At 46.7% G+C, this 277,330-nt stretch overlaps 64 protein-coding genes across 64 annotated transcripts; 32 read left to right on the plus strand and 32 right to left on the minus strand.

Annotated features, from left to right (window-relative positions):
* Nucleotides 1-9,157: 9,157 nt before the first annotated feature.
* On the minus strand, nt 9,158-11,221 carry LAJ45_01526 (uncharacterized protein; the record flags this gene model as incomplete). Its single annotated transcript, XM_046111119.1, has 6 exons — nt 9,158-9,186; nt 9,252-9,500; nt 9,554-9,792; nt 9,846-10,131; nt 10,199-10,506; nt 10,662-11,221. The coding sequence occupies 6 exons, from the start codon at nt 11,219-11,221 to the stop codon at nt 9,158-9,160; spliced, it is 1,671 nt and encodes a 556-aa protein (XP_045975063.1).
* A 4,524-nt stretch (nt 11,222-15,745) lies between these two features.
* On the minus strand, nt 15,746-17,389 carry LAJ45_01527 (uncharacterized protein; the record flags this gene model as incomplete). Its single annotated transcript, XM_046111120.1, has 1 exon — nt 15,746-17,389. One exon carries the CDS (start codon nt 17,387-17,389, stop codon nt 15,746-15,748), a length of 1,644 nt encoding a protein of 547 aa, XP_045975064.1.
* A 1,682-nt stretch (nt 17,390-19,071) lies between these two features.
* LAJ45_01528 (uncharacterized protein) lies at nt 19,072-21,525 on the minus strand (the record flags this gene model as incomplete). Its single annotated transcript, XM_046111121.1, has 3 exons — nt 19,072-19,631; nt 19,686-20,700; nt 20,761-21,525. 3 exons carry the CDS (start codon nt 21,523-21,525, stop codon nt 19,072-19,074), a joined length of 2,340 nt encoding a protein of 779 aa, XP_045975065.1.
* A 9-nt stretch (nt 21,526-21,534) lies between these two features.
* On the minus strand, nt 21,535-24,968 carry LAJ45_01529 (uncharacterized protein; the record flags this gene model as incomplete). Its single annotated transcript, XM_046111122.1, has 8 exons — nt 21,535-21,550; nt 21,612-21,637; nt 22,264-22,986; nt 23,042-24,002; nt 24,049-24,165; nt 24,218-24,507; nt 24,560-24,783; nt 24,842-24,968. 8 exons carry the CDS (start codon nt 24,966-24,968, stop codon nt 21,535-21,537), a joined length of 2,484 nt encoding a protein of 827 aa, XP_045975066.1.
* Nucleotides 24,969-25,547: 579 nt separating this feature from the next.
* On the plus strand, nt 25,548-26,106 carry LAJ45_01530 (uncharacterized protein; the record flags this gene model as incomplete). The annotated part of the gene is made up of 2 exons (XM_046111123.1): nt 25,548-25,588; nt 25,647-26,106. 2 exons carry the CDS (start codon nt 25,548-25,550, stop codon nt 26,104-26,106), a joined length of 501 nt encoding a protein of 166 aa, XP_045975067.1.
* A 655-nt stretch (nt 26,107-26,761) lies between these two features.
* On the plus strand, nt 26,762-27,180 carry LAJ45_01531 (uncharacterized protein; the record flags this gene model as incomplete). Its single annotated transcript, XM_046111124.1, has 3 exons — nt 26,762-26,764; nt 26,855-26,937; nt 27,048-27,180. The coding sequence occupies 3 exons, from the start codon at nt 26,762-26,764 to the stop codon at nt 27,178-27,180; spliced, it is 219 nt and encodes a 72-aa protein (XP_045975068.1).
* Nucleotides 27,181-27,812: 632 nt separating this feature from the next.
* LAJ45_01532 (uncharacterized protein) lies at nt 27,813-28,543 on the minus strand (the record flags this gene model as incomplete). The annotated part of the gene is made up of 2 exons (XM_046111125.1): nt 27,813-28,205; nt 28,319-28,543. 2 exons carry the CDS (start codon nt 28,541-28,543, stop codon nt 27,813-27,815), a joined length of 618 nt encoding a protein of 205 aa, XP_045975069.1.
* A 311-nt stretch (nt 28,544-28,854) lies between these two features.
* Nucleotides 28,855-31,361, minus strand: LAJ45_01533 (uncharacterized protein; the record flags this gene model as incomplete). Its single annotated transcript, XM_046111126.1, has 7 exons — nt 28,855-29,045; nt 29,093-29,970; nt 30,028-30,093; nt 30,151-30,685; nt 30,761-30,885; nt 30,952-31,122; nt 31,210-31,361. The coding sequence occupies 7 exons, from the start codon at nt 31,359-31,361 to the stop codon at nt 28,855-28,857; spliced, it is 2,118 nt and encodes a 705-aa protein (XP_045975070.1).
* Nucleotides 31,362-33,675: 2,314 nt separating this feature from the next.
* On the plus strand, nt 33,676-38,380 carry LAJ45_01534 (uncharacterized protein; the record flags this gene model as incomplete). The annotated part of the gene is made up of 9 exons (XM_046111127.1): nt 33,676-33,858; nt 33,913-34,104; nt 34,162-34,297; nt 34,381-35,624; nt 35,689-36,015; nt 36,070-36,780; nt 36,834-38,007; nt 38,066-38,268; nt 38,330-38,380. The coding sequence occupies 9 exons, from the start codon at nt 33,676-33,678 to the stop codon at nt 38,378-38,380; spliced, it is 4,221 nt and encodes a 1,406-aa protein (XP_045975071.1).
* A 725-nt stretch (nt 38,381-39,105) lies between these two features.
* On the minus strand, nt 39,106-40,353 carry LAJ45_01535 (uncharacterized protein; the record flags this gene model as incomplete). The annotated part of the gene is made up of 2 exons (XM_046111128.1): nt 39,106-39,165; nt 39,226-40,353. The coding sequence occupies 2 exons, from the start codon at nt 40,351-40,353 to the stop codon at nt 39,106-39,108; spliced, it is 1,188 nt and encodes a 395-aa protein (XP_045975072.1).
* A 756-nt stretch (nt 40,354-41,109) lies between these two features.
* LAJ45_01536 (uncharacterized protein) lies at nt 41,110-44,026 on the minus strand (the record flags this gene model as incomplete). Its single annotated transcript, XM_046111129.1, has 4 exons — nt 41,110-41,442; nt 41,519-43,270; nt 43,325-43,503; nt 43,744-44,026. 4 exons carry the CDS (start codon nt 44,024-44,026, stop codon nt 41,110-41,112), a joined length of 2,547 nt encoding a protein of 848 aa, XP_045975073.1.
* Nucleotides 44,027-44,980: 954 nt separating this feature from the next.
* On the plus strand, nt 44,981-46,056 carry LAJ45_01537 (uncharacterized protein; the record flags this gene model as incomplete). Its single annotated transcript, XM_046111130.1, has 6 exons — nt 44,981-45,005; nt 45,083-45,095; nt 45,156-45,234; nt 45,311-45,654; nt 45,722-45,824; nt 45,883-46,056. The coding sequence occupies 6 exons, from the start codon at nt 44,981-44,983 to the stop codon at nt 46,054-46,056; spliced, it is 738 nt and encodes a 245-aa protein (XP_045975074.1).
* Nucleotides 46,057-46,844: 788 nt separating this feature from the next.
* Nucleotides 46,845-48,461, plus strand: LAJ45_01538 (uncharacterized protein; the record flags this gene model as incomplete). Its single annotated transcript, XM_046111131.1, has 1 exon — nt 46,845-48,461. The coding sequence occupies one exon, from the start codon at nt 46,845-46,847 to the stop codon at nt 48,459-48,461; it is 1,617 nt and encodes a 538-aa protein (XP_045975075.1).
* A 1,249-nt stretch (nt 48,462-49,710) lies between these two features.
* Nucleotides 49,711-52,255, minus strand: LAJ45_01539 (uncharacterized protein; the record flags this gene model as incomplete). Its single annotated transcript, XM_046111132.1, has 8 exons — nt 49,711-49,784; nt 49,845-50,504; nt 50,613-51,008; nt 51,065-51,359; nt 51,434-51,645; nt 51,865-51,976; nt 52,045-52,125; nt 52,175-52,255. The coding sequence occupies 8 exons, from the start codon at nt 52,253-52,255 to the stop codon at nt 49,711-49,713; spliced, it is 1,911 nt and encodes a 636-aa protein (XP_045975076.1).
* Nucleotides 52,256-53,346: 1,091 nt separating this feature from the next.
* On the plus strand, nt 53,347-56,105 carry LAJ45_01540 (uncharacterized protein; the record flags this gene model as incomplete). The annotated part of the gene is made up of 8 exons (XM_046111133.1): nt 53,347-53,505; nt 53,558-54,105; nt 54,157-54,277; nt 54,344-54,707; nt 54,766-54,900; nt 54,965-55,233; nt 55,290-55,552; nt 55,613-56,105. 8 exons carry the CDS (start codon nt 53,347-53,349, stop codon nt 56,103-56,105), a joined length of 2,352 nt encoding a protein of 783 aa, XP_045975077.1.
* Nucleotides 56,106-56,553: 448 nt separating this feature from the next.
* LAJ45_01541 (uncharacterized protein) lies at nt 56,554-60,028 on the plus strand (the record flags this gene model as incomplete). Its single annotated transcript, XM_046111134.1, has 6 exons — nt 56,554-57,555; nt 57,618-57,971; nt 58,025-59,511; nt 59,562-59,618; nt 59,681-59,874; nt 59,931-60,028. The coding sequence occupies 6 exons, from the start codon at nt 56,554-56,556 to the stop codon at nt 60,026-60,028; spliced, it is 3,192 nt and encodes a 1,063-aa protein (XP_045975078.1).
* A 515-nt stretch (nt 60,029-60,543) lies between these two features.
* Nucleotides 60,544-62,679, plus strand: LAJ45_01542 (uncharacterized protein; the record flags this gene model as incomplete). Its single annotated transcript, XM_046111135.1, has 8 exons — nt 60,544-60,801; nt 60,864-60,947; nt 61,022-61,198; nt 61,255-61,384; nt 61,434-61,469; nt 61,534-61,618; nt 61,682-62,524; nt 62,589-62,679. 8 exons carry the CDS (start codon nt 60,544-60,546, stop codon nt 62,677-62,679), a joined length of 1,704 nt encoding a protein of 567 aa, XP_045975079.1.
* Nucleotides 62,680-67,007: 4,328 nt separating this feature from the next.
* Nucleotides 67,008-69,225, plus strand: LAJ45_01543 (uncharacterized protein; the record flags this gene model as incomplete). Its single annotated transcript, XM_046111136.1, has 3 exons — nt 67,008-67,214; nt 67,287-67,517; nt 67,606-69,225. The coding sequence occupies 3 exons, from the start codon at nt 67,008-67,010 to the stop codon at nt 69,223-69,225; spliced, it is 2,058 nt and encodes a 685-aa protein (XP_045975080.1).
* A 1,624-nt stretch (nt 69,226-70,849) lies between these two features.
* LAJ45_01544 (uncharacterized protein) lies at nt 70,850-72,545 on the plus strand (the record flags this gene model as incomplete). Its single annotated transcript, XM_046111137.1, has 2 exons — nt 70,850-71,233; nt 71,370-72,545. 2 exons carry the CDS (start codon nt 70,850-70,852, stop codon nt 72,543-72,545), a joined length of 1,560 nt encoding a protein of 519 aa, XP_045975081.1.
* Nucleotides 72,546-74,095: 1,550 nt separating this feature from the next.
* Nucleotides 74,096-77,415, plus strand: LAJ45_01545 (uncharacterized protein; the record flags this gene model as incomplete). Its single annotated transcript, XM_046111138.1, has 8 exons — nt 74,096-74,514; nt 74,578-74,654; nt 74,732-74,908; nt 74,977-75,001; nt 75,197-75,241; nt 75,737-75,760; nt 75,828-75,837; nt 76,477-77,415. The coding sequence occupies 8 exons, from the start codon at nt 74,096-74,098 to the stop codon at nt 77,413-77,415; spliced, it is 1,716 nt and encodes a 571-aa protein (XP_045975082.1).
* Nucleotides 77,416-78,017: 602 nt separating this feature from the next.
* LAJ45_01546 (uncharacterized protein) lies at nt 78,018-79,593 on the minus strand (the record flags this gene model as incomplete). Its single annotated transcript, XM_046111139.1, has 6 exons — nt 78,018-78,161; nt 78,222-78,559; nt 78,620-78,812; nt 78,881-79,175; nt 79,240-79,273; nt 79,341-79,593. The coding sequence occupies 6 exons, from the start codon at nt 79,591-79,593 to the stop codon at nt 78,018-78,020; spliced, it is 1,257 nt and encodes a 418-aa protein (XP_045975083.1).
* Nucleotides 79,594-81,831: 2,238 nt separating this feature from the next.
* Nucleotides 81,832-83,523, minus strand: LAJ45_01547 (uncharacterized protein; the record flags this gene model as incomplete). The annotated part of the gene is made up of 1 exon (XM_046111140.1): nt 81,832-83,523. The coding sequence occupies one exon, from the start codon at nt 83,521-83,523 to the stop codon at nt 81,832-81,834; it is 1,692 nt and encodes a 563-aa protein (XP_045975084.1).
* A 927-nt stretch (nt 83,524-84,450) lies between these two features.
* On the minus strand, nt 84,451-87,859 carry LAJ45_01548 (uncharacterized protein; the record flags this gene model as incomplete). The annotated part of the gene is made up of 5 exons (XM_046111141.1): nt 84,451-84,638; nt 84,694-85,605; nt 85,670-86,474; nt 86,567-87,683; nt 87,750-87,859. 5 exons carry the CDS (start codon nt 87,857-87,859, stop codon nt 84,451-84,453), a joined length of 3,132 nt encoding a protein of 1,043 aa, XP_045975085.1.
* Nucleotides 87,860-88,071: 212 nt separating this feature from the next.
* On the plus strand, nt 88,072-89,245 carry LAJ45_01549 (uncharacterized protein; the record flags this gene model as incomplete). The annotated part of the gene is made up of 4 exons (XM_046111142.1): nt 88,072-88,133; nt 88,193-88,232; nt 88,284-89,121; nt 89,181-89,245. The coding sequence occupies 4 exons, from the start codon at nt 88,072-88,074 to the stop codon at nt 89,243-89,245; spliced, it is 1,005 nt and encodes a 334-aa protein (XP_045975086.1).
* A 2,798-nt stretch (nt 89,246-92,043) lies between these two features.
* LAJ45_01550 (uncharacterized protein) lies at nt 92,044-93,266 on the plus strand (the record flags this gene model as incomplete). Its single annotated transcript, XM_046111143.1, has 2 exons — nt 92,044-92,458; nt 92,524-93,266. The coding sequence occupies 2 exons, from the start codon at nt 92,044-92,046 to the stop codon at nt 93,264-93,266; spliced, it is 1,158 nt and encodes a 385-aa protein (XP_045975087.1).
* Nucleotides 93,267-93,844: 578 nt separating this feature from the next.
* LAJ45_01551 (uncharacterized protein) lies at nt 93,845-95,099 on the minus strand (the record flags this gene model as incomplete). The annotated part of the gene is made up of 3 exons (XM_046111144.1): nt 93,845-94,333; nt 94,608-94,785; nt 94,855-95,099. The coding sequence occupies 3 exons, from the start codon at nt 95,097-95,099 to the stop codon at nt 93,845-93,847; spliced, it is 912 nt and encodes a 303-aa protein (XP_045975088.1).
* Nucleotides 95,100-97,305: 2,206 nt separating this feature from the next.
* On the minus strand, nt 97,306-98,508 carry LAJ45_01552 (uncharacterized protein; the record flags this gene model as incomplete). The annotated part of the gene is made up of 1 exon (XM_046111145.1): nt 97,306-98,508. The coding sequence occupies one exon, from the start codon at nt 98,506-98,508 to the stop codon at nt 97,306-97,308; it is 1,203 nt and encodes a 400-aa protein (XP_045975089.1).
* A 1,344-nt stretch (nt 98,509-99,852) lies between these two features.
* LAJ45_01553 (uncharacterized protein) lies at nt 99,853-105,575 on the minus strand (the record flags this gene model as incomplete). The annotated part of the gene is made up of 7 exons (XM_046111146.1): nt 99,853-101,124; nt 101,191-101,214; nt 101,277-102,688; nt 102,747-102,994; nt 103,059-105,214; nt 105,291-105,418; nt 105,485-105,575. The coding sequence occupies 7 exons, from the start codon at nt 105,573-105,575 to the stop codon at nt 99,853-99,855; spliced, it is 5,331 nt and encodes a 1,776-aa protein (XP_045975090.1).
* Nucleotides 105,576-106,274: 699 nt separating this feature from the next.
* On the minus strand, nt 106,275-107,238 carry LAJ45_01554 (uncharacterized protein; the record flags this gene model as incomplete). Its single annotated transcript, XM_046111147.1, has 5 exons — nt 106,275-106,298; nt 106,355-106,523; nt 106,597-106,749; nt 106,816-106,925; nt 106,990-107,238. 5 exons carry the CDS (start codon nt 107,236-107,238, stop codon nt 106,275-106,277), a joined length of 705 nt encoding a protein of 234 aa, XP_045975091.1.
* Nucleotides 107,239-107,625: 387 nt separating this feature from the next.
* On the plus strand, nt 107,626-110,179 carry LAJ45_01555 (uncharacterized protein; the record flags this gene model as incomplete). Its single annotated transcript, XM_046111148.1, has 10 exons — nt 107,626-107,633; nt 107,711-107,848; nt 107,907-108,055; nt 108,131-108,502; nt 108,551-108,762; nt 108,818-109,080; nt 109,131-109,429; nt 109,489-109,603; nt 109,681-109,810; nt 110,114-110,179. 10 exons carry the CDS (start codon nt 107,626-107,628, stop codon nt 110,177-110,179), a joined length of 1,752 nt encoding a protein of 583 aa, XP_045975092.1.
* Nucleotides 110,180-112,279: 2,100 nt separating this feature from the next.
* LAJ45_01556 (uncharacterized protein) lies at nt 112,280-114,900 on the plus strand (the record flags this gene model as incomplete). Its single annotated transcript, XM_046111149.1, has 8 exons — nt 112,280-112,333; nt 112,488-112,630; nt 112,769-112,889; nt 112,945-113,202; nt 113,260-113,726; nt 113,783-114,148; nt 114,201-114,654; nt 114,706-114,900. 8 exons carry the CDS (start codon nt 112,280-112,282, stop codon nt 114,898-114,900), a joined length of 2,058 nt encoding a protein of 685 aa, XP_045975093.1.
* A 562-nt stretch (nt 114,901-115,462) lies between these two features.
* Nucleotides 115,463-123,679, plus strand: LAJ45_01557 (uncharacterized protein; the record flags this gene model as incomplete). Its single annotated transcript, XM_046111150.1, has 9 exons — nt 115,463-115,531; nt 115,587-115,618; nt 115,690-116,344; nt 116,404-116,978; nt 117,033-118,110; nt 118,164-123,113; nt 123,163-123,310; nt 123,364-123,503; nt 123,560-123,679. The coding sequence occupies 9 exons, from the start codon at nt 115,463-115,465 to the stop codon at nt 123,677-123,679; spliced, it is 7,767 nt and encodes a 2,588-aa protein (XP_045975094.1).
* A 2,347-nt stretch (nt 123,680-126,026) lies between these two features.
* On the plus strand, nt 126,027-130,206 carry LAJ45_01558 (uncharacterized protein; the record flags this gene model as incomplete). The annotated part of the gene is made up of 18 exons (XM_046111151.1): nt 126,027-126,096; nt 126,151-126,357; nt 126,433-126,606; nt 126,660-126,861; nt 126,921-127,089; nt 127,139-127,241; nt 127,292-127,342; nt 127,397-127,464; nt 127,510-127,953; nt 128,004-128,126; nt 128,177-128,445; nt 128,502-128,812; nt 128,871-129,022; nt 129,078-129,185; nt 129,242-129,325; nt 129,380-129,474; nt 129,525-129,758; nt 129,822-130,206. The coding sequence occupies 18 exons, from the start codon at nt 126,027-126,029 to the stop codon at nt 130,204-130,206; spliced, it is 3,249 nt and encodes a 1,082-aa protein (XP_045975095.1).
* A 1,878-nt stretch (nt 130,207-132,084) lies between these two features.
* On the plus strand, nt 132,085-132,429 carry LAJ45_01559 (uncharacterized protein; the record flags this gene model as incomplete). Its single annotated transcript, XM_046111152.1, has 1 exon — nt 132,085-132,429. The coding sequence occupies one exon, from the start codon at nt 132,085-132,087 to the stop codon at nt 132,427-132,429; it is 345 nt and encodes a 114-aa protein (XP_045975096.1).
* An 881-nt stretch (nt 132,430-133,310) lies between these two features.
* On the plus strand, nt 133,311-134,041 carry LAJ45_01560 (uncharacterized protein; the record flags this gene model as incomplete). The annotated part of the gene is made up of 7 exons (XM_046111153.1): nt 133,311-133,318; nt 133,400-133,414; nt 133,469-133,550; nt 133,718-133,740; nt 133,810-133,814; nt 133,880-133,899; nt 133,970-134,041. 7 exons carry the CDS (start codon nt 133,311-133,313, stop codon nt 134,039-134,041), a joined length of 225 nt encoding a protein of 74 aa, XP_045975097.1.
* On the plus strand, nt 133,370-134,010 carry LAJ45_01561 (uncharacterized protein; the record flags this gene model as incomplete). Its single annotated transcript, XM_046111154.1, has 6 exons — nt 133,370-133,414; nt 133,469-133,550; nt 133,723-133,736; nt 133,810-133,814; nt 133,880-133,899; nt 133,970-134,010. 6 exons carry the CDS (start codon nt 133,370-133,372, stop codon nt 134,008-134,010), a joined length of 207 nt encoding a protein of 68 aa, XP_045975098.1.
* Nucleotides 134,042-135,191: 1,150 nt separating the features above from the next.
* Nucleotides 135,192-137,156, plus strand: LAJ45_01562 (uncharacterized protein; the record flags this gene model as incomplete). Its single annotated transcript, XM_046111155.1, has 4 exons — nt 135,192-135,253; nt 135,321-135,661; nt 135,736-136,142; nt 136,197-137,156. The coding sequence occupies 4 exons, from the start codon at nt 135,192-135,194 to the stop codon at nt 137,154-137,156; spliced, it is 1,770 nt and encodes a 589-aa protein (XP_045975099.1).
* A 1,749-nt stretch (nt 137,157-138,905) lies between these two features.
* LAJ45_01563 (uncharacterized protein) lies at nt 138,906-140,749 on the minus strand (the record flags this gene model as incomplete). The annotated part of the gene is made up of 4 exons (XM_046111156.1): nt 138,906-139,145; nt 139,203-139,725; nt 139,804-140,134; nt 140,194-140,749. 4 exons carry the CDS (start codon nt 140,747-140,749, stop codon nt 138,906-138,908), a joined length of 1,650 nt encoding a protein of 549 aa, XP_045975100.1.
* A 1,514-nt stretch (nt 140,750-142,263) lies between these two features.
* Nucleotides 142,264-144,636, plus strand: LAJ45_01564 (uncharacterized protein; the record flags this gene model as incomplete). Its single annotated transcript, XM_046111157.1, has 3 exons — nt 142,264-142,598; nt 142,665-144,247; nt 144,311-144,636. The coding sequence occupies 3 exons, from the start codon at nt 142,264-142,266 to the stop codon at nt 144,634-144,636; spliced, it is 2,244 nt and encodes a 747-aa protein (XP_045975101.1).
* Nucleotides 144,637-145,096: 460 nt separating this feature from the next.
* Nucleotides 145,097-145,842, minus strand: LAJ45_01565 (uncharacterized protein; the record flags this gene model as incomplete). Its single annotated transcript, XM_046111158.1, has 3 exons — nt 145,097-145,124; nt 145,210-145,490; nt 145,540-145,842. The coding sequence occupies 3 exons, from the start codon at nt 145,840-145,842 to the stop codon at nt 145,097-145,099; spliced, it is 612 nt and encodes a 203-aa protein (XP_045975102.1).
* A 1,402-nt stretch (nt 145,843-147,244) lies between these two features.
* On the plus strand, nt 147,245-148,638 carry LAJ45_01566 (uncharacterized protein; the record flags this gene model as incomplete). Its single annotated transcript, XM_046111159.1, has 6 exons — nt 147,245-147,553; nt 147,605-147,616; nt 147,688-148,226; nt 148,293-148,360; nt 148,426-148,431; nt 148,490-148,638. 6 exons carry the CDS (start codon nt 147,245-147,247, stop codon nt 148,636-148,638), a joined length of 1,083 nt encoding a protein of 360 aa, XP_045975103.1.
* A 1,573-nt stretch (nt 148,639-150,211) lies between these two features.
* On the minus strand, nt 150,212-152,582 carry LAJ45_01567 (uncharacterized protein; the record flags this gene model as incomplete). The annotated part of the gene is made up of 6 exons (XM_046111160.1): nt 150,212-150,402; nt 150,462-150,628; nt 150,687-151,538; nt 151,602-151,950; nt 152,134-152,421; nt 152,525-152,582. The coding sequence occupies 6 exons, from the start codon at nt 152,580-152,582 to the stop codon at nt 150,212-150,214; spliced, it is 1,905 nt and encodes a 634-aa protein (XP_045975104.1).
* A 13,120-nt stretch (nt 152,583-165,702) lies between these two features.
* On the minus strand, nt 165,703-167,739 carry LAJ45_01568 (uncharacterized protein; the record flags this gene model as incomplete). Its single annotated transcript, XM_046111161.1, has 3 exons — nt 165,703-166,730; nt 166,787-167,287; nt 167,352-167,739. 3 exons carry the CDS (start codon nt 167,737-167,739, stop codon nt 165,703-165,705), a joined length of 1,917 nt encoding a protein of 638 aa, XP_045975105.1.
* A 6,500-nt stretch (nt 167,740-174,239) lies between these two features.
* LAJ45_01569 (uncharacterized protein) lies at nt 174,240-176,150 on the minus strand (the record flags this gene model as incomplete). The annotated part of the gene is made up of 10 exons (XM_046111162.1): nt 174,240-174,372; nt 174,439-174,550; nt 174,622-174,760; nt 174,828-175,010; nt 175,074-175,251; nt 175,315-175,436; nt 175,494-175,639; nt 175,689-175,880; nt 175,937-176,005; nt 176,072-176,150. The coding sequence occupies 10 exons, from the start codon at nt 176,148-176,150 to the stop codon at nt 174,240-174,242; spliced, it is 1,353 nt and encodes a 450-aa protein (XP_045975106.1).
* A 5,683-nt stretch (nt 176,151-181,833) lies between these two features.
* Nucleotides 181,834-182,491, plus strand: LAJ45_01570 (uncharacterized protein; the record flags this gene model as incomplete). The annotated part of the gene is made up of 3 exons (XM_046111163.1): nt 181,834-181,971; nt 182,031-182,135; nt 182,204-182,491. The coding sequence occupies 3 exons, from the start codon at nt 181,834-181,836 to the stop codon at nt 182,489-182,491; spliced, it is 531 nt and encodes a 176-aa protein (XP_045975107.1).
* A 1,758-nt stretch (nt 182,492-184,249) lies between these two features.
* On the minus strand, nt 184,250-185,591 carry LAJ45_01571 (uncharacterized protein; the record flags this gene model as incomplete). The annotated part of the gene is made up of 3 exons (XM_046111164.1): nt 184,250-184,398; nt 184,459-184,838; nt 184,897-185,591. The coding sequence occupies 3 exons, from the start codon at nt 185,589-185,591 to the stop codon at nt 184,250-184,252; spliced, it is 1,224 nt and encodes a 407-aa protein (XP_045975108.1).
* Nucleotides 185,592-185,614: 23 nt separating this feature from the next.
* On the minus strand, nt 185,615-186,767 carry LAJ45_01572 (uncharacterized protein; the record flags this gene model as incomplete). Its single annotated transcript, XM_046111165.1, has 2 exons — nt 185,615-186,324; nt 186,578-186,767. The coding sequence occupies 2 exons, from the start codon at nt 186,765-186,767 to the stop codon at nt 185,615-185,617; spliced, it is 900 nt and encodes a 299-aa protein (XP_045975109.1).
* Nucleotides 186,768-192,215: 5,448 nt separating this feature from the next.
* On the minus strand, nt 192,216-195,950 carry LAJ45_01573 (uncharacterized protein; the record flags this gene model as incomplete). Its single annotated transcript, XM_046111166.1, has 9 exons — nt 192,216-192,368; nt 192,435-193,319; nt 193,378-194,080; nt 194,254-194,737; nt 194,810-195,038; nt 195,108-195,219; nt 195,269-195,343; nt 195,578-195,591; nt 195,720-195,950. 9 exons carry the CDS (start codon nt 195,948-195,950, stop codon nt 192,216-192,218), a joined length of 2,886 nt encoding a protein of 961 aa, XP_045975110.1.
* A 6,839-nt stretch (nt 195,951-202,789) lies between these two features.
* On the plus strand, nt 202,790-203,666 carry LAJ45_01574 (uncharacterized protein; the record flags this gene model as incomplete). The annotated part of the gene is made up of 4 exons (XM_046111167.1): nt 202,790-202,945; nt 203,022-203,031; nt 203,476-203,503; nt 203,576-203,666. The coding sequence occupies 4 exons, from the start codon at nt 202,790-202,792 to the stop codon at nt 203,664-203,666; spliced, it is 285 nt and encodes a 94-aa protein (XP_045975111.1).
* A 9,965-nt stretch (nt 203,667-213,631) lies between these two features.
* LAJ45_01575 (uncharacterized protein) lies at nt 213,632-214,617 on the plus strand (the record flags this gene model as incomplete). The annotated part of the gene is made up of 2 exons (XM_046111168.1): nt 213,632-214,090; nt 214,150-214,617. 2 exons carry the CDS (start codon nt 213,632-213,634, stop codon nt 214,615-214,617), a joined length of 927 nt encoding a protein of 308 aa, XP_045975112.1.
* A 2,155-nt stretch (nt 214,618-216,772) lies between these two features.
* LAJ45_01576 (uncharacterized protein) lies at nt 216,773-218,092 on the minus strand (the record flags this gene model as incomplete). The annotated part of the gene is made up of 7 exons (XM_046111169.1): nt 216,773-216,782; nt 216,854-216,884; nt 217,472-217,531; nt 217,666-217,691; nt 217,735-217,796; nt 217,887-217,913; nt 218,084-218,092. 7 exons carry the CDS (start codon nt 218,090-218,092, stop codon nt 216,773-216,775), a joined length of 225 nt encoding a protein of 74 aa, XP_045975113.1.
* Nucleotides 218,093-218,619: 527 nt separating this feature from the next.
* Nucleotides 218,620-220,765, plus strand: LAJ45_01577 (uncharacterized protein; the record flags this gene model as incomplete). Its single annotated transcript, XM_046111170.1, has 7 exons — nt 218,620-218,835; nt 218,915-219,124; nt 219,211-219,283; nt 219,775-219,851; nt 219,944-219,992; nt 220,104-220,223; nt 220,656-220,765. 7 exons carry the CDS (start codon nt 218,620-218,622, stop codon nt 220,763-220,765), a joined length of 855 nt encoding a protein of 284 aa, XP_045975114.1.
* Nucleotides 220,766-222,570: 1,805 nt separating this feature from the next.
* LAJ45_01578 (uncharacterized protein) lies at nt 222,571-228,094 on the plus strand (the record flags this gene model as incomplete). Its single annotated transcript, XM_046111171.1, has 4 exons — nt 222,571-222,853; nt 222,928-223,233; nt 223,292-223,672; nt 223,731-225,028. 4 exons carry the CDS (start codon nt 222,571-222,573, stop codon nt 225,026-225,028), a joined length of 2,268 nt encoding a protein of 755 aa, XP_045975115.1.
* A 1,636-nt stretch (nt 228,095-229,730) lies between these two features.
* On the minus strand, nt 229,731-232,163 carry LAJ45_01579 (uncharacterized protein; the record flags this gene model as incomplete). The annotated part of the gene is made up of 6 exons (XM_046111172.1): nt 229,731-230,291; nt 230,388-231,108; nt 231,188-231,307; nt 231,391-231,549; nt 231,643-232,059; nt 232,138-232,163. The coding sequence occupies 6 exons, from the start codon at nt 232,161-232,163 to the stop codon at nt 229,731-229,733; spliced, it is 2,004 nt and encodes a 667-aa protein (XP_045975116.1).
* A 193-nt stretch (nt 232,164-232,356) lies between these two features.
* Nucleotides 232,357-233,029, minus strand: LAJ45_01580 (uncharacterized protein; the record flags this gene model as incomplete). The annotated part of the gene is made up of 3 exons (XM_046111173.1): nt 232,357-232,506; nt 232,559-232,577; nt 232,626-233,029. 3 exons carry the CDS (start codon nt 233,027-233,029, stop codon nt 232,357-232,359), a joined length of 573 nt encoding a protein of 190 aa, XP_045975117.1.
* A 3,855-nt stretch (nt 233,030-236,884) lies between these two features.
* On the minus strand, nt 236,885-238,001 carry LAJ45_01581 (uncharacterized protein; the record flags this gene model as incomplete). The annotated part of the gene is made up of 2 exons (XM_046111174.1): nt 236,885-237,145; nt 237,210-238,001. 2 exons carry the CDS (start codon nt 237,999-238,001, stop codon nt 236,885-236,887), a joined length of 1,053 nt encoding a protein of 350 aa, XP_045975118.1.
* Nucleotides 238,002-240,934: 2,933 nt separating this feature from the next.
* On the plus strand, nt 240,935-243,921 carry LAJ45_01582 (uncharacterized protein; the record flags this gene model as incomplete). Its single annotated transcript, XM_046111175.1, has 6 exons — nt 240,935-241,065; nt 241,211-241,361; nt 241,417-241,619; nt 241,673-241,876; nt 241,933-243,491; nt 243,551-243,921. The coding sequence occupies 6 exons, from the start codon at nt 240,935-240,937 to the stop codon at nt 243,919-243,921; spliced, it is 2,619 nt and encodes an 872-aa protein (XP_045975119.1).
* A 3,938-nt stretch (nt 243,922-247,859) lies between these two features.
* LAJ45_01583 (uncharacterized protein) lies at nt 247,860-248,411 on the minus strand (the record flags this gene model as incomplete). The annotated part of the gene is made up of 1 exon (XM_046111176.1): nt 247,860-248,411. One exon carries the CDS (start codon nt 248,409-248,411, stop codon nt 247,860-247,862), a length of 552 nt encoding a protein of 183 aa, XP_045975120.1.
* Nucleotides 248,412-249,885: 1,474 nt separating this feature from the next.
* On the minus strand, nt 249,886-252,689 carry LAJ45_01584 (uncharacterized protein; the record flags this gene model as incomplete). Its single annotated transcript, XM_046111177.1, has 5 exons — nt 249,886-251,417; nt 251,480-251,540; nt 251,611-251,816; nt 251,939-252,014; nt 252,252-252,689. 5 exons carry the CDS (start codon nt 252,687-252,689, stop codon nt 249,886-249,888), a joined length of 2,313 nt encoding a protein of 770 aa, XP_045975121.1.
* Nucleotides 252,690-255,670: 2,981 nt separating this feature from the next.
* On the minus strand, nt 255,671-256,400 carry LAJ45_01585 (uncharacterized protein; the record flags this gene model as incomplete). The annotated part of the gene is made up of 4 exons (XM_046111178.1): nt 255,671-255,849; nt 255,902-256,013; nt 256,081-256,253; nt 256,349-256,400. The coding sequence occupies 4 exons, from the start codon at nt 256,398-256,400 to the stop codon at nt 255,671-255,673; spliced, it is 516 nt and encodes a 171-aa protein (XP_045975122.1).
* Nucleotides 256,401-258,130: 1,730 nt separating this feature from the next.
* On the plus strand, nt 258,131-258,640 carry LAJ45_01586 (uncharacterized protein; the record flags this gene model as incomplete). The annotated part of the gene is made up of 3 exons (XM_046111179.1): nt 258,131-258,262; nt 258,363-258,369; nt 258,456-258,640. 3 exons carry the CDS (start codon nt 258,131-258,133, stop codon nt 258,638-258,640), a joined length of 324 nt encoding a protein of 107 aa, XP_045975123.1.
* A 1,510-nt stretch (nt 258,641-260,150) lies between these two features.
* Nucleotides 260,151-262,725, plus strand: LAJ45_01587 (uncharacterized protein; the record flags this gene model as incomplete). Its single annotated transcript, XM_046111180.1, has 2 exons — nt 260,151-260,543; nt 260,617-262,725. 2 exons carry the CDS (start codon nt 260,151-260,153, stop codon nt 262,723-262,725), a joined length of 2,502 nt encoding a protein of 833 aa, XP_045975124.1.
* A 3,623-nt stretch (nt 262,726-266,348) lies between these two features.
* Nucleotides 266,349-271,517, minus strand: LAJ45_01588 (uncharacterized protein; the record flags this gene model as incomplete). The annotated part of the gene is made up of 11 exons (XM_046111181.1): nt 266,349-266,967; nt 267,044-268,166; nt 268,233-269,496; nt 269,576-269,662; nt 269,773-269,784; nt 269,855-269,964; nt 270,278-270,294; nt 271,190-271,210; nt 271,288-271,292; nt 271,442-271,456; nt 271,515-271,517. The coding sequence occupies 11 exons, from the start codon at nt 271,515-271,517 to the stop codon at nt 266,349-266,351; spliced, it is 3,276 nt and encodes a 1,091-aa protein (XP_045975125.1).
* Nucleotides 271,518-271,581: 64 nt separating this feature from the next.
* Nucleotides 271,582-271,923, plus strand: LAJ45_01589 (uncharacterized protein; the record flags this gene model as incomplete). Its single annotated transcript, XM_046111182.1, has 2 exons — nt 271,582-271,764; nt 271,831-271,923. 2 exons carry the CDS (start codon nt 271,582-271,584, stop codon nt 271,921-271,923), a joined length of 276 nt encoding a protein of 91 aa, XP_045975126.1.
* Nucleotides 271,924-277,330: the final 5,407 nt, after the last annotated feature.

The following is a 277,330-nucleotide window of genomic DNA, read 5'->3' on the forward strand; positions in this document are numbered from 1 at the left end:
ACAGCCGCTAGCTTAACAGGATCAAAACCAATTGACCTGGCCTAAAAAACATCTGTGGCTCCGCCGCAAGGTTTCACTCCCCTCTTCAGGGCGGTGATCCAACGCCTTGATAGCACATCAGGTTTGCCATTCCTTTTCCCGGTCTGTAGACAACTTTGAAATTGTAGCCTGCTAGGTCCTCAGACCATCTAGCTTGCCGCCTAGTGAGAACCTTGTAGAGTTGAAGTACTCTAAATTCTTGTGGTCTGTGAAACCGTGATCTCCAGCTCGCAACTCTTGAGCATATGCTCCCATTCCCGGAAAGATGCTACAATAGCTCCCAATTCCTTATCATGAATGTCATAGTTGATCTCAGCCGGGGAGAACTTCTTAGAATAGAAAGCTACCGGGTGTAGTTTCCCATCTTCCCCATACTGAGAGAGCACCGCTCCTTTGGCAAAGTCACTGGCATCAGTTTCGACCACAGTTCTTCTGCTAGGGTCAAAATGGAGAAGGATTGGAGCGCTTGTGAATAGCCTCTTGAGTTCCTCAAATGCTTGTTCACAGGCTGCGGTCCAATACCATTTCTTGTCATTTTGCAAGAGGTCGGTCAATGGTTTGCAAACTTTACTGAAGCCTTCAATAAAGCGGCGATAGAAGTTTGCAAATCCCAGGAAACCTTGCACTCCCTTAATATTTCGGGGTACTGGCCATTCCTGAACCGCCTCTACCTTGTCCTCTGACATAGATACTCCCCTTTCCGAGATGTGGTAGCCAAGATATTCTACTTCTCGGACATGGAAGGATGTCTTGCTGATGGAGGCACACAGTTTTGCTTCTCTGAGCTTCTGTAGAACCTTCTCAACCAGCCTTTCATGCTCTTCCTCAGTCTCTGAGTAGATGAGGATGTCGTCGATATAGACAACCACTCCTTCATCCAGTAGTTCCTTTAGCACATCATTGATCATTGCCTGGAAGGCGGAAGGGGCGTTGCATAGACCGAATGGCATCACATTGTACTGATACAGTCCATGGCGGGTTCTGAAAGCGGTTTTCCACTCATGACCTTCTGCTATCCTGATCAAGTTGAAGCCATTCTTCAGGTCTATCTTTGTGAAGATCTTGGCTTTGAACAACCTATCCCTGAGCTCACTCATGATAGGCAGCGGATACTTGTCCTTGACAGTGACCTTGTTCAACCCTCTGTAATCAACACAAATTCGCCATGTCCCATCCTTCTTAGGTATGAACAATATGGGGGCCGCTGCTGGGCTGCTAGATCTAGAGATCTTTCCTAAAGACAACTCTTTGTCCAGGTACTCTCGGAGGGCTTTCAGCTCTGGAGCGGAACATGGGTATAGTGGGCCAAATGGGGGAGCGGTACCAGGCAAGAGGTTGATCTTCAGATCATTTCGGGAGTGTGGAGGCAGCTCCTGTATCTTCTCTTGACTGAATACGTCGGCCCATTCCCTATAGCGGAGAGGTATCCTTTCAGAGATATCTCCTCCATCCTCATCATGCCATACTGAAGCGGCCAGTTGATACACTACATCTTCTTCTTCCATCAATTGGTATGAAGAGATGAGTTCAAACTTGATCGCTGCTGGGAGACAGTTCTGCTTGCAGTAGTCACTTCGACAGCTTATGGTATTGAGTTCCCAATTGATATCCGGGTTGTGCTTCCTTGCCCATGCAATTGGCAGGTAACCTGATATTCCTTCTTCCAAAGTAGCCACTTCCCATCGGAGTGTCTCCTTATGATCTCCCATGTTCATGTGGACTGGGTGAGTGTAATACTCTCCTCCGCCCATCATGACATCTCCTTGAGCATCATACATTGTCAGAGGTTGATCTCGCCGCACTAAGGGAACTCCATACTTCCTGACAAAACTCTGGTTGAGGATTGCTCCTGTACAACCGGTGTCAAAGAGGAATGTCCCTTGGGCGCCTTCAACTTTATTCTGGACCGTCCATGACAGTTCTGCTTTCAGTATTGGCCTCTTGCCATGTACTGGTAAGGATGGAAGCTTCTGTTCCATTCTTCTTCGCTTCTGTGCGGGTTCTGGGCTTGATTCTCTTTGTCTTTTCTCCATTGCTAATAGCTGCGGGCACTACTAAGATCAAAAGATCTTTTGGTTCTATTCCCAAGCAATAATATAGCAAGTGTATTGTGTGGAAGTCTGGTAGCGGGCTGGAAGTGTCTTGTAGCAAATGTAACTTTGGCAGAGCACTTACAGACCAGCTGTTTCGGGTCATAAACCCATCCTCAGAGTGCTTGGAAACAATCAAATAGGCGAAAAACACAAAAATTTATTCAAGAGAAACAAAGAAATCGAGACCCAAAAGAAAACTAGTAAACATAGACTCTGAACAGACATTTCTACCAGATGATTTCATTGTCCGAGTCTTGCTCAGGCTGAAAGACGAAATCTTCTGTCACCTCTGGGAGTACAACAAGTGGTTCCTCTGCTACAACCGCAGCCACTTTAGCTTTCTTCTGAGGATTGGTCTTGCCATTTCCTCGTTTCCGCTTTTGTACCCTCACTGCTGCCACTCGGACTACAGTAGGTTCCCTGGACCAACAGTCGGTCCATTTGTGTCTGGACTTGCCGCACCATTGCACAAGTCAGTCTATGTACTCTACCAATAGGGAGTACCGGAAGGTCATACCTTCAAGCATACTTCTGCTTTCCTTCTTTCTTCTAGGATATCCCCCGGGATACCCTTCAGCTCCACCGTTTTGTCCTTGGAACTGGTTTCCTTCTGAGGTTTGGAGGAGCTTGCAGCTTCTCTCTTCCTCTTGGGATGCCGTTCCTTCTCAGCAGGGGGATCTCTCTTGGTCCTGGCGGGTGCTTTCTCAGCGGCTACCGTCTGGTACCTTTCATGGGTGTGTCCTAGCTCTCTTAGAGCAGCTATCCGCTCCATCAAGGACTTGGGCTTGGGGGTAAAGAGAGCCCAACTCATGCCTAGGTCCGGAAGGAGGGAACTAAGGATCTTATCATCCACTAACTGACCCTCGTAGCCAGTCTTCCACATCAGCTGAATAATGCTATTCAGGAAGGAGTCTATTCCTCCCTTAGCTGTTTGGGTAAGGGTGTTCCATTGGGCTACCGCATCATCCCTAGAGATGGCTTCACCAAAGGCTGCTCTGAGAGCATCCACAAAGGAATCCCAGCGCTTCCATCTCTCATCCAACACCACAGGCATCCCAGCTACCCGGTTGGCAGAAGCTTGGTCGATAGAGTTGTGGTAAGCTTCATACCACTTGACCGGAGCATCTCCTTCCATCAGGTTGCCAGCATATCGGATCCTGACCTCTTCGGAGGTAAAGGACTGGCCCTCAATGGAGAAGACGTTCTCACATTGCCGGATGAAGGTCTCCACGTTGTCTGCTTTGCCATTGAACTTGGCCGGAGGGGGTGCTTTGGGTTCTCGGGCCCTAGAGGCAGCGGAGGGGTGTGAGGGGGCCGGAGGTCTCATGAACTGTGCCATGGAGGCCAGGAGTTCTTTCTGTTGCCTCTCCAACTTCTTCCTGAGGTACCTTCGCCATCCTCTCCTGTCACCATCCTCAGGCTCCGAGTCTGAACTGTCTGAGTCCCCTCCTGGGTTGGGAGTGCCGCCAACTGGGGGGACAATTCCATCTCCTCCACCATTACCCGCTGGTTCTGGGTTCTGGTTTTCTCCACCAGGGTTTCCTTCTGGCTGGAGGTTCCTCCTAGGTGACTCCGGGGGTGGTGAGCCTCTGTGGGATTCTGGGGATAACCCCTGGCGAACCCAGGCTGGAGGGAGCCCGGAGGGACCACTCCTGACCGGTGTCTGGGAGTAGTAATCGTCGTCTCCTATAGGTTGTCGGGGGGGCCTTGCTAGGCCGCCTGCCAACGGGCTTGATGGGGCTCTCTGAGGAGGTAAAGGTGAGCCTCCAATGGCCGTTGGCATCATCAGGGGAAGTGTCCTCTGCCTGATAGACCTGACTGGAAACGCTGCAAAGGGGTTCACCCTTTGGTGGAAGGTTCTCAGGGCCGCTCTGGATGAGGCCCTGGAGTTTTGCGGAGGTGCGGGATTGGGGACAGGTGCTGGTGTAGGCATCCTGGCGATGGAGAGCCTTCCTTCATTAATGGCTCTCTGGATGTCTTCCAGGAAGTTAGGGGGCATCGCCGGGTTTGTCCATTCAATGTCCTCCATCTCATCCGCTCCTAAGTCATCTCTCTGAGCATAACTCTGGAGTTGTGCCTGGACTGAGGAGACTTGTTCTTGCATATAGCCGAAGGCATTCCGGAGCAGGACTGCCTCAGCTTCTTGTCTTTCTTGCACCAAGGCTAGGGCATTGCCGGCCTTGATGACTTCCTGTTGCAGGCTGTGCTTCAGGTAGCGCTGCAATTCCGCAAAGAAGTTCTGTAGGGTGACTTCGTCGGTATCTTGCCAGGTGGGCTCACATCCGGGGATGTAGGACTGGAGCGCCGTCCTGGGATTGTGGATCAACTGTGTCTGTCCCTCTTGGAATTCTAAAGCTGCCGGTTGCCATTCAATCTGAAGAGGTGCTTGGGGAGCCGGGAGGGCGGACATGTTGTGAGAGGAAAGAATAATCTGAAGGTGATTTGAGCACTAAAGATTATCTGTAACGGGGGCAGCCTATCTATGTATCGCTAGAATCCAATAGAATAGATGCGGCCGTGCAAGATAGAAATCAGGTGCAGATTTATTCAAAGATACTATCGCTAGAACTCAATAATCTTTAAGGGCTCTGCTACCGATAATGGTCTACCACAAGATGAGGATCAGGTCAGTTGGGCGGGAATGATCCTGAGTACTTATACTCCAAAGGATTCTATTCTCTGCTCCTACTTCCTTACTAAGTTCCGGTGCTGCCTCCTAGTGGAAGGAAGCAATACCATCGCTACCCCGCTTCTCTCTAAACGTCAGCGAGTGCTTCCGATTCCGAAGGCAACCACCCTTAGTCAAAGCTTTTGTAACACCTGCAGCCTTTGTTGCCACACAACTAGGGGCCTGCATGAATGAGCTGCCGCTCAGGTGTAAGCTTAATCATTGCTGTAGAGCTTCCGCTTATTGTAGACTTCCCAGGCATAGTCTCTTCCACTGCTGGCGGACTTCCAATGCTCAGAGGATGTGGAGGATCGCTGAGCACTCAGAGCTTCACTCTGGCTAGCCTTCTAATCATTGGCGAGGCACAGACTCGTCAGTCATTGCTCCCATGAGTAGATCCTCTTCCTAGCGCTCAGAATGTAGTTACTCTGACAGTAGGTAGCTAACCACACTGCCGGTACTTGCATGTCACTGTGCAACTGGCTTCTAACAATAACTCTCAGCATGTAACCGGGCCCTGTGTGTACTCATACACCAGACAGTTGAAATGGCTCCGTTACACCTAGAACCCTATAGAGCACCAATAGATCCTGAGAGAAGAGTTCCCCCACCGGAACCTGAGGAGATTGCAGGAGAACAAAACTGGATCGTCCGGGAAGTAGCTGATAGCCGAGTCAATAAGAAGAGGAGAAGGGTGGAATACCTGGTGCTGTGGGAAGGATATGAGAATGAGGACGCTACATGGGAGCCCTGGGAACATCTCAGGAAGAGTGCTGAAGAAGCCCTCCGGGATTTCCATATGAGGTACCCTAAGAAGCCCAGAGATAAGAGGGCTCTAGGCCAGTAGCATTTCCTTTAACATTCTCGTCCCCTTCCACACCAAAGGAGTTTCCTTATCATATAGTATTGCATAGATAAATAGATATAGATTATAGATCTCGGAGACCAAGATCCTGGAAGAGGGGAGTAGTGTAACGGAGCCATTTCAACTGTCTGGTGTATGAGTACACACAGGGCCCGGTTACATGCTGAGGGTTATTGTTAGAAGCCAGTTGCACAGTGACATGCAAGTACCGGCAGTGTGGTTAGCTACCAACTGTCAGAGTAACTACATTCTGAGCGCTAGGAAGAGGATCTACTCATGGGAGCAATGACTGACGAGTCTGTGCCTCGCCAATGATTAGAAGGCTAGCCAGAGTGAAGCTCTGAGTGCTCAGCGATCCTCCACATCCTCTGAGCATTGGAAGTCCGCCAGCAGTGGAAGAGACTATGCCTGGGAAGTCTACAATAAGCGGAAGCTCTACAGCAATGATTAAGCTTACACCTGAGCGGCAGCTCATTCATGCAGGCCCCTAGTTGTGTGGCAACAAAGGCTGCAGGTGTTACAAAGGCTTTGACTAAGGGTGGTTGCCTTCGGAATCGGAAGCACTCGCTGACGCTTAGAGAGAAGCGGGGTAGCGATGGTATTGCTTCCCTTCCACTAGGAGGCAGCACCGGAACTTAGTAAGGAAGTAGGAGCAGAGAATAAAATCCTTTGGAGTATAAGTACTCAGGATCATTCCCGCCCAACTGACCTGATCCTCATCTTCGAGTAGACCATTATCGGTAGCAGAGCCCTTAAAGATTATTGAGTTCTAGCGATAGTATCTTTGAATAAATCTGCACCTGATTTCTATCTTGCACGGCCGCATCTATTCTATTGGATTCTAGCGATACATAGATAGGCTGCCCCCGTTACACCTTTGCCGCATTCGCATTCGGCACTCTCGATCTTTCCTATTCTTTTTAGGTATCTGTTGATGGCTATATGACCTGTCCTGAGCTGGCTGATAATAACTCTGTCCGTCCGGTCCGTATCGTCAAATTTAATGGTGTTTCGCTGCGACGGTTTGAATACCGCTTTCTCCTTGTTCGCGCTCGGCTCCCACTCCACCTCCCATTCTCTTATTGATTCCTCTCGGGACTCTCTTTCTAGGAACGCAAAAGAAACGAACCATTCGTTATCGATTCTCCCTTTATTGATGGCTTCTTTCGCTGCTTTATCTGCTTCCGAGTTTCCTTTTATCCTGCTATGTCCCTTCACCCATTCTAATCTTACTCGGACCTTTTGTGTCTTGCCCGCATCATACCAATAGCATATCTTGTGGGCCATCATTTCTCCGGATGCCTGTTGTCTGCGTTCCCTAGTATGATAATCAATATTATTGCCCACTAGCCTTTTGTTATTCTATAAGATAATAAGATCTGTTGATAAAGCCATGCTATTAACACTAATTTTGGAGCTAGGAGTTTACTGATAGAATATGGCTCGAGACACATTGGGGGCGTAGGTGTGTCAACTTCGGAATTAAAATGGATTTTTCGTATGGGAGACCTTATTGTTTGTAGAGTTGACACACTCGAACCTTAATATGTCCCAAGCCATAAGGATAATACGCGCCGGCCTGACTTGCTTTCTCAATGCCGTCTTGCTTATAGCGCCGAATTAGCAATATCCAAGAGCATTCAAATCAAGGTACACGCTCAAGACATGATTGTTTCAACTTGTGCCGGTTATGGCTATACAAGTTAAGCGTCTATAGGTTTTTTGTATCTGCGGGCTTCTGATATCCCCAAACGTGTAGCGCACCTAGGATATGGTTGTAAGTTTCTGTTCTGTTCATTTATTAATCATGGATTATCACTCGAAGGCGAATATACTCTGAGTCACACAAAATATGAGTCATCATGAAGCTCGAACTCGATGTCTTGAGCCTTAAGCGTCAAGAGAGAAGACCGAAATGGTTTTTATGCCTCATGGCCCTTAAAGTCGTAACTAAATGATGTTAGCGCTCACCGGGAGGATCCTCACATGCACTACGAGTCATCACCAACAGCTCCCAAACCAACAAGTTCAGACCGACTCTAGCTATTCCATAAGTCTGCACCCCCCCCCCCCCCGGATGAAAAGGACAAAGTCTAATCCCCCAGAAGCCCTGGTACGACGGTACGGATACTCTGTCTGTAACATGTACTTCATGCAATTAGTACCCAAAGGCATCTCCGGCTCCGAAGATCCGATAAACCCCCATTCCCCAACTTGGGCTGTACATACTTAATTGTACGGTATTAATGCTTAATTAATCTGCCCACCACTCAATGATTAATATCGAGTAGAGCAGGAAACCCCAGAAGCGACAGAGCCTACCATCGCCTCATGCACTGCATCATGTACAATGCATTACTTCCCCTGAGTCCCCAGCTAGGAAATACAATACCAGTTCAGTCAACAGGCGCCGACTTCTTCACAAGCAACAGCTTACCCACTCCCGGTCCATAGTGGTTAAGCACTTACCCTTACTATTGCCACGTACGACAGGACAGGGCTGTCGGTGCCCGCCAGTCCATTTCAGTTCGGAGAAATATCAGCAAGTTCAACGAGCCGGTAAGTACGGAGCCTCTCGGTGAGACATGTTAAAGTCGCACCGACCGATGGCGGGGTAGGTAGAGCCCAGATCGCCGAGCCCATGAAACGGTGGAACCTATTGGGTTGCAGCCTCGTATTTACTTTTCCGGGATGTTTTTTAGTCTTTGAATGGGCGACACGAAGAAACTTGAGTGAACTACTGCCCAGTAATAAGGCAAATACAGCGGATGAATAGCCATGGATTTACCTGGCCCATGGTCCGGTTATGACTAAAGAGAACACAAACAATCTTGAGTGTCGATAGATCGGGAGACAGGTCTAGAGAACGTCATATTAGTGCTCGCGTGCCTTTTTGTTTGTAAGAGATTGATTGATAAGGATAGAGCTGAGAACCAAGTTTGTCCTGCAGTGAAAATATTTCACCAGTATCAAAGGCGACAGAAAACACCATGCAGCCCATGCCTCGCCAACAAAAGCCAATGAAGCTGTAAACTCATTCTCCTCTAACCATCCCTATCATGCAAGAAAGATCGTACCCATTTGCTAACAGGATTATGTTTACAATTTGTTACCGTGTTGAAGGCCTTTATATTTCTTCTCACTGCTCACACAAACTCAACACTAGTGAAACATGTTTTCCATCCGCCCACACACGTGGTTCCCATTTTCCACCAAGTTGAATCGAACGCCCGAAAATGCATAGAACCATGGTTATGGATTCCGCCCCGAAAATTTATAAGAAAACCAAAGCCCATGTTTGTTGAAACAGTAGGCAGCAAAGAAGTGTCAGATAAATGAGCACTTTGATAGGTTATACACCTAAATAGCCAAAACAAAAATAAAACCCAAACAAATGAAACCACTCCCAACCTTTTCTCCCCAGTCATGTATATACTGGGTTTCTTTCTAATAACCCAAGAAACCCTTGGAAAATGTGAAAATCACAAGCGTCTAATAAAGCACTCTGGTCATTATTTTAGCTGTAGAGGAGGTTAGCTATGCATCCGAAGTAAATCTATTATAGTCCTAGATATAAGGCACTTACAGCTCAAGCTCTCTAAGTTCTCGTATAAGCTCTTGATGTCACCAGCGTTGACGTCACTGATATCAGCCATCAAGTACGCAACATCACCACGACTGTCAGACATCTGTTTATCCACGTTGTGGTCTCCGAGAATCGAATTGACTTGTCGCAAAACACCGGGCCTGTTGCTGTGGATGAAGATAACACGAACATGGTTCTCCTCGGCCAGAGTGAGCCCACGCAAGCTGACTTCAGGCATGTTTACAGCTCCTGAAGATCGTTATTTTAGCAAAGCATATAAAATGAAAGGTAGGACTGCTTACCAATTGTGCTTCCATCGTTGATGTAGCGGACCAATGCCTCACCAACCTCAACACCAATTGCACTCTGGGCCTCCTCGGTTGAACCACCAATGTGGGGAGAAAGAATAAGGTTCTTGAGTGATCTCAAGTCGTCACCCCAAGTGTTAAGGGTTGAGTTAAAGTAGTCTCCGTTTGCTGCTGGCTCTGAAGGGTAGACATCAAGAGCGGCACCAGCGATGTGTCCAGAACGCATAGCCTCACTACGCGAACTCTTAGTAAAAATTATTACCGGATATTCTAGCGAAGGACTTACACCAAAGCGGGAATGTCAACAACACTACCACGGCTGGCATTGATTAGGTAGCTTCCGTTCTTCATGTATGACAGCTGTTCGGCGCCGATCAAGTTCTTGGTTTCCGGGAGCTCCGGGACATGGAGGGTGACAAAATCGGCCTGTTTGAGAAGGTCCTTAAGAGTAGGGACTTGCTTGGCTGATCCGAGGGCCATGAGAGGGACAACATCGTAGTAGATAACCTTCATTCCCATAGCCTCGCTCAGGACTGAGAGCTGAGATCCAATATGGCCGTACCCGATTATACCTTTGTCAAGTCAGTTTCGCGCATATATTGGTATTAACTGTGCAAGGATTGTTAAGGTATAACGTACCGAGAGTTTTTCCACGAATTTCCCAGCACTTGTTGCTGACCTTGTTCCAGGTACCATTGTGCATCTCATTAGAGCGGTCTCCTAGCTGTCTGGCCAAAACAATGATTTCGGCGATGACGAGCTCGGCGACACTTCTAGAGTTACTAAAGGGAGAGTTGAAAACAGTAACTCCATGCTTTGCAGCAAACTCGAGATCGACCTGGTTGGTCCCAATGCAGAAGCATCCAATGACAAGAAGGTTCTTTGCCTCCCGCAAGACCTTCTCCGAGAGCTTGGTTTTTGAGCGAATACCAATTACGTGAACATCACTACGACAGAAAGGTTAGCGACGACAGGGTCTATGTTTTTCCGGTTATCGATAAGGGTTGCGGGGTGACACAAAAAATGACCAGGGTCATGACGGAATCCAAGGACAAAGCAGAAAAAAAATTTATGAGGTGGGGGGGAGAGAACAATGACTAACCGGATCTTCTCAATGAGCTCGTCCTCAGGCAACGAAGCCTTGTGGAACTCGACCTGATAGCCTTGAGACTCAAGAATCTCCCTAGCAGCAACGTTGACGTTCTCGAGGAGGAGGATCTTGATGTCTTGGGTGTTGAAAGGTTTCAATTGCTTTGCTGAGGGACGAGAGGTCATACGGGACATGTAAGATCCAGAGGGAGAGTGGAAAGTTGAATTTGGGGATGCTGAGAGACTCAGAGCGTTGGAAAGGGTGTAGTGTAGGCCATTGACCTCAATTTCACGAGCGTCAGACATGTTTGTGTTTGATTCGTTTCTTTCGGTGCTACTAAAGGAGCGGATAGGTATGTTCTTCTGGTTGATGTGTTGTGGTTGGAGATCGAAGGCTTTTAGTTGACTGTGGTCGTTTTCTTCTGGAGGAGTGGGAGGAAGTTGTCTAATGACTGAAGAGTCATGCTTGGAGCCGTTGCCGCTTGAAAACCCTGTCGCAGGGGGACTACTATACTTTTCTTTTACGTCGACAGAACGAAACCCCTGGAACAATGACCTGATTCTGCCCGACATTGATACTGGTGCTGGCGGTTTGGCTTCTTTTCTGGCTGATTTGTCTTCTTTAATATTCACGGAAGACAGGTATGTACTAATCTTATAGGTATGATATGATATAGAAAGTAGTTGACTCGACAAATTATGAGGACTCGAGAAAGGAATTGGCCTTCTTTATATCTACTTTTGAAAAAACATCTAAGAAAAGGCATCCGGGAACACCTATGTATTAGAATTGAAATATCGGATGGATCAAACTCGCTCGATCCAAAAAGTTAACTTCCAGGCACAGGTGAAATACAGGTGGTGGGTGATGCTGTGGGGCAGGGTCTGTATGTAGGTGCATGCTTCCCCCACGAAAGAAAAAAGCATCTTACGGCTGCGTGCTACCGGATCCCGAAGCGGCCGAGTGGACTTTCCGTCAATGGAGCTCAGTACTTTTCAAACAATCAAGAGCTCTAGATCTTTCAGCATCTGATTACTTAGCATGAAAGTTATGAAAACCAACTAGATTTCTCCATGGCAGCATTCTGAGCGGAGAGCCCTAGTCAAACCCATATTGAAAAATACACGTGTGATTTTATATTGCGATACCTAGTATTCAAACGAAAACATCAGGTACAGAGGAATAAAATCTAGTTGAAGATGAGCGCAAAGTATTGAAGACTTTGGAAAGCTCCTCAGACACGTATTATAGAAATGGGCCCTTGAGGCCATTGTACGATCCATCTATCATTATGTACCTACAACAGCCTGGCACATGGATTCAGGTATTTTGAATTTCCGTGCCTCAAAAAGAGGGGTTTTCGGACGATTTTTTTTTTTTATTTTTTTTAAATCAGTGTTTCATTTATTTCTGGGTACAAGAATATCGCATGGAGCCTAGGCTATGGCGTGAACAACACCCCTCCCCTACCAAACCGCCGAAGTAAACGGGACAAAGGAGAACTATCAGTATACATGAAGCAGACGTTGAGAAGAGACCCTGGCAATCCTCCTACTGGCCAGCAAGCTAAGAAATTCGGACGTCCCCATCTGGGGCGATGTACTTTTGTACCAGCTATGCAAACTATGGCAGGACATAAGAGAGAAGAGAACAAAAGAGAGCAGGGAAGCGGACCCTTTTAGGAGTCGGGGTCGTGACGCTTGTGGCCGGGTTCTTGGGCCTGGTGTGGGCGTGGGTGGCCTAAGCCGAGCTTGATGAGATAGAGGTGAGGTCGGAGTCTGAGGATAAATCATAAGGTGGCGACATGGGCGGGCCCATTTGTGGGGGGTACCCGGTTTTAGTGGCTCTTATGTATGAGGAGAGGGCTGCTAGTGAGGCGGGAGGTGACCAGAGGTCATCTAGAGACTTTGCGAAGGGTATGTGGGTTGCCCTCTGGGGGCTGCGCTCAGGGCAGCGTAGGATGGCATGTTCGAGGTCTTCGTCTTCGAGAAGGCATCTGGGGCATGTTGGGGGGAGGTCCTGGGTCATCCATGTTGGGTGAGCCGCTAGGTAGCTTTTGTGGGCGCGCATTTGGCATATGCGACCTGCGATAAAGCGGTCGAGTTTGAGGTGGGGGTGGGGGCGTATGCTGATTGGGAACTTATAGTAGTCTGGGAGGGGGTTATTCCTCCAGATTTGCAGGGTGTCTCTTTTAATGGAGAGCGCCAGGCCTGGGTGGATGGAGTTGGGATTCTGGGAGAAAGTGGGGGAGTTGGTGAGTAGTGTGTGGCAGAGGTCATCTATGGGGAGGCGGGCTACCCCTCTTCTGGTTGAGTTCCAGTTGACGGGGGGGTTTGGGCGGCCTCTTAGTAGATGTCGGTGGGAGGTCTCCCTGTAGGTGGAGAGAGTATGGAAGGAGTCTGGGGTGCGTGCGGTGACTGGATTGTATGCGGGGGATGCGGCCTGGATTCTGGCGGCATATCTTATGCGTAGGGAGGGGATGTAGAGGGCGAGCGGAGGGAAGGATGTTTCGGCTTGTAGGATGGAGAGGGGGGTTGATCTGAAACAGTTGGTGACCCATCTGAGAACTGAGTGCCAGGTGGTTTCGAGCCTTTTGAGTGCCCGGGCGGTGGGGATGAGTACGGAGGCGCCGTATGTGAGCATGGGGAGAATTGCCATGACTGCAAGGCGTCGGCAGTTAAGGGGAGTGAGGCCTTTGCCAGCTGAGGCAAAGCCTCTTATGATGGCGAAGGAGGCTTGTGCCGAGGCACATCTTTTGGAGAAGTGATTAAATGTGTTGAGGTTGTCGGTAAGTTGTAGGCCCAGCCAGCGGATTTCCCTTTTGGGGTTGAGCGGGGTCCGGTTGAGTGTGATGGGGAGAGAAGAGGGTTCGCTTCTGTCAGCGCTGGTGCGCCAGTGAATGAGGTCTGTTTTGGGGAGGGAGAAGTGGATGTTGCGTGGGGTGCCTGTGTCTGTTGCCCTTAGGAAGGCGTTTTCTAGCAGGTTGATGTTTTGTTGGTAGGATGTGGAGGCGACTGTGAAAGCGAAGTCGTCTACGTATGAGATGGTGATGCCAGGGGTCGGGTCTATATGTAGTGGTGCTACATATATGCAGAATAGTAGCGGTGAGATAGGGGAGCCCTGAGGTACTCCAACGGCTACAAGCAGGGAGGCTCGTGGGCCGCCTGGGAAGAGGAGGGTGCATTTGCGATCCGAGAGGAACGAGAGGACCCATTGGACCATATACGGAGGAGTGTTTTTGCTGCGGAGGGTATCTGCGAGGACGGAGGGGATGACGTGATCGAAACCCCCTTTGACGTCTAAGAAGAGGGACGAGACCTTCAGGCCCCCGCGTTGGAGGAGCCTGACTTCGTGTAGGAGAGTGGTTGCGGCGTCCGCTGTAGACAGTCCTTTGATCGAACCGCATTGGTGGGGGTGTATGAGGCGGGATGAGGAGGCGAAAGCGTGAAGGCGGTATGTCACTATCCGTTCGAGTATTTTCGAGACTGTCTCGAGGAGGACAATGATCCGATAGGCGGCGGGGGAATTGTAGTCTGGCTTGTTGGGCTTGGGGAGGATGACCCCGAGGGCGCTCTTAAGCGCTACCGGGTGATATCCGCTTCTGAGGAGGGGGGTGAGGAGTTGGGGGATGAGGGATGGGTTTCCTTGGTGGATTCTTTTCCAGGCTACGGGGGGGAACGTGTCCGGGCCTGGTGCTGAGTTGTTTGAGGAGGCGGCTAGTGCTTTGGCTACTTCGATGGCTGTCACTTCTGGGGTGTCAGGGAAGAAGCCAGGTTGTGGTGCCGGGTTGGGGTTTGGTTGGGGGGGGAAGAAGTGGGATATGAGGGCTTGGTTGACCTCGGCTGGGGAGGAAGCGTTTGGGAATTTGGGGAGTTTAGTTTCCTTGTTCCGGATCGTGGATTTTCTGAGTGCCCAAACCTGCTGTGAGTCGGCCTGGGCTATGTGGTCGTTCCAGTGCCTCTTCTTGGCTTCTTGGATGGCCGAGAAGTATGCGTTGCGGGCGGCTTTGTATTCGAAGGGGGTGACAGCCCCTTTCTGTATGCTCTGGCGACAGAGTTGAAGATCCGTCGGAGTGTTGAAAGGTGAGGGGACCACCATGCCTTTGACCATGAAGACGGCCTTTTGGTTGGGGTGGCGGCGAGGACTGGTTCGGTGATGGTAGCTAGAGCGCTTCCAAACCAGTGGTCGATGGGGTATGAGATTGGGGGGAGGGAGGTTTTGCGGAGGGTTTCTTGGATTGCAGGCCAGGGGGCCTTTTTCCAGTCGGGGATGAGTGAGGGGGGGGAGGTCATGTTGGGGGAGAGGGTGAATCGTAGTTTGATTGGGGTGTGGTCGGATCCTGCATTGGGGAGCTTGTTGGACCAGGAGTGGAAGAGATTGAGGGCGGGGGGGTTTGCGAAGGCTAAGTCGATAACCCCATGTCTTTGGAGTGGGTTGGGGGAGATTCTGGTAATCCTGCCGGGGATATTGAGCAGGGAGTAGCCATTGGCCGCAGCTGTGGAGAAGTAGGGGGAGGAGAGTGACTCCTCTCTTCTATTTATGGTGCGTTCAGGGTCGGTGCGGATGTTGTGTATATTAAGGTCTCCGCAGATGATGGAGGGGTTTCGGGTATTGCGGAATATCGTCTCTGGGAGGATTGATCTTCTGCTAGGTGAGATGTGTCGGTTATAGGCATTTACTATTTCGAGTTGTGCTGGGAGGGAGGGGGTGTCGGAATTTCTCCAGTAGATGGCTATGCCGAAGACGTCGCCTCTATCGAAGTTGATGGGGAAGTATGAGGTATGTTGGAGGAAGTCAAGGTGTATGTAGAAGGCGACTGACACGGGTTCGTCTTCTGTTGTTGGTGGGAATACGCATTCGTAACCTGGTGCGTTGAGAGGGCGGTTGAGAATGGTGAGGGGTTCTTGTACTGCGACGATTTGGGGGGGCGTTGCTTGGAAAAGGAAGAGAAGAGCGAGAGGAAGACTGCGTTGCTTTTTGCGCAATTTAGTTGGATTATTGTAAAGAGATTGCTGGAAGGATCTCCGCTGGATATGTCTGATCGATGGGTGGATGAGGGGGGGGGGAGGAGGGGAGGGAGGAGGATCGTGCCGGCATTACTGCGTCATGGTTAAGTCCTCTTCCGCAGATCCTTCTTGTTGGGGTGCGGGTACTGATGTGGACTGGGGGGTGGTGGGTTGTGGCAGGGTGACCGGTGGGGGGTTGCCTGTAGTGTTCTGGGGGGCGGGTGTGGCGCCCCGTGGGGCCGGCGCTGTGGCAGCGGGCTGGGTACGGGAGCGCCTTGCAGGGCATTCTCTAAGGGAGGCGATGTGGTTGCCGGCGCAGTTGATGCATTTGGCTTTCCAAGTGGCGCAGCATTCGATGACGGGTTTGAGGTGGCCTTCATTAGGGCAGGCTTGGTTGGGGCAGCGATGGTCTTTGCGGAGGTGGTTGCCTGCGCAGAGCGGGCATGTGGGTGAGGACGATTGACATCCTTCTGTGGCGTGTCCTAGGCGGGCGCACCTGCGGCAGAGGGTATTAGGGGACGCTGGCCAGAGTTTATTACACCGGCGGGAGCGTCCGAATAGGCGAATTTGGTCTCCGATCTTGTCCGTATCCTCGGCAGGGATGGAGACGACAATTGTGGTGGTAGTTTTTCCGATTCTGTTCTCGGGTTTGGTGAGGTATCTGGCTTTGGTGATTGAGGCTCCGGTGGTGAGGGCGATGGCTTCAGCGAGGTGAGGAGTGAAGAGCGTCTCTGGGACGTCGAGGGCGAAGATGGGGACGTTATGGATAGCGTAGTCGACATTAGTCGGTGCGAGCTGGAATTCGTTGAGTGGGTTCTCAGATGCGTTGCAGGCGAGGTTCAGGACTGCGAGGAGGCCGGGGAAGTAGGGGGCGATGTCTTTGGCAGGGGTGGAGGGGGAGGCGGTGCAGGTAACGGTGCCATTGCGGTTGACCTGGACTTGGAGGGCGGTATGAGGGTGGGTGAGGCCTGCATTGGCCAGGACTCTTCCGAGGTCGGATGGGAGTCTTGCCTCAAGTTGTTGGTGGTTCGGGAAGGGGGCGGGGTTAGACCTGGTTGCGAAGAACCGGCGTTGTGCGGTGGGGAGGTTTGTTGCTGTTTGGGGTGTTGTGGGCCTGCGGGGGCCTGCATTCCGGGTGGAGGGGGGGGGGACAGTGGGGCGGGAATTGTCGTGGTGTTGTTTGAGTTTCTCGGCATAGGTGAGGAGGCGTCTATTGCCGTTTTGGTCGATGGTTTCGATGGGGTCGTTTAGGTGGAGCTCTGTTCCTTCGATCGGGGTGGCTTGAGGGGGGGGGATAGGCATGGCGGGGCGGGGGGGTTGGCGGGGTTGGTGAGCGGGTTGCCTTTGGTGGAGGGGGCGGGCCGGAGGGCCTGGGGTTGGGGAGTGGTGGGGAGTGTGGTTGTTGATGCGTGCGTTGAGGAGGGTGACGTCGGCGGTGTGTCTCGCGGCTAGGGTGCGGACTTCCGTAGTGAGTTTCTCGACTTGGGTTGAGAGGCCGAGGAGGAGGCTAACGATGGCCTTGGCCGGGTCCATGGAGGGATCTTGGGCGCTGAAGGTGGAGGTGATGAGCTGCAGGAGGTCGTCCATAGCCGGGGATTTCTCCTCTAGGCCCATTTTGTTGAAGAGTTTGTGCCTGTCCGCTTGGTGGAGCAGGGGGCCGGCAAAGGCTGCTTTTGCCTGAAGGTATTCTGGAGGGGGGTGGCCTGCCAGAAGGGGGGCGGGGTTGGAGCTCATGACTGCAGGGGGTATTTTGGGCTGTGAAGCCTAATGGTTAAAGACTTTTCTGCCTGTGTAACGTGGTTGTAACGTAAAACTTGGAGGAGATTTCAAAAACTCGGTACAATAGCGGGGAGAAAGGTGGGGGTTTTCGGACGATGTGTCTCAATGCTTGAGAGGCGCTAACCCTTACAGAATTGTATCTCTGATCGATTGAGACAAAGTTCGTAGTACACAAACTGGAATATCAATGCATGGAGTCTCTTTTGGCATCTCCAGATGCTGTACCCCAGACCCAAGTTTGAAATTCCACTGGTACCAGTTATATCTGGGCGATTGGGCCATTGAAAGGTTTTGATTTGTCCGTTCAGTTACGATTTGTAAGATCTGGTATGTGGGCGCGTTTTGAACCCTAAGTTTTGGATGCCCATTACTCTGCCATAGTTCGCTGAGGCGAAACTTGGGCTACCAAGATTTGAGCATGTGCACTATGTACCTACATAGAGTACCATGGAGTACTCTACGCATTCTTCACTTTTGCCCAGCTGCGGATGAAAGTGGGCGCGTCCCCAGGCCATCCATGATTTTGAGTTTCTTGGTTTCCTTGCAGCTACTATTCTGCCCAATTAACGGACGAACTGTGTCTTTTAGACTGATTCGGTGTATTGCACCTGTCCATACCCGTTTTATGTATGTAATATATATGAATTTTATTAGTCAACTACTCATTAGATCCGGTTTATTGAGGCTTTTTATCTCAGCTGAGTTGAGACGGGCTAGCAATGTGTTAGAGATGATCTTTTGCAATAAGTGGAGTGCTCAGTGCATGCGAACTTATAAGGATACATGTATGCCGCCTCTCTCGGCGCGCTGCTGGCTGCCGTTACTATGATAGCGCGTATTCGGCGAACGTGGTGGCCGAGAAGATTTGCTGCGGTGAGAATTAATATTGCCCACTACAGTGAGAATTGCCCACTACAGTGACTACACTACGGTCTCTCTAGCTCTACCTGGGAGGTATGTTATTCATCTACCGGATTCTAGGCTCAAGGAATACGTGATCAGATAAGGAAATGGCGACATTAGAGATTAGATCATGTCAAGTAGTAGGGAAACTAACTTGACCTGTGTCAGGGCAGTCAGCATGAAGCAAGCGAGTGAGATGCATGCATTGAACGTAAGCAGTTAGCGCTCTCGCCACTTCATCTACCATGTTTCTGCGCGAAAGGGGTTTTGCCATATAATCGAATTGTCGTAGAGTACTGATGGTATAGCTTACTATTGGGGGTCAAATTAATAAGGTACCGGCCTGTAAAACATAGATATATGTAGGTTACAGAAAGAAAGAAAAAACTGCTCAAGTTACTTATTTCCTGGCACAGCTGACTCATAAAGAATTGCTTGCTGGCTTTAATCTAGAGCCACGAGTGATAGTGTATGACCATTACGCACAAGAGTTTGACCTACATGTATCTACATGTACTCTGTTCAAAAAGTGAAAACAAGAGGACTTCGTCGATCTCATATGACCAAACGAGTGATAATTCATGTATGCTGATGTAAATTCCAGCCCGAAATCGAAACCCAAGAACGAATCGCTTCCCGATCTCAAACCTTAACGGGCATGGCTTTTATAGAATTGCAGGCTTACATACATATTATGTAGTCTACAAATTGAATATTACACCCACCCGAACCAACTAATTCTCGATTGCATCCTTCTCCTCCAGTCGTCTTCTGATATCGGTACTACTCATCTTCACGCCTTCTGCATCAGTGTCAATAACATCTACAGAGAAAACCTCTAGCTCCTTGAATCCAGTCTCACGCCTTTTGGCGTTTACAGCTTCTCCTCCTTGAGAACTCTCAGCAGACACTACAAGTGCAGAGATGTCCTCATTAGTCGTGGTAGGTCCATAAGGATCGTCAATCTCGACTGTCTCTACAACAAGGGCGCCGGCAAATAGTGTAGTGAAAGCGCGAAGCGCATTCTCTGGCTCGGGTGTCATCAAAGAGGTAGTATTGGATTTTATTTCGTCAGGAGAGGCGAAATCGAGGATCCCACGAAGGAACTGGAGTGTCTGGTGGGTTCGGGTAGACCATGGGGTAAGATATTTGCTGTGTTTCTTATTTTTGAGCATATTAGCTCCAGTTATACCGATTATTAGACGCGGCGACGGTGCGTGAGGAGAGAGAATGAAGGCGGTCATTGTCAAGAGGAGCTTATGTCCTGGATGAAGGTGGTCGAATGTTCCGCCAACTGTACTACTGCATTAGTGATTATCACCAAGAAAGCGGACAACTGTGGACAAACCTGCTACAATTGAGTGCTCTTCTCCATCTTCTGGTTCTTTTTCACTTGATTCTTCTTCCTCAGGGTTCTCCGGAATCTCGCCAAGATCACAGCGGAGAACGACGGTATCGGTTCCGACCTGATCACGATAGTACTCCAAAAAGTTATTCGCAATCACTTCACCTTCCCCTTCGCCATCCTCTTCGCCTTCCGTTGGTGGGGGTGATGCGATAACTATATTCTTCCACTCCCTTCCCGAATCTGCAAGTTTGCGTAAACTCACGATTGGGCCATTGAAAATGCCAGTTGGAATCTTCTTCTCATCTTCGAAGCTCAAGCCAGTGTTGCTCAAGAACACGATCCTGACATCAACGAGGTCCTCCCTTCCTTCTTTGATAGCCGCGGAGTATGCTGATGAATATAATCTTGCAAGAAGCCTTTGAGTTTTTGCGAATACTTTCCGTCGAGAAATTGTGGCGGAAGAGGATAGGAAAGGTACATGGATTGCTACATCTAGAATCGAATATACTTCAGAAGGAGTCTGCTGGAAAGCGGCGGCAAGAGAAGGTGCATATAGGCTCTTCAAACAAGCCAATGTGGCGTTTTCCGGGGGGGCAGGTAGGAGCAAGAGTGATTTCTCAACAATCTCCTCTGCATCCTGCTCTTCTTCATCTTTCTCGTCTATATTATTTTCGATTCCTGCCAGTTCGCTTTTCTCATCCTCCAACAAATGGATATCCATTTCTAGCTCAAATTCATCCTCGTCATCTTCCCCGTTTCTGAGCTCTCCTTCTTCATCTTCATCAGATTCAGATTCGTCACTATCTGGATAATCTTCATCACCATCATCTTCCTCGAGTTCCCCGCCTAACTCTTGTCGACGGCCTTGCTCTCCCGTCCCGCGGTCGAACTCGTCGATCTCTTCTTCCTCAAAATCCGCTTCATCATCAGTTGATTTTAAACCTTCTGCCTCTGGTGGAAGAGTTAGGTTATCTTTAGGGATTAAATGGTAACGATCAGAGACCGTCTTAAAAAACTATTTAATCGCCCATACAATTAGAAAGGAAGCACCAACTTTTAGGTAAGTGTAACCCACGAGATATAAACCAAACTCATTCTCCACGTCCCAAAATACACTTCTATGCTGAAACCATGCATGCGCAAATATTCTATAGAGCCTCCTAAAGATGCTGCCCAAATGCTTGATACTTCCTGCACCTAAATTCAACCTGCTAGGGAAATATTTTTGAGTGCATAGCATAGTGGCCGCTTGGTCAAGGGTATGCGTAGAGTAATCAATGGCGCAACATGACTTAGGCGGGTCGTGCACCGCGCACAGGTACTGCCATTCGCTTGCGCGCATCTCTGGGCACGAAGAGGCAGTGCAATTGTCATTTAGTAACGCAACAAGTAAAACATTGAGATCCCTGGTCAATCGGCGCGTAAGCTCATAGCACCACAGCGACTCCTCAGCGCCCTCCGGCGGTGTAGCGAGTGCTTCACATGCCTCGCGTGACAGCGGGATGGTGGTGTCTGAGTCCGGCGGTGATGTGATTGATGACAGAAGCGCGGCAAGATGCTCTTGAAGTTGGAATGGAGAGTCAAGTTCATTGAATGGCACGAGAGGCGGACCAATCGCAATGTTTTTGGACTTGGTGCCGGGGCGAATACGGCGCGGGGCTATCAGCGAGTTTGTAGTCGCGGCTGCGGTACCAGATTTTGAGTTTGTGGTGGAGGTGGCGGGGATTTGAACCTCAGGGAATGGTGGGGGAGACGGTAGACGTGGAGAGGTCGAAGATGGTCGAGATTTCTCTGGGGCAGACGAAGCCATCTTCAGCGATTTCGATGGTCCAAATGACATTCGATGGGATTATAGCGAATGAGTTCTAGAAAGGAATGTGAGGGTTTTGTTTGTAAGAGACGTGCGATAGGACGGAATGAACATACAGAGATGTACGACCTATTGTGTAGTACTATTGGCAGGTTGATAGGATGCGCGTGGGGAAGGGGAGGGGAGAGAATGGGAGGATATGTAGAGCATGTATGTACCTCAGCAAAGCATAAAACTGTAGTCCGAATATCTACCTGCCCCTTAAGCTTATCAGTGCGGAGCGAGAGCCTCAGGGGTCTCGGGGTCTAGCAATTCTGGCTTCTTGACAGGTATGCCCTCGACTCGTAGTATCTCCCGAGGTTTGGTGTTGTTTGGACCAATCGCAATCGTAGATGTGCTACATATAATTGGGCAGCCCTAACCCTAGATAGGAGATGAAATACCTCCTGTACTACCTACCACGGCATGTATCTACAAGTACGTACGGGAAGGGAAGGATAAGATGTAAGTCTTGGGCCCCATACTGTGCCTATATTGCCATTGATCACACCAAATTATGTATTGTTACCATGATATTTGACCAACCCTGTTCTTTTCTACATCATAGAATACACTCTGGAGATCTTCACGAACTTTCGAGAGAGGAAGTGAAATGAGCAAACATGAGTCATCCCATCTTCTAAGACAATATATGAAATATTTTCGTGATCATCAATTGCCACAATGTTACTACCTCTAAGCGGCAGTAGGATTGGGTGTATCCCTAACCTCCACAGTTGTGGACTTTCCTTCCTCCTTTTTCTTTTGCTCATGTTGTTTCGCTGCCTTCTTTCCCTTCTTCTTCTCCTTCTTCGCATCCGCATCAGCTAGCTTCTCCTGCTTACCCCCATATCTAGACTTCCAAGCCTCTTCCTGTTTCTCCTCGATTCTGGAAAACAAGTAGGCTGCTTTTCCTATGACATGACTAGGAAGCAAATCTCTAGCTTCCCATGTATCGGGAATAGCACGGAGTGGAGCATTGAGCTGATCGATGATCGACAAAGTAGTGGCAGGCATATAAGGGTATATAACTGCTGAAAGGAGATAAATCAGGTTTAATCCGAACCCTACAACTGCAGCAGCCTTTTCGGGGAAGTTGGCGAAAAGACTGTTGTCTAGTTTGTTGTCCTGGAGGAAACGATTGCCTTCGCCAGAGATTGCCATAGCCTTTTCAAGCCCAGCTCTCAAATGCACGCCCTCGAGGTCTTCAATATAACCTTTCAGGAGGGCGTTGACAGATTCTTTGTATTGATCGAAGGCTGGGTCATTAATGCCTTTGGTGTAATCGGGAACCACACCAGCATATTTTGCGTTGACAAACTTGATCAAACGATTGACAAAGTTTCCCAGATTAGCAAGCAATTCGGAATTGTTCTTTGTGGCAAAATCCTTCCAGACGAATTGGGTATCACCCGTCTCGGGGCGAGAAGAGAGAAGATAGTAGCGCCAAACCTATAAAGTATTAGCTAGACAATCCATATATACGCAACTCAAGAAATAAGCATACACTTGGTGGCACCCCGGTGTCTTGTGCGTTGTTACCAAACACACCCACACCTCTACTCTTGGAGAATTTTCCACCCTCATACTGGAGGTATTCAGTGGTACTGATATGGTGCAACATGGTCCAATCGCCATTCTTGGTTCCTAGTTGACTCCCGGGGAAAACAACAGTATGGAAAGGAACATTGTCTTTGCCCATAAACTGATATAGCTTCACATTATCCGCATCTTTCCACCATCTCTTCCACTCTTTTGTGTATTCCGCAGTAATTGAGACATATCCGATACATGCGTCAAACCACACGTACATGACTTTGTCCTCAAAGCCTGGCAAAGGCACCGGAGTTCCCCATTTCAGATCGCGGGTAATGCAGCGTTTTGTAAGCCCCTGCTTAAGCCAAGATTCTGTAATAATCCGGCCATTCTTGGACCACTGCCCCTCTTCGGCTGCCTTTTTTGACCATGCCTCAATCTCTGGCTGAAGTTTCTCAAGGTCGATGAAGATATGGGTTGAGTCTCGGGGGATTGGACTGGTACCATCAAGCTTACATCTCGGCTTAATAAGTTCGAAAGGATCCAACAGCTGTCCACATGTATCACACTGGTCTCCTCTAGCGTCCTCATAACCGCACTTAGGGCAAATACCCTCCACGAAACGGTCCGCCAAGAATCCCTGATGCTTTTCACAAAAGAGCTGAGTCATGGATTCCTCAACCAAAAAGCCGCTCTTGTGGAGATCCATAAAGATCTCCTGTGCAATCTCAGTTTGAGAGTTGGTAGTCGTTCGACCAAAGTAGTCAAACCCGATATCAAACCATTTGTAAATATCAGCGTGAAGTGCATTGTATTTGTCACATAACTCCCTGGGAGTGCAGCCCTCCTCGAGAGCCTTGGTTTCGGTCGCAGTTCCATACTCATCTGTTCCGCAAATATAAAGAGTATTATAATTGCGAGCCTTGGCATATCTGCAGCTTGTTAGCTCTGTTCAAAATTATGACGTTTGGTTATTACCTTGAGAAGACATCCGCACTGAGAACACTCCCAATGATGTTTCCAAGATGCGGTACGTTATTGACATATGGCAGCGCTGATGTGATAAGTACGTTCCTCTGGCCAGGTACCGGAAGTCTACTGAAGTATTAGAACCACAAATTGAGTATACCCCCAATGAAAACCTTACATATCTTCGCCTGTATTAGGAACCTTCATTTGCACACCCTCTTTTATCAATTTAATAAATACCCGTTCTGCCTTTTCCTCCATCCCCGGAGCTCCTTTGCTGATGGTCATGGGCTTGTCGGCGGTGTTTGCTGCTGCTAGTTCAATCCCAGCTTTTGCCCATGAGCTTCCAATTACTTTGACAAACCAGGCTGAAAGAACTGAATCCTTAGCTAGAGTTGCCGTTGCCACCAGGTCATAAAGTGTCGAGAAAAGGATGATTTCAGCTGGACTGGGCGCAGCAGTGACGTCCTTTGAACAAAATCAGCTATCAATTTGTGATATGTCCCGAGTTCTCTCTTACCTGGCCAAACTTGGCGCTTGAAATAATGCTCTCCGCTACATCCAAATTCAACTGCTGTCTGGACTCTTCGAATTCAATCAACGCATAGTCCTTTAGCGCTTCTTCGCCAGATTTTGGCCATGGGCTTGATCCAATAGCGCTAAAGTAGCGGACAATAGCATTTACTTCAATCAAGACCTTGTTATCTTTGGGAGATTCGACACTGACACTTGTTTGACCTGCAGCTAGATCCCAAGAAAGATCAGTATTGTTTGTATTGGAATTACATGCGGGATAACAAACCCTTGGAGTATTGAACAGGAACGCCGTAAGCTGCAGCCGCAATACAAACTTTCAAAGCTTGAACGAAGGAAGCGGACCCCCCAGGGGCGGGGACTGGAATGTTGACTTTCAATGTAGGTGTCGCCATTTTGGCGGATAGGTAACTTCTTTTCTAACGCGCTTCACCCCGCATTTGTTAACAAAGTACAAAGTATGATGCAAGAAGCCATGATCCCCAGTCACCACTAGCCGGCAAGTAATACAGTAGGATAATTACGTTTAGAGATAATGGTTTGGTCTATGCTGCGGTATTATTTATCACGAAATATTCCACCAGTACGAACGTTGAGGGTATGCGGAAGGAGAGCCAGTTAAGTGGGGGTGACGGTGAGTCAAGAAGGTGAGGTTTGCGAGATTCTTATCTTATCAGGCGGGGATTCGTGACCTGCGATTGTTTACCAAGGGTTCCCTGCCAAACACAAGCAAACCTTCATCTCTTTATCCATAATATAAATTATTACTTAAGCAGTCAAACCAGCCTTAGAAAAGAAGGTTTTTCTAAAACCTTATCTACAAGAAGTTTTGACTACAAACTCATGGGTGATTTGGTGGCCTGCTTGGGTTCTTGCACATCAGTTGCTACCGCCCTGCAAACCACGTAACGGCTTTGCTACATGTACCACGCCTAAGCAGACACACCAACCCCACGAGTCCCTTACAGAGTAAAATGGCAGACATTTTCGATTCATTACTGAGTTTAGAGGAGGAGTATGCATATCTCTCTGTTTAGACACTTTAAACATCCAGACGACTAAAACTTATATAGCTTCTATCAAGAAGGATATGCTCTTGGGGTGAAGGATGGAGAACAGGCGGGGAGAATTGAGGGCCGTGCCTTTGGGCTGGAGAAGGGCTTTGAAAAATTCCTGGAGCTAGGAAGACTTCAAGGCCGTTGTTCGGTCTGGAAAGCTAGGATACCACCTCAATCTACTGCTCCACCCGCCACTGTGGGTTATGCAGGGAAGCCAAATGATATTCATATAACAAACTCGCGCGTACAAAAGCAAACCGAGTCACTGGCTGTCATTCTGACAAACCCGCCATTCAAGAACGACGAAGAGTCGGTTGAAGAGGTCGACGAGACACTGAAACGAGGCAGGAACAAAGCAAAGGTTCTATCCAACATGCTAGGGGAGAAGGATGAAAGTGGGAGCATGAAGGTTGTCGTGGATGATGAGAGCATTGAAGATGCTGGGAGAGGTGCCCGAGGCGTAGGAAAGATCTAACCACTGTCTGTACCTTAGATCTACGAAGGATATATGAAGTATATATCGATCTTGGGGTCAGGTCAGTGACCTGTCCGATTTAGAGATATTTGGAGCAGGTACAAGCTCTCCTAGAGTAAGGAGTTTCGGTACGACGTGGACAAGCCATTGGTTACAAATTCGAGGTGCATAAGCATAGTCGATTATGATATTCGGATACAGTCGCTCACCTACTGACGGCGGATCCTGTCTGATGGTTCTGTTTGCAGTAATTTGCCCTTGGCGTCTAAAACCTAACTCTTTTATTGGCCTCAAATCCCTGACCGCCATCAGACAGGATCCGCCTTCACCCCGTGAGTGACTGTAGAGTTCTCAAACCTGAAGCTGTAGCCTGTTGCCATCTAACCATTACACAGCAACAAAGCTATTGTATTATTGACAGCAATATCAGATCTACATAATACATAGAGTAGCACGTGAACCCAAATAGAACTCTCTCTCTTCACAGGCCCGGCAGCTCGCTCATCTCCTTACATCCAACCCTCCTGAAGTCCACCATCCATATCGCAGAGTCTTAAGTCTACAAACCATCAAATATATTATTTTGGCTTCGCAGAGATCGATAGTCATCTCACCCGTCGAAAAAATTATTCCTTTTATATTTTTACCATTCAAAATGGTACGTTTTCTTGCGCCCCCGCACATAATTATACAATGAAGCTACGGGCGCGAGCAGTTTAAATAAAGTAATAATACTGAATTTCCACAGCTCGGAAAGTTGGCACACTACGGCTTCGATGCCATTCTCTTCTCTGCATTTCTTGCGGGTGTCAAGCGTTCTACTGGACTTACGTACTACACCCTTCTTTCATCCTTAGAATCAACCCACAAAAATTTATCTGGCCTTATTGCCAAAGTTCCCCATTTGAATGGAAGTGAGCTGAAACTGACCTTAGTCCCAGCCTCCAAACAGAGAAGATAGAATCCAAGGACGTTCGTTCGGCTCTTGAAAAGTACCTTAATATCGGCGAGTGGATGATGGACCAAAGCATCGCTGTTATGGGCAGTAGCTCTTATTTCGAGCGGAAGCGGTAATCGAACATATCACCAAAGGTTTCTCCTGCGTGTTATAATGGGGCCTGCGTTTGGGTAGAAATCAGCTGTGGGGTAAATTCAGGCATCATTCCAAGCGGGGTTGGACCACGAAGCAATGAACGTCTGTATTACTTTTTGAGTTCTTTGGGTGCATGAACGAATGGATGAATGGATGGATGAATGGATGGATGGAATACGATCTTTCCCCTTTTTCTCTATTTCTTATGCCGGGTATTGGTTTAGGAGTTTTATTTTATTTTTTTGGGACCATCATCGATTTTGTATTCTTTATAGGCGCTCTTCCCTATAGCTTCCATGGAAGGTTATAAATACGGATCATTTTCTTTCATCTTCAGCTAGTAGTTCATCTTCGGTGGCAAATTTTTTACGACATTTATCCGGATACGAAACAGAAGTTCAATTCAGAATTCTTATAAAATACAACCAGCCAACGCCCAAAGGAGAGATTTATGTCCAGCACCAAGTAAAATGGGGGTAAAGGAAGTTATAGAAAAATTATTAAGATGCGCAAGTCGATCAGGCAACATCTGTAGAAGAAAAGAAGTCGGGAAGGAAAAGGGAATCCGTTTAACGAATAAAATAAAAAAGAAGCATGGTAGATCGCCAACATTCTACCGATAGAATTCTGGTCTTCTAGTATTGACGCCATATTCGCCGACTGCACTACCAAGGTCTTCCATGGTCAATACAGTTCTACCTGCACTCCCGCCACTACCACCACCACCTCCGAAACCCGGTCTTGCAATGGGTCTGAAGGAGCCACCACCACCTGTACCACCACCCGCGCCTCCAGCACCTCCCCCAGCGCCTACATTCAGGGCGCCGATACCAGGAACACCACTAGCATTTGATGAGTTTTGACGTATGCGTGAGTACTGGTACGCATCAGTGGCGATATCAGCGATAAATTTTTGAGTTGCGAGGGCAAGGAGACGCTTGAGCCGTGGGTCGGCAGTGGAGAGACCAGAAAGCGACAAATAGTAGTCTGTTACCGCGTCTGGGATCTACAAGTATCAAAAAGTGTTAGCTGTCACGTGCAGTAATAAGCCTTTTATATGATCGCAAACTGTCAAGCTTCAAGTAAAAGGCAAAAAGACATCTTAAATAGGGCTCTCACGATTGGCGCATATTCCTCCATCATTCCCAAGAACTCGCGGAGGTTCCTATCTTTTCTTGCTGCAACAGGAGCTGGAGCTGGGATTCTATCACCCGCACCCGCCAGGGGATCTTGCTGCGTCGCGTTTGTCGCGTTTTCCATATCAACGTCTACATCTGGGAGTGTGTTTTCAGGTGTATTTTCGGCTTTGATAGCTGGCTGCGAAGGATCGGATGGGTTTGTCATCGTTACTGATAGAGTTTGGAAAGTGGTTCGGAGAGCGGTTGTCTAAGTTGATGTGATGAATGTTTTAGAACGTATGAGTTAGGGGGCGGATGTTGCCGAAGCAGAGCCGCCAGTCAAAAGCAGACGAGAACCAAAACCAGTCCCCTAACCCTATGAACGAAGAGGATGTATCATGTATTCTCACTCGTTGCTCAAATGCTGATAAGGTCCAATCAGGCATTCTATACGTACATGTACTAGACAAAAGATTCCACCCTTTTGAAGCACCTAATTGAGTTCTCTATTATATACATACAGCGATTAATTCTATTTCACATTTTTCGCTCTGGCAATTTTCTCAGCTGCACTCTACCACTTTCATCTATGAAGTGCTCGTATCCGTTCTTATCAAGAACTTCGCTAGGCACTGTTTGGACAGCATCAAGCTCTTCAACAATCTTCTGGTTCTGGGGATTTCCCTCCAGCATATTTTTAATGCATAATATCGCGTGTTCTCGAATATCTTTGATCATTAGCAAATGCTTCAAAAACGGAGGTTCGATGACTTACAAGGATTATCATCGTCAATCATGCATTGATTCAGAATGGGCTGCAGTCCCTCTTTCTCTCTAACGAGATTCTGCACCGCTTTATTTTTCCATGCAAACCCACTCAAGAGGAGAACCAGGTAGCGTTTTATGTGTGGCCACGTAAAATCTTCTGGCTCAGCCAGCCCTCTCTCGTCATCCCGCCCGTCATCATCTTCATCATCGTCAAGATCTATCGGGAGCCGCTCTTCGTCTTCCTCTCCATCGCCCTCGTTTTCTGGGTGAACATCGAATGGTCTCTCAACCATGTAAGATTTGCTGACTTTAGTGGTGGAATCCTCTACGATTTCTTTTACAGTAGCGGGAATTGGGGAAGCCGTCGGGGGGGGCGCCTTCGAAGCGACCCAGCGTGGAATTGCACTGTCAAGTTCTCCCAGAAATTCCACTAGATCCGCTACCAGTCCCTTGTCACCAGCTAGCAGAACTTTCTTGGCCTCCTCGTCTTCAGAAAATAGGACGAGTAATTCTAGAAATTGATAAACCCCCTCATATATCCTGTCTAAATCCCAAAGGCTGTACTCAAAGCTTTCCTTCTTTTCCTGACCTTTGCGAATGGCTCCTTGTAACTTTATTATCTTGATCGTGGGAGGGAGGACCTGCTTTCGAAAAACTCCAACGAAAAATGCGGGTATAGAGTTCTCAATCGGTGGTGCAACCTCGTGTTGTTCGGTCGACCCACCGACAGCTGAGGGGGCCGAGAGGGGGTGAAAGCTAAATGGATCTAGAGGGGAAGGCTGCGAGTCCGAGCTTGACGTACCCACTATTGGAGCCGAAGGGCGATAGACTGAAACCAAAAGCTTTAGTAATACGGATTGAGCAGGTGTGACTATGTCCTTTTCACTATTAGACATAGATTAGTAACGATGATCTACTCTGAGAATATAGCATTGGACATACTCCCTAAAGCATTCATAAGCGTAAGGTACCAGACCGTTGATCAAAATAGCTTCAATCACCTGAGACCTGTAGGATATTCTGGTTAATATTTGGGGTCTACTTTCGATTTGTGAATTCTCTCACATCATTCTGTAACAAAAGTCATCCTCATCAACTTCCCACGCTCCTAGGAAGATCAAAACCTCTCGTAAGAGGTTCCTCCCGTAACCCTGAGCAAGCATCAACTTGCATCTGACTGCCTGCATTGCCTGATCTGTACCCTCAAACGCAACCACGCCACTTTGCAAAATCATTGGCAAGGGCTCGATCTCATCGGGTTGTAATAATCTCGGTATCTCGGTCATAAAACCAGGCTTATAATACTTTGCATTAAAGCCAGCTGACAAAGAATTGCATTTTGCCACGGTTTCATTATGGCTGCCTCCAGAGTTTCCAGTTGTACTGCCAACTAAACCAACACCCGAACCTGATGAAGGCAGAGGCTTGCTAGAGCCCTTTGCTTTTTTACTCGTTGTACTCTTCGTAGTTGTAGAACTTGCAGTTGGAGTGGCCGAGGATGGGGTGCCAAACATGTGTAACCAAACGTGAAGTTTGCGGGTTTCATTTTGGGTCATGAGGTTGTTGAGGAATTGTAGTGCAGTTATTAGGACCTTCTTATCTAATAGATTGGGTATCGGTGTTAGCATATCTTAAAATATCGTTCGGTGAAACCGGGGCAGTTATCTCCACGTACACCCGGATTTAATCTGCATCTCCTTGTCATGGGCCGGCTTCTCGAGATCAGATGCGATAGGTTTGCCAGCTTTCTCTATGCATATATCCAGCAGCCTTCGAATCTCCGCCTCAAACCCTTCCTCTCTATATTCGTTTTCAGCGTTAACATTACAGTCCACTTTGTCAGTGGTTTGTGAGACGGGGCATTACGCTGAGAGATCTTGAGCCTTTTCCTTGGCAGCCAAAAGGTTTCTACCCAGTATAGCCAAATCCCATACCTTAGGCAGTAGATGATGCTTGTTGGCTATAAGTTGGTCATTTCCAGATTTCAGAGTTTCTGTTAATGCTCGCCATACTCTAGGATTGTATCCCAAAGTCTCTCTGTGAAAGCAATGTGTTAGTGAACTATTTGCGTAGTTTACGTGCCTGGTACAGGCGATTCAAGTTGATTGATATAAAAAAACATACCTGGCCTCCCTACTTCGCTGTGATTTCTTGACTATGTTTTTCAGTTCAGTGTCACCTAATAATTCCTTTTGTGGCAAGATTACGCCAGGGTGAGTGAAGCTGGCTTGGGTTCCGAATAACACCGTCAAGAGGAGTTCTGGTAGCAGAGACATATAGGACGAAGAAGATCTATTTTAAGTGTAGTAGATATGTTGTTATGGTGTTATCGGGCCCTGGGCAGGTGTTTCCTTTTAAATAGTGTATAGGCAGGCAGTTGAGGTGGGGTGGACAGGATTTTGCAATTGTGACTTGAGAAGTGCCATCCCACCAAAAGTGTGACGCAACGGCTGCTGCAGGTCAACGAGGTTCACCCACCAGCACCTCGCTAAACATACTGTTTATGGTTAACCCGATGATCACCACATGCACCATGTAGCCAGAGATCTAATACAACCCCGCGGTTTTGCGCCTCCCTTGTTTTGCGATTTACTAACTACATTTACATTCACATAGCATTTATTCCGTGAATTACTCAAGCACTATCCTAATCGAGACTCCACTGTCCAGTCCCCTTTGAATCTGGTACATAGCTACAGCTGGAGGATGTAGGTAGGGGCCCATTCACTGGCTATCCTACTCGACCACACATACACACATTATTTCTCCCTTACTATCCTCAGCTACTCTGAGTCCCTCGTCGACTCTTTGTTCCTTATAAGTACTGTCAACTCTCTCAAAAACATATTGTCAGGGCTCTGCGAAATTAAAGTAAAGATACGATATTGCATCCTGCCAGTACGATTGGATAACTCAGCAGATCTGACCGACTGCTGCCACTTTCGAGAATACAGGGACTTGAACTACATTTAGTAAAAGATTAAACAAAAGTACGCCAAAGGACCCAGTCGGAATGTCTACACACATATTTTTTTTAGTAATTATGGGGGCTCAGTAATATCTGTTTGATAAGTAGGTCGAGGTCCTAAAGCAAAGATGAATACTGCACATGAACGAAAACACTTACATACTATATGGCAGGATATTACAGGATCTTGAAGTCAGGTAGGTCTTGTTGATCATATCTACAAATGTTACGTATATAAGGGGTTGAGATAAGTAGGGGACAATGCCTCTGCTTTTTTCTACTGCTCGGCATAGCACTGGGTCTAGCGGAAAAAAGAAAACAGCTCTACGAATACATGATATAAACCCCTAGGCCTATTTGAGATGGAGAACGGAGTAAAATTCTCTTTGGAAATAAGGGCTAATCTCCCCATGATGAGGATGGGCTAGAAAGAGGAAAAGGTGGGCGTTGGAGGAAAGAATGAGCTCGCTTTGCTGCTGGCCGAAGAGGGAAGACGAATAAATGATATATGTAGTTATGATGATTACAGAGGGGGAAGTAAGGAGATCAAGGTTAGTTGGGAAATGCGGTGTTAAAGCTGTCCCTTGCAAGTATTTTGAGCTTTTGGCCTATGATACCGTATTTACATGTGCATGTAGAGTCAAATGCGCAGAAACCTTGTTCACTATATGTAGGTACATACATGTAATGAGTACATGTAGATAGGACCATCGTAACGTGGTTCTTGTAATCTTCTCTCTATTTCCTAGCCTTCTCCCATCTACTGTAGATGTACACATGTAGTCTTGTTTCCAAGCAGACAAAAATTCATAGTCTAGGCGTGGAACTAAGATCCACCTATTACATAAAACTCTATGTTTTTAAGATCCCAAGGCATAGCTAAGTACATGTACATATATTATTGAACCGCATAAGGCTCAATCATGCAATCTCACTCGTATGCCAAGCAGCATGTCGTGTTGTTTATGCGTCTAAAGGTATTATATTCGCTTTATGAAACACATTTATAGAAGGGTATAATAGGGAACTCAGATACCGCAAAATCTGAGAATATTCGTTGCAAGACAACAGGGGTATAGGCCAACTAGCAGTCTTTGAACGTCAATATGCAAGTTTTGGTGTAGAGTAGAATATCCCTGCGATTTTGCACTCTAGATACCGCCTTATAAGGTAGACTCTGAAGCCACAAATCGGTTAACTCGTGTATTTAAGCTAAACTCTGTTAGCTCCATGTAAGTCCAGATCGGGGCACTTTGTATTACTGTTAACAGGTTACTTGATAAGGTGTTAAAATAGTATGAGCCATCAGTTCGCGCTAATTTAGTGTTACATAAGTTGTGCCAAGATCGCGTGTGAGATGCGCGACAAGTTACCCTGACGTTTCCATTAAGAAACCATATAAAACCATTTAGCTCTCGGCTTGAATGGTTCTCTGTCTTTCCCCCTTTCTTTCTCTTTTTATTTTCTCAACACCTTGATTTCTTGTGTACCAGCTTCTATACTTAATTTGATTGGCTACACAGCTAAAATTCACAGAATCACGAGAAAATCGGCACCAGCCTCAATTCCTCCCTTTGACAAGAAGTTCAATTTGCGCACTAGTCTAGGCAACAGAAAAAAACATGGCTCTAGGCGATTTCATTGAACGCGAGGCGCAGCTAGATGATGAGGAGGAGGATGAAGAACTAGACGATGATCTCGCTGGCGAGCACAGGAAATCAGGGTTAAATGGGAAGCAGAAGCGACAAGATCCCGAAGACAGCAGTGAAGAAGAGGATGACGATGATGACGAGGAGGCCGCCAAAGTATGTCTGTAACAGTTCAGGTGAAATGCTGGAATTACTGACGTGATTGGGCAGATTGCGCAAGGCTTCATTGTTGACGATGAGGATGAGGATGAAGAAGAGCAAGATGATGGGTCCAAAGTAATGGTCAAAGGGCGGAAGAAGAAAAGGTCGAGGTCCCAACGCGAAGATGATGAGGAAGAGGGTCTGGACGAAGATGATTTCGACCTAATTGGGGAGAACACTGGCTTTGAGGTCCATAGAGCGGTTTGTTCACCACCCTCAGAAAAAATCTAAAGTTTATCTGACCCATCAATTGCCTAGAGCTTGAAACGCCTCAAACGAGGTCCACAAGGCGACGATGGCCGTCGTAGGAAGCAATCACGCGACCTCGATGATATTTTCTCTGATGAGGAAGCCGATGCCCCTGGGGAACCCGATGACGATGACGAAGGCCTCAGTAACATGCGTGCTCACGGAGGCGATCGGGGGATGCTCGTGGACTCGTTGACGTTGACGAATTTGCGGATTTCATCGAGGAAGACTCTGGAGACGAGGGACGTCAAGGAGGAAGTGACGATGATATGCAGATGGCCGGACAAAGAAGTAGGGGTGGGGATCGAGGCAGAGTCAGCTATGCACCCGAGCACCTGAACCTCCGTGAAGGCGCAATATCAGATATGCAGGATATATTCGGACGAGGAGACGAGTACGACTTTGCGCTTATTACTGAGGAGGACCAGGAGGAAGAAGGCGAGGATAAAGTGAAGGATTTGGAGCTGAAGGACGTCTTTGAGCCTAGCGAATTGGCTGAACGTATGCTTACGGATGAAGACAATGAAATACGTTTGAATGATGTACCAGAAAGATACCAGATCGCCCGCAAGCCATACGCCCATCTTCGAATTGGTCGTGATGAAATTGACGAGGAAGGAGATTGGATTTCAAAGTTCTTGATTCCTAAAAAGAGGCTAACATCACATCTTGTGGAGGCGTTGGTGAAGGCTATTAAGAAAATCCTAGAGTTCTTTATTCTTGAAGATATGGAGGTTCCTTTTGTCTTTCAGCATCGGAAAGACTACTTAATCCACGCAGAGAAAGTACCCAAACGCCAGTATAATGATAATGAAGCACAGTATGAGATTGTAGCTGAAAGGCTTATATCTCAGGATGATCTTTGGGAGATCCTTGAGCTCGATCTTAAGTTCCGGGCCTATTTTGACAAACGTCACGCTTTCATGCGCACCTATGACCAGCTTAAGCACCACGCCAACGTCGAAGACAGAGAGGCTGAGGAAGGTATAAGATACGCCGAAACAAGCGATCAACTCCAGGACATGCACGATTATATACATTTTCGCTATCATTCACAGCTCAAAGACATCGCTTTAAACGGTGTAGAAGGTCGTGGAAATCATTTCCGTAGACCCGGAAATGCCAAGACGATGTTTGAACGAATTCGCAATGGTAAGGTCTACGGACTAGTCCGGGCCTTTGGTATATCCGCATCGCAGTTTTCAGTCAATGTGCAATTGGACCAGAAGCGCGAGTTTGCAGAGGATCCATTGGACTATCCGCATACCATGTCAGACGAGTACATCGAAATTCCGGAGTTCGCATCTGGCGAGTCGGCACTACAGGCCGCAAAGTTTATGCTTGCGGAGGAGATGTTCACCAATCCAAGCTTAAGAAAGGCATTGAGGGAGAGGTGGTTCACAAGGAGTTTGATACATGTCAACGTTACAGAAAAGGGTGTAAAGAAGATTGACGAGCAACACCAATACTACGTATGCAATCTCCCTGTGGTTATTATATCGTTACTAGTATGAGCTTGAAACTGATACAGAATAGGAATTCAAATACCTTCGAAATCAGACAATGCAGGCCATCGCGGCGCAGCCAGGAATGTACCTCCGTATGATGAAGGCTGAAAGTGATGGGTTGGTGGAGATAAACATCGAGCTGCAGAATGAGGAGGGTTACACTCGCAGGCTTTACGATTATATCACGTCTGAAAATGTCAGTGATATTGCTGATGCCTGGAACAAAGAGCGCAAAGACGTCGTTGATCTCGCGATGGCAAAGTTCAGAGTCATGTTCCAAAAGAACGTGAAGGATGAATTGAGAACTGCCTGCGAGGACGCTGTGGCATCCGAGTGTCGAAGGAATTATTCAAAGGTAAACTTCTTCCTTTCTTTGCATTTAGAGTCTTTGCTTACCATTTGATATCAGAAACTCGACCAAGCACCCTACAAACCTAAAGCTTTGAAGTTGGGCGAGATCCCGCGAGTTTTCGCCCTTTCAAACGGTCAGGGAGAGCGTGGTAGGGATGCTCTTGTTGGTATATTCAGAGACGAAGACGGCCGAGTTCTCGAAAGCGTTAAATACTCGGACCTTAAAGATGAGAAATCTCGACAAGAGCTAGTCGACGCTCTTCAGCGGAGGAAGCCAGATGTCATTGGTGTAAGCGGCTTCAGCGTTCAAACACATAAGCTCGTCGAGGACCTCCGGCAGCTTGTTGAGCAGAATGACATCGTGGTTACTGGAGAAGAGGACGAAAAAATCCCGATCGAGGTGGTCTACGTCAATGATGAGGTTGCGCGTTTATATCATAATAGCGAGAGGGCTATGGTGGACCATCCCGATCTTCCCCCGCTTGCCCGCTATTGTGTTGCGTTGGCTAGATATGTGCAAAATCCTTTGTTGGAATATGCTGGATTGGGAAAAGATATTGTGTCAATTGTGTTTCACCCTGCCCAGCAGCTTCTACCCGAGGATAAATTGCAGAGATCATTAGACTCTGCCATTGTTGATATGGTGAACCTTGTGGGAGTTGATATTAATGAGGCTGCAAGTAAGCCTTACGTTGCAACATTAGTTCCCTATGTCTGTGGTCTTGGTCCTAGGAAAGCCACCAGTGTCTTGAAGACAATTCAAGCCAATGTAAGCTTCCTTTATGCTAATATCATTGAACTAGCGTTGCTAATTATATTTAGGGAGGGAGAGTTTCAAGCCGTATTGAGCTTTTGGGTGACAACGAGAAAGGGCTGGGCACGGTCGTTGGTCCAAGGGTGTTTGTGAATTGTGCTAGTTTCCTCATAATTCCTCACGATCCCTCAGACCGAAACTCGGATTACCTTGACAACACTAGAGTCCACCCTGAGGATTATGATCTAGGGCGAAAGATGGCCGCAGATGCTCTTGACATTGATGAAGAGGATGTCGCTGCTATGGTAGTTGACGGTGGTCCTGGTGCTGTTATCAACGAACTTATCAACGGCCAGGAAGATAAGGTCAATGAGTTGAGTTTGGAGGACTATGCTGAGGAGCTAGAGCGTAACTTTAACCAGAAAAAGCGTGCCACGCTTGAAACTATCCGTGCCGAACTTCAGCACGCATATGAGGAACTCCGTAATAGGTTTAACAAGCTTAGCACCGAAGAAATCTTTACTATGCTTACAGGTGAAACCCGCGAGACTCTGGATGAAGGGATGGTCGTGCCCGTCAATATTAGGCGTGTCACAGACAGATTTATTGCTGCTCGCCTTGACTGCGGGATTGAGGGGAACGTCTCTATCGATGAAATGCACAATGGGACATCACACTTCACCCCCAGCAGCATGTACTCCATCGGACAAACAGTCCAAGCTAGAATTGAAAACATCAACACAAGGACATTCTACGCCGAGCTTTCACTGCGGGAGGACAAAGTGCGGAACCCAAAACGCAAGAATCCGGACGTGCCGCAAGAGGAATGGGACGACGCCCGAGAGGAACGAGACAAGGCCCGCCTAGCCGTTACCAACCAAGAACAGACTCGCACCGCAAGGGTCATCAAACATCCACTTTTCAAGCCATTCAACAGCAGACAAGCAGAGGAGTTCCTTGCAGGTCAGAGCCGAGGAGACGCTGTCATCCGACCTTCCTCTAACGGCCCTGATCACATTGCTGTTACGTGGAAAGTCAGTGATAACATCTACCAACATATTGATGTACTGGAGCTTGACAAGGAGAATGAGTTCACTGTCGGAAGAACATTGAGGGTCGGCGGAAGGTTCTCGTACAGTGATTTGGACGAGCTGATCGTCAACCACATTAAGGCCATGGCCCGAAAGGTCGACGAGTTGACACACAATAGCAAGTTCCGATCAGGAACCAAGGCTGACTGTGGTATGTTGACGCCCATTCTCCGCTATCTAGTGCTTCCTTGATTCTAACAATCCCGCAGAGAAATGGCTCGAGAAGTACTGTGAAGCCAACCCGAAGCGGTCAACATATGGCTTCTGCTTTGACACAAAGCACCCCGGTTACTTCCTCCTCATGTTCAAGGCCGGCGCTGCATCGCCGGTGGGGAGTTGGCCAGTGAAGATCATCCCGTCCGCTTTCCAGCTGAGAGATACACCGTTCCCGGATATGATGACTTTGTGCAATGTATGTTATTCCTCCTTCCTATCTACCTTTGCTGCTCGTTGCTTACTAACCGTAACCATAGGGTTTCAAAACTATGTTCATGCATTCGCAAAAATCACGTGCGAGGATGTAAAATTATTATAATAATTTGCGGTAGCAGTTCGAGACAATCGCGGTTTAGGGGGGTAGCCAAGAATCTAAAAGCCAAAAAAGATTTATATATCTCTTCCTACCTTTTCTTCTTTTTTTCTTCTTTTTCCTACTTCTCTTTTTTGAATTAGATCTTGATGGCAATGGCAAGCGGGGTGGGTGGGCGGGCGTGATTGTGATTGATCATGATTGATGCAATGTTTTTCTTTCTTTTCTTTTCTTTCTTTCTTCAGTTACAGGGACGACTACGACTAGGCTAGGGTTTATATAAAGAATAATGAACGCACCAAGAGAGGACAAATTGTACGAGTTTGTTGGGCTAGATTCATACCTATTCTACTCCTATATACTCTACCTTCTTTAGTGCATCTTTGACAGGAAACTACATTTATGATTGAGTCACTCATCATGGCCACTCACTCACCCAAAACTCACTCACACAAAACTCACGCAAACTCACTGCACAAAAAGCGGTGTTTCACCAACCGAGTGATATTTTATGAATTTACTACTAACGACCCCCAAGACCCCCCAAGGTACCGGTTCCAACCCACGAAAGGAAAAAAAATAACAATACCCACAGAAGAGGAAAGAAAGAAAAAATGGATAAAAGAACACCAGCCAAGGAAATTAGAAGGTTGTCTACAAAGACCATATGCTAAGACAAAAACACAGGGAGGTTACAGGTCTATTGCGTCCGTCTACCGTCTAGTGGATGTTCTTGATCCTGTTGTGGGTAACGGCGATCTGGTCATCGACGCGGTCGCTCTGTGTAGTGTGTTAGCTATCTATAAGGGAAAAGATTAGGGAGTAAGGAGCTATGTGTACCTTCTTCATGATCTTATCAATCTGCGCATTCTGCCTATCCACCTCCTCGCTCGTGGCCATCGCCAGATTTCTCAATCGCCCCGTAACCGCGCCCAGCGCGTCCAAATTGTTATCAATCTCCCTCTCCTTCTCGTCGTCGCTCTCGTCAGCCTCAAACTGATACTTGCTTCTCTCTGCCAGACTCATCTTCCCCGGCATCCTCCCACCCGCGCCCGCGCCACTACCCCCCAGCGCCTTGCCCACATGGTTCTTACTCTCAAACCCAAACTGCCTCGTCTTATCCCGCTCCTCACGGTCGCTCTGGTGGCGCTCCAGAATGCGGCGCTCCTCCTCCTGCGCGCGCTTCGCCGAGTTAAACGGGTTCGACACATGCACAGCAAACATGCTGCCATTGAGCGTCTTCAGCTCGCGCGCCTTCTGCTCGGCCACGCGGTTGTGCGACGCCGCAATGTCGAGGTTCTTTTCCGTGTTGTGCAGGCGCTCGCCCTGCGCACCGAGACGGCCGAGGGTGGTTCGGCCCGTCTCTTCGGCCTGGGCGGCCACGCGGAGGGCGTTGCGGGTCGAGGCAACAGACTCCTGCTTGGTGAAGCGGATCTGCTGCTTGACGGCGTTGACGTCCTCTTCTTCCTCTTCCTCGGCCGTCAGCTGGCGGCTGGAGTTGTAGCTGTCGCCGCCTGTGGTCTGGCCGTAGGTGCTGCTGCCGTAGCCACCACCGCTGCTAGAGCTGCCGCCGTAGCCACTGCTGCCGTAGGCGCCCTTCTCGTTTGGAGAGGGGCCGTTGGCGGGGGCGGAGCCGTAGGGGGGGGGCTGGTGCTGCTGTTGGCGCTGCTGGGCACCGCCGAAGAGCTGGTCGCGGTTGGAGTCGAAGGTGCTGGTGGAGTCGGAGCGGCCATAGCCCCCGTAGCCTCCTGACTGTTGCTGTTGCTGCTGTGGGGGGGCGCCGTAGCCGCCGTAGCCCCCGGAGGAGGAGGAGGGGGCGGGCGAGGGGGCGCCGTAGGGGTTTTGTTTACCGCTGTTTGTGGAGGGGGCCGTGGAGGGGGCGGGGGAGGTGCCGCGGTTGCCAAAGAGGGCGGCACGGTTGGCGTCGTCGGCGGAGGTGTCTTTGGATTTTTTGGAGAAGAAGCCCATTGTGATTGTGTCTGTGGTGTAGATGTGGGTTTGGGGGGTTCTGGAGATGTAGATGCTGTAGATGTAGATGCTGTAGATGTAGATGCTGTAGATGTAGATGTAAAGTAGATGTAGATGTAGAGGAGAAGAAGAGATGGAGTGAGTGAGTGGGGATGTCTGTAATTAAAGGGAACAGCTGTGATGTTCAGGAGGGGCTGAGACGGGAGCTGAAACGGTTGCTCGCTGCAGAGCTAGGAACACTGCTGTGCGTGGCGTCGCGGCTGAGCTCCCTAGAATAGACGTGGATTAGGTAAGGATCGAGACTTGCCTTGAAGGTGCGCCGTGGGGAGACATGCATGACATGCTTATGTCTAGATACACCGACCTGCACAGTGGGAGAGAGGAGAGAGATAGAGATGAAGCAATAGAAGTAGTAGGAGTACAAGTAATAGGGGTAGAATGGATATTAGTTACTGATATTGTATGTATCTAGTCAAAACTCTAGCAATAACGCTCCCTGCTGCTAATTACCGAAAGAAAAAAAACCCACCATCTCGATCATTGATCCTCGAAACATCATCCCGTGCCAAACAAGAAGAAAAAAAGAAAACACTCGCAATTCATTCATTTATTCGTCCGTTCCATTCCTCATTCCCCCACTCACCTAGTTAAGCCATACTCTTAAAAACAAAAAAGAAAAGAAAAAAAAGGCTAGAAGAAAAAAGCTAAAAAAAAAAGATAGCAATAATATTACACCCTCCCCACTCCCTTCACCCTTCACCCCGCCATAACCAGCCCACTCCCCTCATCCTTCTCATTACTCGCCGTACTCAACCTCGCACACAACCCCAGCAGCACGACCGTCTCCGTGGCCGCATAGTAGTTCAGCGCATCCAGCAGGATCTTCAGATGCCGCGAAAAGTTCTCCTCATACTTGGCCAGGTTGTCGCTGAGCTTGTCGAGGCGCGCGGGGTCCAGCTTGACGTCGTCGAGGCTGCCCCGCCGTGCCGACGGGCCGGCGAGGGATGGGTCGGCGCCGACGAGCGCCTTGGAGAGACTCGAGGTGTAGGAGGCAAACATGGTGCATGTCATCATTAGTTTTGCGTGGATCTGTAACCTTGGTTAGTTTTTTGGAGTGCAGAGAGAGAGAGAGAGCTGTGGGAAACAGAGAAGAGGGGAAACATACCTTCAGCAGCTTCGAATTCGTCAACATGCACTCCTTCAAGCACGTATCCAAAAAATCCACATGATCCTGCATAAGCTCATCCACCGTCCGCACCTCGCCCAACCTCCTCATAAGCCCATTCCAATTCGGCTCCACCACCTCACTCGTACAAAAATACATGAGCTGCTGCACAAACACCAGCATCCTCGCCCTCAGCGTCCACGCCCGCCGCTTCCACATCTCAATCTGCGGAAAGCGCGACCTCTGCTTCCACGTGTACTGCGTAGTATGGTCCTGCCACGCCTGCCCCAACAGCGTCTCGAGGTGGCGCAGGCTCAGCAGATAGCGGAACAGCAGCTGGTAGCGCAGCACCGTCTTGCGCGAGATGACGAGCGATAGCGGGAACGGCACGCTATAGTCGAGCTCGAGCGCGTTGAAGCCAATGATCTGATCGACGGCGGAGGCGGCGGCGGGCGCCTTGTGGCTTTCTTCAAAGGTGGTGACGCCCTCGTCGATGCCGCTCACGGAGACGACGCGCATCAGCCATTTTGTGAGCCCCACTTCGTTCATCTGGACTTTGACGTCCTCTTTGAAGGGGTCTGAGGCGGCGATGGAGCCCGGCTGTCGCAGCGCGAGGTCGAGGAGGGATTGCAGCTTGCCGACATTGACCTTCTTTGCGGGCTTCTGCAGCTCTGTTGCGCCGAGCTCGAGGAAGTACGAGAAGAAGTCCGAACGGTCGAGGAAGAAGTAGTGCTTCAGACTTCTGAGTCTCGCAGGGAGGGCGTGCGTGGTGAGCAGCAGGTTCAGCAGCGACTCATTGGCGTGCGCGTATGCGCTGTTGACGTTGTCGAGGAAGCGGATGTCGTCAAAGCTCTTTGGCACGTCTGCCACCTGCTTGCTGACGTCCACGCCGCCGCACTCGCGCACAACGTTCAGATACTTGCCCGCCAGGAGCACCTTCTCCTTGACGGCCTCCAGCTGCGGCGGCACGTCGCCGTCGCGCACCGTGTACCGCTTCTCCCAGTACTCGTCCGTGTAGTCCTCCTCGAGGCGCTCCCGCCGGATGCTCTTCTGCTCCTTGACCAGGAACTCCGAGTGCGGGTCGCGGATCATGCCGTGGTGCAGCCACTCGTTCAGCATAGCCATGTACGGCCTCGACGCCTCGCGCAGCAGCATGCTGAGGAGGGACCGCGCCGCGGGGTCGCCCGCCATGCTGGCCAGCCGGTGCGTCAGTAGCCCCAAAACCGAGCCGCCCTTACAGATCTTTACGCCGGGGACGCCGCTAGCGCCGACGATGTCACCGCCCTCGCGAAGGCTCTCGAGGATGTTCTCGACGTCGTCGTAGTCGTCGACCGAGTCCATGTCGTCCTCCAGCATTGAGTTGCGCCGCAGCATCTCCCGCGCCAGCGAGTACAGCTGGTACATCATGTGGCAGGTCGGCAGCGTGTGCAGGTGCAGGATATGGAGCGTAAAGCTGGGGCTCGTCTGGAACTGGTGCTCGAGCTGGGCCACGAGGACGAGGTAGTCGCGGAGGAGCTTGCGGATGGCCGCGCAGAGGGCGTGGTTGACGGCGCCGAACTCTTCGCGGCTTTGCACCTCGACGAAGGCCTCGACGGCGCCGTAGTGTGTTGCCATCTTGAGCATTGTTGTGGAGAGGTCGCGGAGCGAGGGGTCGAGGCCGGGGAGGATGCGGAATTGGGGGCCGTCGAGGCGTGCGCTTTCGAGGTGGGGGTTGTAGTCTTCGCGGAAGCGGATGTATTGGCCTTCGTAGCCCTGGGAGGTGGGTTAGTATGTGATGTATTGTAGGGGCGGGGGTGTAAAACGTGCCATGAAGACGAAGAGGAGGTCCTCGAGGATTGAGGCTTCTTGGAGCTCGAGGGTCATTGATTCGAGGGGTGGGGGGCGCTTTGTAGCTGGCATTGAGGAGGCTAGAGGGGGTATTGATATTCGTGAGGCCAGAGGGGCGGTGGTGGGGGGTATCAGGCTTGCTTCGGGGTTCCATGGGACTGAGGTCAAGAAGTTGTTAGCAAACTAGGCCAATGATTAAAGTGTTGGAGGTTCGTCGGAGGTGAGATTGCAGAGGCTCTCATAGGTTTCTTTGAGCAAAGTGTAGACATGTAGCTCCCACAGCAAGTGCCGTGATCCAAAACTGCCCTCAGCCCAAAAAAAAAACCTCAATCACACCCCACCTCCCCTTCCCCCAAGACCTCCACCCCTCCCACAACAATCAAAAGAAGCACTCCTACCATTCGGCGTCCCCCTCCCACTCCCCACACTCCCCGCCGAGATCCCCGTGCTCGTCCTCGACGTATCCCTCCCTGGCGACTTTGCGCGCCGCCCCGTCGTCGTCGTCTCCGTGATATGGATCCTCTCCGTCGTGCGCTTATCCACGCCCCTCGTTGCTGGCCGCCGTGCGGGCGGCGGCGAGTTTGGGTCGCGCCCTCCTCCTGCTACTGCGCGGACGCGGGAGGTGGGGTCGCGGCTGGTGCGGCGGTTGGGGTCGGGCGCGGTGAAGCTGCGGGACGTCATTGTGGTTGTGGTTGTGGGCGGTGGTGTGGAGGGGGTTGGTGGGGGGGATGGGGTGAGTGACGGAGACGCGAATTTAGTGGGTGGGTGGGTGCCCCTGCGTGCCGGTGACAACGATTAGCTGCCCCGCGTGGTGCTAGTGTTTGAGCCTCAGGGACGACAGGGCTGGAGATGAGAGAGAAATGTTTGTGAGTATGGAAACTATTGGTGTTTGAATGGTGAAGCAGGTGAGGAGCTGGAGTGTACGTGCTGTAGGACTTGAGGGTTGTTGGTTTTAAGTGTAGATAAGGAGAATGCCGCTATTTGTTGTCCACTTGTTTGTTCTCAGCCTGTCAGGTTTTTTTTGGTTTGCAGGGCAAATAAAGAATTCGTAAAGATCATGAGTCTGAATATCAAAGCGAGAACCAATTCGAGATCCAATCTGATGGGGTGAAGTTATGCAATGCGGTGTCAATCTCAGTCTCAGGATAAGGAACGATTGTGTACCTACACGTAATCACAGACTGTCACTCGGCAGCTTTACCAGTTTAGTTTGACGCTAAAAACAGTGTGGCCAGAATCCTTAAAACAGGAAGTGATACCTGAGAATGATGAAGAGTTTAACACACTCAATCTCTCATTTACTTGTATTGATTCCCGCTAGGTAATATACAGAGAAGAGTTCTGAACAGGCCCCACAGCAAATGGAGGGGTCAATTCAGATACCTATCTTGATGACTCAGCACAGATAATGTTAATGCCAAGATTTACAACCTGTTGCGGATAATCCTCACCAAATTAGGCAATTCTGCCCCTCCTATTGACTTGTCTGGGCAGCCCGCCTCGTTGATGCCCGCGTCGCCCTTACTCGTGAACCACAAACAGCTCCACCAACAGCTCTTCACCCCCTCCATTTGATATTCTCCCCCCCATCGACGCCCCACCCTATCCATCTCCATCTGCATCAATACTGCCAAAATGTTTATTGCACGGTCAGAATACGGTTTGTTTCACCCACCCCAGTGCTCTGCTTGAATCATGTCCGGCAATGAAACGATGCTAACTAACCATCACTACTAGATCGCGGTATCAAGTTCGTAATCAACCGAGCATATCTCCATCTTACACTGCAATTTAACTAACGGATACACAGCACCTTCTCCCCAGAAGGACGTCTTTTCCAGGTCGAATACTCCCTTGAAGCAATCAAGCTTGGCTCTACCGCTATCGGGGTACATAACCCCCCCCCCCCCCAATCACTACCTGTAACTACACCTATACTAACCACCAGCGCCCCCGGAATCATAGGTAGCCACTGGGTATGGTGTAATAATCGGTGTAGAGAAGCGAGTAACATCGCCGCTGCTCGAGGCCTCGTCCGTCGAGAAGATTGTCGAGATCGACCGACACATCGGCTGCGCCATGTCCGGGCTACAAGCCGACGCCCGATCCATGATCGAGCATGCCCGTGTCGAGTCACAGAACCACTTTTTCCACTACAACGAGCCCCTACGTGTCGAGAGCTGTACGCAGGCCATCTGTGACCTGGCGCTCAGGTTTGGAGAGGGCGCGGACGGCGAGGAGAGTATCATGTCAAGACCCTTCGGTGTTGCGTTGTTGATCGCGGGATACGATGAAGATGGCCCACAGCTGTAAGTTTCGCTTGTTTGGATTTTGTGAGGTTGTGGGGTAGGACTAATGGGGTATGGGGGAGATAAGGTATCACGCCGAGCCGTCAGGTACCTTTTATAGGTATGACGCAAAGGCCATTGGATCGGGTAGCGAGGGTGCCCAAGCTGAGCTTCAGAACGAATACCACAAGGTAATCATTAAACTTTGCCAAGCTTGTCGAAATTGTGTTAGCTGACAAGCGTTTGTAGTCATTGACACTTGAGGAAGCCGAGACAATGGTTCTCAAGACCCTGAAGCAGGTAATGGAGGAGAAGCTCGACTCCAAGAATGTCCAGCTGGCCTCCGTCACCAAGGAGAAGGGTTTCAGAATCTACACGGACGACGAAATGGCCGAGGTTGTGCTGAGATTGGGAAATGCTTAGAGAACGGTGGGGAATATCTGTCTTTCGTGGAGCGGCTCATGTTGCATACAGTAAATACTACTTTCATTGAAACAACAATTGGTAGGTAGCTGGTGATCAGCCGAAGAATAGAAAGAAAGCTGGATGCAAACTCTGTGCATTAGCGTTTTTCACCACCCTCTTTGTTTTGCCTTCCCGGGTCCACTCATCAGATGCGTGAATATGTGTACTAAACGTTGCAATACTCCACTACGTCGTTCCAGAGCTTTCTGACAGCAATGTTGATATCAATCAGTAAACAGCTGATAGTCAGCTGAGGCCATTGGAATCATGGTGGGTGTTTACTTTGTATTATTTTGTTTATCAGCCTGCTGTTGAACACTGTAGTACATGTATCGGAAACCAGGTGGGTGCACCTACATGCCACCATTCCATTACCACCAACTCCACTGGTATTAAGCGTTATAATATCTGTCATTGGCTGTTTGCTATTGATAAACACGTATATAAGTTGCACGTGCTACCCACCGCCCTGGTTAACTGATATTTCCAATATTTGCACATTGGTTTAATGCATCTCATGTTTCATGAGCAATTTGTTTCAACCTCCTTCAGATATATGCCCGCCCATACAATTACTTACTTCAAAATCACACTACCAGAATTCAATTCTTAGCCACATCCCACAACTAATTCCTACTTACACTTCCTCAGCACCCTTTAAGCTTTTTCTTTCAAATTCATACCACCGCCTGTACGACCTCCTCGATCCAAAATCAGAACCTACATAGCTAGTATCTCATGAAACCATGGGCACCATAATCCCCACCAATCTCCCTCCCATGGAGGTCGAATACCCCACAAACGGCCAATGGACCATCTACGGCCGCAACGGGCCCAACATCTACGCCCAGCCCCACTTCATCTCATACCCGCTCTTCGTGACCATCTTCGTCCAAGGCGACATCCTCGTCCACATTGGAATCGACGCCATTCCCAACGGCTTCATCCGCAACTCGCTGCACACAAAATCCAGATACTACCAACGGCTTCTCAAGCTGCTCACCAATATCTCACAGGACAAGGGCTACCCGTTTGAACAGGAATACAAAACCATCCCCTTCAACGACTCCCACATCAGCGTCCGGTGGTCGTGGGAGAAGGGGGCGGGGGGGATTGGTAAGGGCGTTGAGTCGGATATATACTGGGGGTCCAAATTCGAGGACGGCACCCGCTCTGTGATAGTGTTAAGGAACCTGTGGGGGTTTGGCAGGGAGGACTGTAGGAAGGAGCTCGAGACGGGGATTGGCATGCCGGCTGTGATACCGTTGACGAAGCTCCAGCTCAGGGCGTGGCTTCACGATACCGTGGTTCTGGTGTCGATAAGTGGGCGTGACGATAATACGTTGTATGCATTTAAGACGAACCAGTCCCCGCAGGTTTTGTATCAGGAGCTGCATACACTGCTTAGTATGCCGCCGCACCCAAATATCCTTGAGCGCCCCTGTTACCTCATCACTAAGCAGACAGCACACTCAATCCAGCATCCGCTGGATCCGGCGTCATTGTACTGCCTCGAGCCAACAGAGCCTGTAGTTGGCTTTCTAACGCCGTATTACTCAGGGGGCAGCCTGAAGAATTATGTCAATAATTATGAGATCACGCTGAAGCAGAAAGCTAGGTGGGCGCTGCAGCTAACGTCTGCCCTGCTGCATATATATGAGTATAGCGGTGGCAGCGACGGTAAATGTGGCAGATACAGTGCCCTCAAAATGGACAACATTGTTCTGGACGCCGCGGGGAATCTGAGACTGATTGACTTTGAGTCGGCAGGAACATGGGTCCAATACACGCCCATCGAGGTCATGACGGCTGTCCGGGCCAAAGGGCGGATTTCACGCTTCATGAGCGGTTCGAGCGACACTGGGACAACCCCAGGGCTGGGCGAGAAGTGCAAAGTGTGTAGCCCGCACCCGTGCTCTGTCCCCAAAGACATGACAGGGCAAGAGAGGCAAGCCGCTCACGAAAAGGTGCTCGACTACAAGCTCTCGCAGACAAGCATAATCAGCCCGTCAAAACCCAACTCAGGTGCCCAGTACACAGGGCCGCCAGGCCACAAGAAGATCCCGTTCTGGGGCGACGCTTCGGACGCGGAGTGTGGTGCGGCAATGACCTGGATGCTGGGCTGCTGCCTGTGGTGCATCTTTGAGGATGTGCCATGCCTGTCAGGTATGGGGAATTATTGGTTCCCCGTGGGGAATATGTTGTGGAAGAAGGCGAGGCAGAGTGTGCCCGTGGCGGTGCTGAAGATTGTGGGGAAGGCGCTGCAGACAAAGGCGGATAGGCCGACTTTGCGGGAGATATATGAGGTGATGAAGAGTTGGGAGGGCGCGCTGATTTTAAAACAGGTCGAGAATGAGGAGTAAGGAGGGCGAAGGAGGTCTAGTTGACCTGGCCATGGCTTGACATCGGAATCGGATGGTTGACGCAAGAGCTGTCAAGACCAATGATAGACTGATATCACACACTGTTGTTTAATCCATTATACATAGATATCCTAATTATAATAACTTTAATAAATTCTCTGGTTAGTAAGAGAGAATGATGAATTTGAGAATGTTATTATAGTTGCATGGTCAGCTTGATTTGCGGCGGAATCACTGGCCTACCATTGGATAGCTGATGTGCGTTCACGGATTATCACTCGACCTAAATTAAAGAGGGTATCGAAATGGAAATCGAAAGCAACGTAGTATCAACACAGATCGGCTGGGACGCATGTGCTTGTATCCGCTATAGACTACTAATATACAAGATAAGGTTATAAGAAGAAAAATGGAGTTAAAAAAAAAAGGAACCCCCCAAAGGTTTTAACCACAAAGAACAAAAGAGAGGCATCGCGCACTGCTCTTTCCGACCCAGTCACATAGTGTTTCCACTAAGTCTAGGAGGTAGGTGGTTCGAACCAACAACCTCAGCCCCTCTGGGCGATACCATAGTAACTAGGCTACGGCGGTAGATGTTGTGTATTGTCCTGGCACGATTATCGAGGGGTGGTGTGATTTGGGCTTTCATATGTCGCATCCCTTCTGAACTTGGGAGTAGCTCTTTGCCCATCTAACATAGTAGTCATGGTAGAAGAGGATTAACTAATGATAATTCTTCCTGACTATAAGGAGGAAGATTATAGTGTTTAGATTTGCAGAGTGCACCATGGACCACACTGGGACTAACACAAACCACGCTCATCCTTGCAAAGAGTGTGAGATATCTGATTTGAGCGGCCTGAAATACAATGGCGCCTATTCTGGGTTGAACTTCTACTGATATGCGGTATTTGCACATACGACTGTATCTCAGGTCGTTCTGTCATTTATTACCCTGGGAAATCGAGTGATACGCCATGATACCACAAGTAGTACCCCCGAACCTACATGATCTTACGGGAGATCAAATAGTCCGGGCCGGATTTAAAACTCCGGCTTGGTTCACTGAAAAGTCTACATGCTTTAGGGAAAATTGGGGGATTCGTTCAGTTCTAGTATGAATCGATAGATTCTTCCGATTATTGCCCTATAAAAAAACGCTGATGCTTCATAAAGTTCATAAAATGGTGAGACTCAAAAGAAACGCTGCTAAAAACAAAGTAGAAAATGAAACTATGAATTCCCCCAATTATGCGATTGCCGCCCGCATCATCTTATTACCATTAATAATAGCAGTTGTGCCGATGAGGATTTGTCGTCGAGCTATATAAATAGTCAGCATAAATACAAAGTTTGGGTATGTAGCGTAAGTGAGAAACGCACCTTCTTCACGCTTGGCAATAAATCTCAACGCTGCAATCTCCGTAAAAGTGCAGCCTCCAACGAAGAAGACGACGGTAACCTTCTTCTCGGCCTGTCCGTTTAATATATTCCTCGCCCTAACAGCTTTATCTTCTCCTCTCTGAAACTCGTCAAATGTTTTTCCCTTTATGCTCTTGAGAACATCTTCGAACCCTTTCCAACCTGCCGCGCCAGTATTTACACCCGCATTTGCCCCTTTTGCAGTGGCGGTCATGAGCGGCTTTTGGATGATACATTGGATTAATCGGATGCTCAATGGTGCATAACCAGAGTAGACGTATGATATGTCGTCGGGGTTATGCTCGTTCACTTCGTCCACAATCAACTTCAACGTCTTTCGAAGGTTTGTGTAGTTCGTTCTTACAACGCCTGATGCGGCAAGTGTTGTACGAGACTGGAGAAGTTGGAGCTTCTCGAGTGCATCAAGAGTCAATACATGGTTATATCCGTAGGCATGAAGAATCTCTCTTTTGAAATTTTCAAGATCCTTTGGCTTCAGCCCTTGACTAATAAGGGATTCGATACACAGAAGGCGCAAAATGGCTTCTACTGGGGCATTCCGTGAAATTAATTCTTCTATAGCGTCATGTTGACTGGACGGATCGACGCCCGCTGCAAGATCTATAATCAATTAAGGTTAGAGCTTTATTATAAAGCATCTTTAATGTAATCACCCCCAATGTCCTAGAACTGGTTGGATCAGAGACATAAATAATCGAGAGAGCTTACTTTGCTGAACTTCGAGAATCTTATTAAAGATGTCGGAGCGAGTATGTTTCATTATTTCCTCGGCTAGACCCGTATGCAGCCTTAGTGATTGGTGCTCTTGTTGTAGGCCACCAAGTTTGCTCACAAAATCACGAATCTCTGAGACTGTTTTTGCTTGATGACGACCCTCATAGTCGTCGTTGAGCCTTCTAGCTACCTTATTAAGCAAATTCCCCACAATTGCAAAATTAGTGTCCCGTAAATTCTCAAACAGTTTATCCTCCGAGCTTAAAAGAACTGGTCTCTTCTGTTTGGAAGACGATGCAGGAGCTGCAGCAGATGACGATGATGAAGATGTGGCAGCACCTTGCTGCTGCTGCGGAGGGCCTACAAGGGCGGCATCCAACTCTATCTTTGCTGTTTATTCCGTTAATAATTAACCTTGTCTTTCAAGGACGAGGGGGCCAGTTTACAATTGTGGATCCCGATTGTCTCGTCAATTAACCCTTCATAAGTGAGCTGTGTTAATAGCGGGGTCACCATGTCTGATTCCCTGTCCACCACTATCAATTCTCCAAGTATGCTGCTTGGGGTTAGGGCAAAAAGATTGGTATCGGACGCATCCTCTTCGCCTCGCATACGAATTAAGGCATCTGCCAGGCGTTTTGCGCAGTCACCTTTCCCTATTATGCGTGGGAATAGTCCGTACCGACGTTGAATGCCCATCAGTGCACGGGCTGAGTAAAATATAGACGTATAATCCTTGCGCTATAAAATCGTAAGAATAGCTGATAGGGAAAGCATTGCACCACTTGCGATGGCACGGAATTATGAGAACATACAAGGTACAGCTCTTCAAAAGAATCCTCAAGCTCCAATGAAAGGAGATCGGGCTCCAATGCGAGGAAATGAAGAGGGAATTCGCCAAGTGTTACATCGCCTAGCACACCCTCATCCTCAAGAATCTTTTCGCATACAAGTGTCCGTCGGGGAACGAATAGGACATTATACTCGAATTCTTGACCAGGGATTTTGGCATTTTTTTTGACGTGAGCTATGAAGTAGAAATGTCAGCTTATCTAGCCTTCTGCTACTGATGGTAATGAAATTTCCCAACTGCAACATTTTATGCTATTGAGAAAGCTGGAGTTATGTCTATATTGGGCGCAAGACTGACTGTGTGGAGTAGACATAAAGCCCCGCACAGCCTACTTTTGGCCCGTGGAAAAAGTCTATGGGACTCCGTAATGAAATTGGTAAGAAGCCTACACACCTGCTATCGCATATGCATTCTTAACTGTGCACCGTACTAGAAACACTATGTTCTTTTGTGTAGCTTCGATCACGCCGTCATCAATCCAGAATATTTTGTCGACGCCATGTTCCTAAAACGATATTCCATTACTATCATAAATACCTTCTACAGGCTATAAAAAAGATTGATTAAGCGCACTTGAAGGGCCGAAAACTTTAGAAAGAGACCAAGAGGGCCGCTGAGCGACTTGTCGAGAACCAGAACCTTTTTCCCACGCACCTAGGGCGACTGTTAGCGGCGGGAGGCGAGAGACAAGTCATTAACTTACGCCCAAAAGAAGGTCTAAAAGATCCTTCTGAGCTGCAGCTTTGATGTGACTTGTATCGACAGTGCCAGAGGTGGGAACCATTATCGCGAGTAGTCCGTCGTTGTTGACAACGCCGGGGAGGTTGTCCAGGACCAGGACATGTAGGTTACGTGAGAAATATCTTATCTAATCTCAGACACTTACCAATCTAGGATAAGTTCTAGACGCAATCGGTATGGTTAAAGTGGGGGTACGAACAACTTGGCCATCCTGCCTTGGCACCTGCGACCCGGGCCTGGCGCCATAACCAACTCCTCACAAAATCGAAAAGGGCTTCCAGTAAAACGGCACTTTTGGTGGTTCCTGACAATTAAAAACGGTTTTCCATATTCTTGTAAAAAAATAGAGCATTCAGGAATTCTCCATGCCCTCAGTTTAACCATACCCCCAGGATTGCGTCTACATGTAACCTCTCTGAGCTAGAGCAGCCAGTGAGCTGGCCAGGCCCCGAATGTCCTCCTATCATTACATAAGCACTTCTAATTTCTAATATGCTAGAAAGTATCAAGTCAGATCTAGACTCTATAAAGTGCAATCTAAGTCAATGAGGTGCCGAATATGGTGATGTCGGCAGTTCTGTGGGTCATTTCACCTATCACTCCGAAGGATATGCGTTGAATACATGTACTGACATCAATGCCTCGTAGTTCAAGCTCAGCTAGAGTATGCCAATGTACTGTAGAGTACTTTGTTAAACTGTTTACTTACAGTATATATATAGACAGGATAAGAATGGACTTAGTTTACCGGAGCTGCTACATAATAGGTTTGTATCTCAACACTTGTTGTCAGATAACATGGAATTGTAGGTACTTCGCAAACAAAGACTAAGACCCCCGATCGCGAAGTGATACATACGATACCATGTAGGTACTTGTATGCATGTGGTACATACAACACTCAGACCAGCCTCACCTCATTTGCTCATGCCCTGAGATTATCATTGAAGCCTCTTAGATCTTGATAATATTCAATATATATACATGTAGGTACTTAAAGTGTATGCCCTACTCCAAGAATTAGTTACACAGCTGTGAAGCATGATGACTCAAGTATGACTAATAATCTGCTGCATATAAACTTAAGGACACCGACAACAGCTACAACACTTCAAGCCTGCAAACATAGCAAAAATGTCCGGCAATCTCGACGGAACACCAGTGGATTCCCGGGGAAAGGATAGTCCTGTTGAGGACTATCTAAATGATAAATTTCAGACATTGAGCGATTTGGAAAACCTCGACGCCCTGCTCACAATAGTTCAGACACAGCAGTCGCAGCTCCGTGATCAGGTACGCCATCGCGATCAAAGGCCATTACTCGACTAATAAAGAATTTGCACAGCTTCAAGAAGCAGAAACAAGAGCTGACAAAGCCCGGAATGCTGCTAAAGAACATTCACAAAACGTCCTGATACAGGCGCAGCTATTCCGACAAGAGCAGGAAGACATTGACCGCCGTTTAAGAGCCACTACTTCATCAGAAACTGCACAGGATGCCGCACGCGAATTTGAAACTAGCATGGAGAAACTCCGAAGATTAGATGTCGCAAAGGGATATATTGCATTGATCATTGAGGTTAATAAACTATCCGAGGAGGCGCGAAAGCTTATTCAAAAAGACCCTAAATCTGCTCTGGTCCCGTACAATAAGTTGCAGCATTTAGCAAAATCACTAAAGATTCGTCATGAGGCATCAGAGAGCGCCGCAGTTCACTTAGTTGATTTTGTTGAAAAAACCACCAGCACTCTTTGGGATGAGATGAAGGACAAGCTTGCTGGGGAGTTTCAAAACGTACTCGGGAAAATGGGCTGGCCAGCACCGAAAGTAGACCTAAATAAATTCCCGGAGTTTCAAAAGGGCTTTGACAAGCTGTTGGTTTTACAGGAACCGTACGTTACTAACCTGCTCTATAACATCTGCCTAAACTAACCGGTTTACAGTGAGATTAAATCGGGATTGAAAGATAAGCCATTGCTACCTCTTGAAGTTCTGGTGAAACCATTGGAGCTTAGGTTTAGATATCACTTTGAGGGAGACAAACAAACAAACCGTGTGGATAAGGTTAGTTTTATCTCCTTCAGCCAATATCTCTTGGAATTTTAGCAAACATTGAGGATTCATTTATAGCCGGAATGGTTCCTTTCGCAATTGATTACCCTAATTACAACTTATAATCCGTTTCTTTGCTCATCCATACAACCGATTTTGTCGTCTTCTGAAAACCCACACGTTTCCTCTCGCGACGCTGTAAATGAATTCATTACCGCGCTCCTACCAGTACTTCGACGCAAAATTCACAATCTACTTCCTCAAATTCTGGACCAAGCACAGCTCTTGAGTCATTTTATCCATGAAATGATTAAATTCGATGCCGTACTTAGGGACGAATTCTCGTACGTGCCTTATGGAGAAAATGGATGGAAAGGCGTGACACACGAGGTACTGACGGTAGAGAATGGGTTTGCTGGGTGGATAAAAGTGGAGAAAGAGTGTAAGTTCTAATAATGTCCTAGGGATGGATTGGTGTAATGTGCTTACTCAGTGTATAGTTGCTTTATCGAGATATCATAATATCCTCAATGCCGAGGATGCATGGGTTATTGATTACGATAGTGCAGGCCCGAATGACGCAAAACCAACAAAATCCGCACTCCGATTGAAAGATCTTTTAGAGACAATCACAGGTATTTGATTTCATCGATACCTGATCTTATATATATCGCGTATAATCTAATGCATCATACTCAGATCGATACCGCCCTTTGACATCTTTCAGCCAGCGTCTTAGTTTCTTAATGAATATCCAAATATCTATCCTAGACCAATATCTCAACCGTCTCCAGTCAAGTATCGATGCCTTTAGTATACTTTCGTCATCAATCGCAAGGGCTGTTCAAGGAACAAGTAAAGAGGAGGTGCAATCCCTCTCCGGCCTTGGTGGTCTGGAAAGGTTATGCAAAGTTTACGGGAGTGCCACATTCCTTGAGGATTGTACACGAGATTGGGATGAGGACCCTGTATGCTCGAATATCTCTGCATTACCTCATAGAATTAACAGCTAATATTCTTTTAGTTTTTCCTGGAACTCTGGGAGGAGTTGCAGACCCGCGCCCAGAAATCGCAACAAAGCAATTCGAATAAATCTTTGACAGGTACTATGAATGTAGAAGAGGTTGCAAACGTTACTAGTAATGCAGTCGTTTCTGGAGATGACGATGGTGCGTTATTTGATAATATTGCCGAAGCATACAAGAGCCTTAGGACTAGAGCAGAAGAGATGATTGTGGAATTATTGTTGGGAAGTATTAAAGAAGAATTGAAATCTTATTCAAGAATGTTAGTTCACGCTCCCTGTCTCATATTTCTACACGATATTTGCTCATCCTTCTGATATAGAACACTTTGGTCATCTATTGATATGGATCGGGGCGACTCTACAATTTCCCCTGAAATCGTTCCTGCCGTAGCAACACTCAACTCCTTCCTTGACTTCCTTTCAAAAACCGTTGCTGCTGCAGTCTTCAGGAGAGTTTTTCGCAAGCTCGGTGCTGGAATTCAGGACTGGATGTGGGACTATGTTATCACGAGAAATCAATTCTCTTCTGCGGGGGGAAGCCAGTTCTCCAGCGACATTAACGAAATATGGAAAACTTGCTCGAGATATGTAGAGGAGCCGACGGCATCAATGAGGAAGTTGAAAGATTCCTGTGTTTTACTCACACTTTCAACTTCTCCGGCTGAAGGAAGCCTTGGGCTCAAGGAGGTAGCCAGGTCCGTTTTCGAAGGCAATGACAAAGCCAGAGATACCTTAGGGAGGTTAGGGTTGGCGAATCTATCGGCCAATGATGCGAGAACTGTGTTGCAAAGAAGAGTAGAGGCTTTTGCTTAGGATACGGTAATTTCTTGCTGAAATACTTCCATTGGAAAATAAATACCTTAAACTTCTTCAATTGCAGATTTGATATAGCGATTGGCCATCGATAGTGCATGTACCCACCTTTATTTAGCTAAATCGAGTGACAGACTATGAACTTGTTTATTTAGGTTTAGACCAAATCTGAGATCTTTGTTGCCACATGCTCTTACCTTAGGCATATTGGAAGACTTTTAAGTTTGGGCCTCCCGGATAGCTCTAGAAGCGTTTAATCAAGGAGCGGTGTCGTCTTGCGAATTGCAATTGTTCTTCTGTGACCCGACCTTAGCTTTCCTTAGCGTGGCTCTTGGCACCGAACAAGGCAGCTTGTCAAACTATAAAACCAATCCCCCCACCCCCCAAAAAAAAAAAAAAAAGAAACGGCAACTCTCAACCAAAAAGGGCCAAAATAACCACCAAGAACATGTCACACAAAAACTCGGGCTCAATTGAGCCTGATGACGGCGAGGACGATGCTCTAATCAACAAGCTCCTGAATGGAGAAGGCGAGGTCCCAGAAGATTTCAGTTTCGGCGACACTGTCGGCAAGGTGGACGACGCTGTAGACTACGAAGACATATCAGACGATGACCTCCTTCCAGAAGAAGAACCTTCAAACGCATTTAATACTACTTTGGACTCTACCCCGTCAAGTGACAATGATTTGTTCGGCATGGTAGAGGAGGGCTTTGTGGACGAGAAGGATATGGTGGGCGAAGACAAGGAAGGCGTTGAAGATTGTCAAGCGGAGATTGACTTCGACGACCTATTCGGAGATTCAGATCCTGTAGATGAATCAGTACTATCCAATACTGAGACTCTTGACATCAATCCACCCGCGGATGGGCTTCATGATCGCGAAGATTTCATCATGGCAGACGCAGATATGGATGAAGAAATGCTTGGATTTTTTTCTGACGGTAATTCTTCAGGCGAGGGTTCCGAAATGGAAATATCAATCCAGCCCCGTCAAAAGGACCTTGTTAAACAATACTTCCCGGACTTTGAGCCTCATAAAATTCTGTCTTTTAACTCACTATTCAGGCCCAAATATACTACTTTGTCGGTCCCCTCTTTCAATCCGCCAAAGGTATGCGTGCCAACAAAGGTAAATTTAGAGATGGCTCCAGATGGGCAGGCACATTTTATAAAATCGATAGCTCTGGTGGACTCTGGGTTGAGAGGGAGTAAAAGAATTGTCACTATCCATCAAGAACCTGAAGTGGCGGATGTAGAGGGAGAAAACACAGAGGATGGACCGCAGAATCCAGTATTTGATAGGGATCTTATACTTGCCTGCGATGACTGGGAAAGCAAATTGGATACCATGATGACCACGCCCCCGCCGCCTCCAAATTTGAAGAGGCCCAGCAATGATGAAGTGGAAGATAACGAATCCGGAAATTGTGACTCTCATCAGCCTAAGGTTTGTCAATTGGTAAAGCCACTTATAATAAGCTGCCTCAACTAAGATGCCAATTTTTGCAGCGCTTGATGAAAAGTTTAAAAAATAATTTTATCGATAATCTCCCGGACTCATGGCTCGACGAGAAGGCCATTTTTGAGGGGAATCTTACCTCAATTTGTGCCAAAGTTACTCTTGATCTCAATGACCCTCGCCTTTTAATTGATATTCACCAACCTAATGACACTTCTCATGCTCGTCGTATTGGGGGTGAATTTAGGCGTCGTGTCAAAAAAGATTTCACACAAAGATACAACATCAGTAACGACGAAGCCTACGATCTACTGAACAAAATTACCCAGAGACGGGTTCGAAGTACTTTAGGGCAGCTGGAGATTGAACATAGTCTGCCAGCCTTGAAGTTTCAGACCCCATTTGTGAGTTATATCTTCCTATCTCAATTATTTCTACCACTGAACATAAAATTTAGTACAAAGAGAAACTTTCATTAGCGGAGCAAAGGTCATATCATCGTCCTACGTTTGCTTTTGACATCAACCAAGAGTATCGGTTTGAGCGGCTTGAACACCGTAAACGGAAGACTTATCATAGGCTTCCAGCAACGGTTTCCCTCTCAACTGCCAAGGATATTTCTCTTCAAGACGATCTTCCCTTTGTCTTGTTGGAATATTCAGAGGAGCACCCCACTGTTCTATCAAACTTCGGCATGGGTAGTAGGATTATAAATTACTACCGCCGAGTTAGTACTCAAGATGCTGCACGCCCCAAGCGTGACATTGGAGAAACTCAAGTCTTACTTTCTGAAGATAAATCGCCATTTTGGAACTTTGGCACTGTAGATCCAGGGGAGGTGGTTCCTACACTTTATAACGGAATGTTCCGTGCACCTATCTTCCAACAATCCGTGAAACCGACAGATTTTTTGGTTGTCAGAAATACAAGCGAAAACCGAGTCCATCATTTTCTGAGGACTATTCCACGTATTTTTGCTGTTGGCCAGCTCCTACCTGTCACGGAAATCCCAAGCCCTCATTCCAGGAAAGTCACCACAACCATAAAGAATAGGCTTCGGATGATATGCTATCGCATCCTAAAGCACAAGCGCAAAGACTCTAAATATATGGGCCCAAAGGACCTTGCCAAGCATTATCCTGAAGGCAACGAAATGCAGAACCGTCAAAAGTTGAAGGATGTATTGGAACGGATTGGTGGAGGTTTTTGGGCTATGAAGCCTGATGAACACTTTCCAACCGAGGAATCAATTAGGAGCTTGATCAAACCAGAAGATTTATGCTTATTGGAGGCGATGCAAGTTGGGATGAGAAATATAGCAGATACGGGATACTCAAAAATCTTCGACGATGAAGTTGTGGAAGACGGGAGAGCCAAACAACAACTGGAGCCATGGGATCTATCAAAAAACTTTCTCGAAGCGACTCAAGGAAAAGCCATGTTGGAGCTTTACGGGGAAGGTGATCCGACAGGTCGTGGTGAAGCATTTAGTTTTGTTAAGACAAGCATGAAAGGTGGTTTTAAAGCAGTTGGGAAAAGTATCGAGGAGAACATGGACCAGCGTCTTAAAGAGTTGGGAGGTCATAAGTACAATGTGGCCCGCCAGGAGAGAGAGTACGCAGACGCCATACATCGAATTTGGCAAGCCCAAAAGCGTAGTCTCAGCTGCACTGAACCACCAGAATTGGAGAGTGAAGATGCACAAAGAGACGACGAGTATGACATGCCTACGCCTGACGAAGGTAAAATATTTGCAGGAGATGAAACTGCTAGCCAGTTTACTAGAGCCAGCACTATCAACCAGGGCAACAAGATTTTGAGGATTAAGAGAATTGCCATTAACAAAAAGGGTGAAAAGGAAGCTACCGTAGTGACCATCACGGACCCTCAGGTTATCAAACAATACGTTCGAAGACGGAGAGAGCTTGATGCAGAGAAAACGAAGTACGCAGAACCAAAAAATCAAAGATACCAGGCTTACTAACAATATGCAGTATTGCAGAAATCGTCCGCACTGGCATCAAGGAACACGATGAGATCAACAAAAGAAGGTTTGTCCCAAATTTATACATATTCCTTTACTCTAGAACGTACTCACAAACAATCGTTGTAGATTGCGTGAAGAACTAGCTCGCCTCCAGTTAAATAAAGAGCGCCGTGAACTTCGAGAGCGTCAGGCCCTGCGCGGGGGGCGTAGCGCGACTCCTAAATCCCGCCAGGAATCTGGGGATGGAACACCGAAATCAACCTCAGGAAAGGCAACAACCAACAGAAAATGCGCTAATTGCGGGCAAGCAGGGCATATACGTAAAGATTTTTATCCTTAATTCTCAGATGTATTTTTGGCTTACACACTCTTATAGGTACAAATACGAGAGTCTGCCCAAAATTGAACGGGACTTGGGAAAAAATGGGAATGAGTCCAACCCGAGTAAAGCGTCAGCGTTCTGAGTCTGAATGATTACCCATGAGCTAAAAGACTATGGATGTGATGAGTTAAGAGCGGTACAGTTACAGTCTTTAGTTTTCCGTAAAGATGCACTCTACTTGTACGATTGGACATTTTTCTTTTTGTATTTACATACTAGAATTCTCCTAGAGTATATGTACTCGTTATCAATCAATCAACTGGCACAACCAGAGTCACTCAAGAGAATACATGCAGCAACTGCAGTCCTGTGTAACCATACGGTTATCAATCATTTCCAGTGTGCGTCATAGCTGCAAAAACGCGCTAAATTAGCCAAGACATCTTGGCGCGTAGAGCGCGTTTCTCCATCACGTCGCCCCATTCACTCCAGCTGTAGCTTTAAGTGACTTTATTCCCAAGTTTGTTTTAATTAAAAACTTTGAGTTCTCGCCAGATTAACCCACGCCGTTCCTTCACTGCATCAAACCTAGTTTCTATCCCAACTATCAAATAAGGGCATTCGATTTCGAAATACATACTTTTAACCTCCCCGCCACCGACCAACGATGAAGCTAGGCGAACAGCATAAAAATCTCGGTCTTCCCTCTGAAGAGCCCAAAATATCACCATATACAGCTATGGAAATTGCTACGCTTCAGGCGAAGCTTGACCAGCAGCTTGGGCCAGAGTTTGTGTCTTCAAGGCCAGGCCCAGGCGGGAGAAAACTTTATTATCTCCAGGCAGATAAATGTATCAGTCTTGCAAACCAAGTCTTTGGCTTTAACGGATGGTCCTCTTCAGTTAGAAGTGTTGAAGTTGACTTTGTACACCTCCCTATGATATTTCTTACACGATAGGAGAAGATTTGCTAATATCTGTTACATAGCTGGACGAAGGCAAGGACGGGAAATGGAGTGTTGGAGTATCTGTTGTCGTACGGGTGACATTGAAGGATGGGACTTACCATGAGGTACTACTACTATACTACTCGACCAGACAGCGGCTGTAGATAGGTCACGAAGAGATTAAACTAATACTTAATAGGATATTGGATACGGTCAAATGGAAAATGGCAAAAAGGCACAAATATTTGATAAGGCTAAAAAGGAGGGGGCCACAGATGCTCTCAAACGAACACTCCGCAGTTTTGGGAATGTTCTCGGAAACTGCTTGCATGATAAGGATTATCTGGCGAAGGTTAACAGGATGAAAGTACCAGCCGTATGTCGGACTTGTAAACGCTTATCAGTTGTTGAATCTACTAATCCTGGGTTTAGCCACGCTTTGATGAGAGAAAATTACATAGACACAGTGAATTCATGCCTCAGGCCAAAAAAGAATCACTAGTGGATTTAGGAAATTCAAATAACGACCCAATGATCTCACCCCCAAGTGAGGAAAGACAAGGTCCGTAAATTTATTTCCGAAACCTGATATATTAGCTTATTCCATTTAGGATCACCAGAAGCAGAAGCATATGATGAATATGGAGGTTTGCACCCTTATTCGATAATGGAAAGTGATAGTTGGTTATAACAATCATATTTAAATTTTAGGGGATGAATTTGAAGAATTGGGAATATTTGGGAGCGGCGGCGATCTTGACGATTTCATGGCTGATGATGTAGCCTTTGACCCTGAGTTAGTGGTTTCGAATACCGTTTTGGTCTCACTCTATTAATTACGATTTAGTGACGGCGGCAGCATTAAGGATCAAAGCCCCATCAACGCTATAACTGACGGCCAAAAATCTGCCACCAATTATAGAAATACAATCCCACAAACCAATCGCCAAAATATACAAACACCACAACCGCAGCGTGCCCAGCAGGTAAGTAATAGCACTTCGAACCAACCACAACAACCTCAAGCGCTTCGACAACCTCAATTCCAACAACAGCGTCAAATGCATCCCCCAGCTAACCAGCACCAGCCCATGCAGCGGCCTCAATCCAATGCGCCTCAAGTACCTCGCGCGCCCACTCCCCAAAGTGGTCTTAATGTGTCGCCAACACCAGTACGAGCGCAGCCACAATCAAACAACAATTCAAACTTTAAGAATATCCAGCAAGGCATTAACCAGAGAGGCCAACCACCCCAACCACCACAGCAACAGCAGCCACAACAGCATAGTCCACCGGTACCAACTCTCGCAGCTCCTCAGTTAAATGGTGGACCAGAGACCCCAAAGAATCCGTCCCCCCAGAATCAACCGGTTGGATTCTTCAGTGGAAGAGCTGTCATAGACGCTGGTGGAGAAAATAAACTGATTCCCGATCAAGCATTGGCGTTCAACCCCCACCATCAAACATCAATCCCTCGTTCGCTTGGCATTGACCATTCCAAGTCATCGCCTATTGCTAGAAAGGGATTGACGGGGCCACAGGGACCTGCAGGAGGAGCGTATGTTCGTCCGAATTTTGAGAATCCGAGTCTCAATACGAACAGACAGATCGGAATGCCCCCACAAGCTCGAGGGTCAGGGTCTTTTCGGCAGCCAGGCCCCTCAGCAGGAGTAAAAAGGCCCGCAGACGTGACAAATACAGGGTTAGTGACCCAGTATCTCTTGGGAGTTTTATTTGGTTTCTAATATGTGTAGCAACGACCTTAGACCTACACTTGGTGATGCTGCAGGGACAAATGCGAATAAACAAACAACGAACTTTGGAAATGATGTAAAACGACAAGCTAGAATGAGCTGAATAGGACCAGAATAGTAAACTTTCCTTCGAGGATTGCGGTTTTCTAAACTCTTTTAAAACATACATAGGCTGGCCAGATGTACTGTGCAGAGTAACGGGCTTATTAATGAAGTTTTAAGGAGTTTTTGTTTTTGTTCTTGTATCTTTTATAAATGGGAACTGAGGCTACTGTTCCGGTAAATGGGAACCCTCGGAACCAGAAATGCCAGGCCTGTTTAAAAAAGATATGTTTATCGGGATTTTGATGGGGGCCGGGAATGGTCATAAATGAAACGCCTTAGAAGAATTATTGGGTCTTTGTATGCTAGACCTGACTTTCAAGATACTGGATCGCGATGGCTCGTAGCTTTAATTACATCAATATTTCCAACTCAGGAGTGACTAGAAACCTCTTGCTCCAATCACTAAACTATGAGGAAGGTGCGGCTACATCAATATGATCCTTTTGACCGTTCAAGCTCCGATTGGAGAAGCACTAGAGGAGAATGTGTGTGGGTGGAGGGTGTGGAAAGTGAGCGAGGTGCTCTGACGCTAGTGCTCTGACGCTAGTGCTACTACGCACCTCGGATGGCCATAAATAACCCTAACCACCACCGTAACCGAGTGACTGCTTATGATTATAGGTTTTTCCATAGCCCATCTTTCCACACTACATATAGTTATCCCAGATTCATCTATCAAAAAAAATGCTGCCCACTCAAAATTGATGTGATCTTGGCTCATGGACCTCATAGAAAATTGGATCATTTGTTCCTGCTTAGGCCTTAATATTGATATTGATCGGATTATAGCATTACTTATCAAGAACTATAAGATTAGCAAATATCAAAAAGAATGATCACATATTAGCACCTACATTTAACCTCAAACTCCAGTAAAAGTCTCTAAATAAATGTACCTACCGGACCACCACGAGGCCGAACCCAAATTCCTCATTGTTCCGCCAAAACTGCTGTATGCAGCTGTCTCCAGAGACCATCGAATTGCATCTCATAACCCTCAAGGCGGTCCGGCATTTCCTCAATACAGGCCTCCATATCAAGAAGCATGAAACATATACTCTGGTACCTCATAATATCATTGGGCTCAACTACATGTCCGGTCCCCATTAGCGCTTCGAAGCGGATCTTTTGCGCGAGAATACCTGAGTATAGTCCTTGAAGGTGAGTCATGAACTCGTTGCGATCCGGGGTGAAGTCTTCAAGAATGACTGTAGTTGAATGATTATATCATTCAGGGCGGTGTTAGTTAAGGATGACATGCCGGCTTATGGTTATTTGAATTGGGTAGTGTTGGTAAAGTTAAGTTATTGGGAGTGGTTTTGTGAGTTATAGATCGAGAGAAATGCGTCGGAATTTATTGTAATAAAAATTTTCATATTGCTAGATAGACCATTTGATATTTTGAAATGTCTTGGGTTCGTCTCTGTCATAGAAACAATCGAGCCTGTGGTTGGTTCTACCTTAATAGCCTGGAAGACAGACTAGCTTCAAGGTGAACAGTTTCATAAATCAATGGGATTTTGCGTTGCAATTTGTTAGAACAAGATCGAATAGGGCAGAACTTAAAAAGAATCTACTATCTACTATACTATAAAAAAACATAATCTAAGGATCAAATAATAGCGAGGAGCCAATTTCAAGCTGCGATTACGAGGCTAGAAATCTGCTTAATATTACAGCTAACGCATGAGGAGAGAGGGCCCAATAAGCTCTAAAATGGCGATAATTTTATAAAAGTCATGCTGAGGTGTATATTTTTGACGGCGTTCATCTCTGATTTATTATAACTCCCTGGTTTAGACATGAACCCATTACTTATAGATAATCATAGAGATTCAGCCTACTTGGTGTTCCTCCATGGTGAGCGTCTACTCATAGATCATAATCGCCTTTAAAATTTTAGTAGCTCAGGAGTAATACTTAAGGAGAGTGATGGTAAAGTGAGCTAGCTGGCGAAACTTAACCCGGGCCCTGCCATGGAAGGGGAAACACAAATGCACATTTCCCTACGTGTACGTACGTACGCCCGAGAGCCTGCTCATGAAGGGATGTGCGTGGCCGGCTGCAGCTAGGGGCCTGTTGAAAGAATCAATGGAAAGTATACTCTAGTGAACCCTCACAAAGAAAGGCCTGAAGCTACTAGATCAATGATCAAGCGTGCGAGCTTTCAGCACACTCTCTACAAGAAGTGGTAGATACGCGTAGTCAGCGTAATTTCAGTAGGCCTAGTGACAACCTTATTGCTTCATACACCCCCATCCAGAACTTCACTGCCGCTGCTTCATCGATTCTGGTTCGGTACTTCATAGAATCTGACTTAGTACTTTCTAGAGCATGATTTGGTTCTATTATTGCAATAACATAGGCATTCATGGACATTATTATAGAGAAAGGTACATTCGTATCAACGTTTGCTAGCCCATGGGGTATCTGCAGATCGTATATAGCGTCATGAGCCCTAAAGGCTCCCATACAATTAAGTTTCTCCGGCGTTATACCGCAGTCGCAAGGCCGTGCTATTATAATGCATAAGCCTCATGTTAGCCGAAAGTATTACGTGAAGACAAGTCTTTATGCACCCCAGAATCCCAGAGATCCAGGATTTAGTTGGAGTTAAGAATGACGACTTTGACGTCTGAGCCATCGAATGATCTTTGCTGTGCTGTTTCTCGCGATATTTCTTTCCCAACCACCTAGGCCGAGACAGACTTGCGAGTGCTTTTTCATGACGACATGAGGCGGTCTGTGCATCCCGAAGACCCTCCCTCCCCGTGATCGCCCATGCTGCGCTAGATCCGATGATCATCTCAGGATCCTAACCCCCTTAACCCGAACTTGGAGGCCCCTCTTAACCAGCAACTCAGCAAAAAGGGGAAGGAACCTCTAGAGTGACATCTATCGTCCACTCGATAGTAAAACCAGACGCCGGAGTTCCTCCACGCACATATCAGGTTATCCACGGTAGAGTAGAAGGAAGAACCACGGCCTAGCAACTCGGAAAAAATTCGCCTAGGACTGCTTGTTCATGCGCGAAGGCCCGTCGATATTTTGACAACGAAGCAAAGCAAGTCGGAGAATCTCTTCGTTGGTTAGCAGGGGGATGTCATGTACTGTTTCGTACCTTTACAGTCTAGATTTGCCTGGTTCTGCTCCACTTGAGTGCTTGAATCCCTTCCGCCTAACCCAAAGAAAATACACGAGCTGTTATTGATGCCTACTTAGGCACCTTGTCTCGTGATAGCAGTGAAGGCTAGTACCGGAGAGTCAAGGCGCGATTGACGAGCGTGTGGGGTTTCTGCCTCTTCTCGGACACTCGGAGTCGAAGCGATCCAGGGCCGAAGGTCGAAATGCTTTAGAAGCCGTTTTTTTTCTTAGCCCAGGAACAAACAGCTTCCCGCACATTTTTGCTGCTAAGACATGGGAACGGGCTTCAGGCACACTCCGCCTGGGCTTTCTGGCAACCCACACACCTTTATGCGAATTCAGGAACCATTTTGGAATTGACAGGGCTGGCAGTCCTGTTGTCGACACACCTTACCCCTTTTAGATCTCCGTCCACGTTTGTAGAGCCGAAGTTTGTTTGCGGGCCTTGGGGTTGGTGTGGCTGGCAGGAGACAGCCCCCGGTTCACCAGTCAGCTTCAACCTATCACAGTTCACGAATCAAGGAACAGAAACACCCACCCACCTGTACCTGTACCGTGTGCAGTGTGCAGTGTCACACATCCATACGGGGGACGAAAAAAACTGATCTTCTGTTCCGGTGGTATGGTTCTCTTTCAGTGAAATGAAAAGAAGACCCCCCCCTCAGATGCAGGCAGTATCTTGCTCTGATTGCACTGCATGATTTCTGCTCTGCTACACACACCACTCCACTCAAGCATATGTAGTAGATAAACACTACACTCTAAATTCCTTCTTGCATGTGTCTTCAACCTATCAAAGAGATCAACCTTAGGATAGGTGTATCTAAACCTCTTTCGTCAATCTTGAGAGACTTTCGATTGAACGGCTTCTTCCCACCCCCCGTCTCCTGTTTACCTTATCTTCCTCCTTCCCGTCCCCTACATAATCCCTAATGTACTGTTCTTGAAGGCAAAGAAGAAAATCCACCACTTTACATTCTATCTATTCCTTGCCCGGTACAGCGGTTAATCAATCTTCTGTTTCTACATACTACTAGTACTGCACCCGGGACGTCACATTTCCAACTGCTTTAATTGACAAAAGAAAACCGGTCTTTACCATCTAGCCACCCACACACGTACACGTCTCCTGCATCCTTGGAAGAACGCGATCTTCCACTTTGTCTACAGCCTACATTAGAGATGTCATACTCCGACTCTGAAGATGAACCGTCTCTCGAGTCCCTCACCCAGAACCTCGCCCACCAAAAGTACCAGTCCGCCGCCCTAAACGACCCGGAGGCTACAAAGTGCTGTTGCGGCCGTGAGGATTGCTCTTTCACCAGGCGTGCTCAAGCCATGCTTGCCTCGCTGGAGCAAGATGTTCAGACTGCCGCTACATTAGGTCAGGTATGTGTTATTTTAACAGGTAGACCCCCCTTACCTCTTGGGCGCGAACCTAATCGACGGGGTGCGGAATAGGCTCTGTTGCGACGACATGAGAGCTCCATGGCAGAGGCTCAACGGGAGCGCGAAAAGATGAACCAGGAGATACGCAGCATGGAGATAAAGGTCAATGATCTTGAGGACGAGAACGCACGCACTACGGACGAAAACAAGTTTCTGCTCAGCAATTTGGAGGATGTTAACATTAGCATGTGCCTGAGCGAGAGCCGGGTCCAGGAGCTCCAGGAAGAACTCGACGCTATGCATGTGAGTGACTATGTACAAGTACTTTTGCACGTTTTCGTAAATTGTTGAGTATGGGAGGTTGGGTAATCGTTGCTCACATGTTAAACAGGAGGAACTCACACGAATTTCTGCTACGGCTGCGCGAACCGAGGTTTTGGAGGCACAGTTGGCTGTTCTGGAGAGCGAACAGGAGGAACTCAGGAATACAGTCACCACCACGAGAGCCGAGGAACGGGCCGCTGTGGCGCGGTGGAAGAAGGCACAGCGCACATTGGAGGAACTGGAGCAGCAGGTGGAAAGGATAGAGATGGAGAATAGGATGGAGAAGGTTAGGTCCAAGAACCTGCTCGAAAGGTTGGATCAGAAGAGAATCGTGGATCCAAAGACCGGGGTTTCTACATTGACAGCACTCGCGGATCGAACACAACTCAGTCGATTCATGAAGGAGATCCTGGCGGAGAATGGACACCTCCAGGTTGGGATCACGGAGTTGAGGGATATGTTGCTAGCATCACAGGAGGAGGTGAACAGACTAAGGGAACAGCTACAAGAGATAAACATGCACAAGGTAGAGATGGGCCCATCCCCACTGAGCCAGGAGCTAGGGAGAAGCCCTTCCAGCACCATGCAGACGATCGTTCACCACCACCATTACCACCCACCCCCGTCAACTGGAGGCAAGGGCGTCTCCAAACCCACGGTCCGGCGCGCGAAGAAGCGGAGAAGTCATGCCAGCGGGGAGCACTTCCTTCCTCTCGATGTTAACGGAGCCAGCCCACCCTCAACATTTAGCCAAAGAGGATCGAAGAGATGGTCATTGGGGTCGCGGGCTACTACTTCGTCGGTATTAACATCCCCAGCATCGGAATTCCGCGAGTCCTCAATCTTCGACCACAACTTCAACGGTCCTGAGTCGTCGCGTCCTTCAAGCGCAGACTCCAATTACCAAGCAGCTCTTATTCCGGGACACAAGAAGCAAGCCTCGTCGTCGTCCTCGAAATACGCCCGCAGAAGCGACAGTTCATTTGGAATACCGCCGTTTTCAATCCTCCATACTACCGAGGAAGTCCCGTCGGACCATGACTACTCTGCACCTTCATCTCCGATCATCCCCGCGACGAAACTACGACGTGCGGCTTCTCACGAGTCGATGCTATCTATCATGGATCTCAACCTAACCACGACATCATTCGCTGTCTCGCCAGCAATTTCATCAGGAAACTCGGAAACCTCCCAAGGAAAGCGCACCCCTTCGTTCGCGGCATCTGTTACTCCAAACCCGGCGCAAGCGTTTGTCACACGAGGAATGGTGACTCGTACACCCAGTACCGGAAACACTTCCTCGGCATATAGCCGTCTCCTCGGACTACAAGAAGGCACTATCGCTGGATCTAGCGCGCCTATAAATCCAAAAGCTGCTCTTTCGCGAAAGAACTCTGCGAAAACCAGCGTGGGAGCAAGTTGGTTCTGGCGCTGGGGAGGCGGTGGTGGGGCTGCTGTAGCCCCGACCCCAGCAATGGATGCAGCGCAGAAAGATACAGTTACGGCTGCCGCAAATGAGGCTGCGACAACATCTGCTAGCTCCGACTCTGGGCTTACGAGTTCTGGTGGGAGCGTCCGCATTGGTGGCAAGACCGTCGTTAGCAAGCCAAGTGTGTTGACAGGATACGTGGATGAGGATTTGTTGAGAGATAGCCTGGGAGAGGTGCAACAGATGCTCTCGATGTAGCGGACCTATGATGCCGATGGCTCTGATTGGTTCATTTTTGTGTAGCCATGATCTGAGTTTTTTTTGGAATGGGAAGTTACATATAAAGCATACTAACATAATTTGGGGGTTTCTTTTGTTCATTTGGGGGCAGGCGTTTTTTTTCTTTCTCCTTGTTTTTTTTTTTTTTTTTTTTTTGTCCTTTTTTTTTGTTTGCCATCTCGTTTATTTTCTTTTGTTTTGGTTTGGGAACATGGGAGTGGGAGTCTGGAAAGTTGGATTATTTCACCAGTACGTTATTTAAAAACTACTACTGCCATACTATAACTATACTATATACCTTTTTTTTTATCTTTACTTTTACTCGGTCCTACGCGTTCGTCGTTATTTCAATTCCTCCTTTGGCATATCTACACCAAACGTCATCGACTCTGTTTCGTCTCCTTTCGTTTTGTTTTTTTTCTTTCCTTTTTTCCTTTCCGTTTGCTCGCGCGTCGCAATGGTGGTGTGTGTGTGTGAAGTGAAGTGAAGGGGCCGCCCGCCCGGTTTCCAAGTAGAGCAGAGGCTGCATGTATGTATCGTAGAGTGGGTGGTAGGTATGTAGGCAGGCAAGCAGAGGAGTATCTGATCAGATACTCTCCATGATCATGGAAGATGTCATCGAGAGGGGTTCCGCTGTTTCGTGCTTGCGTGCTCGATTTGGTGCGGCGCTAGATCTTGCAAGTTACATGTATTTATTGCTGCAGCCGGGACGGATGCCTACATACACATACACATATACCCCCCCCCCCCCCTTTTTGGGTGCTCTGCTTGATACATGCCTACAATATGCATTACCAGATCGCAATAAATTAATAATTTCAACCACAATTCGCGACCCCGCAAAGTTGCAAACGGCAGAAAAGAGGAAAATGAGGCTTCGGTTAAGCAGAGGCACGATAACGCGTGCGGTAGCCCGATACGGCGCGGGGTGAGGAAGTGAGTGAGTGGTGGAGGGGTAGATGCCAGGCAATGGGGGAGAGAGATGTTTCTCAGATTTGGAGGAGAAACAAACTAGAAGGGCTGCATGTAACGGGGGTGTGGAGAGAGGGAGGGGGGTGGTGTCTGTGCAGAGTAGAGCAGGCTGTAGCCTGTAGCTGTAGCCGTGCTTCGAGTGATATCTCATGGCCCGAAGTTCACCCCGCTGTTCTCACAGCAGCGCCCATCCCTCCCTCCTGCTTAGATCTTCTGCGGGGTTTCTTTCTACAACATACTATTACACGCTCCGCTAGCTAGCTGGGGTGGCAGAGTAGAGTAGCACGGCCAGTTGGCAGTTTACTATTTATTAATTTTATTTTTATCATTGGGGGGGGGGGGGGGTTGCTGTCTGTCTCTCTTCACTCACTCACTCACCCAACTGGCTGCTGGCTGCAGTGATGGCGCGTGGATCGAGTAGCTTGCCGCAAAGCGATCATTGGCTTCCCCCAAAGTTCCCCCAGGCGCCACTCAACTCAACTCACAAGGCCAGAGAAGATCAGCACCGCCACGACAACGAAACGCGACCTTGTAGTCTGCCTGACTGCCGGACTGACGAGCAAGGATATCAATCAACGACGAACGAACCACACGAAACAACCAACCAACCACAAACCACCCCCCTGATCCCATGGACGGCGATGATGAAGACGCCACCAATGTCTCTGACCACCATCAACAAGAAGAACAAGAACAGGAAGTCGTGGACGACGGAGAACAAGAAGTAGAGGAAGAGGAGGAAGAGGAAGAGGAATGCAGTCTCCGACCACCGCCACGCCGCGCCTTCGCCGACGGGAAGGCCGTGCGCCGGCTCTACCGCGAGCTGGGCCGCGGTGACCTTTTCGCCGACCCGACCACCGCGCGCAGCACTAGCAACAGCAATGGCGGCGGCGACCGCAGTGGTGCTGCAGCGCCCGGTAGGAGCGAGCTTGTGTACTGGGCGGGCCCGGGGAAGGCGCTGAAGCTGGTGCGGATTGCGTCGCTGGTAGGACAGAGGAAGCTGCGGAAATATATTGTAAGGGGAACCTATATCTATATCTATATCTATGCCACCAGTAGTACATGTAGTATCTCTAGCGTAGTTACATGTAGCTTGTTATTATGTTATTGGAAATATAGCTCTGATATATTCTTATTTACACCGCCCGTAGATCCTCGGCGAGAAGCCAACCTTCCCGCACCACCTCGTGACCATCCGCCGCACCCCCGAGAGCAGCAACATCCTCACCTCCCGCACCTCCGCCTCCGCCCAAGACGAAGACGAGCCCGAAGACCCCGCCCCGGGCTCACTAACATACTGGGCGCTCGACGCAGCGGCGAGCACCATCACGCCCGCGCACTCCGTCGACTACACCCAGTCCACCGCCGCCCACCTCTCAGACTACTACATCAGCTCCACCTACACAGCATGGGACATTGACCGCGACCTCATTACCCAGCTCCTCGTCTGGGAATACTCCGTCGCCGACCCCTCCTCCCCCGACGACACAACCACCTACCAGAAGCTCGAGTTCCGCTATGGCGCCCAGACATGCTTCATCGATCACCTCTGCGGTCGCAGCAGCAGCAGCCGTGACCCACAAGTCTGCTTCGCGGGGCTCCCTGGCGACCAGCAGGGTGTCGCCGTGCGCGCCCTCTTCCCACAGACCCTCTTCTTCTACGAGCCGTTCGGCGGCACGTCGACGCTGCCCGCCGCGGCCGCGACCCCGTCGTGGAGTACGGCGCCTGAGACGCCGCCGCCGCCGAACAACCCGGCGTACCGGCAGCTGTATCAGCCGCGGGTGACGGTCGTGTCGCTGGCCGACATTGCGGCGCGACACTTGAAGGCGGTGCTGAAGGGGGGGACGCCTGAGTTCTCGCGCTACCACAGTGCGTTTCTGGGGGTGCGGCGGCCGGTGAGGTTTGCGGCGGGAGAGCGACAGAGGATGGGGAGGGTGTGTACGGTTGCGTTTGGTGCGGCGGAGAGGAGGTCGCGCATGTATCATTTGTTTGTGGTGGAGCTGGACCCGGCGGTGAGGGGGCAGAGGGTGAGGGCCGCAAAGGCGCTGGGCGGGGGCGCGGTGTTTGCGTGGGAGGGGATGGGCGCGTGGTCGGATGAGGAGCTGTTTGGGAGGGCGGTGGAGAGGGTGTTGGGGAGGGGTGGGGGCGGCGGGGGGGACCATGTGTGTGGGGGGGAGTGTGAGGAGTGGTGTGGGGGTGCGGTGAGGGTGCTGTCGAGGTTTTGTAGGGGCGGGCCGGTGAGGATGGTGAAGATGGTGGAGACGGGGTGGCCTTGGCTGGCTGGGGAGTCTTTGGGAGACGTTAGGAGAGGCGGGGCTTTTGTATAGTAGTTAGTAAATTAGCATCTATTAATGGGCGTATGGTTTGGAGCACTTGATAAGGTGAGAAGTACGGGCTTTCTTGCTTACCTGACACCACTGTACATTAAATATATCCTCACATTAGTACAATTCAAACAGTGGGTAGACATTGACTTTTGACTTTGTTTTGATCGTTCTTGTGGACCTCTCGCTTGGGGGGGGTAGCCATGGGGCTGGTGATATATTATAAGCTTCCTGTATTTAGTCCTTATAGGTGAAGTAAACTGGTCTACCACATGCATAACGGCCTGGAGAACTACATGTATCTTTAACCAGTCTGAAATGGCTGACCAGTATTTGTATAGCTTTCAGGACCACCGCTCTACCCAGGCATATATATTGCTATAGATAAAAAGATTGTGTATTTATGCAGGGCAGTAGTTTATATTGTTGACGGGGAAGCAGTGTGGTAGATAGAACAGGCCCCACGTCTTCCCCCCACTGAACCTCCCAGACCACCGAGTGACAAACCATGATGAGATAATCATCAGATATCACTCGTTATGGCTGTGCTTTTTGAGTGGAGCTGCGCCTCCTTTCTTTTGTGGAGTTTCTAGGCGCAACGAGTCTTAGCGTAAGGGAGGGCTTGATGGGGAGCCCTTTGCTGTAGGGGTGTTACTTGGGTTTGGGCGTTGGTCCATGGACCACGTACATAGCCTCCCCGTATATACCTGCGGGATTAGACAGATGGGCTGGTATTTGGGTGCTATAGATATAATCGTTTGCATTGGTTTCTGGTGTTTAAGGGATAATCTCCAATGAGGTTTTGTGGCAGCGGATTATGCGCTCACTTGCTGGCGGTGCTGGCCATATAGTGGGGCGAAGCGTAAGGTCCATTCCCCACAGGGGACCATGGATGGAGGGGAATGTGAATGGGAGAGTGGTACATACAAAACTGCCGGTTATTTTATTTATGGGAGAGGATAAATGTGTGTGTAGACATGTTCGGTACTCCCCACCATGTGGCTTCTCTAGTGGTTGCTGGAGAAATCTACATCCCCCTTATATGTGTGAAAAAGTCCGAATACAACCATGTGTATGCTGAGGATTATAACTCCGTTTTGACCCTTAATTAAAGCGCGGGTTATATTTTGGCTTAGTATGAGAATTATTGTTCTTACTGGGTGAAGCGGCCTTAGCTCAAAACCAATGTATGTATATTGGTAAATTCCAGATCCTGTCACTGGTTCGTGCAGTCCGAAGGCTAGGGGTGATGATGAGGGGCCAGATATCGTGGCAGTGGCGATATCAATCCAATTGCCAGTTTGTCTTTTTGCTTACTCGATACCCATGAATATGTACGCAATTAATGAATTAAACAAAAATAAATAAATAAATAAATAAATAAATCCCACGAATATGCGCTTACATCGGCAAGCGCGGATCTTGTGATGTTACACGAGCAACCCTCAACCCCTCATCTGCATCAACATAAGTTAGCTAGGACGCCACTATATACAGAAACCACGAAAACTCATTCGAAAATCTCGCCTAACGGGCGAAATTCAGCTAAATAAATGGCTGAGCTTGTGGGCCTAGTATCCGGCATCTTCGCGCTTATTCAAATTGCAGCCCAGGTGTCCGCATGGACCCACGAATATGTCGGCAAAGTCAGCAAGGCCTCGGAAGACATAGTGAAGCTCAGTCATGAACTTGAATCGCTTAATCAGGTTCTTCTTGACTTGCATAATATTGCAAAAGAGGATCCGGAATCAGTTGTGCTACGGGGTCTGAGGAACCAGATTCGAGATTGCACTACGGTCTTGGAAAGATTCCAACAGAGTCTGAAAACTCCTCCTAGCACAACACGGTTCAAGTGGCGAAAGAGACTGTTTAGATATAGTTGGCCTTTGAAGGAGCAGGATAATCTAGAATATATATCACTTATAGAGAGACGCAAATCTGGATTCATGATCACGTTGGAAGTCTATCAGCTGTGAGTAGACGTACTCTAGTTAAGAAATTGACTTCGTTTTACTATATACTAACTCAAGGGAAGGTCTCGTTCAAAGGCTATAGAGAGGCGTGTAAATGAAGTTGACGGGGGTGTAAAAGAGATAATTACTCGTCAGAGTGGTAAGAATCATGGCAAATGCTTTCTAGTATTTGATAATTCCGTAATTATCTGCTAATGCATGTAATGGTGTACTTAGAAGAGGAGCGTGACAGGATACTGGAGTGGTTATATGAGGGAGCTTTTGACACAAAGCATAGAGAGATTAGTAATAGAAGACAGAAGAACACTGCCCAGTGGATCATAGTATCTCCTGAGGTTACAGCTTGGATGAATAATCTCTCGGGTTCAAGACTGCTTTGGGGCTATGGTATTCGTAAGTTCCGGCTTTTTTTTGGGTGCTATTATCTTTATAATAATAAACTAAACGTGTATTATTTCTAGCTGGTGCGGGAAAAACCTTCCTGAGGTATGATACGACCCCGTACATTGATTTCAGAATTAAGGCCCGTTCTGCAACAGGCCAAAACGGAGTTTACAGGGTGAAAATTCTGTTTGAGTAGCCTTTTTTCTAGGATTTCACTCTTGGAGATTACCTTTTGCCTTGTTGCCAAACAGCCCCTTAGAAATCTTATATGACCCTTGAGAGCTAACTTCACATAAGTTCTATGATGATAGATTATCTTCAAGAATATTCATTAGAAACAGGGTCTGGATTAGCATACATCTACTTCAACTATAAAGAACAATTGGAACAAAAGCCCGCAGTTATACTTGCCAGTATAATTAAACAACTTTCATCCCAACTATTGCACTTACCGAAAGTAGTTCAAGAACTGTACGGAAGGCTGGCGCCACTTAAGCGACGCCCTTTATTTCGCGACCTTGAGAGTATTTTGGTTGCCATTTCCAAGTTATTTCCCCAAACTTACATTGTTTGTGACGCCCTCGACGAGTGTCCACAAAGTCAACGAAGGGAGCTCCTACCTTTCTTTCTCCGGATCGGTCTGCAGAAAATCAACCTTTTCCTGACAAGTCGGGATTATCCGGAAGACATACAATGTTTCTTTGAAAACTCAGACAAAGTGAGGCTATCGGCAAGGGACGATGATATTACTAGTTACATCGAGCAGAAGATTGAGGAAAACCCCCGAGCTAAACGCCTTGTAAACGAGGGCAAATGCAAAGACCTGATCATCTCTAGTATCAAAAGAAACGCTAATAAAATGTAAGGCAACCTCCTCATCCTAGAGAAAGGCACTAGTATAATCAAAATTCTAATAAGAAGAGCCTAGGTTTTTACTTGTACACTTCCAGATCGAACACCTGTGCCAACAGACTACCGTCAAAGAGATCATTAAGGAGCTTGAAACCTTTGAAAGCTCTTCAAGTCAACTCTACCCTATGGATCCTACTTATGACAGAGCAATGGAGATTGTTCAGCAGCAAGCCCCGAGCTGCACAAGGCTGGCATTTAAAATATTTTCGTGGCTTTTTGGAGGCATGAGACCACTCAAGGTTCGGGAGCTACAACATGCAGTATCTATAGAAGAAGGTTGTACAATTTTTGATGATACAAACATACCTGATCGAAAGACATTACTCGATGTTTGTGCTAGCTTGGTTACGATCAATGAGGAGGACGATACCATCAGATTCGTTCATCGAACCGTAGCCGAGTACCTTTTAAGGACCAACGCCCTCCCCATAAACCTTCGTACTCAACTCGCCATTGTCTGCGCCACTTACCTCTCTCTCGATGTTTTCTCCCGGGGTTTTGCAACATCATCCATTTCGTTCAATTTCAGGCATGTTTCATATCCTTTTCTAAGATATGCTGGAAGGTGTTTGAGTCTTCACCTTGACCATGGTGATCATCTCTCGACTATTCCGGCATTACTTACATTAGTAAGCAATCCGGGAAATCTATCCTCATATCTCCAGGCCTCACGCTGGGAGTATCAACCCGGGCTATTATTTCCGGAGACCCCTCTGCACGTAGCAATTTCCTGGAATCATTTCCCTTTACTCCTAGCTTTGTTGGATAATACAAGCTACTGTGCGAATATCAATGCTCGGGATAGTAAATTGAGAACACCACTGCATTACGCCTCGTATGGTGAAAGAGAGGATGCTGTCGAGTTGTTGCTTGATCTGGGCGCCGACACGTTGGCTCAAGACAAAAAGGGTCGGACAGCCCTTCACCAGGCTGCCAAGAAAGGACCCGATTCAATTGTTGAGATGTTACTTGACAGTGGCAGTGATGTATCAGCCAAAGACGTATATGGGTGGACAGCACTTCACATAGCAGCCAATAACGGAAACACTTCAATAGTGGATATGTTACTGAGCAGAGGGGCTAGTGTTGCGTCTATAAGTAACGATGGATTTACAGCTCTGCACTGCGACTGCGTAAAAAGTGGGGGCGAAATGATGGTTCTAATCAACAATGGTGCTGAAGTATTGGCTGTAGACAATGACGGAAATACAGTATTGCACTGGGCAATAATTGGCGGTGTTTCTCGTGAACAGCTAAGACTAGTGATGGGCTGTGGGGTTGATATAAATGCCAGGGACAAGAACGGATGGACGGCATTGCACCGAGCAGTATACAACTGTAATTACGCTGTGGTCGATGAGTTGATTCAAGGAGGGGTCGATATCTCAGTTGTGGACAACGAAGGACTGACAGCTTTCCATTACTCAGTAATGCTTGGGTATGATGGAATCTCCACTCTCCTGAAAAACTCTGGTGCCAGCCTAGATATCCAGGGAGAGAAAGGTAGGAAGGCATATAGGCTGTTAGGCCGGAAAGGATCGGGCCAGAATGAAGATGTGTATCTTTTGCAGTTGAGCAGTATACCACTTCTATCTAGTTTATGATTTGTTGTAAAATTTCGCGATTTTCATTCTTTTGGCACTTTCATTTTGGTTTCTCTCCTTCATATATAAATGAAATATGGACTCCGTTTACAATTTCAATTTAAGAAATCTTTATTAAAGGTAAAGCTCGAATTTCTTTTTTTGGCATGCTTCAATTATACCACAGGTGATACAAACCATCCAAGAACAAAGCGTAGTTACGAACGAAATCCTCAAGTTTAAGGTCTTCTGATGACGGCGAAGAGGACTATAGTATTCATACATGTATATCGTTTTACATGTATTAATGGATCTGCAATCACGGGTTTCGGGCCAATTGCACATGTTAAGGCATCTTGCGTTGCCGACTGTCCTTGCAGTTACATCACAAGATATCACTCGCGAGAAATTCTGCGATTTTGATGGTGTGCATGGAAGGAAATATGCATTGAGAGTCGCTCGTTTCATTCATTTTCATCACGCAGGCCCTTGTAAAAATAGCGAACATACATGTACAGGATAAATTGACAGACATATTTCATCCAATGTATTAGATACGATCTACATGACAAAAAGACCTTTGTTCAAGGATCCTATATGCACAGGGTTGAACAAACCGCAATCTAAACCGATTTCCACGATATCGTCAATGCCGTCGAATGTGCACTCGTACTTGACGTATAAACTGTTGCCTGTGTCGACCCGCTCGGAACACTGGCCGCATAGAACGCCGTGCTCCCGCTTGAAACCAGTAGACCGCCGCTCGCCTTCAATACAAACGTTAGAAAGTCCACAATCAAAGAAGCTCGGGATGAATGTTAACATACGGTAAATACAGTAGCAGTATTTCCCGAGGCACAGCTCAACGCTCCATTCACAATGGCGCAGGCACCCTTACTTGACGATAGAGTAAATCCTGATCCTGAAGCTGCTGCTGTAAAGGACGCACAAGTACCAGTCGTGTACCATGTACCGGCACCGATGATACATCCCTTTATAGCCCCGCCAATTATGGCATTGAGATACCCGCTGCCAGAGAAGATACCTGTGCCTGTTGGCACTGCGGCGGATGATGTTTTTGTTGGAGAGGTTGTTGGGGAGGTTGTAGCGCCGCTCTTGGGGAGATATTTCACGCCTGAAGCGGCACAGGTGGATTTTGTGCCATCTGTAAGGGACTTTTAGTATATTTTGTGATTGGAAGAATTGGGATAGTTAGTATACATACCTGGCTCTGTGGCAATGAACTCGCCAGTGGAGACACTGCCTTTAACGTTGAAGTGGTACCAGACCTCGTTGAGAGCGCCGTTGGAGCAGCCTAGTGTCACTGTGTGGCCTGTTGCGGCCTTGAGGGCGGCCTGAATTTCAGCGGAGGTGTAGGTCTTCGATGTAGAAGGAGTAATCCCGGCTGCTGTAAGCGTCTAGAGATCCTATATGTTAGTTATATCTCTTGATCCAACTCCCTTCGCCAAAATTAGGAAAAACAAACCTTGTAAGTATCTAACCCTTTAAAGAGCTGTACCGTAACCTCGAAGAAGTTGACAAGTTCTTCCTTAGCTGTGTACCCTGTATAACAGCTTGGATTGAGCGTGTTGATGCAAGTCCCGTGTTTGCTCCATTCATGTTCCCAGAAAGACTCGTCGTCGCCGTTGTAGTCTTTCCAGTAGGTCTGCATATAGCTCAGCAGTGAAGTCTGGCCTGCCGCAGTAAGGATGCCAGCTATGCCGGTGTAGGCACGGCTACTGTCACAGTTTGCGTCATATGTTCCATCGCATTTGTCGGGCCTGGTTGATCAGTTGGTTAGTTAACGGTATGCAGGAATAAATAGTCGATATATCATTGACTTACCAAAGGCCGTGAATAGTCCAAGAGTCAACCGGACCTAGCTTATTATTTTAGCTATTAACTGCGCAAAAGGGCAGTCAAGTAGGGGAGGAGAAATCACTAACCAGTCACAGGATCCGTGTCCCAAAACTGCGTCAGTAGTAGCTGTCCACCTGGAGAATTAAAACAACATGAATCTGCAACTGCGGTGGTATTTTTGCAGCTTATTTGGGTGTTTGTGCAACTCAATGGAGTTCCTGCATTGACACCAAGAGTGACCAACACCGAGCCAAGAGCAACTTTTGCGAATCGTGAGAAAGACATTTGGAGCGAGTATGGAATTGTCACTAGAGTAATGGGCGGTGCGGGCAAGCGCATTTTGTAGTAAAATTATTGCACTTGCAATTGAGAGCCCGGAGGTGCAGCTGCGTAGCTCATCTCCACATTATTACTCCATTGGCCGTGGGACTAGGATGAGGTTCAATACGCCCTACCAACCCAACATGGAGATGGTAGGAGTGTTCACACCATTGGCTACGAACGATAAAAAGATTGTATTGAATAATTTATTACGAAACGGGAAGGCACACTAGGTTGCCCTATCATTCGGATGCTTCCTAGGGTGGCAACTGATCTCAACCTCCTCTTGTTTCGGCGGGGAAATTTCCTCGAAGGATGATGATCATCGTGAAGAAACGCAGGAACATGGTCGATAAGCTTTTCTCCCTGCTCGGCATCGGCGCCGATAATGGCCATGTGAAGTTGAGGAATCCTGCCCATTGGTTGGATTGAATGTTAGGGACCTACCAAATTTGGAGTTGTTACTGTTACCATGCCGCATGCGGTCTACGCCGAGCGTTTAATAGTGGAGAATCTGATATCTTGAAAGGAAATAAACTAATGTTCTCCTCATTTCGTATAAGGCTTTTAGTTCTATTGGATTTAAATGGTGTTGTCGGGCACCCTATCCAGCATTACACCCATCATAAACGTTATGTTTTCCAAAACACCTGGATATGGTCGGGGCCGGCCGAGAAAAGGTCCACGATAGGATGGAAGTGAGTATCAGACATTTGAGGATTATCCACGTAATAAAACTTCTATCAGGTACTTCATGTAGTATGTACCCCATGCCCTATCAATTTCTAAGAGTTCTAGATAATCATTTCAACCTCACTCACAGTCCATCGCCAGTTGGCTTATTAGAGAACGCCACAACATGTATTAGATCAGCTCAACGGCTACAACTCTAAAGTGCAGTTTGCTTGAACGGGACTTCCCGCTCGTTTCAGCCTTGGATCACAACCATGACAGTTCACCTCAATCAATTTAGCGGGGTAATCTGGCTTCCGCAATTGGTGAAACCGATACCCCGAGCTTCAATTGAGAGACATACATATCTCTGTCGAGAAATTGGCGGCGTGAGGTTGGATCTTGCACCTACGTGCTGAGTGGTGAATACTACATTTGATAGTGAGTTTTTTTTATTATTGCGCCCACCTAGAGTTCCCGTGAGATGCCTGTAGTGCTAGTAGAGTAGATGCAGTAAACACCTCTCTCGACTACATAGTTTAGATTCGATAACGTATCAGATTCACAACGGCGTGGCGATACCCAGTTATTAGGTTAGACTTCTAGACCCAAAGAACGGAGGTGAAATGTTGAGGGGGGGACCACCCATGGTGGCTTTATAGGCAAAGAATCTCAAGGAATCATGCATGGCCAGGCTTGTTACTACTATGTATCAGTAGTGCTCTCTGCGAATACAGGGCTTGATCTTGTGTTGTTTCGCTCATCTCGAGAAGACTTAAGACGTCGAGTGAGTAACTGTGAGCCAAGCCCAGCAGGATGTTTGCAGGATGAAGTTTTCAGATGTTATTCTCGTAAGATAATGGCATGGTATAATATGGAAATATGCGCATGAGGCATTATGGCTTGTAGTTAGGGGTCGCTCAGGAGCTGCTTTATTAATTAAAAGTGGAAATGAAAAGTATGTATAACATTGGGTCGGAAAATAACGGCCTACTACATAATACGCCATATGTAATTTATACTGCATGCGATCACTTGTACCTAGAATTAAATTGAATACGACTAAAAAAAAAAAAAAAAAAAGTAACGGCCTACTAATATGAAGGATATGTTTTCCGGCGTATTCCACACTTTTATTCTTCGCCAAACGATATTTCACGAGTCCAATGTGTTTAAAGACGCTGATTACGCTAGAATTAGAAGCACCGGCACGTGCACTATAAATATACATGTAGCTGTACACATATAGAACCACTTAATACACAAGTTACTCCTCGCACTCCCCTTACTCCTAAAGTAGAAAGGCCAAAGACGAGAGTGGACTTGCTACTTCAATTATTTAGTTGAACTATTCATGCACTAAGGATATCGAATTAAATCTTTCATTTCGAGTGCTGTTTTTGGCGTACTGCTATTGTGGCGATTCCATCCTACTCAATACTGTCTACATACACACTAATACCGTAGTTGTAGAGAAGTCGAAGAAGAGAAAGAGGTATATTTTATTTTGCTCCAAGGCGCCAAGCAGTAATCTTCTCAACTTATAGACTACTTGTGTATCGATTTAGGAAATCAAAGAACCGACTAGAACGCATCATCCCACTCCTCCTCAGTTATACCAAACCCCTCCATACCTATCGATGCCTCAAGCATTTCTCCCATTCCTCCATCTGTCGGGGTTGTTGCGGGGCGCATAAAACTTGAGGTGCTAGTATTGGGGATAGTTGTTGTGTTGATTGTTTCTTTGACTTGGATTTCTTTTTGAACGTGCGGATTCTTTTCAACCGTCATCTGCTTGGGCCCTCTCGCACTAAGTAGCATCAATCTATCCGTGAGACTGATGTTTCCTCTCAGCTCATGTCGAATATTTCCTTGTATACGTTCGATATCACTGAAGTCTCCCTTCACAAGACCCCCCTGTTCAAGGATGGGACCCTCGGCCTGGTACTTTGCTTTAGGTTTCTGATCACGTTCCTCATATGCAGGCTGTTCTCTTAGTACCATTTTGTTGATTTCCTCGCGCGTCTTTCTCCCAGCATCAACCTCATTAGCGGCCTTCTCCCCTGCAGTTACTAGCGCTGCACCCTTCTTATCAATGAGTTCTTGGTGCATTTTTTTCAGCTCTTCTTGGAGATTATTCTGCTTAAGTTCCTTTTCTCTGAGCCCTTGGGTACTATTTGTCGTGGGTTCTTTCCTAAGCGGTTCCTCCTCCTTCTGTGTGGCCTCCCCGAGCTCTTTCTTTGATTCGCTTTTCCTAAGGTTTTTCATTGTTTGTTTATTGAGTAATGCGTCGTTTTCCTTCTCCTTGATAAGTTCCTGAAGTTTCTTAGACCCATTTCTCTTCACCCTGAGCTCTTTCTCTTTAAGCTCCCTTTGCCTGAGCTCCTCTTGCTTGAGCTCCTGCTCCTTCCGCTTGAGCTCCTTCTGCCTGAGCTCCTCCTGCCTGAGCTCGTTCTTCTTGAGCTTCTCTTCCTGTTCGAGTTTCTTTCTTTCGAACTCGATCACCTTCTTGTCGCCCACGGGACCAGAAGACAACCCTGGCGTTTCGCGCATGGCAGGAGCATATTTGCTACCTCCAAGCATGGTGTTAAAATGAGCGAGCGGCCTATCGGCGGTGATGTTATGGTTACCGGGGACAAACTCCTTATCACCAAGTAATCCGGGACCTCTAACATTCGAAGTCCACTCTGGCAGAGTAACGCTATCCAAAGACTTATCGCCAAATAACATAGGACTTTTAGTCTGCTCTGGTGGGGCGATAATGGACAGTGGTCTATCACCAAGCAATCCCTGACCTCTAGTATTCGGAGTCCATTCTGGTAGGGAAGTATCGGATTGAGGCCTACCTCTCCTGGAAGTCCGAGATCCTGTGTTGGAAGATTTATTCCCTGCGAGGGTTTGAGCCACATCAGGGAGCTCAGTGGTAAGACCAGTCTTGGGAGATGTTGCATATGTCACTTGAAGAGGCCTCTGGGTTCCCGGAGTCTTTGCATTCTTGAGACCTTCCATTGCAGCGGTAGCGTTCTCTACGGTCTCGTAGTAGGCAAGGGCGTAGGCTTCTGTTTGGTTGTGGTTGAGAAGAATCTTCACACGTATCAAGCCTGGCTGTGAGTCGAGAAGGTTATAAACTTCAGAGAAATACTTGTTTAAACCGGCAGAATTGGTATCTGAAAGGAGGCTGCCAACGTAGAGGACTTTGTTTGGTGGTGGTGGTGGAGGAGGGGGACGAGGTGGAGAAAGAGGTAAAAGATGTAATGGAGGATGAGGTGGAGGCATTTCTGGAATGGTTATGGGGAAGATATTTATGCGTATCTTAATGGATTTTGATAGATTTTGATGGATTTTAGGGGTAATTTGTCTTTTTTGAAATATAAAAAGAAGAAGGAAGAAGGAGACGAATTCTTTGGCGGGGTGGACGGGGTGGACGGGACGGACGGGAAATACCGCATGAATGTATCCCAGAGGCAGCTCCATGGTTTAGCGTAGAATGGAGCTATGTTAGGGCTTTCTATGGAAGAAAACATTACAATCCCTTAGCTTATCGCTTGAGTACATGTAGGTTATACATACCTACCTATACTTACATCTAGAACAAAACATAGTTTCTCAATTCCTCCTTTGAGTGGCTGTACAGATAGTTCCATGTAGTAGGATGACATACATGTATGTTTGGATATCGAGTGATACTTCATGCTTGTTAGCTATTGATTATGTAATTGTTGTTAGCTACATATATGGTCTATTAAGGGATGTAAATAACAAGATCCAATGCGTACAAACAGTGATTGTTTGGGTTAAAGAAAAATATATCAAAGAAACAAAGTATGTTGTGTTCCGTGTCGGTATTGTGCTGTAGCTGCACGCTAACTATAGCCGCGAATGAACAACCTGTCTTCGCAACGGCCAAGAGGAAAGAAATTACACTGTTCTAAAATCAAATGCACCACGAGTGCTCTTATTAATACAAAGAGCAGTTATTCTCTAACTGCTCCCTGAATATAACAAGTACGCCTGTCAGGCTATGCGTATCCCCTTACTCGTGACAGTACAGGAGTTTATTGAGATACCGTTCATGAGCAAACCCTAAAACCCTAAGAATATGAATCTATGTAAAATACATAAGAGATGTATGAAAAACCAAAGTTATCCGAATAAGGATTTCAGAGTTTAATTAAACTTTAGCCACTGAATTGCAACTCAAAACTATAACACCAGGTATTTTACTGTGACGCTTTTTGCCAAGCCAGGACTTCCGCTGGTGACATAGATCATCTGCAAGTTGTAAGCTGCCTCCCATTTCATGTCCCCCATCAGGGGCTTTCCTGCTTGTGCCTGCTCGTCTGAAATTTCTAGTACTCGTTGATAATACGGAATCGCCAGGTGGGTAAGCCCTAGATATATAGCGTAAGCAAATAAGTAATGAATTGGTAGAAAAAACTAGCTTACCGATATGGTGGAAGGCTCTACCAATATTGTATTCGGCTTCTTGTCGCTCCTCCCAATTTGTATTATCCTCTCTTGTCTTTCCCTGCTGTGTGGGTTCTGAATCAATCTCCATTGCATCCACATCCCCTGCCGATTCTCCTTCGGCGTGTTCTGGTCCCTTCGCCTTTTCTTCGCTTTTTCTCTTCCCATCAGTCCTCATATCATAGTACTCAAAGAGAAAAGTCATGCCCTGTAATGCTTGCATATGTCGATTTTCACTCTGCCTCTGCATACTCCTGTGTAGATATGCAAGCCCGATACAGAATGTAATCATCGGATTATCAGGTAGCACCGCGTACGCCCTCGTATAGTAATTCAGTGCCGATATATAACTCCTCCCTGAGGCAAGGATATGACCGTAAAGCATGAGCAATCCCACATCTACATCCCCAGGGACATACTTATTTCCATCGTCATCTACGGCCGTCAACGTTGCCGCGCCAACCCTAACCTTCCCCGTGATTGCCTGGTCCATGGCTTTTATTTGACGGAGGAGGTATTTTTGGTTGGCATTATTGTGGAAAACTTCGAGGCCATTCTTGGAGGCAGTGATAGAGGCAGTAAAGAGAGAGTAGGTTTCTGTCGTGAACTGAAAGCTTGTCATGAACCAACGGCAAATGGTGGAACAGGATTCTGAGTCGCCAACCAAGATGGCACAGGACAGCCAGGTTATCCATATTGTGAAAGTCCGACGCTTGTCTTGGAAGAAGACATTCGCTTCTTTTGCAGCGTTGCAGACGTCGTATGCGTCCTGGAAATTATCGTATTTGGCAAGGTAGATTGCGTATTGCATGAAGATATATAGCCATGTGTCAAAATCTAGTCCTCGGAATTTTGTTAAGTGCTCAGTAGTGATTTCATCGTCCTGGAAAGCTTTATTATTATTAGGATTAGTATCATAGTTCGTCTTTGAAAATATAGAGAGCGTTATGCGTACTCAATGTCTCCTGCAAACGACTCTGCATCTTTTCAATCCGTTTAGCTTGACCCTGCGCCATCGCTCTTCGTTGTGCTGTTGTCATAAAGCCCTTGAATTTAAGATTCCGATCTTGCGGGTATAACGCTCTCGTATTCCTAAAGTCATCTACTAAATCACCTGCCGTATCAAGCCAGTCCTTGATGGCAAGTTGATCCTCGGCCTCAGCGGCCGGTCTCAGAAATTCTAATTTTTTAAACTTCACCGTCGTCTGCTCTGTCTTTTTTGCGTCCATCTCCGCCCTCTCCACTTCTGTTAGCATTCCAGCCTTCTTTCTTTTCGCTCTCTCCCTGACCGGCTGGTTTGGAAAGAAAGCCATGGCAGTGTTATTTTCATTGGCCGCCTCACTTCCCTCCGCTCCAGAAAGTACCACACCACTAGCTAAAGCCTCCTTGCGGGCTTTTTCTGCGGCGTCTCTTTCTCGCCGGATTCGGATGATTTCGTTGACAAGCTCAAGGGCTTCGGCTTTGCGATTGGTTACTTCATAAATTCCAGCTAGCTGCATCATGGCGGCCTCGTCAGTAGGGTAGGCCTCGAGAATTGTCATGTAGGCGTCTTCCGAATCTTCAATGTTGTCGATGCCCCGGTAACACTCAGCCATATTAAACCATAATTTGCGGTCGAGATACTCAGCGGCCTCGACGACTACGCTGTAGTAGCTTATTGCATCCTCGTATGCTCGGCATTCATAGAGGGCATCGCCAACCTCTTGGAATAAATCATTGTAGTTTGAATTGGCGGTCTTTTGTAGGTATTGGAAGTGGGACTATATTTTGAGTACCCTTGTTAGAAAGTCACATTTACTATACTCGAGAATGAAAAATGGTGCAATGTGAATTCATCTCGAAATTCACGTACAATAGCTTCGTCTTTATTACCCATCCGTAACCTGCACAGCCCTAGTTTAACTCGCAATTCCAGTGGGAGCGAATAGCTTTCCTTCGGGAACCTGTCCACTTCAAATTCTCTCACCAAACATCTCCGGGGTCTATCTTCCTCATCCCATTCCCTATCATCTCCGTTAATTTGATCCCAGTATTTTTCTTCTGCTCGCCCATACAACCATCTTCCCAAGCTCTTGATTGTCTGAATAGCAACGGCCCATTCTTTTTCCATGCAGTAAAGCTCGGCAAATATATTGAGTTCACTCCATCCAAACGCCATATCCGCGTTCCCTGTACTCTTAAAAAACTCTACACTCCTGTTGTAAAAATCAATCGCCTCCGGAATTCTTCCGAGTTCGATATACAATCCGGCTAGCTCCTTTAAAATTCCCATATCATTTGGTAAGAGCCTGTTCAGCATAACAAACCCTTCCGCTGCCTTTGTAAGCTGTCCCGAATCTTTCAACAGCAATGAACGATCGTAGATCGCATCAATATTATCCGGGTTCGCTCTGATTGCCCTATTATAGCAGTAGATAGCCTGGTCCCTGTAGCTCTGTTTATCAGGTCCGTATTGGTCTAAACTCATCTTAGCACACATGAGCCAGAGCTCCCAGTCCTTAGGCCGAGCATGCGCCGCAGTCAGCCAGGCCAGAAGACATTTATTCTTATCGCCCTTCTCGCTGAAGATTTCACCAAGGATCTTCCACGCCGCATATACGCCGGGCTCGATCTGGATGATTTGCTTCACGGCCTTGAGCGCTTCGTCGAGTTTGCCGAAGGCATAAGCTTGGTTAGCCTGGCCAAGAAGGGAGCGAACTTCGAAGGAGTAGTTTTCGTCGCCGACTGCGCGGCGACCTCCATTGGGACGTCGACGTCGGAAGCCATGGGCGGCTTTCAGGTCCTGATGGAAGTCTTCCATCTCGTTATTGAAGAGGTCCATAGAGAGGTCCTCTTCCGACTCATCTTCGGTAGGCTCATCTTCTTCGCCGTCTGAGAGGGCTGGGTCGATGGGGATATCATCTTGGCCGCCCCGTTCGCTGCCGGAGTAGTCGGGATCGTCTTCATCGTCTTCACCGAAGAAACCGTCGCTAGACGTAGGGTTAGTACAGCTTATACGAGTAGCGGCGCCTACAGAAATTAAAGAGGGAACATACAATTCACCCCCGTCCTCCTCAAATTCCTCTAATTGGTAGTCTTCTTCCTCCCCTTCACCATCCTCACTCCAACGACCTCCTATCAGCGATTTCCGAGGTATATGCGCCATGTTATTGCTGTATTCTGTATCAAGAGCTGCCTTCCTTGTTATCGCATGTGCATGTGGGGGGCATTTAACATTCTCAGCCTCATGTCTTGGCTTCCGTTAATTACCCTGCAGCGAAATCTTGGCAACGCACACCAAATTTTCTCTTCGACCAAAACTAATTCTGTTCAGCCAACCGCACGCAACCTTAACAACTTACATATCAATCACCGAAGATGGCTTCTGACGAGATTGTCTGGCAGGTTATCAACCAGCAGTTCTGCGCCTTCAAGCTGAAGTAAGCTTCCTTTTCAATTCTGAGACATTTGAATCCTCTGTATACTGACATCACTGCAGAACTACGAAAGGTCAGAACTTCTGCAGAAACGAGTACAATGTTTGTACCCCCACCACTCATGTCCCGCTTCCTTCTAACTAATCTTCGCAGGTAACTGGGCTCTGCAATCGTCAATCCTGCCCCCTCGCCAACTCGCGATACGCCACAATCCGCAGCGACAATGGCGTTCTCTACCTCTACATGAAGACCATCGAGCGAGCGCACATGCCGTCAAAACTGTGGGAGCGGATCAAACTCTCCCAGAACTACGCCACTGCCCTCACACAGATCGACGAGCGTCTAATCTACTGGCCCAAATTTCTACTACATAAATGCAAGCAGCGCCTCACTCGATTGACCCAAGTGGCAATCACCTCTCGGCGCCTGGCGAAGGAAGAAGAGCGCATGGGCGAGAAGCTTGTTGGTGTAAAACCAAAGATCGTCAGACGTGAGGCCACCAGAGAGAGGAAGGCGCTCGCAGCGGCGAAGCTTGAAAAGGCCATTGAGAAGGAGCTGGTGGAGAGGCTCAGAAGTGGTGCATATGGTGACAAACCCCTCAATGTCGAGGAGAACATCTGGAAGAAGGTCCTCCGAGGACTTGAGAGGGAAGGAGCAGCAGAGAGAGATGTGGATCATGATGATGAGGACGAGGATGAGGATGAGGAAGAGCTCGAGGAGGAGGAGGAGGAGGACCTTGACGAGGTCGAGTATGTTTCGGGTGATGAGGACCTGGAAGAAGAGGAGCTCGGTGATCTAGAGGACTGGCTCGACGGGAGCGGTGCCAGTGACTTTGAAGAAGACGACGAGGACGACGAGACCGATAGTGAGGACGATGATAGTGAGGATGAGGAGCCAGAAGACAAGAAGAAAGCTCCTCTACCAACTACAAAGAAAGAACCCGCGCCCATCAAGAGGAAAAGAGGACCAACTCCTCAAAACCCAAGGAAACGTAAGCTCCACTTTATTACCTTCCCTACTCCTACTCTGGTCGAGCTAACATATAAAAAGGCGGAGCTCATATCGAAATCGAATACGAGGACACGCTCCCCCAAGAACGCGAACTGGCCCTCTAAACCTAAAACCTCCAATATCAGATTTCAACCTAAAAGTTACAGCGCGTGGGTGGGCAAGCATTCTTATCAGTCAGTCACATGGATCCGGAGCTTTTTGTATTGTTCGCTTTCCTTTTTTTTTCTTTTTCTTTCTACTGTAAATTAAATAATGAACATAAAAGCGAGAATTTTTTTGCGTGAGAATTGACTGTTGGAAGAAAATACATCTGATATAAATCAGTCTCCTGTATATCAGTAATTTAAATGTAACAACTTGAATGTGTTTCAAGCATGCATGGGTATTAGTGGTACATGTATGGAATTATACTGGTAGGTTGAATGGGCACTGAACTACATGTATATACATGACATAGTTATGCCCTCGATTCCCGAAAGAATAGAGGCAGTCTGAGTACGAACTGGGGGTATAGAAGACGGGGGATTTTACTTAGTGTACACGTATTCAGCCCATCTTCATTCTTTCATGTTTGGGGGATTGTGCTACCCGCATGGTGTTTTCAATCCACTTAGTAGGACTTTGGCACATTCTCATGCACAAGTTGCTACTCGTTAACCTAGTCTATGGCCTAATTTCGCTGACCTGGCTGCGGTAAGGTAATTCATAGCTTTTTTCTTCTTTACTAAAATAATTAATACCTGGAACTACAAGTAGACTTTCATTGTTGATTTTGGTTGATGCATGAGGTCCCGAGCCATGCCAAGACCGAGTGATATTGTATGATGTGACGGCGATTCAAATATTCGACTTTATCTCCTGAAAACAAGTATCATAATAATTACGGGGTACTATATTAGAGACTTAGTTAAAATCCAAACTATAGTACCTATTCAAGATAAGTATCAGTGGAGGTTGGTACCCCGAACCCCGATTCCCGCTACAAAAGCGCACATAAAGACGGTCCCTGAAGGTGACCCCATACTATCCATTCACAAACAGATCGAGTATTCTAAAGCTAATAGAAAAAAAAAGAGTTTGAAATCACAGATAGTGCTTTTGTTTCCTTCTGCTTGGTGTTGCTTTCGATATCGAAGCTAGTTCCGTGATCTAACCAAATATGCAGTGGAGCCGCAGCCTCTAGCAACCAAAAGAAAAAAACAATTAAAGCTGCCATAAACCCTGCAGCAAACATGATTCAGTGGTGTAGTGGTATCACGGGCGCTTGCCATCTCATGATGTTTGCGCCCGACCCGGGTTCGATTCCCGGCTGATTCAGAATCAACGGATCCTAACTGGTTCCCGTCAACTTTTTACTTTTTATCCTGGCGATAAATTCCTTAGATGTGTGGGTGGGATATTTGTATGATCGGGACGTGAGCGAGAGTGAGCCTCGAATATCAATGGTATTGCCATAGCGCTTTGTAAAAGATACCGTGATGAGTTGCGTGGTTATGCGGGGGGTAAGGTTAAGCCAACTTTTCTCCTGCTTCTTGCAATAGCGAGCCCAATTCAGACCTAAAAGTGAGCTTCGGCGCATCCAAAGTCTAATAATTAGATTTCCTAGCGTATATGTAGATATTCCAGATTGTAATTATCCTAAGTAGCACTACATACTCATCTCCGCAATATGATCGTAAACTTGATACCCATCTAGCTTACAGCCTCATATATGCGGAAGCCGATCTGTGAATTGCACAACCGTCCGCGGGGAGTATGTATGCCCAGTCAAATCTTTAAACCAGAACCACATACATAGCCGACCAGGTCAAGCAGAGGATATCGGTGAGAAAGGGTCCGGATTGGCTTCTAGGTTAATGGATTTATGGTGTAGTTACGAGCCTTCATGACTTTGGGACCTTCCGATGTGCTGGGCTATACAGATGAGTGGACTTATGTATTATACCTGGAAGCTTTAGAGACTCTTTCTTTCGCGCCGTACTGTAGCCAGTACAATAGCCCAGTTGACCAGTCACCTAGACCTGTGAAAGCAAAAAAGAAAGCAATCCATTCAAATTCAGAGAACATACATAAGTATCTGCAGCAGTTCTTGTTTTCTTTTTCTCTCTTTTTTTTTTTTTTTGAAGTGTGCTCAATACATGTAGAATACTCCAATTGATCCTGTTACCACGCTAACCCCGTGCATATATCAACAATAGGTTACCCGTTACAGAGGCAGAATAGAAATGATTCGATTTACAGGTCTTTCAGAATCATCGAGGATCACTCTCATAGCTCTGCATCACAACGAATCACTCATTGCCTCTTCCAACCATACTTACTTGTGAAACAAATATCCTAGTCTAGCTAAACCAGATACTCAAATGATTTTCTAAGACTCTACTCTGTCAGTAGCCATTATTGGCTTCTATTTTTCATACCTACCCACAAGAAATAGTAGATATAAGAAACTAGGAAGGTACTCTCGTCAACAGCCTATTTCCCCGGAAAAGGGGACACTTTCCAGTACTGTTTAGTCTGCTTTCTTAGTTCTCATTTCAGTTCTCTACCCAGAACTAAGTACGGATAGGCTGCCTACGCATGTACTCCCAACCACACGTAGAGAACCCTCGTCATAAGCCATCACTCGCTGTATAAAAGGTGGGCATTTTTATTACGGGGGCCCCATTTCACTGCGAAGGGAGGGTGTTTAAGCGGTTAGGGCTTTCGAGCAGCTCCCCTTGTAGAAGTACGATATCACTCCCGCCCAACTGAGCCGTGCTTCCCACTCACCTTCTCTCTCCCCAACCCACAATTCCCATCCATCCATCTACCAATCACTCCTCCGTAACATCTATCCTCCATCTATCCAAGAACCATCAAGACAATTCCCAAATCCTACAAGCGCACATACCTAGCAACAATGGCCTCATCCTCCGTTCTTCAACAACTCTCTCCCCCACTCCCCATTCCTGCCTCCCCTCCACCCCGAGTGCGTCGTCGTTTCAAAACCCTCATCCCCACCATCTTTTCCCATACAAAGCCAATCGAGGAGGACGACGAATTCCTCGTCGCCGTCGTTCGGGACATGTTCATGAAGTCATCGTACGTTGACCCATGCACTAAGGCAGCTATCCTCGAGGTGATCCTTGGCCGCATCATTGTCCCCAACGTCCCCTACATCGCCGAGAGCATCGTCTTCCAGGGCGTTCAGCCGGGTGGAGCGACGAGGGTCCCTCTGACGTTCGAGAAGAAGGAGCGGCTGGTGGCCATGTTCGTCGATACGTATATAGAGGCGATGGCTTATCTGGGTTCGCTGAAGGACGACACTGCCGTCGGTACGTACCAGACCTTCCCCTGCTTCCCTCTGCTTCCCTCTGCTAACAGTCATGCCCTATCCCAGTCTCGGCCGTCCACCCAACCATGCTCAGCCCACACCCCACCTGCGAGATCACCCACGGCCAGGGCCGGTTCCAGGACCCGCAGCCCGTGCCCATCCTGCCCATGCTCTCAGCCAGTGCCGGCAGCAAGGCTTTCTGGAGCTTCCTTGCGCTCATCTGGCCGCCCAGCGTCGTGGACACCATCCAAGCGCACTGCGCCGATGAGGCCACGCTGGGTAACAGCATCGTTATGTCCGCTGACTGCCGCCGTGCCTGGGACGCTATGGAGTTCTACCTTCTCCCGCTCTCAGGCACGCACAATAAGCTCAAGGTGAGCTTCCACTGGAACGGCCCCGGATCCAGGCGCAACCTCAGGGACTACAAGAGTAAGCCGCAGATTGATATCGACCTCGGCGGAGGGCTGATCTATGAGCGGATGAAGGAGGGGAAGATTATCACTCTGACGGCGAGTAGTGATGATGATCCGCTGCCTGATTCAGGGTTAATCTATGTCAGGGCGGTGCTGACCAAGATGGCGATTGGGATGGAGGTGACCGCTGCGCAGCGCTTGTTGTTTGGTGTTGGACTTGCGGACTGTGGATGTGAGGATGATGGGGAGGGGGAGGAGGTTGTGGAGATGGATCATAGGGGCTGCTGGGTGGGGAAGGATAATTGGTTTGATGACAAGTTTCGCGGGACCGGGATCTTTCCGAATATTTGGGAAGACTTTTCGGGTCTGGGCGTTGGCTCTACTCAGGAGCAGTAAGCTTCCGTGAAGAAGTAACGGGAGGATTGACTGGAGGTATGTGCTGAGTTGGGTTGAGAATCTCCGAATAACTGTCGTTGCTGACCTGTCGATAGTTGTGCAGGCCAGTTGTCGGACCATTGACAGTGCTACAAACCAACAACCACCAACCAACAACAATAAGAAAGAAGAGATACCCCCCCAAAAAAACATAGCGGCAATAGCAATACTAACCTAACATGTATGCATGAGGATTGAACTGTCAATCTGTTTCCTTTTCCGCTGAGATCGTTAAGCATAGATAGTATTAGATAGTAAATGCTATACTTGGCCGCTTTCTTGAATAAAGTCTTTTTCTTTTTACCGCGAGTATTTAACTTTTATTAATCCCTTCCTCGCAATATTTGAATCCCATAAAACACCCACAAAAGAAAAAGAAAGGTATATATACATACACAGCAAATTAGCTCAATCGAACCCTGAAGAAAGTAGTAAAAAGAAAAAAGAACTGCCATCCAAACAGCGAGCTAGAAACTTTTCCCACAGAGTATATATGGGTATAATAATGGTACATGATGCTAGACATTAGTAGACCCGCCTCAAAAGTTGAGCCAGTCCTCGAAATACACGCAATTACTTGCACTGACCGGCCCGCCCTCTCTGCAAAGCGAGAAAACCGGGCACCTCCCACAAGGGCTCTCCGTGAAGCCATTAACACTCTCAGGCTTCCTGACAGCTCTATACGCCGTCCCGCCCACAACCCTCTCAATCTTGCCATCGTACACCAACACATCGAGCAGATTCCTGATATCGGCCTCTGCCAGATCCACCTCTGTGAGGTTGCTGCTCTTGACCCAGCGGTAGATCTCATTCTGTGAGGGATAACCAGTATAACCCGGCGGGAAAGAGGCGACACTGCTGCCGCGCACAATCCGCGGGAAAGACTTGGAGGTGATGAATTTTGTGATTGCCGTCAGGAGCTCGTTGATAAACTCGTTATCGAGCTCAGCATCGGTGAACCAGGGCCCACCGGTCACGTCGATGGACGGGGTGAGCTCGTAGAGCATGTAGATTTTACGGGCGGGGTACTAATGTGGGGGGGGGGGGTGCGGGTGTCAGCCTGTGTGACTATAGCTGGGGCGGGGCGCAGGGTTTTATGGGTGGATTGGGGAATATGCTATCTGTCTATGCAACGTACTTAAGTGGAAAAATTGAAAGAGAAACTCGTTTCGAGTTCCAAGACACGTAGTCTTGCGTTTCAATGGCAGCTCATAGTATAATGGTAGTGGGTGGTGGCAGTGTGGGTGGATGGGTGCTTGCTCAAGAGTCAAAGGTTATTAGAGCGCGCACTCAGAAGCTTACCTTTACAGACTTGATCGCCTTCACAAAGCGCTTCCCCTCAAGGCCCTTAAGAGCTTTATTCATGGTGGTCGTGTGCATGTTCGTCTTTGCCTTGAGTGTCTTGGTCCAGATGCCCTCTCTGGCCGCTTCCTGGATGTATCCGTACAGAATCTCCTCGTCGCCCGACATGTTCTTGACCCTACACCGCACCACCACCACCGCCGTCAGCGACGGAGTACTTCAGCAGATCCACGGGGAAGGGACTCACTTGTCCGCATAGTCCCTCGCCGCCGCCTTGAACAGCGTCTGGTTGCCCTGCGTCATGGCGCTGAGGGAGCGGGTACGCAGGAGCTCATTGAGCACGTGCTGCGTCACCTCGAGATTGCTCTTTCCCGGGACCATCTCCTGGAGTTGTGAGATGGAGAAGAGAAAGCCGGTGGGCGCTTGGAGACATTGTTCGTAGACGGAGGCGGCGAGCGTATCGATAGTACTCTGGGGGACTTGGGTGGCCATTGCTGCGGTTGTGATTTTTGGAAGTAAGGAATGAGTGGAGAGGCTTTTGCGGGGCGGTGGAGGGGTGACTCGGACCTTTGAGGTTTCCTGTGACGCAGAGAGAAAGAACTGAAACGCCGAGTCTGCAAAATGTTCAGTGGGCAGGGTAACCCATTTGCATGTGACAGGGGCCCGATAACGATAAGGCTTCCCTGTCTAGCATTCTAGTCTACTAGTAGATCCAACCTAGACGAATATCTAGGTCAACCAAACACCAACCGTTAACGGCTTAGATGAGCCCAAGAGAAAGAAGAGAGCAAGAGTGAGAGATTATAAGCCGGAGGATACATGTATTGAAACAGTTATTTTAGCTGCACAAGTGGTATTCCCCAAAGTCATTGATTGGCCTAAGCATGCCTGTCCATTGCGACGAGTGATTATCTATGATGAAACGCAACACAGACACATTAAGAGGTATTATGGGTTGACAAAAATAACCGATCACCTCACGACAACATCGAAATCCACTTCAGGTCAGAATAATTCAACAACCAGGAGAGCAATTAAATAACTTTAAGTCTCCGAAAAGGAATTAGGTGCTTGAAAAGAACGGACTTATCCTTCTGACCTCGAAGGTCTCGATGTGAGGTTTCTTCGCAGGACAGTTTTGGTTGCTATGGGTGCCAGTGATCGGTTATTTTTGTCACCCGATAATACATACATGTAACACTAGAAACATCGAACCTCCCAATGGCCTAGCGGCATTTGCGACGGATCCCAGGTAGTTTAATCGGGAGGCCCCGGTCTAGCCACCACCTCCGCAAGCGAGTTCATAAAATTGAGTTTATAAAATCGACTTGGGTCACTTGGTATTTTGTTTTTGTGCTGGAGTTTGGGGGATTGATCGGTTTTTTTATTTCTTGTATTTTGTACCAGCAGTGGCCTATATCGCAACCGTGAGTGGTATTTTGGATTATATGGGTATCAATCAAGCGTTTAGTAGTTGTGGGAGGCCTTGCATAGGGGGGCGGGGGTGGTGGTGGGGGCTTCGGCTCCCATCCCCTTCTGTCATTAAAGTCGAGTTTCAATACATATTAGAAAATGACATCTTACCGGACCGGCCTCGTGTTAAAACTGTTTTCCCGACAACGCACCCCCCCCCCCCCTCCCTAGATCAGCTCGGACATACAACATTCCTTTTCCGGTGAAGCTTTTACCCCAAGACCGAGCACCCATGGTTAAACAGAGTGTCTACTGTGGGCAGAGCCGTCAATACACCAATGGATATATGGGCTTATAGGATCTGGGGAATAAATGGCTATGTATATGCAACTCGTGACCTATGGTTGGTTAGGAAAAAAATGAAGACTTCCGTAGTTGATGGTAGTTCGAATTTGGAAAGGTCTATAATGACACAGCCCTCAGCATACGTGCTTGCAATATTAAATAACACATGGTGTAGTTTGTCTATCCAAAATAGAAATCCTACTCTACGGCCCAAAAGACATCAGGCAAATCAAAGCCAGTAATCACAAAGGCCAACCCCCAGTCCCACCACTCAACTCCTCTTCTAGAGAAACCAAAAGAAAAAAGAAAAAGAAATCAAAATAGCCTGCTAATTTATTTATCTCACTCCCAAAAAGAACAAAAGATACTGCAACCACTTGATGAGTGAGCGTTACTATCCCCAACCCTGGTTTGAACCCAGGACCTTTGGTATCCTGGGTAAACACGCGGTGTCTAACCCGACGAGCAGTCTAACCACTAGACCACTCGCCCATGGTGGATGCTGTGCTGCAAGTGATAGTTGACCTTGGCGGTGTGCCAAGATGAAAGGGGACCCCTAACACTTCGGTTTTGTAGATTTATCAACGGCGTTGTGATATGATACACTTCGAATTCCATGCCCTGTAGAGACTGTAGCCTTTGTCTGGTGCCGAACTGGGGGTTGATTGCTCACAAAGGCGGGGTGGCAGCTACGTGTAGCCCTATGCTCAGTAGCTTGTGGCATTGAACATAATATGAGAGAGCTCCACAGATAGCAAGTTCTGGAATGAAAGCTAAAGTGCTCTTTTTGGGGGAGGGGAATTTAACGGCAGCTGGTTATCCTAAGGTCAAAGATTACGATTAAGCATAAAAGCTGATATCCACATTAATTCACCTGCTCTACATCTCAGAAGCAAGCCCATACTCCAAATCCATATATGCATTAAAAGTCATCCATCACCTACACCAAAAACGTCCAACTACTCGGAAACACAAACTCCTCCTCAAAGATCCTGCGCACCTGCTCGAGCACAAATCTCTCCACCTTGCCCACATTCTTCAACACCTGCTTCCCCCTCCCCTTCTCGCCAATCTCGCTCTCCACCTTGATCTCCTTCAACAAGCTCCCTCCCGCGCTCCCCTCTCCGTCGCCGCCGCCTCGCTCCTCGTCCAGAAAACAGAAATGCGCCCGCCGTCTGATATACGCCAGACACGCCAACCCGTCGAACCGACACCCCGTCACAACAAGCCGTACCGGCAGCGCCGCAAACGCACTCACAGGATACTCCAGCAGCAGCTCTGCCGTCAGCTCCAGCCTCACATCGCCCGCATATCGTACGCGCGACACAATCTGCGTATCCTCGTCGCGCGGCTCACGCAGCCTCGGCATCATCGATGCCGCCGAAGACCTTCGTAGCGGCGAGTCAGACGCAGCAGCCTGCGGCGGCGGTGGCGGCGTGGTCGGGTCGCGCTCGTGGTCGGCCGAGTCGGCGGTAGACGGCGGGGAGGGGACAGAGCCCGTCGATGCTGCTGTTGAAGCGCGCGCGGGGATGACTGAAGGCGGTGGCGAGACGAACGCGGAGAGGGTAGGGGTAGTGGTGCCGCCCGCGGTAGTGAAGCCCGTCGACAGTGCAGAGTGGAAGTAGTGGAGGTTTGAGCTGCTGCCCGCGCGGTTGAATAGCGGCGTCGATACGCCCGTCACACCCACGCGCCCAGGGAAGGTATCTGGGATGCCGGGGGAGAATGCGCCGCGGAAGCCCGCGATTGCGCCGGGCCCGCTGGCGCGGCCGCCGTCGAGCGAGTATGGCGGCGGCTGGATGCTCGGTGTGCTGGGGACGCTGCCGGAGTCGTTGCGGCGCTCCCGGCGGCGGCGCTCGCGTTCGAGCTTGAGGGAGTAGGCGGCGTCGTCCTCAGGATCCGAGTCCGACTCGGCGTAGTCGTCCTCGTCCTCCTCGTAGAACTCGGGGTAGGGGTCGCAGATCTCCTTGATCTCGATGTCGGGCGGGATTGTGCCGAAGGTGAAGGAGTGCACTTGGACGGACTTGATGAATTTAGGGAAGGGGATGGTCTGGAACTTTGTGTGCACGAAGTCGCGGACTCGTTCGGCGTAGCGGGCGCCGTCGGGGCCGGAGGTGAGGGTTTCCCAGTTGAGGTCTATGGACATTGTGGGGGGATGTGGAGGTGAGTGGGCACTCTCTCCTTGGGGGATTGCCTCTTTCCCTCTCTAAATTGAGAGGATAGGAATTGTCTGGCTGCGAGTGGCTATGTGGTTGAAGTGCCTGCAGCCTGTGGCCGTGGAGGTGAGTATCTCTCCCAGTGTGTCCGAGGGAAGGTGAAGAGGAGGTGATTGTCTGTATCTGTGAATAAGTGTCAATTCTCTTCTTCTTCTTCTTCTTCTTCCTGCTTGAGGGATATGAACTGCCAGTGTCTGTGTCTGTGTCTGTGTCTGTGTCTGTGAGTATCGATTGTCTGTGTCTGAGGTGCGGGGAGATGCTGTGTTGTCGTCAATCTCCAGACGTCTCTAGCGTCTGTTGGTTTAAGCGTCATGCGGTTGTGTTTGCAATGCTTGGCCCGCATGCCAGCCGTCGATCGCACGTGAAAGGTTCTAGAAGTGCTGGTCGCGCGCCGGTCAATGGGAGCCTTTAACTGGGTTGCTTGCTCATATCTCATACCAATGGGACCGACAGTTTGTAGAATAATTACATGTACTTGCTTGTCGGACATGTTCTAATTACATGTAGGTAATGATTAAGCATGTGTTCACAGTTTGGTTATATAATATTCCGCTCAAATACAAAGCAATACAAGTCCTGGTAGTGTAATGGTGCACGCTCTGAGTAATACATAACATTAAAACCATTAGAACTCGGAGAAGTATGAGTCCGAATCTCGGTCCGGATCACATTCTTTGTTTTTTCTTTTCTTTTTTCTTCTTTTTTTCTTCTGGGAGAGATAGGCCCATGATTACTGTAGGGGGGGCTTGTTAACTGTTCAAATAAAGATACCATTAACATTAACAGTACATACATGTAGCCCTTTGTATTTGCTGGCCAATCCAGCGTAATTCCAGCATATGGGCCATCCTATGCCCACACCCGTCTTGTCCCATTGATGGATGGGTGTGTAGAGTAGGAATTGCCTTGATTTACAATTGATCGTAGAACCCAACCTTCCCATTTTCATATCGCGATCGAGGAAATTATAGCAATGTGTGTGGTCATTGTTGTGGTTGTGGTTCTGTGTGTGTCTGCATCACAGGTAATCACTCGCTAGCTAAGTGCAATTGGATTTTGATGATCGATCAATGTATAGCTATTCTAAAAAGAACAAGAGATTATAAAGACGACATTACAAGCATTCGCTGCGCTCTACAAGCTACAAGTAGTTAAAACGATAATCATCCCACACCACCCCACATCATAATCACAGCCAGCCAAGAAGGTCTACTCAACCACAAACTGCAAAGTCCCCCCTCCCCCCTCCCCCTCCCCGCCAATCACCAAATACACTACACCGCCTCCTCCACAAACATATCTCTCATCAGTGCATCCTCACAGCTATCCAGATCTGGCGGCTTCATCCCATACGTCCCCTCATACACAAAGATACTCAAGGCACTAAGGAACGGCCTCAAGATCTCCGTCTTTATATCCTTCTTTTCCAAGTCCCTGACTCTCTCGCCTACCAGCCATGGCCTCCTCCTATTTCCCACCACCATCGTGTCGCTCTGGAGCGCTGGCGATGGCAGCTCGAGCGTCACCTGGTCCGCGAGCGCGGCCGGCGCCCAGCCGTCGGGACGGTACACGGCCTCGATGGTATCGGTGATAAAGAGCCATTCGTGGAGCTGAAACTCGTCAGGCGCGATGACGAGCAGTGTGTCGAGGAGTTTACAGGCCTGCAGGATTGTGGCGTCCGTGTAGGTGCCGTTATTCTCATCGTCGGGGAGGATGGCGGGGATGGCGGACTGCAGTTCGGTGTTGATGAGCGGCCAGAAGGAGGCAAGGTGCACGGGGGAGGTTCGGAGCACGAGCGCGCGAAATACCATGTATACTTCGCCCCGTGTTACAGATGACGGCGAGGTGACGGCGGTGGCGGAGAGAAGCTCGACGAGCTTCTCTTCGAGCTCTTTGAGGTTGACAACGAATGTGTCTGTTTCGGCGGCGAGGATGAGGAATGCGATGCGCCGGAGGTTCAGCTGCGTCTTTTTGTCGGCCTCTTGGCGGGCTGATGTTGCTCCTACTCCGAATAGTACGCCTGCGGTTGTGGGTGGGGTGATTCGCCCAAGTAGATCGACCATGCGTTCACGGTCACTGAGGAGATATTGCCTCACAAGAGGCACCCATCCTTCCTTCACTAGTGGTATCGACGAGGAGAAGAATTTTGGATCTAGTAGGGCATCAGAAAGCTCTTTCTTCCAGGCCTTTTGGTTGTTTTGTAGTCGTGTAAGTTGATATAAAAGATCCAGTATCCCAGGGGATATATTCTGGGGAAACGCCTTTGACCTGAAGGTGGGCCCGATCACGCTGGTTGATATTGTGACAGACGCGGCGACAACCCGGTCATGCTCAACCAATACCTTGCGAAGTTCCGGAACGATCGTTGCTAGGATTGCCACGATATCATCAGGGGAAGCTCTCCCTCGACCAATCTTTTCGCTGCTACCCTCATTGTCGACATGTTTCTCTCCAGCAGAACCTACAACAGGTGCTGGGGCTTCTAAGAGATTCTGCCCCATTGGTCGTGCAGTAAATGCAGCAGCCAAGAGTCGCAGGAACAAGTCCTAAATCACAGAAATCAGAAGAGCTTTTATACAGGAGACGGGGAAAGCAGATGGGAGACCACATACTCCTAATTCTTTTCTCATTCTTTTCTGTTCTCCGAAATTCGTGTTGTCAACCTTCTCTCCCAATATCGCGGTGAAGCTTAGCAGACTTGGCAAGGTCTGCCTGTGGGGAACGGGTTTGTCAAGACGTCCCTCAAAAAGACCATGCAATCCGCCCAGATCTCATCCATCGCATCATCCTCTAAACTTCGAGCGTACTCTACTAAAAACACAACCACCTCTAAATCGCTAAGTTCGGCAGTTAGTGTAGACTTCCTATTCGGATCCAAAGCTCCTGGATTCGTCCTCGAGTAAATTGCGTTGAATATTGCCGGAATCGTATGTTTAGGCCTCGAGCCATCAAGAACATTAATGAGCTTGAAGATGCTTGCCATCTTCTTATTTCCCGTATCAATTCCCACGGAATCCTTTGCAGGCCACAGCTCAATCAAGGTTTCTAGACATTCCAGTGTTTCCGCCGCAAAAAGATGCTCCAAAATCCTTCTGGCACGGCCCCTCATTCGGACACTGGTGTATAACCAACTTTCTCTGCTCCCAGAGTCAAGTATTGCCTCGCTCTCCCCAGCACCAGAGTTGGCATCGCCCCAGCTCCAAATGGCATAACAGCTCTTTACAGTGTCCTGAAAGCATAAGAGCACAGTAAGGCGATTATTTGCGGCCGCGCTCCTGTTTTGCGGGCTTTCCACAGCAAAAACACCACTAACCATGTTTCCGAAGAACCCACCCGTTGTCTGTGCATCAGGGCTTTTTGGACCCGCAACTTTGATTTCTTCTGTAAGAAGTTTATCATGGGCCGCGGCCAGAATCTGTTCTAGGCCATTGAGTAGCGCCACTAAAGTTCCTTCAGGGCTCCTTGTCTTGGGAGCTACACCACGATGCTCCGCTTCCTTGAACACTTGTTTTAGCGCCTCAAATGTTTGCCTGATTTGCTCACACAAGCATTCCACCAGTGGAATTAGAATCTGGAATATTACATTCTCCAGCAACGGTAAACACTCGGTCAAGAAATTAATCCAGCTATCCAGCACCGGTCTACCACTTAGGCTTGAAAATCCACCCACGAGACACCTAACTAGTTGTTGTGGGGGTTTGGCCTGAGGTGGTGGGGGATTTGCTTTCTCTGGGTCCTGTATAGATGCGGCTGAACGACTACCCTTAATACTTCCAGAGTGCATCTTCAGTTGGCCTAATTGACTCGTTGGTCGCATAAGAGATAGTTTCAAAGCTGCAAATAGAACATCAAGTAAAGAAACCTGTACAAAGGTATCCTTGGTTTCTATTGCAGATATCAATCGAGCAGTGAGGATGTTCTCCAGCTCCAATTCTGCAAGTGGTTTTGCATAAACGCTAAGAAGTAAGCGGTGAAGCACTTTTAACGCCGTTCGGTGGAGCCGAGAGACACTTTGATTGCCATCTCGGTCATTCGCATCACCATCAATAGCCCGAATTGCCACCTTCACAAAAAAGGTTTGTAGAGGCATGTCTTCCTCTCCATAACCACCTATCAAGATATTAGACCTTAAGAATGCGAAATAAAAAGATGAAAGTGGCTTGCTCACTTTCCGCCAAGGCTCTCAACCGTGTTTCCTCGGTACCAATAGCTGATTCGGTTGCCAACGCTGCCATAACGCTAGGTGTCGAATATTGCAGGACATTTGATAAAGTTTGAAAATAGTACGTAGCCACTTCGAGATCGTGATTTTCACGATACACATGCCTCTTGAGCGGTGCGCCGTTCGCATCTCGTTTCCCGGAGTCTTTCAAAAAATCCAGTCCGAGAAGCTTGGAAACAAAAACGCTGAATAACCTGCCGTTCCAGAACGTCGTAAGTGACCGCAGTCCCCCTCGAAGATGATATTCAAATGATATACCTATTTAGACTTCCTAGATTCTGTAGCCATCCCCTGGCAAACACGGCCATTTCCAAGCCGTCATCTACTAGTGAGTCCAGGAACAAGAATAGTGGCCTGGTCAAAACCATCTCAGGCCCACCTCCGCCTGTGTAGCCCATGCTATGTGTCCACAGAACCCCAAACTTCCGACCCTGCTCAGCACTCCTGAAAGAATAAATCCCCCCAACATCCCCTTCAGTCATAACGGTTGCAACAGCAGCTTCAATTCTTCTATCTCCAAGAACGTTCTGAAGATTCCACAGGGCCTTTACAGCTTCTACATGGAACTTTGGTGTATCTGGTGAAAGATAATTCCAAATATTTTTCACGATCGGTAGAATTAATGAGTCGATTGTCTGTGGTGAGAGATAACCCTTAACATACATAGCAGCTACCACATTAGCAATCCCCTGGAGGGCTGCAAAGGAAATGCCTTCTGAAGAAAGTGTTTTCACGAAAGATTCGATGAAATGGGAGGATTCGCGTGATTCTTGAAACTTGGGTGTTTTCTGGATGACGTTGACTAAGAGCTGGCAGCGGACACCGACATCGGGTTCGTCCAATGCAGTTTCTACGGCTGTAGCCGTCTCTCGTAATATTAGCCGTCCAATTGTTTTCATAGAAAACGGTGGAGTAGATTCTGAATTGTTGTTTGTTTGTCCTTTTCTGTAGAACTTTTGGATTTTCTTCCGTATTCCCCCAATCTCTGTGTCTTCATCTGATATCTCATCAGAGGCTGCGCCCTTGAAAGCTCGTTCAGGAATCAGCTGCCACAACTCCTCTGTGATCTGAAATCCTCTGGCTTTCAACCCTCTCCTTTCCGTGGAACTTGCCCCCAATTCAACTAGAACAGCCAATACTAGCAAAGGAGCATGCACCAATACCATCTCTTCTTCGCTCACATTGAACGTTCTTATGACAAAACTTACACTCTCCAGCATTTCCTCTCCATCGCCTCCATTCTCGACAGAAAATGCCGATACGACTTTCTCTAGAATCTGCTCCCAAATAAGCGAAGCCTCGACTCCATCGAAAAACATCCTCGCACTCCTCAGAACCTCAACATAAACCTCCTTGCTGGGCGCAGACTTTTCGTACTGCCGGACACTTTCGACAACTGGTAAGAAGAGCTTTGGAACAACCAAAGAACCAACCTCCCACCTGTCCATCAGCGACAGACATATCCTGTAAGGCTTTGCGCGTTCTGCCGCACTAGTATCTTCCGCACAATCCAACATCTTGATCAATCCACCAACAAGAGAATTGAGGCCATATTTATGTAGATAACCTTTGTCTCTTTGGTCCTGGCCATCTGGCCCCAGAAACCACGCCCAAAGCCTTCGATTCAGGCCCATGTCCTTCCTTAACACTACTCCGGCTGCTAAAGTCACCAGTAACTCGAGATCAGGCTTGCTCACCCTCTCTTGGAGAATCCTACAAGAAAGAGGCAAAGATCCAACCAGCAAATCAAGGAATCCACGTTGAACTAATAGCTGCTCGTCACCTAACCCAGCACAGAATGCTCGTACAAGGAGACCTGGCTCAGGGTTTACCAAAGCCTCTGCTTCACTACCTTTACCATCGTCCAAAGCTATGTCATGAGTGTCCTCTGGAGCTTCCATTTTCTTTGCCTCGTCTAGTGTTGGGAGTCTTCTGCCCAAAAATGCTAACGCTCCCTGGCGCCTTCCTGGGCTAGTGATAGTAGCCAATAAAAAACACTGCCAAAAATATGCATCATCCCCAACCCCATTCCTGATTCCATCCATTAAAGCCAGTGTTCTATCAAAATATTCACCTCCTTCCTCATCTATTCCTGGAAGTAATGATAAAATAAGGCTCTTGAGCGCCGGTCGTAATGAGGTGGAAAGTGGTAGGTAAAATCTTTCCAAAAGGGTGAGGTAATGAGGCTTGAGAGTCAAAGATGCATACGAAAGTACTGGCATTAATCCAGGCGTCCATAATGACAAATCTTGCGCCAATCCTTCGCGCCCGATCATGTTGAAGATGTATGAATAAACCTCGATTGTTTTTTGGTGGACGCCAGATGGTAGTTGAGGGTTAAGACATTGAGCGAGTCGCTTTGCGATAAGGTTCTTTGAGGGTATAAGTGGTAGCGAAGGATTTGATTGTAATGCCTGTTATTTTCACCTGCATTGTCAGGTTCCAGTTTTCAGAAACAAATGAATTTAGTATATGGTTTCCGGAAGTAACCTTTAGTAGCCGCCCTAAAAATGATATGTAATCTGCCCATTCTTGTAAAGTATAGCTCTCAAATAACGAAAGTGCACGGTCGATATTTGCAGAATACCGTTTGTATTTCGGATCTTTCCTGGTAATATCTGTACCGAATTGGGCTTATTAGCTGTATACATGTGTTGCTAGCACTTATTCACTAGAATACTAACCATCATCGTTCCGAAGCCGTAATCGCGGCTGTGGCGAAGAGCGGCCGGAGCTCAAGGGGGACGGTATTCGAGATCCGGGTTCAAGAGACATGGGGAAGCTTCAAGAGTATGCACCTAAGTATTCTGGTAGCTTCACCGACTTCAAGCGCACTACACGTGTGCATGACGTGTAGTTGTACAGGGTAACCAGAGATGTGGAGTTACCCTGCATTGAATTCTTAATAACTTGAAACGGAGAGATAACAAATTGAATACATACATGTATATTTTAAGGTGACCATGTTCGAAATCTGATTCATATGAGCATCTAGGATTAGTATCAGCTTGATACTTATCTCAAATGAAGCTCCCTAGTCTACAATGCAGCTTGCAGAGGTCTCGAGTGATAATTCATGAATAAGTCAAATTTCGAGGGCTTGCACCTAGCTCTTAAATTATCCAAATCTACAAAGATTCCAGACACAGTTGGTTGCTAGCCCTGCAGATCGTGGTATCAAGCTTTGGTTTGATCCAAGTATAGAGTCGAGGAAGTTCATCAAAGAATCTGGAACCCAATTGCCCTTGGAAGCTCCTAGAAAAAGCTTTGAAGTGGGGAGCGAAGTAGGTGTATCGCACTAGCGCCAGGACAACAAGAAAGAAGTGTGTACACAAATAATGCATCAACGCCTAGAAAGATTACTTTTGCCCTCTCCATCGAACTGCACGTAAGACCCAAAGCTACTGAAATATTCACTGAACTATGGGAATCAGCCATATTATTCCATTCTACTTTTTATATAAAACAAGTCATCTAAAATCCACTAGCACCAGGCGCCTATACATAAATATATTAGTTAGGTTTACATCAAGGGAAGGTGGGAAATATCTCACTTTTTCATCCTTTTTCAAGCTTAGAAGCATCTCCCGAAACCTTGACTTGTCGCTCTTTCCAGAGCGGGCACCCTTTTCAGTCAAATCGACCAGTTTAGCAATTCTTTCCCAAGCGGTACCACCAGAAGTCATATTTTCACGGGAGTCCAAGAACTCCTGTGCTTCTTTGCTATTCATCGGAGGAACAATCAGTCTATGGCCAAGGGAAAAAAGCACATATTCTAGCATGAGACTTGACAAACCGGGTCTGCTCGATAGCTTTGTCGCGCTTGGAATTGTAGTTCTCGTAGAAATCATCTACAGCGCCCTGGGCCTTCTCTATAGTTTCACGCTTGCGTGCCTCTGACTGCTCGTCGCGGCGCTGGATCTCAAGAGTTTGGCGTTCGCGCCATTGTCTAAGTTTCGCTCAATTTTAAATCAGTCGTTTTTTCCATCAGAGTAACGCAAGAGAGAGGAGTAACCTAATGACTTCGGGTTCTTCTTCCGTCTCCATGGTCATCCCGGAATATGTGTTATGGCCGGGAAGGTACGGTTCGGATGTTCCAGTAATGACACCTCCGGGTCCAATCATCTTTATGAAAGCCATCATTAGCTCATATGTGCTAAACAGCCTAACGGAAGACTATGGGTCGCACCTCGTTATTATCGAATGTTGCCATGTCCGGAAAGTTCCTTGTAAACTGATTCGCAGGATCGGCTTCTCCGCCACCAAGCAAATTGTCATCATCAGCAGTAGCGAAGTTTCTGGCTTCATCCCCTAGGAGTTTGTTTTCGCGGCTAATGAAATCATCAGCGTCGTCGCCGAGACCCAGATCTATAGGGGTGGCTCCGGACTGGCCAACAGGGGTTTCGTCGAAGTCTTCAAGGGCAGGGAAGTGAGACATATTTTAAGGATTCTGTGGGTTATGTCGAAGGTTTGGGTTGGGAAGGGTATGTGTTGAAGGTAGGTGAATTGATGAAGTGAATGATTGTTTCCTAGGAGCTATCGTGTCGTTGGGTGTTGAGCACATGTAAGCTACCGGTGTGGCGGTGACTGCTGACAAAGAATACGTGGCTTGAACAAAGATTTAACTAGCGTGTCTATCTCCTTCTGGATCGACTCGTTGATAGATCTTGAACCTCACTGACCCTCCTCTCCAAACACGCAGCTACGCAACATCAACAACCACAACAGTATTCAAGCGTGTGCGATTCGTTCCTCCACGCGCTTTATAGAGCTTTCCTTTCCAGTTCTCACCCAGCGGTACCTTTATTGGCCTCGGTGAATCAACATGTCCGAGTATGCAACCTCCTGCCGACATATGGGTGTGCCCATTAAGGTGCTCTTATTATAACTACTCTGACATTCGTGCGCAGACAACCCAAGCAGTACGGAGTTACGCCGCCCATCACTGTGGCTGGACCTACAGAAAAAGAGGTCGAGCGCAACCAGACACTTATCGAAGAGCTCAAAAAGCAGGACAGTTTTGAGAGCCAAGAGGAGAGCGCGAAAAGGTACGTTAAAAGCGCGCTTGCCAGTTCGAGATTTACGTCTAGCTAAAAACAAATATAGAACGCAAGTTTTGGTTGCGCTTCAGTCATTAACCGAAAATTTTGTGAGGAAAGTATGCGTCGGGAAGGGCATGCCGGAGCATATTGTGAAGAATTCTGGTGGAAAGATTTTTACTTATGGGAGTTACCGTTTGGGGGTATATGGGCCAGGTAACTCATTTCAGGTTCCGGAGTTATTCTTTTATACACGTTTTGAATGTTATTAATCTTGTTGCTTTAATACAGGATCTGACATTGATACACTTCTTGTTACGCCTGCCCATATCAGCCGACATGACTTCTTCACCACTCTGCCGCCTATGCTCCAGGAGCTGAATCCGCCGCCGGAAGACCTCTCAATAGTCCCCGATGCCTATGTTCCCATCATCAAATTCGAACTCCAGGGGATTTCAATAGATCTAATTTTTGCTCGCCTGCCAAACATCAATTCAGTACCGCGGGATATGGTTTTGAATGACAAAGAGCTCCTGAGAGGATGTGACGAGGTTAATTTGCGCTGTCTGAACGGATGCAGAGTTACCGATGAAATTCTTGCTTTGGTACCTAAAACGGGAGTGTTTAAAATGGCTTTAAGAGCTATTAAGCTGTGGGCGAAAAGTGAGATTCTTCCCCTGTTGCCATAAAAAATTATCTAATTATGTACAGGACGTGCCATCTATGGCAATGTGATTGGCTTCCCCGGTGGTGTTGCTTGGGCAATGTTGGTTGCCAGAATCTGTCAGCTCTATCCAATGGCCGTCAGCTCGGTCATTATAAGTAAATTCTTCAAGATTATGGGCAGCTGGACCTGGCCGCAACCTGTTCTTTTGAAAGGTATTGAAGATGGACCTTTGAATGTGCGAGTATGGAATCCAAAGGTATGTCTATCTCTTCTATAGAAAGTGCGCAGCCTTTAAGTCGTGTGTCTACTAGATCTACGCTTCAGACCGTAGTCATCTGATGCCTATCATTACACCCGCGTATCCTAGCATGTGCGCGACACATAATATCACTAAATCCACTAAAACGATCATAATACGCGAGATGGCCAGGGCAAATGAAGTCGTAAATAGGATCATGGTAGGTACTTCTAGCTGGGACAACCTATTCGAACGTCATAGCTTTTTCACCAATGGTTATCGTTACTATTTGAGCGTCATCGCCTCGGCCAAGGGCAAGGAGCAACTGCTAGGATGGTATGATATAACTAAAAGTCTTCCTAAAAACACCAATTAATCTTAGGCAGGTCCGGACTTGTGGAATCCAAGTTACGTCATCTTGTGATGAAACTTGAACAGATTGAAACAATCAAACTTGCCCACCCCTTCAATAGAGGATTCGACAAAGTTCACTTCTGTGCTACTGAAGAGGAAGCAATTAGTGTTGCCCATGGAGAAATCCGGAGCGTGGGCATCCATGACGGTGTAAAGACGGCCGAGACCGACCTCAAGGACCAAAATGGGGATAGCGAGTCAAAGGAAGAAGACGATTCAAAAATAAAGGTCTACACAACTACTTACTACATCGGCCTAGAGATCAACAGTGGTAAGTCTACATTTATAGAAATCACTATTTGCAGGGGGGAAAATACTCATCTCTCGCAGAAATTTCCAAGCAGATCGATATCTCTTGGGCTAGTCAAGAATTTTACGACATGTGCAAGAGCTCGGAGCACTACAATGTTGAAGAACAGAGTATCAATATTGCCTTGACTCGCAAGTAAGCGCACAACCATCTCCTTCTCTAATAATATTGGGGCATTTGGCGACCGTATTCTAATTAAATTCGCTGCGTAGCTATGAGTTGCCTGATGATGTTTTCCATGCTGGAGATACGAAACCCGTGAAGCAAACTAAAAAGAAGATAATCAAGAAGAAAGTCAACACTGTGGCTAATGGCAACGGAAAGAAAAGAAATGCCGACGAGGTACGTATGAACCGGCTAAAATACTGTGTTTGCTTTTTGCCTTTCCGCGAGAAAGGGGAGGAGAAAGAAAAGAAAATATCACGGGGGTAGAAAGGCGTCGGCTTTGAGCTTAGCGAAGGCGGTCATGTTAAAATGAGGCTCTACGGGACAAAAGCTACCGAAGCTACGAGATCCTTGTCAGATTCCAAAAACTATTACGCTGAAAATATCGCGCAAGAACTCCTCCCCTAACGCGGATGAAATGACAAATGGCGGCACTAGTTTTATGATGGGATTTACTAAGCTTCTTCGTCGCATATCTAGGAATCGATTGGCCACGACGCAAAAAGGCAACAATTACAGCACCCGCAAACTGTCGTACAAGCTTAGTGCTTGTTGCTTAATATCGTGCGAGATTCCTCACCCCATCGTTATTTTGATTTTCCTTTTTAAATACCCACATTTCTCACATCCTTTCACATTCTTGGGGGGCTGTATTGCCTTTGCACGGTACTTCTAAAGACGGTTTTGCATGGTTGGGATTTCCTGCATGGTGGCTTAGTTTGCCCACGACAATGCCGCTCGTGGACGTATAGGTTCTGATTATTCGGCATTGCTGTTCATGACACATTAGGCTGCGGATATCCTCGATAACCATATCATTTTCTTTCATTTCCCCTCTTCTACCTTTATTCTGTTTCCCGGGATCACTACTTGGCGTTTGGGCAGCTCCATCATCAACAGCATACCATCCAAATTTCTACCAATACAGGTGCTGTTTGAGTCATGCAATATAACCTTCCTTTTGATTCATCGTAGATTCTGGAACGTTTCTCAAAACACAATTGTTTTTGGTTGGAGCAATGCACAATACAATTATCGACGCCTTCGATCCCGGACTTTCCATTCCTCGCGATCGGGTTTCTATCGCTCTTTCGAATCCCGGTAAGGTAACTAACAAGACTATAACTTCATCATTTCTATAAAAAAATTCCCATAAGCTACACCAGCTACAAAATCTCGAATTTTTCATTGTTTTTTCTTTCTTTTTGTTTTTTACTTTTGAGAAATACCCTTCGTTTTCAACTCGCCACCCCTCATACCGCGGGAAGAGTGCAGGCAATACACCCAAGAGCATCCAAGAGGGCAGCATTTCTAAACTCCACGACCTCTATGCATTGATTGCTGGAAGGATATACCATGCTTCTATATAGGCGGAGGGTCAGTTGGAAGTAGCCAACAGTCTCCTATGGCATTATTGGGGGAGATGGGTGGGAATGTTGCTTGAAATCACTCTATATTTAGTCGTACTTCATGGTTTGTCAGACGCGTTGTATTTTGGACTGGAGCTTTTTTTCTCTCTTTTCTTTGTTTTATGACTTTAATCACAATTTTTTTTTCGTTATCTGTTTGGGTGTCTGGTGAAAGAAGTCGTCACTTTATAATTACCGGAAACACTATGGGGATTATGTTGTGTTTTAACATGCTATAGACATGCTGTAAATTAGCACCATTAGTCTAGTATTGTAGCATGAGGTAGAATTATTCGAGAACGTCACATCCTACCACTTGCACAAAGTAAATGCTACGTCTAGGAATACGATGCTATGCGAAAGGTGCTACTCTAGAATTAGACCCCTCTAGTTTGGATGGATGTAGGTACAGATTAGGCACCCAGGATTTGGCCAATATGTACAGCGGGGGGGGAATTATTGTAGAAACAGGGGTCTAAAAACAGGGTTTAAGTAGCTGACTCGGCCAATGGGACTCTTCCCATACTTCTACAATAATTTCCCCCCCCCCCGCTGTAGTTGGATATCAATCTTTTCTCCGCTGCAGGGTCTATGATTAAACACCAAACTAAGGGAATTTTACCTAGAGAATTTAAAAATCCCATCGGAATAAAATTTTTATCACTACTCTCATTAGTATTTGTCAACGATGCAGAAAGGCTTTGTTAGATGGCCACAGGCGCTTGTCTGTCATGGAAATTTGAAAATTTGTCACAAAAGGCCGGCCGCCGGAGTTGTGAAAAGCGGAATTAGGCCCCTCGGAATAATTCCCGGGCCCATCCCACGTGTGCTTTTTATTCCGTGTGGGGCTTTCCAGCATTTATCCGGTTCATGAAAGATCACTCGATTCAAACAATCTATCGAATCCGGAATCTTATAGGGTAAATACAATGTTTCAAATTAGTTTTTGTACTTCTTTTTTTACATACTTTCATAGAAATTAATTTCTTTAATACCGGACTGGTTGAATTCACTCAGCTAGGGTATAGGGTTATCATCCTTGCTTAGTTCAAACGCAGGTAGCGTAAACTCCCCTCAATTCGAATTTTACCGGTAGTGGGGCTTATTCGCATTTGTACCGCACCAGATTCCGCAACCCCTCTGTTTTATCTTGCTCGACGCATCTCATTCTACTCGACCTCAGCGGATACCTTTGATAGACTTTTAAGATACCAGCTTTATACCTATTTTTTTCACGATGTCTTACGGAGAGCTCGACAATCTTTGCATCAACACGATTCGTGTTTTGTCTGTAAGTTGATACTTCATTATAATTGTTTTACCCCACCTTAGCCCTCTAATACAATATCTATACTGTGTTTTGCTTGAAACAAACCTTAAGAAGAGAACTTCTTAAGTAGAAATCAAAAATCAATTTCTGAATACTAATAATTACGTTTGAATAGGCTGATGCTGTTGCAAATGCAAACTCAGGGCACCCTGGTGCTCCTATGGGAATGGCACCGGTTTCTCACGTTCTTTTCAATAGGTTCATGAGATTCAACCCTAAGAACCCTGACTGGATTAACAGAGACCGATTTGTCCTTTCGTGAGTCCTCCTTGTACACAATTCTTCCGATGTCTTACGCAGTTACTGGTTTTTTTTAAATTTTTTTTGTTTCTATTATTTTGCGTGGTTCCTTTGAGTTCTCTTAAATTACTTAATAGTACTAACTCAATAATAAAGAAATGGTCACGGATGCATGCTCCAGTACTCATTGTTGCACTTGTTCGGATATGACCTTTCTTTGGACGATTTGAAGCACTTCCGTCAAGTTGGGTCCAAGACCCCCGGTCACCCCGAAGCTGTAAGATATCTTTTGGGCAACTCAGAAGGTTGAAAATAATTAACAATATCAATAGGCCGATACCCCCGGTATTGAGGTTACCACCGGTCCCCTTGGTCAAGGTTTCGCCAATGCTGTAGGTCTTGCCATCGCCCAGGCACACACCGCTGCTATCTACAACAAGCCTGGGTATGACTTGGTTGACAACTACACATATATGTTCTTCGGAGATGGATGTCTCATGGAGGGTATTGCTTCTGAGGCTGCCTCTACCGCCGGTCACCTGCAGTTGGGTAACCTGATTGGTATCTATGACGACAACCATATCTCTATTGTACGGAGCTTCTCCCGATTAAAGAAAACTTATGAATCTTACTAAGAATTTGTTTAGGATGGTAATACCAACTGCGCATTCACTGAGGATGTCTTGAAGCGATTCGAGTCATACGGCTGGCACTGTATCCATGTCACTGACGGTGACAATGACCTTTCCGCAATCGATGCCGCTATTGCTGAGGCGAAGACTGTCAAGGACAAGCCCACAATTATTAAGCTTACCACCACCATTGGTTATGGATCTAAGCTCCAGGGAACTCACGAAGTCCATGGGTCTCCCCTTAAAGCCGATGATATCAAGAGCATCAAGGAGAAGTTTGGATTTGACCCCGAAAAGAAGTTTGATGTTCCATCAGCAGTGTACGAGCACTATGGCGAGACCGCCGCAAAGGGTGCCGCTGCTGAGGAGGAGTGGAACCAACTTTTTGCCAAGTACCAGAAGGAGTACCCAGAGGAGGGTAAGGATCTTGCTAGGCGATTGGCTGGTAAACTTCCTGAAGGATGGGAGAAGGCCCTACCTACGTACATGCCCTGCTCTTGTGAAAGTTCAAGTCTATGTGATTCTAACTTTACATTAGGTACAAATCTACTGACCCTGCCATTGCTTCTCGCAAACTCTCTGAGACTATCCTTCAGAAACTCTACCCTATCATTCCTGAGCTGGTCGGTGGTTCCGCAGATTTGACTGGCTCAAACCTGACTCGTGCCAAAGAGGCTGTTGACTTCCAGCCCCCCTCTACTGGTCTCGGTGACTGGTCTGGACGCTACATCCGCTATGGTGTCCGTGAGCACGGTATGGCTGCTATTATGAACGGTCTTGCCGCTTATGGAACCATCATTCCTTATGGTGGAACCTTCTTGAACTTTGTTTCCTACGCCGCTGGTGCTTTAAGGCTGTCTGCCCTGTCTCACCACCGCGTCATCTATGTCTCAACCCATGACTCGTAAGTTCAATTGAATCTCTTGCCGTTGAGTTTGAAACTAATAAAGCTATAGCATCGGACTTGGAGAAGATGGACCAACTCACCAGCCTATCGAGACCCTTGCCCATTTCCGTGCCCTACCCAACTGCATGGTCTGGCGCCCAGCTGATGGCAACGAGACCTCGGCCGCTTATTACATTGCCTTGATCTCGAAGCACACCCCCTCCGTTATCGCTTTGTCCAGGCAGAACCTTCCTCAGCTTGAAAACTCCACCATTGAGCGTGCCATCAAGGGAGGATACGTCGCTGTCGAGTCTGAGGGTGCCCAAGTTACTTTGATCTCTACTGGTTCTGAGGTTGGTATCTGCATCGACGCTGTCAAATACTTGAAGGAGAAACACAATGTTGTTGCCCGTGTTGTCTCCCTTCCTTGTTGGGAGGTTTTCGATGCCCAGCCGAAGGAATACAAGCTTTCCGTCCTTCCTGATGGAATCCCTATCTTGTCTGTTGAAGTGATGACCACTCTTGTAAGAATTCTTCATACATCCTGGTGGGATATCAACTAACACGTGAAACAGGGATGGGAGAAGTATTCTCACGAGCAGTTCGGTCTCAACCGCTTCGGTGCTTCCGGACCTTACAAGGACGTGTACGCTAAATTCGAATTCACTCCCGAGGGAATCTCTAAGCGTGCTATTGCAACCATCGAATTCTGGAAGGAGGTCACCCCCATCAGAAGCCCTATCAACAGGGCTTTTGCTCAACTTATCTAAGGGCAGGAAGGGAGTTTAAGGGTTCTCGATTTGGGAAAAAAAAATTGACATGTAAAACATAAAAAATAGTTTCTTAGTTTCATTTTTAAACTTTATTCATATGAACAGGGTAGATCTCTGTCTAGAAGAAAACTTTTCAAGTCCTACGTAGTCGGCATTTACATAGGATCAGTCCTGAGTGGCCAACATCATTGATTATCACTCGTGAAGGCTCGTGACGCTAAGGCTAGCTAATCCAAGATTTCTGATAAAACTTTAAGAACCTCAGTAGTGTCAAATGCAGCTAAAGAAATGTGAATCTTTGAGGAGGATACCTACATGTAAGTATATGTAATTTCTTTTTTTAGGTACTTTCCTGCTGCAGAAAAATTCTAATAGCGGGGTGAAGTATCAGCCTCAGATGGCGACTCACCGCCACCCAATCACCTGCATATCCTGAATGAGGCTAAACCCCACCACCGTGCCAAGATTTCATGTAGAGCCTCAATAAATTTTGTTCATCTTAGACACCTCCGAAAACAAACCAACGAGGTATAAACATCAGTAACAGAGCGTTGCTACGATGTCGTCGGGCAAGCCAAAAGCGTCGGGCTCGAAGAAGGGCGGGACTCAGTCAAAGAGAAATCATTCGGTACGTTCTAAGTGTCCTAGCTAACCAGAGGTTTACTGACGGCTTCGCGCAAAAGTTCCAATCATTCACGCAAAAAATTGCGAATTTGTAAAACCACACCTCAAAGTCAATCCAGTCGGCTCGGTTGGAGAGATAACTGATAGTTTGTTTCCTCTTAGAAAAATTGACCCCGTTCGACGAGTACGCCGCCATGTTGATGACGAAGAAACGGAAAAGTCATTCTTCCACAGCTCTCTAGAATCATGGGTAGATCTCAATCTCTCAACCACTTTCACCGAGTTCTCCCGAGAGGCCATCCCACTCTCCGAATCACTTCCACATATTTTACATTATAAGGACGAGTTGTTCGAGCTGCTTGTCAAATATATCGATCGCAGAGACGCCCTAGCACTCGAACCGCTCTTAAGCCTGCTCTCTCAATTCGCGCACGACCTGGGCGCAACATTCGAGCCTTATTTTGCGCGCTCGGTCACCTTATTGGGCAGCCTAGTTGCGAAGCACGCAGATGTATCCACTATTGAATGGACCTTTAACTGTCTCGCTTACTTGCTCAAGTATCTGTCAAGGCTACTAGTACCGGATCTAAGGCCGCTATTTGACATTCTTGCGCCACTTCTAGGAAGGGAGCAACAGAAGACCTTTATCACAAGGTTTGCAGCAGAGGCACTGAGTTTCCTGCTTAGGAAGGCGAAAGAAGAACCGTTGCGATTAATTATCCGACATGTATTCGAGGATCTGATTAAGTGCGGTGGAAATCATGGAGAGAAGGGTTACCGACAAGGTCTCATGAATATGTTTCAAGAGTCTTGTGTAGTATGTCAATCCTCACCACTTTATTTTGGAATAGTTCTCAGTTTCTAATGAGTTTCTAGAGTGTGGATCGAACACTCCATTCGAAAGGACCGCAAATACTCCGAACAATGCTCGATATCTCATTGGAGCTCTCGGACACATCTGGGCCTTGCTTCAGTGTTTGTGAAGGCGTGTTAATCTCATTGATGCATCATACCACTCCAGAGACCTTCCAACCCGCACTGACCGTTGTCTACGAATTTCTCGCCGAATTACTCGATGCGGATTCGGTAACTCCTAAAAGAGTTAGAATGGCGGCCACATTGTTATATACAGTAGTTACAGTGAGGAAGGGTTGTAGGATAATGGACTGGCAAAAGACTGCTATAGCCGCTGCCTACATTTTAGAGGTTGGAACTTCATTGAAAGAAGAGGAGCAAACAGAAGAATTGAAGGAAGCTGTATGGGAGGCGCTGAAAGCTTCTGCCATGATCCTGCAGCAAGCTGATTTAGAGATTGTAATATCGAGATGTGGAAAAGTCGTAGATAAGGCGAGGGACTTTCAGAAGGGGATTCTGTTCTTGCCATTTTGCGACTTTTTCTCCGCTATGGGTTCAGAACGGTTCAAGATTTTCTTATTACCATATTTCCAAAGGTAATACCCATTCCATTGATTAATGCATACCAGGCACTGATAAGTTTGTACTAGATTTATTTTATCGCAATGGAATTCCCACTCCTCTGCCCTCTCCATCCTAATACCTAGACTCGCAACAACAGGTTCCCTCACACCCTCTAAAGACCAAGAGGTTTCTACTCTTGATATCCTCGGACCAAAATCGCCCCTCACGATAGCAGCCCAAACTGCGATCCGGGACCTCGACAATGCCATTGAATCATCAAATATTCTTGACAGTAAGAGCCCAGAAGTAATTAACATGTGGAAGTATCTTGATGTGCTTCTATCACTCCCACATACCATACCGGCAGACTCAATCGAGAGCCTTGGGCGTCTTCTACAAAAGATACTTCCTACGGAAAGAAGTGTTATATTTACCCCGTTGATCGGAAAGGCACTGAGCATATATGCTCGTGGCAAGGGGACAAAGACAAAATCGCTTGTGGGAAGTACTTGTAAAGCCTTCCCGAAGCTGGGTGATAACATGATTTTTCTACAAGGAGTTGTCGATTTTGCATTGGTATCCATTTTCAAAGAATCTATTGACGAGGAATATATGAAGGAAATGGTGACAAAGTTGATAACGAATCTTCTACTACCTAGCCATGAGGTTCGCACATCTTCATTGCGTTGTCTGGAGATACTTTATGCGTATAAGAATCCTACATCCCAAGTGTCGGAGATCATAAACACAGCAAAGTTAATTGAGGACACACCTCTCGCAATAAACAATGCCCGCACCATCTCAATGTACATCCGCCGGCTCGGAATTGAATACCCGTCCGTTTCAAAGGATTCGTGGGAGAGGAGAATCGTACCCTACTATTGTTTTGGGCTTCTCACACTTAATTTCGCGCCCGCGTGGGACGACTCGGCGCTTGTTTTGGCAAAGGTTGCTGAAGTTGAAGAGGAACTTGTGGCGCAGTTGGCGTTTTCGTGGCTTTCTTTGAAGAGCGAAGGGGAGGATGTGAAGTCAGAGGCTCCTGTGGCATCAAATCCATGGACAAGCTATGAGTGTAGTAACATGAGAGTAGTGGAGGTGGATTCTAAGAGATGTATGACGGAAAATATAGATGCTAGTATTATACTTGCTTCTGTGTTTGAAAAAGTAAGATTTATTTAGTGTTATTTTTTGATTATTGTTAAACTAACTGTGGATAGGAACTTCATATGGCCCCTCTATCTGCAGTTACAGCTCGAACTCAGGCCTTGAAGGTTCTCTGCGAAATTCCTAGAATCGCCGAAAAGAGGGGCCGACAGCTAGTTCCGATGTTTTTGGAATGGACACGAATGGACGACGGAGACGTAGCTGAGGAAGAGGAAGTCCCGGGGGAGAAACTTCCAATGAAATGGTCGCGGAAAGACCGAGCTGCTATGCTTAAACTTTTTGCCAAATTCGTCAACCCACGTTCTCTCTTCAAATCCGAGCTAGTGTATTCCGCACTCCTCAATCTTCTGGCCTCCGGTGATGTAACGTCTCAAACATTAGCGCTAAAATGTGTATTCACATGGAAAATTCCCGCAATCCGCGTGTATGAAGATAATCTCAACAACCTACTGGATGATACCCACTTCAGGGAGGAGGTGACAAAGTTTGTGCAGGTAGAAGAGGAGGAGTCAATGATTCAGACCAATCACCGTAAAGAACTAATGCCAGTGCTACTTCGGATCCTCTACGGCCGTAGTTTGTCGCGCAAAAACGCATCAAGCGGCAAGAAAGGAATGGTGAGTAAACGAACAGTGGTTTTGGCATCTCTTGCAAACTTTCAACCACAGGAGAGGGATATGTATATCGATATCGCGCTCGGTGAGTTGGCAGAGGCTAAGTTCATTGATAAGTCGGACCCAGAACGATATGCTCTTCGGCCAGATGCAATTGGATCGGTTCATGTCTCAACAAGGAAACAAGTTGGTTTTGTGAGGATGGTGGAAGACATGATGAAACAACTTGGATCTACAATGTTCGATTACATACCGAAAGTTATGGACGCACTGCTATACTGTCTGGTTTCTGCGGCAAAGAATATAGGTGAAGCTACAGTTGAGCAGCCTACTTATGAAGATTCGGTATCACTTAAAGTTTCGAAGGCGATTCGGCAAGGGGGATTCAAATCCTTGATCGCATTATTCACAAACTGCCCAAATTTTAGATGGGCACCCTACATACCAGCGCTCTTCCAGGAGCTTGTGGAGCCAAGGCTTGAAAATCTTCCGGTGGAGACATCACAGGGTCTATCCGGGCTACTACAGCTCTTATTTACTTGGACAAAAGCAAGAAGCACTGTCCTATTTCTTTCAGATTATAATAACCAAGTTCTTCCAAAGATTGCTCAATGCTTAGCGAGCAAGCAGGTTAAGGATGAGGTTGTTTTATTTATCCTCAACCTTGTGGGAAATATTGTCGCATTTGTAAACCCAGAGGAGGATATGGAGGTGGAGGACAATTCACAGGCGGTCAAGGAGCGGCTAATTCGACCGAATGTGGATCTTTTTATCGTCAACACTGGAGAGATTCTACACAAAAGCCCAGGCAAAGAAGTTCTCGAACAAGCTGTCGAAACTATCGCTGCGATTGCACCATACGTTTCTGGCGATACCGAAACTACTCATTTGGTCGATATATCGGTATTCATGTTGGATCAACCTTCACGCAGAGTCAGTCCGAAGGCAAAGAGTGAGATTTTGAAGATTCTTGTCCATTTTCTACCCCTCTGTGTGATGGAGAAGAGTGACGATCTATTTGAGCGCACATTCCACAGCATAGCCTCTCTTTTTGGCTTTTTCAAAGATAGGGAAGGTCGGGAGAACCTCGCCAAAGTCTTGAACGTATTTGCGGAAAGGGATGATGAAATGATTGAGGTCGCAACACTCTCTAAACAGCTAAACTCATGGTCAAAGGAGCGAATGAACGAACCTGATTTCGAACAACGTTTAGAGGCTTATGCGAAAATTAATGAGGAGCGGTACAAGGTGTTTACACCAAGACAATGGATGCCGTTATTATTTAACATGTTATTCTTCATTAAGGACAATGAGTTAGTCATTCGGACAAATGCTTCGTACGCTTTGAGAAGATTTGTTGAGAGCGTCGGGACTAAGTTCTGTACACCCGATGAGGAGGCCTATTTGACGACATTGTCTGGTACGGTCATGCCTGCATTACGAGCGGGGACTCGGGAGAAATCTGAACTGGTTAGGACCGAGTTTGTCGGTGTCATGGCTCACATCGTCAAGGAGTGCGGTTCTTGGGAGGAGGTCAGCGATATGAAGCCGCTACTTTTTGGAGAGGACGAGGAAGCCAGCTTTTTCAATAATATTCTTCACATCCAACAACATAGACGGTTGAGAGCACTCCGGCGACTAGCAGCAGCGGCAGAGAAAGAACACATCCAAAGTTCTAATATTGCACATTTCTTCTTGCCTCTTATCGAACATTTTATATTTGATATGGCCGAGGACGGGCATAACCTGGCTAGTGAGACTGTTATCACAGTCGGCGCACTCGTTAAGCAGCTTTCATGGTCACAATATAGGGCTGTCTTCAGGAGGTATACTGGATATTTGAAAACCAAGGCTGAATTAGAAAAGATTGTTGTTCGCTTGATCGGTATAATTGTCGAATCGCTTTCCAAGACTTGGGAGACAGCGCCAACAAACCCAAGCAAGTCTAGAACGACAGAATCTGCTGCAATCACTGATGGAGATGGAGATGTTTCGATGGTGACTACTCTTGGCCAACTTGCTGAGAGTTTGCCGGAACAAGACACATTAGCCAAAGACATCTCGAACGGGTTCCTTCCAACCCTGAATGACTATCTACACCAAAAGGACGAGTCAACAGTCAGTCTGCGTGTTCCTATCGCTGTTTCAATCGTCAAACTTCTTAAGGTCATGCCAGAGGATATGCTTAAACTTCGACTTCCCGCAGTTCTGACGGATGTTTCTCATATTCTACGAAGTAGGGCTCAGGACTCGCGAGATATGACTCGAAGGACATTGACTGAGATCACAACGCTTCTTGGATCTCAATACTTTGGTTTTGTCATTAAAGAACTTCGTGGAGCACTCTTGCGTGGTTATCAGCTTCACGTCTTGTCGTACACGGTTCACTCAATATTAGTGTCTGTAGTGCCTAGCTATGCCCCCGGTGATTTGGACTACTGTGTTTCGCAGATCGTCGACGTCGCCATGGACGATATTTTTGGTGTCACGGGAATGGAGAAGGACGCTGAAGGTTATATCAGTAAGATGAAGGAAGTTAAGAGCAGTAAGAGTTATGATTCTATGGATCTTCTGGCCTCTACGACTACGTTACCTCATCTCGGAAAACTCATCAAACCAATCCAGTCGCTACTTCAGGAGAAAATGAATTTGAAAATGGCCAAGAAAATTGATGAATTATTGAGGAGGATAGGAGTTGGGCTCCTAAGGAATGAAGCTGTTAAATCACAGGAGCTCTTGGTTTTCTGTTACCAAGTCATCCAGGAAGCCCACAAGGCTACATCGGTTACCCCAGCAGAGAAGAAAATGGATAGTACAACACTAAGATATATAGTTAACCTCAAAGCTCCTTCAAAGGCGGTATCCGGGGTTACTACTTCATCTCATACGTATAAGCTTATGCGATTCTCACTTGATATCTTGCGAACAGTTTTACAGAAGTACGAGGATCTGAAAACACCCGAACTTTTAGCTGGCTTTATCCCCATTATAGGTGATGCATTGCTTTCAAAGCAAGAAGAGATCCAGGTGTCTGCTCTGCGACTTCTAACAACGATCATTCGGGTTCCTTTACCTGCAATTGACGATGGTGCCCCCGTTTTTGTGCAACAAGCATTATCGTTTGTCAAGAATTCCCCCTCGACAAATTCGGAGATTGCACAGGCAAGTCTAAAGCTTTTAGCAGCAATACTACGAGAACGGCGCAGCTTCAAAGTCAAGGAAACAACCATCGCGTATCTTCTCACCCGTGTCAAGCCTGACTTGGAAGAGCCAGATCGCCAGGGCGTAACCTTCAATTTTCTTAAAGCTGTTCTATCTCGTAAGATAGTCATCACGGAGGTTTACGAGGTGCTTGACAATGTGGCTGCAATCATGGTGACAAATCAGACTAGAACTGTCAGAGATCTGGCAAGAGGGGTTTACTTCCAATTTCTTATGGAATATCCACAAGGCAAGGAGCGTTTGAATAAACAGTTGGCATTCTTGTTGAAAAACTTGGGCTATGTTCACCAATCCGGAAGGCAGTCAGTCCTGGAGGCCGCCAATCTACTTACCACTAAAATCGGAGATAATCTTATTCAAGATGTCATCGCAACGTTTTTCGTCCCGTTGGTCATGGTTTTGATCAATGACGATTCTACTGAATGCCGTGAGATGGCGGGTGCCATTATCAAGAAAATGTTTGAAAGGGCGGACAAGGAACGGCTACAAACATTTGTTGGCCTAATCCGAGGCTGGCTAGAACAAGACGAGAAAACGTTACTTGTTCGGGTGGCACTCCAGGTCTATGGGCTGTATTTTGAAGTTTACGAAACAAAGGGTCAGAAGGAAGTCGTTTTTGTAACCGAGAGACTTCAAGTTCTACTAAGAGGCGCTTGCGACGAAGAGAACGAGACTGCCACAGAGTGGGAACTAGTCTACTTCGGTCTCCAAACCTGGGCCAAGATTGTACAGCATTTTCCTGAAACCAGCTTTTCGGGGGCGAACACTACCATGTGGAAGATAATCCGAGATTGCCTGGTGTTCCCCCATGCTTGGGCTAAGCTTTCCGCGGCGCGTCTCATCGGTCTTCTTTTGGCCGAGTATGCCAAATCTTCCGAATCGCTAGCAAACATACCACTTGAAAACGGCCGTGGATTGTCGATGAACGGTGTTGATATGGTTAATATTGCGCGGGCGACATTGTCGCAACTGAACAACGCCGAATTATCAGATGAGCTTGGCTTACAGGTCGTCAAAAATCTTCTCTTCATGGGGAGATGTTTCTATGCTAATAAAATGGCTGCTATCGATGTGGATGTGGAGGAAGATAATGAACTCAATACTGCGCTTTTGTGGATAATTGGGAGAGTTTCGGGCATTATACGAAGCGAAAGAAACGTCAAGAAGGTAAGGTTCACAGCCCTTCTCATTTTCAAGATTACTAAATGTCATCAAGGGACAAATCCTGGGCAAAAAGTACGGGTTGCAGTGGATGGCAGCTATGGTCCAACTTATTACAGGCGAGGATTTGGTCCCGTTATCAAACAAGTTGATCGTACCTCTGTATAATCTGGTAGACTCTCCCGAGAACTATATTATGAAAGGTATGGTCTATTCTTTTCTAGACTTATACCCATAAACCTAACTTGAGGCGCAGATTTAAAAGATATCGCCCAGGAGATCCTGAGTATGATGCAGACTAAGATGGGCCCTACTGCGTATGGAAAAGCCTACAATGTGGTTCGTACCCAGGTCAAGGAGAGACGACTTGAGAGGAAGTCGAAGAGAACAATTCAGGTAATGAGAGAACCTATTAAATACAATATTTGTTATATGTACTAACCTCACCATAGATGGTTACCGACCCCGAAAAGGCAGCCAAGGACAAAATTAGGAAAAATGAGAAGAAACGAATTGCGAGAAAAGAGAAGGGTGCTGTTCACAGAGAACAGAGGAAGGGAAGACTTGGATAGGGTAACTTATTTGATTTCTTTTTTGTACAGCCTCGGATGATGATCGGTTCCGTATAATCAGTTGTTTCTTTGGCGTTTTTCTTGCACAAAAGTTTTTCGGGGACTGGATTGCGGCAGGGTGAAAGGATTTATTTATCATGTAAATTACTATATTTAGCACATAAACAGTAAATAGGTTTTCTTGGATTCGGGTGGGCGGCCGAGCAGTGTTTCCCGCCATTGATTACAGATAACATCTATAAGCCAAGGTCACTCCGTCTTGGCGTCTTTCGGAGACCAAGGTAATACCCCGGCCCGGGTCACTATTTCTCCGGCTCAAATAGACCAACGATCATGATTAATCCTCTACAGCCCGAGTCTAGGCACCCGGGCCTTGTGTACGCAAGCAGAGCTTCCCATCAGCTGGACCACCTCATCTATCCTTTTATTAGCTATGAAATTGAAGCTTATACCTGCTGTATTCTATTCAATGGTGAGGGCGGCAGGTGTCGGGTTAGGTTTTAACGACACTTCTTCGGTACATACAAGTATATGGGTTCTTTTATAGTATGTAGTAGATATTTGGTCATTCAATTAAATCACTAAGTAGCCAGTTATTGAATCTATTTGAGATATGTTTTGCGGCTAGAGTTAACCTATCGTTAATTCGTGAAATATAAACTCCACTAGTCCTTTATAACTTCATGCAATTTTTCGTGGTTGACAAGTATTACCCATACCAGCATACGGCGGTTGCGGTGTGAGCAATGTGACGACTGGATGCGCAGTTACAGCTATGCGGATAAAAACCGTTGACACGAGTGATTCATTATGACTCACTCTTTAATATTGTCTCCCTCGCTTTAAACCTGGGACCGGATATGTGGTCACGGTATAGTACAACAAATAATAAGCTTACACCATGGAACAGCGCCAAGAAAATAAATTCAAGAACGGGAATTGTGAATGGCTAGATTCGGAGTAAGTCATCTACAATTCCATTAAACCGAACCTTTTACCGTGGCCGTCGTGGTACTTCGCCTATACAAAATCAAGGTTGATGCCGGTGTGGCCTTATCACTTATTGCACTAGAACATCTAACAGATTGAACCCAAGGAGTTGACCTCGTGCCCAACCGTGTTGAAACGAGACTACCAAAGAGTGTATAGAAGTTATCTTGAGTATGGTTCCAGTGCCACATATAACCAATCCCTCCAACACTAGCGCCAAGTTATTCCTCTTTTTAATAAAGGTCGAAGTGTGAGGGTTCCGCTACCGATGTCAAAAACGATCTTCGGCAAGCTCACCACCTACCATGGAGCGGTAAATGTGTCACAAGTAATTTTACCAACGGTTGATAAATTATTTACCACCGGTGGTATAAGTACTGAATTTCAGTCCTTGTGCCAGTATAAACACTGAATTTCAATCTTTATGCTGCGCTATACTTCATTAGTAGATGTTCAATCATTAATGCCAACACTTATGAAAGTTCCCCACCAGTGGTGAAATACCTGCCACTAGTGGTAAAATACCTGTCACCAATGGTAAAATTCTCCACCAGTGGACAATAGGACTCATACATTAGCATTATATAGCCCCTTTTGGCCAAAGGTCTGTGCTTTTATCCGTTATAAGGTATAAATGATGGCATTATTTTCACCACCGGTGGTAAAACGATTTACTACCGTTGGTAAAATTACTTTTGACACATTTACCACTCCATACACCACCTTCAATTACAATCTGTTGCAATAATATCTGAGCGAAAGGTACGCCCCCTTAGCCTCCCCATGATCACTCCACTAGTAGAAACTGTCCGAGTTACCGTTTTCTGACTTCTGCTCATATTGCATCTGCTTGAAGTCAGTACTTGAGTTGAAAGTGATTACGAAGTACTTTAAAAATACTTCTGAATTGTTTATAAAATGATATTTACTCTTTGTTTTACTCTATTCTTTCCCTTACCAATCCTTATTCGCCATTTATATCATTTTATTTATTTATTTCTTCATTTTGAAAGTGATCTTGGCATTTTTCTTCTTGCGTTGAGCAACTCAATGACCTAAGACGAGGGGGAAAGACCGATATTTCCGAACAGGACTGATAAAAACGCGCTATTTATGATGTGACGTGCAATAGCGGTCGTGTTCGGAGACCTTTCTACTCTAGGGTGGTGACACAAAGATCAGGGCCGGGTAATTGACAAGGAGCACCTGGCCATTGCTCGAGCACCTCTATGCAGTATCACCAAAGCTCTAGAGCTTCGTACAACAAGTTGTCCCAACTGACCAGAACAGCCCAACCTAAGCTCCCACATAACCCAACCTAGGCCGCGTATTTAATTGGGCATCACAATTGCTTGATATGGACAGTCAAGGTCAACGGCCGCGTCAGGTCGGTGGTGCTAGCAACAACTATGGCGGGTACGACTACGGTGAGAGGGGAGGATACGGTGAAAGAGATAGATGGAGAAACGACCGTGAAGCAGAAAGATCCGGAGGATATGCTGGCTATGGGGGGAGCGATTATGGTCGCCAGCCCCCGCCAAGATCACAACAAAGAGAGCTCGCACCTAGTGGTACGGAACAGAGCTATCGCAGTCGTAGTCGAAGTCGCGAAAGGGACCCATCATCTCGGAGCGCACCGAGGCAGAATGGTGTAAAAACCTACGGGCCAGGAACCAGAAAGCTTGAGGGTGAGAAGCTACTCAATAGCCTTTTTATTCTCTTCTTATTTGGGGCTAGGAATGCTGAGATTAGTTCTGGATCAGATATTTTGAACGTCATCGAGAAAGATTGGGATTTCATGACCCTTGATAGCTGCGTTCCCGTGAAAGTGGCGTTACAGTTGATGGATACAAGCTCGCTAGGCCGGGCACACCAGTATGATGCTTTTCGACAAACAAATTCCGAACTTCAATATGCCTTGCAAGCAATTGTAAACGGTGGGGCTACATGAACATCACTATAAAAAGACGTATTCTAAATTAAATGTTAGATCATCACCAGGGTTTCAATAGTTCAATTGGGACTTTTCACAGCATAATGAGGAGTATCACTACATCTCAAGGCAAAGTAAGAACTCTTAGAGAGTCTCTAATCCAAGCAAAGTCCGACCTTTCGACTTCAAAGCCTGAAGTGAAGCACATGGTCGATACATCACAAAAATATGATACCATGTTGAGAACGCTATCTTTAATGTTCGTTTCTCATCGCATAGTCCAATGAATCCATAATAAATACTAACCTTTTTCTATAGAGAGCAGGTCAATGGCGTTCCAGAGAGGCTAGAAGCAAGAATATCTGAAAAGAGATTTCTTACTGCCGTTGAAGTGTTGTCAGATGCCCTCAAGGTCATAAACCAACCAGAAATGATGGAGATAGGTGCTCTGTCAGACCTAAGAATATACTTGGGCAGCCAAGAATCGGTAATATAAATCCCCGTAATTCGTTTGAAAACCCCCTAACATGGATCAGTCTTTGGCCGATATTTTGATTGAAGAGTTACACAATCATCTGTATCTAAAATCCCCCTATTGTGTGGACCGATGGAAACCGTATTCTCCACATCAAAAAGATTGTAAGGTTACTTAGAATAAGTATGCTTTAGTATCTACTAATATAGCCTAGTATCCGGCGAAGACACCCCTGGGGCCAATGACAATAGATTTTCTATGCCAGGTCTGGCATCAATATCATAATTATATCTGGTCTTTATTTACTGATAATCAGAAGCACTCCTAGTAAAAAATGGAAAGAGGCCATTTCACCAGTTTCTCGATTCGACCGACTTCACTCAGCCTGTGAGTCTAAATTGCGCCTTTACCGATCCTCGCTGACGTCTTTAGATGGTTGAAGATGCGAACACGAATAAAAACCCCGAAGCTGATAGCATATACTATATCCGTCTTCTCCTAGAAGCGATCAACAATCTTGGACATCTCTCGAATGCTGTTGGAACAGTCAATCAACGTCTGCCAGTCGAGCTTTTTAAGCTCGTGGATAGGACAAATAATGAAGTGGACCAACGGCATCCAAGTTCTCTGACAGGCGTAGCCCGGGCAGCTGGTTCATTTGGTAAAACCATGGACCTTGGTCTGAATGAGAATGACGTCCGAGTTACTGTAATACACGACCTGCTTTGGACTTTGTACTCGAAGTTTGCTGCAGTGATGGAAGGACATAGAGTGATATACGACGTCGTCAAGGGTATCAGCAAAAGGGATGGCTCGGAAGACGCAGCTACTCTAACAAATGGGTTTATGGAAGTCTGGCAATTAATACAGAGCGAAGTATTTCCTCATTCTCTTCTTTTACAAGAGTTGTATCCTAATGATTGTAGATGCGTTCTCTGCTTCACGACTACCTTACTATGACAGACAGCCGAAGCGTAGCAAGCGCACCTTTGGGTCACCAGAACATTAACAATGTCATTACTTCCAGGGCACCTCGAGATAAAAATAAGGTTACAGATCACCCATTCGTCACAACCGCAATCGACTAACGTGCAACTAGATGTTGTTTAAATTGGCCAACACAGATAGCACCTCTTTACTGATGAAAGTTGATCATGATGACCTCGAGTCTATATTAAAAGCCTCTGTTCCCGGGCTTGTGTCTGAGTCTCTTCGACCGGCAACTACGTCAACTGATGTGCATACATCGTCTGATGGTGCCGCAACCGGTCACAAGCTTCTTATTGAGCCAAGCGTGTTTAACATGGGTTTCCTTCTTCCGCCGTCGCTTGCCTTCCTGAACCGAATCAAAGAAATTGTTCCATCCGGGTAATTCGTATACTTCATATATACATGTAGTCGTACATATGCTAACATTCTATCAGATCGGGTATTGTTCTGAGTACCTTGACTTCCTTTTTAGACGATTTTTTGGTCAATGTGTTTCACCCATCGTTAGAAGACACTATTCGCGATCTTTTTAACCAGACAACTAGCGACTTGGATGCATTTCATCAAGATCCACAATGGGCGGCGGTTGCAAAAAAGCCAGTCATGAAGGGAGCTATATCTTTCTTCGGCTTGATTACTGCATTGTGCAAAATGCTTGATACCATACCACCTGATCAAGCTTTTGGGCAATTGACAATCGATTTATTGAAATCATACTATGACAAGTGTTTTGATTGGTACAAAGGTTTGTATTTGGTGGTTTACGGATGTTTAAGGGAGTGGATTACTAAGTTTACGGATAGAACTTGTTTCAAGACATCGAGCTGCTTCTGGGAATGCAGGTGGTCCTGTGTTAGAGACCAAGAAAAGTGCCGAGTGGGCAAAGCACGAAACTACTCGCTCTGCGATGCTTGAAGTTTGGACCAGTATCAAAGATGAAGAGGCTTTAAAAAAGGTTTGTGGTTCTTCAAGGATCGGAGCTTCGACAACTCTAACGACTCGCAATATAGGAAATAGATATAGAGCTTAAAGAACAAGGAAACAACCCAATTACCTCGCCGGATCTTATCACTGATCGAAAAGTCATCAACTCTCTATGTATTCTATATTCAAGCATGGCATGTGATCCTCAAACGTGAAATAGCCCATAAATTCTACTAACAATCAATTTCAGAAATGGCTTGCCAGTAATGTGGTGCAGCTTCGACATGTTGAAGATGCTCCAAGTTTTTCTAGAAACGATGGCAGCTCAGCTGGGGTTTGTAGTCACCTTTAGTAAACCTCCGAAAACCGAAGATTGACATGATTTTAGCGTCCGAGGCGAAGGTGGACTTTGATCGAGTCGGCCAAATCGCAAGATGACGATGCAAGAGCTGTATACCTCCCAATGACAACGGAAACAGTCAGGTATATTGCTCGATGGAACCGTTTTACTTCACAGGCTAATAAAATTGTAGTGGCTTTGACAAAGTTGTAAACGACTTCCAAGAATTGGCGAATACAATTCTATTTACGTTACGTGCAGAGGCACGATGCCACGTATTACATTATCTCCATCTATGCCTGACTGAGGGCAATTATTGCCTTGACAGCACTATAAACACTCCAGACTCCAACGTTATTTCTCTCAATGTTGACCTAGTATGGTTTGACGAAGATATATCAAATCTCCTCAGGGAGAAAGAGACAAAGTAAGCTCTAAGCAACCCCGTTACTAGCTAAGGTATCAAGGTGTTAACGTCCTCGCTCTTCAGGTTTCTCACAAGAGGTCTTGGAGCACTCATGGACCATATTCTTGTTGCCAACGCGAATCAAATCAAAATCATCAATAACGCTGGTGCCCAACGGATGCAGCTCAACATACTAGTTCTACAGCAGAACTTAAAGAACATTGAAATAGGTGTGAAGCTTGACCGATCAACCCGGTTCTACGCGCTCTACACTGCAGGTATGCAAAACCTCATTGCAACAGCAAAGGAAGGTAAGCTCGATTTTAGCTACGACGATCTCAAGGTTCTTGTTGAACTTTACTTTTCCGAGGCAATGAGCAACCGCCGTGAATCTTCATCGGCACTGCAGGCCCGTCGCTCGTTGAACGAGAACTTATTGGCGCTGTCGGAGATTATGTGGACTTTGTAAAATCAGGTGGTATCTAGAGCAGCGTGCGCAGCTTTTATTTTGTTAATTTATCTCGAGGATAGATATAGTTGTGGAAAACGGTATGAGGGATGAGTAATAGTGCGAGTTGAAAATATTAATATAGCCTTTCTCGTATGCTCTTCTGCTTTCGTTACCCTTTACATGAACAAAAATATGCCGTGGAAAGGAGTGAGTCTCGGGGGTTAGTTAGGAGGTATGCTAGTAAGTATATTGCAGTACAGGTAGTGTGGTCTGCGAGGACGAGCGTCCTTGTGCCCTTGCCTCGAAGACATGTCCTCGATGACATACAAGGGCGATGGTCTAAAAAGGCAAGGAGTCTCGAGGACACTACATGTACCTATCCTTGCCTCGAGGACCCCCGAGGACAACTCTTGGCATATCATGCACTTATGTAATCTTCCCGATTAAGATGAGGTCAATTGCTCAAGGATAAAATATTTATTTTAGTTGGATTATATACCGCTTGTTGCTCTCCCGGAACCGTCCTCGGTGTTCCTCTAGGCACCTAGCTTGAGGACAACGGTGTTGTTGGGCGTCGAGGTTAGGTCAACGAGGACGAGGAATCTCGAGAGCACTCTCAAACCTCGCCTCGAGCGCCCTTGTGGGCCACATTGAGTACAGAGCGTAGACACGCTGAAGTTTACAAGTCTGTACATACATACATGTAATTAAATGTGACTATTCGGATTTCACTAGTTTCCTGCCTGAAGCGTCTGCCGGGGTTAGGTTTCAAAGATACGGTGGATCAAGGTATGTCGGCGAGCCAACAAATAGTATTTATTACGCCAAAAGATAGCTCGATCGACCCGCTATACCTCCATCTGAAATATTTCTTTCACCGAAAAGATTTCGTGTTAACTATAGTATTTAATTGTACTCAGAATCTCTGATGTATATACATGTAGAGATCTTACGGCGCGCTAGTTAATTACAGCCCATTCGATGGACACATGCACATGTAGCTACATGTAGCAGGAACTACGGCCGAAGATCTACCTATATCAATTCAATTTCACAAACAGTGCATATACGTACGCTACAATACTAATCTCATCCCATGTCAACTTCTATTGGCGCCCGCTACATCACCAGCCGTCACTCGCCTGTAGATCACCTTCGATACAATGCTATCAATTCTATTGAGGACTTGAAGTCCTAATCCTTAAAAAGAATACTCTCCTCCCATCTTCTTCTTCTCTGATGTTTTAGCACACTGTCAATCATTCCGTTTTGCCAATCGTTCTGCAAGATTTATCGCTTCTTTACGTTTACCACTGTCGCTAATCCTTTAATCAATTAAAACGAAAAAAATCAAAACGGAAAAAAAAATCAAAAAAAAAGTACTTTTCTTTTTCAAACTAATTAAACCCAAAAGGCTTTTCTATGGTAACACTACCCTCCGACGGCTCATTGTCAATGACCGCTTCTGCATCATCTACAGGTTCACATTCCGATGTAGAAATGCTCTCACCAACGCTGTCAGCACCCACGACTCCTCAATCAACCCTAGACACCGAAGAACATGTACAATCAAGGACATACTTCGCTCCACCTCCGGCCAATCTCAACAACCGCCGTAAACCCTACCCCTGCAACGTCCCTAACTGTTCACGCTCATATATGACGCTCCGCAATCTCCAATTTCATCATCACTACCACCCCAGCAGTTTTCTCTGCCGTTTCGACGGCTGTGAAGGTGCATTTGTCTCTCTGATAGATCGCACAGTTCATGAGATTGATTATCATGGAAAGACAAAACAGTTGCAATGCTACTTGTGTTCTTATAATTCTTTGTCTAGAGATGCCATAAGAGGACATATCAAAAGACAGCACCCGGAAGTAGATCTGCAAATTGCAATGTCGTGGATTGTGCATGGAGAGGGCCCGGGGGGAGACGATGGTGCTCATCGGCGGATGGTAGGGAGGACCAAGGATAAGTCATTGTGGCTGGTGTGTCCTCTGTGTGGAATGCAGACGGAGAGGGAGGCGAACATGTATCAGCATTTGTGGAGGAACCATAAAGACGAGAAGAATTCAAGGATGCCGCTGCTGGAAAAGATTAAGAATGAGCGGGAGGAGAGGGTCAAAAAGGCAGAGAGAGAGGCAGGTAAAATTAAAAAGGGATCCGAGGAGGATGAAGGTGAGGTTAAGGTAAAGATCGAAGGACAGGAGGAGGAGGAGGGTATTATGGATTTGGATTGATTCGTTTTTCTTTCCTTTCAGGCCTCTATATATTCTGGGAGCTATTATTACTCATTTGTTTCCCATTGATTCATGTACTAGTCACTGCCTTTGGCGAGGGTTCTCCATTTTTATTCCTTCATTTACGCCCCCCCCCCCCCCCCCGCGGCTCTTCTTGTGGTATTGGACAATCACATTTGTATGGCGATATTCATATTATCCCTATTATCCTGGCACTATTCCTCTTGTTTTTCATTTCTATATATGATACGTTATGGTTGTTTTTCTCATATGCACACTGTTTTCATGGCGATTTCCTTTTTGTAAAGGATGATATTCCACATATATACTTGTAGTTACTTACTTCTAACGATGCAATACGACATTATATTTTATCAAAGCATCTTAAAACCCTGGACTTCCTGTTTTGACGTAATATCATTCAAGACCTTAAAAGTCGGTGATGGTTTGCCTGAGAACAGCCGAGTGACACTCTGTGATTAACAAATTAAGTACATATTACTATATGTAAGTACAGCGATAGGTAATAAGTGATGGAACGCCCTGAGAGTACAAACACCAAATGTTGGCGTTTTACCAAAACAGGCATCGCTGTGTTCGATCAATTATTACCTACCGCTGTACATACATGTATCTTACAAATGATAGATCATGTATTTGAACTATATTATTTTCTTAACACTCGTACCTGGCAACCTCCACTTTGAATTTGCGGTTGGCACGCGGTCGAAATTGCACTCGTTCTGGGGCCGGTGCACCCCCACGCTTGTGGTTGGGGTGAGCTTCGGTCGAATGACACATTTAACGGTCGCTAATAATAATAAAAAACACGCGTATATAAAGAGCTCTCGCGTCCATTTTTCTCCTCCATCCACAAACAGATGAATTGGTATCGTGTCGATTACCTTTTAGTAATCATCAAATCTGCGAGTGATATACCATGATTATAATAACTGACATCGGATTGCAGTCAGTGTGCCTACAGGTTAGGCTTTTACGCCGCCCTTCCGAAAACATTAAGCTTATCTATCATACATAGAAGATCATGGATGGTTCTGGGTCTTGGGGCCTGCTTGTTCATCAACCCCACTCGTTCTATCTGGTTCCAAGATTTCTACTATGTATGTACCTCTAGCGCTCCCATATTTGGTTTTACCTGCGAGCGATCTCTAGACTTATCACAGAATGCTTACCCACTCCTATCGATTTCATCAATACCTATTCTTATTCTCAAAGCCGGAACATCTTTCTACATGGCACATTAATATTATCCTCATTTAATACCAAGACAAGTAACGGATTGCGAAGTAGGTAGGTGCCCTTGGATAGTATCTCTGAGATCACCACTTTTGTCCGAATATTGACTTACGTTTCGAACAGGTCGTGTGCGCATTCTCCAAGTCTCTTGGTATGCGGGTATGTGGCGTTGTGTTGTTAACCGGGATATTAGTATCAACACTACTTATTTCTGTGAGCGGCTTCCTTCGGATAGAAATAATATTGGTATTACTAGAACCCCCAAGAGTTAATGGTGCTAAAGGCAATCTTCGACATCAGGCGCGCGCACGAGGTTCATCATAATTATATAACCAATGAGTCCAGCTTTAGGTAAACTCACTAGAAAGATGTTTCCATATTTCGAACCAGCTATCGTCAAAGTTATCAGACCTGTAAGGGGTAGTGTTTTCACCGATCTATCTGGTGAGACCATAAACATCATTATCACCGCTTCGTTTGGTTCCATCGGTCGAAGGAGGAGGATCAAAATTCCAGGAAGATTAATAGAAATACAGCCCGCCTTCCAATAACAGGCTAGCGCCTAGTATCCCTCGAATTAGAGATATCGAGAGGAACCAATTAGAATAGACCGGTCACATCAAGTGGTTGAGCGCCAGCAAATGGTATTTGTTGCCCTGTGATCAGCAGCAACGCTGCCCCCCGCAAACCTTATGCTTTAGCATTTCTGGTATTCTCCTTGGCAACGATATCGGCTTTATTTGCGCCGGAGCAATATCTACTTTAGAAGGAACTCTCCGATATGCGGAACAGCAATACACTGATATCCTGGGGGCGACCAACCAGTCGACGACGTTCAAGTTCTACTAAAGATACAGCACAACGCTTTAGGAAGGAAGGGGGTAAAAGGTGAGCCGATCTCAATGAGGTGGATCCTTTTCCAGTCCCTATCTGCACCAACTTAGAATCGCTCGCCTGCGTGGGGTTGATTGGGGCACGCGCACAGCTACTTTCAAATTTTCATATCAACACACATCCTGTACAACGATAAGTTTCTTAGAACTCCACTGAAGTTTCGAATTCAGCTCCACTACCACCTAGCCCGTGGCAATAGATTAACACTCATGATGCGAATTCTCGGGGTGTTAGGAAAGAATACTCTTGGGGTATCAGTTTCACGATGATGACTGCATCGGAAATATGGCGGTTAGCTAGTGGATAATGAAAGCACTAATCGGGTAGGACAAATCTTGTATATACGGTCTTCCTAAATTCAACCGTTGGAACAGTATACCTAGATCCATCAAGGACTGAAACCCGCCATCTTGAAACAAGAAGAAAATAAAGCAGTGAAAGATCTGCCGGAAAAGAACCAATCAGCTAGTACCCACATGACCTTCCTTATCACTTGAGGAAATGTATAAACTCCCGTAGCTTTATAAGAGGCGGCGCACCCCCTCGCTTGGGGTTTATGTGCTGTCTCTGATATTGTCTCCCAACTACAATTCGGAAGCCAGGAAGTTACGATGTCAGAAAGGAAGGTCGAGAATGCTCTCGAGACGAACGTCTTCGATAGTGCACAGGGAACGTGAGTTTATAGTCTACCCCAAAATATCAATTAATTCTTTATAGACCCTAACATTTGAATTGAATAGTGAGCACGCGTCAGCTGTTGTTGGTGCGCCAGAGCGCGCAGGAACTACAGAACTTCCTTTATACCCCAGGAAGTCTCTCGATGTTGAGGAAAAAGGGTCCTTCGCTGAAGATGGCGAGGAGCCTACCGAGGAGGAGCTTTTCCGCCTCCGTCATATTGGCGACAAGATTCCTATGAGCGCATGGTTGGTCGCTGTCGTGGAACTGGCAGAGCGCTTTACGTACTACGGTATCACAGGACCCTTTCAAAACTATATTCAAAATGAGAGAGGTGGCCTCAGACCGGGTGCTCTGGATATGGGGCAGTCGTCCGCTACGGCTTTGCAATACTTCTTTCAGTTTTGTAAGTTGATATTCTACCATATTGGGCTATACTGGTTTGGGGATGATACAATACTGATTGAGCAACTACGATAGGGTGCTATGTTACACCTATTTTTGGCGCTATTGTTGCTGATGCCTGGCTGGGACGTTACAATGCCATCGTTCTCTTTGCGTTGATATACATTTGTGGTCTTGTTATTCTATTTAGCACATCACTTCCCGGTTCTCTCGATAATGGCGCTGGACTCGGTGGTCTTATTGCTGCCATGATTGTTCTTGGCCTCGGTACTGGCGGTATCAAGAGTAACGTTTCGCCGCTGATCGCTGAGCAGTATACAAAAACCAAGCCAGTTCTTAAGACTCTTAAGACTGGCGAAAGAGTTATTGTTGACCCGGCTGTTACGATCCAGAGCTTGTACAATATCTTTTACTGGTGTATCAACGTGGGATCGCTATCTTCAATTGCTACAGTATGGCTTGAACTGAAGATCGACTTTTGGGTATGTTTAAACCTGACTTAAATAGTGATAAATCCGCCTAACAGAAAGTGACAGGCTGCCTACCTTCTCCCATTCTGTTTCTTCTTCGTCGGTCTCTTCACCCTCGTTATCGGTCGTAAGTATTACGTTATCCGCCCACCAAAGGGTTCAGTCCTCCTTGATGCCATCAAAGCACTCACATTGGCCGCCAAATCTGGCTTCAATATGGATGCCGCCATCCCCGTCCACGGTGAACAGTTCGTCAGTGAACTCAAGCGTGCTCTTGTGGCATGTAGAGTCTTCTGCTTCTATCCCGTCTACTGGCTTCTGTATGGTCAAATGAACTCCAACTTTGTCTCCATGGCCGGAACAATGGAAACACATGGAATCCCAAATGATCTCCTCTTCAACCTGAACCCAATTTCTATCATCTTGTTTATCCCATTGATGGAAAAGGGCATCTACCCTCTTCTCAGAAAATTGAAGATTCCATTCAAGCCAATCACCCGTATCGCATTCGGCTTTTTCCTCGTCTCAGCGGCCATGGCCTATGCCGCAGGAGTCCAGAGGATGATCTACAATGCTGGTCCTTGCTACGACGGCCCTCTTGAGTGCGCCGCTAGTGAAGATGGTACCACCCCTAATAAAGTGCACGTCGCGATTCAAACACCCGCATATGTCCTCATTGGTTTCTCCGAAATTTTTGCATCCATCACTGGCCTCGAGTACGCCTTCACCAAAGCACCTCCATCGATGAAATCCCTCGTCATGGCTCTCTTTCTTCTACAAAATGCATTCGGGTCAGCAATCGGTATTGCGATATCTCCGACGTCGAAAAACCCAAGAATGGTCATCTTTTATGCCTGCCTAGCAGGAGTTACATGTTTGGCGGGAACGGCTTTTTGGTTTACATTCAGAGACCTGAATAAGACCGAGGAGGAGATGAATATGTTAGATGCGAACAATACAGAGTTTAAGCCAAAGCCGGCGGCAGAGGTGAAGACGGCTATTTCGAAGAAGAAAACGCAGGTTTAGATGATTTACGTGATAGAATTATGATATTGATATTTTTGCCTGTATTAGCAGATGAGCTTTTAAGTAATTTCTTTTGTCTATGTTACGGTTAACTAAAGTGTAATGAACATATATTTTTACAACACAATTTTCTGAATATTGAGGCCAAATACTCTATTGTACTGTGGTGTATCAAGGAAAAGTTAAGGCATATATATCCCATACCGATTCTGCCAACTGGGTCCCTTACGTTCGAAGTCCTAAGCCCCTAAACCTAATTAATAGACTAGATTTACATCCCCCTATCCCCGAATTGCAGGCGAAAGATCCTTTCCCGCGAACTCAAACAATATCAGCCTATAAAGGATATCAGTTGTAGTCGCTACACCATCAACATGTTCCCAAGGCAGATAACACTCACCCAAGAACCCCGCATGAGTGGCATCACACTATGTATCCGGCGCAACCCGCTCGGAGCTTTAGGAACTCCCCGAAAGTTAATCCCGCTAGATAGCAAAAGCTTGTCTCCTGCCACTCTTAGTGTTTTCCGATGGCGCTTCCGATACCAAGGTGCCGAGCCACTTGGCGTCGCCGCCGAGACATGGATGATCACTCGAACATAACACTTGTGCTCCTGTCATCTACCGAGTTGGAAGTCAAAATCCATCAGCCCTATTAGGTACGGCCAGTCAGGGCTTGTTGTCAATGGTATGTGGCCTTGACGGGGACAAGTGGTTGCGTAACAATTAACAGTTATGTAGTTAATATGATCTGTGATAGAGGTTATATACATGTAGTATTTACTTAATTCGGTAGGGTATCTGTCAAAACGACCCCGCTAGTATAGGATGCTCCAAGATATTTGAGCTTAATTACATTCTAAATGTCACCAAAAGAGCTCGGCAGATGTCCTGACCCCGCTATGAACGTACCCTATATACAAACCGTCGTGGATAGTACATCTCATCTGTTCTTTAGGCAGACTCCTAGTCTCAAGCTACAATAAGGGTTTTATTTTTCGTGAATGGGATACGTCACCCACGATCCTTCATGTTTGGGTCAGGAAATACCATAGGTGGTTGGCTTTTCGGTCTGAATTCTCCTAGTGAGCTGGAACTCTATATAGAAGACAGGAATAACTATTTTAGGTGCGACAGTTTTCAGCCATACACTTTAAACGGCAGCTCTGGACTTGATAATAAATCCCTCAAACTATGTCCATTTGATTTCAACCCGAAATTCATACTAATAAACATCTCGCTCCTTGTTTCCGCCCTCCAATCTCTTCAATGTCCGATACACTGAACCGCACCATCTGATATGCGTGAGGAAGGTATTTTCCGCAAAACCTGAGAGCCCCCTCGAGCGCCCCTCTAAGGGTATTATCCCGAGAAAACAATTCACCAAACGAAAAGACCAATTAAACCCTTTATCCGGGGATCACCTAAAACGACGAGAACTAGACACACTTCATAGCGATGGGTCTCACTAGTCATATCATTATAAATGGACGAAAAAAGACCCCAAACATCCGCTCATCTAAAAATAAAGACTTCTAAGGGTATTAAGTTACTCTAAATTACAAGCCCATGGTGCAGTGCCCTCCAAAAACTCCCCAAGTACTCATTACCATTAACCTCCAAATTTTTCATAAGTCTATAATCCTACCACATTAACGCTTACCAATTGTCCAAACATTCCTCCAGTCTCATCTAGGATATTTTACACAAACCACAGCTAGTAAGAAGGCTCAACACATAAATTCGCATCTCACAATGAACTGTTACCCCTGGCTCTTCCCCTGGTAACCTGGATTGGTTCATCCCCATCCACAGTATTAAAGAAGCTCACGCCACACTCCTTTCTCCTACCGAGCAAATACCATATCGAGCTTCCCCAGCATGTCAAAACTCCCACCCAACTCCACGTGGGAAGATTAGGAGGCATAAATAGCGTTTGTAGCGCTGTACGTGGATAGGTTGATACTACCATTGTTAAAGGTGTTGTTGCCTGATCCATATTAGCCATTCGTCCCATACAAAATTTCATTATTGAAGAGATAGATACCTTCACAAGCAGAAAGCCACCCACAAAGGTGCCCCATGCACCAATACCGCTAAATACAACCAATAGCCAAAACCATGGAACATCCAAAATATAGCAATTCCTGCTAATATCGCCCCAATCTCCAGACAGGAAAACCCACGGCAAAACCACAAGAATACTGATAAAATTTGTGTAGTGCAGCAGTTTCCATGCTGTCCTGGTTTCATCTTTTCCTTCGGTTTCGACACCTACGCCCAGAAGGTCGTCGTTGCCGGAAGGTTTAAGGAGCGATTTATAGGTTTTTGATAGAAGAACTGGGTAGGCAGCTACGAAGATAGTGGAGAATATACCGGCAAGAAAGCCTTCGATTGCAAAGCGGGTTCCGGGGCGGAGACACGCCATAGCAAGCGAGAGTGTCATGGTTATACATGATGAGAGGGTGGTGACAGAAAGACCTTGGTTTCTGAGGAAGCATGCAGTAAACATGAGGACAAAAATGAGCGATGGAACGCGGGAGATGTGGTAGATTGACGGGTGGGTATAGCTGTAATATACATATGTCCATTAATACTATGAAGGTCTCTGCAAAGATCTATTGGGGGCAATTGGTGAGGTAGCTTACGCAAATGATATATTGCTCAACACAACCTTAAGACTATGGACCACAGCGAGCGGGATAACTTTCCTGACCTCTGCCCATTTAAACTCGAACACCCCGCCTTCGCGATCACCGCAGGTCAACCGGCGCGCAAAATCGCGTAGTCCGCCTCCAGAAGCTCGGCGCTTTCCTTTCGATGGAGTAGAAGTGGGCGCGATTATGTGCGCGAGACCGAGGGAGTTAAGGGAGCGAGAAAAGGACCGGGTAATAGATGCGCCAAAGTAAAGGAATATTTGTGTGAAGACTAGTTGGAAAAGGGTAGTTGTAATTGGGTAGACAAATTTATAGACACCAACTGCGGTTGTGAGTTAGATTCAGAATAATTATAGGGCTGTGTAGACTCCAGAAGCTTACTTAGTAAGGTAAAATTATTCACAACTGATAACCCGAAGCCTGCAGCGCTGTAGAATATCACCAAGAACCCGATGTATACCATCCATCCTCTCTGTGTGTTCCATAACCACCTTCCCAGCTTTCCATCTCTCATCCAACTCCTCCATCCCGTTTCTTTTGCCCTACCTTCGCTCCCCATACCAATCCTCCACTCCCTACTACTCCCATCGCCTAGCTTATCTAAATCATCACTCCTTGTAGGAGGATACGGGCTTGGTGTCCTACTCAATAGGCCACGGCTCTCATTCATAGGTAGCAATGGGATCAGGTTTGAATTGTGCTCGTTCCATGGCGGAGATTCAGATCTCACTCTCGAAGGGCCGCCCCGGTCGGCCTCGTCGCCTGATTCATCAACGAGAAGGTTTGGTTGCCCTTGCTGAGAGCCGACAGAGCTTCCACCGCTGCTTCGGTTGCGCTCTCGGGAGTGACTAGGTGAAATGGGTGATGGGGAGAGTATTTCGTGGGGTTTTCGGAATGCGGAAAATCGCGATGACGAGGAGGATTGTGTCCGATACATTTCCGAAGTAATCACGAGAGTTTGGGCGCGTGATTGTGCACTCGACTTGAGGGAATGGTTACTTTAGTGGTTTTGATAGAGCTCAGGAGACGGATTGTGGATTCGTGAACCCTGGCATCATGCCAAGGAGAAGTAATATACTAGAAAACGGCGTTATTATATCGAGGAATAACTCTTAGAAAGGTTACTACATGTACCTTTACCATAGTGAATACATGTATCTAATATTTAGGTAATGACGAGCGATTTTCTTAAGAATTATCTATTCACATCTCACATGAATAAAGTTGTGCAATTGCGCAAGAGATACTGATTAGTCATGCTTTGTCGAAACGTGTGGCTTGGCCACTTCCAAGATTAGTATTCAGTCATTGATTATCACTCGATCCATACTGCTTTAAAAACAAAAGAATTGTTATTCTTAATTCATTGGTGCTTTAGAAGTCAATATGTGAAAATTATATGAAGAAATTGTTCTGGATATCATTCCATCACGACCACCGTCAATAGTAGGTACTCCCACAAACAGCAACGATACTCTACACCAGAGGTATCTACACGTACGTACATGTATGTACAGCCGCATTCGAAAAGTACTGGCACCCTACTATATTGAGTCGTTCATGAATTGTAGCCCACCAAAATCCATGGCACTCGCGCATACTCAACTTATTGATAGGTATGACCGCAATAGAGTCATGGCAGCTCTCTCTGGCAATTGTCTCGAATATGAGGGTTGAAAAGCAGAAAGGACTGCCTCGTGAGTTTGGCTCGGAGGTGCCAATACTTTTCAAATGCGGCTGTACATGTCCGCAATAGTATACATATCATATTTGTTAAAAACACAGACCCCAGCACGTTCTAATGAATTTGCTAGATCTCCTAATTGATAAGCATGATTCATTTTCGTTTTACTATATATTACCGGTCTCGTCGCCGGCCAGACATGCACTAACAGAAACCACTATGGCCGTGTATATAGCTACTTCTGCTATAGTGCTTGCAATGCTGTGTCGAGATTTGAAACCATCCAATTGTGATCTATAGAGCGTACTTGAGTGCTAGTATCGTAGCCTATAGGTATAAAAAAAACGATAGTTATGAGCCTGACGGTCACTCCAAATTACATGTACCTTTTGCTTTGGCTACCGGGTGAGTAGTATCAGTAGCGAGTGGAAAATCGTGCTTGTTTTTATTCTTCAGAAGGTTAAGAATCCTTGGCGGCTCGCCAGTCAAGCTTTAAGGTACGTCACTTCACACCTCTGATTTGGTGACCTTCCCACCTCTCACCTCTCGTACCCCACCATCTCCAACATTCTCATCCCCCTCCATCTTCTCTTTCTCTTCCTCCTCCATCCCGCCTTTCGCTATTTTCCCTTCTTTTCCCATTACCATCGCTTTCCTTTACGCCCGTTTTTGTCCCCTCGTTCATCTTTCCCAACATTCCTTAATTTCCATCTTTCCCTTTGTAAAAGTAAGCTGTCGCATCGACAGTAAATTCTGTTACTCTTCAGATGGAGGGCCTTTACAAACCATCAATTACAAGTAAAGCATTACCAGCAGCCCCTGCCGGTAACAGCTCGACTGCTGGTCCAGGAGAACTTAATGCATTCTCGTCTGTTTCCCAATCATCAGTATCTGGAATTCTCGGCGTCGAAAGAATTTGTTCTTCCCAAGTCCCTGGTTTTCAGACTGGTCAACATTCTACAAATAATCCCAAAGATCGCAGCCCTATGAGCCAGGCTTGTGAAAGCAGTGTTATACCTGGATGCCATCCTGTAAAATACATCAACAAAGGGGAAATGTTCACTGAGCATTCTTTATGTCCTGATCCACCTGGGCACGCAAGGTACATCCCTTCTTGATCATGATTATATCGATGATTCAATCTCTAATCAAGTTCTTCATCATATAGCCGCAGCCTCAGTGGCAAAGATAAATCATTTGTGGGAGTCGTTTCTGCAATCAACGCTTTAAACCTCAGCATGAACGCGTCTCGTCTCACCAGCATCGATCTTGCCTCTTCTCTCGAAACATACGCTGCTGTAATCCACTCCCGAACGAACTCTTCAACTCAAGCCGAGATGAATGAAGCCTGTGCCAATTGCTTCGATCATACTGCCGTTTTCTGGATGGAGTGGGCAGCTATCCAAGCAAAAATCCAAGTTTCCCTGATTGAGGACCTATATAAACTCAAAGTCCTTGCTACTTCCATTGAGAATGGGTCTGGTTCCACGGCGGATACTATTGATGTGGATAGTATCAGAGCAGTTACTGTGAAACTTACGAAGACGAGCCACGAGAGCTTCAAAGAAGCGTATGAAAAGGGTGCTGGTTGGTCTAGTGTTGGGGGACTTGACTATTGGACCAAGAAACTTCCCGAACCAGTTATCAAAGAAGCGCCTACTATCAATACTCATTCGGAGAGTATCAATCGGCTTCCCACAGCATTCGGTACTGCGAGAGTGTTCGCCGAAACTAAGATAGATAGGCAGTTTGCTTTGAGTAAAGAATCCAATAATGAGCTTTTGGAAAACAAGCACTCTAATGAGAGTTTCAATACCCAAAAACTCGGCGCCAGAACAAATAGCTCTGATACTCTTTGTTCCTTGGGGGATAACGAGTGTCAACCGGGATTCTGCGAGGAGAAGGGCATTTTTGAAATCGATACAGATGGAGCAGTCCGTCGTAAAAATGAACGCAGCGTTCATTCCTTTAAGTATCCAAATGGAAGGGCGAATAGAGACGCTTTGCCGTCTGTTACCAATCGAAGGTCGGCCCTTCCTAGAAGCTCGGATATTATTAATCTTGATAACATCTATTCCGGTGCTATCAATAAGTCCAACAATAATCTTCAAGCTGCGGCGGATCTTAAAACTACCCTGGAAGAAACAGACTCTGAGGATGAGGTTCTCTTAAATAAACGGGATAGCTCCAATGCCCAAAAAGAGAGCAGGACCGAACAGGATAACGACGATTCTCATATGGGTGATGAGAGCGCGCAGGATAAGGGAAAGTGTGTCCAAGAATATGCTGTCCAAGGAAATACTGTCCAAGAAGATACTGTCAACATGGAAACAAGCTATTGGGACAACCTTCCATCGGCCTACCTGTACCGCCCTCTCTCATATGCCATCACTGAGGAAGGCTCCATCAGAACGACTCCACCTAAAGGACAGATCTCCCCAGCGGCTGCAGTTGGACATGAAGCGTCACATAGAAGCGGAATTCCGGCGGCAGCAGTCAAAAGGCCTGGTAACATCCGCCGGAAAGGAAAGTTCCATAAACAGGATGGATCAATTCTAATGTTATCTAAGCGGGAAGCTGATGATTCGTCTTCTGATGATGATACGGCTAAGGGGAGTTCATCTAACACTCAGAGTGGTGGAGTAGGACCTAGTGAGGAACCCGGAAAAAAGCCTGCCACTACCACCAACGGAGGACAAAACTTGATTCCCCCAAAACTCCAGCATATTGAAATTCCATTTTTTGATAGAGGTACTTCCAAAATTATGATTTACCCTCTCTCTATGTCTGATAATTAAGTACTAATAACCTCAGGGACAGGTCCTACTGCCGTAGCTCAGCCTTTGGAACCTAACTATAACTACCCAGACCAATATCCTAGCCGTGGATACTTCTCAGAAGATTTTTCCCCCCAACAAAAGGAGGATTTGACTCTTGAAGCAACTAAGAGTCTTCAGGCGGACAACGGTAACCAGAACACCCCGGGTTGGGCCAATCGATTCAAGAAGATTCTGAAATTCCCTCGTGGCAGCAGCGACCAAACATCGTTGTTGTCGCCTACAGGTCTCAAAAGGCAGTTGAGCCCAGACCCCGAGAACCCAATGTTCCCAAATGCAAAACAGAAGAAGCCAAATGTTTAAGTTAGAAAGGGTCTTGTTTGAGTGACACATCATCAACAATCACTTTTACCAGGAAATTTATTCTTTACATTTGTTCTGTTAGTGTCATCATAATACTCATCAATTTGTATCTATCAGAATTGAAGTTTAGGTCCTGGTGAACTATAATAGAAAGGAATTCTTGTGCATCCAGGCAAAGGAACCCTAAAATTCGAGTGATGATAAATATGAAATCATATTTGGCCTTAAAGATTGAGAAAAAAAAGCACCCAAGGATAAATAGATAACATAAATATACATAGCTACATGATGATCGATCATGGATAATCACTCGTTGGTCGCTCAGAATATAAGGCTATTTCAGCTAGACACCGTCGTATGATTTCTCTTCCAACTCTCTTGGGTTCCATTATGTACAAAGCAATGTGACAAAATAGAACATAAATTTTCAGATCCCTTAACCGGCTAATATATAGCAGATCTAGATAGCTACAACATCAACCCAGAACCTATAGTTTATCGACCAGAATTGTTAGCAGCAGATATAAATGCATACATAGATCAAAGTAGTCATAAGGGAAGGACGTTATATACCTGGTATCATCGGTCAAATACGCCGAGTTACTGTTGATCTGGCTTTGTGTCCATAAGACAGCTGTCTTGTAGAGATTTATATCATTGGTGTACGGGCTGTTCAACCCCGTTTGGCCGTTTCTATGTCCACCAGCCCATTTATCCCACCCGTAGTAGTTCTGTGCATTCTTTCGTGTGGTCACATCGAGTGCCAGGTTGGAGTTGAGGGCGGCGCCGTTATTGTATTGCGATGCGGTCTGCCCACTGAAGGTGGACGAGGTAGAACGGATCATGTACCAGTTCTGTTCTCGCTATTAGCCTTAGATAGGATATTGAACGAGTATATTATACCTGCTTGAAAATACCGAAGTTGGCAGCATCACCGGATTTGTTGTCGCCATAGGCGTAGTTGGTATTCATTCCTTCCGTCTCCATCATAGCAATTGCGAGGTCCAAACTGGTTCCTCCAGCAGCAATGACAGCTTTTTTGCGAGTTCCAAGGCCACTAACGGTGTAGACTCCGCATCCACCCCCAGAGTTGCCGGGACAGGTAATGGTCTGGCGTTCTTCGACTTTGGCCTCTGCCTCTGGGGTGGGTGCAGCGAGGGAGAGCAGCGGGAGGAGAGTGGCGAGAAGAGTGGTGCTGAACTTCATTTCGACTGTGTGATTTGAATACTGAGATGTGGGTAGTGATGAGCCGTGATGGGGATTTAAAGAGCTTTTATAAAGCTTTTGAGATATAAGCGTAAGTTAATTGTCGGAGGTTTGTTTAGACGACTGCAAGGCAGACTCGTGGATATATTCTCATAGCTTGGTATCGGATTCCGTGCCTTCGTTCCCAGCGGCCCGTTGATTTCCTGCAAAGAAACGAGATGATGAGCCGAGTAAAGATAAAACCTACAAGTAAACGAGGTCAATAGGGGAATTTTTGGCACATAAAACGCCCAGCTAGATGCAGAAAGCCCCTTTGAGTGGACGCGCTGTTGTTTTTCGGGAAGCTTTTTTTCATCACGATGCAAATAGGAAGTAGCTATCAAGGTCTACCTAGCTGGTTCCTGATCAACATGGCTAAAGTGGATGCATACCAGAAGATATTCTTCCATACTAGGTTAATACAGCCGTAGTCATTTAATCTATCGCACATGGAGTTGACCTTTACGGACAAAAGGAACGGGGGAATTTTTTATATGAGTGCAGAGAACATCGTTCTATCAGGGTTTCCCCATGTTATTTAATAGAGTTTTCGGAGAATTGTAGTGTATGCAGGGATGTAGTTGGTTTTGAGCTGTGGAGTGGCAAGGTGAGCGGGCCGCTGGGTCCAGTTTGTGACACTTGAACCTAAGTAGGTGTAGAGTTCCACATATGTTTTTATACTTTAGATGCAGCATTAGAATAGAAGATGCGAGTGCAAAACTTAAAAGCCAAGGATTATTAGTATGAAGTGAAATGAGCTTTCATATCTTCTTCTGGTTCAGCAAGCTGTAGCATATATATTATATATCTTTGCCCGGTAGATACACTGCTGGCCACATATAGGGCAGATATGATCAACAACTACTAACAACGTGTTTTCATAGGTCTTCTCAGGCGTTAGGGGCAATTGTCGGATTTGAGACATCCTACCTGCCATATTTACGGTTATTTTGTTCCTGGTACCTGGCCGTTATACAGACACATAGTACCATGGTACCACTGTATCCGATACTCACATTGCTTGGCATTTCGGCCTACCTGCCGGTCTTTCCCCCGGAGAAAGGTGAGACCATCTTTAATTGGCCTGAGAAGTTACCTCACCTGATAAACTATGTACTCAAGTACATACAGTAGTAGAAAATGCTCCATGATCATTGATTGATTTAATAGGTTTCAAAGCCCGGCCAGACTCGGCAACCAGGTATTAACCCGATAAGGTTACAAAGGTCTGATAACGATAACAAGCGATAAGTATCCGCTACCAAAACCCCGCTATCGAGGTAGCTCTAAAGTAGGCTTACTATCAGCTAAATCAACTAAAACCTTCTCTCTATCAATACCAAAGTCTCAAAGCTCATCCAAAATGTCTGTCATCTCTTCGTTGCCAATAATAGATCTCACACCCTTTCTCACTCCCACTTCAACTCTCTCTGAAAAACAAGAGATCGCGAAAGCACTCTATACTGCTTGTCATGACGTCGGTTTCTTCTACCTTACAGGCCATGGAGTTCCAGAAGAACTACAAAATGAAGTATTGGAAGCAGCCCGTGAGTTTTTTATGACCGCCACCCAGGAGGAGAAGCAGGCTCTTGAGAGGAAAGAGATAGACGAGGGAGGCGATGGCGCAAGAGGTTGGCAAAAGCTGGGCGAAAACATCACTATGGGATCGGGGGTAAATTTATCAGAAGATATCTGCTTCGAGAGGTACTAACGTCTTCACCAGGATTGGCACGAAGTACGCTCTAATCCCTCCTTTTTCTCCTCCTCACAACTACCGGCTGATTAACCCTAATATTAACCAACTAGGCCCTTGACTACTACCACCCACCTCTCTCCGACACCTCTTCTGGTCCCCCCTACGATATTGTCCAGGGCCCAAACCCCTGGCCGGAAAAACCTCCACACTTCCGTTCCCTCTACGAGGCCTATATCGCGGGTCTTCACACTGTTGGGCATGCCCTTCTCCGCGCCATGTCGCTCGCCCTATCCTCCACTGAAGACCTCTTCACCCCTCACCTTACCTCGCCGTTCTGGTGTCTCCGCGCCATCGGATACCCTCCGCTACCTGCTACCTCTCCGGGTATCAGTTGTGGTGCCCACACAGACTACGGGTGTACGACCTTCCTGTTAGCTGACGAGACGCGGGGCGCACTGGAAGTCCGGGATAAGCAAGGCGGATGGATAGGCGTAGACCCGTTGAAGGGTGCATATGTGGTTAATATCGGGGACATGTTGGAGGTATGGACAAACGGACTATGGAAGAGTACGGTGCACAGGGTTGTGCATAGAGGGACAGGATTTAGGGTCAGTGTTCCGTTCTTCTTTGAGCCGGATTGGGATGCGAGGTGAGTTTTCCCGGATGCGATGTTTTTGTTGCTTTAAGCGGGAGGATGAATTGACAGGCGCTGTAGAGTGGAGCCATTGCAGTGTTGTCTGGAGAAAACGGGGGGAGTGAGGAAGTATGAAGCCAAGGTTTATGGTGAGCACTTGGCGGGGAGGGTAAAGGGTAACTTTTACCAAGGCGGACCAGGGAAGGTTTTGAAGGACTAGGTTAGTAGTGAACTCTCCTTTCATTTACCGCTGGTTCAAGGTTGCTTAACTATGATAGAAAATTACTCACAAACGTTGATTCACGGCCTGGACTTGGAGTTGGTGCTAAGTAAGGAAGTACTGGACATGTTCTGTAATTTTTGTCCCTCGGCTTGTAATTTCTACCATGCTCTCGTTTTTGGACCAGTGTCACCCCAAAGTGTGTGATCTTCCACTCTACCTTTCGGTGGAAAAATGGCCTTCATATCACACAGGCCTTTGTTTACTTCTCAACTCGAGGCCATAATTGAATAAGAGGATACCGACAATATCATACTGCAATAAGAAACTCCGCACAGTGTATAATTACCAATCGAATCCCCAAAACCCCTCATAATTCGGAAGTAACCGTTATCATGTAACCCGATCGGTTTGCAGCTACAGGCATAATAAAATACAAAGGTTACATTGGTAGTTTCATACTAAGTAGACAAACACCACTAAGTCATATTGTTCCCAAAGACTCTCGTAAGAAGAAATATCATTACATACTCTATACCTATCTCACAATGACTCCCCTTGATCGGATGTGGTGGTTTTCGATATCAAATGCTCATGTGTGAATAAACAGATGGCTCTTCTGCATGCCCCTCCCAGTCTCTGATTGAATATTGCTGAAATATCATATCAGTCTTCCCATACAATGACCCGAGTATAATTTGAACATGCTACATAATTTTTACACAAGAACTCAAGTTAAGCATCATGCGCAGAATTCTTACAAGGACCGTCGAAAATATTATAACCGACAACCCCAGCACTATTTTGGTTTTTCACACCGCGATGTAGCGTCTATGACCCCGGAGCAGTAAATAGAGGGGTGTAGTTTCCCAACAACCATCACCACCACCATCACACCCACCCGAAATAATCAATAATCATAGGTATCACTCGATTATTTTCGACACCAACTGTTGAAAGCGTCCATTCAATACCAAAAGCCATTTAGCTAGACACCTGTATCTTCTGATTTCCTAATAACTAATTCAAGCTCTCCACACATACAGCCGGCCCGTTCTGATACCACCGCATGCAACGCCCATACCCCAAAAAGCCATAAATCCATCCATACTGTTTGCCTGTACTTAAAGAAACCCAGGCACGCCTGATGATTACAGCGCCTTTAACCCGCTTTACGATTTACGTATAACTTCAAGCTAAGCTCAGAAAGACCAGTCTACTCTCTTTAATGGCCGCACGGCAAGTCCTTTGATTCGGAGAAAACAAATGGCCTTTAAAATTTGGCACGTCTATAACTACCCGCCTGAGATTAAGGCATAATTCCTCCTCCCTTTATCTAGCTCCAGACTACCGAGTGATTATCTGTGATTCAAGTCACAGCAATTGTAACATGTAGCTGAGTCAGAACGAACAATGATCATGACGGCAACTGAAGCTATCATCTCACAATCAATCTCCACACAGAAAGTTTAGAAAAGATGTAAATCAATTCTCTATGAGCAATATCTCTACTCTACTCTACTGATGCAAGTAATGTAGAAGAAACCTCTGCCCCGAGCAACACCGCAACGAAATAAACGCCTTCTCCCATAACTCATGCAATCCTAATAGTAATATAAAAAAAAGGGGGGGGGTTATGGTGATTAAACAGAAACATGATACATAACGACGTTTGTCTAGTCATAAAAAACAAAAGTCCATCCATTACTCTCATGCTTGCCAAGAAGCTCGCACGTGACCAATAATGCCAAGAATAATGGCAAATGGTTCGAGTAGGTTCTCAAGTCCATTTCTCCATCAATTTGGCCCTGGTGGTCCACATTCTCAACCGCTTTCCATAGATGTAGAGCGGGATGGTGAACAGCAGGCAGGCCATATGGATTCCGCCGAGCGCCAGGAAGACGGTCTTTGAGCCGTCTGCCTCGAGCCACCGGTTGAAAAAGAGGGAAAAGACAAGTCCGTGGAAAACGTCTGTTTCACAATTATTAGTAAACCACACGTTTCTTTCAAAGTTGATGAGGGGCGCTTACTCTTAGAGAAATTAAGGGTGACAAGTGCTTCACCGGCGTATTGGCGGTAGGAGTCAACGCAGAAAGTAATCGCAGTTGTGGATCCAAGAGAACACCCAAACGAGATCAAACCGAAAAAGAAAGTCGGGACCATCCAGTTATCGCGCTCCTGCGCAGACCAACCGAATCTAAGCAAGCTATTAGTATATTATTTCAACATGGCAGGAAATTCAAAGGAGTACACACCCCATAAGTCCAATCGCAGTAGCAATCGCGACAGGGATTCCCATTACCAGCCTAAACTCTGGCTCATAAACACCTCCATTTGCCCTACTCATGGCTCTAACAATGATATCAGATACCTTTCCAGCAACTGCTGTTCCGATGATACCACCAATGAACGGCGACAAGTACACCAAACCCGTTGCTAGACGAGAAAAGTTATAAGGATGCTCCTGGTAGATATGTGCGACAGTCTCCGACAGCACGATCAACCAGCCCACAGAGAGCGAGTAAACGACAGTCGACCAGAGAACCGCAGGGTACGCAAAAAGAATGATAGGGCGTATAGCAACCTTCAACCAATTTTCGTGGCGGAGAATACCGCTGTAAACTGTCAATGATTGAGTGAAGGTCTTGGGCGTGACAGGTTCCGCGGTTTCAATGTTTGCATTTGAGGGTAGCGGTTGTGCGGCAGCCTTGAGGACATATTCGTCGAGCGATGCACGCGAGGTCTTTCCGCCATCCATCTTGTAGACTTCCTTTGGTGGTGAAACCTCATCGATCTCATCTTTGGGCTTCTCTGGCGTAACGAAATGAGCATGTTTCATGTCGGCCTTTTGCTCTTGCTCAACGCCTTCGATTGCGTCGCTGGTGACCGGCAGTCTAGCGATGCCATCCGGAGGTAGAACGTCTACTGAAGTTCGTCGAGACCTGGACTTTTCCTTCTTCTTGCTTGAACCGGAATGCGAAAATATGCTAGATGAAGCCCGGCGCAGGAAGGAGGGTGACTTTCCACGAGGGGTACGGACCCAAAAGGTTTCCGGGACAAAGAGGAACAAGAGACCCAAATTAAATCCGACAATAATAGCGACAATCCTATACAAGACCACAATCAGCTTTCCGCCTGGAATCCTACTATCCAGGAAACCGAAGACTCACCAGAACACCCATCTCCACGACATTGTCTCAATGATCGCCGCACTGACCAACGGAACCAAATTCTTCCCACCAAGCAAAAGCAGCGTGTAGATACCAATACGGTACGCTCTCTCGTGCAAGAAGAAGATCTCTGCAATCGTAGCGCTAGGAAGCGACTCGCACGGCGAAACACCAATGCCCATCAGTATTCTCCCCGCGACCAATGACCCGTATGATTTCGATGCAGCGCACCATATCGAAGATGCAAGGAAAATGAGAACTCCGAATAGATATACGGGCCGTTTGCCGAAAATAATAGCTGTGGGTGAAGATATCAGGGCACCAATACCAAGTCCCATCATGAAAAGGCCTGGCACGAACCATTAGCTTGGCTGCTATAACCCCCAACCCATATGTACTGGGATTGGCGCTGTAACACTAATCTCGTACAACCTCTCTAATAAGTTTCCGCGCGCGATGTCACGAAGCAGCATCGCGAACCATAACCGCAAAAACAGACGAGGGGAGAGGGAGAGAGAGAAACAAGGCTCACCAGTCGTCAACGCAACATCCGGGATCGAGACGTCGAACGTCTTTGCGACATCATTAAACCCGGCCGCCAGAACCGGTGTCTGGCCACCACCAACAAGACAGTGCCATCCCAAACACAGCAGCGCGACATCTCTTCGCCAGCTAGCCCAGTTTAGCGGGTCATCAGGATGATCATCCGGCTGGGGATTAAGAATAATAGTTCCGTCCGGAGTGCGCTTCTGTTCCTCACGGGGGAGCTCATCGAGACCAAGAGGCTCCTGTGTTGTGGAGGTGAGTAGCAGGACGGTGCCTATGAGAATCGATAATAGAGCTGCATTAGCAAAACGGAGTCCATGGACATCTCCAAACCGCAGAAGAGAAGGGAGATATCCGGGAGAATATCGTCAACGCACCTGGAACCTCTGTTGTCTCCGGATCCTCCAAGATACCTAACGACCAATTTTTCACCATCTTGGAATATTTGTCGAGGTAGATTCGGGGGATGAGATTCTAGGGAAAGGACAAGTTGAAGACTATCCGGGACCTCTTTCCTGGGAATATTTAGACAGGAGGCCGGAAGCAGGGCCTGTTATATACTTTATGTAGGAAAAAGCTATGCACCGACGTATTTGAGCAAAGGGTATAAAAGAAAAAATATTACATATCGCACGACCGCCCCCCGTGGATCCAGCTGCGGATATGATATGATGGAATGCGGAGGTTGAAGAAGGAAAGGGTCGCCTCCCCCGGGCATGGGTCATTTGAGGGGTTCTGTCCCTTTGAACCCTTGGAGCTAGTGTGATTTTCAGTTTTTGATGTTGATGTCCAGATAAGAATGAGCCGTGATGTCATGCCGAGTGTCCGCTAGTGAATTTGCCTATAGCCGCTCCTACTCACCCCCGGTCCAGCAGCACGTGTGGTGCAAAGGGTCCGGTCCCTCTCAGATCATGTCTCTGGCTGACCCAGTGTAACTAGTAAACCAGCTCTACAGCGCTTTCTGCGTCAATGGCGAGTGCGCACTTGTTAGCCAATATTCAGAGTAAATCCGCATTGGCCCATTAGTAGGTCAGGAAGAGTGCTTTTTTTAATAGTGGGACTATTATTTACATGCCAGTAGAAAAACCAACAAGGCGCAGAATCATAGCTTCTCGAGAAAGAAACAACCAAACCATGCAGGATGAAGAAATAAATCACAAATACTCTAGGCAAAAGAACAAATACCAAATAAGGATAGTATCTAGCCGTTCTGCACCCAGTAAAGAAAAAACAGATGGTGATTTCCATCCGGATGAGATAGCATAGCATGATCTTGCACTGCACCCTAGCTGCTCATTCGCCATTACCCAAGGAACCACTGTACTGTACCAACTCTCCACTAGCAGTGCTATTGTTCTTTACTTCTTCTTCCCCCCCCCCCCCCCACCTCACCTCAGTCTTGGCCCTTGCAGCTCGCGCCGTCTAAAAGTGAAAGTCTGGTTGAAAACAGGGCCTACCTCAAAGTTTAGGACCCGCCAGGACAGCGAATTACACACGAGATACTGTAACTACACTCAACCCAGTGCACCCCCCCCCCCCCGGGGCCCAGTGCAGATACACTTTCTACGGAACGGCCCACGCGTGCGCGCGCGGTAAATGGGCCCCTCCCTTCTGCTTCTTCGATCTTTCTCACAGGACGGATATGGAAATCTGGATTAAATATTTGAGATCACCTATCATGGAGAGTAGAGTAGACGGTAACCTATCTATCTACACTTTACTTATCACCAAGAGCTACTGACGAACGGTATTATTGCACAGTAACTTGCACTTAGACTAGTAGCTAACTTAGGCCCAATTAACTAAATATGCATCCTGCAAAACATCGAATCAGATCAGAATCTCAACGAAGGAAATAAAGATAGAAAAGCAGCTAGAGCATCTACTCTACTCTAAGAGGAGGGCCCACAAACTAACCTCCGTCTTTATCCGGCGGTGAAAGGATCCAACAACTATTTTAACAGCGATAAAGTGTAACTCTTCACAAGGGAGCGGAGACAAAAGCAGGCATGCAACGTACCCCCCGCAACAACAATAACAAAGAACATATATATATTCCTATTCCAGCGCAGAATAGTACCGACGGCTTCAGTACCCTTTGCGATCACAGCTGGCAGTGCTCATGCTCGTGTTGTGGCAAGCAAGCAGGTAGGCAAGCAAGATAGATGAGCGGGGCATCTACCTAGGTAGCGCGCCACCCTTCGCTCCTACATGGGCGTTTTGCAGATCATGGTCCAACGTGACACGCCTTTTCGGGTTCTGGTGTGAGGGGAGTTATGCCAGTATGGGTAGAGTAGAGTGGGTAGAGGGGGGGGGGGGGGACTAAAATATAATACCAATCACTTATACCGTTCACTTATTTAGTTGAACCTTATCAGATTTCACTCAGGGTCTGGCGCTGCAGCGAGTAGTTATGTCTTGAGATTTAAACGGAGGGTGAGATAGAGTAGGTAGATGTGAACAGGATAGGTTTAACTTCTCCTGCTTTGAAACTCTGTATCATGGAGGTCTCCGTCGGTGATCGGGGGATCGGGTATTTCCCACCCGCTGGCTACTAGCTAGCTACCATAACCAACTACAGTGGAGTCCCGATAGTAGCAACCTCGATAATAGCATATCCTCGATAGTAGCATATGTTTGGGCAATCCCAAACGAGTCGGTACGGGCAAAGTTGTTCTCGATACAAGCATATCCCCGATAGTGGCACACGAAAATCCGTTCCCGACCATATGCTATTATCGAGACTCCACTGTAACTGTCTGTACGGGTTTTCAAAATGTGGTGGAGAGAGAGAGAGAGAGGGATGTCAAGTGCAAGTGTAGATTGATGCTTTTTACTGCAGGTGATCCACAGCTACAGTACCTACTTGAAACCACCAGAAACAGGTAAAACATTCCTGGTTATTTAATCATTCCCACCCATGTCTCTCCTTCTCTGGTCTCTACCATGTAGGTATGGGTGTGGATCGAGCCGGCAGCATAGATCAACACTAGAACCGCACGTGTAGAGTAGATTCCTAGGTATCGTAGGGTGAGGTGAGTAAACTACCCCCGCATCTAATTCTGCGGTAGCTCAACGTGCCGTTGCGGGTTGGAGCACATGAACAAGACAAGAAAGAAAAAATAAATAGCACGTTGTATCTCCAGCTTAGCTTAAACTCCTAAGACTTTTTTCTCTCTCACTTTTTTTATATTTTTATTTTTTATTCGTTCAGTCTTTTTAAGAAGCAACGCTTCAACGTACCGTACATATGAGAGGTTTGAAGGGAAGGGGCGCTCCTTCACACCCCCACGGGCTGGATTCATTTGGTGGTGAAGCTTCCTCATGGTCGAGTGCAAATCCATGACATGTAATACGCACAGTAGAGATGGTGGGTGCAAAAAACCGCTTTTTTTTTCCTTGCGCCTGCTTGATCAACCTCCCTCTCACATCAGCTCAGTCAGTGCCAAATAACTAAATACCCAATACCCGTAATAGCAGCTAGCTAGAGCGCGCTCACATCAAATCACATCACATCATAAATCTCTCTGTCTGTCTGACCCAGCCGGATAAGAAAGAAAAAAAAGGCGCGCCTCACCCGGACCGGCCAGAAACATCAAAACTCTACATGCTGCCGCGAAGAACACCATCTTTTTTTTTCTCTCTCTCGGCGAGCGGGCGGGCGCCGTACCGTACTGTGCAATGTAGGTACAGCATGCAGCAGCCCTGACGTGCGATCTCAAACTCCCTGTCCGTCTGTCCCATGGTGGGTTAGGTTTCTCAAGCAGCCGAAGCAAGCAATCACAACCGGGTTTCTCCCCTCACCCCCGCGCGTCGCACTCTAGCGAAAGACCAAGCCCTGCATGAGCATGGGGGGTTACCGTTGGGGCTCTGCTTGCGCACCTGGTGGGACAGACAAAGGACGAGAGGGATGAAGCACGGCCCTTAATCTTCGTCGATAGAGTGCGTGAGTGAAACCCTGTGAAGGAACCCCCGGAATCCTCCCACCACAGGCGTTATTATACCCACTCTCTAGATGTAGGTATCTTGCTAGAGTACAGTAGCGTACTCGTATTTCACTGACGTTTGTGGACGCGACTGATATTGCATGCCATACAAAAATACGCCAAGCTCATGATTTTGGGTGTATGCAATAATGGCCCAGTTCAAAAACGTCAGAGAAATACGAGTAGATAGCTACTCTGCCGGAAGACACCTTGTAGCGTAGGCAGGGAATATGGGAAAAGTAGCCTGGCATAAGTTGATATACATGTATGTATCCACCACCACCACCACTGCAACAGCAGAATAGCCGTTCACACGTCAATCATAGAGCTGGACATACGTAGAGTACCTACCCTGCACCCACTGAGCTAACGTTAGAGAGCAGCTGTGCATGTAGATCATTTTCCCATACTCAATGTGATATCTTGGATTGAGTCTCTCGGTATCCCCCATTTTTGGGCGCTGGTTCATTAGACCGGGCGTGTTCTGAACATGTGGGGGGGGGGACCTGCTTGTGGGGGGGGGGGGGGGGTTACATTGATCTTAGAGGTTCGTGAACGGCTCGTGGGGTGACTTTTTTCTCTCTTTGAGATGATTTTTGAATTTGCGGGTTCACAGTGTCTCAGGGTGGGGGAGTGAAGAAGACCAGAGAACCAGCTTCACTTGGCAATATTAAAGTTTTCCATCCTGCCGTGACACCGGCGATATCTGTGATACCACCTGCCCGCTTCTACCCGTCGAAACTCAATTCTCGATACCTACGCCGCTCTTCTACTCAACCCGATATCTCCGCGGACTCCTCATTCCGTGGAGACCAAAATGCCCTCACCCTCTCATCTCCTCTTTTCCCTTTCTCCCTTTCTCCTTTCTCTCTTTTCCTTTCCCTTTCATTCCTTCTTCACTCCCGACAATATCAACACACGATGCTGCTCACCGAAATAAGCTTTCTCCCCCCCCCCCGGGCTCATGCCCAAGCCTCGGCACACGGCGCACCTCCTTGTTTTGGACTGGATTGGAGCCTGGCTGGGCGCCGAGCTCGGGAAGGGAAGTGTGGGGCGCCGCCGCCGCGCTCGAGCACAACAGCAACAGGGCCACTTGGAAGTCTGGCTCTACTCCACTCTACTTCTACTTAGGGCGATATCTATGCAGCTTGGCTTAGATTCATGGCTGCTGATGATGAGTGTGTGGTTACAGTCACTACCTGTCCAGGAACCTAGGAACGCCATGTTCTGCCACCGGAGAGAAAGGGGGAGACGAGGGGAAGCGAGTCCAAAGTGAGTGAGGGGTTCGGGAAAGCCCCTATGAGCTTATTTTATTGAAAATCCGGGGAGGGGCTGCTCGGAAATGGGGGGCGCGCTGGGTGCGGGACAAGAAAACCGCAGATGTTGGAACTTGGAACCTCTCTGCTCCTCTCATAATTCAGACTTGGGCTTGGTTTGACACTTCGATATTTGTAGCACCACCCACCCACCACTACCAGTGCCAGTGGCCGCGGATCTGGTCTTGCGCTCCTATCAAATCACAGACAGGGCCTGCTTGCTGGTAGCAAGCAAGCTAGCTGCCAAGTTTAAGTACCACGGCGCTAGAGTATGGAACAGAGCCATTACTAACGCCGAGATGATTCGCGGTTGTGCGTTGCTCTATCGATTCTCGGCATTCCTCCCTCACTCACAACTAGACTCTAGAGAGATGCGGTTCTTCACTTGCGGGGTTCCCGGCGCGCAAGTGAGTTGGTGTGATTGTTATTGTGGGGTTTCATAGGTTGGGGGTGTAGCCTATGCCATGGGGTTTGTACCGGGCCCGGAAAGCTTAAAGGCGGTTTTACAGGTTACAGCGAGAGGTAGAATTATTGTAGAAGCAGGGGTCTAAAAACAGCGTTTCTATGGCTGGCCAAGCCAATAGGACTCATCCCATACTTCTACAATAATCTTACCGCAAGCTGTACGTACTTTGTGGTTGCGGGTGTGATGAAGGGGCGTTATCGCCTGCCGCTCATGTGCATTGGATATACGTAACGGGTAGATCCACTGCTACTTACGGAAGGTATCTCATGACCTGCCAGTACTACTCGGGAGGCCAATTCAGTTTTGGGGGGATTCCTTAGGTGGAACTACAACAAGAGGGAGGAGGGCAGTAATACCTTGGGCTACGAAAGGAAGTCTTCGGTATTTGCATCATGAGCTATTATATAGAGTGTACCCGCCCATTGGAAAGACACGCGCGGCGTGGGTCCCGCCTTCCCATGTTGCTCACAGAATAAATAGTGTTTTGGTTATTTCAGTCACAGACTATCACTCAGTTTTATAAAGCCCTGTGAAAATTAAAAGATTTGAGTCCAGCTCCTCTATGAAAACAGTAGTCATGACACAGGAATCAAAGGTTCGATTCTGCACGTAGTCAAGTCGGGTGCTTTTATTTATACATAGCTCAGTTTGTCTAAGTGCCTGTGAGCTGAAGAAAGTACACTACATGAGCAGCCTAGCTGGCCCCGGAATAACACAAGCAGTAACCAATCGACCACACCCATTACGGGGGTATAAGTATCAGGGCAAATCTACGAAGTGCAAAAATCAGGAGTAATAAGTGCCCCCCCCCCCCCAAAAAAAAAAAAAAAGAATACCTATATGGCGAATTCAACGCTCTCCATTCATCCATATATACATTGATCATCCTATATACATGTAGTTAAAATTATATCTTCACGGCCCAAAGAATAAGGGCTTCTTAGTTGATTTCCAATTAAGAGGCTCGACCGGAAGTGGACGCTGCAGTGGTTCTTTGTTGGTCTTCAGAGTCCCGATGCGCCGTGACTGGATCATGGAATAACTTGGAACGTAGAGTATGTTTTGCATCTGGGCTTGGGAGATTGTGACCAGCCGACCGACCGTTATATTATAATTAGTCATGTCATGAGGTATCACTCGATGCATCCCTCTAAGCAACCGACAACCTCCTCTCAACGCCGCCAAGACTTGATGAGAGCGGGGGATCCTCTTTAATAAAGACTTTTCTTTGACTTCTTTTTGCCAAGAATCGTCACTCTGATCCTTTTCCTTCCATGGCTCGGGTCATATGAAAATAAGAGACATTTTCGCACGATGGGCCCGGTTAGCCATTGTCATCCGCACTCAAGGGCCTACTCTTCACTGAATAGGTTCATCTCCTTCCTTGGGTCCTCTCCGGAAGGGCCCTTTCCTGCGCATTCACGCTGTCCTAACCGGGCTCAGCACCAGTACACCTTTCTCTCCCGCCTTCGACGTCTGCCCTCAGAGGATGTGCCGTTGGTGGCATACCATAGTCACTACATTGGGGGTGGGGTTTTGCAAGAAGCAGTTTTTCCTTTGTTCATGTTTTTGTTTTTCTACTTTGTTCTATTTTTCGTTAAGTTGGGGGAGGATCTCTGTCATCTGCTCTGTAAGGAGATGTGCGGTTGGTGACATACCATAGTCACTATAGCTGGGGTTCTGGGTGGGAAGTGGAGGCGTCTTTACGCCATAGTCTATGACTGCATGCGATATGTTATTCCCAGAAATAATAAAATTGATTTAAAAAAAAAAAAAAAAAAAAAAAAAAGAGGTATCACTCGATGGGATCCTGCGGTGCAGTACATATGCTGATTTTCTCCAATATTGGGAAATTTATCAGTACATCAGTACATAAATGCGTCACTGTTTTTTGTATATGAAAATGCATTACCTATTCTAGTTGATGCGTTCCCAGATCTCGTAGAGGTACCATACCACTGTACTTGCGGTTGTTACTATAATAACTATATGAAGGCGGATCCTGGATCATGGAGGGAGCTTCGTTTTTATAAGTGGTGCAAGTTCTCGCTGATAAATCTGTTTGTACGTACTGGCTACGTATACCGATCGATATTCACCGCATAGTACCTTTCTGCGCGTATGTCATCGTTCCCTTATTTTTTTCTTTTTTCTTTTTTCTTTTTTACATTTCCGCTTTAGAATTATAAGCATCATTAATTATAAAGAAATCAACGAGTGTGTGTCTTACTGGAATGCAGATAATCAAGAGAATGTAGTGGGGAAGAGTTAAGGAAACTCCAACGGAAGAGAAGGGGGGGGGGGTTATACTCTTTCTAAATACGCTGGATGAACGTATATTGGATCCTCTTCACCTTTTGAATGTTGTCCCTACGTATCTAGCTACGTATGTTAGATGGTATGGAGAGATTCGTATGTGTTGTTTCGATGTCTTGAGACGAAAGCTGTCCTTGTGTATATATAGACATTGGGAAGCTTGACACCAGTGGAGATTTTCCCGACAGATTCTACTATATAGATAGCTTGGGGAATGAATTATGAAATTTACAGAAGATTTCTGTAGTGAAAGTGAAGGACATCAGGTCTTGCGTGGGACAGTCTTCGGGGGAGATATTGCATCATGCATACTCATAATCACAAGGTATCACTCGATGAATAGTGCCAGGATGGGGAAATATCATGAATACGCTTATATAACCCAGCTGGCCAAACCTGTAGATCTAAATCTAGTTCAATAGTATCATCCGAGTTCAAATTAAATATCGACTTTTGATAGAACTGATGCATGAGGAAAAACATGCAGCTCATGATCGATCAACAACGTCTATTTTTAGTATATACATATAGCTACATGTAATGCAGTCCACTTGCCTGCGCCCCCTTTGGAGCCCCATGAGACAACCTCGGATCATGATCAAAGTAAACACAAAGAAGAATATCTAACTATCCTCGCTTGTACAATTGTGTGATTCTATCCACACGGGATAGATACGGCTCGGCTCGTCCGGGTCAATATGCAATAAAATGCCAAGAATTGCTAAGCCACATTCTCACCACACTCACGCCACAGCCAAACAATGTCCTTCTAACAATACTTTCTTCTCGAGTAGATGATAGAGAAGGCCGGATTTACTCGGAGCAGAACGTATTTTTGAAATATTACGCAGGCTATATGCAGAATTACAGTCCTGTCCGACCTAATCTTCAAGCACTAACCCCGTTTCCCTATCGAACGAGCTCCTTATCCAGTTTACATACATGCAAATATTATTATAATTATCCATTGGCTGCAGAATTGGTGGCCAGTTTCTGCATTGTGTAAGACCTCAATATTCGGCACGTAGGGAACTCGCCCGACATGCAAGGTGACTGAGTAATGTGATTGCACTGCCCCAGGTTATCTAAAGTTGAGGCGAGAGTCTACAATTAAACGTAGTATAGATATAGCTACATAGCTGGTCGTACGGGTATAAACCATGCGTTACCTCTCCTAATTTTACATTCATAGTATCGAAGTGGAAATAGGTGATTTTATTGAAGGATAAATACAAAAAAATCTCCTGTATGTGGAGCGCTGGTCAGAAGCTGATATACACACTTTGAAAATAAGCACCAGGTTATTGATCGAGAGGATATTGTGATACGGTTAGATACATACAAAGGAAATTCACAAGTAAACAGTTTATATATTGTTTATCCCGGAAAATTTGGTAAACTCAGACAGAAAGTCGGCGATATAGGATATAAAAGTTCTGTCCGAGCCGAATCACAAGCGGTCACTCGCTCGAACTAACTGCGTTTATTTTGCCTATGACCCAAAACCTAATGAATTAAGAGCTTGTGACATGAGATGCGGCACTAGTTAAATCGCCATTCTAACCTAGAGAGCCTTATAGGCTTTGTTGGTTAATAACCATGTTAGCATATAGTAGTATTGCCACCCGGACCAAGATATGAAAACATAACGCATATATCCTTAGATACTGTGGGTTTTATTGGATGTGTAGGAAGTGACCTACATGCTGGATACTATAGGGAAGTTTGTGATTAACAATATTAATGATTTTTAATCAAGGTATTAGGAAGAAGAAAAACCAACTTTTGCACTTATGCATATCTGGCTATCAATAACCCCTGCGGGGAAGTTTTCCAGTAATTCTCGCTGACTATAATAACCTCATGTGATCTCCTGAGGCATTTATTGAATCAGTGCATGAGACAAGGCACCCTCTAGAGGGCTATACGTCAAGTGTTTGCTTACGACGATCAATCATGATCAAAAAGAGCTACATTACAAGTCATTCCAGTCATCATCCATGTTCATATATTCCCCTCCTCGATTTCGAAATTTTCACACTACTATTGCAATAATATTACAGGGTATCACCGACGTTGTTCATTCTAGCTAAGTCGTGGAGGATGTGCACACGCGTGGCCTGAACCATACCTATAGATGCTGGGCTAGGTCAGCTACTACGTATATACATGTACGTATGCTGTGCCTTATTTTGTTCGCCATTTCAACCTGGTTCATCATGTTCTAATGGTTATTACATTTGTTTCAGGATATACATGTGCGTTTGACCATGGAAAAAACAAATGTGCAGCAGTGGTTTACCTCAACAGTTGAGTAACTTAACATCTCCGTCGAGATAACTCTCAAGTGTTTTAGTGCTGGGTTGTGCGTATCCGATTTGTTCCGGGTGAACAAGCGAACCATTTCACACAAGGTACTTGTATAAGAGTAGCGTAGCCCTAGTATAAGGCCTAGCAATATTCCATATGACCATTTGTAGTTCTTCATCCGAAGTCTTTCAAGGCGTTTTGCCAATATGATACTTGTCAAGTTGTCATTAGGTGTCATGATCTTTACTATAACACCTTCAAACCTTCTATCCAGATTCGGTATGAAACACCACACCAATGAGCAGTGAACTATGTGCTTTTTTCACGACCTTTAAATCCTTTGAGGCCCTATTAAGTAATTGACGTAATTTCTGATAGAAATATCACAGGTTTCAGCAAGCCGCATGTACGTACTCAGTTCCTTATCCAATGCTACATGTACTAATAGATACATGCATTGTAAATCATGTTTTCGCCGTTTACTGGTTTTCTTGTGTAGATAGTCGGTCCGGGTGAACCCAGAGACCTTGCACAAGCATGTGCTCCGACAAGCCTGTGCCGTTGTCGCTATATTTATCACTTCGGGCATAGCATGCATGTAGTTTCGATTAAAAGTCACGCCTATTGGCGAGAGCCATAGCGCCCGTTACTGTGTTTACCGCGCGGTACATGTATGTGATCAAGATAGTCCAATAGATCCTTTTGTAGCATGTGCACCTGAAGAACGTAGATTCGAAGTAGACACATGTAATAATTCAAAAGGAAACATATACTGGCCATGGCCAGCTGAGCACAGCCTGTTGATCCCAAAATTCCAATGACTACATGTACATGTACCTTATGGGAGGGCCTAGCTAAATGCGTTTTGAATACTAAATATTATAAACATGAAGTAGAAAAAGCGTAGGATTGCAATTGATTCAACTTTGCTGTTCAATAGATCTAGCTATGCCTGTTCAGCCTTACGTTGTGTTACTGGGTATTTCAGATAATTAAATCAATTTTTTAGAGCCATAGTGGGGTTTGCAGGACCAGCGAAACGTGTTTCTGCAGGCTTCATCTGGGCCCGGCACCTTGGGAATTAAAGTTCTGACACCGTTGAATTATGACATTACGGTGTAGTGCCCGAGACCGTGACCTTCTGATAGGGAACACTAATTCCGCCAACAGACACACGTATATGTGAATTAGAGACTAGCCTGCGGTGTATGTACACTCATCCTAGTATATTTTCTTGGGGGTTCATTTGACAACCCCGATGAGACACTTTGGGTGCAAACAAGATCGATCTCATATAACCTCGTGATCGATAGCTTGATGCAGTTGCGCCGTTATTCGTTCGGTGTATGGTGATATGTTGTGCGCACTTAATGTACGTACTAATTCACTTCAATACATACATGAGTACATGTCAAAATAAAGCCGAACCTCATATACAGAAATTGCAGACAGATGATGCCATAGGGACAGCTGTACTAGGACACAGATTACTCAAAACTGTTAGTACTATTCGTTGGCTGGAAGTACTGATCACTTTACTTGTGTTTACACGACATCTTGCATACATGTACACAAGGTAGCATGGTCTTGCTTCTCAAGAAGGGCATGTGTATATATAGAATATCGATCTAGTGAGGTCTTATCTGAGGCTAAGCGTATATGATCATATAGTCGAGTTGTTGCCTTCGACTTCGATATCCCTGTGTAACAACAGCAGCAGTTACTTTTGACTAAGCAACTATAACCCATGCATGACTTAACAAGTTTATACGTATTACGGCTTTCTGATGATCATAGTGAAGTACCCTCTTTATGGTTATGTTACATGTAGGTACCTACTTGATAAGCACAGCCCCAGCCCAGAAACGTCAGAATTATCAATATCTAATCTATGCTTCAATTAGCAATACTAATAATACATGTACGTACTATTTTCAAGGAAGTCAATATCGATAACGAGGTAAACCGTAAGGCACCAGTGGTAATACTGAGACCACGATTTTTTTTTTTTTTGAAACGTATGAGCACGTGCATTCTATGGATAAAACCATCAAATACAAAATCAAACGTGGATTACGTGCTGGGTTAATTAAGGACAAAAACACTATAAAGTAAACGTGGTAATAGATATACTATCTTCAGTTCCATGGGCCTGTGTGCAGTGCTGCTTATGTAAAACATTATCATTACATCTAGGGAAAACCCCACCGCTTCTGGAGTACAGCGGTGGGTATTAAGTCATCGGACAGCCTAGCCACAATTTTGCCTGCAAACGCGTATTTTGGTGGCGTTCTGTCTGATCACTTATTACCCACCGCTGTACAATATAAAGTAATAAACATGGCCTGCACGGGATGTATGCAAATGTCGCCAGTTTTTGCCAATCCTAGATCAACCTGCGCCAAGTGCAGATATTCAACCCCTGAAGTGCTGAGTCATCTGGATCCAAGTATTATGAACTCTGCTCAGGATAAAGTATTGTGTGTATCGATCGTTTTCTGGGACAACGAGATGCGGGGAATCCTCCCATTTATATTCCCATTATACACTAAGTGGATTTGTTTTCTGCATAAACTTGATTCAGTTTGCATGAATTTGCGATGCTGCAGCCGATCCTCTAAGCCTCAGTGGAAGGGCCGGCTCAATTGTCACACCAACCTTAACCGCCCTCCGGTGAGAGGTGCATATGTGACATAACTAAGTTCAACCACTAGATACCACTTTCTGCCTCCTCTAGAGTAGATACTTTCCCCCTGATTAGAGGATATTCACGTCTTCAAATAAACAGTATCATTGAGAAATAGTAATGAATTCCACACGCCTTAAATGCTTAATACAACGAACGAATGAAACCAAGCCCTGTACCGGATTCTAAGAGTTTTAAGCCTGCCGTTATAAACAAAAGAAATCAATAAAAACCAAAACACCCCAAATGAGTCCTGCCTGGATCCTTTATATGCAACCCCGTATGATAAAAGAAATAAGAGAAATAAAAGAAATAAACAATAAAAAGCAACTAGTAACTGTAGTACAAAGGAAAAATCTAATACCGAGCCGGTGTGCTCGCCCGTATGAGTTTTCTATCATCCCACTGTCCCCACCTTCCCAATATGTTCTCGTTTCGTTCGTTAAATATGTATGAAAGCCGCTATTTGCGAATTTCAAATAACCATGACCTTTGAAGTATAGAGGAAATCAAGACTACTTTCATTGCTCTCCCGGTAGAGAGCGAGCACATTCTCGACGCGCAAAGCATGATCTGGGCTTCTCAGGCCTCGTCCGATTCTTTCCATTGACTCCAGCATTGATTGGCGGTCCTCGCAGTTCCCGATCAATGCAACTGTCTGTTCCCGGCTCCAGTCCAAAGAAAAGGGAGTCAGACCCTTGCTGATGGCGGAAAAGTGAGCAGCCAAGGATTCAGCCAGTATGTTGTTCTTCTCGATCAATCTCTGAGGAGAAGAAGGGTGACGCCAGGCATAGCCGTCATCCATGTGGAAAACCCAGTAGTAGAGCCTCCATGAATCGCGTTCAAGGGCATTCATCAGCACCACCAGAGTCAAGAAGATCCTGAGCCAGTCCTCTCTCTTCCTTCCAAAAATCCGCTTCTGGAGCTCACAGAGAATTTGCTTCTCCAATTGCCAAATTCGGCGCTCGATAAGGTGGTCAAGCTGGTTTGCAAGTACCCTTGGCATAGGTGTCTGGCCTGCCAATGGTGTAGTGAGTGAGGAAATTGGTGAGATACCAAGCGAGTCGGATGATGGGTGCAAAGTAGCTCCCTGAATAAGCAACTGAGTTGCAGTCCATAGTTGTAAAGCATCTCTAAGGAGGAAGTTCTCCTCACTCTTAGAGTACTTCAAAGCCGACTGGAAGATCTCAGCTAGGATTGGATTGCCCTGGAATGAGTTCTCAACGTAGTACCATGTGTGGTCGTCAATGTACTTCTCCAAGATGTCGGTGTTGATTCCCCTCTTCATTGCGTATGAAGTAGTTTCCACAGACTGCCAACCGGTAACATCGTCTTTATACCAATAGACGAGCTGTCCAGGATAAGCAGGAATGAACTCGTAAACGTTAAGGCTGAGTGTTACTCCAAGAGATTTCTCGTGAGATACTGTAACCGTCCGTGCGGGTGAGTTGGCCCAGCGAAGGACATGGTGCATCATAGTTCGGGAGTATGCATCAACAAGCCCTAAAAACAGAGTTGTTAGACAAGTAAATGTGATTATATAGCCAAGTGCTGCTTACATTTTGAGAAGACGTCCAAGTCGACAAAGTGTACTCGCACACAAAGAGCGCCAGCCCCAAGTTTTTCGCATCTAGGGCATGGGTTTCCCTCTCCACACTTCATCTTCAAGCCCCAGCAACGAGTGCAGGCACCCATCTTCCTCAATTGGTGAACCTCACGCCTTTCATCAGGGCCGAGCTTTCTCCTGCTCTTTCTCCTCTTTGGGGCAGCGAATGTCGCCACAAGATGGGAGTAAGACGGGTTGCTTGTCGGTGCACTTGCAGAACCAGGTCCAAGCTCTGGCGAGAAGCCAGGAGTTGGGCTGGATCTTGTCGAGTTTGCACGTGATCGAGATGTGAATTGGGGTGAGTAGTCTGAAAGAGCGGGAGTGCTGCCACGATCATACTCCGAAGAGCTTGAGTCATATTCAGAGAAAGGTGAGAATCGTACTCTCATTGGCCTCTCATAATCTTGAGTATCGTCATAGCTCTGGAAAAAAGCTTCTTCTGATCGGTTGATACCTTCAAATTCTTCGTTATTAGCTTTTATTTGCACTACAAGCCAAGTCAAAGGCGGGCTAGTTACCAGCAGATGAGAAAATGTTCTCATCAGATCCCAGGCTGCTCAACATTGGCTGCCCGATAATTGAGGTGGAATTCGATCCTGAGTATAGCGAGCTTGCATCGCTACCTGCAATATATTGAATTTCTGCTGGGTGTGAAGAGTAGGCGGTTCCATCTGCGTAAGTCTCTGGGAAAAGTTGGAAGAGCCATGGGTTAAGCTCGGCATCGGTGGGTTGCTGGGGAATGGGAGAAGGTGAGTGTGAGTAAGTTCTTGGGGTAACAATCTCAAGTGCGTCAATATCCTCCCCAACGCTTTCATATGAAGACGACCGAGAAGATGATAATGTGAAAGGCGAACTATGACGATCCCCGTTCATCTTAGATGACCGGATAGCCCAATTATTGTCCATTGTAGATGATTGTTGGAATTTGTCGTTGATTTGTGAATGCAACATATGGTTTGAGTGTTCTGAATGTAGAGTTGTGATGCGAATGTAGTGATGATTTTTTTTTGATAATGACCGAAGACGACAGGCCCATCTTTATATTTCTCTGGTTGAATTGCTTTTTAATGCAGAGCCCGCTCCTCAAACAAGCATGTATTACTGCCTGCCTCCCTCCCAAAACAGAGCGCTGGGTTGGGTTTCTCGAGAGCAAGCGTGGGTCCCCCGCCTCTCACGTGGCGCAATCAATAAAGCGCGTTGGGAGAGAGCATGTATCACTAAGAATAAAAAATGAAACACCTCCTAGGGCCCCAAATGGGGGCGGGCCCACAGCAGGTCCAAGGTCAAGTGTACTGCCGACCCCAACAGTAAGCATTTACCCCCATGTCTTGATGACTGGGTCAAGTTCTGGTGCACTAGGTACCACAGCACAACCACACAACAGTATTAGCTTCCGGTCACTCCATCCCAGATTGATCAACCATATTACTCCCTCCGTTTCTTTTCAGAAACTGCACGCCCAAGAGGAACCTAGAGTATAAGGCTGACGCCACGCTATGCCGTTTTTATTGGTGTATTGACTAACTTCACCACTTTTGTGGGCCCTCAAGGAGCTTTCTGGTCGGTGCCTGAAGAGTACATGCATATATGCCTAAGTATCTGCCTAGATGGTAAGTACATGTACTTACTAAATCATATCATTCTCAGCACATTCGTGACAAATGAAGCTTTATCTCACCCATCTAGTAGTATACTTTGGAGCATAGTCGGGGCGTTAACTAATGGCGTTTCCACAATAAGAAGCCTTCAGGCTTTAATTTTGAGTATTGCTCTCTTTTTTTTTCGTTTAATTCTTCTTTTTTGTTTCGAAAATATCTATGTATACTTTGTGTGCATCTGCATCTATGTGGTGAGGCTATGGTTCGGAAAATATTATCTTTAATTAAATCTCTGAAGAAAGTTCATGATCGTGGAGAATCGTTGACTAATACCCCAAATATTTTCTGTCACAGCTGGATCCAATCATATACTCAGCTGTGATTATTCGAATTCCTCATGGGGCGTATGGAACTTCTCCATGCGGCCTAATCCCATTCTGTTATATTTTAAATCTTAAATACTCAAGGAATCTTTGAGGGTGTCATGAGATTTCCACATGGCGAAGCCCGTTCATGCTAACCAAATATCGGTCTTTCCTAGTGTGGGGTAGTAATAGCAGTTGAGACCCAAGCCCCACGGCGACTGGAACCAAGATATAGAAACCCAGCGGCACAGACCATTCTACGCCAGAAGCGAGTGGGGATTTCGGGATATCTAGTACTAGTATCAGCACGACCGGACCGGTGTTGAAGCGGCCCAATCCACACCGAAGGCCCTCTGTTCGGTTAGTGGCAGACCGGCAAGCCATGGTCTTTATCGATATCGATTAAACACAGCTGTGCATGGCAATATCTACCGCATTTTTCCTGATCTGGGTCAGACTTGGGAATCGCATTCTGTTCGCACACTCCACCATCGAACCCTGGTACCACTACTTGTGCCTCTCGGCGAAGCAATATTCATCCTAACATTTTCAAAAAATAGATACATTCGAGATCGCGGAACCCCCGGCAGGGTGCATCGTACCCACATGGCACAAATGGAATGATGACTGGGATGTGTGCACAGGATCCAAAGAGCTTGGTATGTATGGTAGTTCTAGCGAGAATCTCAATGAGTTTGATCTGCACCCCTCCTCCCCCACCACACCCATCGCAGCTGCCCAGGCCTGCATCCACTTGGTTCTGCCTCCCGCATTTGGCCGGCATAAATAGACTACATGTGCTCTGTACAATAACATGCAGAACGTCATATGCATGTTTGCATGCAATGATGGGCTATGGGAGTACACAACAGGATTAGTTTAAGGGGTGGATAGTGTTTGAGAGTGAGTGAGAAAGGCTTGAGGTAAGCACTCTCCATAGATCGGGGCAACCTTATTTAGCTCATTGGTAACTCCAGGTCTTATAGAACCTGGATTTCAAATATATCCTGGAATACGTTTATATAGTATAGTACTACTTTGTTTATATCAAACGATGGTGATGACATACCTAATAAAGTCTACAGTGAGAGAGAGGGTTCTCGCATGATAGCACAGTACCGGTCTCTAGTACTGAATATCGAGTATATACTTATAGATACTTTACAATCAAGCTTGATTAGTGTTTTAGTTTTCATGTAGGGAGATATAGATATTCTCATATTTAGAATGTCATGATCTTTGTGGCAGCGCAAAGAGGGGTCAAGTATCGACGGGTACACAGTTTCAAAGAAACACTTGCAAGTTGATTAATTAGCAGTGATCAGCTTTGTTGCACCTTACCGAGTAAATTATAGTCTATCGTGTTTCCCACTCTTAATCGCAGCGATATGATACGAAAGCAACAGTGTTTCAAAAGGTTCCTTCCTCTTTTCGAATAACGTCTTTCCCCTCTACTTCCGCAAAGATAAAGGTAGTGCAAGGATACTTAGTCAGTTTAGCTTGCCGGTCCTCAACCCTCCGCCACGACGAAAATATCTTTTTCACCTGCATGGTTGCGGCGCAAACGGGACTACATACACACCCCCCATGGCCCATCATAGACCAAACTACCCTGTTAGATGAGATGGGAAATGGCACAGGAAGACCTTGTGTAATAACCGACGATACCCCCGGACTGGTCCGTTCTTGCGAATCCTTCTTTATTCCTTCCTTCCTTCTTCGCTGCATTGCTGAACCGCATGAGTGAATTCTTCTATCGATTGGTTCAGATTGTACGGGGTTGGACGTTTCAGATTGTCCACCGAAAACGATGTTCGCAGTAGGACGAACCATAATGTACCTATTTAGCTACCCCAGCGGGTACCAACGTCCTCCCAACTCCCCCACAGATACGGTCAAGCGAACGGAAATAGCCTACTGTTCTGCCTCGATTAACTTGCTCTGCATCTTGTGGAGACAAAAATATCGTGGGGCTAGCTGTTTGATTCCTTAATTGTTAGATCACTAATCCAGATCAAGGCAGTCTTGGATGAATGAGACAACTTCAACAAGGTTATGCCTAATGTGAATACCTGTATGCATTTGAAGGCAGAATATGCAGGTGACGATAATTATATTTTCGGACCGATGTGATTTTAAAGGTCTTTCTTCCTACAGCACTACCATGTAGGTACAGCAACGCTACATCATATGTATCCGCGATGACGCTAGCTAGCCGAAGAACGCGTTCGACTAGTGGCTCTGGTTTCATGCCCAGACTGTGTTGATTCATAGCTACAGCAACGCAACTCCGGACGGGTCCAAGTGATTAGCTACATACAGCGATATGAATGATCAATGGGAAAACATGGGGGTTAAATTTGTATGGCGTGGCGTCGTGCACAGATATTTCGCCATACAATAGATCATTCCTATCGCTGTAAGCCTCAAGCCTCACAGTAAGCCACCAGAATTCCCCAACGTCCAAGTGCTATTCTCACCAATTGATATGTGCACTTTATCGACTGGATGCCCCTTCTACCAGTAGGAATCGTCGTGTAGAGTATGTAGCTAGGAATTGCACGTTCGGCACTCCCGTCCCGAGAGCTTCACACTCCATTAGCTCCGGCTGTCCGCCGAAAACGCTTGACCACGAATTCTGCTCCACGCTGTGGTTGCAAGCTGGTGCATAACGACGTAGGTACCCGTTTTAGGTCCTTCCCTAGACGAATGTTAGAATCGTGATGGGATTCTTTTTATAGTAACAAGCACAACGGCCAGCCATCCCTCCATCGCTCGCCCAATATATCGGGGACTTGGCCATGGGGTAGAGACTCCCACCTAACCCAAGTTATCGCCTGTTATATCTTCACCACAGCCCCCTCCTCCTCTTTCCCCACATTTAACCTAAAATCACGGATGATTGGGCAAATCCAGCCTGAGTAATAATACCTGGACAGTTATCGGAGCCGAGGCAAGGTAGATTCGGATACATCTCGGTGCATTTTAACCTTCCGTCTAGTGAGGGAATCATATCATGTCACCAAGTCCGGTCGAACCTTTGTCCGCCTGGCCCGTGCGGACTACCATATGCGAACCCCCGTATATATATATTTGTAGCTTGATAATACTGAGATTGATTCTGCCCTATGGCGGTGTGGCTGGGCTTGTGATATCATCTGGCCAGATTCTCGGAGATCAGATCTGACTTCATTGCGCCTCGCCGTTTTAGGTGACATCGCAGACCCTAGATGTATGCAGTTTCTGGATTTGCTTTTGTTATTTCCCAATCTTTCAACCGTGGGAATACAAGTACTGGTTACACATGGCATCGACAGGAGATGGAGAACTACATGTATGTTATTATTAGGTCCATTAAGCATGTATGTACATGTAGTTACATATACATCTACTTGCCGGATTTTTTTCTGTGTCCAGCGAACCTATTCTTCCTGATACGGAAGAGTCGCAACGACTTTATCTCACCAAATATCTATCAAATCCACGAAGTTTTAGGGCCGTTGCTTCGTAGCAGCTGGACACAGAAAAAAATCTGGCAAGTAACGTCCCCAGGGACTCTATGCTCATCTACAGGTACAAGCGTCTATTCTTGTAGCACAAATTATTTAACGTTCCGTCTATACAAAGTCGAGGGCCGGCACGGCCGGGAACTCGAACTGACTGGTCTGGAACCGAGTCCGGAACCCGATATCCTGATACTTCTACTCGACCACCCCCGAAGTCGATTTGCTTTGAAATCCATCTGAGCTCACAGATAATCCGCGTAGCAAATTAGTAATTGGATCGTTCTTTACCGAGGCTGACCCCAGGTAAGCGCTTCTGGTAGCCCAGTTCGTAGTGTAATACTGCTTACTTAATTAACATTCTGAAAAGGCCATTAATTCCGCACATTCCTCCGAAATTAAGTACACTCTTCCTGGCAGGCTATATGAGTTCGTAATCTGCGTGTACTATAGGGTATAGCTGTGACCTTACCTTTGACCCCAATCTAATATCGATAATGAATCATATATCCACCACACCACCACCACTGTCTTATCATCACCATACCCACCACAATTCCAGCTTCCAACTTCTTCCCACATAACGCAGCTCTACACAAGTAGCAGAGTTTAATCACTGGACGGTACCTCCATAGGGCTGAAGTGACGCAAAAGGGAAAAGATACCCCTGGGGTCGCCAAACTGTGCCGCAGATCTACATACATATCTACATACATGCACCCCAGCATGTCTGCCCTATGAGCAGGTATGTGTACCTGATGTGGTTGGATTTGTTTCTGCCGTTTGCCATTCCAGGGATGAACGATGTACGGGCTTTTGATTAAGACAAGCGACTCACAATACTCCTTCTCCTCCTATTCAAAATACAGGGTGAGATGAGGTATCTATCGTGAAGTCCCCAGTCAAGACGGCAAAGACGCCTTGCCTTGCCTCATCTGATGGATGGTCTGTGATAAAAACGCCTTGGGTAAATAAAGATCGACAGAGGAGAATGAATGGGCGCGCGCAAGTGCACGTTATATAACAATATACCCCAGATGCCTGATGATTCGCGAGTCTTCGTTCCGCAGGTAGAGATGACCTGATTGGTTACCAGTTCGCCAAATTCATTCTATGGAGGAATGCAGGCACATGTAGTGGTTCCACGATATTGAAACGGTCTCTCGATTGCAGTACTGTGCTCTGGGGAACACGTATTTTTGGAATCTACGAACTCAGCCAAACAAAAGTTCGCATTTACCAAAATCTACCTGTGCCCATACAAATAAGATTGATCCCGTTCAACTGTTACACTCATTATAATGGGAGTGTGTGGGATGATTATGCACCCCGTACACACCACGCCAATATAGTTAATTTTCTCTAGTAAATTATAACAGGAATGTTGAGTACACATGAAAAGCAATTACATATACTGGTCCATGTGTGTACTTACTGTTAAATATAAGAGGTTCTCGTGTAGTTTCACCCCGAGTCAGAATTGCTTTTACCCTTTTGATACGTCGTACGGATTTCTTAAATTTCTAAAGAAAAGAGCACCAAGGAACCGAACCAATTATCACTGATAAGCTCACACTACATTCTCTGTACTACTAAAATCACGAAATAACGGAGTCACAGTTCACATACATAGACATAAGAATGATGGCTGAAATCACTTCCTGGCGGACCTTTCGATGTGTTAATGCCGCACCAGACCACCGCACCAAACCCAAGGCGCAGAAGCCCTTTGGAAACTTTAACTCAGCTCATCATGATCTTCGGTAGTTCCCGACGGAGCATCACTCATAGGGTAAGTTCGGCGATGCAGAAGGTTGAGATAGTCGAACTGAGCATTCAGATTCTACAAGGATTGTCATTTTCACTACACAGGGCAATTATTCGCGCCTAAACCCTATGGGTTGCATATTTACACCTCCTTAGAAGAGATAGGGCTGATCTCATGCGTTCTTCGCCTCCATTCGTGGAACATACTGTACCACAAGTTCGTTATACTCAGCGTCATCCGTGAAGATAGTATTAGTATCATCGTGGGTCCTTCCAGTGATCGGGAGAACAGCTCCAAATTGCCAGCTAAATGATGTTAAAAATGTGACGTATATGATCATGATATGATGTAAGATAGGTAGGAACACATACTACATGTCACCAGCAATTGCGTTTGCGAGCACAATATCATGCCAGGTGCGGATGACGGTCAAACGCTGACCAGTTGAGCGTGTAACGCCATATTCCTCGAAAACCATGGGCTCTAAATTTGATAGTATTGGTTAGTGCTGTATTATGCATTATGAGTTGGAAACACGAAGGAAGGTAGCATACTTCCTACAGATGTCGCGACAGCAGCATGGTCTTTGATCCACTGATCACCCCATGCATAAGTCTTGCTCCAAGCACTAACATAGAGATGGAAAGTTCCGTAATCGACATTAGGCAACCTGAGGTAAGCTTCATTATCAACCTAAATAAATCAATTAGGTCAAATGTAACTTTAACTGATCTGATTCTGAATTTGAAAGGTATTTTACCCCTTCTCCACCGCCATACTCCCATTCAGAGTTTCCTGCACGATTGAAGAAACCTTCATCACCGACAGAAACCATGTGGGTCGGGTCAAGTGACTTGATATATGTGGACATCTCGTTTACCCAATTCGTAAGTGTTGCGGCGTTACAAGATGAACTTGCCGCAAGAGTCCCTTTGCAGCGAAGCTTTGGTTAATTATGATTAGCTAAAAATGAGCAAGCAAAATCCCTAACAACATTAGGATATACCTCGTTCGTTAATTGCCAAGCAAATATGGCAGGTTCACTCGAACTGTATCTTGTAACCACAGCTTTAACATAGTTCTTGTAGGCAGCCTTGATATTCGCATTTGTGTAGAAGTCATCATGTAGGCCTCCAGATCCCAACATTGATTGGACATATCGGTCCATACCGCCGTAATCTTGCCTATATATATATCAAGATTAGCTCTTCCCTTAATAAACCCAATTTGATTCAATTGTCCTCTACCAGTTGTTGACGAGCGGAATCACAAGGCGAATGTTTCGAGCTCTTGCTGCAGCAACGATATAGTCAAGTCTTTGGAGTCCATTGGCTCCAGTATTGATTGTAGGAGTACTGCCGCTCCAGACCTAGAGAATTCAACGATTGGCTTCAATCTTTTTTTCAGAATCGCAAGATAAACCTACCTGGAATGCCGTTTGAGTACCAGAGCCACTGGTGAGATCTGCAAATCCCCATATACGAAGAACATCCATTCCAGAAGCCTTAAAATCATCAAGAGCCTTATCAACATCTGCTGTATTCTCAAGCATAGGAAGCCAGTATGAATTTGCTATTGGGTTGTTATTATCATGTTCTTTCCTTAGGGAACTCAAACTTACATCCAACGAAATAAAACTTCTTTCCGTTCAGCATGAATGTCGTCCCAGATCTCGTCACTACACCGGAAGCAGTTGGTGAAGAACCCCCTTGGGAGGTTGTAGTTACTGGAACCACAGTAGTAGTAACTCGGGTGGTAGTTGTTACTGGAGCTGCGGTAGTTGTTGCGGTGCCAGGGACGCATTGATGGTAGTCTGAACGTGTAAGAGCGCGTTCGTATATCAATGACAGATCTAGATATTTCACTTACAGTCACTATATTTGATGCAGGTGGATCCGCTTGCACATGTTGTTGATCCTGTATAAGTTACCCCACCGCCTGAGAGATGAAGTATCAGCTATTTCGGTTCAAATATCAACAATAGGAGAATTAAAAAAAACGTACATTGCCCATAAACCGGAACCTGTGCCAACACAGGCGATAGCACGGCACTCAAGACTATAAAAAGTGCTGAATACTTCATATCTGCTGCTTTATGATCGAATGTCTATCGAGATCACATCAAAAGTTCCATTGGCAGCCAGCATTTATAAGTACATGATGTACCTATTCACCCCAGCAATGCCAGGAGACATTTCCCCTCATTCGAAGTGACATATTCGGGACTGTACACTCTCCTCCGAAAAATCAATTAAAAACCTTCAGCTCCCCAATTAACATTGTCGGAATCGATCTCCGCCATCAGATGATATCCAAGCCCCTGGGTAAAGTCTATCTTGAATTCGGACAAGACCCCCGTTGCACACGGAGATTTTACGTGCATAGTAGTCTGTTTTTTCCGCACGCTCGCTTAATATGTGGATTCTCAATCTCGCGGCTCTATTGATGGCAGCACCGCACCGGAGATCTCGGACCTGGAAGCGGCCGACGGTCCCACGAGACGGCTTGGCTTTGGGGTCAGTTGTCCGATATTGGCAGGAACAATTAAGATGCCTTGGCCTTACTAGGGATATCAGGTTCTAGAGCTTTCTCCTTCAATATACTCAATTCAACTCGTCTTAAGAGTCTGCTTGGCCCTGCAGGGAACATGGCATTTGTAGTTGATAGTACTAGTACCACCTATTTCAAGAGTTTGTCGTTGAAGCCTGGATTTAGCCGATATGTTCATCGCCGTATGCGATATTCTAAATAACGTTGGGAAGATTAATGATCAGTCGTTGCACAAGGAAACATCTGCGGTTGCAGTATGTATCTCTTGCTGCAGCTGCAAATACATATATATATAGTCCTTTGATCCAATGATGAGCCTGATTCAATGGCGAATGCGCATTTATTGCCCTAGAAAAAACTGAACGGTCCCATTAATGAGTACGTGTACTAGAAGTATGAATTGAAAATTTCAGAAAGAGTGTACTTGTAACTTGTCCTTAGGCCATCCCACTATATATTACATGTACATAATAAAAACAAACAAGTGCATAGAAAAACTAACAAGCATACGTACGCATCATGACTCCTAGCTAGAAAAAAAATAACCATGAACTAATAGACGAAGAATAAATCCTAAATAAGGAAAGTGTCTAGCTGTTCTTCATGAAGTAATGAAGAACGGAAAATACGCAACATTCTATCCGGATGAGACAGCATGATCTTGGCTGATTTGGTCATTCGTCATTGACCCAGAAAATGTTTTTACTATATTCTTTGTAATTAATTTGGCTCTGAGAATGATGTCGCAGAAGGGTGCGCGGTTTGTATCTATGGGATACTTGTTCCATAACATATGATGACGGCCCTATGCATATAGTTAAGTACACCCGCAGGAAAAAAGTGAGGAAACAGCGGGTGCAACCCGTCCAAACCCCAATGCAAAATTGGGGATAAAAATGAAAAGAAGTAATATAACTAAACAATAAAATACAGAATAGATACTATGGCCTCTAAACTATATTCACCATCCCCTATGATCCCTAGTCCTTTACTACTGCTGCAATTCTCTTTGGTATGCTGTCAATGGTTTTTATATACATTTCCCCCAATCCGGCCTTTCCTACACTTCCCTAGCTTGGGCTTCAATAACTTTTATGTTTCCATTCAGAGTAGCCTCTATCCACTTTCCAGACTTGTCAAAAGGCATGGCCATGGAATACTCGTGGGGTTGTATTGCAGGTGTGGGGATGTCAAGTTGGAGGCACCCGTTGTCACGCTACTCGCTGTTTCCTCACTTTTTTCCTGCGGGTGTACATGTATGGTTCCCCCAGTCTTAAAGGTAACATGAGAAAAACGCCAAGTCTCGAATAACTTTTCAACCACGATTGATATTAAAAATCTGGAAAGAGAAAAGCTGGATACCATGATGAAGAAGAGTTTGTCTTTCCAGATTTTTAATATCAATCGTGGTTGAAAAGTTATTCGAGACTTGGCGTTTTTCTCATGTTACCTTTAAGACTGGGGGAACCATAGCTCCGCGATGTCTTTCCCGAAGTTTGTTTATATGGTGTCGATATTAATATATTTCTTCCCGACGCGTTGTTGTTTAATTCCTGTTCCCGTAGTACCTGCCGAGCGGTGAATGAGTAAGGGAAATGACGTTCAGGCCAGAGTGAGATCCTATGATCCGTCCGTGTATTCTAACAATGGACTTATACAAAATGTACCCAGGGTGTTGGGAGGTGGTGCACATTTTGGTTTGACAACGGCCAATTACCCCAAATACCCACACCCCGGCGCAACGCAACACGCTCCCTAAATTCAAATTTCGAGTGTAGGGCGTCTCTACAATGGCTAAGAATTCATTTGGTGTTAATTCTTCAAGCAAGAAGTCACTATCCGGTAGCCAAAATCAGTGGTAAAAAAACCAAAAAGTATCGATGACAGACCTTTTTTATTTATTTTTTCTTATGAAAGGAATCTACACACTTAAATTGAACTCAAGATAGATTTGTGTACAGACTAATTCTCTCGTGGTTGAGATATCACCCAATGTGCATCATTTCCCGACTTTCACCTTCCTTTTTCGGTTAGAATACAGAACTCACTAGGAAACGTCCACTATACCCTATCTGCCTTAGTAAATGAATGGAACGAGTCCGGCGAATAGAAACATATGGGAACTGGATCTATCTAAGAACCACCTGCTATTGCAATAGAACGTGCTCTATTGCTTATGGGAAGTCCTCCAATATAAGTCTTGGCAAAAGTGAAATATCAATCGGCTCAATATGTGTTTAATGTTTACTTTACTTTCATCATACATGCATTCCCCAACATTAACTTTGATTATTAACGGCTTATTAATTCTTATCTGTATTTTGGAGTAGGCGCGTGGGAATAGAAGCTGGTAACTTGAAGGCATCTCCATTAACTCATATATCAGTTTCCAACAAATGTTGGAACTGTTTATGCGAACATATCCAACTACAAGCATCCCGTGATAATTATCAGCCCAAGGCTCAAGATATCGCTTGGTGATCTCATTGGGTCATGTTTTTAGGTCGTTTTGTTGGTAACGCAAAGGCGGCTGCGGTGCCATTATCTTAAGTTTAACCTTTCCAGCATATCAGCACACGGGCCGCTTCCTGGTTGTAGCTATCCATCTTTTCTAAAAGTTCCTAAATATAAGCATTCGGTCACATATGCGGTGCCAAAGTCGAGCACATCGGGTCACGGTTGCCGAACGTCCCGGAGATACTCAGCAGCAGCATAGCCACGAGAGTTTCATCAACCGATTTAGCGAGACGGCCTTATGTAACATTTGAGCAACAGGCTCCTTGCATCAATCAGCACCGGAATTACATAATTCGCCTAGGCCCAAGTATACTAGGGATTAGTATCTCATTTCGGCTGTGCAACTAATAACTTAAGCTTTATAAGCGAGTGATATAGTATGACAATGACAAAATATACTCAAGTCTACAGCTCTAAGAACCTTATTTTTCTCTAATCATGATCAACCATGATCAGATGCTATGTACACGTGTGACGTCGCACACAATACGGTTCTTACCATGCCTTTGGCACAGCAATAAATGCGTACTAGCTATAGGTACCTGTTGTACTAGATGTGTCTATAGGGCACTACATGGTACCTTTTTTGAAATTGTTTATGTGCGTCTCTGTCGACTCCCATACCACGGCCGTGATGCGGTAGGTGTGGGGCGTAGGTGGCTTGATGCACTAGGACAATAGTAAGCCTGCATGTCGGGGGTACATATGCGTGAGCATTAGAGTAAGCCGGGTACGGGTGAATCGTGAATTTGGTTTATTCTGATACAATAATCTAAGAAAAATACCAAGTCCTACTATATTTTGTCATAGCCAATAATATCATCTTTAAGGTTTCCGAAATCATAAGTTTATTATTCGGGGCCGATTACATAGCAGGTAAATCTCATCAACGTAGGTACATGTACTTCAATAATTCAATCTTACATACATGTACCTACATTCAGGTACCTGGTTAAAAAACAACGCCGCTCGCCAGTCATCACACGTGATATGTAGTTCAGTGGTTCAGTAACCCTTCACGTGACCTCGAGCAATAAACTACCTGCGAAATCAAACCTAGGCAAGATCTGGAAGTAAGACGTACTTAAGTAGGTTGTAACTGCAATAGTCGTAAATAAAAAGCCTTGTTGCCTTACATATAGATCGATATAGCCGTGCATAATCGGATAAAGCCTTACTAGTATTTTATAGTTTATCGGCGCCATATTGCGAAGAAACCGCCGGCCCCACCAAAGTCACCTAGAAGGCCGCAATGACTGTGATCGTGACATCTTATGAGTATTCAAACAATTATGATATATATCTCACCAGGGCCTCTATACATCCAGCGCTGCCTGATTGTGTGTATGACCCGGCCGGATACGGGAACCCAATGGTGCATGCATGACTTTGTAAATTAAAAGTAGGCGTAGGACACTAGAATTTGGACTTAGATTCCACGTTCCCGGAGAATCGGTTGCACCTAGGCATGGCTCGTTGGGGCGCGGGTGTCGTCTAGTTGTGTTCCGCCTAGGTGCTCGCGAACAAACAATATGGGGAAGGCAAAAACCTGTGACCTATACGAAGTATATGTTGTGTCCTTCGTCAAATAAAACTCTCATGGGTCTATCTTAGCTGAGATGAATATCCCAATCTTTGTTTAAGCCTGGTCTTACATGCCACTAGTACTATACAAGAGGTAATTGTTTGAAACCTTCTCTCCGCCCTGCTACGCCCAGATAGCTGTTTGCATGCATTATCTGCGCCTCTCTTGTTCTGTATGTCTTTATGCCGGAGAGCAGTAGGACAAGAACTCTTTCTCTGGTGTGGATGAGATTTTCAGCTCTCAGCTCCGAAATCGTGCTTGGAAGCTGCTCGAGTGATAATCTGTGATTCGAACATAACTACACACTACCAAGCAGCCGATTGATTAAGATATGATCCAATCAAAATCGATCCAAACACAAGCCTCTTCTTTTGGTTAGTTTATTACTTCATCTACCAACAACCCAGGATCAACAATCAATCAATGACCCATAAACGACCGTGTTGCATTGCAAGGATCCTGGGTCTCGGGCCTCATCTACCTTACGTATCCAACTCTAAAAATTGGTACTAACTATACTGCTACTCCACGTGCGTCATTGCCATCAATGCAACAACATCATGATCACAGCGTTGGCCTCTAGCTCTGAACACGCGTACGAGCAAAGGAATAGGAAGACCACAAACCTAGCCCATCACAAATGAAGTGGCGACTGCACAGACTCTTGTCGATATGAACAAATAACTTGTCAAACCCCCAGCTTCTATTGATTTCCACTGGCCAATTGAAGCCTCCCTTTCATCAATACACACACCAGTATTCGTGAACAATTATCACGGTTTTCGGGCTCTCATTCATCACAAAAATTAAAGGGTTTGCGCCCAAGCGTCTTCAATCACATTCAAAGCCTCTTTGGAAGCTCTGCGATGATCGACAAACATACCAACAGAGATTCTACTAACATCACAGCTCCTAACCGTCTATACAACATGGAGAGGAAGCCTGTAGGTGTGGCGGGAGGGTATATGATAAAGAGATACTACGTCCCTGTATAGCAAAGATTCAGTCCGCATCAGCAGGAAGGAATCCATACAGTTGATCCGATATAAATAGTGACATCTCAGCTTCATCGTCTACCCCATTCACTCTATTTCAAAACCTTATGGCGGTCATAATGAATGACGCTTCCACGGGCGAGAGTTCGAAGCATAAGCGGGCACATGGCGATGAGGGGGAGCCTGAGCCAGGAGAGTCCGGCAGTACTGATGCCAGTGGCCAAAGTGGGAATGATGATGTGTCTGAGTTCTCTTTGGTATCCCTTAGCCCATGGATATATTGGTTTGGCAAAATTCTTATACATACATACCTTAGACAAAGGGGAAGCCCAACACACGTGCAAAAGGGAAAAGGCAGAAAGTCGCTGCTACTGTCGCTGCTACTGCTGCTGCTACTGCTACTGCTACCGCAAGTGTTGAGGTAAAGACCAACCTAGCTTAGTATCAATTCTTACAAGCTCTTGTTACTTACCACAACTGTGAACCCAGGAACCAACAACCCCTGGCACGAAAAGCAAGCGTGCCCCTTCCATTAAAAAGATTACTTCGCCAGAAAGGTCTTTTCCAGCTACGGGTGTCAAGAAGGGCGCCACCCCGTTTATGACGAGGAAGGAGGCCGAGATGGTGTTTGATATGGCGATCGAAAGTGCGAACTGGGGGCTTATTACGGAAAAATTGAATAGTAGCAAGTCTAGATCGAGTGTATCTTCTTCAAGGAATTTGAAGAGGCATGTTCTAACCGTCTTAAAGAAGCAAGCTCTGAGTAGGTATAATTAATAGCGAAGGACTTTTCACGCTTATGAATGTTAGTAAAGACAGAATTAATATCAATATCAGGTTACTACTTCTTGATTGAGTCAAGGCGCAGGTCATCCCAATACTTACCTCTCTGTGACTAATCATCTCCTGTAGGTCCTCACAACACCAACCTTCTAGGGTTAGATAAAGTAATGGTATAATCAAATTTTGTCATTATATTTAATCCCTTTGTGGTGTAGTTGGTATCACACCCGGCTGTAATAGCTTGCTTACCGGTTGGTCACCAGTTCGACTCTGGTCGAAGGGACTCATTTTTTCCCTCCCGTATTCGTATCGTCCATTCCTTTTGCCAAACATCAGAGTAATGGTTTAGCTTTGGACACGAGTCAATTTCAAGTGCAGATACATCATGCACTGAGGGATGGTTAAATACTTCTCATATAGGCAGCCGTGACTTTCTTGGTCCCTATAGAGCATATCTGAGAATAGATGTATGTATAAGAGGAAGAAGCAATAAGTATCGTGAGCATGAGGCTTCGTACCGCATGATACATCTAATTAACCGTATCTTAGTTTTAATTAACTCTCATTTACCAACCACAATTACGTACCGAGATCCCCTTGATATCATATAGCTATAGTAATAATCTGTATATATTAAGATGAGACCCTCCAGTTTAGAATTGTAGTTACCAGGTTATGCTCTGTAATCTCATTTCGGATAATATATATCGATATCGATATATATTCCACCTCGAGTCTCGGAACCAGCGGAATTCAAAGTAGATACGTGATATAAGAAGTGTATGCATATTTGGATTGGACTTAATTGGACCTATGGCTACACGCGCTGAACTGAACGCCCATAACTGAAATAAAGAAGAAAAGGAAAAAGAAGCTTAAGAAGAGAAAAATGCAGCATTAAAAAACGATATCATGATCATGAACGTTGAGGGGAGGGGGGAAATAAAGGCATAAAGACAATCAAAAAAAAAAAAAAATACACACCATACCGAAAGTAAATAAAAAGAAAAAAACATTCACAAAAAAAAGGGGGATAACATTAATACATGTATGTAGTATAATAGAAAAAAGTCAATAGCTACATATATCCAAACTATGGTGCGCATGTGAACCCCCAAGTTCTCTTGTGGTTTCTGTCATTCATCCCTTAAGCTCCCATACATCCGCATCACCCCTCCCATCAATAATCGCGTAGTCAAATAGAATAATAGCCTGCCCCATGAAGAAAGAAAAAAAGAAAAGAAAAATCAGAACAACATAAACCCCCAGAGCTATTATTTTGGTCGTTGAAGAGATGATATAGTAATCATATACCAAAACCGAAAGAACAAGGGGAAAAAATGAAATGTCGCACAAAGAAGGATAAAAACAGAAGAAAAAGAAGTGAATAGCTGAATCTGCCATTACCAGATTCACAACTAAAGAAGGGGAATGTTGACGTCGTTGATAAGACGAAGTCTTATACCCTAAACTAACACAAGTAGAAAAAAAAAGAAAAAAATGGTGTACGCAGACCACGAAAATACGCCCTACCAAAAGAACAGCAAGAACCTAGAGTAGACAGAAAAGAAAGAAAACAACATGCGCGGTACCAGACCATCCTCCTGTCTGCTTAATTCCGACATCAATACTCATCAATCCTCTCAACCTGGAAATCTCTCAGGGAGTAGATAAAAACATAAAGAACCCACACAAAAAAGATATCAACTGACCCCTTCTCTCCGCAATATGTACTAAAATTAGCCCTCAAAATCATCTCCCCATACCTGCCCCACCTCGGAACCTTCCGGCTCGTCCAGTTGGCAGTTCAAAGTCGGGATTCCCTCCAAGTAATTGACTAGACGTCGGTCCTCGCCGCCCTTGGCTCATTCCTCCCGGCATTGGTGGCTGCTGACCTGGTCCTGGCACCCAGTTAGGATTTGGGGGCCTCTGACTGATACTTGTGAAATTGCTGGTTGTACTCATTGCGGGACTTCTCTGGCCATCCTGAAGGTCTTCTAACGTACGTAGTGGCATCTGTTGTTGCTGCTGCTGTTGCTGCTGCTGCTGCTGCTGCGGTATCTGTATTCTGTACGGTATAGGTCCGGGCATACCGCCGGGCATAGGCGCATGCGGGTGCGGGTGCGGGTGCGGGGATTGCGAATGTGCGACATGGGTAGCATCGAATACTGGTGCCACATCCTCGTAGTAACTTTCAGACGGACGAGGAGCGGCATTATTTCCACGGCGGGCAGGAGATGCGTCGGCGGGCGTAGGAAGTTCAGCTGGGGGCGGCGTGCGAGACTGAGGCGGCGGAGTACCAGAGCTCTGTCCATTCCATACTGCACGTGGGGGTACATATCTATGAGTTGTTAATAAAGGGAGGGAAATAGCAAGTTAGAATGTTAAATGGGTAGTACTCATTGTCGTACGGCTGTTTAGTATCATTTACAACAGCCAGCCTGGGCGGAGTGGGCTCCCGCTGCATATCTGCGGCCAACTCGGCAGGTTGCACGCGCCTATCATCATCACGATATTCCTCGCTGGTTGCTGGTGCTGCTGCTGCAATTCCTACTGCCGTGCCTCCTGCTGCTGCAGGAAGCGTCTGCTCAAACTCCCGTCTTTCGTCTACATGTGGCTGCTCCGCAGGGAAATCATATTCGCGGCTTTCTCTTTGTTGTTGGTGTTGTGGCGGGGGTTGCTGTTGCATCGGTCTCCTCTGTCCCTGGCCACCACCCATCATCATGCCGTTTGGCCCCATTCCTCCTTGAGGTCCCATCCCATTATGATTTCCCATTCCTGGTCCCATTCCCGGTCCCGGTCCCATTCCCGGCCCCATTCCATACTGTCCACCACCCCCATATGACCCGCCATTTTGCGGCGGTGGCCCACGGGGCCCAAATTGGTTCGGCCCGGGACCTCTTCTCGGAGGAGGCCCTAGCCCTGTGCCTGGGTTGAACATTCCTGGTCCATTCTGAGGGGGAGGCCCTCTATATCCGCCTTGAGGAGGCCCACCATTATAACCATCACCATTATATCCAGGTGCCGGGCTACCATATCCTCTAGGTGGGAGAGCGCCATACAGTCCCGGATTACCATTATTCGCCGATTGCATTGGTTGATTCGGGTATTGTCCCCTTACTTGTCCCGGTGGGTTGGGCCTCGATAGTGGCCCCGCACCTCTCGGCGGCGGCCCATACCCTCACTCCTATCACTAGGCGCACGACGTAATGAAGGCTGGTTAAACGAACTCGCGCCACCCATCACTCTTTCTTCGGGCGCTGCCGGTGACATGGCTCGCGATCTAGGATTCAATGGGATACACTCTCCCTCCGTCTCCCCGTGCACAGGTTTATCAACTTCGAAAGTAGCGAACTCCGGCACCTTATCGCCCATGTTGCTCTCTGGAATCGGCGGGACTGCCGCGACTTGAGGCTGATTTGCATAAAATTCCGTGCCATTTGTAGGCGGGGCCTCCGCGATTCTCTTCCGACGAGCGACCTTTTGCACAAGCGTCCGGCGCATACCGCAGGTTATGATTCCTGCTATAGCATTGAGAACAGTCGCCCCGAGAACGACCCAGCCGCCCCATTGAACATGCGGTAGGAAAATTAAGATATCAACTAGGAAGGCAAGAAGTGAGAGCACAAATGTTGGTAGCGAAAGAATCAGAATAGCAAGCAAGTATCGTGGGGAATGCGCGGGGCCGTTGAGGTGCGAAAGCACCGAGAGAATTAATAATATTAGAGTAAATAGTGCCGCAATGGGGTGCACAATCAGCAAGTGTGTCAGTGAATTGCGGGCATTGGACTGGAGGGAAAAGTCGGCATTCGAAAGTTCACCAGATGCTGTGAGGATTTTAGGTTAGCAATTTTCCTGATGACTGATTGACGCATGGACAGGACGAGGGGGGAGGAAGGCGAGCTGCAAGACACGGCAATGGTCGCATGGACCAATTAACATCGCGTCCGCATAATGCAAGGCTAGCAGCGGTCACAATAACACCGAACCAGCCCACATCGCAGCCTCATCTACCCTCTCGCCAGACCTTCCCCCCTGCCCCATTCTCCGTAATCTCCACGACCGATGGTAAAGACATACCTGTGTTATAACCAATTGCATAGCCACTACATTGTCCCGACGTACAAAAGCCGAAAACCCCGAAGGTAACGTCGTTATAGGCGGCGAGGTGAATTCCAGGAATGATCGGAGTACTCAGAACACTCAGCAGCAAGAGAGCAAATGCGGCCAGCAGGATAATGCTGAGCGGGGTTGCGGGTCGCATTCGCATATTGATGGTTGGAGAGTAAAGAACCGAGTCTCCGGAAGTATGAAGACGGGGTTCTGGAAGGGATTAAGGGGAAACGAGTGAAGGAGAGAGCGTGAAAAGACAAAATAAGTCTTCGAAGGAGGGAAGGGGAAGCGTGGGTGTTTGTGGTCTGTGGAGAGGTGTGGGAGGGCCCTTTGGGGGGACTAGAGTGAGCAAGCACCTCTAAACACACAGATAGGCACAGACCGAGAAACAGGATCAGGCCAAATGTGGCTGAGCAAAGAAAAAAAGAGTGATGGGCGTTTCGATTCTGTAGGACCAAAGAGTGTGGTTGAACTTGACAAGGTCTGCTGCTGTTGACCTGAAATGCAATGCAATGGCACCAAATGAGTGGAAGCTGAATGTGACAACGTCTCTCTTTTCTGGCTGCGGTCGGCAGCCTTTGAAGGTTGAGTGAACCACAGACAAAGGAGATTCAATAGGCAGGCTGCTGCTCAAGTTATTGATTCGAGTCAATGAACGTGAAAATAGAGAGTGTGAGTGAGTGTGAAGGGAGGAGTGGCGAGTTGCCGTGCCTCGAAGGTGTCGTGATGGGACGAGGACGCGCAGATGTCACTTGAAGTGTGTGTATATATTTGCAACGGCAGCCAAGTATCAAAAGGGAAGGAAGGCGGCGGCTGCGTCTCTAGGTAGGGAGAGGCTTTCCAGAAGCTTGTCTTAGATGAAGATGGTAATATGCAGACGAAGGAGAGAGAGCTTATCCTCTCTGTCTGGATAAGTACATGTACCTACGCAAAGTATGTTTGCATATGATGTCCGACGACGGCGGTATGTGATGATGGGATAGGCTGGTATTTTAGTTCCTCCTTCCTAGAGTATACGCTGGATAACTTTACATGGAGATACCTAGTAGATAGGAAAGATAATGATGTGTCTGTGTTTCTGTGCGCCTTCTTGCAATTGAGGATGTGAGCATGAGGTAAGAAAAAGGCGAATAATCCCCAGACCAGCTCCATGTATTCTATGGTCTATTCATTGCTATCTGTGTATGTGTCTCCCTAAGCACTGAGCTGTCCTAAAGCGACCAACTCAATCCCTCGAGATTCTCCAAGAGACGATCGAAATGTCAACGTCAATCCCAATCCTAATTCCCCCCCCCCCCCCCCCCAATCCATGTTTCCGTCGTGTTAGCCGCCCAACACTCTCACCAATCCGTCCAAACCTTCGAGTCTTCTACAATCATAACCCACAATTCCACTCCCTCTCCGAAGCTCTACTATACTCTCGTTTTCTCTTTTTTCTTACCCGATGGTGTAAAGCACTTTCCACACAACGCCCTGATGTTGCACCATGTTTAAGCGACCCCAATCCCGTCCCCCCCATTCCACCATCTAGAGAAGGAGGCCCACCACATGCATGAAGTACCCCAATTCCAATTTCCGACGCAATAGGCAGAACGGGAAAAGAGAGCTAATCCGGTCGTGTACCTATCTACACTCCCCACACTCCATCATGCCTCTAGAGAGACCCACACGGTTCTACTCTTCTAGTTTGTGTCGTCGTCAGATGTCGTGGCATTTAAATGCTCTGTGTTTATTGTGATTTCTGTTTTCTGGGCGTGGCCGTAGTGGACGCGAAGGAAAGGTGTCCCTGAGACATGGCCTTCCATGTTGGGTTCCAAGTTCCAACTAGGAAGGGAAAAGTGTTTGTCCAGTGTTTTGTGTCAGCATGGCTCTTTTCCTCCAAAGTGGTGGTATTTAAGATGTAGGTACGGCTGAATTGGACCTCCCTCCCCTCGCTCCCCGGTCCTTTCTCACGTGGAGGGGTTGAAAAACCCTAATTCAATTCTACGCGAGCTAGGCCCCATACATAAAGTTATCCCAGGGCATGTAGGTAGAGTACTTTAGGCAATGTACTTGAAAGTGCTAACTCAGCAGCATACATAAGGCGCACTTTGAAATTTTTACTTCTTACGATCTCAGTAGTAGGTAGAGTAGAGTGACAGTTGTGTGTGAAAATTTGGTTGGAGGAGCGAAAGCAAAGATCAAAACTCAGGTTCGAGACGCCCAAACAAAAACAAAAAAAACCAAAACAAAACCCTACATATCATATCTTTTATGCCACTCGATCACTCTGGCAAGAACCCAAAGTCACCGTGCCGAATTCACTAATCTCCGCATTCACTTTTTCTCGCTTTCTCTTCCCTCCTCCCCCTGCTCTTATCAGACTGGGTGCCTACACACGCGTTCACAAACCGTCCCCAGCGCTCGGAGTCGTTGAAATAAAGTCGAGAACGCTCCACTCCAAGTGTATGTCTAGCTTCTAACTACCTACTCTACCTAGACTACCCACTCGGCGTGTCCCTCGCTAAGCTGCGGCGAACGGGCGTGGTTCAGATTGCAGTGACATCCGATAAGATAATCGGGTGACAAAAATAACCGATCACTGGCACCCATAGCAACCAAAACTGTCCTGCGAAGAAACCTCACATCGAGACCTTCGAGGTCAGAAGGATAAGTCCGTTCTTTTCAAGCACCTAATTCCGTTTCGGAGACTTAAAGTTATTCAATTGCTCTCCTGGTTGTTGAATTATTCTGACCTGAAGTGAGGTGATCGGTTATTTTTGTCAACCCACAATAGTTGTGGATGGGATCGAGTGAGACCCGATGATTGTCTGATCGGGTCGGGAAAGGGGTGTTGCATTTGTGATCTTGCCGGAGTCGTTGAGCGTGGAGCTACCAACCGTGGGAGTGTTCGAGCTCCAACTGTGGATAGGGGGTTATCTATTGCGCCGAGTTTCTTCCCCTTTGGAAAAAAGAGCGTGTACCTACTCTAACTTGCGCCATAGATTGGTTGAGATCTGCTCACTTTGAGTTAATCTACTCTGCTCTCTCTACGGCTGTGGCAACGGCATGTATGGATCAGAGCCAATTCGGCCGGGGGTAACCATACCATACTGTACTCTGGAAGTCACTGCGGAACATAACTCAGGGGTTTTTGAGAAACACCAGAGTCTTAGAAACTCTACTCCGGGGCACGTGAGTTGCTCGTGTGGCCGTGTTCGGTGTGGCGTTGTGGAAGAGTTATCAAACTCTCCTCGTACGAGTGATCCTTCATGGCCCACATGCACCAACCGCCAAGGGACCCCAGAAGACGCCTAGAGTTTTACTAAACCCTACTTAAACTGCGTGAACCCCGCAGGCTCACTCACTTGCATCTTCTCCCCCAGACCCTCCGTCGCGGTCACATTATCACCCCCGTGACCGCTGCAGGTCAACCGTCATATGACGTCACTGCTTCCCCACCTCACTACACCCCCCCCCCCCTGGGGGCAGATCTTCTTTCTTGCACAATGCCGAGCAGTCGGATAGACAGGAATAGCTTACTTGCTCCGCTCTACTGAGGTCATAACTGTGCAGGGTTTTCCGAGGGGTCGGTTTTTGACAAGGAAAAAACCGGGATATGTGTGTGTTGGTGATGGGAGATCACAGCGCGCTGCGTGCCTGACTGGCAGCCGGCGCACACACTCTACCTAGTAGGAGACGGTGTTGCGAGTTAGGAACGGCACCCGGGATGACGTTGAGAGGACTGTGGAGCTGAAGAACTATCGTGATGGTCAATGCCTTGATGGGCTTGGGTCACATATTGAAGATCGTGAGAGAAACTAAAAATAGACAACGCGTATCGTGCAATAGAGTAAAGTAGGTACATAATTTTTTGGCGGCGGTGGGAATAGGGAGGTGAGCGGGAAGATTGAGTGAGTTGTTATTGTTGTAGTTGTTGTGGTTAGCATGTATGTCGTAGATGTGTAACTACATGTTCTGCTCGCTGGCGTGGCTTTCCTCAAAGCTGTGGACCCTGAGTTGCTTAACTTGTTTTACAACATCGCAGCTCAGCCAGCTCTCCCTCTCTGAGTATCAATCAGTATGTACCGGGTTAACTAAGCCCTCGGCACACCTTACTTTGGACATCAATGACATGCTTGGCCCGAGTAAAGACCCCCACCGACAGCTCCCATCCAACTACCGCCATAACTCGAAGAATTGGCTAGATCAGAATTACTTATATGGGATACTTCTGATGTAGATCGATGCCATCCAACCAATTATTCAAGCGGTAGTCCCTGGACGGAGATAGCCAATTTTTCGAGTTTTGGCGGTAGGGCACCACCGGGCCTCGGTTCCACGAATGTAACCTTGCTGGCACCACTAGCCCGCCCGCCTGCCAGCGGCCCGCCCCCACATATCCATGACGATCATGAAACTCCACCACACCCTCCCTCGCTGCGGGATGAATAAACCTAACCCTCTGCTGTGTATGTGGGGTATTGGCAATTGGCAATTGGCAATTCTTAATTCTTTTTATCAGTTCGGATTTGTGAGTGGGTGAGGTATGTGTATAGGCGAGCGCTTAGGTTTATGATAGCCGTTTAGACTATATATAACCTGCACCAATCCTCTGGCAGCGTGCTAATTCAGACCGTGGCAAGGCGTCCCAAGTAATTTCTATAGCCGGTCACACAAGACGTCGAAACTGCCTCTTTGAGTTCGAGGCAAAACCAACGCCTTGTGTGTGTGACGGGCTGTCCGTTTTCGGGATGATCTTTGGAGTAATAGAGATCGAGAGCTCGAGAAGTGAGAACATAAAGTGTAGTATGAACTCTTTTCGTCCATATAGGTAGAGTTTAGAAAAATGGCTCCAAGAAAAAGTACAGGTTTGTAGTTTGGAACCCTTATAAGGACTACATGTATTTTTTAGTCACAATCACATATGTAATGATAATATTGTAGTAGACTCTAGTAGCAATATAGCATTGGACCCCTGCTACCACTAATTACTACATGTACCAATTGACTGCCCAAGTCAACAATAATAGACCGTTAACGTTAGGTACCGCATGATCATGATATAACACTGCAGCAGAGTAAACTACTACTGGAATCCAGACTACCAAACACCACCCAAGACAATGAGGGGGAAGCACTCCGTTTCCCTAAACACTCGCCCTGATTGATGATTGTTGCTATATAGACTACAAGAAAGAAGGTATTGGGTAAATAAAAAGAAAAAGAAAAGGGTAAGAAGAGGGAGCAGGTGAAAGAGGGGGGGGGGGGGTTATTAAAATTAACGAGATCTTTTTTTTGGTCGGGGAAAAACTCATCATGACGTCGCTGTGTACTTTGGTGTATACTTTTGCTACACACTACTTGCGCTGGTCATCACTTGTCACTCTTTCTCCTCCTCCCCGCCTCAGCCACCACCACCACCACTTCTCTCGTTCTCCTTTTCCTTTTCCAATTTCAAAAACATCTTGATATCCCTCCTCCACGCGCGAGGCACACGCCTGTTATTGCCGCCTACTCTCCCCGCGCGCCCTACGCAATGTGAGAGTAAAAAAAAGAAAAAAGATATGAAAAAAAAAGAAATATCCAAACTCCAAAATGTTTTTTTGCAACCTCAATTCGATTTTCAATTCCTCCGTTGCTCAAATTCCGCTACCCCATCTCTCGTTTGCTGATCAGGTTCACGGAATGCCGGTGTCATTGGGTACCCCACATCACCGGGTGGCACGGAAGCCCAGTGGTCCGCGTAAGAGGGCGGAAGCGATATGTTTCTGACTCCCTGTGACTCTCTCCTGCGTTGGCGCCTCTCCTGCAATATCTCGGTAGGGTCAGGCTGATTTCTCACATTTATGCTATTCATTTGAGTGGAGTTGGTAAACATCATGCCCGAGGGAGGCTGGAGGTGATTTGTGAGGAGATCCTGATCTGCAGAATGACCCTGGTTCGACGGGAAGCTCTGCTGATTGTCGGCCGCCGAATCGGTAAAGTGGGGGGGCACGTCCTGCATTGCCGTCACATCATCAAAGTGTGTGTGGATGGGGATATTGGAGAACGGGAAGGGTTCGCCCAGTATACCGCGGAAAAGGTCGGTGAATTCCTCGGCATTGGTTCCTGGTCTAGTCTCCTCGGTCTGGTTTCCATTGTGTGTTCCCAATGGCTGGTTCTGTTGCTGGGACTGGGAGTAATCCGAGCTGGAATTGCCGCCGCTGTTTGTGTTGTTATTAATATTTCCAGCCTTTATTCCACCAGGAACGTCCCGGTTCTCCGGGAAATCTGTTGGCACGTCCGAGACATCACCGCCAATCTTGGAGGCAGATATTACCAGCAGCTTTGTAAGGACTTTCCAAGACCTTTCAGCACCCAAGCTGTCTTCTGCCATGGCCCTCAACCACCTCAATATTTTTTTGGAATCTTTCAACAAGCTGTCGGCTTGCTGCGGGTTGTGCTCAGCCCGCATAGCCATTTCCACCATCAAAATTGTACCTGCAGAGACAAGATAATGGAGCAAGCACCACCAAGGAGAGCTGCTTATTAGGCCAACGGGGTTTGGCTCGTCCGGCAAAAGTGCCACCGTCTCACGGGCAGCCTCAATACACGTTGCCGCTGCAGACCGATTAAACCCACGTGAACGATTGGATTCATTTGGTATACGGTAGTAGTTCAATCTGCATAGGCATGGGCGATTGATGATAATTCGGATGTAATGGTACTGGAATGCAAGATTCATTCTCTGCTACCAACGTCAGTGAAGCTTGAATCATATCTCTGTCACGCAAAAAACACTATACCTGTCTGTAATAAAGCTGATCTCGTTGTCTTTTGCCGAAATCCAGCAAGTTTGGAAGGTCAGCACGCCATTTCATAACCTTCAACTCCATCGCGGAGATTGTCCCCTGAATGTCACTCCAGCTTCGAGATCTGGTGGCAGGGCTGTAAAGGTTTGACAATACTTCGGCAGTTATTTGGTTGAGTTTTGTATGCTCAACAAAATAGGTTGAGGGATATGTGCCAGAGCTAAGAAAATTGATAGAAGTGCGTGAAGAGCCTGATGTAGCCTGTTTTGACGTTGTTGAAGAAGGAGATGGCGCAGAAGAGATGTTAGAGGCGGGGACAGAGGGTCCTGGGAACTGAGGTGTGGGAGGCGAATTGCGAAAAATGAAAGGACTGGAAACGGCGGAAGGTTTTGCGGATGGTGGCTGTGAGTTAGGACTGGCGGTTTCGGAGTACTTTCTCAAGGCTATATCAAACCCATCCTCCATGGGATATTGTTCTTCATCAACAGGGCGAGGCATTGGTACACTACAATCCCGCTCATGAATACAAGATGGTCGACCGGTCATAATACAAAGTAGATATTCTAGGGAATATAGCGAGTACCACATTCGCACGCGCATCTCCTTCTCTGCTTCATCGAGCTCAGGAACGTCGTTACGAAGATTAAGACCGAGAGTCTGCGAGTAGCGAATGGCAAGTCCGACAACGTTCCATGCACTGGCAATTAGGATAAAATGATTAGCGATGGGATAGCGAACCGGAGGGGGCGGTACGTAGTTAAGGTATATGTTTATTTAAAGGTTTCTAAGATATGTCTCTAAGACACATCAAGAACCGCACGGGAGACATGGCATGCTTGGTAATCCAAAAAAGATGAGGAGGTAGAATACCGATTAGTTTGGTTACTAGCAATAAGATAAATGCCAGCTAATCCAACAACTTGAACCTGCTGTAAATCAGGTACTTCAAGGATGCTTCCTTCATCAAGGCTCAAAACTCTACCCCTAGAGAAATATTTAAGGTGCTCGATCTCAGATTCCTCCTTCCAATCAGCATTGGTAAGACGCCCATACAATGAGCCAATCGCAAACATTAAATTAAGCATTGCCAACCACCGCTTTGAGCTCGCCGGGGGAAAGAAAGACTGAAAAAATGCGTCGTACTGCGCCATAAAGAGCTTTTTTAGTACGATAGGGAATGTGGGATAAACTGTGGAGAAAAATGCATTCAAAAGCTCATCAGCGGTTTCTTTAGGAGGAAGATAGAACGGATTGATTTGTCCCCCAGCTATAGAAACAGATAAATCGTCTAGGTGATAGGTAGGCGTTTCGAATTGGTATTCGTCGTCATTCCTAGTGGCAAGAGCACTGGATTCTAAGTTGTAATTTTTAGTCGATGTCTCTGAATGCGATTTCTGAGAACCAGTTCCCGGCATGGGAGCCATACGTGGCGGTTCTGCCGAAGCTTCACGAGCAAGTTGTTGAGCTACTCTTTGAATCCAGGCAACTTCACTATTTTTCCCCATGTACCCCGTTGGGTATGCGCTGTCGCTCCGATTGGGCTCTTCTCGAATATGGTCTACAGAGCCGGTTGAGCCGACCCCGGCCGTGACAAGCGATTCGCCGTCCCGGTTCTTTTGAAGAGCTGAATGGTATTCTAGGCCAATATCGCGTGGCTGTAAGGGCAGAGGTTGTAAGTTCTGTGCAGGCAATAGGACACGCCCAGAAAACTCGACTTGACTGACCCCTTGCAAAGCCTTTTGGATAGCTAATTGGCCAGCGCTGTCAACGTGACACTTCAATTGCTCAAGCACCGACTCGTACAGTTCCACCTTCGATTTCAAGGAGATCATCTCACTAGGTTCAAGGTTAGCTGTATAGCTTAGTAGTTCGGATCAAGCAGTACTTTTTAGCTTTATCGCGCTTTCCGTCAGCATAATAACAGCCGAGTTTGAAGTCCTGGCAATGTTTGCATATGGGTCTATTTCAAAATTAAGTCAATTAGTATTATACCACTAGGGGAGAATGATCCAAAAAGTTCCGGTTCAAAGCCCCATCCCTCGACTGTTTTCAACCGTGGAGAGCTCGTTTGACCGTGCCCGAGATATTCCGTAGCCTAAATTTAAGTTCCAATATCTCTTGAGGTTGAAAACATCCGAACAATGAGACCCGAAACCCGTTATGAAATAGGTAGGCACTAGAAAATCTCCCACACCTTTCACCACTACACTATTCAACCCAATGCGCACGAATGTCGCAGGCAAGTAATTAGCGTGATACTATGTTTTTATTTTAAAAGAAAAAAGAGAGATCGTACGTTGTGGGGATGGGATAAAATAAGGTTTCTCGGCACGAACCTTTGTTTTTCTTTGTCTGCAAGGCTCACATGCGTGTGGAACTCTGTGCCTATCCCCACCGCTAGCACCCGTTGAACCGCCGCTGCCATCGTCTCTGGTTGCACTTGGTCGCAAGCGTGGAATAGGGACCTTCGAATTCCCTTGCTGTTGTTGCGGAGACTGTGCAAATTCCGCTGCTGAGGACGAGGCTGAAGAGCTCTTGCGAGCTGCACCAGTACGGGGATCCGCCATTGGTTGAACTGTATGGATGTAGAATGAGTATGTAGGTATGTAAGTAAGCTCTATGGTTTCGGATGGGTACAAGGATGAGGAGTGCGATCTCAGATCGGATGGGAATTGAGGTGTGTGGGAGGGTCCGTTGAAAGATGGGATAGGATGGCTAGGGATTACGAATTCGGGAAAAATTGTACAATCCGGGACAAGAGAGGGAAGGCGACACTCCTTCGCTGTGTTAGAAGTGTAAAGTGTGTTATTGCAAGATATTGAAAAACTTGGCATAAGGTCTAAGAGAAAACCTCATAATGACGAAAAACGGTTTCCAGAGCAGCAGGAGGGGAATTTCGTCGGATGGCCAGCTTTAAACCATCCAGCGGTTCCAGTCTCAATAACATATCTAGGAGGGGAGGAGTCAGTGGGGCTTTTCTCCCTTTCCCTTCTCGGCGGCCGGGTCAAGGTCTTGACAGGCCCTTTTGTCCAAGAAATGCCTGGGCCGTTCCAAGTTCCCGTAGAACTTTCTCCGATCCTGGCATCAGGTCGAAAAGTTCTTGATCGCGCAACCTGCTTTCTGTGGCTGGTGGGATAGCCCAGGATGGACAAGGACAGCCTTGCCCCGTCACTCTTTTCCAGTTTTATGCTTGAGGTGCTTAAAGTGACGTCACCTGGCTTCAGCCGTACTGTCGGTGATCGCGAGTGGGCAACTTGGAAGCGATTTCTGGATTTATGATACATGTCGGTAGAACAATATGTAGGGATTAAGGACCCTGACTATGCAGTCGACCCTGACTGTGATACTTTACAACTGACATTGTGTTTGGTCAACCCAACGTTGGGGAAAGTTCTATCCCATAGATTAGGTTGATGGAGTTCAGTGGTGGTGTATCTAATCCCATGAGATTCACCACGTACCGTACCTGCCGTCGACACCGTTTACCAACAGCGCCGGTCTCTTAGGTCTTTCGGCAATTTGTACCTATACTTGCCGGATTTTTTTCTGTCCAGCGAACCTATTCTTCCTGATACGGAAGAGTCGCAACGACTTTATCTATCAAATTCGCGAAGTTTTAGGGCCGTTGCTTCGTAGCACTCCCATATTTCTGGATGAGGCAAGTACATGTAGAGCAAGAGATGAAGGGACCTCGGCGAAGTCACTTTTTCTCAATGATTATGTGTGGCTTGGTAATAATTATGTGTGGCTTAGTGACTTTGCCATCACTAATTAGGAGGTCTCACGATATGCAGGTGTTACCAGGGCCGCGTGATCCTACGCAGGATCGTTCTTAGGGCTGGGGGGTCGGCGGGTAGGAGGAGGCTTAAACAGGACGACCCGGTTGTTGACCAATTAGCGAAGAACCCCGACATGTTAGGCCCACGAAGGGATCGAGACAGGTATCGACTTTGGGGATGGCAAAGGGATTCTCCGATAAAGATGTAGTGTAGGTTGCCTAGTTTACGTTCATTTCTAAGGGCTTGGTTGGTACTGGCTGGGGACCTATTCTACTCGGGTGGGCATAAGAACCAAGTGAGGATACAAGGATTATTTGTATGGAGTGGCGCCGCTCTGCCATACAAATAACCCTATTGCATTTTCTGGTTCTTTCTCCCATACCCGAGTACAGTCTTTTACCGTCTCTTGACGAATACTGCCAATTGACGAACAGGGACTTTGGGCCAATAGAAATTAAAAGGACCGGAGATCTCGTAGCTTGGTTGTTGCTTGACTGTTTCTTTCTATACTTGGAATCCTTGTTCGTTAAGTGGTAGTATTCGTCAAGAGACGATAAAAGACTGTAGTTTCGATAAACCAAGGCGAGTCAATGCTAACTGCATGTGATTATTTAACCACAGACCACAAGATTTTCTTGCATGCGATATTCTTGTACCCAGAATCAATGAAACTATGAGTTGAAAAAAAAAAGAAAGAAAAAACTATTAGGTATGAGACATGTGTATGGCCGTGACTGCTGTCGAGGATGTAGGTACTCGGGTACAAGGGTTAGAACTAGAACATGCTATGAGGTTATTTGTATGGCAGAGCGGCGCCACTCCATACAAATAATCCCAGTCTCTTCACTTGCATGTTCTGGTTCTTATTGCTACACCCGAGTACCTAAAGGTCAGCGATATTTTTCATCGTTGTAGGGGTTAATCGATCGTGACTAGCTAGCTGTCAGCCACCATTGACACGTCTATCTATCAAGAGTCAATGTTGGCTAATAAATCCGACGTACTGGAGTAAGATCAATGGTGGAAATGAGGTAGCCAATCGACACCCGGGACACTTCTATAATAAGAGTGTTCGTAAATTAAGGCTGGCCTATCACTTATCCTGGACTGGGTGATGGTAGACGCTTTCACGGGGGTACGGTCAACACGGGGGTACGGTCAATCTCAAATATACGCCGGAGTGATGTATGATACGCAGGGAGTTGATCGACTACCTCTTTTGGTTTCCATACAAAATCTTGGAATTGACCATACCCCCGTATTGACCACACTCCCGTAAAGTCGTCTACAGCGAGAGATAAAATTATTGTAGAAACAGGGGTCTAAAAAACAGGGTTTCTGTGGCTGGGCAAGCCAATAGGACTCCTCCCATATTTCTACCGCAAGCTGTACTCTTTATGTTCTATGTACCGGGTGTTCACCCTTAGTCTGAAGAACTCTGCTTCATTTGTTGAAAATGCAGGGATTTTATATGGGAGCCACCAATTATCATCGATCACACCGGCCAGGTCTGGCCTTAGCGCACTAAATTTGTATGGGGGAAAAAAGTCTGAAGAACTTTCATATATCTTCACTCAAAAATCAAAATATTTTGCTAAAAATACAAAAAATAACTGCAGAATAGCGCTGGCTCCCAGCTTCCCCTAGATAATATTTTGAGCTCATAAGCCCTTGTGGGGAGTATTTTCTGATGAAACTGGGTGCATTGTAAAAGATGGGGGGCAGCCTATTCAAGTACTTTTTCTGGCGCCAAGTATCATTTTCTGCAGCTTCAACCAATCATACGCCAAAAATGGTTCTTCAGACTAACCCATAACCCCCAGTACTATTACTAGGTTGCTATATCGCTACTAGTTTATGGACCTCTATCACCACTATCGCAGTGTCAAGTTTTGTGACCTGTATCAACCTCTAATTCAGCAGTACTCATTTCCTACCTAGGCTAATCTACGGGCCTAAACCTGTGAAGATTTAAGTATAGATGTGTACAAGATCTCACTCGCAAGTTGCTCGGCGAAACAGACGTACTGAAAATCACATGTAAACTCGTCTGGAGGTTCGTCGTGGTGGCAATTCGTGCCTAAAATACTCAAGTATGTAGGTTTTCATTAGAGCGTATTTGACAACTGTCGATTCCGACAATTGACAGTTCGCCGGCTGCAATAGCGGTTTGCCGAACCGTCAATTTTGATTGATGAGGGTATCGGCACAGGGTACCGGAACTTGGAGCTGGACTCTATCAATGCGCAAAAGGCCTTATGTCTCGATCTCGTCACCACTGATAATGGTAAATAATTTGAGAGTTCGTGAAGTATAATGTCAATTTTGCGACCCGCAACTGTCAAAGCCGAACTGTCAATTGTCGAAATCGACAGTTGTCAAATACGCTCTATTTTGTGGATAGATATCAATAAACTAAAGAAAAGGCTCCTGCTAAGCCTGTCGATCACTTCAGTCTAGAAAGTCGGCAACTGGTCGTTGGGATCATGATATCTGGGAACCCTACGGGAGATTCTTCTCAGATCACGTCGGGGGCTAGTGGTGCGTGCTGGATCGGGCCGGCAGCTTGCATGAATGGGTAATTTCTTAAACTCACAGCTTTCGGGGTTTCTTTGCCACCGAACGATCTGAAGAAGTGCACCTGCACACAAAGCAGCGGTACCTGTTTCAGTAACAATCTAGAGTAATCAAGCCCGAGTGGGGCTCCGAGTAGGCACCGTGGCGTTGATACACAGATCGAGAACAAAGTTAATTTGTTGATCACGTTCATGAGTACTGTATCCCTTAAGCCGTCAGGACCGATTTCAATCCTGTTACTCATACCTGATGCGGAAGTCGTGATATGATATAAACATCGCAGAGAAGTGATCATGATGCGTAGCTGCTCACGCTAGTTCTTATCATTAAACCGTGATAGATCAGCTCATAATGGTCACTTCTCTGCGATGTTTATATCACGACTTCCGCGTTAGGTATGAGTAACAGGATTGAAATCGGTCCCGACGGCTTAAGGATAGAGTATATCCCTTCGTTCGTCAGAGCAAAATCGGAGACATATTAGGCCTGCGACGGCGTGGTGATATTCAAAAAACCTAGCTACCTACAGACTGTGGAGACACCTGAAAAAGGTATAGGAGGGGTCACAGAAGGTGACTTTACAGCAAAAGGCTCACGGAATAAGGATTAGATTTATTACCGAGTAAAAGCTGCCCATTAGCGCCTGGTCGTGAAAATTAAAACACACGAAGGGATATACATACAGAGTCTGGTAGAATTATTGCGAAAGTCAGAACTAAAAGAGTGGGCTTCTTGGTCCGTGCTCACTGCAGAAATTCCTTTAAGGGCCAATAGGACTATCGGGTCACGGAAAACCCACTTTCGCAATAATTCTACCAGACTCTGTACATGTACTTATGTATGATATTATACCATCATGATATCAATCACTAAAGCTAAAGGTTATCTCGTGTGTATGGCTGAACTTTAATTGGTAGAAATCAACATCTAATTCGAAAAAATAAATAGTTTGACGTATCTGTCTGAGGCTCTTTCATTTAAAGTATTGCCGTTCTCAAGCTAGCGGACAACCAATAGAGAGTCGAGTCATAGCTGTAGGCAGAATATGTGACATCCTCCAAATGCCACATTACGAGTAAATAACTTTACTGGAAATGCAAATATTTCAAATCATAATGGGTCCAACTGGCTGATGTCCATAATTGTGCAGGGTACATCATGATCAGATCACTGATGCCGACATGATCATATTAACCATAAGTGGAGTGGTACTATCACTAGGTATGACATGCCTGATTGAGCCGTATATTGGATATCGACAAGTAAGCGAACATGGAGGTGGTAACCATACAAACCACTAACATCAAAATTTCAAAGTCGCACTCTTGGAGTGATATTTCGGCTATAGGTACTATCACCACCGAGGAATTCATATACAATACCCTTTTCCTCTACTAGCGATGCCGGAAACATTATTGATCATGTGACACTCGTATTGGTGTGAAGCTTTGGATTTGTGAAGGCAATCGATCACATGATCAATAATGTTTCCGGCACCGCTAGTACATTCTTGTGGTTGTTGAGAAATAAGTGTTTAAAGTTGAACTCCCATAAATTTTGGTTGCAACCTCAATGTTCGCTTACTTGACTCCTTCTTCAGGTGTGACCCTTTGCACGCCACCGGGGACTGCAGGATTCAGCCGAAGGCCTTCGTTGATTACCGAATCCAAGTACCTTGTTGTAGCCGAGTTTCCATTTAATATTACCTCTGGGACGACTGAACCTTTGTCGGTGTCATATTGAGCATTGTATATGGCATCAATCTCATGTTGTAGCTTTTGAAGAACATGTGGATTGTTGGCAAGCTGGGTAAAGATATTGATAAACGTGTTGGCCGTGGTATCACTATCGTTTTCACACTTAGTACTGATATTCATAGGGTCTGGATACCAATGTAGTAGAGCTGGATTCTACCTTCCAGCTACAGAGGCCAGTTGTGCGTCGCCGATTAGATCGATATGGTGCTCTCCAATATTTTGGGGTTCCGCTTCTAGCAAGAAATGAAAGATGTCCGGCTTCTCTGGTTTGAACTACGCTAGCCGTTAAATTATACTACCATGAGGTCGAGCAACAATCATCATGTAGCTACGTGCACTTACCTGCTTTCTTTTCTCAACCATATGCCCACATCACCTCTCGAAATTGTCGAATTCACCGGATAAGCTTCCAGGTAGCCATTGCAGCAGGAACATGAACCAAGGAACATGACTAACACTACCTACAACTCTGGTAAAACCATGCATTGTTTTTATGAAGCTGTCAGCTCCATCTAGTCCCTCTGTCTCAAGTATGCCAAATGGTTTTCCAAACGCCAAGTCTCCCATAACGTCAAAAGTAAGGAACATGAAGAGATTGCTAATATTCATAGGTGCTCCTTCGCTCTTGGAAATGTTTGACATGAGCTGGTCAGAGTATTTTGCGATTTGGGGAACGTATCCTTGCAACGCTTGGGTTGAAATACTGGTTTAGCACCTTGAGGAATGCAATTACGAGGGTTTATATCTTTACCTTTAACAGTAAAATCCCTGTCCCAGCTGGATCCTCCTGCGTATTGCGTGGGTTTTCCCGTCTCGTACCGTATGAAGACTGATTTTAGCGTTACCCGAGCACCAAATTCCTTTGTTTGCCTTTCCCAGCATAGGAATTATATCCGGATCAATAATAGAGAGGTCATTGGGGTCTATACCGCGCAAAACGACTTATAGTAAGTACTCTCTCGCTATTAGGTCTTATATCGATTCAGGGATCGATAGGCCAGGGTTTTAACACACCAATTCTGAGAATGTCTCCATAACGCTTGTGCAACTTCTGGGAGTACTGATGAAATCTAAGCCCCGTCCTCCATTGCTGATAAACGACCCACCAGTTGCTCGTTTTTGCCCAGAAAGGACCTGGCATATTTCGTACAGGGTGAAGCCAAATCCTATAAACCAGGATGCTGGCTGCCAACCCAAGAAGGAAAGACCAATATATAGTGATCATAAGTAGCAATGAGATTGCAAAGGATCGTTTGCAATATGAGTAAAAGATAAAGAAAAGAGCAACCGGAGATGAACACTGAGCAGAAGAATATACGAAACCGTGAGTCCAGTTCGGGACGACTGAAGAAGACAAAGTGGGAGGCGACTGCAAGAGATATTGAGAGGGCCGAGAGTTGTGATAAGGGGAGATTAATCGTCTCTTCTAGTAAGTTGTCCATTCTTGAGGTAGGATTCCGGGCCTTTTTTTGAATATCTGTGTTGCTGGTATGTTGAAACGAGGCTACTGATTACGGGCGAGTAGATGATTATGTGTACGAACACACTTCTTTTATAATTAATTGCGTCGGCCGCACAAATGATGCAATAAGAACACGGCTATCTACGATCATACGGAGATCAATGTATTATTGTCCCACTATCCGCTATTATATCATTTCATTCGGTTTCTTGCGTTATGTATTTCTACATTCAGCTATGAGCTCTGGATATACTGCAGAATCGTTTAATCTTTGGAACCCCTTAAAGTTGGGTAGCTTTTCTTTCAATTACATGTTGGCATTCGGATACACACAGACTTCGTTTTTCTTATGTCGTTGTTTGGAGTGATAGGCGTACTCTCATGAATAGTCTTTCAAGATGAAAGATTTTGAGAGAGTTATACAGGTTTGAAGGACCTGGCTTGACAAAGCGACCTATTTATGATTGTCCCCATAAACACCGATTCCAACCAGGGGCTAAATCAATCTCAACTGTAGCCATTGTGCACATGAATGTCATACCAAGGTATTGTCCAATGTACTTCCAGGTTTAAATTAAGTCGGAACCTTTATTCAGTGACTAACTACATGTATATAGCTGCGAGAATAATCTCCCGCTAATCCTTGGCGTGTCGAAAGCGGTGTTAAAACCGAAAGTGGTGGCGGAACCTTATTCTCGCAGAAGCTAGGTCTTGAAGTATGATTCTTCAAACTCAAACTTCAATATATACAATTACGAGAAGAGACTTGATAATCCCTTGGTGTGAAGTAACGGGTTTGGGTTGTTTTCAGCGATGGTGAGATAACCATTCGATCGCAACCCAACGAGTCGGTTATATATAGGCCTTAAAGTATATTGCACATAGAGCTAGAGCCGAGAATTACAAAGCTTATATGTACACTTTGGTTCAAGGGATGCATCGATATGGAAGCGGCGTACGCACACGATAATTATGCGGATGTTGTTGCTACTAGCTATAGTGCCACCACTTAAAAGAACTACTGTACTGGTTAGTGAGGTTGAGACAACCTGAATCAGTGAGACTTTTTCTATTGGTACATAGATTAATATATTGGTACAGTTATTATTATGGGTTCGCTTTCTACTCCTGGCGAGTGATGATTTGAGAGGTTTTTTCGAGGTCTGATAATTGTCCAGCACTTTTGGTACAGGCCGGCAGGGCTTGGTCTGACATTTCTATCGTTGGTACAAGCTCATTAAAATACCTTACGAAGGCCGGAAATTTTCGGATAAAACGCCTCTTCTGACTGCTGGCGTCCCAAACACACCAACCGGCATAGCCCGCCACAGCCAGCACACCAACAGGCCTGCTTGACAAGGAAATAGGTGAGTTAGCACCTACCTATCTCAATATCATATCGACTATTAAAGTCATAGTAGCCGCTTGCGGATATGTAATCAATGGATGTACCAAGCTAGTGCTAATAACATTGAACGCGCATATTCACAACCTATCACTCGCTAATACCCTAAGACTAGGACCCTTTTTTCTCTTTTTTTTTTCTTCTTTTGTTTGTTTGTTTAATTCATTAATTGCATAAGACCAGGATCTAATAGAGACCGGGAAGACAAGAACCGCGAACGAACTATTTCTTTAATCGTTAGTTAGACGGCAATCACGTAATATAAACCTGGGAACTATAGTAGAGAAATCGCCACAAAAATCCCAAGGAGGTTTTTGATCGAAGGTTGATTATAACAATGCAGTTACCGGCCAAGCATCTGCTTTGCCAGTAATAGTTAGTCACGATTTAACAGTATCCTTTTTTTCAGGGTCTTGGACTGGTTGCTATCTAAAGTACAGTCTGGTAGAATTATTGCGAAAGTGGGTTTTCCGTGACCCGATAGTTCTATTGGCCCTTAGAAGATCTTTTGCTACGAGCACAGACCAACAAATCCACTCTTTTAGCTCTGACTTTCGCAATAATTCTACCAGACTCTGTACATAGGTACTTGCTGATCCAGGCCTTTCCACAAAGCTTAGCTACATGTAATTTGTCACCAACCACTTATCTATAAGAAAAGGAAGAAGGGCCGGGGATAAACCGGAAGTTCCGGATATCTTCTCACAAAATTCACAGACTAGCCGGAAGCGACGGTCGGCGGTAGAATTTACTCTATCCAGTATGCCCAAAATAATAGTCGTTAGTCCTTTATTGATAACGATGCTGTTTCCACGCCAATTGGCCGTGTTATTCGTGGGAATAGACGAATAGATAAGGCTCAAAGCTGATGAGAAGTCTTTTGCTTGTGGCTTGCCATGTCCGGGCCCCGGAGACTGAGGTTTCTATCAAGGCTATCATACACTAATATGGCTTAGCTTAGGGGACGCCGATGCTTAGGTAAGGAGAGTCTTCGGAATCACAAGCCGTCAATCGGGCCTTCTTGGCGATCGAATGGAGCTAATCGATATACATATATTTTTTCTTCTATAGTTCTAGTGGTGAGCAGTTCGGCCGGTTGGCCACCAGCTGGGCGAGTCTCCGACTGGTCAACATAGCAGAGTAGCTCCCAACTCTTTTTGATGCATCTAGTTGCTAACATTCGGTTCTTTTTGGCTAAAGAACCGCTAGGATCATGAATTATCATTCGGGAACTGCACCCATGTTTCTGTGGTTAACTACATGTAGTTAATTTGCAATGCCGGCTTGGCCCAGACTCAATGGTTTTCACTTTTAGCCACAGCCGATACCGTATTAGCTATTAGGACAAAACACTTATATTATAGCACAGATATTTGTTCCAGACAGATGAACCGGGGCAGACACTATAATAATACAATATAAATAAATTATTTATAAAATTGTGTCTAGTCTGTAGTGAGATATTATCAGATCATGAATGTACACTTCCTGAAAGCTTGCCAGTGGTGTTAATTTAGATTCGACCCTCTATCGCTGAAACAAAAACGGCCCGTAAGAACGAAAGGAAGAGAAACGTACGCCCAATGAAACAATACATTTTGATAAGCCAGAAAACCCTGAAAATACTCAGCTGCCAATATATAAACATACCCAAATAAAAAAAGGGGGGGGGGGGGGGGGGAAGAATGGATAAAAAGATGTGCTAGAATTTACTAAAAAAATGAATGGGGGTATGTGCTAAACTTTACAACTATGAGGTAAAAGCCCAAAGAACCATAACCCCTAATAACAACCACATTGACGGAAGGTTGGCACTCAAGCGCATACCCAACGCACAAACATAGTTCCGTTCTTCCCAATATGCACAATCATGTGTAGCATCTAGAGTTGCCGTCCCGTCGATAGTTGCGTCCACGGTTCCCGAAGTAATTGGAGAAGTAGTGGTGTCGGTAGTAGTGGTGTTGTTGAAGTAGCGACTTCGTCGTTAACGCGTTGGTTCCGACTACCATATCTACCACTCCACATGAGTCACCCTCCGGAGGAGCTGGGTCTGCATCGGCCCCGTATGTGACATCCCTTCCCGGAGATGGGAAATCTACGTCTTTGTCCGGCACAGTAACACATCCCTTGCCAATATTCGCTACAAATATGGATGGTAGTGTGGTACGTGGGTGTAGAGACCCTTTAGGGATCTCTTTTTGCTGTGACTGCTTTCGATTGTAACAACTACGCAATTCATGTACATCTCACGGTTGCCTACATTGTTGAACCAGGACCTAGGTAGAATATCAGTAAAGATGCATGATAGCGGAATGATGTGGAGTCTATATGAATACTATGATAGAAGGACGTCGCCGGTTGGAGTATCATCAGGTATGGTGAAACCGAATATCTGATCGCCCAAAGGATCTGCTCTGACATAGTCGCCAATGTAGGATTTGATGACCGCAAAGGAACTTCCCTTATCGTCACTTAATGCAATCTGGCATGACCCCCCTCCGTGTGTTGAACTTCCTGTTAATCTATTTAACAGTAAGCAAAAATACATAGAGCATTATTCAATTAATGGCTTAGGTTTACCTTATATTATAAGCCCCCCCAGCCTCATAGGTCATCACAGAACGGCCCTCAGGAGTCCCCATATCCACATGGTGCCCTTTACAAAGAAAGTCTGCATCCCCTGTTCCAAGCGGGGAAGAATATGTGTAGTCTTGGTCTTGAACTTTGTAGGGGTTGTCTTTATAGCGGAGCGGTGGTGGGTCGAACATGGTCATATGTGCTACCGCGTCCATAACAAAGAGCAGGCTTAGAAGGATATACGAGGGAGTCATTTAGATCGTCTATAGTTATAAACAGTCTTCGCTCTGGTAGTTGTTCGGTTCTGTGCACAATGGACTTAATTACTGCATACGGCTATCCTTTATTATTTATACTATATGCGGGTGGGTGTTTGCATAGTTATTCGGACTAGATTGAACTTAAGGGCTAAGCATTTACGTTTTTTAACTGCATAGCTACATACATGTATCTATGCAAGCCATTGTATCTCCACGTATTCGCGCTGCCAGCCCCGGGCCACAGGCGCCAAAACGGTCTTCATGTGCCTCTAGGGGGACCCTACTAAGGCGTTAAATGGCATGCGAATCAGATATGAACAACCAGTGGTAAGAGTAAATGTGTAAACACACCTATAATATGTGCTGTGCCACTCGAGACGGGGACAACAGATATGGTTGGGAGACGAAAATATACCAATAACGAACTCCCGGACCACGCAAATCTCAAGTCCCGAATCTGTTATTTTTTATTATTATTGAACTTTATCTAGTTCCTCCGCAGAAGGACTAGAATAACTATCTCTCATTCGGTGATCATGATGCGTGTAAATATATTGGGATAGTTATAGATATTCGAATAATCTATGCAAGTCCTTAGGCCATTGAAAGTAAAAGGGCAGTCCGAGCCGCCACTGCAATTTGAAAAGTGAATACCAAGGATGGTCTTGCATTCTTCCAGTAGCTAGTAAGCATTGGTACGGTAATATTAGAGGTCCAAGTTCAGCACTTAAGGCATCGCTCTGGTCTTGTTTTTGGCCAGATTTGCCCTCGCCCGCCTCTCGTTAACAATGTTTCGAGGTCGACATAATGCCGCTAGAGCTGCATATATATGAGCATGTTTATTTGAACACATCGTGACCTACATAGATATCTAGCAAGTTACCATCTAGTACCATGAAGTAATTAAACTGCCTGGCTGTTGTGTTTGTAATATCCAACTGATATAGGGTTGGCGAAAACTTATAAAAGGTTCTACACACAGCAGAATATTGCTTATTCTTCATACATTGAACCAATGAATCATGCTATTAGGATGCTTGAGCCCGAAGGGCTGAAGGCTGAGTATATCCACATGCATGAGAGCTAGTTGCCTTACTTAGTGATCCCATTTTCGTCAAGATCGATGCATTCCGCTGCGGCCGCTCACTTCTTTTTTTCTTTTCTAGAGCAGAATCTTCCTTTCTATTGAGAACTACTTTGTGGACACGTGCGAAGCTTTCTTTCGCACATACGGATATATATGGCAATGAAAGAAATATGTTCCAGATCATGAGAGCTGGAGCGCTATGACACAGCCGCTCTCTTTGGGGTATATACATGCAATCACAAGAGCTTTTGAAGGCTGATTGAGAATAGTAGTTTCTCTAGGATTTGTAACAGACTGTATGTAGGTGATCGTCCTTGATTGGCTTCGGAGGGTGAAATAATTGGCTCGGCAGCCCAAGTAAACTGCATGCTTAAAATTGCCCTAGGCTTCGAACGATTTGAAAGTGTAGATTCACTGCTCAAACGTAATCCGATATCGTATTATCGTAACTGACGGAATTAATGGAGAAGAGGAAGATTGAGTCCAGGCCTGGAGGAGGTTGAAACCTATTTAAATACCATCATTATCACACATGTTTCGACATTGAAGAATGACCTCACCTACTCTTATTCATCTTCACTCGAATTCTCGGGGGGGCTTGAAGAGCTGAAGTAAGATATTCAAAGAAGGGCGGTCGATTATGTGTGGAGAGGAGGCACTGTTGATCGATGGAATTGTCCTCCGACTGTTTTCAAGTTAATGTCCGATAATGATTAGTAAGCAATGTGTATTCTTAGGTTGAGTGCAGTGCCCACCAAAATACTCACTGTCTTTGGACTTTAGTGCCCTACCTACTTAAGTTATGTACTTAAATCTATTTATATTTGATTCATCGTTTACGAAGTTCACCAAAACGTTCACATAGTTTGGAGGCCAAATATCCGGAAAAAGTTACGATCAGTATCATATCATATCAAATAACCGTCGTTCAGAATCGATTACCGAGATATAATTGGCCCGGAACAGGAATTCGCCCGGTGTTTTCCGTTTGCAATTATACCGTACCGGGTATCAACTAGTGCTGGACGTCATAATGCACCCTGTTTCACGTATATGAATACATAGCTTAAACACGCATAGGTAGGGGGTTTATATAAGCATGTAGTGTCTGTGATGGATCTTGGCCGCCGTGTTCTAATATGGGAGCGTCGTACCTGCATCTATCGATATGTTGTACTCCAGCGTGGCGAGATGAGTGCTGATTTGAGCTCGAAAAGGACGGCTAAAGATCTCCATAAGAAATGTACCGTTGAAATAAAGATTACTTGTACAGCGCCATGCCATAAGTCATGGGAAGGCGCGAGGTCACAACGCCTGAACACAAAATCTTTCACCACCACCGATGGCGCCCAGAGACTATGTACAGCGGTGGGTATTAAGTCATCGGACGGCCTAGCCACAATTTTGCCTGCAAACGCGTATTTTGGTGGCTTTCTGTCTGATCACTTATTACCCACCGCTGTACCCCGCCAGACAGCTAGGAGGGAATGACCAGCCTCACTGCTGTAGCAAAAAACCGGAGTCTTACAACTCTGATTGGAGGAGAATAGGGTAGATGTTCTGGAGGACTGGCTTGCCTATTCCATCCCATTGAACATGTTTGGGTACACCTCAAGAAGCTTTACCATCAACAGTACCCCCATTTTGCATATGGTACTAGATCACCTTAAGTATTAAAGCCCCTCGTGGAGGAAGGTCTAATTCATTGCTGGGAACTGTTACCTGATGATTTATTTGGTAGCTATCTGAGAGCATGCCTAGGAGAATAGAGCTGTTATAAAGGCAAGGGGTTGGTACACAAGATATTAAATGTCAAATTATTTTTATTTAGCTACTATTTAACAACTATACAAAAAACCAGCTCTCCAAAGGATCAATTGTGGTTGCTGGGTGGGTAGTCGCGGTGGCTCGGGAGGTTGCTACGCCGCGCCTTCCCATGATTTATGGCCTAGAACTACATGTATACATACAATACATGTATGTATGTTGTAGATACCACAGGCTAGGTAGGAGCTGAAAGAGCTTATACATGTACATGTATGATCATGAGCGCGAGCAGCAGTATACTACACTCGTTGCTAGCTTTAAATTTGATTGTAATCACTCTACGCGTGTACGTGTCCAAGTAATCCATCGACCATGTACGTACAGATTGCATCTAGAAGCATTGCGATATCCAGCTGAAGGAATAAATTCCCCGAAAGACAAATGTTAATACAATACTGATACTGAAGGCCGTCAGGTTTCACCAAGATCCTAGAAACATATCCGCAGTTAGATGTTCCTGGTGGCACATACCTTGCGTTTCTTTTACATCAGCGCCCGGTGCATACATGTACACTACACTGACTGAAAAGTAACAAACTCAATTCCTAGTAGTACCACATACTATAAACCAGTGGCCACTCTGTTCAACTACCGGATATTTTAACGCCACCCGCTGCTCCATTCTCGAAATTTACGGCCTCTACCTGTCTCCACCTATGGTTTACTCTACATCTAACACACATCATATTAAAGAAGTTCTAGACAATATGATAGTGGTGCTTACAAGCTGTAGTAGAAACCGCACCCAGTTACAACTCCACATGGCGTTACAATTCCTGTAACATACATATACAAAATCTACCAAAATGGACAAGTTCCATGGACCAAAAGGGCGTTATGCCAGATTAGGCTAACCCTTGTCTCAATTATTGCTACAGGTAAAAGGAGTTGGTTTTTTAGTAAACCAAAGGTACGTGATAATTTTACTGTTGTACAATATCACGGATTAGAAGAATTCACTTATATCATTTTAACCATCTGCCGAATAGATCTAGGCCTTTTGTCGGCCTCGAGTATATTTTCACAGCTTCCGTAAATGCCGTCTTGTCATAACAGCCAGGTAGTGAGACTTCATGAAGAAGTAGTAATACTAGCGTTGAAAAGTGTGAATTACCGATATGATGTATAGGGCCCGAAGTTTTGGCTTTGGTATATGGCGTCTCAGGATGTTCCAACTCTTCATTCGAAGCTTCGGTTGCGGAGTTCACAAACGGTCACTCGAAATTGGCAGTGGCTTGCTCCACTCCGAACCTCGACCGACTTAGGGGTCCGGAGTTGAGACAGAAGAATGAGTGGGGACAGATATACTAATATCTCTCACGCCCCTCGCAAGACAGAAACTTCATTCCTGGAAATGAGAGACAACACTGAAATGATTATTTCAACTAATTGTCTCGGTTGACGGTGAATCTTTGTACGAAAATGACTTTTCAAAGTCTCGTGTCCTTGATCGGGGGGGTGGCACATCTGGCCAAGCTTGAGTGATTTACCATACCCCGGGCGGTGTTCTCGAGTCGGGTTGATTTATCGTTTACTTCAGGTGCTGAGCCATAGAGCATCTGTATGTTGAGAGAGTTTAACGTGACATTATGTAGGGCCTTGCAAGTGGGGGTCACACATATGCTGCTGGCCTGGACCACGGAGCGTTCGAGACCCCCACGAGATCAATCAACATCAGTTACATACATATACATAGTAAAACAAATCCATCCCTGGTATAACCCATTGCAGCCGATCCCTTGCATGCGCATTGGTCCTAGCTCGGCCAGCGCTCGAAACCCATCTTTAAATTCTCTCAACAAACAATCGATCACTCTTCATTCCAGGCCGTGGGAATAAAGACATATACTAGATTAAATATTGATGAAGTAATAAAGGTTATTTCTGGCGCTGTGTAGTATTCGCTTGGACATTATTCGTGGCGGTTGCGCAATCCACAAAAATCTGCGGCTTATATTTGCTTGTTTGGCGCTGTTTGGCGCATTAACAACGGGTGGCCCGGGCTGAATGCTAGGATTATCAAATATAGCAATCGAGAAATTATGTGAGATCTTATGAAGCAAATGCAGGAAGCATTGTAGATCACCTAGGACTTGGAACATTTTAGAGTAGGTAGGTACATAGGTATATGGAATCAACTGATGGTGATATGCACTATCCGAAATTAAATTACATGTAGTTCTAGTTACATGTAGATACATGTACCTACATCCTACAATAAGAATTAACCTGAAATGCAAGCTGCAAGCAGGGGCTTCATTTGGTGTAGCTTTTCACTAGTCGCGAATCAAAGCCGGTCATTATACCAATTAGAAGTACTCATTTTCAGGTTCTCCTAGCCTAGCGCCTGTCCAGGTTACACATAGCAAGCAAATAAACAATATCAGTAAGTTGAGCGTTTTCACAAATAGCTTCGCCAGGAAAGACTTAACTTTAAGAGCAATTCTCAGTAAGGCTCACACCTATAACAAGCCTTTTTGTGGTGCTGCGAGCCGACATGATCGTATGAGGAGCTTGCAATCCGAGATCTGTCGATAGATATAGATATTTCGTTTATTCTGGACATCAGTGCAAGTGAGCGAAATATTTATTTGACGAGTCATCTATGAGTACGTACATGTATGTACACGGTAAGCTGTATGTACTAACCGCTTCGGATATCCACAACTGGAGTTGGAATAAGCGAATGATGATCTGCGTCAGGTGCAAACAAGACGTCTTGTTCAAAATTCAGTGCACCCCGCAAAAGTGAGTCTGCGAAGAAAGCTCTCCGGGGGGTCTTGCATCGACAAAAATGACAGGAGGCTACATGTACTGATCTGGTTCAATATAGATCAGTCGCCGTCTAGAGCCGAGTATTTCGCTTCTTGGAACTCCTTGCGTCGATTCTCAGTTTGACCCAGACTTCAACATGCTGTTTACGTTTCGGCATGTATCCGGTATACGTACCTGATGCCCATTCCTTCCTGGGAATTAACTATTGTTGTTCACCGTCACTTGACAAATACTGCTAGTTGACAAACAGAGGATTTAGGCCGATAGAAATTAAAATAACCTAGCTTAGATAGAGATCTTAATGTACCTTGACTGTTTCTTGCCATAACCCATGACCCCTGTTCGTTAACTAGCACTGGTAGAGTACCTACATATTCGTGGTGAACGACTGTACCCCACACACCCAGCATATGCAAGAGCGTATCGGGATACATAGACTTGCGATGAACCATGGCCATAGTGGCGGAAGCCAATATCATCAAAGAGGCCCACCCACACGAGAGGTAGGATTAACAGGGAGAGCTACATGCCAAATGGATCGGAGATCCTTGCATGCTCCGGGGAGATAAACAAGATGGATGTGAGATGTGAGAAAGCTGGACATTACAAAAAGCTATAAAGTTAAACCCTCACCGACAAAAACATCTTCAACTCACACTTCCCAGAAGCAAAGACCCCCGCACACACACATCTATCTTCATTAAACCTTTTATATCCTCCAATTTCGTCTTATATCTTTGAAATGGCTACTGAATATCAACAATACTCAAACTTTCCCGGAGATTTCCAGAATGACCTGGACGCCCTTTCTGCATCGATATACGATGATGATCTGATACCAATCCTTGACAGGGAGGATAATAGCGATCTTTCCCACTATGAATCCAGTAGATGCAGCTCTTTTTCGGGTCCATCACCAGAATGGATATGCCCCTTGAGAGATAACGTCCCTTCATGCAACCAGTTGTTTGGCAATGTTGCCTACCAGATTCCTCGCGCGCCCCCTCCAACACCTCTCGTGGCATCACCTTCTGTCTTACCTATGTTATATAACGAGGAAAATGAGGAGATCCCAGCATTTGAACTCAGTACTAGCCTCAAAGAGCTTGGTGTATGTGCTGCAATGGGAAATGCCCAAACATGGTGGAGTATGGCAAACGCGGAAGACACCAAGTTCTCCAATCTGGAAGATACGCCCAAGGTTAGTTCTTCTCCCTCGTTCTTTTTTGAATATACTCGTTACTTACTTAAATAATTTAGAGAATTCCTGAGCCATGGCCACCTGCATGCTCATTTTTCGAAGCACCTAGCTACCCACACCAAGCATTCTATAATAACCAAGCACCATGTTCCCCAAGAGATATGACAGTCGAAACACAGCTATACCAGTTCCCCCCACTTAATTCTTATGGCCATTCGCATTGTTCCCCCCCAACACCACCTCCTTCGGCATGCTCCAACAGGACCTCACTTGATAACGATCAAGAGGAGATTGACCTATATTCCTTTTTACGACAGCCCTACTCGATGGTCGAGATAGATTATCAACTACAGTTATTGTCTATAAAACAGCAAGCCGAACATATCAAACAAGAACCATCCGATCTTATCCCAAGTTCAGTAAAACGGGGGAGCCGATTGAGAAAGGCATCTCTTAGTTCCATCGAGAAAGCTGGAACGCTAAAAAGAAAGATATCAGATGTGTTCAAAAGGTCCACCAGTCGCTAAATGATTCCGCCATTTTCATTGGTAAACTAATGTATTAATGTCCGTATCTTGTTTTCTCGGTGTCTTTTTAATTTATTGCGTACACATGGGTGTTTTTGTCTGGGTTGATTTAGGTAGTTTTTGTGGGCGGTAATGTGTCCGATAGGGTTTTTCTTTCCATTCTTTTTTCTTCTTTCCTTAATTTTTTTTTCACGAGCCTGGAGTTCGTAAGCTGTAAATTTCAGTTTTCTATTTCGCACATACCTCTTCAGATTTGATCTTCGGTCAAAACCAAGATAAATTTTGATTATGTCCTTTCTGGTTTTTTTCTTCTCTTGAGCTCCTGCAAGCCACACATCTTGCTTGTTGTCTTACTTTTCGGTAGTAGGTGCTAGATTCGCTACCAAATAATGATAATAAGCTTATTTTCTCAGGTTTTCCCCAAACTGAAACATATGCCTCTTGAATACCCTAGCGGGCGTGGTGGGGTTGGCTCGTGGGTATGTATGTATGTGAAAGGCGCATCCGTGTGTGTGTGTGTGTGTGTGTGTAGATGTAGTGATGTAGAGATGTCTAGGCGCATGAAGCTTAGCTTGGACCTTGAGTACTGTAGATCAATTAATTGGGACTGAACGGTGATCTGTAAGGGCAAATATTTCATTCCGTGCTCGCAGTCAGATTTCGGGGGTTAAGCGCAAGAAAGAAAAATCACTCGGTAACTAATGGATGAATCTAGACCCTCCCGAATTAACTAGACGCTTCTCATCATATGTACCCCTTGCTCGGAGATTTTCTCATCTAACGGTGGGGCCCACAGAGTTTCAAACGAAAGCGTTCTCTAATGCGAATCCGGAGGATTTGACAAAACCGTATGTTATATCTCGATCGATATTACACGTAATATGTAGGTTAAAATTCTTATGGTGGATCTGGAGCCAGTGTAGAAGGACGAGCGTCGGTTTGTGGTGCCTTTAAGCATGTCCAATACGCGGAAACCAACCAGTTACTAGGATAGATGTATGTACTCTGAGGATGTGTGCTACATCGTCCCACTGTATATAGTCCCACGTACGTACGTGCGTAGACGGTACTTATATAATTATGTGTGTACAAGTCGCTGCCGGCCTTCGGCCGGAGAGGATAATCCATCATATATTATATTTTAGTGCAATTCTGTATGAGAATGAAGCCCCAGGAAGGGTATACTCAAAACTTTATATTAATGTAGAAGGATCTAATGAAAAATTAACAAAAATAATCTTTTAATTTTTGATTTCAAGTATACCTGCATTCACATTGGTCTATTAATACTTCATCAGCAAAATCTCTTGCTAATTTTAATGGCTCGGGCCTGGATTCAGGAACAACTTTGAATACGGCAGAGTTGGAACAGGTTCAAGGACGGAATCTGAGGAGGATCTCCGAGCGGAAGATAATACCAAAATCTACTAATTATAGAGAGAAACAAAAATCAATGTTATCATGATTATATCGTACTGAGAAACTTGAAAGCAAATATTGATAATGTGATATTGTATCAAGTAGAGCAAAAATCAATACCCTGATATCGTATACTAGTAAAGAAAAACAAAAATTAATATAATTATAACTATATTGCTCTAAAAAAGGAAAATCAATTCAATCATGATTATATTGTCACAAAAAAAGCAAAAATCAATACTATTATATTCTACTGCCAGTGAGAAAATCAAAAATCAATATCATGATATCATCTCAAGAAAAGCAAAAATCAATATATCAATCAAAAAAAAATCAATGTGTTAGCAACTCAAAAAAAGCAATCTTAATCACCAACTTCTCAAACCTAGCCAATCAAAACCTTTAAATAACACATTGCATATCGGTATATCTATATACTTATAAGATATGCTCTGTGGATATGCGCTGGTATCCGCACTCGAGTAATGCTGTACGCCCTAGACTGCTGCTACGTTCAGTATTATAATTTCTGAATAAGCTTTTCTCACAATCAGCGATCAATTCCTCCCTAAACTAAGTTGTTTATTTATTGTCTTTCCTCGGAAGAAGTGGTACTTCATTCCATGGGAAATATGCCAGTTTAGATTATAAGATACGTCTGCAAACATCAAATATCGTCAACTAAACCATGCTTATGCTCAATATAAGCAAGTGCCCGTTGATCATGCATAATAGCTTAGAGTACCCTAAAGTTTACTCATATCAGCCTTATCATCTCCGGGAAAGAAGCAAAAACGCATTGTCTGGATACACGTACACGTGAAAAGCGGAGGTGAGGGGAGTTTTCTCTAGTGTTGATAAGAGTGTAGTTTGTAAGTTATAAGAACCTCGAGACTTCCTTCAACTCCTTAGCCTGAAGATAGGCGGCCGAGTCTCTGTCAAAATCTCATCGTGTTCAATCCACGCACTCACAATCTTCAAGCCCATGCAGGGAAAGGAAAGCGAATAATCTCATATTCCAGCCATATTCAAACAGACACGATTCCCCTCGCTAAAGATCAGAAACAATGTGTTATTTCACACTCTCCATATATACCTGTGGCGATTCCTATATCAACAAATCCACGGAGTGTAGGAATGGTCCCAAATGCACGGTGTTCGAAGTTGTATCCCATCAGCGATGCGGGTACGACTGTTTCGCCTGTCGACGGTCGCCGAAAAGAAGAAAGCTACCCGCTATGGCGAGAGGAATCTTCGCACCTAGCTGAAGGATATAGTTTGGGCTGTGATGGCGTACTATGAGATACTCCGGTGTTGAGGGAACGAATTTATGATTATCCTTAAGTGGTTTTGTTTGGGCTATCATCTGTCTGTAATCTGTTTTTTATGATATTTTTCTCTCTCGAGTGGTTTTGGATCCTCATTTTACTATCACCTTCTATTGCACAGAAGCCGATTTCTTTGCGATTCGTATTCAGGTTGTTTTTCGTACGAACTATGTTTATAGCTTTAGCGGGGCAGGTATTGCAAAAGCTAGAATTACCATATGAAATACCACACATGACTTTTTCAAAACGTTCACCCTGGAAAGGAAAGCTAGGTACATATTTATGTACTAAAGACACATACCAAATTCAGTAGCTTTTCCAGTGCCTCTAGGTATCCCAATGACAGTTGAGACCACTCGGTATCACGAACTTCCCGAAGTTGTAAGCCTCAAGCGATTCGCCCCCCCCCCCCTCCCCCCACGCATAATAGACCTGGTAAATCAGTAGAGGGACGCAGCCATGACAAGACTCCGGCACACAGTCCCCCGAAATCTAGTTAATAGTCATAAGGCTGTTACTTACCGGACCAATTGATACACGTCCAAATCGCTAAGGATACTGCAGTGGGTACTTTGAATAAAAAATCCGGTGAAACGAATTGAGAAAGTTTGTCAAGTGATTGTTGGCTTTATTTAGCATTTGGTTGTTCATGATAGCTAGGTCCGTAATGTGCGTCCCTGGATAGTGGTATTAAGGCGAATTGCAGAGCTATATGGTACCGATACCATGTTCGTTAGTTACTTGAAATCATTTGACAGTGGTTCACCCGAGTGATTTTATGTGTAATGTTTTTTCTCCAAGGGCTCTTCCAATTATCATGAGCATATAGTAATAGATAAAAGCATGCCAACAGAATTTAGTCATTCTATTCAACGGACAGCATGTTTTTGCAATTCATCTGGCCCAAGAATAAATCCTTTCGAGTGAGAATGGAAAGATTCGAATGTTTCTTCTCTCACGACCTGCGTTCATGGTTACTTTTAGATAAAAGGTTGTTCTCGTTTTCGTTTGCACAAAAATGAACTGAGAGATCATCGTTGAATGCTATTCAAAGCTCGGGCCATGGATCCACAAGATTGAGCATCAGTCCCTGCATTTTGGTGACACAACCCGAGGCGTTGAGGATGCCAAGATTTATGTACGGCTTGGCCCAGCTAACCGACTTACAGCTCTATTTGAGCACAACCAACGACGTCAGAATCTTCATAATTTTGTTCTCGCCGTTTCAGCGTTTTCAACAGCGAATACAAACCAGATGTCTACCATATCCTCAGCCCGTCTTCTGCAGTCTACATTTGCAGGCTCTGGGAGAAAAGCCTTCGCTTCCCGGGGACCTATGTCATCGCAATGTCTCACACCTCTTAGATTAAGAGCCATACCTCGCCAGCCAGCAGCGCCAGCAGGATTCCACTCTTCGGCTGTTAGGAGTTTTAAAACGGTCGAGGAGGCTAAGTCTCGTTATCGCAGTGGGGTAAGTTCCCTTCCCCATTCCCATTTCTATTCAATACCTCATTGCCGCCACATAGCTGACTGATCACCGCTTTGCATAGCCTTTCTCATGGAAAGCCGGGCTTCTTTTTCTCCTTTCTGGTGTCGGATTGACATTCTATTTCCGCACAGAGAAGGAGAGAATGGAACGTAAGAGGATAGCAGAAATGTCAAAAGGAGTTGGGAAGCCAAAGGTTGGAGGGCCATTAAATTTGGTCGACCACGAAGGGAAAGAGAGGAAGGATGAGGACTGGAGGGGAAAGTTTATGTTGGTGCGTTGCTAGTCAAATATTTAGCTGAACTTGGTCGGGTTGAGTGTAATTCTTTATGGAAGACTGGCTAATATAGAGGCTCGTAGGTCTATTTTGGCTTCACACGTTGCCCAGATATATGCCCCGAGGAATTGGACAAAATGGCAGAAATGATCGATTGTAAGTTGGACTTCTTGAATCTATTATCCATTCAACCAAGATTCCCCTTGGAATAAATCATCTACCACCGAAATATTCATTTATTATCTATTGGCGTTTGTTGCGAGCGACCTGCCTAATTGATATTGATCAACCTCTTTTGAAAATTAAAAAATCTTACTTGAAAAATTGATGTGCCCGGTTGCCGGTATAACACTTGCAGTTTTAATTACAGTTGCTCATGCATAATTATCATTTTGGAACCTATAGCCCTTCTCTTGTTCTATTTCCCTATCTCTTGAGTTTAAATTCAAATGTTACCACACAATATACTGTGTTACAAAGTTTGAAATGATGTACCGGTTTTTTCTTCTTTTCTCTTTTTCTTTTTTTGGTTTTCTCTCTCTCTCTTTTTCTCGTGTATTTCAAGTTTTATTCTTCTGTATATATTATTTTCTTGGAACAATGCACTATCAATCTTGTTGGGATGTTGCTAACTATATTTGTGGCAGTGGTTAAAAAGAGCAAAGGGAACGTTATGACACCAATTTTCATTACTTGCGATCCTGCTCGGGATACTCCCCCAGTGGTGAGTGCAAACCCATTCATTTAGAACTACATCTTCAAATGATAATAGCTGCTATCATCATTGATTGATTACTGATGAGCGGACATTGATAGATGAAGGAATACCTGGCCGAATTCCACCCTGATATTGTTGGACTGACAGGTAATTATTACTCGTCAATGCGATCAGTTGGTCCCTGAGGTCTGTCGCTTGATCGCGGGAGTCATAGGGAGACTGTTTTCGCCGGTTCTAACCGCATCAAAACTCTACCAGGGACATACGACCAAATCAAGCAAACCTGCAAATCATATCGTGTATATTTTTCCACGCCACCTGATATTAAACCAGGCCAAGATTACCTTGTAGACCACTCTATCTACTTTTATCTTATGGGTATGTTTCCGGCCCCTTGAGCTTTCGTCAACCCGTTTTGGAAATGCAATGCAGATACCCCACATCTTTATTTCGAGATGTTCATGGGCTTTTCGGGGCGTCGGGCTTCGCGAAGCTCTCACAGCTATGATCAATTATTATAATCGTATTGCGATTTTTTTCTCTCATTATCAATTTTAATAACCCCCGCCACTTTCATCACATGAAGAACCAAAATGGAGCGCTTCATAATCTGGCCGCAATGCCGAGGCAGGAGGATCGCGCTAGTGATTACATATCCAAGGATATTTTACTAGCTTCCTCTTGTCTCTACACGATGCTTGTTCTACTTTTCAATTGATACCTGGGGGAGAGAAAAAGCTGACGTAACGGGGTTGATTCTTTTTCTCTCTCTTCTGGAGGGAGAATCTGAGTGAGCCCATCATTATCTAGATCCTGAAGGGGATTTCGTCGAGGCACTAGGAAGACAGCATACACCCGAGCAAGCCGCAAAGCTTATCTCCAAACACATCGGGGACTGGGAGGGCCCGTTGAAAAAGTGAGAGTCGATGTCGGAGGCGACCGAAGGAACTTTTCCCTGCAGGCCCGATGGATGGAAGGTGTGACATAAGTGTATATTCTGGGTATAGATCGTTAAGCTTTAATAGCCGCGTGTGAGGGAGGTTGTACGTACAGCGTGATGCCTACCCACTTGGCTACAGAGCTTGGCTGTGGGGCACATATCATGTGTGGGGGGTGTTTTGGTTTCTTCTGAAGGATTGGCTGATTATCCAGTGGTATATTAAAAAATATAGACGTAAATATTTTTGTGATGGCAAAATTATATTTTTTACCAAGATGGATACACTGTGATGGTGGTGATATTGTTACTTCCTTTCCTCTGAGACTGAGACCGAACGGTAGTGATGATGAAATCACCCAAAACACATTCAGCTACCGGCATGTCAAAAAGAACACATAGGGACAAGGACAAGGTAGAGCGGGAACCATCCAGTCGAAGTGAACATAAGATTGCGAACCTGTTGCGCGTGCGAGTGCGGGGGCGCGCGGGACAGTAGGAAACTGCTCGCGTATGTGGTGAGAAGCTTGGTTTAGCTACAATGTTGTATAGCCGCCCAATGGACCCATCATAACGTAGAGATTAATCGAATCTCACTAATATCCGTACCTGCCCTTCCCGTGCGGCAATCGTCGGGGTCGAGTAGTAACAGCCCACCTTCCAATTCGGGAGCCCCGCAATAACGGATACTCGGTCGTGATTCGAGGATTACCATCAATGATCTACCCACTGCAGGGGGGGTACCTCATAACTGAGATTGATTGGATCGTTGTATTATTAGGTGCTTGCACCAGGACCTACTGGGAAGTTCAAACGAGAGTGGATAAACAGGAGCCATAGGATTCACAACGTATCTACTTTGAACCGGGTCTCCTGGCACATGTTGCGAGAGAGACAGTACTGGATCTAGGACAATGCTTGAATGAACGAAGTGGACGAATAACCGGTTGATAAGAAAGGACAGCATCGGGTAATTGGCTACTTACTGCTACTGACTTCACTACGTCTCCACTTTAGCTTCCAATTAAAGGCAGATGAATGCCAAAAGGGGAACATGTCCGATGGTGGGGACGGAGTGGTATTGAAACAGAAGATCTTTTTGTTAATTGCACGCATTCTCTCCCTCTCATTTTTTCTCTCTGGCGGGCCGGTTTGAGGATTAATGATTTGAAGCTACAGAATTACTTCTATTTGCTCAGTGATTACTTCCATCTACTCAGTGATTACATGTACTTCTATTAATATGATGATTATGATGGTTCGACTGTGGGACAACTACATGTACTAAGGAGCTCCTGACGGTTTTTTGTGCTGAAGCCGCTCAAACTACGGCTGCCTACCTGGTACCTGCTGCATCCATACACACACGCACACGAGATAATGTGGCATCAGGACGGCTGCAAGGGGTGGAAGTGCTGCTATCTACGTTTCAACACTTTTCTAGCCATTGCTTGTCAGCCAACTAGCAAGGGTTGGTTGTGATATCGGCGGATTCAGCTTTTCCTCTCTGTGTGGGGAAGGACATTGGATTTTGGGAGGCGAAGATAGGAGTCTGATATGGTCTAGTACGTTAACCAATGAGCTACTGAAATGTAGTATTGATAATATACAGCTAACACACACACCTGATCACGATAAAGTGGAAGTAGTACCTAGGTGATGGTTGCGCGCGGGAGGGGGAGAGCACAAACCCGCTCTGCAGATATAAGAAGCTCGCACCCTCCGCTCCCCTTCTTTCGACATCCCGTCACTCGATTCAGAAAAAATCGAGTCCCAGGTCAGAAAACAATGGCGACCACTAGCAGCAGCCCCGAGATCACTGGGGGTGTCGAAGAGTACCCTCGACCCTCTCAGAACGACCCTAGTTCTTACGAAGAAAAGGTTGATATCAAAGATGATACAGAAAGTATAGCTGATGAACATGGGGAGGAAGTCGAAACCGACCCATTTGTCCCATTCCCAGTGGACCCAAACGCACCAGTAGAACCCCATGATAGGATATTAACTGTGCGCGCGGTTGTGGTTGGGTGCATCTTAGGTGGTTTAGTCAATGCTTCCAATGTATATCTCGGTACGTATACGTCATCTCTATATACTTATAAATAGAAAACGAAAAACCAAAGAAAAGAAAACTGATGGTAAAAGGTTTGAAAACTGGATGGACATTCGGAGCGAACCTCTTCGGCGCTATTTTCGGATTCGCAATCTTGACTTTCTTTAGCAAGACTTTTGGGGAGAACTTTCCCATTCTCGGGGGCTCCTTTGGGCCCAAGGAGAACTCGATCGTTCAAACATCTGCCACGGCTGCTGGAGGCCTGGGCGGGATCTTCATCTCTGCTATTCCGGCTCTGTACCAGTTGAATCTGTTGCATGATCCTGTCAAGGACTTTCCCAGGCTGCTGACCTTTACTATTGTGTCGGCGTATTATGGGTTATTTTTCGCTACACCACGTAGGTTATCCCTTAAATTAGTATTCACTATAATTATGGATACTAAATATTCCAATAGTCCGCAAGTTCTTCATCATCTACGTCGCCCGTGAGCTCAAGCTCATCTTCCCTACGGCGACTGCAACAGCCATGACCATCGCTTCTATGCACTCCATAACCGGTCAGGGCGGGATCAATGCAAAAGCCAAAACTCGCGCCCTCGCAATCACTTTCTGTGTCTGTATATGCTTCCGCGTAGCCGCCGCCTACATTCCTGGTATACTGTGGGACTGGCACTTCTTCAGCTGGTTCCATGTATGGTCTGGATACAGCAGTGTCGCTCTTGCAGTCGAGAATTGGGGCTGGATTTACGAATTCACACCTGCGTTTATTGGTAGTGGCATGCTTGTTGGGCTGAATCCTGCGATCTCATTTTTCGCAGGGTCTGTACTTGCTTGGGGTGAGTGAAAGCTGATATCAGTGATTGATAATACACGTTTCGCTAACCAACTGTTAAGGTATCATTGGCCCCGGTCTTGTTCACAACGGCCTCGCGTCCGGCGTTGCCTGGTATGGCCCCACAGACCCCGAGTATGGTAAATGGAAAGACCTTGTCAGCTTCTACTCTTTCAACCTCGAGGACCCCATCCACAACCCATCACCCAGATACTGGCTTCTGTGGCCTGGTGTTCTCGTCATGATTGCATCGTCGTTTGCTGAGCTTGGTGTTCAGTACAAGCTCATCTGGTTTGCGCTTAAGAGTGCCTGGAAGGGTATTGCTATGGCCATGAACAGTGGCGTTCAAAAGATGGGAAAGACCTCCACATTCTTGGAGAGACAGAGCCACATCAAGGCGGAACATGTCATCAAGGACTCTGCACCAGAGGAGGACCAGGTTCAGCTGTGGCAGTGGGGACCAGGTCTTATACTCATCATCATCGCAACCTGTATCATCCTTGGACTTCAGTATCATCTCGATGTCGGGATGTCAATCCTGGCAGTCCTCCTCGGGTTTATATTTGCGTTCCTGGCAATCCAGTGCACCGGTGTTACCGACACCACCCCGCTCACCACGGCAGCAAAGGCAACACAACTCATCATGGGCGGTGCCACATCCGGTGCCGGCTTCCCCAGAGAGACCGCACAGCGCATGAACCTCATCGGCGGAGCCATCGCATCGGGTGCTGCCTCGCAGTCCACTGACCTTGTGGTTGACTTCCGCGTTGGTTTCCTTCTGGGTACACCCCCAAAGCTTCAGTGGTACGCGCAGGCAATCGGGAGTATCGTCGCCATGTTTATGTCTCCTGGCATGTTTATCCTCTTTATGAAGGCCTACCCCTGCGTTCTCGATCTCAATGCCGAGCGGTGCTCCTTCTCGGCGCCGAGTGTGTCTGCATGGCGCGCCGTCACCGTTGCAGTGACGGATCCCCAGATCCCGATTCCCCTGTCATCGGGCATCTTTTCGATCCTGCTTGCAGTCCTTTCGATCATTGTCGTCCTTGTACGACACAACTACCTGGTTGGACATCGTGAGAGATACAGGGTGTATGTGCCGAACTTTATGGCGATGGGGCTGGCGTTTGTGCTGCCCGCGACACAGTACTCGACGGCCATGCTGACGGGCGCGATGGTGGCGTACTTTTGGGCAAAGAAGAATGCCGTCAGCTTTGATCTGCTGTGCTATGCGATCGCAGCGGGGATGATTGCGGGTGAAGGATTGGGGGGCGTGATTAATGCCATCACCGAGATTGCGGGCGTGGGGCCATCGATCTATGGGCTTTCGGTTGGATGTCCTGGCGATTCCTTCTGCGGATGATTTTATTTTATTTTTTCTTTGTACCTTACTCTAGTTTGGTTTATGATTATGATTGTGTGGTGGGGGGTGGTTAATGATATGTAGTGTTGTAATTGCAGTTGTGAATTGGCAATGATATTATATGCATGAAATTGTGAGACAGGCGCCAAGACCTGTTTAACAATCATGCAAACGATGGAGATCTCGCCATGGTGGAGATTGCAGTACCTATATCCACAAGTTGAAATCCAACCCCCGAGATTATGATCAGCGCTGCAATCAATCTTCTCCTGAAATCGCCACCACCTTCTTTCTCCCTGAATATCTTATCCACCATGACCGCCACAAATAATAGTCACCATCATCCCTTGCCAGTGGGATCGATATCGGCGTTCTCCGGTCGATCGGCACGACAGACAGACGGACAGAAGCTCGCTCACAACACCGGTGCGTGCCGCCTCGCTTATTGATACGGCAGCGGGAGGGAGGGGTAACTAGTGGGGAGAGAGGAGGGGGCGTTAGTTAGCTGTCAAGGGAATTGAAATGGTGAACTAGAGTACATAGCTGCGAGTGATGGGTTGTGGGTAGAAACCTAGCGAACATCTGGCTAGCTACATGTATATTCGATATTGCCAAGCCCACACAAGGAAGCGGATAGCTGAGCTGGGCTCGATCTACTATATGTACTTTGATATCCAATTAGCAGCCGGTAGCGGTGGATAGATATATCTCTTCGTCTGTACTGTGCCGGGTGCACTATGTATTCACAACTACAAAACCCAGAGAGCGAAGAAGCCATGGCGGTGGGGCAATGATTAGTTATACCTGTTTTGGCACCTTATCGATAAGCGATGGCGATTGTGAGACTCAACATCACAGACAGACAGACCAAGACCACCAAGATACGAGGAGCTGATATTCTCACAGCACCAGGAAGACCCCACAGAAAGAACTAGAGGATCTTCCACACCCCGAAGCACACCCGCCCAGCATGCTCCTCTTCCACGGCCGCCCTCCACCGCCTACCCACCTCCTCACCGCTGCCCGCAGCACCGCCAGTACCCCTCGAGTCACCGGCTTCGTCCCGCCCAGTCCAGAGTCGCTCGGAAAGCCGCGCATTCCCCGGAAATCTTCTCCCCGGCTGCGCAAGTACGGCCGCCGCCTTGCCTACACGACGGCGCTGGGGACGACGCTCTACCTCGCAGACCGCTTCCTCAACTACTCGACCTTCACACGCAACTTCCGCACGCTCGGCACATGCACGCTCATCGCACTAGACTACAAGCTCAACTTTGCGCCGTCAAAGTCGTCGCGGCAGCTGTCGCGCCTGCACGAGCGCTCGGCGGACCGTCTACTAGACCTGTGCCTAACGAACGGCGGGCTATACCAGAAGATGGGGCAGGCGATCGCCATGCAGAGCGCCGTGCTGCCTCCCGTCTTCCAGGCCAAGTTTTCGCAGTTCTTTGACGAGACGCCACAGGCGGGGTGGAAGGAGGTGGAGAAGGTGCTGAGGGAGGAGTATGGGCATCTGCCCGAGGTGAGGCACGGCACGGGCGAGCTGGTGGACCGCATCTTTATGCCCGGGACGTGGGAGAGGAGGGCGATTGGGAGTGCGAGTGTTGCGCAGGTGCACCGCGCGAGGTTGAAGACGGGCGAGTGGGTGGCCGTCAAGGTGCAGAAGCCGTGGATTGAGAGACAGGTTGGGCTGGATTTGTGGATGTTTGAGTGAGTACGAGTGCCCGCTCTCGTTCCTCTCTTTTCATATATATAGACATATATACACTGACACCCCTCCCCCCCCAATTCCCTTTCTCCAATATATACACTGACACCCCCCCTAGATCAGTCTCCTACTTCTTCTCCGAGAAGCTCTTTGCCCTCCCGCTCTCCTACTTTGCGCCCTACATCTCTGCCCGCCTTTTTCAAGAAACCGACTTCATCAACGAGGCAAACAACGCCACTCTCATGCGCGACTTTGTCCTCTCCGAGCCCAGTCTGCGTAACAAGGTGCACATCCCGCTCGTCTACCCGCACCTCAGCACACGCCGCATTCTCGTCACCGAATGGATCGACGGCGTCCCCGTCTCTGCCCGCCCACTCCTCACCGGCCCCTACCGCGGCCCCGCCTGGATCGGCCACACGCCCACCACCCCCTACAACCAAGTCCTCTCCGAAGGGCCGCTCAAAAAGTACCGCCCGCCCCCCTCCGGCCCCCCACAGACCGTCTACGGCCTCGGCCTCCGCGAGCGCGACATCATGCAGATAATGGTCGACCTCTTCTGCGCGCAAATGTTCATGTTCGGCTCGCTCCACTGCGACCCGCACCCCGGCAACATCCTCATCCGCCGCACGCCCGCCGGCCGCCCGGAACTCGTCCTCCTCGACCACGGCCTCTACATCTCCACCACGCCCGAGTTCCGCCGCCAGTACGCAGAGTTCTGGCGCGCGCTCTTCACGTTCGATAACGCCACCATCCAGCGCGTCGCGAGCCAGTGGGGCATTGCAAATGCGGACCTGTTTGCGAGTGCCACGCTGCTGCGCCCGTATACCGGCGGCAGCAACGACATTGCCGACATTGTCGGCGAGGAGGGCTCCCATGAGCGTGGCGGATCGGCGTTTGCGGCGCATGAGAAGATGCGCGAGAAGATGGGCGCGTTTCTGGAGGACCAGGAGAAGATGCCGAAGGAGCTGATCTTTATTGGGAGGAATATGAGGATCGTGCAGGCGAATAACCAGTTCAGTCCCCTCCCTCTCCCCCCTCCCTCTATACCCACAAATGAACTAACAAAAAAAAACAGGGCCCTCGGTTCTCCCGTCAACCGCATCAAAATAATCGCCCTCTGGGCTTCGCGCTCACTCACCCGCTTCCCCGCCGCCACGGGCGGCGACGGGTTCTTCAAAGGCTGGCTGCGCCACCTGGTGTTCAAGGTTGTGGTGCTGGGACTCGACATCGTGTTCTGGTATGGGCGTGTTCGGCAGGCGCTGTTGGGCGGTGCGGGTTTCGAGGAGAGGCTTGAGGAGCGTATGAGGAGGGTTGCGATGGAGGAGTTGGGGGTCGAGTTGAATCATGGGGTGTTTGAAGGGTAAGGAGGAAAAAAATGGGGGGTAGTTATAGGCAGTTGTAGATTATATGGTAGATTTTTTGCTCTCCTCTTCTTCTTCTTCTTCTTTTTTTTTGATCGCTGTTTTTTGTGTGGTCTTGGTGGCCGATAGAAGGTTGTGTCTAGAGGGGGGGGGGGGGGATTTGTGGGCCGAGTGATGGCTCGTGATTGGGGGGGGGGGGGGGGGGGTATATATATTGGCAAATTAAACTAGACGAGTGATGGGCTGAGATTCAACGCATGGCCCGTTGTAGCTATATACCTACTTCGGGGGCGCTTGACTCAATGCGGGGTTGTATCTATATCTAGCAGTATAAAACATCTAGACCAATAGCCTTCAAGGGTACAGCCGCAATATTGCATTGATTTTATTACTATTCAACTGGGTTCTGTGATATAGCGGATTATCACCCGGCTTTAAAATCTGTCTACATATTGACTTTTACTCTATAATCGTTTCTTCAGGCACCACTAGAGAGATACAGAAAGATATTGCACCTGCACAAGCAAATTCAATCCTGAAATTACAGACTACACGAAGAGATCTACTGCTTAAATATTGAATTACTTGCCTAGCAGTAGGGATGTATGGTACGTGAATTATGTAAGTATACTCAAAACTGTGTCAGTTTAGAAATTTTCATATATATATATATATATATATACGGAAAAGGTCTAAAATGGCCCCCCGGAATCTTGCCGTCTTACATTTGTTTTGCCAGCAGAACTAGCTATAATAATAGTTCGTCAACGAGTCAATTCTTCTAAAAGAACCCGAAGTTTTGAACTGTGTCATTTTGGAGTCGTAGAAGTGTGTTATTTTTTCATTATATATGTGTTGCTCTACATCAAGTGTGCCGGAAAGTGTGTCATTTTAGACCTTTTCCGATATATGTATCGTTTTAATTAGACGGTTATGTAGCCACATAGATACTCAGCAATGATGTACCAGTCATCTGCTCTAGAAATTCCAACGTTAATACACGACCAATTTTTTTCGTTTCTGTGCACGTGATGCTCTGCTTTGTAAATTGAATTACAATCGGTAGTGATTACGGATACTACGCAAGTCTGCCTGCCCTCCACTTAAATACAAGACCCCGCATCATACCAAAAGACCTACTGGTTTTGTAAACAGGTTCTAACCTTTTTGCACCGTTTCCTGCAAAACGAGCTTGCACTTGGTAAAGTTATAATTTACTTCATGGGTTATCACTCGCTGGTGATTCCATGGCTTCATATCCATATTCAATTCTAATTTTTCATACGGGTCATGCCAATGTTACAATTGCAAACAAAAGCCCCCTCGAGCCTCTCTAGGAGCGAAAAAAAAAACATCTTGGTAAAGAATTAACGCCGTTTCCCCACCACTTCTTAATTCTACGGGGTGTTGCATGGGGAAGGGGGGCAGAGAGGGCGGGGGGTGCTGGTGATTGGTAAGAAGGAGCAGTAACTGACAATATCTATGGGGATCTTTTAAGAAGTGCCGCTATATCTATGCAAATGCAACTATATTCCCCAGCAGGATGATGAGACCATAAACCAATAAACACAAACTCCAAAACCAACACCCTCGAAAAAAAAGACAAAAAAAACATCCACCCATACACCATTTCCCGGAATCAAGCGGACAGCGCCTTTTCCAACTTTCTACACAGTTCCCCCAGCACCCACTCCGTCTCCGTCAACCCACTCATCAGCGGTCCATCCTCGCTCAACCAGCTCCACCCTTCGCTCTCCCACCTCAGCTCCAGTAGCTCCAAAAACTCGATCCACTCATCGAACGTGTACCTCTTTGGTGGCTCAAATCCCAGATGTCCCGATATCACTCTTATCTGCGCCGCGATGCTCTCCTGTACCTGTTTCGGCGAGCACGGGATCCCGTCGCGCACCTGCTCAATGGCATTGTCGGTCTGCTCGCGCTGCTCGGAGGGCGTCGGGTTCTTCGCGTCGGGGAGGACAGTTTTCTGCCCGATCCAGAGGGTGCCATCGCGCACGCCGCGGACGACGGTGTCGCTCATGTTGGAGATGAGGATGGTCATTGTGGGGACGGCGATGACGGACCAGATTACGAAGAAGGGCTTGCCGGAGTTGGATTGGGGGTAGTAGTCGCCATAGCCGATTGTAAGGAGGGAGGTGTAGGAGAAGAATAGAGAGTCGAAGTATGTCCAGTGTTGGGTGCGCTAATTCGGTTTACATTGTCAGCTATATCAAGTTACCAGAAACTGGGGGGGGGGGGGGGGGGGTCAATATGATATTTAATAGGGTCCAGCCCATACCTCTGAGAATGTAAAAACCATGGCTCCACCCAGCCATACCAGCAAGAACGCCATCGACGATGTTACCAGCGCCATCCACTTTCCCTTCGACTCTGCGGCTCTCTCAATCTTCCGCATGATCTCGAAATCTTCCTTAATCAACTCGTTTGCAGACCGGGTATCATTATCCTTCTTTTTCGCCTCAAGCTCCTTCAACCACTTCTCCCGCTGCTTTTGGATCGCTCTGCGGTTCATCTTGATCTTTCCGCGCTCCAGCACCATACCCCTAACGCTACTGACTACGAGACCCAGCACAATGATGCCGCCTACCGCATATGGAATCAGTATGATCTTTGAGGCGGTGTGTTGCAGCGGGTAGTCTGATCCCAGGCCGACTGTAAGGAGTGTGTAGTCTGCCCAGTATATTGTATCTACGTACTCCCAGCTCTCGAGCTTTGAGAAAACCAGTGCACCGAGGCCAAGGTAGAACATCAAAGATGTGGTCTGCAGCATTAAAGTGCGCTGCGGGATTGTGAGCACTCTGAATGATGGGGGGTAGCGCCTCTTGATGGTGCTGTTGAAGTAATTGGTGAAGAGGAGGGTCGCAATGATAAAGTACAGTACGGCGGCCATGGTTCCGTAGTAGTAGGATTGAGAGAAGGCAAAGGATTTACCGGCGTCCTCTTGGAGGAGTTTGGTTGCAGCTATTACTAGACCGATTAGGAGTATTGAGGAGATATACCTGATACATGTGGGTTTAGTATCAAACTAACGACTACTAACTTGGACAAATATTAAGAGGTTCTTCTCTTGTAGCTTACCAGAGGGTTATAGTAAAAGGCAATGATACCCGGTATCGTATTCGCTGCGCAAAAGTCATAAGAATAAAGATGTTTGCAATCACAGCCATAACCAATGATACTGCATTTATCCCGAGGAGCCTAGTTTGAGGACCAATTATTAGCCAAATAACCCGATTGGGCGATAAAAATAGTACCGGCGGGGGTGGGCATCGACTACTAACCAAGCCGGATCTGCTACTCGGTCACCGTGTATCTCCGACGCCCCGGGGGGCACATAAACCCTCCAGGTCTGCACCAGCGCACAAACGGACGCCAAATTAGCCAACGGACCAAACGCACCCGCAACCAGTGGGAAAACAGTGGACGTGATCCACCAAAGACTGTACAGAACAGAGCACAATTCCATCAGCCCCGCACAGCAAAAGAAAAAGAAAAAAGCAGGGCATATGATGCTTCATCGTGGCTGTACAAACCCCGGCTCAGTAAATCCCTTCACAACATTCCCGTCCTCCAACATCCCCTCTTCAAATTGTTTTGCCCGGTCGGCCTCTTCATCCCGGGAGCTACCGCTATTAGCCTTGTCGTGCTTGTGTCCGCTATTGCGGTGACGCTGTTGGTGTTGTTGGTGCTGTTGCTGCCGCCGCCCTTGAGTGTGGTTCTCGTGATATTTCCGGGCTACGTCGCGTGCGTTCTCTTGGATTTGATCATCGGGGCCCGGGTCGTTCATGTCGATGGTACGGCCGATTGTATGTGTGTATGTAGGATTGAACAAAGATGGCACCACTCCAGAACACAGCAGGAAACTTATATCGATCCAGAGCAGACTTTCAGCTGGTCCCAGGACAGGTCCAAGACTCCCATTTCTTTTGATTAGGCACCAACAATAGCTACTGTTAGATACATGATAGATTGATTTCTTCTCAGCCAGTCAACGTCATGAGATTCGAGGTTCGGCTGCCAATGCTTACATGTAGGCGGGCGGGCGTCGGTACATGGCATTTAAGGAATTGTGGCAGGTCTGGGGTAAAAAGCTTGGTTTTCCCTGGTTGCTTGGCTACTCATATAGCCACATGCCTGTAAAGTGACGTCAATGATTGGCCCGCAACCAGAGAGCCGCATGCAGACCCTGTCATTTGTTTATTTGATTGCAATGAAAACCTTGCCCCGGGAATCATCGAATAACGTACCTACATGAGTGCCGTGCGGCCCGGGTGAGGAATGCGCACGAGTTTGGGTGAGTACTGGTGATCCGGCGCACTGAGTGATCCGTTGTGCTTGAGAGGGCTGAGTGATCCCCGGTGATCTAAATTCTCACGGATGCTTTCCACGGCCACGGCCTGAATAATATTAATGTTTCTCAAAAGACCTACTTTGAATTAATAGCACTACCTGCACTGCTTTCTGCTTACTGAACCCTCTCACACCTAATTCCAACCTCCAGCCTTATCCTAGCTACCCCACCACCGCATCCACCTCCACTTCCACCCTAATCTCCTGCCTAACAAATCCCACACCCGCAATCATTGTCGCCGCCCACTCGCCCGCACCAAACACCTCCTTCATACCCCTTCCCACCTCATCGCGCTCGTCCATACTCGCGACAAACATGCGAACCCTCACCACATCCTCCTTCGTCCCGCCGAGCGCCTCAACAGCCTTGAGCGACTCCCGAAACGCAACAACCGTCTGCCGGTACGCATCGCCTGGGTACTGGACCGCTCCGGCAGAGTCGGGGGTGATAGAGGTTGTGCCCGAGACGAAGATAAAAGGTCCTTTACGGACGGCGCGGGAGTAGCCGAAGAGGCTTTCGTAGGGGTTGGGGGTTTTGTAAGAGGCTTTGGTCATGGGGGAGGGGTTCATTTTGTGTGTGTTTGTGGGTTACTCTTCTAACAAGCGGGCACGGGACGAAGATAATGAAGATATGGGCTGAAACCGTTGCGATTGAGTTGAGAGGGAGTCAACCGGGCACCAAAGAGGCCTGGGCCGGGCATCAAAGAGGAGGGTAACATGTATTTTCCGGGATGAGGGAGGTCCCGGAAAAATCCCGGTTGAAGTCAGCTTCCTACATCAAAAATCCACTAGACTGTCCCAGGAATTGCGGTTGGTTATATAGGACCTATACCAACCATGAAGCCGCTTTAGAATCATTTGGTGGACGATGGGGGAGCTCTAGAGATTCAGTAACTTTGCTTAGAGATTTCCCGTCCCGTTTGTTACCAACCGGAATTCTTTTGAGGAAAATTGGTCGCCGTATTAACTCAAGAAAAATTCCGGTGCCGGTGCAGATGACCACCCAAGGAAGGACACGGGATATCTTTTTCTTTGAAGAGGCTTGAAACTAAACCATGACTGTTACAGTATGTTTCGATATTCACAATCATTATGCATACTGGAAAGTCCCGATATGGATATTATCGTGTTCCGTCTAATGTCTAGGTCCAGTATTACATAGGTCAATCGGCATCCTCCATCCGCGAATCTCCCTCATTTTATACTAGCAGATATGAAGAATTCAATACACCGTGACCGGTCATATCTGGAGGAACCTGAAATTCTATGTGTATATATTCCTTTTTGAATGTGGAAAATGCTTCATTAGATAATGTTTGATGAAACAGCCCAATATGTTGGAATTGATATAGATCTAGCCGAAGCTATTGTACTAAATAAGAGAAAGGGCTTTGGGCTTAAAAGCTGCCAGGCTAGAATTCTTTGAGGGCTCTGCACCAGTGAAAAAATAGGCACTCGGGCCGACTTACTCCAATGTATAATGTATCCAAGAGCAATACGTTATAAGAGCCATTTTCCGAGTGTAAAGCACAAACATCACGCTTGAAATCCGAATAGCCCTCGATGAGGGAATTATCCTAGAGTAGATGCCGATTCTCCGGATGCTTAATCTAGTATTGTGGAAATAACCAGGTTTGTGCTCCCAGCCACTATATACTAGCATTACAGGATCTAATCTAGCCCAGAAAATCCGGAATGTAAAAAAATTCACACTCATAAGCTTTTTATGTACCATCAGGCAAGATTGTTGTTTTCCGCTTTTTAAACACTCAAAATCACAAACGATCACTCGTTGTGTTGAGAACATACGCCGCGCCGCGGCATGTGGATCGCGAGTAGGTACCTACGTGGGCCCACCAAATATACTTGCAGGCGCCAGAGCGGCATTACTACCCGTAGAACCAGACCCGACAAATGCACCAGTTTGATACATACGCCTTCTTCGGGTATACGGCCACGGCTGGACTTATATCGCCCCATTATGGAAGAAGCAGTCATTGTGCACGTGCTTTGAGACATCAAGGTCCGGGATATATACACCCAAACTGGTGACCCTACCGAGTTGCCTGGTTCCATATCACCAACACCAGAAACAGACAGCCACAGGCAGTACTTTGAACACAGCAGGCCGCGCCATCTGTCCAACCAGTAATAACACCCAATGGAAGAGGAGGGCGGGGTGCATGGTCGATCAGTAACCGCCGATACCTCAGTTGCGTAGGTACTTTGTACCTCCGAAAAACAGTGGCCGATAACGGGCTCGATTATCGGAGTACAGCTTAATTGAGCGGGAGCGATACGGCCGATCTACGTGGTGAAGGAGTCCTCAGGATCTGAAATAAATTATCGGGTGAAATAGCAGCACAGGCGGTGCAGAAAAAACACTCTGGTATGTAGCCTGCATACTGATATAGTAACTAGCATGCCTAATGACAACTGTGGCCCGGCTGGTGGGTTGGTGCGAGCAGTTCATCTCACCGTGTCCTAGCATATTAACACAGATCTCTTTCAACTGCCTAGCCATATTCTATCTTCCGTACGTGCCCAACTCAGCCTAAATTTCTGGCGTTCTTGGTGGTTATTGCAATTGCTGATGGATTGGAATTCAAACATCAACGGGTAGGTGAAAGGGGTTAATGCTTACCTTCAATGCATCAGACGAACAAACAGAGGCCATGTAGTACCAAAAATCAATTGGGTCATTCCCAAGAAAATTTGAGAGGTTGGAAATTTTGTACATGCATAAAACGTGGTACAGTTAATTTTCTGTCATGCCAAATATGAGATAGGCTGTTTCTTATTGACGGATACAGTACAGTAGTTAGGGCATAACTGAGTACCTACATGTAGCTGCAACTTAGCCCTCACAGGTCAGCAGTGAGGTGACCCATTCATTTCCAGGGTTAGTTTTGTTGTGGAACAAACATGCCCAAGATCTTCATGGCTTTGTAGCAGATGGAGTCCTAGTGTATGTATCTCCATTATCCACGCTCGTGTGGTCGTGGTACTGGGTCTGAAACGTTAATTAATTCCCGATTAAATAAGAAAATGTTCCATCAAGACTGTTTGGTATCCTCAAGTTTTTTTTGATTCGGTGATCCCGGTCAAAGTTAAGGCTGTACTTTAGGCAGGTGATCAGATCTCTATGGGGTTTTGCAACACGTTGATAGTGTGGAATGTGTGGGCTTAACAACCTTGATGGTGGCGCTAGTTGAGATTTGGGAATTATTAGCGCCTCGTATTAACAGCAACGAAAAAGGGGCAAATGGCGCATCGAAAAGACAGGACAACCCTCGCTTGGCAAGTTCCTGCTCTTCAGACTCTTTTCTCAAACTCATAGGTATGATGCTCTTGACACATCATTCGGCCCAAAAGAACCAGCCGTAATCTGCCAGTCTTACACATAGGGGATAAGCTCTGGGGATCAATAAAGTGGGGGATTGGCTGCAAATGGCAGCTGACATGAATGAAGAGATTGTTTACACATACCCGCATGAGTTGATAGAAGCCACAGGCGTTACAATATGAACCCTTGCCACCTAGAGTATTTCGCCCTGGGAGGTTTGATTTCTTCTTCAGTTCTGAATCTCAGCCCGGCCTAGGAGTGAGTGCCAGACATTGAAGTCGTCGCCAAGGACGAATTTCTTTTGCAATTTGACTGATCGATTCGACTTTCGCAATATCTACTTATCGTCTCAGTTGACGGTGGAAGCCGTCGCTTTAGAAGTTAGGGCTGATGACTCTGACATTGGCCTGACGATTGCCGAGCGATAATTCAAGATATAGGTATGATGTATGTACCTATATGTACTCTATGTACGATGCATACCGAGGAGAAACAGAGAGATGAAGAGCACATTTTAAGGTGTTGCGGAAGCAATGGCACAGGAGAAGTACGTGTATGTACTCTACATATAATGATCACTAGGCGCACCGCAAGCTCGCCACGTGAATCAGGACAAGACGCGCGTCGTGTATCACAGAGTATCACTCGTTGACATTTTCAATCGCAGTGGGAGTACAGTGTCGTAAGCCTACCTGTAGTCAACCTTCCTGGCTAAATACGTAGTCATATATATACACACACATATATATAAAGCAATATTCGTTAACATATTAGTGACATATATGCCTATATATATATTTTTTTACAATTGATATAGTACTACCGCATCTTTCCCTCAAATTCTCACGCTGGATATGGACATTTGCAATTGGAATCGTATGGGCAACAATGGATACATGTGCTTATTATATCCAATACCTTTGATATCGAAAAGCGGTAATATGTACTATGAGAGAGAGGAGTGAACGCTGATGTGGTAGCTTGTTTAGGCGATACCCTTCATGGAGCAGAGAAACTGTACTGAACAAATGCTATATGGTATCCTGCTTTGTATAGTACGTCTCGGCCATCTTTAAGGCCTATTTTTTAGCACCAGTCTTCCGTCTCTCAAGCATTTCTTGATGCTTTCGGATAACAGCGGGAACTATCAGACTTTCGATCTCAACCTCCTCTGAGTCTTGGCCTGCTTCTGGTGTACGGATCCATTCAATGCCCTCTCGGTCTACAAAGACAACCTCGCGTTTTCGCGTAGAGAGGAGATTTCCAATAACAAGGTGGTGGGAGTAACGCTCAAGACTTTGTCTGCATTTTGAGAGGAGCATTTGGGGATCGGTTTCCAGCTATTTCATAAGATCAGCATGTTAATCTTATAAAGATTTACTTCTCTTCAAAGAAGGGGCAGACCTTAAAAGAGACAATCATTGCCTGGGGAGCCCATTGTTCCACTAATCTTTTCAGAAACTTTGGTACAGGATCCAGATCAACGATTAATTTCTTTCCACCACCAACCCCAGAACCGTCACCGCCTAATGAAGGGATATCTCCACTTTGAATTTTATGTTCCGCCATCCTGCTGGGAGGTACAAAGAAGTCCGATACAGCAGCTGCAAGGTAGAACAATGCCTCATTTCCCAAGCATTGCATCTCGCATGCCAATGCCTTCAATGTGAAAAGATAACTCGTCACAGTCGTGAACGGTAGTAGGAGAAGTAGGTTCTTTTTTTTGGCTTCCTGGTACTTCCTCAGCACAGACAACATTTCCTGCCGGTACTTGGCCTTCACAACTACATCTGGAGTTGCTGCCTGCTCAGCCTTCCCACCATCCTCCTCGTCCTCGCCGATGCGCCCCCATTCAGATAAGAAATCGAGGAAACAGTTTGTCGAATGGGAATAATGTCTAGAGAACGGAAGGAGCGAGAATTGTCGGTGTAGAAAGATCACGGCGTAACCGTGGGAGAGGAAATACTCGGCTGAAGTAGCTCCTCGTGTTCCGGCCGAAAAGTTATCGATGAAGCGTACTGTCTGGTTCTCTAGTGGTACTGTAGTCCCGCCTGAGGTGAGAAGAACGACAGGTCGCTTTGCATCATGATGCTGCTTGACAAAGGCATTTGCAAGCGCTGTATGTTCGGCTAGAGTACTCGGTGGTAGATTGGTCTCGAAGTAGTGAGTTTCTGAGAGCTCGGGGGTTATATTCATCCTAGCGGAATATCTGATAAACGGTAAGATAGGGAGAACGTTGATAAATTGGGTGCTATAGAGGAGCTAAAGCCAATAGTTGGGCAACTATTCAAATCGAATTTGAACAAGAGTTGAATTCAAGAATAATTGCATCTGGTTCACAAGCTAACAAAAGGGCAATTGCATAGGGCGTCGTTATTTTGAGTTCTGTCCAAATGTTCTAGAAAGGAGGGTATGCGGGGTTTCGACCCACGCAAAATTCCCCACTATACAACGTGACTTGAGCCTCGGCACATGGTACATGTAGTACTGACATGCAACTTCCCAGACACGGATACAATTACTTTGTCCACATACGAGTAAGACCTCGGTGTATCAAGTCGACCTCGAAGGGCAAGTATGTCCACTGTACCTACATGTTTTACAGTACGAGTCCAGAATGGGATTCTAAACTGAGAGCAGGTGCTGGCAGAGTTGTACAATTCCGTATACGGGCCTCGCCTAATGGAGACACTGTGACGTTGCTTCAAGATCTCCAGCGTGTTTAGTATCTTTCCGCACCACAGGCAAGGCGTGGCATGAAATAGCCGTGGCCTACTCTAGAAATACCCTTGCATTTGCATTATTGCAATAAGTGCAACCCAAGACTGGCTCGGAATACGAGGTTGGAGGATGGAAAACTAACGATCAATCCGTTGTGGTTACAGTTATAGTTACTACATGTAACCACCTACCAACCTACACGTAGAGCAGACAAATTTCATACATCGAGTGCCGTATCCGGCTATTCATAACCCTGCCAGATTGACGGGTAGATAAAAATGGATTCAAAGATTCCAGGAACGTAAACTTCTTAGCGTCACACACTGTCTTCCGGTCCCCGACAGTTGAAGCACAAGGACAAACCGTGGAAGTGACCTTGGATAGGAAAAACACTTACAGAAGCCTCTCTTTTTTTATCTACCCCTTTTGCTGACGCGGGGGTTAAGCGTGTAGATTGACAACGACAGTGGCGTGAATGGGGATTTCCCCTGTGCTGGAAGATGTCAGGAAAGGTAGGTAACAGCATCGCGATACCCACATATAATTACTGATATGATGCTACTAAAGTGTTGGGATAGAGCAGAGGTTACATAGAGTATGTAGAGTACTCTATTCCGTAGATGAAAGTGTACATATGGATCTCCCTAAGAAATGGCATAGCCACGATGAGTACATACACTTATAATTCAGGACTCCACATAAAGTGCTCTATTAGGTACATGTATCTGTAGGTCGGTACTCTAGGTAGGTCATGACGATAACAAGCGCAAGCCGTGCCGGCTGCACGGTACCTTACGTGACGAGGAACCAACAACAAACGTTCCTGGGAGGACCAAAAAGGGTAAGTAGGGGTTTCAGCTCAACTGCACAACCGAAAGGACTCAAAGCTTAGCCCACACCACGACTAGCGGTAAGATGCCCGAAAAAACCTAGTAAGTGCCATATTCGGTCGGTTTGGATGAAGGCTGGCTGAGGCATGCAGCTGCCAGTTGTAAAGAAAACCTGCAGGGTTGAAAAAGAAGAAGGGTCCGAGGGAAACTCCGGTACTGCCGTTCGTGATCCGGGATTCGATTCAAAGTGCAGCCATGCACTCGAGTACATACTCAACCACGAACATGCCTACCGTAAAATCTGAGAAATTTCGTTGCGCTGCAACAGGGATAAATGCGCATATAGACCTATCAGAGGCAGTCTTTTAACACCAATCTACAAGTTTTAGTGTAAAAGATCCCTACTACAGCGCAACGAAATTTCTCAGATTATACGGTACTCTACATGTAGCACTCTTGAAGATACAGCCATGATCATGAAGGAAGTTTCTTTTCGATGCCCAGACGTAACAGGCACTGCCTTACTGCCCACCATCATGGTAACGGCTCGGGATAGGCGGCAAGGTTTTGTGGCTGCTCATTGTCTGATATCCCATTCCATTTTCAATTTAACATCGCTAGAATATGTGGGGTTAGAGTTGATTAAACCCCTGACAAGACGAAGACGAAAATTGTGATTGGGCGTGAGACACAACGTGATTTGCAGGGCCAGGGGTATAGGTCCAATAGGACAGCAGAAGTGAACTCTAAATAAAGATTCACTTTAGACTGGCGCTGTTTTCACGAGACAGATTTCTTCTTATTCTTCTTCGTCTTCTTTAATCCTAACCTATCGCAGTTCTCCCTGCCGAATCTCCCCCCCTGCCCCTCCAGCATCATTTATTCTACAGCTGTGTATCCCGCAGTTACCCAGTCACTTACAGCTTGCATAACCCGCTCTTCTGTGAGCTTAATTTGCAATTGTTTGCCAGGTCACGGCCATGCTAGTAGCGGTTACATGTGTTCTGTTCTGTGCCTTGTGACGCTACACTCTACTTCTTAGTAGTTTCTTGGTCTCTTGGTAAATTGTTGCCGCTTCACCCTTTATTGCGGATAGTCTATTCCCAAGCCGCGTTTCTAACTCTTTTATAACCCCTTCCTCCTTCCACCTCTTCTTCTCTTTCCCCACCACCATCCCCTCATTCTCTAATCATCATCTCGAACTTCCCATCTAACGAAGGGGTTCTTGATATTCACTCGCTTTCAGTTTGTCACCAGCCTATCACACTCGCTATTTCCAACCGTAATCACTATTTTAAAGCTTTCACTGTCTAAGGTAGGAGATCTTTCCCATTCTGATGTCTCTGCTCGGAGCAACATGACCCTTCCACCTACATTGCATACTTAAAACATGGCATATGCATCGAGATTGTCTCAATTCTCGGTGAAAACGCATCATTGGATGGTTTCTGTCAGCACTACCTACTATTTATTCCTTCATTTCCCCTTCTATACTCTTGTCTCCTCATCTCCTCTTTAGAAGACTACTAACTTTTCTTCCGCTGCTCAGCCTCTATCTACTGAGCACACTAATTCACAATGAAGAATTTCCTCATTCTCTCGGGTCTCCTGGCCCAGGGAGTTCTTGGGAACATCCATTTCCATAGAGAACCCACAGTCTGTGGAGATGCGTGCCCTCGTGGTGAGGTCTGCACTCCTGATGAGCCTTAGTAAGTCATATCCCATTTGATTTAAATAAAATTCCCTCATTTAGTTTTTATAATTATTTCAGTCGAACACACCGATAAACACCGTTTATTGGTTGTGAGATAATATGATTATATCTGTAAACATTTACTAACAGCGGACTTACAGCTGCGTACGCGATGCACACTACCTTTTTGCTCGTATGCCCAACCCAATTCCTGCTCCTGGTGATTTCTCTACCACCGGCCAATGTGGACCTGCCAATGGTGGTCTGATTTGCAACCCGGCGGCCACCTCTTATACTGGAACATGCTGCTCTGTAAGGCTCTCAATTACTGCTATCGAAACTATAAACTTACACTATTTGATATTAGCAATATGGATGGTGTGGAAATACACCTGCTCACTGTGGAACTGGTTGTACATCTGGTTGCACTGGAACTGGTACTACCACTACCACTCCCCCGGCCGCCACATCTGCTGCAGCTGTTCCCAGAGCCGATGGTCGTTGCGGAACAGATTTCGCCGGTGCAACTTGCGCGGGATCTACCTTTGGAACATGCTGTAGTCAATATGGGTATGTTTGTATCGAAATTGCTTTATAACATTAACATCAACTAACAATCACAGATACTGCGGTGCCACTGATGGTCACTGCTTGGCTTCAAATGGGTGTCAATCTGGATGCACTGGAACCCCTCCAGTCTCTTCTACTCCCCCCGCCACTTCTTCTGCGCCTGCAACTGCTCCCAGAGCCGATGGTCGTTGCGGAACAGATTTCGCTGGCGCAACTTGTGCGGGATCTGCTTTTGGGACATGCTGCAGTCAATACGGGTATGTTTGCATCGAAATTGCTTTATAGTCATTAACATTAACTAACAATCACACAGATACTGCGGTACCACTGATGGTCACTGCTTGCCTGCTAGTGGGTGCCAATCTGGGTGTACAGGAACTACCCCTGTCACTCCTGTTGAAAGCAGCACCACTACTGGAGAACCTGTCCTCGGATCTCCTACCCCATCTGCCGTTCCTGTCGGACCTCCTAGCACTGATGGTACTTGCGGTCATAGCAACACACCCGCATATACCTGCACTGGCTTCGCCCTGGGAGAGTGCTGTTCTATGTACGGTTTCTGCGGTAACACTGATACTCACTGTGGTGACGGATGCCAATCAGACTCCTCTATTGGAACAGATGGAACTCAAAAGTGCAAAAATGGAGGATCAACACCTGCGCCCGGTCCATCTCCTGCTCCTATCACAAACAGCGGTGCCTTCGCAGTCGTGGGACAGTCCGGTGTTCCGGTCATGCACGCCGGTCTTATGCCTAATGGTCGCGTTATCTTCTTGGACAAGGTTGAGAACTACACTCAGCTAAGGCTACCAAACGGCCAGTATGCATACTCCTCCGAGTATGACCCCGTAAGCAATACTGTCGTCCCCTTGAGTTACAAGACCAACGCCTTCTGCGCTGGAGGTATCTTCCTTGCAAACGGTGACTTTGTTTCTCTTGGTGGCAATGGTCCTTTGGATTTCATCGACCCTACTGTCACGGATGGATTTGATGCTATTCGCTACATCAGCCGTTCTTCTTCTGATGCTAGTCTTAATGGCCAGAGCTGGAGGGAGCCCGGTAACAAGTTGGCTAGCAAGCGTTGGTATGCATCTGCTCAGATCTTGGCTGATGGCAGAATCTTTGTTGCATCTGGAAGTTTGAATGGACTCGACCCTACTGTTCCTGCCAACAACAACCCTACCTATGAGATCCTTAGTCCCGCCGGTATTTCTGAGGGAAATAATATTGACATGGAGATTTTGGTCAAGAACCAGCCTTACTACATGTATCCTTTCATGCATCTCCTCAAAGATGGTCAACTTTTTGTCTTCACTTCCAAGTCCTCAGATATTTTCAACGTTGTTACCAATGCCATCACCAAGGTTATGCCTGATCTTCCTGGCGATTACCGAACTTACCCCAATACTGGCGGAAGTGTTCTGTTACCTCTCTCAAGCGCAAGCAACTGGAACTCAAAGGTTATGATCTGTGGTGGTGGAGCTTACCAAGATATCACTGCTCCCACCGAAGCCAGTTGCGGTGTAATCTCTCCTGAAGCTGCCAACCCTACCTGGGAAATGGATGCTATGCCAGCTGGCCGTGTCATGGTGGAGGGTGTTCTCCTTCCTGACGGAACTGTTCTTTGGGTCAATGGTGCCAACCGTGGTGCCCAGGGATTCGAGCTTGCTACTGACCCAACTTTCCCTGCTCTTCTTTATGATCCTACCAAGGCTCTAGGCGCTCGATGGACCCAGCTCGCATCTAGCACCATCCCGAGATTGTACCACTCTGTTGCCCTCTTGTTGCTTGATGGAACTGTCATGATTACTGGAAGCAACCCTCACGAGATGCCAATCCTAGCTACCTCCGCAACCACTCCATATATCACTGGTAAGTTACCTTGAACCAAAAGCTGACAACTGAAATGTTTGCTAATTCTATCTCCACAGATTTCCGTGTTGAGAAGTTCACTCCTCCCTACCTCCAGGGCGCAAATGCAGCTCTCCGTCCTACCGCGATGGTGCTTAGCTCCAAATCCCTCCCTGCAAACGGATCCACCTTTACTATCAAATTTAATGTTCCTGTCACTGCTAAGGGCGTCAAAGTCTCACTTTACTATGGTGGTTTCGTTACACACAGTGTCCACATGGGCCACCGCATGCTGTTCCTTGACAACACTGGTTTCGTTGCTGGCACCGCTGCGCAAACTATCACCGTCACCATGCCACCAAACAAGAACACCTGCCCACCAGGCCCTTATGTTGTTTACGTGGTTGCTGATGGTATCCCATCTGTCGGCCAGTTCGTCTCGGTCGTCTAAAGAAATAATTCTCTTATAGTAAAGGACTTTAAATACTAATTCTCTTTGTTGCATCTGGTCGGGGGTTTTCCTTTTCTGTCATGAGCTTTCTACAGTTCCCTTACGTTTGTGTGTCCTCAAATTCTGTTTTTGCACAGTCGGTTCGCCATGCTCTGTTCTTTTCGCAAAATTCACTGGGCGGTTATGAACATGGGGTTACGTCTCTAGAATCTTAGTGTGGAGGGTTTGGTGGGTTTCATAGGCATAGAAGAGGGAGAATGAAAATCGATTGGCTTTCAAGAAAACCAGACTGAGCTTTTTTTTTTTTTTTTTTTTTTGCTTGATGATGTGTATGTGGATCATTACAATAAAAGTAATCATAAAGCTGAACATATTTCTACCTCTACATTATGAGTCCATTATTGATCAAATCTTAAAATACATCCCTTACTTTTCTGTCCAGGTGCCTGGGAGTGGGAGATGTCGATGTGCAATTGGCGCCTATCTCAGGGCGCCTATTGTGCTGTCAGGGTTAGGGTAATCTATACACAACCATGCACGAATCATTCATAGAATACACCGGATCCGCAATATCTAGGGCAGGGCACCTGCATCCAGCCCCACGCAAGCGAACAAGGGATCACAAAAGAAGCGATGTGTGAGAGGATTCCTTATACCAATTAGGTGAAACGCGAATTTACACTGGGCACATTGATGCAGCCACCTATGTGTGAGTAGGTAGGTACTTTTCAGTTTCACACCTCACTTGATGAAATCCTCGCGGGTGTTGATGATTTCTGTACCCATAGTCTAGTTGTGGGGGGGGGGGGGTGGATGTGATGACTGAGGGCAACATCTACATACTTTTAGCCTAGGGCAGTCAGTCACCAGACCTGCTGGGCCAAGAACGTCAATACGAGCTGCGTCCCAGGTTCGGAAAGGCAAAAGAGGTACACATACATACTCCATCCTGCCTTCCTTTTTGCTTTTTTGTTGTCATCACGCACTCTTTTTCTTTTCGGTGCACAGCTCTACCTGAGTGCATAGGTACCCTATTCACATTAGACGCCAGCAAGGGTGGGGGTGGGTGAGGTGGGAGGTGGGAGGTGGGAGGTGGGAGGTGAGAAGCTCAGGGTCCTGACTGGGTTTTTTTTGTCTAAACATCATCTTTTTTGTTTTCGCTTAGATGCCTGGATCTGATGCCGTAGTTGCACTTTTCCCCTGTCAGCAATTACACTGCATTCCAGCGCTCAGATATATGTAATGCTATGTGCACATCTGGTAAACCAAGAGCCTTGGGAGGCTCTTGGTGATTCTTGGAGGCTCTTGGTGATTCTTGGGTATGTAACAAAAAATTACGGGATGATCCATGCTTGGCAAAATGTGTCGAGTGATTGGACATGAGTTATCAATGCGTGCGCCTTTTTCCACTTCCGGATCCGACGTCTTACCGTCCCATGCTATTCTGCGGCCTTGTTAATACAACCACAACCACAACCACAATGACCCCCCCCAATCTATTTCTGCTTTTTCCGGGACTTTTCTGTCTAGACCTGTTCCATCCGACTCTTGTGAATTGAAATAAAAAAAGAGATACTTTCTCCTGTTCCCCGAGAACTAAGACAGGATCCAAAACATGGAAAACCCGCACGTCCTGATCTGATGTTCATAGTAAGTCAGACTTATTCTCGTGATTCAATTTCAAGGAAGTTACAATGGTGTTGTGTACTCAAAATAACCTTCTTCGTACTCCCGATTGAGCTCAAGCATCAATGCTGCTGCACGTTACTCTATCAACTGTCCACATGGTTGATCGGATGTGTCAAGGGGTTTAAATTACCGGGAAAACAAAATATATATAAAAAAAAAAAGGCCATGGCCACCGCCAAAAAAGAATTGCGCTAAAACATGGCTTTTGCACTGGCATCTGGAGAGTTTGAAAGATTGCGTAAGGGAAGGGAGTTGAGGGAACTACCAAGGAACCAAGGAATAAAGTTTCCGTAGGTTGCACAGAAAAAAGCGAAATTGAATCTCTGGGCTTCCTGGGCGTGATCCAGTGGAATGATGCCGAGACCGTTGTTGAATGTGTTACCGTGTTACCAAAAGGATGGATTTGACCCACGTCACTACCGATTGGGCAAAACGTTCGTCTGTCCCTTCCCCCACCCATCCCACCTCTGATATCCTATCAGAGTCCGTGTAAAGCGAAGCTAACTGTCTATGGGAAACTTTTGGGCCTTATTTGTTTTTTTTTGTTTCTGTAGCGAATTACGCTCACTTGGCGTGGCGTGGCGCACTCGCCCAGGAACGAAAAATGAGAGAGATCATGTAGAAAGGGAAAGTGAGAAAGAACGCCACTTGTTTGAGGTTCCAAAAGCAGGATGGCGAAAAAGGACCACAAAAGGAAAGAAAGCGACAGTTACTGCAAATCCCTAGAGTTATGTGTTCCTGATCACCGAGCCAAATCTGCGAAATAGGGAGAGACTTTTGATACAACTTACCTCATTAAATTTCACCGGCACATGCCCGATAGATATCGATCAACAAAACTAAGCGCCAGAGACACTATTAGTAAGAGCCCGCCCCTCCTTCTCACACAGACATGATATGATCTGAAAAGAAACACACACTGGCTGACGCGTACGTTGGCTTCTTGGGACCAAGCCTCCTTTTCAGGCTGCAGTTGCCTTAATCGATAAAGAGATAAGAGCCCAGCTTCTTGGAAGAAAGTGTGAAATGGGTGATTGCATAGGTTACTCCTACCCCTCACCCTTCCCCCTCTTCGTGCATAATACTAGATGCAAGCCTGTGTTCCTGCGTCTTTTTGAGACTCAAGGGAATAGAGTATCTCACCTGTAAGGGGCAACATCTCATCATCAGTGCAAGTGGCGGAAACAGGAGATGGCGAAAGCAGGGGCAAAGGGGCAAAGAGATGAGGGCAAAGGGGATGAAGAGAAACACTTGAAAAATATCGAGTGATGCTACATGAAAAACGACCCTAACCCTAACGGGAACAATCAAAAACCTTGTCTCCCCCTGTACAAACTCTATTTTGACCTCATTGGTTTTTTTTTTAATTCTCTTTCTATTTCTCGGCGGGGGTGTCTGGTCTGAGTAGCTAGCTCCCGATACCCACGAGATCAGCGGGTGTAGATGTTTGATCTTCTGATCGGTACGGGGCAAGAATTCGGGACAAGAACTCGGGATGGGTTCCGACGGGGAGAATAATTTTTACCTGGTACATACTAACAAACTAGCAGAATTCTCTAGAGTGTTTCGTTCGGGAGAGCTTTACCAGTCGTGGTATATGGAGTTTTAGCTTCACGGGGAGTGCCTTGGGAATTCTTGGGAGTCGTTGGAACTTGGAGGGGCCTTGGGAGCGTGACATGAGCGAGTGACAATATTTAGTTGTCACGTTTTCTGTGACCTTCATGACTTCTCATTGGGTTGGGTCACAAGGCACGTGGTGGATTAGACTACGGATTATGAAAAATGATTCGACCACTCGGAAAAGGTTTGAAAATTGGACTCTAGCACATTGAGTGTTCCACAAAAGGACACGAGAACTGTGCTAGGTGGCTTTGGAATAAAGCTCACCTTCTTGACAGGAACTCTGTATGCAATTAATGAATTAAACAAAAAAAAAAAAAAAAAAAGACAGGAACTCTGTGACTGCAGAAAAATGACCCTCGACACGAATAATAATGTTTGCTCTCCACCTATTTTCAGCTTTCTTTTAATTTATCACTGGAACTCATGTTATAAAAAATCTATACAAGTATTCAATAGTAACCTTCGTGGTACGGAAGTCCTTTACCCTTGAGTTAATGATCTTCCCTACATGAAGTTGACTCTTGATTGCAAGACATGATTACTGTAACATATATTGAGTACATGCCCTCTTATATCCAAACACTGTATCCCCGAAACGTCCAATACTAACTCCCCTCCTCCTCAGATCAATACTGCTGCCCCAAACCCCTCACAAAATTCTCAAGATCCTCCGCCATCCCACCCACTTTCAACCTCAAATCAGCGGGCAGGCACTCACAAAGAAGAATACTAGAGCTAGGGGACTTACACTCAACCTCCGTAACCCCATTCAAAAAGTCCTCCGCCGCGGCCTGTAGCAGAACCAGGGCATCAATATCCCATATGTACCCCGTCGTCATCGTCGTTGTCGCCACAAGCCCCGCCATGAGGTCGTGGGCCATGTCTCTTGGGGAGAAGTCCTGTAGACCCGGTGGCTGTGCAGCAGCAGCAGTGGGAGCTACAGAGACCGTCATGGCTGTGACGGCGGGAGGGGACAGGTGCGTCGGGGGAGGGACTCTGATGGTGAGGGGTATGTGCTTGCGAGCTGCACCTCCTACTGCTTTCTCTGGTCCTCTTACTCCGCTGCTCGATTTATCGCTAGCGCTGGTAGTGCTGCTGGTGGTGCTGCTAGTGGTGCTGCTGGTGGTGCTGCTGGTGGTGCTGCTGGTGGTGCTGAGCTGGATTTCTTGCTTTGTCATTGTGTAGCTCAATTGGGAGAGAAGGCGTGTGTAGTAATCTGCTATAGCTAATAGACCGAGAACTGTACTCTAGCTCTCGACGGGGGGCTGTTCTGCGATATATCTATACTACCTACGTATACTAGTACCACCATCTTTCCCAATACCTACATAGATATAACAAACTTACCACAAACACAAACACCACAAAACCACCATTACCAGCAACACCACCATCTCACACCCGTTCGCCAACATACACCAAACTATCTCAACATCACCCAGTACTCACTACTCGCCAAAAAAAAAAAAAAAAGAAAAATAAAGTCTCTGGATGAATCAAGTACCTGGCATAATGGTTGCGTTGCAACGGTACTTAATTCATCCACAGACTTTATTTTTTTTTTGGCGAGTACATGTGATGGTTCCGAATTCGGATCATGTACGATCACTCGCCGCACTCACAACACATATATCATTGTTGGATCTGGGTTCATGACGTAGCGGTGTATCTAGAACCGTGCGCGTGTGCAGAACGCCTTATTAATGTCAATATTGCAGCCGAGGTTCCGACGCTGTTACGACGTGTTCGAAAGCGATACAGGCCTCGGATGATCTTATAATGTATTGGAGCGGGTATCATATAGCCATATTGGAACTGATTAGATCATAGCTAGGTGCGATTCTGAGTTCGGTATTTGATGTTTGTTTGTTTGTTTGCTAATCGGGGCCAATGCCTGGTCGGTTGGTTGGTTGGTGATGTTGATGGGGTTTGGGGTTTGGGGATCTAGACAACTAGTTGGGGGTGCATACTAGCTATGGTGCGAGAGGGAGAAAAGGAACCCTATACACACCTCTTCAATTCTTCCCATTGGCTCTGGGATTCAAATGAAGAGTCTCGCCTTGAACTATATCGACGCCAGAGCTAATGAGATATTACGTTGAGTTGGTTAACAAAGTCACCCTCCATGCCTAGTGTCAATGATTAGTAGCACGTCATAGTTGAACCACATCTTATGTGCAAACAAGCAGCACAACCTTCACAACCGCGATGAAAAGAAAGGGTGTGATTGAATAATTATGCAGAAAGCCAAAGATTGGTATAAAAAAAAACCATTCCCCAATATGGATCTCAAGGAGGGCCGATTTGAGAGAGTCGGTCAATTTGATTTACTTTTTATCACCTGGCAAAAAAGATCGACTCAACTGAATGAGGGGAGAACCGTTTGTAAATGGGCCACGAAAATACAAAGACAAGCAATACTCTAATTGACACTCCCCCAAGCCAACCACGGGATAGCAATGGCCACCCCATCTACTGTAACTGTACTGTACTATACTGTACTCTCAAAAGATACAAAGAGAAAAAAAAAAGCAAACAGAAAACCCCTATTTGTATACCTCTCCCCACCCATCCCCATCTCCATCCCCACCAACTCTCCCCCCCGTACCACGCTACTATACAAAATCCCCAACCATTAACCCCCCCAATTCTTCAATCCATCCCCTTATACCGCTCCAAAGCCCTCTCCTTCGTCTTCTTCACAAACTCACTATAACTGCCCCCGCTGCCGCCGCCCCCCCGGGCAACCTCCTCCACATCCCCCACCCGTGCACCCTTCATCCCCAGCCCCGCGCCCTGCGTATACATCTCCGCCACCACATGCTCTGTGCGGCCCTCCCCGCTCGCGCCAAGCCCCTGCCCGCTCGTCCACCCCATCTTGCCCAGCAGCGCTGCACCCTTGCTCTGCGCCACCACCTCCGCCTCCGCCTGTGCTGCCGGCGCCGCGGTAGGCTCCTTCCTTGCTGCAGCGGGCGCGCTCTTACCGAATACTTGTCGTCGCTCCTTGGCGCGGTCGCGGTACTCGGGTGTGGCGGACGAGGCGGACGAGGCGGTGATGCCGGCCTTAGCAAGCTTCTTGAGTGCCGCTTCGCACAGCGCGGGGTCCTTCAGGTTCGAGGCGTGCAGAGTGCTGACGCGCTCGTGCTCGTGGACTTTTTCGGGTGTCTTGAAGACGCGGGAGCAGAGGAGGCAGGCGAGCTTGTTCATGTCTGCGAACGACTCTCGCGGTGTCTCATCAGCCGGTTCAGCGGTGCGGCGTTTTTTTGGTGCGGAGCCGCCGGTGGAGGAGGGCTTGTCGTCGTCGCCGCCGTCGCCGGAGGTGGAGCCTGTTGTTGATTCTGCTGTGGTGATGGTGGTGGAGGTGGTGGTGTCGGGCTTGGTGATGCCGTGGAGCTCCGAGTGGCGGTTTTGCCAGAATTGGAGGTGGGCTGGGGTGGCCTTTTTGGATGTTGAGGCGGCGGAGATGCCGGGTGCCGCGGTGCCGGTGGCGGCGGCGTCTTTGTCGGCTTTGCGTTTCTTGGTCTTTGTCTTTTCGTCTGTGGTGTCTTTCGTGCCCTTTGCCGCCTTCTTTGAGTCTGCTGCGGCCTCATCGGCGGAGGCGGAGGCGGCGGCGGCAGTGGGCTCCTGCTCAGGCTTCGAGACTATAAACTCCGACACATACCCATCATCGTCCCAATACGCCAGGCGCAGGCCACCGCCCACGTTCGCCGTCATCGGTAGGAATGTGAAGCGCTCGGCGCCTCTTGACGCATTATACACGGGCACAAACACGCCCGGGTGTATATAGGACGCCGTGACGGGGCGGCTGCTAATTGTGAATTTCTCTGTCTTGTTGTACGCGGCGAGGGCGGCCTGGGCGTCGAGGGCCGTTGCAAACTCGACGAAGCCGTAGCGCCAGCTCTCGTCCGTCTTGCGGTCGCGCACGAGGAGCACACGCTTGATGGAGGATTCCTTTGCGCCGATGGGGGCGCCGCCGGTGCGGGAGGTTGGGGGGAGCTCGGGGGTGGTGCCGGGAGGGACCGTGAGCTTGAGGGCGCCCTTGGCGAGGAGCTCTTCGGTGACGGAGGGCTCGAGGCCGCGGAAGAGGAGGAATTGCGAAGGGGGGGATGTGGCCATGTCGCGTTCTCCGTCATTTGTGAAGTGTGTTGGGGTCGGGTGGGTGAGGGTGCCGGTCAGGGTGACTTCTGGCTTGTAGGTTAGATTACCTGTGGAGGGTGGTGATGATTACTCGGACGTGATTACGAACCTGAGCGTGGGGTCTGGCAGCGGAAGCATTCTTGGCGTCTGGGGAAGTTCAGGAGAAGGCACTGTTTTTGGCAGATAGTTAGAAAAAGTCGATATATGGCCAAGGGGCTTGAGAATGATGGGACAACTCACAACTCTGCATTTCCACTCCTCCTCGCCGTCATCTCTCCTCCTGCCTCTCCTGCCACCATCCTCATTATCCCGTTCCTTGGAAAACGCCACCTTACACCTATCCGCACCAGGCCCGAGGTTCAGCTTGTTTGGATAGTACTGCTGCAAGAAAGCGCGCGCATCCGGTACCGAGTAGAAATGGACAAAGGCAAACTGCCTTGAATTGCCTATAACTTCGAGAAACAAAGGCGAAGTGCCCGACACCCACTTAGAAACACAAAGATTCCCAACCACCCCCATAAATTCAGGATGTAAATGAAAGAAAGGAAGAAAGAAAGAAGGGGCTTACCGGTTTTGCGATCTCGAATAATCGTGACTTTCTCCACGTTCTCAACTTGCAATCCTTCTTGAAGACCTCTCATAATCTACAGGCGCCATACAGACCCCCCAGGTCAAACTTTCAGCAAAAGTCCACTAAAAAAGAATTGAAAGTGTGCGTGTGCAAAATGGGCATGGTGAAAAAAAAGAGGCATGATATAAAAAACATGAAATGACAGGGAAAAAACCGCCAGCCATTGTAGTTTTTTATATTTGCTCATAATAATAGTGGTGATGGTGGATGATGAATAGTATAGTCGTTCCAAGGGGGGAGGGTTAACAACGTAATCCTCATCCACATCCGCTCCCAGTCCCTCAATGATCACATCCCGACTCGCCGGCCCTCCCAGCCACTCCCTGTCTTCCCTGCTGCGGCTGCGATCCCGGGGCGCATCGCGGTCATAGTACCCCCCGCCTCCGCCGCCACTGTTTCCCCCTCTCCCGCTCATCCGGTCGTGCGAGTCGGACCGTGAGCGGTAGGACGAGGATGACGGCCCGTGGTAGGCACGGGGCGCTTTTGGTGCGTCGCGGGGCGGCGAACGGCCCCTAGCGGGAGAGTAGGAGGAGCGGCGGGAGCGGTGGTAGTCACGGTCCCGATCTCGGTCTCGGTCTACGGGGGCACCTCTGTAAGTATTGTTATTGCGGTTGTTGTTATTGTTGTTATGGTTGTAGTAGGGGTCCTCGTCTCTGTGGGGAGACTGGGGACGCTGGTAGTAGACCATCGTTCGTGCGTGCTACTGCGTGTTATTTCAGCTGAGTGCTTTTTTCTGTCTTTTTCTGGTTTTGTGCTGGCTGCTTGCTGTATGTACTTTTCTGTAGATGCTGGTGATGTTTGATATTGCTGTTAGTGATTGTAGTTTGTGGGTTGTGTGTGGTTGTGTGTGGTTGTGTGTGGTTGTGCAGAGTTGTGTGGTGTGGTTGGTGGCGGTGATTTGTGTGGTTTCTGGTGGTGGTGTATTTTGTTTCCAGGCGTGGATGGTGGATGAGTTGAGTGGATGAGTGAGCGGACTGTGGATGAGTTGAGATGAGATGTGCCGCGCAGAAGAAGGGCTGCTCGAAGCATGCAAGGGAACAACAGACAGACAGACAGAGCACACACACAGGACAGGAACAGGAACACAGGAACACAGGAGCACAAGCACTACGCTTACTAATAATATATGTACTCCCCCCCCAAGATACTCGCAGAACTCTGGTCAGCTGCCCTTCCCCTCCTCCTCCTCCTCCTCCTCGATCCTTCTCCTCCTGCTGCACATACCCATGGAGAGCCCCTTGCTCCCTGATCGTGATCAACAAACTGCACAGACAGTGCAGCTGCATATACCCCAGAGTTAAGCTGTACTCCCCGAGCAGACAGTCTCGACCCGAGCAAACTGAGTACATACTCTATATAATCCCAGGCCAGTGCGACTATCATGGGGGGGGGGACCCTTTAGACCACCTTGCAAATAGTAAGCGGGCAGACTCTCTCTCTCTCTCTCTCTCTCTCTCGATCTTTCGCCAAGACCAGTGTCTTACTTAGGGTTTCAATTCTAGATCTGGAGGGTGCGGAGTAAAGCAGAGTAGAGCAGCCCCCATCGATCATGGGCGCCTGATTTTGAGAAAAAACGGGGGCGTGATACTGATCTAAATAATCATGTCTCTGATGGTGGTAGAGTAATACGCGCAGCTTCAACACTTTAAGGATTTTGCACTGTTGAAGGAAGTATGAAATGGCCGACAAACTACATCATAAAATCCAAGTTGAAACTGCGAGGTTTTGGAAATATAGAAGTAACTGACTATAAAAAAGATGATCAGCAAGTATTTACCAAACCAATAGCAATATAATAGCAATATTGCGATATTGACTCCACCTTGCAACAGCGCAGTTTCCCAGCCCAGTCATAATAACCAACCTGTCATGCGCAGACTACATAGTAGATTAAAGACTCGATACCATAAAAATTTACATTCCTTTCTGTCACATTAACTCTCCCACCGGCACCACCTGCAAATACCGCAGTACAAACCACAGCCCAGCCCAGCCGCAAGCCTCACTCCTCACTTCCACTTCGCACGGTTTTAGGCAGAGGTTCCCCAACTCAGGCATTGACTCGTTTAGGTAGGATGTAGGAGGGTGTCATACAGAGCTAAGTGTAGGAAAGTAAAACAAGTAAGTAAATCATGTGAATGCTACTAATAGTATTCTACTAGTCGGCGGCGATGATTAAGCGTCTTCATAAGACATCACTCGACGCTCCACCCACACAATATATTATTGATTAAGAGACAAACCTCATGATAACGGGCCTATATCACAACTCAACCCCTTTCTGACGCAAACCGCTAATCACTCGTCCCTCTCTTCTATTCTGTTCTGCTCTGTTCTATTGGAGGTCATGTGTGGGCACAGCACAGAGCGGTATAATCATAATCTAAAATCTTGGTTTCTAGATCTGGGTATATATATATTGTGGGGTGACAAAGGTTCTCGTGATTTTCGCATAGCAGTCAGCAAGATTGCCTAAAAGACTGATCCGGTAAAGTCGGCAATCGGAACTCATACCTAGGAGGTATCTATGTTCTATCAATCTTCAGCTCTTTAATGATATTAATATCTTTTGTAGTTGTGGAGTTATACCAATGCTCGTACAAAATCACGAGAACCTTTGTCACCCAATACATTAGGCTTTGGAGATATGTATGTGGTCCCAGCCGGCACGAGTTGGAAGTCTATAGGATTTACTATCTCAAAGTAAATACCCATCTCCTCTCCCCAGCAGCCAAACAGTATCCATATACTCAACTACTAGCAATCAATCAACCCGCATACCCCGTACCACAAAGGCTACCAATCAGCAAGTCGCTAGATATATATCCCCACTGTCCCAGCAAACAAAGTTTACGAAACCCACAACCATCCGCTCAAGAACTCTAGTGCCACCCACCTATATATAAATCCATCTGTACCAGCCACAAAATCCAGCACCCCAAAAACCTAGGTGCACACATGTGGGCAGCTCCCTCTTCCAGCAAATCAATCAATCAACCAATCACGGAATCTCACTCAACGCTAATTGACCCAAACACAAACACCAATGACGTACAAGCATCTACTCTACCTACCCGGCAAGAGCCTCTTTTTTTTCCACCTAACCTTGTTTTTTGCGTGGCAGCGGGCGGGTTTGCGGGCAGAACAATCCAATCGATACGTTGAAAATCAGATATCTCCCGTATCGCCTGCATGTAGGTATGTAGGTGCTCTAGCTATGTACTCTAGATAGTCCCATCGGATTTAGATTTAGTATAACTACATGTATGAGCCTCGGATACAGAGGATGCGAGTTGCCAGGATGTATATGATAAAAAATCTAATTTCTACGAATTACAGTGTGTTAAGAGTTCTGGGATTGAAGAGTCTTGGGATCTAGATTCTACCCGCTGGGACTGCATCTAAGGTGTGTACTTACGATTTGAACAAGTACAGTTGGCTCCCTTCTATGGCACTAGTCAAAATTTACAGACTCTACACTAATTGGACATATTCACGTGTGTTCGAGACTTATTAATTCATTCAGCAAACCGAGCTTTTTTTTTTGTTTGTCCGGTGTATTGACCGGGTTTACAGAAGAAAATAGGAAAGAAAAACAATAAAAACTAGATTGCCAGCCTTTCTATCCTTCTGATCCACTTAACTGCCCTGAGTACCCAGTGAAAAAAATTAGTGCTGGCCAGAGGCAGCAATGCTGATGGTACCAGAGGTACGGCCAGAGTTGTCGAGAGACTTGGACTCCATCTTGCGGACAATGTCCTTGGAGGAGTCGTCGGCAACCTCACCGAAAACGGTGTGCTTTCCGTCAAGATGGGGGGTCTTGACGAAGGTGATGAAGAACTGGGAGCCTATTTATTTGTTAGATTTGGAACTGTAGATGTTCTATGAGTGAATAAATACCGTTGGTGTTGGGTCCAGCGTTGGCCATGGAGAGAAGGTAGGGGCGGTCGTGCTTCTTGATGAAGTTCTCATCGGCGAACTTCTCACCGTAGATGGACTTTCCACCGGTACCCTGTTGATCATAACATTAGTTTTCTGTAGCTACTGCAAAGTCCCAAAACAATTGCATGGCTACTTACGTTACCGCGGGTGAAGTCACCACCCTGGGCCATGAAGTTGCTGATTACACGGTGGAACTTGGATCCAGCGTAACCGTATCCCTTCTCACCAGTGCAGAGAGCACGGAAGTTCTCAGCGGTTCTAGGGACAGTCTCGTCGAAGAGGTTGAAGTTGATACGACCCCAGTTCTCGGCTGGTAGGAAAGTCAGCCGATGAATATTTTTAAAAGTGACACAAAAAAAAGAGCACGGTGTGATGGATCAGATGCAATTAGATGGGGAAACATACTCTGACCCGAAGGAGTCGTGTACGCAATGTCGAAGTAAACGGGGACAACCATTGCTTTATTTGTGGATGAAAAAGATCTTGTTGATTTGTGGAGGGAAGAGTTGATGAGGAGTTTTGTTGATGATTGTGTTCGGAGGATGGAGGAGGAGAAGGAGGAAGCGGGGCGAAGAAGAGGGGTAAAATAGGAACGGAGGGGCGAACAGGCAGCCATGTTGCACTTCGAATGAAGAGGTTGGGTGAGTAGGAGGGAGCAAGCGGCGTGGAAAGAAACAAATCAACTGCAAAAGCCTGGCGGGGATGTCCTGTCTGCGCAGTTCACTTCTTCTGTTAAAGTGACCGCCAGTGTGTGGCCTGGCCCTTGACCGTTCTCAGGCTAGCTTCATGTCGTCATGAATACGGTTCAGGAGGTAACTCGCTTTGACCCGTGAGCGAGCCTCTAAACTTTCGAACGGCTTCCATCAACGGTTTTTTTTTTATGCACTTACTTTTTTCTGTTTCCCTGGTTTAGACATGTTTGAGATTTCTCTTCGTCTTCACCATCACGACCCGTTTATTTCAAGCAGCAGCGCCGTTGTACCCTACAGAATTGTTCTTTACAAGTACTATTTTGTGGAGAAAAATCTTAGACCCTGTTTATACCCTTCAACTGTAGTTTCAGGACCACTCGAGATAACGCTTATCAACGGTGATGACCAGCCTTAACGCCCAAGCGCCACCCCTGGCATAGGCCAATTATATGCAGAATCTGATATCGCCTGTCGGCTGTGCAGGCCTGTATTGGTTCCCTCGGGCCAGTGTCTGCCAGGAGTCCCCCCATAACCCCACAAGCACATATCGGCATCTATAGTAGAGTGCGTACATGCATCTACATTACATCTTCTAAAATGCCTGATCATTGGGGTGTCTATATTACAATATCTTATTATGTACGGGATTCTCCCTTCCTGCATCTCCCCATCCACAGAGCAGCACCCGTGGATGTTGTATGGTTGGAAAGTAAAGTTATAGACATCGGTCGGGTCAGCCTTTTTTTGACCTCATCAGAGATGAGAGAAATGATACTACATACTCTAAGCCATACACATTGAGATAGCCGGATGTGTACTCTAAACCGAGAGGGGGTGCGCTGGTTTGTTTATGCGGACAATATTTTCGGTATTCTGAGTCCGGCATTAGTTTGGGTTGTTCGATTGGCTGCATGCGATAGAATCCGGACATCTCTCTCGAGAAGAGCACTGGGTGCATGTAGCTGATACGTGTAGTTACAGTATGTAGTAGTCACTGAGATTCAATTTCTAAGAAACATATCTGTCTGCAATTGTATCGTAGCTTAGTGCTTTACTACATGTATGTACTACTGCCACGGGAGCTTACTTTAACTATTGCGACATATGCATGATCTGAAGACGCAACCTCATACAATCGATACAATCGATAGAGCACTTTAGATACTGCGAAGCACAAGTTCCAGTTCCAGAGGATGCGCAAAAACACCCGCTGAGATGCAAACAGAAGTTACAGAGCATAGTTACAGTAAGGGAGGAGGAAGAGCAGTCTTGGCATGCAACACCCACCCCTCACGAGCTATAACCTAATTGGCCAACCCCAGGCTTTCCCTCTGCTACTCACCCACTTCTTTCCTTCCCTCCATCCTCCACGATACATAGCCTCCACCTCTCATTTTATCATCGCGAAACAGAAAAACCCCACAACCTTAAATCCTTTTTCTTTCCGCCAAATAATCTTTACCCCTCTACCTCTACCTCACCCCCATAAAAAAAAATGTCTAGCAACATCACCGACCAGTCTGCCGCCGCCCAGGGCAACGAAACAATCGACAAGGGAAAGGGCAAGGCCGTCCAGCAGCCCGCCGAGGAGACCGAAGCTGAGACCTCTGAAGATGAGGAGGTGGTGGTTTGTTCTCTCCCACCTTCCCTTGCCCTTTGCCCCGCCCGACAGTAATTGAGGATCCTGCTTCCAGTGCTAACATATCCATCTTTTTTCTTCTTTGTAGGATGTTGGTACGAATTCCCCCCACAATTACGATCTTTAACGGTAGCCACCGCTACTGAATTGAATTGCTTTGCTAACCTTGAGGTTCCTATAGAGGAAGAAGACGACGACGACCTCGCCGAGATCGACAGCAACAACATCATCCAGGGTGGCCGCCGCACCCGCGGAAAGCAGATTGACTTTGCGGCCGCCGCGAAGGCACAGCCCGCTGGTGAAGATGACAGCGAGGACGACGAGGACTTTGTTGCTCCGGAAGATAAGGATGTCGAGATGCACTAAGGGAGGGGCTCTTTACTTTAGCTGGCCATGAGGGAAGGAGGGAAGGAGGGGGGAAAGGAAAGGAAAGGAAAGGAAAGGAAAGGAAACGAAAGCATATGAAAGGAAACGAAATGGGAAACATGTCTTCTTTTCTTCATCTTTTTTTCCTTCTTTTTCTTCGATCAGGCCATGTGAAAGGGTATCTTTTTAAAGCTGTCTCGGGGGTTTTTCTTTTCACTACTCTCTTTTTTTCCACTCTCTCTTAATGGAAAGGCGTCCAATTGCATTTTTTTTACTTTTTGGATTCTCTTTTATTTTTTTTTTCAAGTACATACATATTAGCCATTACCAAAAAATTCACGGCAAAGGCGTGTCTGTCTGTCGAAATGTTTTGGTTGCTCATGCTACAAACATATTTGGCGAGCAATGAGTGGTCACTCCCTAGCAACGGTTGCTACGCCGGCATGGGGGTTCAGGGCATGTACTCTGTGTAGAGGGAGTACAGCAATCTAGCAGTGCAGCGAAAACTTTCTACAGTCGACTCTCGATATAAGGGTACATACGCTCTAGGCCGGAAGTTGGTACCCTTATAGCAATTTATACTCAAAAAGCCCAACAAGGACCGAGAAGTTCTACCCTTATAGGGCGAGTATTCTTATAGAAGGTACCCTTATAGTGAGAGTCGACTGCATACCGTATAAGGATACGCTCGGGACCGGAATTTTGTACCGTTATAAAAAGATTACCCTGATAAAGCAAGAAGGGTCTAGAAATGCTACCCTTATAGAGAGATTACCCTTGTAGAAGGTACCCTTATATAGCAAGCTCTCGCTGTAACTGCTACATACCAGCCTATCATGCTATAAAATGAAAGCCTATCCCGTGCAGATTATATAAGATATTCCTGACTTTGAGCATCATAACTTGTAGTCCATTGGCTTGTAGCCTTGTATTACACAGTAAGACCTTTTAATGCTTCTACTCTACATCTTTGATAGAATGCGGGGAGAACTAGAGTAGGGACCTTAACAATCGAGCTTGGCTTAACACCAAAGACTCACGAAGCAAGCATTTACTAAGGAGGTTATTTAGATTACCACCAATTCCCTCTCTTTTCTGCTTCTACGCCCCATTTCTGCTACCAAATATCAATACCAAGGGTTAGGGTTCCTCCCATTACATAGTTACCGTAACGTGCTGTCCTGACTTAGAGCCACTCTGTCATGATATGGAGTGAGAACACGGTATAACTCTAGATCCAGGACTATATAACCACACAGACCAGACCTCCTAGACCTCTAATAAACCATCCTCACTTCGTTCTACTCTTGAATATTCAATATTCATTGTGACCTATCTAACGTGCACTTACCCAATCCGTCCATCATGCGGCTCAAAAAAACCGCCAAGGTCCATGCAAGTTGCAACAACCCACAAAAAAAAAATCCCCAGCACAAGAAATAATCCTCAAATTTAACGTCCAGAGAGCTGGACTAACCATCACTAAACAAATCAATTGAACACCACCAAGATGCCGCCACCACCCAGCAAACGAAGCAGCAAGGGCGAAGACAGCATCAGCGCTCTCCGCACCATCACCTCTCTTCTCAGCACCTCCGACCCCGCCGTGCTACCCACGCACATCCCGACGATTGTGTCGCTACTGTACTCGTCGCCCGTACTGGAGACCTGCCACACCCTCGCAAACTCACAACAGAAGAACAAGAAGGGGAAGGGGACCGCAGAGGACGCGGGCGTGCTGCTGCACAAGTACAAGACGCGGGTGACAACGCTGATACAGGGCAAGACGGCGCAGGTACGGTGGTGCGGCGCGGCGCTGGCGAAGGCGAGTGTCGAGAGTAGCTGGGAGTGTCTGGCGGGCCAGGGGGCTGTGTGGGTGAGGCTTTTGGTGCCGTTGTTGGCTGTGAGTACTTTTCCTTCTTCCTTCTCATCGGTGGGGGGACAATGATTGCTAACGCATGTTTTTGGTGTTATAGAGGCCGGAGCCAGCAGCAACCCACAGAATCGCCATAGCAGCGCTGACACGCGTGTTCACGGCGCTGACGGAGGGCAAGCCGGCGCTTGTGCGCGAGCTCGTGGTGCCCAATCTGCCTGCGGCGATTGGGCATCTTCTTGTTCTTGCCGAGTCGTCGGAGTCGGAGTCGGGGTCGGGGTCGGGATCGGAGCTGCGTGCGGTGGTGCTGGAGGCGCTGCGCGATATCCTGCGGGCGCACCCGGTGACGTTTCGGCCGTTTGCACAGAAGGCGTATGGGCTTGTGCTGGGGGTGCTTTCGTCGTCATCATCGTCTGCGGACTCGGTGGAGGAGAGGCTGGCGAGGGAGGTGTTTGCACTGCTGCATCTGTGTGCGTCGGGGTCCTCGCCCTCTTCGCGTGGGGTCGGCGCTGGTGGTGGTGCTGATGGCGCGGGTTCGTCAGGAGGGAATAACAAGGCCACCGCTGTGGCCGACGAGTGGACGAGAGGCTTCAGGGCCGTGATCGAGGACACGCACGCCACGCTCACCACACTCCTCCGCTGCGTGGTCGAGGACAGTGACTACGGCAGTCACCAGCACAGCGACGGCGGCAAAAAAGAGCTCACTACCGAAGCCCACTGCGCGTCGACCCTCGGCCTGTCCGACTGGCGCGGCCCCTCCGCCGGCGTCCAACGTGCCAGCGTCCTCCTGCGGCAGCTGCAGTCCTTCTTCACGCTCCCGTCCACAGCCCAGGTCTCAATCCCCATCGGGCAGCTCGTGGACCTCACCACCCGCATCTTCAGCGTCGCCCCATCGTCCGCGCAGATCAACCAGGCTGTGGAGCGCTCAGAGCGCGAGTATGTGTTTGCACGCCTGCCGGAGCTGCAGTGCGGTGCGCTGGACCTGCTGGCGACGGTGCTGGCCCGCCTCGGCGGTTTGTTTGCCCCGTTTGCGCTCATGCTCGTGGACCAGGTTGCCTATGTCTTTGCGGAGCAGGGCTGGAACGCGGACGTCAAGACGGCGGTGTACACGTTCCTCAACGCCCTCCTCGAGGCATTCGGCAGCGGCCTTCCAAAAGCGAGCGTCTACGCACTGCACCCCGTCCTCTCCAGCACCTGTGACGACCTCCTCCCGCCCCCGCCCCCCGCCGCAGCCCCCACAACCACAACCAACACCACCACCGCACCCGGCATCGGAAAACCCAAGCACACCACCGCAAACAGCGCACCAGGGAGCTTCCATGCCGACGCCTTCCTCTCCATCCTACCCACCGGTGGGACATTCGCGCACCAGGGCCTCGTAGCAGCGGCCGAGACGCTACTCGCGACGGCGCTAGCGCGGCTACCGACGGCGTATGTGCGCTCGGAGCTAAGGACCAAGATGGACCGCACGGCGGTGCTGACGGGCAACACGGAGGCGATGCTAGCAAGTGTGTTGTTCCCGCCATTGGGGGCACGGAGGGGCGGGGCTGTACTGCCGCATCTGGTGGGCGCGCGGGGTGGTAGTAAGAAGGCGCTGGTGGTGGAAGGAGTTGTGAGGCCGAGGTTGCCGGTGATTTGGACGGGTGGGAGGAGGGGGAATGAGGGGGAAGAGGAGATTACGGACGAGCAGGTGGAGGAGGGTGATGATGATGAGGAAGATAGCGAGGAGGAGGAGAGTGTCGGCCCACTGGTTTCCGTTTCTTATGGCAAGAAGCCGTACCCCGTGGAGATGGAGACCGCATCATACGAGTCCCCGTTCAAGCGCCAGAAAACGGAGGCGGCCATGGACTCCACAACCCAGGGAACAACCGCCGCGGCACGGAAACCCTCACTGCTGGACGACATGATCCTCGCCCAGGCTGCTGCCCTCGCTCAATCACCCGCTTCAGCGCCGGAATCACCACTACTACAAGCGCCCGTACCGCAGGCCAGCATCACAGCGGCCTCCTCCTCTTCTTTCACATCCACCACCGCAGTGTCCAGCGCGACGCATATCGAGACGACACAGCAGCAGCAGCAGAAGACTACGACAACGACAACCACGGTCGAGAAAGCAAGAGACTTTACAGAAGGCGGTGACAGCGACGATGATATGGTGATCCCCGAGATTGTGATGGGTGGCGACAGCAGCGAGGACGAGGAGGACGAGTAATCGTATATGAAAAAAACGCTAGTTAGTTAGACATTGGGGGGGGGGGGGGGAATAGGAAGGAAGGAAATACCCTCCTTCCCGTATTCTTGTATAATATTTGTAGATAGTTACGCACATGACTTTGTGAAATAATGGGCCCCCCCCTTCGAATCGTGCACGTAGGTAGTAGTTGGTGGATCATGAGTGCTGTTTGGCACGGTTGGCGGTTCCTGTTATTCGGAGTTTTGGGGGGCGTGACATCTAGCTAGCTAGCTGGCCATCTTCCTCTGCATGAAGAGAGCGCCCACTCACTTCTTTCGTGGTTGATAACTAGTGGCCCGTCACTTCACGCACTGTATGTACTGCCCACATATAAACACCAACCTACATAAGTACTCCTACCAGACCTCGTCTCCGACAAAGGTATACAAGACAGTAGGTATTCCCAAACCGCAAACGAGAAAGGTGGTGAGGGTTATGTAAATATAGCATCCAAGATAAGAAGAAAACCGCAGGATTCAGTCATGAGCAATCACTCGCGCCATAGTGTTGATCCAAGGTCTCCAAGGATTTTTTTTTTTTTAATTCATTAATTTCATAAGGCCTCCGAGAAGAGAGACTGATTAATTGTATTCCGCGGAGAAAGAGCTTCCTTAAGAGAGAGTAAAAAAGTACAATAAAACCCAATTCCAAACCTACCATTCTGGAGCAGCACCAAAAACAAAACAAAAAAACAAAAAACCTCGTGCCCCAAGATAATCACATCTTGCCGAGGAGGTGAGCCGAACGGGGGTCTCCCCCCTTAAACAAACCTGGTACCGCACCCCACTACCACTAGGCCAGGGCCATGGGGGGTTGCTTGTTCTCCATCAACCAAAACCTTTAAGCTTTAGGCTTGGCACTCCTACCACACCCTTCACACACCCTTCATACTAAGTACACACACACCTTGACCCGGCCAGCTGGCTTTACAGGTGTTAATCTCCGCGAAATCTCATTGTTAACCCACATACACACAAAGATCTAGCCCATCCCCACTGATGGCTGAACTCTATCTAACAAACCACCAACAATGGGGAAAGTTATACGTATGTAACTCCACTCACACACACACACCCTCTCTCACTCGGGCCGTTAACGTGTCAGACCCCACTTCCCACTTCCCACGAAAGCCACATTGGAGGTTTCCATGGTGGGGGCATAAAGGGGGGGCCCCCAGAGCTTGTCCCTGCTCGAGAAAGCGCGCGCGGTCATAAGGATAAGGTGAGGTGAGTGAGTATCCCAACTAGACTTTTTTTTTCGAGGCGCTCAATTGGGGGTGTCTTTAGAGATAGTTTTATATTCTACGCTTTCTTGGTCCACTCGAAAATATGTGGGATATGTGGTGGAGGAGATATATCAGGCCCATAACCGGAGAGAGGGGGGGGGGGGGGGGCTTGCACCTTTTCATACCATATCCTATACACAGGTAGTCAGTCTTGAAATTCAGGATGTCATTCATGGGGGGGGGGGGGGGGCTGGGAAACGATCATAACGCTTCCCGGATCCCTCTCTGCCTGGGTGAACCTGAGTAGCTAGGAGGGGGGTTCAAGACAATAGATGATGCGCTACTTTTATCAAGATGCTAACGTTAATAGGATTACTGTGGGCACCTAGTAATATACAGCTGCTTCCCATTGCAACCTGGAAGCGTATATTACTGCCCGATACAAAAATCACTATTGGGGTAGCAAGGTGCGTAATCTATCGGTTTTTTTTTCTGTGGTGGAAACGGAGAGGCATACAGGCAAGAGGGAGGGCCTTTCTGGGGAACAAGCCCAGGCCAATAATGACCACAAAGAAAAATCCACAAGAGCCATCCAGCTGGTTGTTTAGTTAGTCCCGCTACTCTCCACCATAGCATCGAATCATGTGGCATCACTCGCCATATCGAGTGATACATAGTGAAGCCAGGCTTAGCTCCACCTTGGCGTTGCTCGAACATCAAAGGGTGGACTGAACCCCTCTTTCAAAGTGGGGCATTGTCAGCCTATGGACTTGGCACAGAATGTGGGGGCATGTGAGAAGTCTATGGAGTAGTAGGTAGTTGTGGTAATTAGCCTTTGTGGCTGATTGGGCAGGAACACCTAGACTTCTCCGAGCCACGTGACATTTACATTGGAATTGGAATTGGCAAAAGGACAAGATTTCTGGCTCAAGATAACCCACCCTTTCGGGATGAGATTATAGATGGTTGTAGTGGTAGAGGAGGAAAGAATGTTTCATGAGTACTTATGGAACAACCTGTGGCATTGGTTGGAAGCGAGCGGGAAGAAAGAGATGTGTTATCTGGGTGTTGGTTACGGCGTTTTTGTTTGGTATGCTTGGGATCTCTGTCCTTTGCCCGGAAACGGCCATTTTCGATTCTACTTGAGACATGATTGCACTAGTCCAAGTATTAGAATGGGGTTGAGATTCTTTGAATTAGCTAGGCGGGACTGTACTTTGAATTATTCTTAAAAAAAAAAATCGAGAAGCATGAAGAACAGAACAATGAGAAAGAAAAAAAATAGGGAATAAGATCCGGCATATATCCTGCTGTCAAGCTGATATAACTAATATATATGCCATGCTCACACACACATTAAGGGAGACCTCCTCCCCATGATCTAAGCACTGCCCCCCCCCCCCCCTCCCTGCTGTTTCTATCGCATCTATCAAGGTGTCAATATTCCGAGATTCCCGATTTGTAGACATTTGATTAAACATACCCGCAGGTACTATCGTCCTCCTCTTCCCCCCCAGACATTCAATCCCCCCCTTTTGTAAAATAAACTGTGTATGTATGCGCATGCTGTACCTATTCCGGCCACCCCCTATACCGAAATTTCAAGGAAATGATGTAAAAAAATATAGAAAATCAAGAAAAACGAAGAAACCGATTGGAGGCTGAATGCCATACTCTCTCACCAGGTAAAAGAATCCCCAACACCTTAACCTTTCTAACTTTGATCGAAACCCAGTCTTTTTTCTCTTCCGTGTTTCCGTGTAAAAAAACCCCACCGAACCATACCCCGAAACCACCGGCATCCTTCAATCTACACCTCCATACTGCAATTCCGTGATGTAATGAGTACCCTCTTCCCCAACCTGGCGCGTGCACAGCAAACGAGCACCAACAAATGGAAAAAAAAAGGGAGAAAAAAAAGGGGAAAAAAAAGGAAATCATGAACTTTTGCTTTATCGACGATGACTTAAATGAAAATGAAAATAGTGTAGACAGTATAAAATAAAAGAGAGTTTAAAAATTCCAAATCCAGTTTCCCGCCAGAATCCCACCCCGTTTATTTTTCAAGCAAGAACAATAAAAGAACGCCAATTCTCGTATTCCCGATCTTTATATCTTCCCCCTCATGAACAAAGTCCCTCCTAAACCCGATTATATCAAGGAACCTTGCGGGTACGGAGAACGATGACAAACTAAAAACTCCCAAAGTCCAGATAATGGCAAGAAATACTCCAAATAATAGAGAAAAATGAGAGAAAAGATATTGTAAAAGGGTCCAAAAATTGAAAGTAAAAAGGCACCAACTCCCTGTAAAACGAATGGATATAGTAGAATAAATACCAGAGTAGTAAAAATATAGTCGGAGGTAATCACACCTCTAGTGAGAATTAAGGGAAAGTCCCTGTAGATTCATCCATGAATTGTCTGGATTTCCATTCGGAGCATGGCTATCGACATTTCCTCCCAAATGGGCTTGGCTGTGGTGGTTTCCACTCCCATTCATGAAAGATTGGCTGTGATTATAGCCGTTTAATTGTTGTTGCGGAAGGTGACTAAAATCTTGATGCGCTGCGACAGCACCGTGTGGGGAATGGCGAGGGGGGAACCCCGATGCTGTCATTTGCAACATGGGATTTTGACCTGGTGCTGACATTTGCTGGAGCAAAGCCTGTTGGTGTCCACGCGAATGAACTCCCATCATGGCTCCATTGGCTGCTACTGGTGGGCCATACCCAGGATAACCTTGGTTGATTCCCGAGAACTGGGAATGGTGAATCATTTGCTGCGGCTGTTCCGAAGGGTCGATAGGCCCTAGAGCGCCAGAAGCACCAAGTCCAGATCCTGGTTGATGGAGGCCAGTGGGATGAGCGAATGAGGCAGGGTTCATCGCTGACATCCAAATACGTGTTTTATAAACTTTGAAAAGATCTGTGACCAAGGAGTTGAAATTGATATAAGAATCGGCAAAATAGTAAAATGTGAGTTTCTTCCAGTCCCTGATTGAGCCCATGTGGTCAGTACAGAAAATAGGTTTTTTTTTTTTTTTTTTTTTTTTTGGGGGGGGCGGCATACATTTGAAATTCTGCATCCAAGATCTCCATAGGTAACCTATGTTCTAAAACTTTCTGCTGGCAAACCCTCTTTGCTTTTGCCTCGTTGGCCTCTTTGTCCCTCAATGTTTGAATCTCATGAACCTGGGCTAGCCGCTTGATCATCTTGGGCTTCAGCTCTGTGGGAGCGCCCTCCTGACCTTGCATCGGACCGTGAGCGCCAGGCATAGCACCAGTGTTTCCACTGTTAGTAAACGGAGCGGCACCTCCATTGACACTGTTATGCATATTCCCAGTGCCATTTGGAGGGGCGCCAGGAGCTGTAGGCCTTCTTGTAGCGAACATCATAAGCCAATTATATTGCTCCTTTGCATGGTGCTCTTTCATATCCTTAGCTTTCTGCCAGGTGATATTTTCGGCAACCACAGTACCAAGATCAGTGCCTCTATCAGCCTCGACTATCACTAAATCGCCATTCCGAACACGCAATCCAGTTCCTTCCTGGACGTAAAAAACATCCCCACGCTGCGCCTTGAAGGTCACGAAGTACAGCAGCTGTTGACTTCTTGGTTGTTGAGCATGGTGGGGAGGCATGCCCATCATTGCGCGGTGAGAGCCTGTCGAAGGGGGTGAAGGAATACGTGCCGGGGCTTGGTACGCCTGTAGATGCTGTAGATGATGTTGATTGGGAGGTGTTGCCGGTGAGGGTCCCATCCCGCCCACGTTGGGAAAATTTTGGCGCTGACGAAGACGATTTTCTTCGTTCATATAGAATTCTTTCCCAGAGGCATCAGAGATTGGTGCATCAGTCAACGAGAGATAACCGCCACTTCGATTATTAACCACGAGAAGGCCATTTTCTCCATACCGCGGCGGGCTATTGGCTCTTTTCCCAAGTAGATCACTCGCCATACCAAATTCCAATCCGTCACCCATTGGAAGTCGCCCAGCAAATGAGTGCCTTCTACTTTGACTCCCGGATTCTGGGCCTCCGAAAGGTCCGCTGGGACTCTGCCAGTGTTGCCTCCTAAGGCTTTCAAGCCGTTGGTTTTCAGCATATATACTTAGTGATCTCGGAGGTGCCTCGCTGAAACGCCGCTGCTCGGAGTAATGATGATAATCTAGCTCATCGTCATCTGCAAGAGCTGAATCAAATTCCTCATGAGTAAGCCCTTTTTCATCTCTATTACCTCCCAAACCTGACGACATACCGCCACCGAACCCTGCAGCTAGTGAGATGTTGGCGGTTGAGGCTGAACGATTTCTAAGTCGCATTGACTCGTATCTCGCCCTCATTTGCATAGCTTGTTGAGTTGCATTGACTCCATTAGAATGTAGATAACCGCCTGCTCCATTCGATGACCCGCCTGGACGACCAGGATCATTTTCATCATCGTCTTCGGTCTCAAATACACTTCGGAGAGGAGTGGATTCCCCGGGGTATTGCTCTCCGGAGAGTAAGCTAGGTCTGGATGGCCTGTGATGAAGACCGGGGGCAGCATGTGGCCTAGGGCCGCCTACTGGTGGAGATAACCTTGAACGTTCATCCAATTCCCGCGGCTGTTGTCCAACAGAAAATGACATTGATCTGTAATTACGAAGCTGCGGCTGTAGCGGAATTGGAATTGGAAAATCTCCAGAGCTTGGTGGTACCATACTGGTCGGGCTTGGTAGAGCCTCACTGCCAACGAACAAAGGACTATGTGATGATAGCGCAGCAACGGAGGAACGTCTAACATCAAGTGGTCCCGGGGGGCTCTTCCTAGACGGCTCTGAATTCCAGATTGAGTTCCAAATAGGCGCCAATGATTGGTTAGCTCCCTGAAGTCCAGCAGCCCAGGCAGCGGTATCCCCAGCTGGCGCCGCAGGATGGGAACTTGTAGGTGACAAGGGGCCGCCTCCAGCGACGGAATAAGTCCTATGTCGGTTTTGGAATTCAGCGGCATAGGACGGGCGTCTCGACGAAAGTGCGGAGATGGCGCTGTTTTTGTGCTGTGAAAAGTAAGAATGCTGGTTTTGTTCGGCCTCTTCGTCAGAAGAAACCAACGCGTCCGAATCAGGAGATGCACGACGTAATCGAGATTCATCGAGCACCATTAGTGACCCTGAGCCTCCCAAGGGGTTGAAGTTCGACCCTGAGGTTATCGGTTGGCCACCACTCATCCCAGCAGCTGAAGTATGATCAAGAGAAGTCCGGGGAGAATCAATCGAAGAGATATCACTCAAACGTGGAGTGTTAGTTGAAGGCACGTCAGACATATCGTCGCGAGCTTGCTGAACTTCGAAGTCACTGCTCCTGGAACTCGAGCGGTACGTGGTGGGATTATTTGTAAAGTAGCAGTTGAAGGAGGGATCCTTCGGGGCAGGGCTCGATATGCCGGTTGTGATGTGATCTTCGTTGGATTCTTGGAGCGAACGAATGAAAGGTGGGGTGCTATAACCAATCTGGTCCTCTAAATGGAAAAGCGGATGATTCTATTAAAACAGAGGGCAAAACACGCGTGAGTAGAGACCTGAAACGTATTCAAGACAAGCAAGAATAGTTGGGACTTACTTTCTGCATGCGGCCCTGCTGGTGGTGAAACGGGCAAATTCGAGGAGATCGCCACAGAAGCACAGAAACACGACGAGGAGGGGAGCACTACGACTATAAACGAACTGGCTGTACGCAAATATGTAGATTAAACAGGAAAGGAGACTATCGCGAAAAGCGGTCGGTCTTGTCGCTTTTGTCGCTCTTGGTTATCGAACGAGATAAACTTTCTGGGGCAGCCGAGTCAGCTGAGGTACACCGAGGATGGAAAAGGGCGCGCCTAGCTGCCCCAATGCTCACCAAGTCAAAACGGGCAATAGGGAAAACGCCAAAACTATGATGGTCGGGCTCGTTTACAAGCTCCCCGTGTGAATTATAAGTGTATGTGCGTGTATTGTGAGGAAAGGGAGCTGTCAAGCCATCGTGGGCATCAGCACAAGCTTGGAGAAAGCAGTGAACCTCTGCAAAGAACAAAAAGAAGAGAAGGGGATCTGGGGATTCGGAGGAGGGCCCTGGATGAGGCTCACCTGTCCGGGGTTCCGCGTAAATGACAGACGTGTCTTATAAGCGAAGGGGAAGAGTAATGATATTAAGGGTAGGTACGTAAAGAGAAGAAAATAGATTTACACAGGCTGTGGGGAGGCTAATGACGATTGGGACGTCAGAGATTCAAGAAAGACATCCAGCGAGAAACGGGGGTTCGCCGTTGAACTTGTGCCCTACCTTTATCTATAGGCTCTCTTTCTTTATTTTATTTTTATTTTGTGGGAACAATTGAACCAGGGGAATGTAGAGAGATTTTAGAGTGTGACTTCGCTGTTTGTTGGTTCGCTAATCGGTGGTAGCCATCATAAGGCGCCAGCCAACAACTAGTAGGGGGTAGTTTGAATGAAAAACTAGGAACAAGTGGGAACAACTCTGTGATCGAGAGAAATAATGGATATTCAAAGGATGAGTACGTGAATGGTTTCTCTTAAATCCGAATGCACGTTGAAGGGGTCAACAATTGTAGTGAATCGAAAATTACGGCAGTGACGGTCTTTGGGAAATGTGGCAGATAGATATAATATAACTAATGCTGATGGTTGAGACGGCAATGGTTACAGGGCTGGTTGATAGAAGCAATAGTAGTAGTAGTGGCAATGGGACGACAAGGAGGTCAAAGACAAAGTGAAAGATGACGGTGGCTCTTATAATACTAACGGCGGCGATGATGATGATTATTATGCTGATGATGAGGAGGCAGCTGCGCAGGGGAAGCGGCGTAGAATAGAGAGATGAGAGGGAGGAGGGAGGGGAAAAACTAGGGCAGTCACTGGCAGCAATGGACGATCAAATCGAGGGTCGGGCTAGCAACAAGGGTGTGACCAAGAGTGTGGAAGCAGTAACTGAGTAGCATGATTGGTGGGGAAGGACAGGTTGCTATCATAGCTAGAGGTATGTAGCTACTATCGTGAGCTCCTCAGGATGTCTTCTGTTCTTCGTTGTCATTCTACAAAGTGGGCATGTACCTTATTTTTTCTTCTTTCTTTCCTTCTTTCCTCCTCCTTATTCCTTTCCCTTACTACACCATCTACCCCCCTTCTTCTTTCCTCTTCAAATTTCAACGCCAAATATCTCTCCCGGGAAGCTCACTGGAGCTGTGTTGTGCAATACCTCATTGATTGACGCACGTTAGCAGCCAAGTCACCCCCCTGGAGAACTTTGTACAGCGTCTACCGGTAGAAGCTCACTTTAACTATCACGATATGAGGTTTATATGCTCTCCCACGCAGCTGTCCGTGACCGGCATGACGCAATAGGTTTGAATGGCACCTACTCAATCTTCTCACCGCTTGCCGATTGCTAATGGTGAAATTTGGCTGCGTTATGAAAGTTCTTTTCTACAAGGAGTTTGCTGCCCTGGATCCCTTAGTTTTATCTCTCTCCTCATCTCTAAAATCTATGTAAGAAAAGGTACCATGACAGCTTCAGCCCCAATGGCCGCCCACACAGATCATGCAGACTTGGATTTACTTTTTTCCCATATGAGGTTGCGCACTCTCAACACCGCCAGAAAAATCCCAAGCGAAGGGAACTCTGGGGGCGGCTGCAGGACAACAAATGAAAGCGTCCTTTATTACCGGCGGGTTCGTCTTGGACACCTTTCTCCCTCGTCGCAAGAAGTGAAGTGCACTGTTGAATCAGGCCTTCGGACATGGATGTTGAAGGTCAGGTGGCCAGTATCAACCTGCGTAACAACCCCACAATACACTAACCTGAATAAAGAATTCTAGGTCCATATTCGGTTAGTATCAGAATCCATGACCAGTGGTGGTCAACTGGCTTGGCCAAACAGCTATCGTGAGCGGACGACATCCACCAGGTGAAAACGGTCTCGCCATCTTTTCCACATGTGTTGTCTACAGCTATGGTCGCCTCTGTACCGTTCAGTGCCTGTGAAAAGTGTAAACACCTGAGAATTTAACCTCGGAGCCAGACATGCAATGCAGCTCGACGATAATTAAAGGTCATAATAAACACGGCATTCACTGCTCTCAAAACCCTACGCCGCGGACCTTAACAAGAAAGTACATACTGCAGCCAAAAAAAAAACACTTACATACAATAAAGTTGAAAATTATGTAAAACAAAAAGTCTCTGAAGGGGAACTGGTGTCCGCCGGCCGATAATTACGACCCTTAATATTAGCGAGAAGCAGTGAGTGGCAACAAAGTAAGGCTACTTAATAAGCTCAAAGAATGTCTATCCCAGCCAGATCAAGGTTGGCGCGAAACTCGTCCAACTTGCCGAAATGCGGGGTTGGACATTGCACGCAAGCGGGTATTGCCGACGCTTCCCGTTTCTCTCTTTCTACTAGTATCTTCAGTCTGTCAAAGTTGAAGGCGAGAATGCTATCAAAAGAGTCTCCTCGGGAGTGGTAAGGTATTTGAACATGGTCGCAATCTATTCTCGCTTCTTCTGTGGTTCTGGCACTCAGGCCCCAAACCGACAAGACCAAGGCCCGTTACTATTTTCTCTTCGGTGCGATAAAATCGATCTGCAACTGAAATCCAATCACAATTTATAAATATCAAACATCACCATACAACAGGGGAACTGGGATGGGATGAACTAGATACAGCAGTACCTTATTGTCCCGTTGTTCCCCGTGAAGTTAGCCCATAAAAATCCTCAATTTATGCACAAATTCCTTGCATTTACTTGGTCACTCGAGGCTGCAACCTCAGCCATGTGTTGCCACAATCGCTTAAGGACAATAAAACCGGGCCATCTATCATTGACGTTCTGTAACGATCATGAAAAAAGGTCGAAAATTCTAGCTTTGCTCCAATATCTTACTGTCCAATGATATATCCTATTGACTTGACGGTTCGTGGGACAAAACAAACACGCAAAGTGGCTATTTGATTTTTATACTTCGTGTACATCTGTACACATATACGCAGTAAAAAAAAGAAAAATGGAAACACATAAAGAACCGATTGTTTCAACAACCTCTGCTACAAAGACGAGCTGGGGGATTCGTCAGCTGCACACACATATGGCAGGATGTCTAGGTATACCACTTACATGTAGTCACGCTACTGCAGTTGACCTCATGAGTTCAATGGCCCACTGTTATCCGTTTTAACATGCGATTACTATGCTGCAAAATACCGGTAAGCAGGCGTCTGCAAGTTTGACAGTTCGCTTATTGCAGCCAGAAAGAACCAGAAAATGGAGTTATTTAGGGTAGGGATAATTTGCATGGAGTGGCGGTGATCACTAGCACTGCGTAAACGACCGTGCTTCAAGTTACCATTGAATTATCGGAGGTTTTTATTGGCCGCCAATGATACGAATGACGTCTGCAATTCGAGAATTACGATCTCGTATTAGGGCTAGGGTTTGTACTTGAAGCTGTCATTAAAGATACATTTAGTGTCTCAAATGTATGCTCCTTAGACTCAAAATCTACTAAATTTTATTCCTAATGGCTCTAAATATTATATGAACTTTTCTAATTAAAATAAAATCTAAAAATCGCTCAATTAGAAACTTTGCGATTTTTTCATGGTATTTTGATCATTTCCAGTCATCTTGCAGGAGATTGAATCAACACATCACTGGGGGTAAATGCGGTGATTTCCACCCGAAAAGCCATAATCGAGCAAGACGTTGAAATAGAGTGTGGCTGTACTGGCACTCCATGTTAGGGAGTAGGTAAAGTACCAAGAAAAAAAAGAAATTTACTGATGTTGAGTTCCGATCGCAATGTGTTTTCTATGAAGTCACCTCAGTTATTTATTCTCGCCTTTCAAATCAACACGTGAGCATTAGAAACCTATGGACAGGTAATAACGGTAAACCAAGGGAACACTGGGTGGGAATCCTTTGTGGACCACGGGGTTCTGCCTGGCAATCATTGGTAGGTTTTCTTGTAACATCTCACACATTCGATACCAGGGAACCAAGCAATCGTACAGCTTGCGGTAAGATTATTGTAGAAATATGGGAGGAGTCCTATTGGCTTGCCCAGCCACAGAGACCCTGTTTTTAGACCCCTGTTTCTACAATAATTTTACCTCTCGCTGTAAAACCAGGATATCGGAATATCCACCACTGTCCCAGTTCACCACGAAACTTATCAGTTTGTAATAGGTTATGTATGTACCAGGAAGGTATTCGCTAGACACTTGGTTTCGACATACATGATTTAAATGGAGGAGCTGTAGCATACATGCCACAAATCGTCAATACGGTTGACAATCCTGTCGCACATAATTACCTCTTCTTTAGCGACCTGAACTTTCAATGGCTTCAATGGCTTACTATCAATGACCAACCAAATTACTACGGAAGATTCACCACGTGATTGAGTCTCACAACCATCGGGGAGCGCCATGAGTTCCGCTGTGAGGCTACAGAACGTTGATCGTCGTTATCCCCGCGAAGCTTCTCCGACAATCTTTGTCAACACCACACCACTTACTCAAACTATGGGCTGCTTGCTATCCACAAGATATTGTGATACCAAATGTCAGCTGCAGGCTGGTTCGTTCGGCATAACACTCTAAGTGATCGTCTCCATGCCTCGATTGGTTCGCTTGGAATCTGACTACGTATTAGGAAGGGGGTGCGCGTATTAGGCGTGGAAAAACGAAACATAATAATCAAGAATCTTAGCTTGACGAGTTGAGTGCAGGACTTGACTGATGCTATCTATGGCACTAAACAAAGAAAAAAGAAAACTACAGTGCGTTCACCGACATTGACAAGTATTGGGCCGGTACGTGCAACGTCCACTTAGTTTTCTCTTAGTTCTTTATTAATTATATTAATTAAACTCAATCGGATAAGGTCCAGGGAGCTCCGGTGAATAGCCTCTTTCAGAACTCGAATATTCTACACGTATTACCAGCCTTTCTCTTTTTTTTTTTTTGAGTAGGTACTTCATACATAGTACAAGTTCAGGTGCACAAAATTAAAATAAACGTGCCTCGTGTTAGTGATATCAGTATTTTTATACTGCTCGATGAGAGGGGTCCGTGCCCCATATAAAAATGCACATGAAGTCCGTTTTGAAACATTTATGTGAGATTCACACCGTATGCGTCAGCGACAAATTAATCTCAACTCAATGCCCCGGCCAAATCTAGTTCTGATCCGTTCGGACTTATCGGAAATCGTCCCCATCTCCACGGTCACATTTTCGAAACCCCAAGCCGATTGATAAGTGGGACTGCCGTGGGACCAAAAAAAGGCCGCGTATCCAAGCCACAGGAGTATTAAATTTCAGGAATATCTTTTCCACTCAATGGCTCGCCGGTGGTTGGATGGGATGTCCGGAGGCCGAAAGAGATGTCAGGGCCTCCGGCTCAGGATATTGTGCTAGCTCTTACGCCATCACGGGAGACCGTCACTGCTCCCCAAAATTCAAGAATTGTGGTAGTTTAATGATCAGTGCTTGTGCACAAGGCTCTTTGAGGTCAAGAACCCGGAGGGAGGATCTTTTCTAACATGAGGACTCCTTCCCAGAAAGATGATCACCGCGATATTCCTCCAAGGGAGGTACTGCAGCCGTTGCCTCCATTTTATTTTTAAGGCGAAATACTCATGCGTTAATTAAGTTCTGAGAATTCTTGGTAGCAACGACCTCACAAAATTTCTCAGGACTTAATTAACGCGCGAGTAAGGCTGAATACTAATCTATTCATGTCAAGATCGGCGTTGTCAACATCAAGTTTACATAAAGCACTGCACGTTTCGCCCACTCGAGACTTTATTTGGAGGGTACTTATAGAGGAGGTAGGTACCTACTCTACAGGTAACCTACATATATGTATGTACCTCTTGCCATGTGTGGAGCTCTAGCTTATTGATCTAGAGAGATGTATGCACAGCATACAGCGCTGTAGGTATGCGGTACATGGCACGCATAAGCATCAGCACTTTAAGTTAGGGTTAGGCTTTATGCATTGTTTAATTCATTACGTTTAATTTCTTATGTGATCAATCACAGGCCATTAGCTTCATGCTATTAGACGCAGCTAAATAAGAGTTGACGACTTTGGAGAGAAAACGAGAGAGGTTTCCAAGACCAGTTTTCCAAGGCATAAGATGGGCCACTAACTACATTCCAAACATCAAACTAGCCACAGGATACTTTACTGATCTAGTAGGGCGTAACTCTAAACCTTTAGAGGTTTTGGTACGGATCACTCTAACTTCACGAGCCATCCCGGCAAATACATGGTGGTACAGATTAATCGCGGTTAATAATTTCCCCGCATATGCAGGAATAATGGATTTGTAGAGCAGAGCAAGTATTCAAAAGTAGCTTTTCCCCTCTGTTGAGGGCTTCGGTGTCTTACCCATAATCACCCTAGCCTTTGGAATACCTGAAACATTAAGGAGCTCGATGAGGGTCCCCATCATCTAGTAGAGTCTTCTAGAGCACCGCCTCCGGGCACATAACTCCCCAGATGAATATTGATGTAGGTACCACAATCTGCGGTACTACCTAGTACCTTGGGAGTCGAGATTTGGTTTTCCCCACAGAACACAAAACTACCTACTACCGAGGGATTTCTTCAATTGGTCAAATCCTCTGAACCGAGTCAGCCCTAGTCATTCCTGGTCATATCAAATTGTTTAGCTACTGTACTCTCGCAGCTTGCCCCTCAGACTGATCCATATTCGTGTACATACATAGAGTACACCCTTACCCTACATACTTACACACGATGGATAATTCAAAGGTCTCGGAATCAGGTGTCCCATGCAGTAGTAGGTCGAGTAGGTAGGTACGATCAGCGGAGTGAGTAAATATTTTTCTCGCCATCCTATCCTGCTAGCAGTCACCACGGCAACAGCTGCCACTCTCCAGCCAGGGTTTCAAAAAGGATGACAAGCGGGTTAAAGAGGGTTAACCACGGTACCTCGTTGGTTAACCTAGAATTGGTTAGTTTCTTCCCTTCTGTTTTGTTGCTTTTTCCGCTTTCCCGCTCCGGTATAGTGTTTACCATGGCTTCGGAGACGAACATACCTTCGGCGCGCCGATCAGGATCTTATTGGCCTGCCTGTCCTTCTGCATCTACGATCCTCTCCAGCCGTGATCACTGATCACAGGATTCAACAGTCGTATTGTCAACTCGAATAACCCCCCGTGGCCAGATACTGGCAGAGAGGAAGGAAGGGGAGAAAATAAGCCTTCCTGAGTTTCATCGACGAACGTGGTCCCATCTCGTATGATTCAACGCCAGATCACCACGTGCCTAATAGGGCCTTTTG

This window comes from Morchella importuna (assembly GCF_003444635.1).
Source record: "Morchella importuna strain M04M26 chromosome Unknown Morimp01GS003, whole genome shotgun sequence".
Classification (NCBI taxonomy): Eukaryota; Fungi; Ascomycota; class Pezizomycetes; order Pezizales; family Morchellaceae; genus Morchella; species Morchella importuna.